The following is a 285,632-nucleotide window of genomic DNA, read 5'->3' on the forward strand; positions in this document are numbered from 1 at the left end:
GTGGGGTGGATGGAGGAACTTGCTCTCCCTGCAGGAATGCAATTGTGATGGCTAGGGGATCTTACCCACGACTAGGGGACCAAGTGAGCTGTGCCACCAGTGAACTTGCCGCTCCTCAGGAGGGGAGAAATTTTGCAACTTTTTCAGCCTAGATCTGCAGTTTGGCAAGTCATGGCGATGGGGGGTCTAGGGACAGGCCCATGAGAACCCACTCTGGGGGCAGAGAGGTGGAAACTCACCATGCCTGGGTAAGTCTGGAACCAAACCAAGGGGTTGATGGTTCAATGTCCCACATGGAAGTCTTTGACGTCCCTTCTCTGTCTCCCTTTAGCCCCGTGTCTCATGGCAAGATGGCTGGGATTCAGGGGGCCACGGTGCAGAGCATCCGGCCCTACAAGTCCAGTGAGCAGTATCTCTACGCCATGAAGGAGGACCTGGCCGAGTGGCTCAAGGAACTCTATGACTTGGACGTCAACGTTGGGTCCCTCCTGGAGGTGCTGGAGACGGGCTCCATGCTGTGCTTCCATGCCAACAACATCACCCATGTGGCCAGAGAGTTCTCCCGCGACTATCCGGGCCTGGCCCACAAGCTCCAGCTGCCCAGATACGGGGTGACCTGTAATGACTCTGCCCAGTCAGGGACCTTCCAGGCCAGGGATAACGTGTCTAACTTCATCCAGTGGTGCAGGAAGGAGATGGATATTAAAGGTAAAGGGGATTCTGATCTTTTCCTCCAGTTTCTTTCCATTATTTTCTTTTCTGTTTGTTTCTAACACCTTTTTCTGCCCCCTCACCCCATGGCAATTCTTTTTCTTCTCATTATTTATTTGTCTTGCTTTGGTGCCTAGGACCACAGTCATGCACCAGGACCCCATTGTGCTGGGCGCTGTACATTATTTATTAGGTGTATTATGGTAGCCTGTAGGAGCAACAGTCATGGACCAGACCCTAGATGCTAGATGCTGTACAAACACAGAACAAAAAGATGGCCCCTGCCCCCCAAAAAGCTGACAAACTAATATACTTCGCTCTTTCTTAGCACCTTCTCTCTGAGGATCTCAAAGCACTTTGCAAACATTCAGTTAGCCCCGCCACCTCCATCTTTATCCTCCATTTATAGACAGGAGAAACTGGAGAGAAGCCGCTAGCTCAAGGTCACAAAGTGGCCCAGTTAGGGAGGCCCCAAGTGTCCTGATCCCATCCAGAGCCTTGATCACAAGTGCATTTTCCCTCCCTTCTCATTAAACTTAGCCCAAACTGAGATGCTGTCTGGGGATTGAGCGCCGAGATGAAGCATCTTAAGGAAGGGCATGATGTCTAGTATCGTGTCCTAAGGCACTGGCCTAGATTCTGTTCCTGACTCTGCCACTGAGTAGCCATGTGAGCTCGGGCCATTCAGTTCATCCCTTTGGGCTTCACTTCCCCATCTGCAAAGGGGGCCAATATCCTTTGTTTCTCCCACCTTCTTGTGTGTCTTGTGTATTTCGCTTGTCAGCTCCTTGGGGCAGGGCTAGTCTCTCACTGTGTGTACATGCAGCGCCCAGCGCAAAGGGGCCCCGCTCTCAGTTGGGGCCTCCAGGTGCTACCACAATACGAATAATGAATAACAATAAGAACAACGCATTGGGAGTCAGAACACTTTCCCCGCCCCCTAAAAAAGGGAATTGCAAATCTGATTTCAAGTTAGCACTGTCAACCCTACAATAACAACAAACTGCAGTAGGGACAGGAGTTGGCAAAGGGACATAAGAGCGCTATGTGTCGGAGGTAGCTAGTAGATTGGATTGATTTGCATTGCCCCTTGAATATCTTCTTTCCAAAAGACACCCGAATCTTTGGCAGCCTGCGCTAAAGCCCCGTGCAACAGCAGCTGCGAATGTCGTTAACGCAGCACTGCCTTAACGCATTTCCGTATTTCCCCTCCGATTGGGGTTCAGTGCCGCGCTGGCAGCTAGGGTCGGGGAGGGGGGTGTGCGCTAACAGTGTGTGAATCTCTGCCTCGTCGACTGGCTGAGGTTGTGGCCACGTGGTTGTTTTAGTTCCTTGGTCAAAGCTGGCAGCTGGCTGCGGAAGGGCTAATCCAGGCCTTGGTTCTCTCACACAGAACCCAGCCTCTGCTCCTCAGCTCCTTGAACAGCTGGAGCCAGGGGGGAGCCCAGATTCTGTTTAACCCTTCCCCAGCCAAAGCAATGTCTGTGCTCACGGCCTCACTTTATCAAGACATTAGCATCCACTTCCAGAAAAGCGCTGGGCATGCTCGTGATTCATAGATCCAGAGAGTTTAAGACCAGTAGGGACCATTAGTTCACCTAGTCTGACCTCCTGTATAACCCAGGCCAGAGAGCTTCCCCCAGTTACTCCTGTGTTGAGCCCAGTGATTTGTGTTTGCCTCAAGCATCTCTTCCAGAAAGGCCTTATTTGGAGATGTCAAGAGATTGAGAATCCACCCCTTCCCTTGGGAGCTAGCTCCTACGGTTAATCACCCTCCCTATTAAAAATTGTGCTTTGTTTCTAACTTGAATTTGTCTGACTCTAACTACCAGCCATTGGCTTTTATTCTACTTTTCTCCCTTAGATGTAATTAAAGAGCCAGTATTGTCTCCCCACAAAGGTACCTATACACTGTGATCAAGTCACCTCTAGGTCTTCCTTTTGATACACTAAGCAGAATGAGCCCCTTCACTCTCCCACTGTAAGGTGGGTCTGAATGCCCACTTGCCTGGCATCTCATGAGCAGGATACCCCATATTTATACCTAAGGAATCCCTGATGTATGTTCATGCAAGGATACTGACACCTTGTATGTACCTACACATTTGCTTGGTATATCAAGGATTTTCCATGCAAGTACCCCTTTACTTGGCCTATCAGGGCAGGACATATCCAATATGTGTCCCACCACTTACTGTACCCCCTTAGGCCTGAAGAGGTTAAACATGGAGGGTACATCTTCACCCATGTCTTCACAGTTGGCTCCCTGCAGAATGGTAATAGGTCAGGCTGGCTCTCACTCATATTGTCTCACCACACCAGGCCTTGCTTAGCTCTTCTTACATCAGACAGTCTCTGTTGCAGAGATCTGTGGCCACGCGATTAAATGCCCATCATAGCATACATGCTGCATCCGTGGGACAATTCACCACCCCAGACACATCAGCGCTGCTGCTCTCACTGGCTCTGCCCTTGTCTCTCATTCCTTCTCTCCATCCTTCCTCTCCTTCTTCCCACGTTTCGCTCATTTGCTGTGCCTCAGAGGTGCTGATGTTTGAGACGGAGGACCTGGTGCTGAGGAAGAATGAGAAAAACTTTGTGCTGTGCCTGCTGGAAGTGTCCCGCCGGGCCTCTCGCTTCGGGATGAGTGCTCCCACCCTGATCCAAATGGAGGAGGAGATTGAGGAGGAGATCCGAGAGGAGATGGACCTCCCCCCTGAGGATACCCCACTTCCCAAGCCCCAGAGGAAGCCTTGTGACTTCAAGAACCTGGACCAGATGGTAAAGGGGTGGGGAACTGTAAGCCACTGGCAGGCACTGGGGGTCTGAGTTCCCTGATACTCATTGTTCTGTCCAGGCGTGAACTTCAGGAGAACCTGACTGGGGGCCTGTCTCAATGTAGAGGGAGGTTCTCTGTTATATGCAATCTACTTTGGGACCTTTCAGGGAGGAAGGTGCTACCTGAATGTGAGAGATTCTTATTCTTGGCTCATGGGTATTTAAAACCCAGCAGAGTTAGCAGGAGTTCTGCGCTTCTGTTTCCAGCAGGCCAGACCCTCCAGTGGTTAGTGGCACTAACTGGGGTTAGAAGATAATAAGGGTCAAATTACTGAACGAAATAGTGCAAAGGGAACCGATTTCTTCAATCGTTAACTGGCCCCAGTTAGAAATCCGAAGGTCCAAATTAGCATGGCTTAAACTTCCTGGATCTTCACATCGAGCGCTACGTGATCCTGACCTGGATCTCGTTAGAGGTTCAAGAATGTTCAGCTAATTTCCTCCCCAACCCCTGTTGGGTATTTTTATTTTTGTGATGGCTTCTGTGCTCCCAGTTTCCAAATATAGCCCGAGCCAGAAGCCTGGTTTTCAGGGCCCAAGCACAAGAAAGCAGCAGCAGAAATATTTTCGTGTGGGATTTCCAGTCTGTTTTTACAGGATCGAGTGGCTTTGATGAGATTTGGATAAGCCCTGGCACCCCGGTCTGTCTGGCAGAGAATGGGCCTAAGGAGCCTGGCACCCCCCTCCCCAAGCTATAATGTTATCCAGGGTGTTCAGGGAGCAGCACTTTCCTCCTATTGACCGTGAATGGACTCCACAGGTCCAACACCTGGTGAGCCGCTGCACGTGCCCAGTCCAGTTCTCCATGATCAAGGTGTCTGAAGGAAAATACCGCGTGGGCGATTCCAACACCCTTATTTTTGTCAGGGTAAGTCCAGGAGGGTGCGCTTTCCAGGTGCTGTTATATTGGTCTGTGTGTTACCGGGACCGTCTCATCTAGGCTAGGGGTTGGAAGGGCACCTACACTGCTGCTCCCATCTGGGGCTGGGATGCTGTGTCCTGGGGGCGGGATTTACCAAACATGGGCTCTTCACCTCTCGTTGTGCCTGGTCCCACTCCAGAAGATGGCATGTGTCGATATGGCAAGTGAGGCGGCCAGAGTCAGAGTAACCGAGCATCGTGACCATTCGCAAGGCAGAGATTTTCATACTATGCTGCGTTAGCACAGAGCAAAACGCATTCAGGCTGAATGGCAGTGAGGATTAGTGATGGGATCTGCATGTCTTCACCTTAAGTAGGATGGGACAGCTCAGTGGGGACCCGACACGGAAGCCCTCTGATGTCACTTGGTGAAATGAGTCACTCCACTTCCTAGTGGGACAGGGGACCATGTCTCAAAACCCCTCCACCCCAGCCGGCCCATTGGTTGGACTGACTGGGCCATGGAGCGTGCGTTCCCCTTTCTCCCTAGAAGTGCTCTCTCTGGGTGAGAAATGAATGGGGCTGCAGGAGGGAAGCTCCCCTTGGTGCTGCCAGGGCCATACCAGCTGTCCAGTGGATGAGTACGGGGCTCCAGCCTCCAGAGCTGTCAGTCTGGTGCCTTTCACCAGCGGGGCATTCACTGTGGGGGGAAACATGGGTAGGGTCGTCCCTCCCTCTCTCCATCCTCCTCTGTATTCTCTCCAGTTGGTTTCTTTCAGGTCTCTAGGCCCCTTCATTAACTTTCCTGGGTGATAGCCTTATCAGTGATTGCAGTGAAAGCCATGTGCCCTGCAGGTTATGGTTGCCTGGAGAGGACCCTCAGATTTTCTTCTCTTTGTAGGGGTGGCCACCCAGATTAACCCTCAAACCCCTCTCCTGCCGTCAGAGATGCCATCATGGTCTGACCTGCATGTACATCTCTCAATTAACTGAATAATCACTAGGTCCCCGAGGCATCCTGCTGGAGTAAGACATGGTGGTAGCAAGCTCTGTATTGTGTTGTGTGTGAGAACCTGCATATTTTCCGTGGCAGGAATCATAGGCAACTGCGCTCCTGGCTGCAGGTCCTCCACTCCTGCCGGTTCATCTGAGTGTATTCAAATTCTCTTTGGACTACATGGTTTTTTTACACATTGTCCACATGTACCTGGGTAAGAGCGGTTATTCATGTGTGCACACACCTATGTAACCATATGCATGGCTAGGTATGCATGCATAGGCAGGCATGTAAACCAAATACGTGCATGTGTTTGCATGCGTGTATTGTAGTGTACAAGCTCAACGCCTGCTCCTGAGATGGGCTGAGCAATGAAGTCAGTGGAAGACTAGGATATTCTGCGCCGATCAGGGTCAGTCCGTAGCGTTGGGATTTCCAGAAGGGCTCAGCACATTGAATACGCACTGGCTGTGCTGTATTAACACGGCAGGTGCTGAGCTCTTTGGAAAATCTGGGGCGCCAAGCGCGGCAAAATCTGGCCCTGATCTCTTTGGAAAACCTGGCTGCACATCTGTTTGAGGATGTTATCTAGTAGCTGGTCCACAGAGAGTATGAGGTTCTCCTTTAATTCTAGGGGTAGAGGCTGTTTTGGAAGCCAAAGGTCCTGGGTTCTCTCCCCACCTATGGCCATGAAAACCACAATATGCTATGGCACCTGGAATTATTATTATGCGCATCACATATACGTGTGCATGTAACCCTGTGTGCATTCCCAGTCATGTGCCTGTGAAATACTGTATACACCTCCCTGGAAAAAAACCAACAGGATGGCGATATCCATCTGTTGAGCTTTCACTCATTTCTAAGCTCAGGACACTGCAGGCCCAGGTGAGCCCCCGTTCATGGGTGCTCTGTTTGTTCCAGATCCTCCGGAATCATGTGATGGTGCGGGTTGGAGGTGGCTGGGACACACTGGAGCATTATCTGGATAAGCATGACCCCTGCCGGTGCACCTCGCTGTGTAAGTCTCCTTGTGCTGCTTCAGTTGGCAGATTCGATGCGTGCAGCCTTGGGGAGGTCTGCATGGGGGGTGACTCTTCTCCTTGGATGAGGTTAGAATCTGGTGGGTGTGTCCCCTTCGCTGTCATCAGGTCCTCAGTAGTAGAAGACTGTGTGGGTCACAGCGAAGAACAGCAAAGAAGCATAGACAGACTGGAGAAGCACATCCGATCTGAACAATTCCCTAGGCTCGCCCATGGCTACGGTGCTGGGTGGAAAGCAGCTCAGCCTTTATAAATCTCTGACAGGGTCACAGGAACTTTTTGGTAGGGGTCATTTCTTTCTGGGTTCTTGTAGCAAGAGGCAGGTGCCTCCTTACAGCATGGAGAAGGCTCCAGGGAAGCCGTTTGTCTCCCATAGTGCCACTAGAGGTCAGGCTAGCACTTCAGAAGGGAGAGAGACCTGCAACACCCCAGTCCTGCCTAGGAGTGTGTGTAGGAATTGCCCTTTGGGACTATTGTATTTAGGGTTTTTTTTTTTCTTTTGTATATTTCACAAGGTTTAAAATGCCTCAGGGAGCCAATTACGGTGGCAGAATAATGTGAGATCTGCTCACTGCATTTCAGCATCTGGACGATAGAAATGTCGTAAGACAATGAGATCTTGCTTTATTCCAGCTGAGTAAATTATTCCTAGAAGTTAAAGACCCGTGTGAAATTCCTAGGTGTGCCACAGGGCCAACTTTCCAATCCATCATGAGTATTCACAAGGGATTTTCACCATGAGGCTTGGAGTGGGCTGGCGTAAATTCTGGTCTACCCCAGTCTCCATGGCGAGTTAGAACGTGCACAGTTGAATCGGAAGTGGTTGGTACTATCCGGCACTGCTTAGGTCTGGCACACCAGTACAGTCACCCCACAAGGTTAATCCACCGGAGCATGGTGACCAGAGATACTGAGTCCCTGAATCTCTTCACAGCTCACAAGCAGGCTGTCAAGCTGACAAGCCCTCAAAGGCTGCAGGCAATACAAGTGCAGCATGAGATCAAGGTCTGCCCGACACCCAGGACAGACAACCCAAAGAAGCCCCAGCCCACCCTAATCGTGAGCAGGTCCCAAAGCCCCCTGCCCCCAGTGGAGTGGAGGACCTACACCCCCCAGAGCCTCAGCACCAGCCGGAAGCTTCGTTCATCTCCATCGCCAGATAGCACCAGCAAGAAGGATTCCAGGCTCAGGCCCCTGCGGGAGCAGTCAGAACCCAGGAGGGTCCCTTCGGCCAGGTAATGAAAAGTTTGCGAAAGGCCTTGGGCTTGATTTCCCGGATGACTCCCATGGATGCTGTGCTGAGCAGTCGGTATAGTCACTGACACTGAAGAGTTTCAGAGTAACATCCGATGAAATGAGCTGTAGCTCACGAAAGCTTATGCTCAAATAAATTGGTTAGTCTCTAAGGTGCCACAAGTACTCCTTTTCTTTTTGACACTGAAGAGCAGCTGGCATTGGACAAAGCTGGAGAATTACGCAGTGAACGGTACATTTTACTGCTAGCCAGGCTTCCTTTGTGGTGCCTTCCAGGACTCCCAGTGCCCCCGTTGTTCCTGTTTGGTTTCCACCTCAAAGGACCTGTTTCAAGCTTGAGCATAGTTGGCCATGGTCTTCTTCATCAGGGTCATCTTGGGATCAGCTGGAGGGAGTCACTTAACTGCTATAGGGTTTCTGCTCAAGTGAGGCCCCAGGACTGGACTGAGGGTCATTGGCAGTGCTTGTGTGTGTTAGGGTCCAGGACTGGAACAAGGGGGGGGACTGTAGGTCAGGCTTGAGGGGCACTGGCAGAGCTGTAGGACAAGGCCTGGAACGAGAAGAGGTAGAGTTGTTTCCAGGTGCAGGTAGGTTATTGGCAATCTGTGTGATGTCCCTGCGTTGATTGGGTGGGTGGTATGTCAGGGTAGAGACACGCTGGCAGAGCTGTACTGGGGCGTCTGCCCGTGCTAACTCTGACCTCAGGCAGCGCGCTCAGCCCCTCGCTCTCAGCAGCGCCAAAATGTAACTATTGTAATGTATCACAAAATGTAACCCATGCCTGTGGTTTTCAGTGGAGTTGATGACACTATGGGGCCCTGTCTTGCTGAATTTGAGCTTGTCACCACCTCCCAGAGGTAGTGGCCTGCACTGGACTTTGTGCCAGCTTGTGAGTGCATCACAAGACCAATGATTACAGCCCCTAACGAGGGATGTATACCCCCTCCCACTGCTTGTCAGCACAGAACCAGCTTCATGCCCAGAGCAACGCAGGTACCCGCCTCCCTAGGGCTGGAGGCGACTGACACATCAATCTGACGCTTTGTCTCTGTTATAGGGCAACAGAGCGGTCTGCTACTCCTTCACGGAGGCAGCAGTTTGCTGAAGAAAGATCTGCGACCCAGCAGACCTCCTCCACCCAGAGCCGGAGGGATAAGCTGTGTGTTTCTACGTCCTCCCTGACCTCACAACTGACTGGAAGCGAGGAGGATGGTTCTGGCGCCTCGGAAGCTCTCCTAGAGCTCCAGAGAGGGCGTCAGACTAGTAGAATCCCTGGGAAGAATCAGAAGGACCCAGCTAGGCTTGTGCAAGCCAGGTGTACAGAGTCCAGGCCCCAGATGACAGTGCCAAAAGACAGAACAGCTCAGCCATCAAGGAGCACCCAGTATGGAGTCAAACCCTTTCCACAGGCTCACAAGCCTCAGGAATCAGGGGTCAAGAGCTTTCCTGGGATGGTCCGTTCCTGCAGCCCAATGAAACCTCTTCATCTCTCCTCACAACAGGATTCCAAGGGAGCTGCACAGAGCCTCAACGGTGCACACGGCTGGGGGGATGCTGGGGTTGTGTTGCCATCCTCCCCAGTTAAACACATGGGCCAGACTCCAAAACAGGAAAGTAGCACTAAGATCCCAGTCAAAGCCGGCCCCACATTCAGCAGGCCCCCAACCCCTGTTCAGAGCCACCAGGGGGAGCCCCGCCTCCGAAATGGGTGGAAAGCCCCTGCCAGTGAAATGGCAAAAGCCCCAGCTCTCTCAAAGATCAAAGTCATGTCCAGGACTGAGGAAGGCTCTCAGGGGCACAGACAATGCAGTGGGGCAGTCAAGCCAGAGACATTGTTGACCAACCTTCCCACTAGCCCAGAAGATAGACTCGGCCTGTCAGATCCAGCAGGGAAGGACAAGGATCCAAAGGCCAAACTGGGGCAGGAGGTAGAGCCAGGGAACACCAATAACAGCAGCAGCAGGAGTGGTGGCGATCCAATAGGCTGCTCAGAGGAGAGGGAACGTGTGTATACGCCTTTGCCCATCAACCTGGCCCAGGAGCGGGCGCTGTACAGGAGCCTAGAAGATGAGATCTTATCCAACATAAAGGTTCTAGAGGCTGATTCGGATGAAAGCCACCACCCTGAAGGGAACCAGCTAGGTGACTTCGCCTTGGACTGCAGCTTAGCGAGCGTCACCACAGCCAGTGATGTAAGTGGGCTCAGGTCCTCCACGCCCTCCCTGTCTTCCTTTACAAGCGCCAGGCAGACCTTGCCCTGTGGCAAGGGTGTGCCCCGGAGTGGTGTCTATGTGCCCAGCGGAGAGGCTGGATTCCGCTATGGTGATGTGATTGACGAACTCTCCCAGGGGCACAAGCCACTCCACCCAGTGGATGTGGAGAACTGGATCGCCAAGATCCCGCCCAAGGGGGCTGTGAGGGTTTCCTCTCAGCAAAGTTCACCTCTGGTGAATGGAAACCAGGTGGAAAAGAAGCTTCTGGAGCCAGAAGGGGCTTTGTTCCAGGAGAACGTGTCCAATGAAACCAAAGGCAAGCGGTCAAGGAGGCAGCCGCCTCACACAAGCCATGCAGGGTCTGCTGCAGTCAGTAGAAATAGCAAAGCTCCTCAGGCAGCCTTTGATGGCCCCAAGGCATCTATCAATTCTCCAGCCTCTGTGGGCGGCCTTGAAAAGTCCAAACTGCCTCAAGGTAAGCCCAAAAGGTCCCTGAAGAAGCCCGAACGGGTGCCATCCATCTACAAGCTAAAGCTACGCCCCAAAATCCGCCCACGCAGGGACAACAGACCTGAGAAACGGCCATCCAAAATCCCCACTCCAGTGACCTACCGACAGGCACAGAAAGTGGCCAGTGCCAAAGCCCAAGAGAAGGCCCATAGCTTAAAGCATCAGATCCGGCCAACTCAGGACAGCCTGGATAGTACAAGGCAGAACAGCACAGGAAATGCTGGGTCCGAGGAAGAGGCTTGGCTTTCAGAACACAGTGGCTCCCCACAATCTGGGAAGAAGACAGTCCTAGCAGATACCAAAGTGTGGCTCACAGAAGAAGATGAGGAATCCTGGGTCTGATGTCTTGCCTGGTGGTGCCAGTTTTGCCTCCCAGTTGTCAGTGTTTATAGCTCTACAGTGAGCCACATTCTCCTCCAGCCGCATTGGAGAAACGGGGTTAGAGAGGAGACTCCGGCCCAACAGATGAGAAGCCAGTGAACTGATGATATTGGGGGTGAAGCTGAAGTTCTCCCAGGTTCTCAGCTGAGTGGCTCAAAAAAATAACCTGTTCATTTGGGCCAAAGAAATGCGACATTTGTTTTGAAGGAAGAGAATCTAAGAGGCAGATTTTCAGAGTGTCCTCAACATGACCCTCAAAAACTGCAGGTACAATTTTGTGCTCTCTCCTGGTTTTTGGACATGCACTAACTCCTCAAAGTGGCAAACTGAGTCCGCAATTTGGGATGAGGCATCTTTGAAAACTCGGTCCCAAGTCTGGAACTAAGAACAGAATTTAGAACAAAGGGCGAAAACTGATAACTAATAGTGTGGTACAATGGCTGCCACATTTTTTCTTTTCCAGCAGATGGAAATGTAAATATTTTTAGTGAAAAAGTACTATCAGCAGGGGGAGATGCCAGTGATATGTCTGATCATTTTCTCCTTGCCCCTGAGAGCCACACCAAATCCATTGTAATATTTTTCTTTGACAGATGTACTTCTAAATTCCCCTCTCAATTAATCTGGTGGATTTCCAGGGATGGTGTACTTGTGGAATTGGGAGGAGAATTTGGCCCATAAATTGCAAATACAGAGGCCAGTTTAGCCCATGCAGAGAGGAGAAAGAGCATGGTCTTGTTTTTAAAGCAGGACAACTGGGTTCAAATAATTAAATCCCTCTGTGCCCCAGTTTCCCCATCTGTAAAATGGGGCTAATAATGCTTACCTCTTAAGGCACCGAGCTTAGTGAATATTTGTAAAGCACTTTGAGATCCTCAGGTGAAAGGCACAAGAGGAAGGCAAAGTATTATTATTATTGTCCTAGATCCATGGATGACTCTTGTATTGATCCCAGTGGGAATCCCAAGTGCACTTGTAAGGCAGTATTGAGCCCTGCTTTTGAAAAGGTTCCCCCAAGATTGCTCTGCCTTTTATATGAAATGGGCAACATGCCAGCCTCATTTTGTTCACAAAATTCTCGTTGAATTCAAAGGGAGTTTTCTAAAACACTGGAAGTGGAATAGCCCACGAATTGTGTCAAAGTCCCTAATCAGACCATTTCCCCCTTTTTCATGAAATTACCGGGGCCAAATACTCAGCTGATGTAAATTTGATTTACTTCAGCTCAGGGTCTGGGCCTCAGTTGCCTGCACATATTTTAAGCTTGTCATTATTATTGTTAAACCAGTAGCCATCCATGCATTTGAAATAGGAAGTTACTTGAAACGACAAGAGCTGAAAGAAACACAATCATAGATTCAGATGGTGGGTTTGTTTTTAACCAACATGCTGGCGCTAGAGATGCTTTGTGATATCAGGAAAGAGCCCTTTAGAGACCACCCACAGTGTCTTGATACCCATGAATGCTCTGTGTAATTTATGTGTGAATTGTCTTTACTGTTATAACTCTTGGAAATAGTATTTGAGGTGACTATTAATAATGCTGCTTGTTCCAGTTATATAGCGTATTCCTAAACCTTTGATCACTATACAATTCTCAGTGTTTGTGCAATAGAGACATTCCAAAAACTCGTCTGATTCAGTAACTCTTCTGTTTCAGTGGGGATATGCAAAGACTGATCCATTGATAGCAACGATGCCTGTAACCCAGGGATGAAATAGCTTACTAGATGAACCCTTTGTTGCACTTTACATGGGAGAAATTGTTTCCAAAACAACCTATTTTTCCTTTGGGTCATTAAAAATCCCTAACTTTGGACCTATGGCTAGGCTTTCCAAGAGAGGATTAAATAGGAAACGTGAGTTCATAAAGACAAGAATGCAAGAGTTTACACGGACTTTGTTAATTAGAGCTGGTGGGAATTTTCGCATGTTTGGAATGCTGATTTACAAAAATGTGGAATTTTTTTGCAAAAAAAATGTTCTGGATTTTTAAATTTCTGTTCATTAAAGGAGGCAGCAGGAAATAGGACAGTCAGGTCCAGGCAGTAGAACAAGTCAGGTCCAGATGTGGCCTGCTCCATATTTAAGATTGTGGACAGGAGGGTGGGGGGATCAGGAATGGCAAATGGGGTCAGGAATGTAAACTGGAGTAGTAGTAATAGGATGAAATTTAATAGTGAAAAGTCCAAGGTCATACATTTAGGGATTAATAACAAGAATTTTTGTTATAAACTGGGTATGCATCACTTGGAAGTAACAGAGGAGGAGAAGGACCTCGGAGTATTGGTTGATCACAGGATGACTATGAGCCGCCAATGTGATATGGCCGTGAAAAAAGCTAATGTGGTCTTGGGATGCATCAGGCGAGGTATTTCCAGTAGAGATAAGGAGGTGTTAGTACCATTATACAAGGCACCTGTGAGACCTCATCTGGAATATTGTGTGCAGGTCTGGTCTCCCATGTTTAAGAAGGATGAATTCAAACTGGAACAGGTACAGAGAAGGGCTACTAGGATGATCTGAGGAATGGAAAACCTGTCTTATGAAAGGAGACTCACTTTGTTTAGCCTAACCAAAAGAAGGCTGAGGGGAGATATGATTGCTCTCTATAAATATATCAGAGGGATAAATACCATGGAGGGAGAAGAATTATTTAAGCTCAGTACCAACGTGGACGCAAGAACAAATGGATATAAACCGGCCATCAGGAAGTTTAGACTTGAAATTAGATGAAGGTTTCTAACCATCAGACGAGTTAAGTTCTGGAACAGCCTTCCAAGGGAAGCAGTGGAGGCAAAAGACATATCTGGCTTCAAGACTAAGCTTGATAAGTTTATGGAAGGGATGATATGATGGGATAGCCTAATTATAGCAATTACTCGATCTTCAACTATTAGCGGTAGATATGCCCAATGGCCTGTGATGGGATGTTAGATGAGGTGGGATCTGAGTTACTAAAGAGAATTCTTTTCTGGGTGTCTGGCTGGTGAGTCTTGCCCACGTGCTCAGGGTTTAGCTGATCGCAATATTTGGGGTCAGAAAGGAATTTTCCTCCAGGGCAGATTGGCAGAGGCCCTGGGGGTTTTTCGTCTTCCTCTGCAGGTCACTTGCTGGAGGATTCTCTGCACCTCAGTCTTTAAACCACGATTTGAGGACTTCAGTAGCTCAGACATAAGTTAGAGGTTTGTAACAGGAGTGGGTGGGTGAGATTCTGTGGCCTGCGTTGTGCAGGAGGTCAGACTAGATGATCATAATGGTCCCTTCTGACCTTAAAGTCTATAATTCTATGAATGCTGTTCAACCGTGTGCTGAGTGATTTGACTGGACAGTTCACCCATGTTGTTTTTTCAGGTGGCTTCAGCAAGATCTAGATCTGAACTGTAATCAGTGAGGATGATAGGAACATTAATAACTCTTTGTGCAGGTAATACTAGGTGGAGAAGTGCTTCCATCTCAATGGAACAGAGATTCAGTGAGAATTTCAATACACCCTCTACAAGAGTCTTAAAGCTGCAGGGTTGAAACTGACTTGAGAGATGTGTAGGGGTCACCGTCTTCCACCCCAATTGCAATGGGTCAGTTTTGGGATATTTTACATTTTCCATTACCCACAAAGTTGCCACATGTTCCATTTTCATTATGTTCTCTTGCTGTCATTAGAAACACATTAACAACCCCATTGTGGGTATGAGACGTGGTTTGGAATCACTGATTCTGAGAATTACAGCCCTGGGTTTTGTTGCTTCAGCTGTTGTTGAGTGCTTGATCGCCCAACTCATTGTTTCCCTGCAAGATGGTGGGTCTAAGAACATTGATTAATTTATCCTTACAATACCGCAGTGAGCTATAGAAATATTATTACCCCCATTTTACCAGTGGGGAAACTGAGGTACAGGAAAATCAAGTGACTTATCTAAGATGACTCAGGCAGTCTATTGCATAGCTGGGAATTCAACTTTGAACCCCAGTACAGTACCATAACCACAAGACCCTCCTTCTTTTCTTGCTGTCTTTCCCTCTGGAGTATGAAAACTTTTAACAGCTTTGTCTTGTGCAGCAGCAGAGGTAATTGTAGTAAGGAAGATCCTTGTTGCTGAATTCCTTTAAAAACTGGGGATGGAAAAAGACACCAATTGAGCCGTTCTCTCAAAGCTCCCTTTAAAATATCTAACCAAAATACAGGGCATACCTTCTTGATGTCGATGGAGGCAGCCAAAGAATGATACATTGCCCAGATGGAACAGAGGTACAGTATGAAATAGACCATAAAAATTAGAAATTGAAAATAGCCATTAATCTTCCCTGCCCCACTAATGAGGGATACATTAATGAACCAAAACAATATGTACACAGAACGTGACTGCCGTGATGCTGCCCTTTGTGTGAGTGTCTTTATCACCCTGAAGCATTCCTAAGAAATGTCTACAATTTCCTACTTCTGACAGTGCGTCTTTATTGACGGCATGCTTTGAATTCTGTTTGCTTCCAATTTTGTCACAGACTTAGCCATGAATTTTTCAGTGAAACTTACTAAGACAATCAGCACCCTGGAGAGACCTCAGAGCTTTAGCATATTCATGGAATATCCTCTTGGTATTGACACTTTCTCATCAATTATTGGGAGTGGACCACATCCACCCTGATCGAATTGGCCCTGTCGGCACTGGTTCTCCACTTGTAAGGTAACTCCCTTCTCTTCATGTGTCAGTATATTTATGTCTGCATCTGTAACTTTCACTCCATGCATCTGAAGAAGTGGGGGTTTTACCCACAAAAGCTTATGCCCAAATAAATCTGTTAGTCTTTAAGGTGCCACTGGGCTCCTCATTGTTTTCATGGCACAAGTCTATTTGGCAAGAAGGATCTTTTAAGAATGAAATGAAATTATTTAGCTAATCAGCTAAACATTCACTTGGAGTGGTTTCTGTTAGTTTATGACCAGCCTTACGAGATAGATCAATTGAATACCTTGACAAACATAACCATGTTGGATGAGTGTCGTAAATATACAGAACCAACAGAAATGGAGAAGAACCGTCACAGACTTGTGTTTAATTTAAATGCATTGGATACAGATTAATTTCCTTTGTTCAGAACTACAAGCTCCTTGATAACCAGTCTGAAAGTAGAGCTGGTTGGAAAAGTCAGGGTGCTTTTCACAGAAAATGTTGAGGTTTTGGTAAAATATTTCTGTTGAGACCCAAGACATTTTGATTGCGAAATGCATCTCCCATGACACACCACTGTCTCCCTTCTTGGAGAGGGTAGTTAGCACATCCTGGAAGTCACATGTTGGAGATGCATCATGGGAGATGAAGTCTGACTGGGGAGCCTGGCCTCTAGAGCAATGGTTCCCAAACTTGTTCCTCTGCTTGTGCAGGGAAAGCCCCTGCCGGGCGGGCCGGTTTGTTTACCGACCGCGTCCATAGGATTCGGCTGATCGCTGCTCCCAGTGGCCGCGGTTCGCTGCTCCAGGCCAATGGGAGCTGTTGGAAGTGGCGTGGGCCAAGGGACGTACTGGCCGCCGCTTCCAGCAGCTCCCATTGGCCTGGCGCAGCAAACCGCGGCCACTGGGAGCCACGATCGGCTGAACCTGTGGACGCAGCAGGTAAACAAACCGGCCCGGCCCGGCAGGGGCTTTCCCTGCACAAGCGGTGGAACAAGTTTGGGAACCACTGCTCTAGAGACTAGGAGTCTGAGACACCTGAATTACATCTCCCACAAGGCACCATGGCATGACAGCATTTCACACTATTTCAGCTTTTAGTTTAAATATTCCAGTTTTGGGGCATTTGGGCAAATCCAAAAAAGCCAGTACTCTTTGCAAACAATTTCATTTGGTTGAAAAGCCAATTTTCTGTTGAAAAAACAGTTTATGGAAATTTTTCACCCAGCCCTCGCTGAAAGGGTTTTTACCAAGTGTTGCTGTAGCTTCTGTAATGTCTGTAGAAACATGGGTTTGAAACTTTTTACAGTAAATTTTCCTCCATGACTCATCACCAAGCACGCCCCTCCTCCTCTTTCAGGAAGGGTAAAACAGCTCTCTCTGCAGGGTTCGTTATCAGGAGGCAATTTAGTGATTGTTTCAAGTGGCATGAGAATTAGGCAGTCGGAGATTAGGAACGGAGTCGGAAACAGATGGCTGGAGAAAGGGTTGGAGATCTGTGTCTTATACCTGTTGGAAACTCATTTTTCTGGGTTTAAAGCTTGAAGACAAACTGCCCATAATACAGGGGGGTCCCTCTTCAGGGCTCTGTGTCTGACAGATTAGCTAGAGGGAGCATGGATCCGGGGAGGTGGGTTAATGTGGCAGTTATCAGGTAATACACAGCAACATTATCAGGTCCCACTTGTTCCCAGGGGAAGAGGGCTTTAAAGGAGGTCAGACCTCCTCTATGTTCATAAGTCTCCATGCATTCAGTGGTGTCTGTGTGCAGCTAAAGAGACCCATATGAACAGAGATAGCCCTCTGTAGAGCAGGAAGGCCAGCTGTGACTAGGGAGGGCAGGGTAAGTGCAAAACCTGAAAGGAGGACTAGACAAACAGGGGATGACAATTCTTCGGCACGTTCTCTCATCTGCTCAGGTGCTGGATAATTGAGCATGGAGAGTCACTTGTAGAAAGAGATGGTGAGCTGCCTCCGGCAATGTTCTTGCCCTGATGGTGCCGTGGCCGTTGAGGGGGAGGCAATTGAGCTATCAGGTGGAACGTGGGGGCCCTGAAGTTTCCGTGGCAGTTGGTGGTAGTGATGATGGGGGGGGGTAGGGGGAAGGTAAGTTGCCAGGTGGAACGTGGGGACCCGGAAGGTTCCGTGGCAGTTGGTGGTAGAGATGATGGGGAGGGTAGGGGGAAGGTAAGTTGCCAGGTGGAACATGGGGGCCCTGAAGTTTCCGTGGCAGTTGGTGGTAGTGATGATGGGGGGGGGTAGGGGGAAGGTAAGTTGCCAGGTGGAACGTGGGGACCCGGAAGGTTCCGTGGCAGTTGGTGGTAGAGATGATGGGGAGGGTAGGGGGAAGGTAAGTTGCCAGGTGGAACGTGGGGGCCCTGAAGTTTCCGTGGCAGTTGGTGGCAGTGATGATGGGGGGGGGTAGGGGGAAGGTAAGTTGCCAGGTGGAACGTGGGGACCCGGAAGGTTCCGTGGCAGTTGGTGGTAGAGATGATGGGGAGGGTAGGGGGAAGGTAAGTTGCCAGGTGGAACGTGGGGGCCCTGAAGTTTCCGTGGCAGTTGGTGGTAGTGATGATGCGGGGGTAGGGGGAAGGTAAGTTGCCAGGTGGAACGTGGGGACCCGGAAGGTTCCGTGGCAGTTGGTGGTAGAGATGATGGGGAGGGTAGGGGGAAGGTAAGTTGCCAGGTGGAACGTGGGGGCCCTGAAGTTTCCGTGGCAGTTGGTGGCAGTGATGATGGGGGGGGTAGGGGGAAGGTAAGTTGCCAGGTGGAACGTGGGGGCCCTGAAGTTTCCGTGGCAGTTGGTGGCAGTGATGATGGGGAGGGGTAGGGGGAAGGTAAGTTGCCAGGTGGAACGTGGGGACCCGGAAGGTTCCGTGGCAGTTGGTGGTAGAGATGATGGGGAGGGTAGGGGGAAGGTAAGTTGCCAGGTGGAACGTGGGGACCCGGAAGGTTCCATGGCAGTTGGTGGTAGTGATGATGGCGGGGGTGGGGGAAGCTAAGTTGCCAGGTGGAACGTGGGGACCCGGAAGGTTCCGTGGCAGTTGGTGGTAGAGATGATGAGGGGGCGGTGGGGGGGGGGAATAGGGTTGCCAACTTTCTAATAGCTGAAAACCGTACACCCCTGCCCCGCCCCTTCTCCCAAGGCCCCGCCCCCTGCTCACTCCTCTTCCCCCTCCCTCCATTGCTCGCTCTCCATCCCCCCTGCCCCCCATCGCTCACTCTCCGGTCTCCCGCGACTCACCTGCTGGAGCTGATGCGGAGCCTGCTGCCTGCCCAATCAGGTCACAGTGGGGGTCAGTCCCCTGAGCAAGGGGCCAGGGCAGGGAGGGATTGTCTCCATAGCCAGGAGCTAGGGCTGGGGTAATTGGGGTATGGTGGGGGTCGGTTTAAGGTTTCGTGGGACCCTGGGCCAGAGCAAGTTTGAGGCTTCCTCCCCACACCTTCCGCCTGCAGCCCTACCCAAGGCCCCGCACTGTTCTGCTCCTTGCCCCCGTGGCCCTGCCCCTGTTCCATTCTGCCCCCCCCCCCGCAGCCCAGGACCTCTGTCCCCCCACTCCTGCCAGGGCCCAGGGATGCCACAGGGGGTAGAGCACCCCCAGCCCCGAGGCTATGGCAGGGCGCCAGAGCTCCTCCAGTCCTAGGGCCGCAGTGGGGGTCCGGGCACTTAGCTTCCTCTGCCTGCCCTGTGCTTCTGTGGGGGACCAGGCTCGGGGCGCTGGGGTTTCTCTTGCCCCGCCCGCCTGCCAGGTGCTGTTGCTGGGGAGCGGAGCATGGTCGGGGCGTGGAGGCTTCCCCTTTGCAAGCCGGGGAAGGCACAGCTCTGCCCAGTAGAGCTAGGGAAGGTGCCGGCCCTTTTGTTTCCTGGGGACTGGGCGGGAGGGGATTGCCCTGGGTGCCACCGGGGCTCCAGTAGTGGGCACCTTCTGCCCAGGGGGACCCTGCCCTGCAAGGGGTGCTCTCCCCACTACTCATCGCCTGCAGCGCCGTGGGTGAAGACCCATTCTTTGGGGCTGTGTCCTGTGCTCCATGGCGGGCTCCTCTCTCCTCCCCCCATCCCAGGGGCAGCGCCGCCCAAGTTAGCTGGAGCAAGATGCTGGGTGCTTGGCATTGCTCCACGCTCCCCAGCCATCTGTGCATCTCCCACCCCAGGGGATACATGATTGTTCCTCCTGCCCCCCACCAAGGAGGGGTACTCTGGCCCAGTGCAGCCCCCAGCCAAAGGGCAGGCATTGCTGTCTGCTGTGGGCAAGTGGACTTTTCTGACTGGATGCTGCCAGGTTCCCTTTTTGACCAGATGTTCTGGTCGAAAACCAGACACCTGGCAATGGTAGTGGAGGATAAGTTGTCAGGTGGAACGTGGGGGCCCTGCAGGTTCCATGGCAGTTGGTGGTAGTGATGATGGGGTGGGATAAGTTGTCAGGTGGAACGTGGGGGCCCTGCAGGTTTCATGGCAGTTAGGAAAGACAGTTGGGCAGTTCAATTAAGTGAGGTGATTAGAGTGAGTAGGAAAGGGATTGGGCATCACTGTGTTCTGAGCTCCAGCACCTTGTAAGGGCCTCACAATGGGGTCTTCAATACAACAGGGTCTTCAATCAGCTCCGGTGGTGAGGGAGCGTTTCATGTCGGTGAAGGGCTGTGCTGGCATGGCCCAGGGACCCTCTGCCTCAATTAGTGCCAGTTATACCCAACTTGTAATGCATCTAACAACTGCTACTATTAACCAGGCCATCGTTCACAGGCTCCAGGCCTAGCTATTGGGAGATCTCGCCTGGTTGGGTTAAGGAGATAGGTCCAGGCTGCAGTCTGGCTGGGGGAATTTTGTCCCCCTAGGTTTCCCTATCTTCATTTTAAAATTCTCTTCAGGGACCATCTTCCCTCAGGTTCTCCAGAGCGGAGCTGTGTGCTCACTATTCCTGCATGTGATCATTGCCTCCAGGCTGGGGGTTGCTAGTGTTTTCAGCTAGTGTTTTCAAATTCTCACAAGGCTATGCTCTGTGGTATGGCGGGGCATCACAGGGCAAAGGGTCCTTCACATCCATCTGGAAATCAGGTCAAGACAAAAACCAGTGGGTCTGATTCCCCCCGCCCCCCATCTCATCCCATTTGCAGCTGTGCACAGTTGCTGTAAAACACCAGCAACAGCATCCCCTTATCCAGCTGCAAATGACCATCCAAGCTGGCTGTAGCAGTACAGAATCAGGCTCAGACAGTGCTTTTGCCTTTACACACAGTGTGTTTTTTGTGCTGCACGTCTAGTGGGCCAGCATGATCCTCACAGCCTATACTGCCTTCTTACTTGATTGTAGGTTTATGGCTTTTTGGGCAGCTCGTAAAAGTGTTCTTAAATCCCAATTATCATTCAAATTTTTCTGATTGAATTCTTCCTCCCAGCTGATCTGGCTCATAATTGTTTTCAGCTTTGTAAAACTGACCTTTTTGAGAGAGAGAGAGAGAAATAAATGTCAAGGTGTCAAGCCAGCTGTGCTTTACCAGGCAAAACACCACTATCCTTCCTCTTGGGTATGATTGAAACCAGACCGAAATAATTTCTGCTGAGTAAATAAGGTACAGTCTTCATTCAGTGTAAAACTATTCTTTTAGCTCAGTTCCTCCACCACACAGGGTATGTCTACAGTGCAAGGGGAAAAAAACAAGCAAACCATTCTCAACTTGGGTTAGTTAGTTCAAGTTAAAATAGCAGTGATGATATGCTGTAAATTGCTATGCCTTTTAGTTTGATTTCAAGCCACTGCAGCTTCAATGTAACCAGCTAAAGGATCTGTGCTTTATTTTTAAATCTAACCTGGTGGATTCAACATTAGATTGATTACTGGTCAAAAGGAAAAAACCACCCATATAATTAATTTGACTTAGTCAGGAATTGCTGAGATTGAGGCGCTGAAATGAGATTATTTAAAAGAAAAACAAAGCTGTAGGAAGTTGCTGGGTTTTGGAAAGTTCATGAGAAATTGATTGGAACTTTATAGGCGTAACAAACTAGCCAGAGTTAACATAATTAATGACACACAAAATGTGGGGAGGGATATTAAACCTCATGTATCAGGACTGAAGCCAACCTCATCTAGTAGAGACCAGGATCAGAGCTAATGGAAAGTGGGTAGAGGGGCAGATTATCCCACATCTGCTACTGCGGGGCTTTTTGCATCTTCAGAAGCAGCTGGTGCTGGCCACTGTCAGAGATAGGATATTAGACTAGCTGGAGTTCGATTCTGATCCAGTCTGGCAATTCCTACATTTCTAGAAGCAGAGCTGCTCATGCTGGTCACTTGGTGATGGTGAGGAGTGTGGATATAAGAAAGCAATCAGACATCGCAGGAAAATGACAGAGACGTAGGTACAGAAGAAGGGGAAATGCACCCGATTTTAATCTGATTTCAGATAACGGGTTTGTAGTGTGTTACAGGCTTTACAGACACATTGGGAATCTCCAACAAGAAATAGTGGACAACCAAGTCCAAGAAACCCCCAAACTAAACAGATCAGATGAAGAACATCTGGGGCAGGGATGGGAGGGAATAGAGAGAGACTCCTAATTAGAGGCTTTCAAGTCACTGTCTGTATATTTCCTCCAATGTAGAAAAATGAATAACAGGTACACAGTGCAGAGAGAAATGTGGCTCTCTTCTGAGCCCTCCCAGGGAAGACGCTCACCAGGAATATTTGGGAACAATTTTCCTGCCAAGGAAGCACAGTTGTGTGTGTAAAAATATATATGGGGAAATGTTCCTTCTTAGAACCTCGTTTAAAGAAAGAGAATGGTAACACTTTGTATTAAGGGTATTTTTAGAAATAGGTTAATGCATAAATAATTATGTGATTAGTTATTACAATATTTATTAAGAGCTTAGTTATAAATGCTATTGTGCTTGTCATCTTCTCCCTCCTGTTTTGTGGCTTCACAGCCCAATGCTGACACCAACCAATATTGCCTGGGGATCTGAGCATGGGCTTGGAAGCCTGGAATTCCTCAATTTAAATTCCAGGTCTGCCACTAGCTCTTTCTGTTGCTTTAGGCAAATCACTTGAGCTTGCTACCTTATTTCCCCACCTGTAAAATAACGACACCCCACCGCACTAGTGCGAGGATTCAGTGTTTGTAGCTGTAGTTCACTCTGAAGCTGAAAATTGCTATATAAATAAGTCGTCTTATTACTAATATAATTTTCTCTGAGTCACTGTAGAATATGATAATTACATTTATAACATTTTTCAAAATACTTAATCAGCGCTAGAAAACCTACAACTAAGTGTGTTAGAAACCGTTTGCAGTGTTGTTGGAGCTGTGTTGGTCCCAGGATATTAGAAAAACAAGGTGGGGGTGAGGTAATATCTTTTGTTAGACCAATTTCTGTTATAAACTGCAGGGTACAGGGTTATAGTAATCTATGTATTGGCTTAATACGTGATATTTTTACATTATAGCACATTTTATAAACGCTTTATTATTGGCATTTACAAATGAGTTTGCTTATTAAAACTGTTTAAGGGATAAATCTGGCTAGAGAACAAGAATATGGACATAACGTGTTAATACCAAAGAGATGACATTAGAACCCCCTGTAGCAAAGCATGTTATTACATTGTAGTACATGCAGTGTACAGGATGAATAACAAGCCACAGTTAATTCTAGAATTACAATTCCAGCACAAGGTTCTCCTGATGTCACAAACCATGACCAAGTCCTCCAAATGTCTCAGTAGAATCACAAGCCTAGAATTTACAACTGACCATTCATAGAATAATGTATTGATTGCTGGGAATATGTATGATCGCCCTTTACTGGCTGGACTCAGCTGTGTGTCATAGACCCTATATGGATACTAGATTTGCCTTTAGCTCAAGTGATAGAGGCCTGTGTTTTTGAAGCAGGAGGAAAGTTATTGTGAAGTTCCAAGTGGCTATGGTGTAAGTACCTGGGTAGCCATCGATTTGTTTCAGTTCTCTCTCTAGCATTCCATTTTGCAAACCTAACTGTGCACGGCCCACAATTTCAGCACAGTGGACAATGACTTAGCGATGCTCTTCTCTTTAGTGGTGGTGGTAATTAGACCGCTAAATCGCAGCCTCTCACATTGCAAAAGTGCTCTCAATATTGTTTGTATTCCAGCAAGTGACTTTGGTGATCATATAAACCCTGACAGCAAGATTCCAGGGATTTGGTCATAAAAATGAAACTTTAGTTAGAGTTTATTTTTTTATAAATGTCTTAATAAAAAGTGTCACCAAGATAGTAATAGCATCACTGTGAAATGGGACCTACCACTGGGAAGGTATTGGGCTTTTTGTTTTATTATAGAGAAGGAAGGCTTCAACATTTTTTAACCTTAGAAGCAGCAGGTCTGGTTTTACTGGAGAACTTGTTGGTCTCAGGTATGGATTGGGAGCTTCCTCCTCCCTTAAACTTTAACCAAGAAATCTTTTCTCCCAAGTGTTTCTCATGTGGTTGAGCAAGTTAAAGAGGGGAAAAACAGGGCAGACAAGACCTATATTTCTAAAGTATAAAACACAAGCAGAAAATAATTTTTTTTAAAAAAATGCAGACCTCTTTTATCAAGCATAAATTAGCCAAAAGAAAAAGGTGTGTGTGAAGGGAGGCACAAACCCAATTTCTCATTTCTTTGCAGATCTTTAAACAACTTGACTGCCTTGACATAATGTAATTCAAGAGTCTGCCGTTAGATGGCCCCAGGGTTTCTGATATGTGTTATGTTTAGGGAAAGGATTGTCTAGGACAAAGAAATAGAAGAACCCAGAAAGTATAACAGTGTGTAAAGTATTAGAGCATCTCCTTCTAGTAAAGCCTGAACACACAACTCTCCCTCTCAGGTTTCATTTGTTCTATTACAACAGCCCCTGGCTTGTGTGTGTGTGTGTACTAAGCTGCTTTTAGTGGGAAAGAATGAAGCTGAGATCCACTGCAGCTACTGATCAGCCCTTTTAAACAGTTTAAGGAGATAGCCTTGCCTATTAGGAAACTGTACATACTTGCATATAAACTGAGATGTTGACATCTGAAATGTCAGTCAATCTTTGCAAAGTAGCCTTAAGTCAGGGTGAATTTAGCAGGTCAATTATGATAAAACAACTGTAGAAAACAGGCGTTTCTAACTGAAGTTCATTGATCTCTCCCGCCATGACCATAAGATGTAGGTGCGTTTGGGTCAGATCAATTTATAAACGGTCAGTCCTGATACTTATTTATGCTTATGCCCCTTTACACAGAGGAGCATGAAAAGCATCGTGTTTATATTAGCTGTAGGATCTTTCTCAAACACTAGGTACATGGCTATACAGTATTTTTGTTATCCTTCAAGGAGGCCATTGTCTAGTTTTGTTTCATTGATGATAATTTTTAAATCTGTACAGAACTGACAGTGGTCAGCTCCAGCAACAAGAGGTAGAACTCCAGGACCTGTCCAGCAAATCTGGTACAGTCAGATAGTTCCACTGTCCCTGCCAGACTCCTAACACTAGAATTTCAGGATCATTTTGCTTTAAACCTAGTGCCAAAATGCCAGCTGGGGGAAAAAAATCCATTTAAAAGGAAGAACAAAAATGATACAGCTAACTGCCAAACCTGGGTGTCTTGTCAGCAGAAGGGGGGGAGGGGCTCTTCGTGCACACATGTGAGAATGAACACACCGACAAGCCCATCCAAGAAAGGCAAGCCTCAGACAGGTGCTCACGCTGTTGAGATATTTAAAAAAGGGTTTGGAGCTTGTAGAAACACAACACAGGAAGGAAACGGGGGAGGAACGGCCAGTTTTTGGGGTGGGGGAGTGATTTTTTTTTTTTTGGAACCATCTGAAAATTCTGTCCCGAAATAAAAAAATAAAAAATTCCATTTCAGCCATGCCTCTTGCTATCAGGCTGCTCTGTCCCTGGAGGGAAGAAGCTCCAGATCCAATGGGCAAAACAAGGGAGGATTCAGCTTCCCTGATGCCATGTTACTCTCCTGGCACAAGGGCAAAGGACCTGTTGATTTAAGGCTGATTGGGTCTTTGTATCCCTGTTTGCAGTGAAGACATCTCTGGTTACCAAGGCAGCAGGGGATGCCACGCCATGCCTCGTGGTAGGCAGTTGGCATTACAGATGGCTACCCATACAAATCTGTCACTTGTCAAGACTAGGTCATCATCAGGTAATAACCAAGTGGCAGCTTGATAGCAGTCTTGCCTTGCTCTGGGGCAGGAGACTCACCCCCCCCCAACTGCATGGTAACCAGTGATACTTCACCCATCCCTGCTCTCTCTAAGGTGCCCCTCTCCCTTCTTCGCTGGACACTGCATCATCCAGTCCATGATCCAGTGCAGAGGCAGGAGGAAAGGAAGGTGCCTAGAAGCCTTTTGCACTTTGGAGCAAGACCCTGCCTCCTTGAATCTACAGACCATGCCGTCTATGCGCTGGGGACAGGCAGGGATGAAGGAGGCTCACTCCGAGGCTTCATCCAGGAGAGCTGGGCACCCTCCCTGACACTGCTTCCTTTGTCAAGAGAGTTGCTCGCGTCCTCCTGCGCCCACCCCTCCGCTTTACAAAAGGGTCTCTGGGGGCAGTTGTGGGAGCAGGGGGTGGAGAGCAGGGCCTCACATAATGGTGCATCGGTTCCTGCGCAGTGCCCCCTGGAAGCGGATGGTGGTGTGGACGTGCTTGCAGCGGGCACAGCCCACACTCTTGAGCAGCTCGCTGAAGAGCAGTAGGATGTGCCAGTTGTACTTGGCAGAGCACTCGATGTAGCCGCACTTCCAGGTCTTCTTCACCAGGTTGGAGACGTTCCAGCGGGGAATCACCCGGCCCCTCTGCAGATCCCGCTTGTTGCCCACAATGATAATGGGGGTCTCTGTGGTGCCGATGACCCTGCAGGGAAGAAGGGCAGAGACAGAAACACGTCAGTTTCTTTCATTGGCATGAAGGCCACAGTCCCTTAACCTCCAACCCATTACCCCCTTCCAATTTCCTACGATAGCTCTTCTGCTTCCCACTAGCACACTATTTTATCTTCCTGCTAACATTTCTGTCTCCTGGGGATCCCTCCCCATCCTCAGGCCCTGGCTGGGCCTGTCCTAGTGGCAGAGGATGGCAATCCAAAGCCTCCCTTGTGTAACGTGGGGGGCACAGACTGGCGGCTCCTGTCGGGCTGTCAGCAGGGAACCTTGTTCTGCATGGAGGGGTACGATTTGTCAAAGTCATGTAGCTGGATGCAAGTCAGACCTGCTGTAGCAAACTGCCCTTTCACTCACCTATCTTGTCACAGCAAGCACAGCTTACAAATACTGGTAAGAAACCCAACGCTGCTTTGCCAATGACTAGACTTGGCCCCACCGTGGCTCTTAATATCTCATGGGCAGCTTGCAGAGCTCCCTTCTGAGCTGTTCGTTGCCCTTTGCTTTTCTAGGATGCTTGAGTGAATTTAGTGCAGATGGAAGGTGCCTAATTCTAGCCTGCACCTGTTGGAAGATTTCAGTCCCTAGGACTATCAGCACTGAAGGGAACCAGGAGACTGCTGGAGAGTGTTGAGCTCAGCCAGGGAGCTCCAGCTTACCCTCCATCTTCCTCTCTGCCCCCAATATATTCCCGGAGAGGATGCACAATGGAGAGGTGACTTTAGCTTTGTGAGTGGGGCCTTTCCCCAGCTCAGCTGGGCCCAGGCCAGGGGTAAGGCAAGCAGGCACTTACCTCGTTTCTAGGATCTGTTGGCGAATAGTTTTGATGTACTCAAAGCTGTCAAAGCAACAGATGTCATAGACTAGGATGTAGGCGTGGACACTCCGGAGCCCCCTGCAGCACGCATCCGCCCACTCCTGCAACAGGCACACAGGAATTGGTCAAAGCTCAGGCGCAGAAGGCCCCATTGGCACAGCCCTACGGGTGTCTCTCCAGCTTTTCTGCCATCTCATAGGCAAGGGCACTACTGTGACCAGGCCAGGCCTTCTGCTACTGGGGTCTTTGCCCAGGCTTTGCTGGACTTGGGCACTGCTCCTAATGCCATATCACGCCTGCTTCTGCAAACATGACTGGTGGCCCAAAACCCTAGCACCATTGTACTCTTCTATTTCGAGCATCCCTGGGACCTGCTGTACAAGTTAATGTGAGTCCAAATCTGCAGTTACTGTTGCTTTGGGATGGGTGATATTACAGGCATAACGGGTTTTCCCAGCAGCAGCCTCACTGCACCCTGGTGGAATAAGCAGCAGATAATTATAGCAGGCACATGCTTTAGTGTTAATGCCCAGGCCTGGGACTCAAGGGATCTGGGATTTATTCCTGGCTCTGCTGCTGACTCACTGTGACAAGCGGGAGTCACCTAACTGCTCTGTGACTGTGTTTCTCCTCCACCTGCCGCCTCAAGCTCATCTCATCCCAGTTCCTAACCTTCCCCAGCCCCCACCATCCCCTTCTTTAACCTCTCAGTCTTCTCTGGCTTGCTCCCTTACAAATAAAACATGCTCTAGTCTGGGGGTTCTCAAACTGGGGGTCGGGACCCCCTCAGGGGGTCGCAAGGTTATTACAGGGGGGTCGTGAGCTGTCAACCTCCACCCCAAACCCTGCTTTGCCTCCAGCATTTATAATAATGTTAAATATATTTAAAAGTATTTTTAATTTATAAGGGCGGGGGGTTCGCACTCAGAGGGTCTCTCTGTGAAAGGGGTCACCAGTAAAAAAAAGTCTGAGAGCCACTACTTTAGTCCAAACAGGAATTAATTCCGGGAGGTCCTATGGCCTGTTGTTCTACAGGCGGTCAGACTAAACGACATCAACACAACTCCTCTCACCAGCATCTCCAGCTACCTCACCCTGGGTAAGCCTCAGGATCAGGGACTATCGCAGGGTTAAGTCCTCTTTCACCTCTAGAGGATGGGTTCAAATCTGACTCAGGGGGAAGCGATCAAAGTTACTTATGTTCTTAGGCTGTTTGATGGGCTATACGATTTGCGATTGACGTTGGAGGGCAAGGGGAGAAGCCTAGTTCCTAAAAGTTTGTTCCCCTTTATATCCACGTTGGCAGGGCACTGTGGGGAAATCCTGCACGTGAAGGACCCCAGTCTCCAGGTCTGTTAATTAGGTACTTTCTAACAGCACTAAATTCACCTTGATTGCTAGATTCTTGATGGATCTGTCCATGGTTCTGAATGAGCTTGTTTGCTAGATTTATAGTGCTTGCCGCTGCCTAATGAACTCACTGAACGTTTTTGCAGTGAACATATTAAGCTTTCACCTCCTGGCAATCTAGACTGTACACATTTTATTTGAACTAGAGTGAGATCAAATCCATTACATTTCCTTTTCTGGTCTAGAGTGGCCATTCATCCACATCACAGAATGACTGGGCCAGGACAGCTCTTTGCCCAGGAAAGGCAAAGACTAGGATACTAGGTTTTGCTAACCAGAAGGCCTGAGGCATGTTGGCAGACCTGAGTGGCAGCCCAGAACTGGAATAGCCAGTGGTATTTCACATTAGCATAGAGAGTCATTGGCTGAGCTGAGTTTGGGTAGGGTTGGGAGGTCAGGATGGAACAGCTGAAGGAGCTATAGATCGAGACTGGTGGAGCTTGTCGTGGGGTGGTCCTAAGACTGGAGTATCAGGGCATGCCATAGATCAGCATTGGATGTATTGGCAGAGCTGGGGGTGGTCCAGGCTGATGATAGAAGGGGATACTGCAAGTTAGGATGGAGGTGCCCTGGCACAACCCCCAGCCCACACAATGTCAGACCCTCATTCCATGGCTATGCGTTCCTCCCTGCATCGTCTCGGTCTGTAGGGAACCAGTTCAGTGTAGGTGAGGCATGCTACATATACAGTTTAGGGTCATAAAAAGACATTTGTGGAACAGCTGGGGCTTTTCAGGAGCTTCCCCTACAGAACAGTTAGTGTTTTGTGCACGATGCATGGGTGAAAATATGCCCTACTTTTAAATGCCACCATTCAGCAGCCGCTAACACTGCATTTGTTCAAGAAAAAAAAACAGAGAAATACTAATTACCAGTGCCCAATCCAACCCCTTGTAAAGGTTGTATCAGGGCATCCAGAATGCTGTTGCCCTGTACACAAGCGCAGCTCAAAGGTGACGCTAGAAATACGAGTTGCTGTCAAAGGATCGGAGAGGAGCAAGTCCCAGGAAACAAACATAGGAGACATTCCATCTTTGCCTGCTGACACAAGAATCCAATCCACGGCAGAACCACAAAGCTGTACAGACCTGATTGCTTGCAGCCTGGGCTCCTCTTGTGAGCCATACAAACTGGCACCATTGGGCACCTCTCTCACTGCACAGGGATGCAACCCACAATTCCTAACAAAAGAGGAATCACCCATGTTTACATGGCAGCTACTCTAATGGACTGAGGAAGCAGGAGGTGTCCCTGACACTATGGAAATGGGTAGAGATTTAGGATTCCATACAATATGAACTATGTTTTGATAGATAGATTGGGACAGCACTCTATACAGGAGAAATTGCAAAATCTTGACTATAGAGTATAAAAATACGGTTAGAAGAAACTATAGTAATTCTTCCTGTAGTGAGACATTTTCATACAATGAATCATCCCCTTTCACGGTTATGATATTAGGGAATAAAGCAAAAGGAGCTAGGAATGGAGGAAATGGCAAAGGACACTCTTTTGGATCACTGCTTTGCAGACCACAAAGGTTTGAATGAATCACTGAAACTAGCAATGAAAGAAACCTATTTATTCATGGTGCCACCCCCACGGCCCTGGTCAGTGCATGAAAATGACAGGGTGACTCTTCAGTGATTGTTACCAAAGAGATAAAGACAATTATAGTGGCAGCTTCTTAGCTGTGGGTTAATATCTTTATGGAAGAGTTCCAGTACGTCTGGGAGATCAGTATATTACAGCTTATTACATTGAGGCTGGGATGCAATTTGCTTGAATGCCATCATTCGAGGCTTTTTCAGCATTGTCCATCACGATTTCACTAGGCTGTTATTATCTTATCTAGATTTCGCTTAAAGTCGCTTCGCCTAATGACACCTGCAGTTAAGTGGTGTAATGAAATTATTGGCAATACAAGAAAACAAACAAACCAAGGAGGGCTGATTAGTTCATTAATGATCAGTTGCTGTTTGCAGTAGCTTATTGATTAGGCACTTGGATTAAGGGCTGATTTCTAATAGATAAATGAGCAACGGTAAATTGTACAACAAATACTACAGTGATGCAGAGAGAGAGAGGCGTTACAGTATAGGCTAGTGGTTGGAGCAGAGATTCTAGCAGGCCCTGAATTCTACTTTTACCAGTGGCAGTGCATCCTTCAGTGACTATTCGGGCAAGTCACAATGTGCCTCAGTTTCCCTGTCTATAAAATGCATTTGACAATATTTTGCTGCTTCAAAGAGGAGTTGTGAAGCTTTATTCATGAAGGTTGGAGGTGAAAGGCACCAGAGAATTATAAGAATTCCAAATAATCCTACGTCACTGGGGAGGAGGAAGATGCGGAAATGCTGATGGAAGGAAAGTGAACATGTTTGATTGCCTTACACCTGAGGCAAGTAGATATTGCTGGCAGGAAGGCTAAAAGCCCCAACCACCAGAGACAAAGAACTTGAGAAAACACGCAGGACACAGGAGCAGTTGGGCTGATGTGGATGATGCAAAGTTGATGCTGGTTTATAAAGGTTAAACTGGTTTCTCAGAGAGGGAGTCAAATGTATAAATGGTGTAACTTCACTCCTCTCAGTTGGGTCCTACTAAGGATAAACTTGAATCTTTGAGCTTGATTCTCCACTACCATAGAGTAAACATCTGAAGCATCTGATACTGGCCATTCTTGGAGATAGGACACTAGGGTGGATGGACTTGGACCTGAGCCAATAGGACAATTTCTACGAGTAACTCCACTGAAGACAATGGATTTACTCTGGCGTTAAGTGACAGGAGCACTAGGCTGTTACAAGTCTTGGTATCTTGACCGTTGAAAGGGTCCCTGTATCTGAAAGGGAGCTGAGTGAACTTGGAGCAAGGGTCTGTCAGTGCAGGTTCCAGGCTGGCCAGTTCTTCCTCCCCAAGAGGATATTCCAGAATGTAGGTTCCCACCAATTGTCAGAGCATTAGCATCCAGATTGCACTTCCCCTTGTGATGCACGTGTGAAACTGAGCCTGGATGTCCCGGTGGATCAAGCTGCTTTCCAGTTGTTTTCCCTTGTGGAATGAGTGTGAGAAAGTTTGCTGTGAATTAGCTCCACGTTGCTCTTTCTGTTCGAAAGCTGTGCGACTGTCAGGACTGGCTGCCTGTCGGTCCCTTCACAAAACGCCTGTGAAAGAGAAGCATGCAGGCCCTCCCTTCCTTGCTACCCCCGAATGGAGTGTCACCCATGGCTATAAAGCCTAGTGGATGGATGGACCATCCTTATTGGCTGCTGGGCATTCCAAAGGGGTGGGGATCGATCAGCGAGCATTCCAAAGGGGCGGGGATCGATCGGCCAGAAGGCAGCACAAAGCTGCGTGCTCTCGGCTGCCAAATCCATGTTCCTCCAGCACAGAGAGAGAGACGTAAATTTCTCTCACAATAGTGCCTTGTTCATGCAACAATAAGGCTGTTCTGGCAGAAGCTGTTGCCATCCCCTGCCTGAGGCATTAATGGATAAGGGACCGTTCTTTCTGTCTGAGGATGTCCAGGGAGAGGTGCTTATCTCCTGCTATCTTGCTCACCACGCAGCCTCAGCCCTGCTGAATTATGCATTGCCAGAAGCCCTATATTTTGTGTGATTATAAACACTGCATATTTACAGATTGCTGAGCATCGCTTTCCGCTTGGTGATGTAGCAGCCTTGGCCCTGGTGCTCCCAAGTTCTGCTTCAGAGATGCAAGTGAAGCTATTTAAAGCAACTAGGGCAGGGTGACAGGATCCATGCCTGGTGTACATGGGCTCGGAGCTAATTCTATTTGCAGTGCATGTGAGGTACTGTGTGTGGGGCCCATCTACCGTCCTCCTTTCTTGGGAATGAGCTTTGCCCCCTTTATGCCCCAAATGACTCCTGCCTGTGTCCCTCCTACAGCGGGGGTGAACCCCTCCTTCACCTGTATATGAAGCTCTGCGATGTCTAGCTAACCCCTAGCGCAGACTGGGAAGCTAGGAGGTGAAGCTGAAGTGCAACGTTCCAAGCAAGGAGCCAGGAAGGCCACATAGGACCATAGGCAGGGAATAGGGGTTGCTGGTCTGACCAGCAGATAGGAGAGCATGACATGGGACTCATGGAAAAGCAGGCCCTTATGTGGCTTCCTATGATGCTGTTATCTAAGGGCACCTCTCTTAGAAAGGCCTGGCCTCCAGATAAGGTTCAGATTCACCTGCCAATCCATTGGCATCACACTACACAAATAACCTTTTGCACTGGTGGCAACCACACAGGCCTTAGTGGCACAATGGGAATGTGGTGGTGGGTTGTGATATGAACAAGCAGACACCATGGGAGACAAAGAGTCTGCCTATCTGGGCTAGGAACCCCTTAAGGACAGCCTCTCTCATGGCCTCTCCAGGACTTGGTCCTTTCAGTCAACCCCAGAGGAATACAAGGCAGAGCCCCTCGCTCCATGTTTTGGCAATTCAACTTCTGCCTCTGACCAGAGATGAGCCCAAGCCGTGAAGTTTGGCTCCAGGTCTAAACTATCCCACAGTTCCAGGAGGGCTGGATCAACTCATTTCAGAAGCACATTGCAGCGCTCCCACAGAATCAGAGCTCGTTGGGGCGATGGACGTGGCCTGCTGAAATGCATGTATTCTTTATCCCCAGAACCCATGCCAAGCTATTCATGCCCCTCAATCCTGCCCTGGAGGGACCCCACCTCACTTAGAAGGAAGGCAGAGGACTGAGACTACCAGGAAAGGTGCCAGTTCTGATGGATGCATCGGTTCCTCTGGAAGCGTTCTTACCCACATCATGTTCTACTGATAGTCCCCAAGCAATGACTTCTGGTCAGTACTGACCTGGATCAATAGGGTGATCTAGAAGGAAAAGCCTTTGTAACCCATGACCAATCTCCTGAGCCATCCATTCTCCCTTCAACAGCCAGGCCTCCTCTTTCCCATTCAGGTGATTCAGTCCTACCCCTCTCTACATTTATTCCTCCTTAGTGCAGCTAGGGTGAGCCAAGCCCCTGTGTGTCCCGCCTCCCTTCACTCCTTTGAGATCGCTCCAGGGACCATTCTTCCTTCCCTGGAAATCTCCATCTGTTTGCACCGTTCGCCCTCTGTGGTGCATGCCGAGACGTGGAGATAATTGAATACGTTAGACTTCGTCTGCCATGTCAATAAATTACCCTTTGCTTTTTCTCTCTGGCTCTCGCGCTGACCTTTTGTTCCCTTGTGCACAGTGTTTAATGCTTCTCCTCCTGCTTTCTTGTGCAGCCTCCCCTCCCGCTGCTCTGGGGGAATCCTTCCATTTTTATCCCTTTATTCTACTGACCTCCTGGCATCACAGCAATGCTCCTCCCAGCTAAAGGGGGGAGGCTAGTTGCAGCACCCCCTGAACCCCACCCAGCTGAGGGGGGATGAATGCAACTCCCCCAGAACCCCTCAGCTGAACCCCATTTATATCTGTCTGGGTGCAGGGCACAGAGGGTTGATTTAGGGCTCAAAGGGGATTTAACTGGGGCACTGGCATTGTGCTTGGCCCTTGGCACACGCTTGAAGTTCAGCGTCTAAGGCCAGCAGGGACCACTGTAATCATCTACTCTGACCTCCAGTATAACACAGGCCAGAGAACTGCCTGGAATTAATTCCTGCTTGAACTAGAGCGCCTCTTTAAAACATCCACTCTTGATTTCTCCTCCGAGCTGCTCCAAGTTTTTCATCAAAACGCTTTTACAACCAAATTAGAGCAGTTTTCCATTTTGGTCAACGTTTTCTAGGTTTTTTTCCAACCCTCCCCCCCCCACACGCCCCAGAAACTAAAAACCAAACAAATTTTTGCTTAACATTTTTGTTTAACTCTACAAAATTGGGGGGCGGGGCCATTTGATCTTTGACCTTTCGCTGAGAACCGAGTTTGTTTTTTTTTAAAACCGAAACCAGCTTTCGAAAACCAAACCTGTTTTGTGGGAAATTTGGGGAGAAACAAAAAACAACACAACCAGTTTTTTCCTACTTGCCCCTTAAAAAATAACTGGCATTTTTTCAACCAGCTGTCTCACTCGCAGTGCGGTGACAGGCACCTTTTAGGACCGCTTCCCTCTTCTATCAGTTAGGCCAATGTTTCTCAACCCTTTTGGATACCGGGGACTGGCTTGCTAACTGCGCCAGGGAGATCTCAGGGCCTGGCATCGGCCCATGGCCCAATCACTGAGAAACACCGAGTTAGACCGCTCTACAATTTCTTCTCCCCCTGGTTAGGGGTAGGGCTGTTCATGGTATGTTAGCTCCTTAAGCCTCATCTACATACACATTTATACCTTTTGAGATATGCTGATAGAGTCAAAGTGGTACAACTCCCTAGTGTGAGCATAACAACATCGGTATAATGGTGTTCATGCAGACACAGCTTATCCCCATGTAGGAAGGGGTATAAGCTATACTGGTATAAAGCAAGTTTATACCCGCATTCCTGCCTCCGCTCTAGGGAGGGTACCAACATCACCACAGGTAGACATACCAGCCCAGATTTTTAAAGCTATTTAGGAGCTGCAGCGCTCAGCATTGCAACACCTAACTGATTTAGGAGCTTCAGTCTAATTTTCAAAAGGAATTAGGCACTTGGGTGGAAATGAGACAGGCTCCTGAATCAGTTAGGCATTGCACGAGTGAGCACAGCAACATCTAAATGCCTTTAAAAAGCTGGGCCACTGTCCACACTGAACTCAAAGATGTGGCTGCAGCATGGGTAGACATACTTGAGTTAGCTCAAATAGCCATGGACTGTAAAAGCCCTCGCCGGGACCCTGGGTACTTCCTCAGGTGACTAGCCTGTGCTGAAGTACATGCCATTGTGTCTTTCTGGTGCCCAAGCCGCCTAGACTTTAGCTAACTCAGCTACATCTGCATGACTTGGAATCATGCCCTGTGATTGCAATGTAGACATGATGTATACACCTCTGCTTGAAACAATTATTCTGGTCCAAAACTATCAGGCCTTGAGTTTGGAAATTGCTTTTGCTCTAATCGAGGTCATGTGCAGATATTACGGGGATGGGCTCTAGATAAATGCTTGCAATAAATAAAGAGCCAGCACTTCCCATCCTGGGACTAACTGGAGCCGGAGCCAATGGGAAATGAAGAAAAAGGTCACATGATGATTTTTCACAACTCAGAACAGATTCAGTTCAAGTTTGGGGAGGGAACTGTGTGGATTTTACCCAGGCTGTTTCTCCATGAAAAGTTACGATCTTGTATCTTAATAGCAGAGAGCCTCATGCGTAATCCTTAGGCATATGTGCCTTTCAACCTACCCCTCCATTAGATTCTGCACAGCATGGCCCACGGCACTCCAAAAGCAGCTCATCTGAAATTCAGCAACCTTTAATAATCTCTATTTTGGTCCCATTTTGTGGCTTTCACAATCTGAATGAGATTCTGGTCACTCATACTGAGATGCTTCCCCCCCAGCCAGACATCTCCATCAACTCTGTGGTGTTACTCAAAAGTAAGTCAAGAACGGCTCCTCCTCCTACACAGGACCTTTGCTATCCACTTCCTTGGGCAAGTATCCCTCAGGATGGGATGCAGAGATAAAATTTCTAGACACCATAAATGGATGCTTCTTGGAGAAGTCTGTCCTGTAACCTAGAAGGAGTGAGGCAATTCTTGATTTAGTCCTAAGTGGAGCATAGGATCTGGCCCTAGAGGTGAATATCGCTGTACCGCTCGGTAATAGTGACCATAATGTAATTTAATTACAACATCCTTGTAAGGGGTGAAATGCCAAAAAACCCACCACAGTAGCATTTAACTTCAAGAAGGGGAACTACACTAAAATGAGGAAGCGAGTTCAACAGAAAACAACAAAGGAACAGTCATAAGGGTGAAATGCCTGCAAACTGCATGGGAACTATTTAAAAACACCATAATAGAGGCTCAAACTAAATGTATACCCCAAATAAAAAACAAGAAGAGGACAAAAAAATGCCACCATGGCTAAACAACAGACTAAGAGAGGTAGTTAAGGCATAAAGGCATCCTTTAAAAACTGGAAGTCAAATGCTACTGAAGAAAATAGAAAGACACACAAACTCTGGCAGGTCAAAGTATGATAAGGGAGGCCAAGAAAGAATCTGAAGAGCAACTAGCTAAGATCACAAAAACTAACAGCAAAACTTTTTAAATACATTAGAAATAGGAAGCCTGCCAAACAGTCAGCAGGGCCACTGGATGATCGGGGTGTTAGAGGAGCACTCAAGAAAGACAAGGCCATTGTGGAGAGGCTAAATGAATTATTTGCATCGGTCTTCACTGCATAGGATGTGGGGGAGATCCCCACACCTGAGCCATTCTTTTTAGGTGACAAATCTGAGGAACTGTCTCACACTGAGGTGTCATTAGAGGAGGTTTTGAAACAAACTGATAAATTAAACAGTAATAAGTCACCAGGACCAGATGGGATTCGCCCAAGAGTTGTGAGGGAACTCAGAGATGAAATTGCATAACTACTAACTGGTATGTAATCTATTGCATAAATCAGCCTTTGTGCCAGATGACTGGAGGGTAGCTAATGTAATGCGGACTTTTTTAAAAAGCTCCAGAGGCGATCCTGGCAATTAGAGGCCAGGAAACCTAACTTCAGTAGGACCAGGCAAATTGCTGGAAACAAGTCAGACATTAGTGGCGACTTTACATTCTGCATCTGCTGGGAGATCAATGAAATTGTACTGCACAGTTTCAGTAGGACGCCCTGGTATGCTACGAATTCTATCGCTCCCTCAGACTGGCGGTGGGGATGCCATCCGTTACAGCCTTTGATTTCGCCAGCTGATGTTGGAGGGCAGAATAAACCACTTAGGATGAATTTTCAACAGAACTGCCTGTTTCTGTTACAGCAGCCAAACATCCCCAGAAGACGTCAGGTTTGTTTTACGTGAAGAGCGGTGAAAGAAACGCACCATACCTGGCAGATCAAATACATAACGACACATTGGGGAAGGTAGGAAGGGAAAGCAAGGGACTCAGGTCTAGATTCACACAGGGAGTTAGATGCCCGGGAAAATCAAACCTACTTGTTCCGGAGCCAGACTTCAGAGATCCAAGTCTGGCCGAACGTCACGTTACTGGGCTGTTTTTATCCCACCCCAGGAGGGGTCTGAACTAGGGCAGGAGTTTCACTCTCCAAGGTCCCATGTCAGCAAAGCATTTCTGCTTGTGCTTAACTCCCATTTAAGTCAGTGGCTTCATGTACACTGAAGCTGGAGGTGGATTTTCCAGATCTAGTAGATGTAGACGACCTTTGATCGAGCTAGCACGCGAAAACCAACAGCACAGCCCCAGGGGTGGCAGGAGGAGCTAGCCACGTGAGTATGTACCTAGGTTCGTAGACAGGATTGTACTGGCTCATGCTGCCATGGTTACACTGCTATTTTTAGCGCGCTAGCTCAATCCAAGCCAGCGTGTGTTCCTCTGCCCATGATGGAAATTACACCTCCAAGCTACAGTGTAGACATATCCAGTGAGATTTAAGCAGGTGTCTAAAGGAAAGCACATGCTTTTGCTGAACAGGGATGGACCACTGAACGTAGGCCACAATTCCTACGGTCACTCAAATGCCTAGGCGGAGTTAAGAAGACACAATCCTTTAAATAATAATAAAATAAATAATAATAATAATAATACCACCTAGCTCTTATGTAGATCTCAAAGTGCTTTACAAAAGGAGGTCAGGATCATTATCTCAATTTACAAAGGGGGAAACTGAGGCATAGAGGGGGAAGTGACTTGCCCAAGGTCACCCAGTAGGCCAGTGGCGAAACCAGGAATAGAAGCCAGGTCTCTTGAATGCCAGTCCAGTGCTCTATCTTCCTACTTTCTCCTCTGGAACTATGTACAGTACCCAAATTATCCAAAATGTTCTGGGGGCATCACAAAAATGTTCAGCTCTAAATGGGGGTTCAGGCCTGTGGGAGAGGGGCACATGCTCTGACAGGAGATGGTTTAGTTGGGGATCGGTCCTGCTTTGAGCAGGGGGTTGGACTAGATGACCTCCTGAGGTCCCTTCCAACCCTGATATTCTATGGGGCTCAGCCTGGAGCCGCAGGTGGGCAGGTTGGTTATTTGGGGTTTGGCTAATCCGGTCACCATGCATGTTCTGCATGTTTATGGGATTCCTAAAGTTCATTGCAATTCTCACGGAGACATAATCCCTCCAGCACTGAAAGGCATCAGTTCCCGTGACACCGCCGACTGTGCCCTGCCGTATATTCTAAATATCATGAAAATTAGCCAAATTGCAATACGTTAGCATTCTAAGTGGCGACACCTTCCTGGTTTACCGCCTTCCAGTCAAGGGTCTCAAAGCCATTCATGAAATGGGGGCACCAAGAGTTGAGAAGACTCATTGAGGCCCTGATGCGATTCAGGGATTAGAACCCAGGTGTCCTGATTCCCACTCCTAGGCTCAGAGCACTAGAACAAACCTTTCCCGAGCAGCCCCCTTCTTACACATTTGTTTACCAGGCAAATCTTGCCCCAGACACATAAGACACAACCTGATCCTAAGAGGAAAACTACTGCAAAAATATCTCTGGGCTGCATCTTTGCAGGGCTGTGGATTAGTGTCCTTAACAGACACCCTATGCCGAGTCAAAGGGCAGGAGACTCATGGCAGTGGGTCTCTTCTGTTGATGAGTCAGAGCACGTGACCTCAGACTCAGAACCGACTCCCATTGTTACGAACAGGCCCATCTGCCTTTGGCTGGCGTTACCGGGTCAGCGCCTGGCACACGTACCTGCAGCGTGTTAACTGGGAAAGACGTGATGGGTGGGAAGTCCATGATCTGTAGGTCGTGCACGTGGCCGTTCATGACCACGGCCGGCAGGTAGACACGCCGTGTCTTGGTGGGCGCGCACGCCTCGCTGAACTCGTTGTAGAGGAACTGGCGGACGATGGCGCTCTTCCCGACCCCTTGAGCCCCAAGCACAGCGACCTTGAAAGTTGTCACCATGCCTCCCGGCCGTGGCCCCCCCACGCGACGTGGCGATCGGCTCCTTGGTGCAGCCCACTGCGTTTGCACTGCCAGGAAGGCCCCCGGGCTGCATATTCCAGCGGCTGCGGTTTCAGCCCCATTCAGGAAGCATTTCCTCCTCCGCCCAGCCTGTCACTGCAAGACCAAGAGCGACCCAGTCAAACAAGGCACCTCCAAGTATCCCAGGCAGCCTCACGCCAAACAAACAACACAGCCCTGCCTCGCTAGCTATGACTCTTATCTGGCCCCACCGTATCTGAGCACCTCATGGTCTTTTAATGTAGTCATCATCCCAGCCCAGCTGTTATGCCCATTTTACAGGTGGGGAACTGAGCCACAGAGAGACTCGGTGACTTGTCCAGAACAGGGAATTGAACCCAGGTCACCCAAATGCAAGATGAGTGCTCCAACCACTGGGTCATCCTTCCTCCTACCTCTGCCCCTTTCCTTCACCTGTGCTGACAAAGCCCTGGCTCTCTCCAACCTCCCCCCTCGCTGCCACCTTGGTAGCAGATTCTTAACAGTCCCATTAGGGGATGTTTTAAATGACACCAGTTGGCGCCAGTCCCCTAGGGATCACACTTCCATCACTCCCCTTGCCTACCTCTCCTTGCCCCGGTGCAGGGGACTACAGGGAGGGAGATTTAGGAGAGGGCTCCAGTCTTGGTGGGGCTGTGCCCCCAGGAGAGGACTTAGAGATGTTTCTGCAGCCCTAGTGGCTCAAAGGGAGCAGAATGAGCCAGAGAGTCTGGTAACCAGCTACACTGAAGGAAAATGAGACAGGATATTAAGTCACAACCCCCCTTTTTTTCAACAATTAAAAGGGGGGCAGTAATGACCAGTTAAAGCACCTTGCAACGCACCCAACTGGACAAACTCACTACATTCAGCATCATGGAAATGCAGCCACCTCTGGGGTGGAGGAAGCAGCCAGGCATGTAATGCATTGCACAACAGGCTCTGAGAATGGAACACTTTTGTCAAAGGGCAACAGTGCAACTCTTGTGCCAGGGTGCAACTCCTCAGCAGAGAGCAGACATGTAACAACCACCCTAGTACTGCACATAGAAGACACGCTGATTGTAACAGACCCAAACAATACGGGACTGATCCAGAGACCAGTATCCTAACTTCTCTCCCATACCAGATCACTCCGTAGATCCATGTAGCCTGCCATCCTGCCCCCTCCTCTGCTGGACCAGTCCAGAGGCCCATCTAATCCAGACTCCTGCCCCCCTGGTTCCCATATTGGATGATATCATAGGTCTACCCAGTCCAATATTCAGCTTCTGGCTGCAGGCACATTATCCCAATAGGTCCTCCACTATTCCCATGGCCAATTGCGCAGTGCTACACGGGGTGGGGGCCCCGTTCCTTCCTGACCCCTGCAGGCAACCAGCTTCTGCCATGAAGCATGAGACTCGATTAGCCTTACTTCATAAAGGCAGCACTGGAAGGCATGGCCAGGGCGGGCAAGGCAGCGCTAAGCACACATGCCCTGACAGCGCCTTCCCAATGCTAAGGCCGACAGCACAGCTCCTGATAAAGGAAGGGAGGCAGATGACCCCAAAAAAACCCTTTGATTTTTCCACCCGAAGCGTAGTATTTTGCAGTGCTCTTTAGTGCAACCCCACCCAGGCTGGTGCCAGACACAAATTCGATAAGCATACTCCCAACTCCATTATCCACGTCATTAACAAAGATATTGAGTGATGCTAGATCCAAGACTGACCCCTGTGGGGCTCCACTAGACAGTTTGACAGAGACCCATTGATGATGACTCTTTGAGTGCAGTCTTTCAACCAGTCTTGCACCCACTTTAGTAAGTTCAGCTAGACCACATGGCCCTAGTTTGCTTACGAGAATATCGCGTCGGACTGCGTCAAAAGCCTGACTAAAATCGAAACAGACGAATCTACTGCTTACACCCACCTGCTAAGGCAGTAACCCTGTCCACGAAGTGAGAGATGGTCGCTGCCCCAAATAGCTTACAATCTAAACAGTCAAAATAAAGGAAAGAGAGAGGGGACATGATTAGCCCAATGCTACCCACCAGCAGAGCTAGGAATAGAACCCAGGTGTCCTGAGCCTCGAACCAATGTCCGAGTCATTGGATCAATTTCTTGCAAGTAAATTCAAGGCCTTCCTTCTAAACTGCATAAGGGCACGTCCACACGAGGCTAGTTATTACTCCGCAGTATTAATCTGAATTAACTAATGGCATGAAGTTAAAGTAGACTAGTTAAACCACATTAAACCCGTTTGCATGCTCTTATTCAGAATTCAAGTGGCACAAATTCAGTTTAGCTTAATTTACATGAATTAAACTAAATGGGATTCAGGCCACTTGAATTCTGAATAAAAGTGGCCACACAGGGACTTACTGCAATTTTTAACTAATCCACTTTAAACATTCATTCTGATTCACTTTCCTGAGTGTTCCCATGTAGACAAATGCTGAACTTGGGCCCTGTTCTGGAGGCAAGCAGACCAAAATGGGGCAGCCCAAACGTGAAAGTGTTTGTTAGCTGCATATCCCAAGGGATTTGGCCCTGATGGAGAAACAGATACAAAGTGACCTGGTAGCAGCCCCCCCACCCCCGAGAATCAAGTGAAGGCCCAGAATGAAAGAATTTTAGAGCATTTTGACATTTCATCTGGAAATTTAGCAAGCTAAATAAAGGTGAAAAACACCTGACAACAACCCCGAAGGAAATTAAAACCAAAACACACAAAAAATTGGTTTGTGTCCCACAAAGTATTTTGTTCGACCTGAAATTATTTTTTTTGGTTTGTTTCAGCAAGAAAAAACAAAACAAAAACCACCAAAATTTTTTATTTTGGTTTGAACTGAAATGATTCTCTTTCCACTCCGATTTTCCAGTTTGGCACCCAAACCAAACAAAATCAGCTATTATCTCAGCTCTAGATGAGTGGCCAGCGTAAACTAGTACAGGCTGCTGGGCATGATGAAGAGGTGGGATTCACCAGCCACAGCTTAGGGCATTCCTAAACTGACCCCTCCCAGAGCTGGAAAATCCATCTCGTGTTCACTTGGACAAGTGGAATCGCATTTAGCTGGGGCCATCACTCTGCTGCGTGAACAGCTTAATGTTTAATTTCAGGGTTTGATCAGTTATGTGAGTCACGTGATGGAAGCTAGTTTCTGAGCAGGCAGATCTGCCGAGTACTACAGATGTGGACAGACGCCGAGAGATGCACACTCGTGTCCGGAGACAAATGTGGATACGCTCTCAGGGACGCATACACGCTCTGCGACTCACGGAGCCGTGGCTACACATTCACAACCCAGAATGTGGCACGTACAGACGTTCATCCACACACAACAGCACTGCCCACAGACAAACGCACTTGCCACGTTCACACAGACAGGCAACCAACAACGCACACACAGCCGGACAGATGCATATGGAGACATGTTCATATGGCCGCACGCTGACTGAAATCCTGGCTGCTCTGAAGTCAATGATCAAACTTCCATTGACTTCTATGGGGCCACTGTCTGCAGAAGTCTGGTTGTATCCAAGGTTTTCCATCAGGCACGTGCAGCTAAGAAAGAAAAGGGGTTTCTTTATGTCCAGGAGAAGCAGAGGATTCAGAAAAGAAATAAACAGGGACCTCAGGGTGAGCTCAGTTCTGCTTGCTGGCCAGCCCTGACCCAGTCCCCATGACAGTGCAGTGTTGACCCGCTGTGGCTAACATTTAACTGTGTCATGAGTATAGGGTAAGGCTAGCAACCTTTACGTCTGCAGTAGCATAAAATCCCACCACTGACACCATGTCAGGGTTCCCCCCTGTGAACTGTGGGGTACAGATGTGGGAAACCACATGGGTCTACGACTTTGCTCTGATTGTGAGCTCCACCGTGAAAAATGGAGTAAAGTTGATCAAGTGCCACAATAGCCTACAACAATAGATGTTGATGGAAAAAAGTGCAAAAAGGAGACAGATTGAATTAGTCCAAACCCAAAGGCCTCCTGCTACAACTCGAAGAGCATTAAAATCACACCTGGTAAGCAAGAAAAGTGGGGGACTGGAAATCAATGAATCAAAATCAATGCATCTGAAATACGGTCTAACTGGTGAACAAAGCAATGAGGGGACGGGCTGTTCTGTCCAGCTCATAAAAAATCCTTAGAAGAGAAAATAAACAGATGGACAGACGTGAATGCTGGCTGACGGAAAGACAAGAAAGGGGAAAGGAGTGAACTTCACCAGTGTCACGGCTGCCACCCACACCATCCCCTTGCATCCCAAGATACACTATGATACCGCTGTGCCTTCATTGCCCTGATCCTGAGAGATGTCCTGACCAAACCGGACCAGACACAGGGACCCCAATGACAATGCCACCTGCAGTGGCTCCGGCTAAATCCCTACCACTGCTTGACACCACCTTTCCATGTGTGTCCCCTCTTCCTTCCCCACCTTACGTCTTCTCTTTCCTCTCTCCTTTTTACCCACTGTCTAAGCCGAGACTGTATATTTTACAACACTGCTATAAGCCTGTGACCAGAGAGGCAGCTAAATCCAATGCCTGAAACACCCCGATGCCAGTACGAGTTTGCCAGGTCTCAGAGTAGCTGTGCAATGCCTGTGGTTTTCCAGCAGCGAGGTTGCAAATGAAAGTCAACGCCAGACACAGAAGCTGCATTTTCAATCTTGACTGCTCTTTTCTCTCCCCTCTTGGGTGTGTTTGTCTTGTCTTAAAGGAAGTAGGATCAGACTTTAATAGCAGCAGGATTTCCAGCTCATCTCAGCTAACGTCTTCTCTTTTTCCCCAAAACAACTAAGGCAGAGGATTGGGAGTCAGGACTCCTGGGTTCTATTCCTGGCTCAGCCACTGACTTGATCTTGGACTAGCCCCTTCCCTTTCTGTGCCTCAGTTTCCCCCACCTGTGAGATGAGAAGAGAATAATACCGACCAACCTCACAGGGGGCTGGGAGCCTTAATTAATGTTTGTAAAGCACTTGGTAATGCTCAAATGGAACGCACTATAGAGGGTCAGAATATTTCTCCTGCTTCTGCATTTTCTTCCACCCACCCGGCTCACACGTTCCTCCCAGCATCGCTTGTGGCAGGTGCTGTTCCCCAAGTCATGCCTGGTTCGTATTCCTGGGGTCCCAGGTTGGAATTCAGCCACGAGAACCAGGGTGCTGGTCACTACCTGGAGAAAATATTGTCTCCTGGAACTAAGTCCTTGGCCAGGCAGCTTCACACCATCATAGGCTGCCATGTTTCCATGCACGTCACACTGCCGGGTCTCAACAAGTCATCCCCGCATCAGCAGCATCACACACACCCCACCCATCACATCACCACCCTGTCACGTGCAACATGAATGGAGCTGGGTCAGCCCAGGGCTGTGGGGTGGAGGATTCCAATGCGTTTTAGGAAGATTTCAACCTTATGAAAATCAAGATGGGAACCCAGAAGGGCGGCATGTGCAGGACCAAAGGCCCTGCCTCTCTTTAGGCTACTGCTCTGCAAGGATTACGGGAAACGCAGGAGTGTCCTTAACCAGGTACGATGCTTTCATCAAAGCTCGGATGATTAACCCTCGCCTTCCTTGCGTCGTCCAGGCAACAGCTGTGCTCTTTTTACAGTTTGGTGAGCCAAACTACTGCAGCCAGGGCGCTGCCGAGTCAAACAGATGACCCAGCGGCTTAGCAATAGCCAGAACAACAGAGGCGAGCCCTGACTTGGGCTGGATGGAAGGCAGGGCGCTGAACCCTTGGGAAGGTTGAATCTCACTTGGCCCAACAGCAACCCCTGTCAACAGGGAACAGCAGGCTCACTCTCTTCCTTCGCTGGAAAGGTGTGGTTGAGATGCAGGACTAATGGAGAGGAAGCAGAGAAAATAGGGAGCTTTATGTTAACAGGACAATCAGGGGGACTTGGCATGGGGGGCTGGTTGGGGCTCCAGAGTCCGAGCAACTGGTACAAGGAGTGTAGACGCAGCCTATGGCGAGAGCAGGGTTTTTTCCGTCACTGTAGGAACACCACTTCCCTTGGTCAATGGAAAGGTTCTTCTGCTGCCCTGGTTGTGTCTACACTAGGTCAGGTTGCCACACCCCTGAGCGACGAAGGTACGTCAGCCCCAGTTTTAAGCGTAGACCAGGCCTCAGCGTTGGTAACACAGCTGCTCTGCTAGATCTCTCCCGCGCTCAGAGCTACAGGCCTGTGGCTGTGAACGATGCAGAAGAATCGCCCTTAGCTTGCAGCAGTATTAAAGTTTTTATCTTCTTTGTGGGTCTCCCCCACAAGAGGGCAACATAATCACCAGCTCACGAGCCACCAAGCCAATTCCATACGAGAGGCAGGGAGATCCTTGTCGAGGGAGCTGGGGGATGCAGCTGGAGGGCCGTGGTTTTGGCCAGCATTGGTAACCGCGTTCCATTGTGTGGTTTCTCCTCAGACAAAGTCCCACTCGCTTCTGAGGGGCCTTTGATGTGTTTGGGGGTGGGGGGAGTGGCAGAGGATGTGTGGCAATGCCAGGCCCAGCCTCCTTTGCCCTTCCTTCCCAGATATGTAGCCCCCTGGCCAGAGTTTGGGATGGGTACCCAGGCTGTAGGAAGGAGTGGGGAGGTGGAGGACCAAGCCAGGAGTTGCCTTCCCACAAGGTCCTGCTTTCAGAGACAGTGAGGGAGCTTGGCAGCGTGTTGATTCCTTCCCCAGTTGGTCCCTGTTTCCAGAGGGAGACTGGGCCCTGAGTTGCAGATGCTGAGTCCAAAGCAGCCGCTTGTTTTGCTTGAGGACAAGGTGAGCGGTTCCTGGGCTCAGGGAATCTGAAAGGCCCAAAACATGCCTCTCCTCCTCCCTTCACAGCAGCCACAAGGAGCAATCTACACAGCTCTCACTCTCAGTACTAGGCCAATCTTCTGCCCTCCCAGCAAAGGAAACAGCCAGGTTATTGTTGCGAAACAAGAGGATTTCTAAAGGCAGAGCGAAACTGGAATTGTAATGAGATAATCTGAACTCTCCTAGCCCTCTACATTTCCACAGTACCTTCCATTCCTCCGGGGCTTCATAACCCATCGAGGCTCACCAGCCTCCTTTGACTGCTAGCCCTGCCCAACAGAGGAGGAAACTGAGGCATGGACGGGCAAGTGACTTCTCCAAGGTCACCCAGCAGGCCAGTGGCAGAGCTGAGAATAGAATGTAGGTCTCCTGATGCCCTGTGCTTTAACCACTAAGCAAAGCTCCCTCCTCTTCACAGGACTGGTGCCCCTAACAGTGCACGCTAAGGTGGGACCACATCTGCAGTCCTCAATGACTGCCGTGCCCTGAGCTAAAGGAGTGACTAGCTCAGTCCAGCTGAGACTTTTATATCGGCCAAATTCCCACCGTGGTTAGACACCCTCTTACTGCCCCTTGCAGCCAAAGGTTTTGTCTACAGGTTCGCAGCCCGAGCGAGGGTTCCACGTGCACGGGGGAGTCTGGCAGCTGAAGGGCGCACGTATGTTTGCACATCAAGGGTGCATGCATGCAGGGAACGTGTGCACAGGGGCCCACGGGCGCCCCTGCAGAGGGATGCGCCGGGTGACAGCCGCCCGTCAGCCTTCGCAGCCAGCCCTTCCACATCGGGCGCACGCAAGCGAGCGCCCAGGCCGGTGCAGAAAGCACGGGCACTCACGCCTGTCCCCAGGGCCCCTGTAGCGCGCGCAGGTCAGCCCGCGTGTGCCCTTCAGCGCACAGACGGGGAGCGTGTGCCGGGATGGCGGCGAGCGGATGTGCATGCGAGTTTGCGTGGCGGTGTCGGAAGGAAAATAAGTTGCTGACCCCCCTCACGCCCCCCCCCCCCCGCACACCTCAATGTGCTGTAGGGAAAGTAGGCGACACCCAGATGGAACCTTAGCAACTAGCTCAGTGTAAGGGGGAGCCCAGGGGGAGCTTGGGCCGGGTTATCCCTGGGCCTGGGGGAGGGAGTGGGTCTCTGGTGAAACTGACCAGCCCCAAATCCTGGAGGGAGGACTCCCCTGTGTGTCAGGGACAGACGGTCTGGGAGAAGCTCAGGGTTCAGATTTCAGCATCTCCTCAGCTCCAGGCTGACAAGCTCTCCCTTGAATTACAGGCCAAACAGCAGCAGGAGGGAGAGGGGGCAGGGGGCTCAGCAGGAGGGAGAGGGGGCAGGGGGCTCAGCAGGAGGGAGAGGGGGCACTGGTGGGGGCGGGGGGGCTCAGCAGGAGGGAGAGGGGGGGGCTCATCAGGAGGGAGAGGGGGCACTGGTGGGGGCGGGGGGGCTCAGCAGGAGGGAGAGGGGGCACTGGTGGGGGCGAGGGGGTCAGCAGGAGGGAGGGGCTCAGCAGGAGGGAGAGGGGGCACTGGTGGGGGCACTGGTGGGGGCGGGGGGGTCAGCAGGAGGGAGGGGCTCAGCAGGAGGGAGGGGGGGCACTGGTGGGGGCGGGGGGGTCAGCAGGAGGGAGGGGCTCAGCAGGAGGGAGGGGGGGCACTGGTGTGGGCGGGGGGGCTCAGCAGGAGGGAGAGGGGGCACTGGTGGGGGCGGGGGGGCTCAGCAGGAGGGAGGGGGGGCACTGGTGGGGGCGGGGGGGCTCAGCAGGAGGGAGGGGGGCGGGGGGGCTCAGCAGTCCAGTATCTGGGGAGCCGGAAGGGGCCCGGGGAGTCAGACTGAGGTTAAACTTCTTCCTCCGCACGGAGGCAGCGTCCCGGCCATTCCCCCCGTGCGGGAATCTCACCAGGGACCCGCGCTGCTATTCCCAGGACCTGCCCAACCCACCCTGTCTCCCCCCTTCCTTCCTGCCGGCGACCCTGGACCCCCCGAAACGGTTCGAAAGGCTCCAGCAACCAGCCCTTTGCTGCCAGGCCGCCCCCCCCAGCTGTCTGCCCCACTTCTGTCCTCAGCACCGGGGGGCGGTTTGCCCGGCCCCCTCGCCAGGTGCCCGTCACCCGCCCCCCATCAGACTGTGCCGGGGGGGGGGGGGGGGGCTATTGAATTCTTCCCCTGCCCCCGCCCTGGGGGGGATCCTGGACTGTGGCTGCTCCCCCCACCCCCAGGTCCCTTCAACTCTGATTCCGGATTTGTTCCTTGCCTGGAAAAACGCCCCCCCCAGCCCCCCTGCCCGCAGCCCCCCGAGCCCCCCCCCGAGCCGGGTTGATGCCGGGCCCCCCCGGGTCCTTACCTCGCCGCGGCGCGAATCCCAAGGGCGCGCTGCCCCCCAGCCCAGGCACCGGCTGCCTGCCCGGACCCCCTGGAAGCGGGGCTGCGAGGGGGGCGGGGGGGGGTCGCTTTTCCATCCAGCCGCCCCAGCTCCCGGGGACTCCGCTCCGGCCAGGCAGCTGGGGCTGCCGCTGCTCCGGGGGGCTGGGAGCGACGCTCGCCCTGCGCCGGGGCGGGGGGCTCGGCTCGGCTCGGCTCGGCTCTTTGGGCAGCTCGCTCGCTCCCTCCTCCGGGCCGCCTGCCCCTTCCTCCGGCTCCCTGCGGGCAGGGCGCCCGCCTCGCCTTGCAGCTGCTCCGCTGGGTCACAGCGCCTGCCACGTTCCCGCAGTCGGGGGGCGGCGGATATTTTTAGCTGCTCCCGGCCGGGGAAGGGCGTCAGCGGCGCTGGGGGGCTGCAGCCGGGGAGGGGAGCCCGCTAGGCTCTGGGGAGAGAAGGCCACGAGGAGCCCCCGCAAGCAGCCCCTTCCCCCGAGCAAGGGGGGATGCACCGGGCCCAGCGGCATGGCCCACCCTGCCTTTGGCTCCCTGAGCACTGGCAACAGCCTCCGAGGGGTGGAGCTGCCGGAGCCCGGCCCCTCTTGGGCCTGGGGGTCAAGCTAGCCCTGGAGAGCGCTGAGTGCCATTCCTAGCCTCTGCCGCTGCCCCCCCGTGTGTCCTCCGGCAAATCACTTAACCTCCCAGGCCCAGATCCTCCAAGGGATTTAGCGTCCTCCCATCCATTGACTCCAATACCTCTGGAGGAGCTGTACCTCGGTTCTCCACCCGTACAATGGGTCACGGTTTCTCCCTGGCGTCCTGATGCTGAATTGGGCATGGTTCTGGGGGAAGATTTAGTTGGGGATTGGTCCTGCTTTGAGCAGGGGGTAGGACTAGATGACCTCCTGAGGTCTCTTCCCACCCTGATCTTCTACGATTCTATTTCTTAATGGCATGAGATGGTTTGGGCCGGATTTTCGGGGAGGGACTCACGCCGGGCTCTGCCGGTTCGTACGCAGTGCATGCCCTTTGGTGCATGCAGTGCTGCAGGAGTTTGCATCTGTGCTCAAATGCATTTGGCACTGACCAGCGGTAGGCAAGGGGGTTAGTGCCCCAAAGGCGTGTCCGCTGACGGGCACGGGGGCAAAGTTGGGAGTGCACATATGGGGTTGGGGGGGACTTGAAATCAGGCCCTTAAAGCCACATTATCAGAGGACAGAGCCAATGCACCAGGTGAAATACACACAGCCTTGTTGTTTTCACAACCCCCTACATTTGTACATACAAACCTCTGGTAACTGCTAGTCCAGCCTGTCTTCTGCATAGGGGTGTAGCCAGGGAAACGGGGTGCAGGGTTGGGACCTTCCTGCGCCCAGCTACCCCACAGCCCTGGTGGAACATAGAGCAGATGCATGTTGCTTTATGTCACAGCTGGGACCAGGCCGCAGTGGTCCTGGGATCGGGGCCGTGAACGGTGCTATAAAGGCACCTTTGTCCCACATCCCATTTAGACTGTCAGAGAAGCCAAGCTAACACTTGGCTAATTCCCAAAGCTGTTGTGAAACTTAACTGATCAGGGCGAGCTCCTCAGATGACAGCTCTGTAGAGGTCTGAGCCGATGCCTGCCGACATCTGTAGGGGCTGGACTGGCCCCAGCAGCGTACTGTAGTTGTTCTCCTGTATCTTGTATATTCTGTTATTCTTGTATATTACCCAAGCACGGCGCCCACAGCTTTTCCACGTATCAAACTCCGTCCCCCATGTCAGGACCCTGCAGTATGAGCGGGTCGGGGCCGGTCAGTGGTCATCTTTGCATGCAAGCTCGTATAAACCTTTCTGATGCTTTCCAGGAAAATTCAGACTCCATTCCTGTCTGCACTGGAGATCCAAGTCTGTTTTTGGAGGCTTTAAAAATACGCACAGAGAGGTTGTCCACTTGCAGCATTTTTCTTTATAAAAGAAATTTTAACATGGGGTGGGGGAAGGAGACGTGGATTCCCCTTATTTCCAGTTGTCTGGGAATTCTCTTTCTAACCCCACTGAAACAAGACACTGACAAACATAAAGCCAGCTGCAAGGATCTCAGGAACTCCTGGCACCAGCTTTTCTCCAGAAAGAAAAGGGACGGTCCTGGCCTTGGACTCAGCTTTTGGCTTTGCCCCAGACTCCTTGAGCAAGTCCTTTAATCTCTCTCTGCATCAGACCCGCGCATTTCAGCAAGGGGCTGGCACTCTGTACAGATTCCTGTGTCTATCATGGCACAGGGCAAAATTTCCAGGGAGGTTTTCCACCTTCTCTTCCAAGAGAAGGAGGGAACAAGAGGGAGAGATGGGGCAAGAGCTAGAAGTTGTTGCCTGAGCTCAAGGAATTGAAAGGCAGGGAGAGTGCTGACTTTAACAGCTGCAAGGGTGCCCACCACCAGGTGCCAGACAGACTCCTCTAAGCTCATTTCGTGCCTACGAGAAATAGCTCCGCGGAAGCGCAGCAGGAAGGCAGTTGCATTAAGGGCCCTATCATGGGCCTTGTGCTTTCATTTCAGTGTGTTGCTGTAGCTCCTAGAGGCTCCGAAGTAGATCGGGGGCTCACTGTGCTAGGTGCTGTACACACACCTAGTAACAGACAGGCCTGCTCTGAAGAACTCACCCTCCTAACAAAGGGTGGGAGGGGGAACAGAGGTACAGGGAAGGGATGTGTCTTGTCCCAGGTCACCAGCAGAGCTGCTTAGACCCCCAGGTCTCCTGACCCCCAGCCCCATGCCCCACGCTGCCTGCACCTGCCATGAGTGTGTCAACCCTCCCCCGCCATGGCCAGCAGAGCCCTTCACCAGCTGTGTCCCGCTTGCCATGTGGGTGACCACTCTTCATGGCCCCCTGAGGACTGAGGCACTGGGCCTTAGTATTGTCACGGCACCTCAGAGCCCCAGGGGTGCACCAGGGCCCTCAGAGCCCCAGGGGTGCACCGCAGCCAGCGCGTGGTAGGAAGGCAGAGGCTGAGTACACAGGAGGGTCACGGGAGAAAGACAAACTGGTTCCTTGTGCAGCAGCCCTCGGAGAAGCATGATGGAAAAGCAGAAGCCTGGAGCTTGCGTCGCCCCTTTCGCTCACACGCCACAACAAAGAGAACGCGGCTGTGGGCGCCGGGACCCGCTGTGGTGAAGCACTGCCGGGGGTGGGGGGGGTCAGGGCAAGGGATGCTGATGAGTCAAAGCTCCAGGTGCTGATCAAGGCGCTCTAAGGGGGAGAGGCTGAGCCATAAGGCAAGTGTGATGTACCACCCCTCGCTCTGGGTGAGGCCTGGAGCATGCTTTTCTATCACGGCTAGCTGGGCCGCGGAACCAAAGGCCGCTCCAACTCTCCGGTCTATCACAAGCTTGCCCCTCGGGGGAGGAAGAGACCTTCTGCATGGGACCGGCAGCTTCACAGTAATTCCCACCTAGCTGTTGCTTCCCTCACGGACCTGTTCCCGTTTGACTAACACGCTGGCTCAGCCACCCAGGAGGCCGGTTCTTCCTGCCTCCGTCTTCCTCGGCCCCAAAGTTACGTGGCTTGGGGCAGGGACAGTGCGATGACTGGCTAGCAAGTTCAAGGGTAAACCGGCCCCATGCTGGGCAAGACAAGGGTCGCCTTGCCATGGGGCTGGGGCAGAGCGCCCCATTGCTGAGGAAACAGGGCCTGGTTTCCAGAGGTGCTGAGCACCCACGCTCCTCTCTGTGTCTGGAAGGAGGAGGACTCTTGGGGAGAGGAATGGGGGCAAGGTGAGGCCGTGCAAGTCCATTGCAGCTGGGTGGCCTATCACCAGCATCCCCCTTTCCAGCTGGCAGCCCTGACAGAGCGTGCTCCAAAAGGTGGGCACGTGCCAGCTCTTTGGAGCAAGGCCCAGCTGTTAGTTGTGTTTGTACAGTGCCTAGCACAGCGGGAGAAAGACTGACTGGGTCCTTGTGCAGAAGCCCTCGGGGAAGCATGATGGAAATTCAGAACCTTCTCAGCCTCTGCCCTCCTACCACGCGCTGGCTGCGGCCACCAGAATGCTAAACAGCAGGGGACTGCCCGGGTGCTGCCATCCCATTGCCAGCTCCCTTCCCCGAGCCGGTCTGGAAACCCAGCTGGTGAGAAGGAAGCAGAGAGGTTTGCAACAATCAGTGCTACACCTATACCGGGGGCTGCTCTAAATTCTCTTCTAAGGGCGGTTCAGTCCCGGTGGCATCTGAAAACTCAATCCCCAGAATCCTGAGCGTCCTCTAGGCCTGCCGGTGTCTTTTCTCAAGTGCGCTGTGTATTTTCCATCATTTAAGAGGACCCCAAAAACCATTAGCCTTTGTACAGAGCGCGAGTGGCCCTTGGCGCCGCAAGTAAAGATACAATCCCTGCCCCCAGGAGCTTACAATCTGCTCTGCCACACTGGGGAGCTCAGGCCAGGCAGCCAGAGGAAGGAAGTTGGAGAATCAAGTCACAAGGCTGCTTGCATGGGACAGCAGAGAGCCAGCTAACTCCCTGTTTGGATCAAGCTGGGGTCTGAGGCATCGGAGAGGGAATGGCACACAGTCACTACGAGGCCGGCTCAGAGGCCCATCTAGTCCACCATCCCCTCTCAGACGCTAGCCAGTGCCAGTAGCTCCAGGGAACCTTTTGGACAGTTATGGGATCACCTGACCAGTCTCTCCCTAACCCCAGGCAGTTAGAGGTTGAAGTGTGACATCTCCAGGACATCTTTTCGTTTGTCTCACGTCACTGGGGGCCTTCGTGTCCTCCACAGAAAGGTCCAATACGCTCTTTGCTTCCAGGACATCTTGGAGCAGTGAGTTCCACCGGTTACACATGGGCTGTGCATAAAAGCGTTTCCTTTTATCCATGTAGGTATGTATGCATCACTCACCCAGCATCCCTGTGAGGAAGGGTATAGATAAGGAGCTGAGGCATAGAGATTAAGTGACTTGCCCACCTGCTAAAACTCGATGGAGCTTCATCTCCATCGGTGTCTAGCAGCCGCAGCCCCCATTGACCTCAATAGGAACGACCACCGCTCGGCCCCTCGAAGAACCTGGCTGTTTGGTTTTGTTCAGATGCACCCTTTGCTTAGGAATCAGCCTCGCTGGCCCCTCCCACTTCCTGCGTCTGTGTCTGAAAAACCCAGAGGCACCAGCTCACAGCAGAGCTAAACATAGAAACGCTGTCCCTCAGCTCCCAGCTGTGCGGGGCAACAACACACACCTGCTCCTCCCCCCCCCCGCCAGCCCACCCTCCGCTCACAGCAAAAGCCAGCCTTCGGCGCCAGGCCGTGGGGAAGGATCCAGCGGAAGGGCTGGCTTGGATTTCTGCTTCTCCTTCGTTTTGCCTTCAGCCTGTACATCTGGGTGCAGCTGGCAGCCAGCGCATATGGGTGGAATCATAGGACTGGAGGGGAACTTGAGAGGTCATCTCGGCCAGCCCCCTGCACTGAGTCAGGACAAAGCATTATCTAGACTGTCCTTGACAGGTGTTTGTCTAACCTGCTCTTAAAAAATCTCCAGTGATGGAGAATCCACAGCCTCTCTTGGTAACTTGTTCCAGGGCTTAACTACCCTAATGTCTAACTTGAATCTCCCTTGCTGCAATTTAAGCCCATTGTTTCTTGTCCTGTAATCAGGGGAGAACACTTGATTACCCTCCTCTTTATAACAACCTTTTACATACCTGAAGACTTGTTATGTCCCCTCTCAGTCTTCTCTTACCCAGACTAAACAAACCCAGTTTTTCCAACCTTTCCTCATGTTTTCTAGACCTTTAATCATTTTTGTTGCTCTCCTCTGGACTGGCTCCAATTTGTTCACATCTTTCCTGAAATGTGGCGCCCAGAACTGGACACAATACTCCAGATGAGGTCTTATCAGTGCTGAGCGGAAGAATTACTTTTGTGTCTTGCTTACAAGGTTTTTTTGCAAGCATTACACTGTTGACTCATATTTAGCTTGTGATCCACTATGACCCCCAGATCCCTTTCTGCAGTTCTCCTTCCGAGGCAGTCATTTCCCATTTTGTACATGTGCAAGAGATCGTTCCTTCCTAAATGGAGTACTTTGCATTTGTCCTTATTGAATTTCATCCTATTTACTTCAGACCATTTCTCCAGTTTGTCCAGATCATTTTGAATTTTAATCCTATCCTCCAAACCACTTGCAACCCTTCCCAGCTTGGTATCGTCCGCAAACTTTATAAGTGTACTCTCTATGCCATTACCTAAATCACTGATGAAGATAATGAACAGAACCGGACCCAGAACTGATCCTTGTGGAACCCCACTCATTATGCCCTTCCAGCTGGACTGTGAACCACTGATAACTACTCTCTGGGAATGGTTTTCCAATCAGTTATACACCCACCTTCTAGTAGCTCCATCTAGGTCGTATTTCCCTAGTTTTTTATGAGACGATCATGCAAGACCGTATCAAAAGGAAGTGAGCTGTAGCTCACGAAAGCTTATGCTCAAATAAATTTGTTAGTTTCTAAGGTGCCACAAGTCCTCCTTTTCTTTTTACTAAAGTCAAGATATACCATGTCTACTGCTTCCTCCTTCTCCACTAGGCTTGTTACCCTGTCAGAAAAAGCTATTCGGTTGGTTTGACAGGATTTGACCTTGAAGGGGACAATGGTTTGATCGGTCAACAGTGAGGAAATGAACATTTGCAGCAGCTGGCCAGCCTCCGTACTGTCCCAGATCCATGCACCTGCATCAGAACGGGCTGCCTCTTCCCCATGCCGTCGAGAGGGAAAGCGTGGAAGGGGCATGCTTCCCCTTGCAGGGATTTGGAGCAGAGGGGCGCTGTTGGATCAATAGACAAGGGAACTCTTGGATCACATTGTGCTGACTCCTTTCAGAGCCCCTTTGCACCTGGGCTGCCCCAATGCGATGTGCTAAATATGCCTCGCTGTTAACATCCGCCTGACTGGGTTAAGGGTGCAAGGAATGCACAGGGCAGCTCTGCTTGAGAGCAGGGGCCAGACTGACTAAATGCTAGGCTGGCTCCTGTCCCCTATCGGCCAAGCTTTAGGGTGCTGGAATATGGACGTGGAAGTGGGATGAGTCCAGCAGAGCCATGGAAGGGGAAGGACGTGGGTTTGTGAGCTGTGCTGCAAAGCAGTTCATCCTGACAGGTCACCTCCCTGCTCTCTTCCATTGTCATGGGTGTGAAATAGAAGTAGTGGCCCTCTTTGCCTGATGACTCTCTCCCGGAGGCAGAGCTCAAAGAGCACATCTGTCAAGAGAGCGCAGGAGGCTTCCAGCTCATCACTCTGGCCAACAAAGAGCAGGTGAGACCCAGAAATGCAGGGAGATCGCACCTGCTGACACAGCAGGGCAGCGGCAAGGCAGCAGGGACTGTTCACTCTAGGCACTGCTCCCATGATCTCCCTGGTGCGTGGAGCAATGGGACGAGGGCTGGTCCCATAATGTCGAGTTCTTTCAGCCAAAGACCTCCCAATACTCCCAACTAACTCTTGCTACCACCAAACCTTGTCTTATATCCATTAGAGAGCCCAGCCAAATGGCTAGAGTAAGGGGCGGAGCCATAAGCCCTGTGCCCCTGAACCTACGACCTCAGCCAAGTCACTTAATCTCTCTAACTCCATTTCTGTCTCTGTAAAATGGGACTGGCACCACGATCACGGAGGTGGCTGAAGCCATGTGTCGATTGTATCCTAGACAAATACACAGACAGGATCCCATTTAATTTTATAATTGTGAGAAACATCTAATAATGAGAACGGGTCAAATGCTTCCATTTCAAACACTTTTGACACAAAAACGCCTTTGTAGAGAATGAACACTTGCATGGAGAATTTGTTATTTTTTCCAAAGTTTTCCCTTTTTTTTTTTTTTTTTTTTGGTTTTGACAATAACTGATTTTTCCCCAGTCCTTTCCTGGAGATGCTAGTTTGCAGGGCATGAAGCTGGGGATGGGCGGCAGGGGACGGTTCACTCGATGATGCCCTGTTCTGTTCATTCCCTCTGGGGCACCTGGCACTGGCCACTGTCGGAAGACAGGATACTGGGCTAGATGGAGCTTTGGTCTGACCCAGTAGGGCTGGTCTTATGAGAGAAAGGCAAAAGCATTAGTATTTAGAGATGGAGCATGCTGAGGGGCAGATGCTAAGTGAGGTTAGGCTGGATGACAAGTCAGTGGCCAAGCCAGGAACGACTCTGACCACTAGACAACGTGCCCAGGCCCCGATCCTCAATGGGAGTTAGAGGCCTAAATACCTTTGAGGATCTGGGCTCCTATGCTTATGAAAGAGAGAGCTGGAAAGTGCCACTTGAAAGCAGGCTTCTCTGACATCATTTGTGACCCCTAACTATCTCTGCTATCCATTGGCCTCTCTGAGGGGCTGCTATTCGGCAGCAGCTAAGCAATGGGAAGAGATGTTCAAAGGGATCAAGGTGAAACCACTCAAAATTAGCCATTGCGTCTGAATAAATAGTGCATACGTGGACAAATGGCTCCTGCCCCCTGTGCCACTTCTTCCCCTCTCCCCAGTGCATGGTAAATGGAGGTAACCATCAAGGATTAGCTAGAGTGGAGAGTGTCTATCTCCCCTGCCTTCCCACTGTGACCCCAGAAGGGTTGGCTCCGCTAAGAATTATTTGGCCTAAGTTACACACAAATAAAGCTGACCCCAGGCCTGACCAATCAGTGCCCAATCACACCATGACATGCACCTAGTAATAAACTCCGACTGAGCAGCCCGGAGCATCAGGAAGAGACTCCCTTGAGGGACACTTTCCTGATGAGGGAAGAGCCATGCCCAGCCTTCATGTATTTCATCAGCCGTGCGACATGGAGAAATGGAGCCATTAAGCGTCATTTGGACACTTAGTTACGCTGAGAAACTTAGCCAAATGTCTGCACAGTTTATTTTGATAAACTGCTTGGTGCTGCGGAGCGAGGAAGAGCTGGTGACAGGGGAACTCATGAGCCCGCGCGTCAGCTGTGTCTAATGAGGAACATGGTAGGGAGACAGCAGAGGTTGGTTCGCTTCCCAGCTCTGCTACAGACTCCCTTGTGTGACCCTGGCCAAATCACTTAATCTCTTTGGGGCTCGGGGCTCTCTTACTACGGCTACGGAGCAAGGCGCTCCCACTCGGAAAGCATCGGTAACCACAGCTCACTGGTGGAAGGTGACAAAGTGTTTGAATGTGCTTTGACCTGGTGGAAAGCAAGGCTGAAGGCAGATTTCAATGGAGCAGCTGCTACAGAAAGGAGTGAATGGAAGGGATTTCATTAGGCATGTCTCTGGGTAACAACCTGGAGCGAGAAAGGGTACGTCTACACTGCAAAACAAACCCCGTGATAGTAAACCTCAGAGCCTGGGTCAGCTGACTCAGGCCCACGCTACAGGGTTAAAAATAGCCGTGGCAATGCGGGCTGGAGCCCAGGCTCTGAAATCCAGGACGGGGGAGGGTTTCAGAGCCTGGGCTCCAGCCTGAGCTCCAACTTCTTCATGGCTATTTTTAGCCCTGTAGCGCAAGCCTGAATCCACTGCCTGGGCTCTGAGATTTACTATCCCGGGGTTTGTTTTGCAGTGCAGATGTACCCTGACTCAGCAGGGTTCCCATATTACAGGGCTCAGGCTGCTGCAGCTAATCAAAGGGTGTGAATGGGCTCCACTCCCCCCACCATTGTTAGAATGGCTATTTTCAGCTTGCCCTGTCTTCGCCTCCTCTTGGGGACTATTTAAATGTGCTCCTGACCAGCATGGAGGAGACAATCCAGGTGCCCCCCTAATTACGAACACACAGTGGCCACAGGACCAAACCCTTCTCGGGTTCCTAGATCTCCCCACCTCCCACGTCACTGGTCTGGTATTGGGCCCAAGTCTTCCTTTTACAGCCACCTTCCACCCACTCACAACTCACTGGCTGCTTTTCTTTTGCGCGCTGTCTTCCTCTCCCACGCTGCAGCTGACTTAGCATCAGGGCATGATACAGGGGCCACTCATTGACAAAACCAAGGCTTCAAAGATTGAGTCAGGCCTGCAAAAAGCCATGGATAAAAACCCTAACTTTTAAAAATAATTGGGGGGCTTTTCTCTTCAGTTTCCTAGTTTTGGCTCCTTTAGGGGATGTCCTGTTCAAGAGGCTTTTCCCATGTGGGCGAGGAACTTGGTCTTACTTTAAATGAAAGCTGAGATTCTCACATGACTCCAGAAACTGGGGCTTTTAAGAAGAACACCAACCATCATCAGATCTGGCAATGCTGTGAGCTCAGCACAGTAACTTCCCAACTACAGGATCGGATCCATTCACGGTCAGTGCCTCCTTCTGAACTGAGACTCCCAAAGGAAGAGGGGAAAGCCCACCAACCTCCACCTGCTTGATCCAGTTATGCACCTGAGGTTCCTTATTTTAACCTCTCCAGCCTGTCCAGGTTCTGAGTCAGTGATTTAAGTGCAGAGCACGTGGAGCTGAAAGTGGCTGGAAGCCTCAAAGCTGCACACAAAATCAATAGTGCGTTGTAATTTAACTAGCAAATGATAAAGTCGAGGAGAACATCACGGTCTAGTAGCTCCAGGACACCAGAGTGGGAGTCAGGAAACCAGAGTTCTGTTCTCAGCTCTCCCACTGATCTTAGACAAGTCACCTCCCCTCTCTGTGCCTCAGTTTCCCTCCTGCCCGTCATCTGCCCAGTATATTTAAACTGAAAGCTCTTTAGGGTAAAGACTGTGTGTTTGAAGAGCTGGCATAAGGGGGCCCTGATCTCGGTGGCAGCCTCTGGGTACTATGGTAACGCACACCATAAATAATGCCAAGCACAGAAGTGAAGGAGGGGAAATGTGCGTTGGCTGGTATGGGTGTTACGGAACATTAGCAGCCAGGGAACAGAGTAGGGTTTTATTTTGGGCGGCCGGGGAAATCACCACAAATAAATCTCTAGTCACATGGCACCTTGTCTGCTTCTGACCAGCTTGGGGCAGTCTGAGCACGTTCAAGGTCAAAGATGGACAGAAATGGGGGCCTCTGGTCCACGGGTCACCTGGCAAGGACACCAGTGCTTCTCAGTAGAGTAATCAGCTGCTCCTGCTGCATCCTCCAGCCCCAAACCAGCAGTGCCCTGCCAGCCCCTCTTCCCAAACAGAAGCACACCACAGCTGGGCGTTAGTGTAAATGACAAGTTTATTGACAAGGACAGAAGGTAAAGCTTTACCAAAAAGTGAACACATCAGAGTGGATATGCAGTACAATGGAATGGCATCGACACTGAGCAATGCTCCTTGCCTGCCCTCCAGCTCCCCTTCCCACAGACCACGCTTCACGGCATGCACACACACAGCACAGGCCCAGAAGAGACGCACAGACACCGGGGAGGGAGGAAGGAGTTCCGGGCAGGCGAGGGATTTGCTCAAGGTTTTGTTTAATTCTTTCCCATGTTCAGGCTTTACAGGGGGTTTAACTGAGCAAGACTCATGCCATTATTCCCAGGGATCCTCCACCGCCTCTCCCGGGTCAGTGCCCTAATCAGCAATCTCCATTAGCCAGCACCACAGCCAGGGGAATATGGGGCACTGTGCAGAGAGAACAGGGCTTTCCCCTGCTGCCCCCTCACACCCTGGCAGGACTCAGGCTTGCTCTGCCCCCTCCCAGGCACAAAGCTGAACTCCACGGTGGAAACTTATGAGAGGCCGGATGCTGCTTCACAGCTTGGCTCTGAGGGGAGAGAAGTGTGTGCCGGCACTTTATGAATTACTGTAATAATTATTATTTCTGCAGTGCTCGCAGCCCAGCTATCCTCAGGGCTTTAGACAACCAATCAAACAGCCAAGCTGGTGCATGCTCAAGTGCCCGGTTTCTACAACTCTGTCCCGCCTTCTGCCCAGCCAGGATTCATGCTGCCAAATGATCTCTGCACCGAGGACGCCGGCCAGCACATACAGCAAAGGATGCAGTTGCTCCCAATCTTCACTCGCTTCCCTGGCTGAGAACTGGCTTTGAGCGGAGTCTCCCCACCATGGAACCATGTTTCATCCTGCCCGTGACCTGGCCTAACCTCACTGGCCCCTTCCCTTCCCCCTTATTCTCCTGGTCCACCGTTACAGTCCCGTTCTGTATCCCCAGATTCACATGCCCCGAACAGGTGATCCCCGCCCAGTCTTGGGCTTCAAGAGCACAGGCTTTGACGGTTGTTTGTGGTCACATTAAGGGCATCACTTCACTCCTGGGGGAAGTGCTGTGCCAAGCGTCAGCTGAGAGCAGTGGGGATTGCAGAAGCCGTTCTGGGGCTGGGTTGACACGTTCACTGCGTAGACGGATAGAGCCAAGCCAGCTACTATCCCCGCTTTTGTTTCACCTTTCATGGTGTCTATTCCAGTGCCTTGCCTGTGACAGGGAAACTCCCTGGCTGGCAGGAAGCCCAAACAGCCGCCCTCCACCCTGGGAGCCTGCTGCATGAGTAGGAGCTGAGGCAGAGAGGAGTAAGGGAGCCTGTGTTCCCATGCCAGTGAGTTTCAGGCACTAGGAACCCAAATGACCCTCAGTCTACTGCCTTTGGCACAGAAAGCCCAGCTCTGGCGACTGGGGATGGAGGGAACGAGCCTGTGAGATCACCTCACGTACAGCACCCACTGGCCCCTGCAGCAGTAGGGTCATCTGGACCTGAGGGTTTACAGGGCAGGAGATTGCACTCAAGACTCTCCCCCTTCACTAAGTATTTTGGGTGTCACAAGTGGGGGGGAGGGGGAGGGAGGTGAGCTGCGACTCCCAATCAGCTTCTCGGCGACTCTCCTTTGCACCCCTGGATAATGGGCACTTCCTCCTCAGGAACTTTTGACGGCAAGCCTTCCAGGACCCTGCGAGAAAAGGCTTTCCAAAGCCAGGGGCAACTTGCCCGGCAATGCCAGTGACTGCGGGTGTAAGGGGGACGAGGAGTGGCTTAGACTCCTCCAGAGAATTTAACCTAAAGCGCACGGCCAGATGCTGCTGTGTCCTCCAGCTTTTGCACTCATCCCTCAGCAGGAAAGCGCTCGAGGATGCTCCCATAGAGAACCATAGGCAAAGTGGCTGTGACCACCCTCTGCCGGGATTCAGATTTATCGCACGGGTCCTTCAGCCTGGACAGCATTCGGAGCTAGGCAGAACCCCACTCAGCAAGCTGAAGCTGACCCAGGGGGAGAAAGGCAGACAGGCTGTCACAGGAAGACACAGGGAATGAGCGGGAAAGGGGGAAAAAAACGCAATGACTGCACCCCATGCTCTGTCAAGAGCCTTACATGCTGTTTCCGTCCTCATTTTGCCATCTGCTTCCCCATTATCAAACCAGACCCTGCCAGCTCCTGCTTCCCCATGCAATGAAGACCCAATTCCAAACCCCAGGACTGCAACTAGGCAAGATGGCTGGGACACAGATTTTTTGGATGAGCATCGAGCCCCCCCAGCACAAGTACGACCCAAAGCCCCATCCAACCCAAATAGATGCACCTTGGATCCGAACCGGTGCTCTCCACATATCACTGGCTCCTCAAGGCTACTCTAGTCCTAGCTCACCTGTGTTCCCTTGGATGTTTTCACTACTCCAGATCGGGTTTTTTTTTTTTTTCCTTTTTTCATCTGGTTACAATAGAAAAAAAACCCAAACGTATAAAAAATATAAAATAATAAAGTGCAGTTTGTGTTTCTATGATGCCTTTGCCTTGTTTTAATGAACAAGAGACTTGTCTTTTTCAGGTTTTAAACGAGCCATATATTACAAAATATCAACTACGCCTACCGCGGTTTAGAAAACGCTAAACATTGGCACGAGATGGAAAAGCCCACAAGAAAGAACGACAGAACAGTGGCGCTGGGGGGACACAGGAGTGGTTGAAGCAGTGGTTACAAAGTTTCCATGGACGCTAAAAATATCAAACAGTTGTTCCCTATATTATTATTAGCATGTGGATACTAATCGCTACCTTGGTTTCTCGGTGCGTTTGTCTGAAATCCTACACATGAATACAGCTGCTTCCAGTTAGAGTTCTTTGCCTGCACCGATAATGGGAATATCCAGAGTCTCCCCTCCTCCCTCTGCAGGGTGAGACATGGACCCATGATGTTAGTTTTTCAAAATGCCGTCGTAGACCTGGTAGATGTACTGGGACACTTCAGGAGCCCGGCACTTCAGGGACAGCTAGGAGAGACGCGAAGACGAGGTTAGCGTAAGCAGATAACACACAGCCCATCTCTACGAGCCAGCCTGTTAATTCCTCAGGACCCATTTCACTGCATTGGATCCACACTCCACCCAGCCTAATGCACAGCGAGGCTGCCGTGGTGCTTCACCCGTCCCACAAGGTGCCATGCACACCAATGGTGATGCACGCAGATGCCTAATAGAGAGCCAGTCTGGCCTAGCAATTGTGCTCCTTGAGCTGGAGACTGAACCCAGAACCCTGTGGATCTCAAAGCATGAGCCTCTACTAGTTGGGCTAAAAGACCATGTCCCCTAACTCTGCTGCAGCAGCAGACTCAAACCTCAAGGGGGTGACAAAGAGCCACACCATGTTAGCACAGGTTACCATTGTGTTTTCCAGGATACCAGGTTTTTGTGGGTTTTTTTTTTCTAATTTACATACAACTTCAAGTATTTAGTCCCAGTTGCTCTCCCCAAAAGCTACTTACCACCGAAGCACTGAGTTCTGCGAAAGCGCACTCCCGCTCACGTACGGAAAGCTAGCCAATTTTGTGACCGAATTGGGGAAAGGACCAACAGCAGATAAATGGGACCCCACCCTTACGAATGCCTACTCCTTAGCAGTATGATTAATAGACTTGCACCAGTGTTCAAGGGGGCACCTGTACACTCCTGGTAGTCCTATCCCCCAGAATCGGAATTCACACCACACTAAACCAAGACAGTGCCAGTGGTATTTGGCTGGCATAGGTCAATAACCTTGAGAGGTGCTTTCCCTTAAGGGCAATGCTAACCACCAAGCTGCCAATTCCCCCAATAGCAGACCAGCTTGCAAATCAGACCCCTGCTCGCACTACCGTATAACTAGGGAGCTTAACGCAAAGCCAAGCTCCCTTTTCGGTAGTATATTTTCAAGGATTTTAATTTTCTTTCCACACAAAGGGCCCCCCCGGGGTGTGCCTTGAGATTCTCAAACCAGGAGAGAGACTCCAGCAGCAGCGAGGAGAATCTACGATAAGCAGTAGGGAGGAAGGACAGCTAAAGGAAGTAGGTACATGTGGGACAAGCAGCGCTCTTGCCTTTGAATGGCTGCCACAGAGGCAAGGCCAAAGAAATCTCCGAAGTCCGGACAGCTGGTCTCTGCTTCAGCAGTCAGCATGGCAGAAATCTAGTCTTGTTTACTAGAGGGGGAGGTGGAAAGGCGGGGGTTGTGGAGAATTCTGGCAATGCTTTTGTGTTGATTTCTCTTGGCTGATTCTAGTGGTAACAATCTTGGCCAATAAATGTCTGCTGCTGAGTCAGCATTAACCCAGCTCAGCGGGCCACGAACATAGCTATCATCAGTGGTTTCCCAACTCCTCCCGGCTCAGCAGGGATTTCCTTTGGTGTTGAAATTAACAGGCCCTGCCCCAAATGAGCATGCTGGGAAAAAGCAGACTCAGATTTGAGATTGCTTGGGAAAGGATGTGTGACCTCTCCTCTCCCTCCCTCCAAGAGCCAAAGGGTCTTACTGTGTAATTCGGATTCCCCGGCTGAATACGTAGCTCAGCCAAGATCCAGATGCCGTTGGTGAGCTTCAGAGACTGGTAGAGCATGTCCTGGCCTTCCACATTCCTCTTGGCAATGGTGTAAACATTATTGTTCTGCAGCTTACTGGAAACAGTGTCTTCAAATAGAAAAACACCTCTATTAAATCAAGGGTGCACACCAGACATACAGAGACAAAAATACAGAACTATACCCCCAAATGTCATCTGTGTTATCCTAGACCCTAGGAGCCCTAGTCACGGACCATGGGCCCACTGTGATAGGCAGTGAACAAACAGAACAAACGAATGCGCAGATGAGGAAGAACTGGCAACTGCATGAGACAGTGAGTTTATGGGGGAAGGTGCACACTAGAAAATGAGGCAAGAGCAGATTTGGTCATAAGTGCTCCATTTCCCTGGAGACCTCCCTTCGGATTTGGGTCTCCCTGCTAATTTAGCATTTGCTTCTCCCGCAGGGGTCACACTCCCACCTCCATGATCACACTACTCTAGGCAAGACGAGAGTTCAGCAAGGCCTGGGTCCCTTCTGGGAGTTGCAGATTCCTAGTTCCCCAAAAAAGCCCAGAACTTGGGCGAGCTGATTTTGGACATTGTGCCATGCACTTCTGAGCCAGAGGATGCTGCTGGGTAAGAACAAACGAGATCATTGCTTAAAATTCAACTTTGGCTTCTCAGTCATTAACACAATTCTCTGAATTCAATCCCTTTTCAGTGACTTAGCGGATGAGAGAAAACGCTTTTCCTTTCTGCCTCTCGGCAGTGGGGCCGCGATGAGGTTTTTATACAATTTGTGACTGTAGCACTAGGAAGAGACATATAATTTTACCTGCACATAAATATACGGCTGTAACCATGACACCTATTTCTCAGGCACCTTACAGAGAAACAAGAACAGCAGCAGGGATCCGGAACACACAGCATTCAAATCAATGGCCCACACTGATGGCCTGTGGAAGCCAAAACCCAACTGAAGGAGGGGCTGGCTGTAGTCTTTCTGAGGCCAGAAGGAAAAAACTCTGGGCCATAGAGGCCAAGATATGAGCAGTACCCCGGTAAGTCTCATTCCTAAAGCCACACAACCTGCTGACCTAGGAAAGCAAGTTCAGTACACGAGAACATAAGAATGGCCATACTGGGTCAAGACCATGGTCCATTCCTGCCCAGCATCTTCTCTCCAATAGTGGCCAATACCAGAGCTTCAGGGGCAGTGTCCAGAACAGGGCAAATCTGGAGTGATCCACCCCCCTCTTCCACTCCCAGCTTTTGATAGTCAGGAGATTCTTGAGATAACCACAAATGTCCCTTGAGGTCCCAGCCACTCCTGGCTGTTGGCTACCGGGGTAATTTCCTGGCTTTCCAGGACGTTACTTATGGCGGTAAGTTCAGCTGATACTCTATCTACAAGTTCACCAGGTGGTTCTTGTGTTCTAGCCAACTTCCAGTTGGCTTGAAGGTGTTGGCACAAAGTGGGACTGGAACTCAAGCTGCCCCAGGCTGCCAATCCTTTTGCTCCAATCACTTAGACCACATGGTCATCCTTTCGTGTATTGGCTGAGGGCGCAATTATTCATAGGCTCAGGAAATTCAGAAAAGGGAGGAACAAGGATGTGGCCTGTATTCCCAGAATCGCCTTCCTGAGCAAAAGGGAGATAGAAGCTCCTCAAGCAATACACGCTGGGGGGAGCCTTCTGATGCCCGTTTTGAAACTCAGCTCCCTCCTGTGCTCCAAAACTGTTACAAGTGTTTACCGCACAGGTGAGCTGATGGCGCTTGGCTGATTAGAGCACGGCATTTTCAACTCACCCACTAGAGAGAGCAGAAGGAAAGTTCAATACAGTCTATTTCCAACCTCACAAATTCAACAGTTCCCTTGTGCCAGTTCACCCTACAGTGGTGAGGTGCGTGCGCGTGGAAACGAATGGGCTGGGCTGTGTTGAACCCTGGTCAGTAGCTTGTACTTTCCACAGCAACCAGGAAGATGGAGAGGAAAATGCAAATTTGGCTGCATGCAGCTGGACAGACCCAGTGTGCCCTTTGGAAACAGTGGCAAGTACACCTCAAGGAAGGCAGCAGGCACTGGCCCAGAAAACCCACTACATGAAAAGGGATGGTATGGTGGCAGGACAGTACAGCATCCACATAGGAAGCGTGTACCTGACCAGCCAGTCTCCAGGCAGCACCTTCAATCGCCCATGTTCACAAATACTAAAACCCAGAGCGCCACACAAAGGGTTTGTTTAAAGAATGGAAGTGATTAAGTCAGCACTGGAGCAGGGGGTCAAAGAAAGAGCATCTGAGTCTCAATCCATACAACAGAGAGCAGGGAAGGGGTCTGACTTCTCACGCTCACACTGCAATCTTGCCCTGGAGCAACTGCCTTTCCTTCCTCCACTTACCCAGCAGATCAGGGCTGCAGCTGAGCTGCTGTAGAATCGATTATCCCTGAAGAGCGGAGAAGCTCTCTCCACAGCATGGGAACTTTGAGTTCAGGCTTTACTCAATGAAGACCAGCAGCTGGACTAACCCCGCTACCCTTGGAGGCTTTAGGACAGTGATTTGCAGAGGAGGGGCAGGGTTCATGCAGCTAACTACTCAGACAAAGTCAGGTTTGGGTTTTCCTCTCTTCCTTGGTTACTATGGAAACTAGGAGAGGCAAGTAACTAATGAATTCCTGAGCCAAAACCCCTCACTCCCCACTTCTCCTCCTACCCCATACAAAGGGCCCACCTGGGTTAGGAAAAGATGCAGGGCAGAACAGTCCGCTCCTAAGCTCAAATGGAGCCAGAACAGGCATGGAGAGGCTCCGTTACAAGCCGTATCAGCTGACAATTGTGCTGGGCACAGACAAGCCCCAGATGGGGATCAGGATACAACCAACACATTTGTTTCTTGTGCAACCTAAGCAGATTGCCACACAGAAAAATCTGCAGAGGACCCGAAAGGCAAAGCTCTACTAATGGTGGGGATGCTACATTGGGCAGTTGCTCCTGTTTGAAAGGAACATCAGCCACATATTAGCTGCAACTTAGGGGTAGATTCGCTTCCCATGGGGAATGGAATGGGTCACGTTTAAACCCTGATGTTTAGCAGCAGCTGCTCCCTGGCAGCATGCAGGTTCAAAGCGCACAAAGAGGCAGAGTACCAGCTCTATAGCTTCCGATACCTTCGCTCCAGTCACCTTAATGATGGTTGCTACCAATACAGTACAGAGGGTGAGGCGCATCCTTGCACAGGATTGGCATCCCGACAGCCTGGATTCTGTTGGTGCTAACTAAAGGCTCTGACCCCCAGCAGGGGCACTGAATCTAATCGCAATTGGAGCCCTTAAGTCTAAACTGGGGACCTGCTGAGAAGCGTTTTTTGGCCTCTTACCAGCAGCAAGCCTTAAAGATGTTAGAGAATTGCTAATTCGGCCAAGCATGTCATTTTCAACTGTTGTTCCCCAGACAGGGAAACTGGAGTGGAGCGGTCCAAGATCACACGGGAAGACAGAGCTGGGGTTAGAACTCCCAGGTTCCTGCTTTTGCTGTCTTGGAAGCTCATCATAAGATGGCTGGACACAGAAGCCATCAGGTGACTCAGCCACTTATAACAATCCAAAGACAAGCGTGCTGGGGCTTGGATTGTCATTTGAATCTTTCTGCCTCCATCTCTATTAATACAGACTTCAGGATAAACACACACTGGAGGGCGAGTGTCATTTCCAGTTTCCTTCCATCCCCAGGTAGCAGCTCCAGCCACTTCTCTGTAAGCAAGTCTAAACCAATGTCAGTTTCTCCAAGATCGGGCAGCGTCGCTAGGCAACAGTGCCAGGCAGTGCCTTGCTCAAGCAGGACAGTTAATGCCATGCGACAGCACTGCCTTTATAAACAGACATTTGCTGGGAGCTGTGAGATCAGCCTTGCTTTGAATTGTGCTGCGTGTTTATCAGTGAGAAGAACTGCAACACAAGGCAAAGCCTCGGTTAATGGCCACACAGTACAAGCAGGTTTCAGAGCAGCAGCCGTGTTAGTTGTATCCGCAAAAAGAACAGGAGGACTTGTGGCACCTTAGAGACTAACATTTATTTGAGCATCAGCTTTCGTGGGCTATAAAAGTGAGCTGTAGCTCATGAAAGCTTATGCTCAAATAAATCTTAGTCTCTAAGGTGCCACAAGTCCTCCTGTTGTTTTTACAGGACAAGCAGAAGCTTGTCAAAAGGCCATGCTGACTGCGTGCAGAAGCCCTTCTCTGCACCTATGGGACCCGATGACAGTGCAAACCCATCCGAAGGATTCATGGTTCCTTTAGCAGCGCAGGATAAGCTACAGCCGTCCTCAATATGCAACTTCAAATAGGATTTTGTGAGGGGTTGTTTTTTTTAAAAACATGTTTGTCTTCTATACAGAAAGGGTTATTTTTAATTGAATTTTTAGATTAAAAAGGTAATGACAGAAGGAGTTTTCCTTCTGGGGAAACCTCTCGAATACATAACAGCCACAGCCACCATCACTTCTGCCCATATTTGTTAATGACAAATTTAATGATCTTTTTTGGGAGGGAAGGAGGGAGGAGGGATGAGATGCCAGTTGCCAATTAAGGCCTCCATCCTGCAAAGACTTGCTTTACATTGCAAGCAGTTGCAATGGCTTCAATGGACCACTTGCTTGTGTAAAGTTAAGCACATGCATAAGTCTTTGCAGAATCGAGGCTTAATTTTATAAAGGGAAAATAAGATTAATATACTATGCTCAAAAATATCTGAACTGTGCATTTTGTAACACAGGGAATTCACACACACACTGAACCAGATGGCTACTCTCATCTGACTAGGTCCCGGATACAGGATCACATATATAAAGCTTTGCCACCTACTTATTGAGATGGGCCTTTTTCTGAGTTCAGAGCCCTCAATACTATTCAGCAGTGAACAGTACAAATCAGCAAACAAAACCTAATTACTTTGTCTGCAGTCATGCAACCCTCAAATGCCTCCCTGTGCTTCTAGCGACATCTGACAGAGCCTGCGGAGCCAGTAAAGAGATGGGTTCAAGCAGAAGGTGCATCTGCAAATCTTGCCTGATCCCATCATGAAGAATCAGTCATTTCCAAGTGATGTCAGAAGCACAGGGCTTTGACTTCTACTGCATGATCAAGGAGAAGCTGGGGTTTAATTCTGACATGGAGGAGCCCACTTTTAAGGTTGGGGGGGGAAGGAGTTTCCATACCCATTCAGTAACTGGCCTCTCAGCAAAAGCACCAGTTGGACATTTGGTGGGGGTGGGGAGTTGGGTCTGTAATGTGGACATCTGTCTGCTGGGAAATTTACTGTGACCCACCAATCCATTAGAGAGACCACTGAGCAGGCAGATGGTAACTACCGTCCCTATCAATCTGGGCTGCCACTGAAATCAGAGCATGAGGCGAAAAGTGCCCGGGGCCAGATTGTCAAGGGTATTTAGGTAGCTAGAGATCAGATGGGAGCCTAGCAAGGTGTACAAACTGCCTATGTGAGTTAGGCACCTAACCTGCTTCTCTAGATTCTACTAGGTGTCCATCTACATCCTTAGGTGCCTAACCACCGTGGAAAATCTGGCCCCATGTCCCATGCACTGTCCAATCCCCCACATGTCCCTCATTTGTAGGGTGAGAGGTCAGGAGTCTGTGGAAGGAGAACAAAATGTCTGAGGCATTGAGTTAACCTGCCATTTTCTGTACTCTGTTCTTATTGGCGTCAGCGTCTCCTCTTTGCCATTCATAATCCCGGGAAGGAGCCCACTCTTTTGGCAAGGAACCGTGTGACTCCACAAATTTAGACTGCATAGAACTAAGGAATCAGGGTTGGGGAAGAGCAAGTCTTCAGTCAACTTGTACAAGCATTGCCCACAACCGGCCAAAGGAGCTAAGACCAGTTACGGAACATGGACCTATTTGTGCTGTAAAGATCCTGCCTGCGAGCCTCCTTTAGGAGGGAGGCTGTATTTCACCCTGCATATGGAGAACTAGGCCATATGTTCAAAATTGCCCAGTGCCCAGCTCCTCCCCTTGGAGAGCTATGGAAATCTGGTTGTTTTATTTAGGTGTGCCAATGGAAGCACTGGGGTGCTGAAATCTTTTGAAAACCTGTCCCGTCTTGTTCTTTGAACAGATTTATCACACCGACTCTGGTGTCAGAATTAGCTCCACTGTATTCAAACCTCTCTCAGCAGCAAAGGGCTGGAGAGGACTCAGAAAGCCACTTTAGACAAAGGAACACAATCTTCCCAGGACATTACATACAAAGCACAGAACTATGGCGACTAAGAGATCAAAAGCATTCTTTAGATTAAGCCCAAGTATTGAAGTGCAAACCAGTGAAGGGTTTCATTTGTATGTCAAGGGTCGGGCGAAGAGCAGCAAACAAAAGGCATGGATTGTATGGGAAAAGAATAGAAATGTACTAAGATCTTAATAAAAACACACGCAATTGAAAATAACGGGACTGTCATTCCACCGCAGGGTTCTGGTGACACTGATAAAGAAGCAGGGCAAACAAGGTTATCAGAACTGCTCAACAGAATGACAGCGAGATTACATACAGCCAGACTGGCATTATTCTTTAATTGTATGTGTGCACGTATGTACACGGAGGTGGAATTCCCATCGTGGAAGAGTTTTAAGAACAGGTTGGCCAAACACCTGCCAGAGATGGTCTAGGTTTCCTTAGTCCTGCCTCAGCGTTGGAGGATGGACTAAATAACCTCTTGAGGTCCCTTCCATCCCTACATTTCTATGATTCTGGCACACCCACAGACAATACAGCTCCTGTTTTATTTGAAGGGCTTGTCTGGACTAGGGTATAAGGTGTGTTTTTAAAACGTATTAGCTAAAATATACAGGCAGTCAGACAAGATGATAATATGTAGCCCCTTTTGGCCTTAAAAATCTATTAACATCTTTTAAACTAACATGTTTTAAGAAATTCTAGCGTGAAAAAGGAAAATTGTATTTTAACATGCGTTAGTCAGTGGAGGAGAATGTGTGTTTTCCAAAAAATTACCTAAGCTAAGTACATTTATGAACTTGGTATCGCACATGCATAGCAGGAACGCTGACTGATGCTGGGAACTATGAACCTGTTTAATACCATATCCAGATGGCAGCTCCGACATCTCACGAGTAAGAATTTCAGTGCAGAACAGGACCCTGTATTGAAATCTTTTTATGCCTGGGGAGTTTCTAAACTTTGCCCCTCACTGCTCTGGAGGTCGCAGCTTTTTAAGCTCTTCTCACCCTTTAACTGGATTTTTCCCTGCCTTTTCATGTGAGCAGAATCATCGGGGTACCAAAGTCTTAAATTAGCATAAAAGCCAGCACATGAGAAAATTGAGGTTGTACCTTTAATCTTAACTCTGACCCCTTGTGTGTATCCATGCCAACAATCTTTAATTACATGATCACATGGTTTCTCCGCTAAAATATCATACAACTGTTTCCCTATGGCCTCAGATACATGTGCAGAACCTGAATGTATTTAAAATATAAAATGCACCCATATGTATACCTTAAATAGGAGAGGAGTCCATTTATTCACACTCCGGCCCAATCTGCACACGACTGTTAAGCAAGACCCACTGATTGCAATGGGACTCATGGAGGGCATTGTAGTCACTTACGGGATTGGGGGCATAGGCCCAGATTTTTAAAGGTATTTAGACGTTGCTGCACTCAGCACTGCAACACCTAACTGATTTAGGAGCCTAAATAACTTTTTGAAAATGAGGCGTAGGCTCCTCAACCCGCGAGGCAGTGCAGCATCACCTAAATACCTTTAAAAATCTGAGCCTGAATGTATAAAGTCATACAAATTCAAGAGACAAAGTCACATCTAGCCCATCCTGGGGAGACAAGCGTAGGATTGCTCCTTCCAGTACATTTTGCCCACAAAGATTCAGTAACATTTGAAATGTCTTCACTGATAGAAATGTTTGTGTTTCGATCTGTCTTTTATTTAAGGAAAAAGGATAAATAACCAGAGTTATTAGGTTAGAGGTGCTTTGAAATCTGACTGCTGCCCAGTGACAGACACACAATCCTGGATGTATAGTAGCGCACAGAGCCATACAAGAAATTAGCAAGCTGCATCCCTGACTCAGTAAAAAAACTGATCTCTGCTGTAAAGAGATTTATTTCTAATTTAAATGTCCCCTCACAGAAATCAGCATTCATCACTCAGCTGGATGGCAGGGCTTCTGGTATCTTCTGTCTGGATTTTGTAAGATTTAAGCATTCACGAAGATGGAAGGGAAGGGTCTTCATGGCAAGGAGAAAGGATGCCAGGCAGAGCGCATTGATAGAGGGAAGACTGTTTCGATTAGCCCCCACCTCGGCTCCTCAGGAGCCTATGCACAATTGTCGGTGTGTTCGCTCCATCTGTCAAAGGTCTGCTATAGCTCTGCTACTATATTTAAATAACCGGTTTTGCTGTGATTATGGCAGATCAGCTGGGAAATGGGGGTATTTTAGCTCACAGCTCAATTCGTGCTGTTGAACAGGAAATCAGCTAGACTGGAGAATGAAAGTTGTCGTTAACAGAGTTCCTAAACCTGGAAAAGATCGCACCACCATGTGTGGGCATGTGCTATTCAGGAATTATTTAAGTGGGTCTCATGGGATTCATATCGATTTATGTTGACAAAGACGGCTTGGACAACTGTCGAAAACTAGCAGCTGTTGGAAGCAGTGATCTGTGCTGAAGAGCAGCATCGCAGCAAATTTTGAATCATAGTCAACACCCACTGAAATTCACAAGCTTTGTTCATGGCCACCGCTACCCTGGCACAGCTGAAAGCTAGGACTAGATCCCTTGAGTATGTCTGTCCCCGTCTATGCCAAGGGTATGAAAGTTACACGGCTACACTGTTCAGATTCCTCATAACGAACACGGGAGAGCTGAAATTTACAGTGAAAGCTTTAAACTACTGCTGGTGTCTCTAGTGAGAAAAAGGCCATGATAACAGAGGTAGATTGTTTAATCCACACACCCAGGGCAAGTACACACAGACTTCAGCATTGCAAGCCACTACCCTCAGAGGGAAGATTGGACGATGGCCAGAGGTAGCCTACAGTAAGGCCTTGTCTACATTAGGTTTTTAGCCCTAACCACCAGTGCAAACCCTTAGTGTAGACAAGATTTACACCAGTGCCGGGTGGTTTGCACTGGTGCAGCTTCCTCCAGTTTGAAACTGCAAGGGTACAAATCGTGTTGCATGTACATCAAGTCTGCACCAGTGTAGACACAGCCTAACACGTGTTATTCCCATGCCAGGCTCTCAGCCTTCTGCACCCACTAGCTCTCAGCCTTCTTGGCTCTACGATCCAGGTGGTCAGTGCAGAAAATGGCTCCTGTAATTGCAGCAGGGACGAGGCATCAGCTCCGAAGACAAGAACAGAGGTGTCAGCTGAGAAAAGGATTTGAAGTCTGTTTATCAGACATGACCCATTTTCCTCCCTAAACAAGCAGAGGAGGCTGGCACACACTGTAGCCTCCCTAGCAATGGATCACACTCAAACAGGCACCGTTTCCAAAGCTCTCGCTAAAAGACTGACAGGAGCTTCCTCTCTCTGAGCCCTGGTGATGGCTGCAGATAACACTGCAATAGAGCAATGTTATTACTCACATGGAGAGTGCAACCGTGCAGAAATCTAACGGGACTGGAGTGCTCCTGCATGCCCCTCCGCTGAGAGCTGGGCTTCATTACAATTCCAAGCAAGCCCAGGCAGAAGGTCTGGCACATGGCTGGTAAAGCAGCCAAACAGTGAATGCTGCCAATTACTCTGCATCCTTTAATGACTCCCAGTGAAGGGGAACAGGTGGGTAAAGCGGAGAAAGCACTGCAGTGTATAGGCTAATCACAACCAAGGGTCAGGCAGAAACCTTGACAGTACAGTATCCTACAATTAGAGGCATTACAGCTTCCTTAGCATTGGCCAGTGGGATGGCCGCAAAAACGGACCAGATGGCCCGTTGATGTATGTCAAGTAACCAGGAATTAAACTCCTTATTCCTCGCAGCAGACAGATCCACTGCAACTGTGGTTTATAGAGGGCAGAAGAATTTGCTTCTGTAAGTCTTGTCAGAAATAAAGCCACTTGCGGAGACTGAACGTTTAGAATCTAGGCCCGAGGGGATGGGGGAAGGACTTTAAAACCCTGACAGATTCTCCACTACAAGAACGAAACCTTCCTTCTGTGCCACAGCGCCCAACAGACAGAGTAGCTAATGGAGGACGGTGGAAGGAGAAGGGTGTGATGGATTACAGGGCAGAACTTCCAATCAGGTGGAAATGTCCGCGTGCCATTTGAGAGGCTGGAATAAAGGGAGCGGCAGAGAGGCTGCCCTCGCCAGAACCCCAGGAACAGAATCAAGTCATAAGATCCAACGGCTGCTATTTGCGTCACATCGTTTGTGGTCCAAAATGGAAAAAAAGTCATGGCTACAAAGGCAGGGGGTTGTTTCTGCCTGTGACTGAAGTGAGAGAAGCGTTCTCCCTGCGTGATGGCAGGCAGGAGAGAAAGAACCATGGGTTTGTGATCAAGAGGGACACACCTCTCTGTAAAACATACTAGCTTTAGTTACAAGCACTTGGATCCCATCCAGGCCTCTCAAACACGAACAGTGCAGCTCTACTGGCCACGTACTCCCTCATCCTTCAGTGGCAAAATGGTCTTCTGCACTTGTGAGATGTTCATTGTCTAGTAGAGGCAAACAGCTGACTAAGCACTTGGCTCAAGTAGACAGGGTACAGCTGAAAGCCAGCAACGTAACAATAAACAATAGCAATATATGACTGTGGCCTTACACCGGGCTTTTCATCTGCAGATAACACCTCCTAGCTCTCCTGCAGGGGCTTTTCATCAGGAGAGCTCAAAGCACTTTACAAAGGAGCTCAGTATCATTATTCTCATCGTGCAGATGGGGAAACTGAAGTAATCTGTCCAAAGTCATGCAGGGAACAGAACTCCAGTCCAGTGCTCTAACCACTAGGCCAGGTTATACCCACTTACTTGCGGATGGGGAAAGACACAGGAGGGACAAGTGACTCATCCAAGGTGGCACAGCAAGTTAGTGGCAGATCTACATCCCACATTCCCTCACTCCTAGTCTTGTTCTCAAGCCACACAACCACAGCTGGCCCTACAGCTAACTAGCCTTAGCGATCCCAGCCTGACAATGAAAGACAACAACTTGGAACCAATATGAAATTTCTGTGATGTGGGTTAGGGTACAAACCACAGTAACGAGCAGGAAGGATTTGAAATCAAGCCCAAAGCTCCTTGCTCAGAGACACCATGACAAGGAAGGCAAATAAACAGGAAAGGGATAATGTAAGAACTATAACAGAAGGGAAAAGGGAACAGGTGAAATCCTAGGGAGGGAACTGTTTTCAGAGACATTCACTAGGGAAACCTCCTTTTATGGAATTCAGCTGAAAGTTTAGGTTAAACAAATCCTTGGGGCTAGAATTTGGAACTGCTCGGCCTGTACCTGCAATCCTGCTTTGTCAGTGTTGTCAATTCACAATGCTAATGACCGGAAAAAACTCGACTCTCATATCGTCACTCCTGTGCATTACACGAAGGCTTGCTGCGGTCCAGAACAAAGTTACTTACCAGCATTCAGGTGACACTCTTTAATCTGGAACTGGAGCTCGTTTTCATTTGGAATATCCTTCCACGTGGCAAGGAAGACCTGGCGTTCTACATACAGGAAAGACAACGGTCAGTGTCCCACCCTCCTGGTTCTCTGAACTACCCACATTGCCATTCCCAAGAGTCACTGCAGAAGGACATGCTGCAGAGATAGAAGAGGCCTGCCAGGTCGCATCTAGTCCATCCCTTGGGGTCTTGTTCAAGAGTTTTCCCTAAAACACGGTGGCTAACAATTTGTCTAGCCTAGTTTTACTGAAAGCAGCAAAGTCTTGAAGACCATTTGGATCTGTTCCCAATGTCTTTGCTGCAGCAGACTTTCACGAGTCAGGAGCAGGTGGGGTTTGTTAGGAAGAGCCTACAGCTCAGAATACGAGAACCACATCATGCAGGATTTCCCTTTCCCATCAGCAAAAAGGGCCAAACGTAGAACCCAGCTATGATTCTGTTTTCCAGGCACCTTCTCCACCTCTGATGTAAAAGGCAGACTATTGAACAGGAGAGAACATGAAGAAGGGGTTACAGCGTAAGATTTATGGGCTAAACCCTGGTCCCACTGAAGGGATGTTCTGGAAATGCAACTGCTTTGAATAGCAACAGCAGGAGAGCAGGGACTGGCTAACTACACTGCCCTGGCACCCCAGTACAGATGGGTCTCTGCTACAGACGGACTGGCACCAAGCTGTGCTTTGTCAGGACACTGTACTCTGCCTGCCCGCGTGGCTCTCCAAAGAGCGGAGGGATGCTGGCCAAACAGTACTCACCCATTTTGCCGTCCTCCACGAAAAGCACGTTGAGAGGAATAAGGCAGCTAAAGTAGAAGACGTCGATGCTGTTTTTCACAGCCACCTGGCAGGAAACGAAGCAGGAGAATTAGGGCATTTTCTGTAGCATGCTGGGGATGGACAGGGACATTGTCCTCGGGAGTTAGTGCGTTTCTAGGGGTGGTGATCTTTAACGGCCCTGCCTGGAGGTGAAGGCCAGCTGTGCACACTGGGGTATGGGGGGACGCTGCTGAGCCTGGAAGAATGTCTCTCAGCAGGTACTGACAAGGAGTGCCCCCAGCCTGCTCCTTCATCAATTCTCACTCCCCTCCCATGGGCTCTTCACTGTGCCAGCCGCTGTGGGCTCACAGCTAGTGGCCTCATGCTCATTTCTTATTCCGCCCTCATTTCCCATCACTCCTGCCCCCCCCACACACTAATCTATTCTGGCTGCATGCCGGCACTCTGTCATTTCACGCCCCAGTCCGCAGATGGGCTTTTTAACCTTCTATTCATGTCCCCTCCCTCCTATTTGCAACCTAGCCCTTTCCGCACCCAACCTGCGTGTTCTACAATCTCAGCCGGCCTCCCACTAGCTAGGCTCACACTCCCCTTTCCATCTCCCTGTCCTCCTCTCCCCTCCACACAGATTCCTTGGTTTCTCTTTTCTCAGTCTAGCCACGCTCTGAATACTCCATAGCCTGAAGCCGGTCTCCTATGTCCCCTCTCCCTTTCTCCTGCATTGAATGTGATTTCTTTGTTGCAGCATGTAGGTGGAGTTTGGGCACAGGCTCCATTTGCTGGTTCATACTCGGACGGCCACTAACTCTGGACGCTCCCTTTTGCACTGCACTTGGACGTGTCTCAGCAACACCTCGCTAATGCTGCTTAGCACGTGTATTGCCACGCTCGTCAGATTACCTCGGTGTGCCTCACAAGGCTGCATTTTTCAAATGGGGACACTGAAGTCCAACGGCTAAGTGACTTGCCTGAGGTCACACAGCACGTAAGTGCCAGAATCAGGAATACAACCCAGATCCCCCGCTCTCACCTCACTACCCCCATCTACCACTTCCTCTCCTTTTAACCCTTGACACCTCCTGTGTTTCACACTCACACAGAGAAGACCAATAGTACAGTTTACTCCAGGGTAAGGGGGACATTTAACACACTTTTGCAACAGTGCCTGAATTCCTCGGTGTTTAGTGGCTTTACCCTGGGGAAAGCTGTAAATGTCACTATGGTGGTAGCTGACTGAGTCAACAGCTCTGCACTGGGCTCAAAGGAACAGGATCTGCTTTATAGCAACTGGGGGAGGGCAATCAATGGGTGAAAAGTTTAATCGATAACACCCCCTTAAATTCGCACAGCTGAAGAGAGGCACACGATTGCCTCTTAGCACTACCAAGAAGCCAGTCTGCATAGGACTGACTGCTTTTTGCTCACCAGAAGAGTGACCTCACTTGAGTTTTCGCCTTGATGAGGCTTATGGCAATAGTAGGGCAAACCAGAGGGCCTGAAAACATATGGTCATAACTGAGGTCCTGAGTGTGGCTCCGGCCTTTTATTTCTCCCTCTCCCACTCTCTGCCCACACCACACAATGTCGCTGGAACAGAGTTTAGCGGATATCCGCAATTCGTTGGCATATGTGAATCCTAACCCAGGCATTGGATAGACAGTACTGACTGGAAAATGCTTACCATCTCGTTATGGGCTGTGGCTGGGATATGTAAAGACCCTTGAATGTCAACAGGAATTGAAAAGAAGGACTTGTGGCACCTTAGAGACTAACAAATTTATTAAGCATAAGCTTTCATGAGCTATAGCTCATTTCATCACCTCACTCCCTGAAGATCCTGGGGAAACCAGATTAACCTATGGGTTAATCTGGTTCACCCACTGTGTTTGTATTTCAGTTAGGTGACCAGTCAGAGGATTAATAGACAGTGGTGAACCAGATTAATCCACAGATTCAAAATTAAAGACCTCCATGTTTTGTCTGCAGAATAAAATGTCCATGTAGTCTGTAGGGCCTACTTAGAAATAAAGCTAATCCCAGTAGAAATAGCTGTTGATAAAGGAGAGGAGGGGGTGATGGGAAATCTGAACACACCAATCAGCTGGTTTGGAATACATGCAAGGAAATAAGGTCAGCGTTCTGAACAACTGAAAATTCTTTTGGCGCACTTGGGAGGGTCCCCAGAAAGCAGAGAAAAGCAGGAGATTTGCATCTGAAAGAACTTGTTTTTTCCATGTCTTTTGTTGTTGTTGTTGCAAAAGTGTGTATATTTAATTCACACAGTGAGAAAAGATCTTTTAAAAGCAGGGCTTAGTTAAAACCTTGTAAATGCCCAATAAATACAAATAGCTCCACATTATGGTCTGTTGTCATACACCGATTGCTGACATCACATGCTGGCAGGCTTGAAGGTTGAGAGGCAGATGGAAGATTATATTCAGTTCTTGCCATCACTTTAGAGAGATCTAAACAAACTAACTGGGAGACTGGAAGGAACGACTTATCCAAGCGAAACATGTGAGGTTTGGCTAAACGATCCGGGGGATGGGTGAGTGGGGGGGGAGAAAGAGAGGTGTCTAGAAATACAGGAAGATTATATTCAGTTCTTGCCATCACTTTAGCGAGATCTAAACAAACTAACTGGGAGACTGGAAGGAACGACTTATCCAAGCGAAACGTGTGAGGTTTGGCTAAACGATCCGGGGGATGGGTGAGTGCGGGGGGAGAAAGAAAGGTGTCTAGAAATACAGGAAGAGTGTAGTCAGCCAGGAGGGAGATGGGGGTAACACTGGATATAAACTAGGAAGTAATGGGATTGAACTGAAGCTGGAAAAAGTTTGGCTAAATGTCTGGGAAAACGACAGTGAAATCTATTAAGCGGCATGTTAATCGCCTGAGGAATGGGGCCGCTCCAATGCTCGGGGCATTTTAAACTGGTCTGGACTCTGCACTAGTAAGACGTACTGTAGTGAGCAATGCTGCATGGCAGGGAGGTGGACTCTATCTTTCCTAGCTCTGATTTCTATGAATAACGGCAGTGTTTATTCTACAGCAACAGAGGTTCATTAGTTTCTGTAGCTAACTGTCGCTGCTATACAACAGCAGCAGCCTACAACAGGGGCCGGGGAAAGAGCTTCCTTTCCCTCCAGGCACAGATCTAGAGGAACACACCAAATTAATATACTGATCTTGCTTCTGCAGTTACAAGAGTGCTATAAAAAGGTATCTGTTGGCCTCCCTCTCAACTCCGCCGAAGCATGCTGAGCCCGCCGTGCTCGCTGCACTCTGCTGAGCCCGACGATTCTGATTGGCACAGGGCCCTGGAGCACCGTTTCCTCCTGACACCACACAGCAAGCAGCCCAGCGTCCTCTCTAGCAAATTGCATCACAGGGTTCACTGATGACATCACTTGCAAAACCATTCAGCATCTTTAATGAAAACCTCTGCAATCAGCCTTCACAAGCAGCCTTTGCAAACCGGGAGCAGCGCTGACGTGAGAGAGGGGGTAATCCTGCTAGTGCTCAAGCTCCCAGTTGTGACACGGTAAGTCCTGGTTTATTTTACAAGGTTTATTTTACATATCACCAGGCACTTCTTTCTGTACGGCAGGGCTTCAAGAGAACATCTGTTAGAGCCTGGACCCATGAAAGCCAATAAAAAAATCTATCTCTCTCTCTCACCCTCCCACCCCCTTTTCCCTCGCTGAGGCTATGGGTGGCTCAAGAGACTGGAGCAGTGATGTGGAGTCTCATGAGTGCTAGGTCACTTTGCCTGAGCTTCAGCCAGCTGGTTTGGAGTCTTCTGATGGCAGTTTGCGAGAGAGGAGGTTGACAGTCTCAGTACAGTGCCTAGCGGGCAAGTGTCCACAGCCCAGAAAGCAGAGGGAGGCCCAGGAAAAGATTGCTCTCCTCTCTGATCCCCGAGAGAGAGGCTAGCCTGAAGAGGAACACATTGGGAGTGGGGAAGGGTTTGTGCTGTACCGATTCCATGGAGCGAGAACTTTACATTTCTGGAGATGTTACCCCAGCACCTTTCTCAAGTAGGACATTTACTCACAAAGGGAACAGCTTCCCCATGCGGCTGTGCACCGCAAGAACACTGCAAACCTTTGGCCTGGGAGCAGGTCTCAAGAGTGCCTGGGGATTTCTGATCTCTGGTTCCCACTCTAGATGCATCTGATGCACTCCTGTGTCTGTTGTGCAAACCATGCAAAGCTACAGAGGTTAGCCACAGCTTGCTGCAGACAGCAGGGCTATCTACAAAGGAGGGAGGTTATTAAAAACAAGGCTCTGCGGGCCAGACACCACAGCCCACGTACCTGTCATTGCTCCCGTACTGCTGTCCATGCTCAGCAGGGCAGCTTCTGACACATACCGTCACACACACGATTACAAGCTCTTCCAAGAAAACTTGAAGGCTATTCTGGGTCTGGGCCAGGAGAATTCTTTCTTCTGTTCCGAAAGGTTCTCTTAACTCCTCTTTTATCTAAGTTTTCCCCTGACAGGTATGGTGCTTTTACAAGCAAGGATGACTGTGGGCTAGTCACTGCTGACAGGAAGTTCCCCAAACGACCTCAAAAAATTCTTCACAACCTGCTCCATTCAGCTGCCTCCCTGTAGCCTTGTATAACAGCACTTTGCTTGACACACTCAGAAGGAATTTCCATTCATCTTCAATAACCCCTCTCATCCAGACAAACGTTCCACAGGAGCTTGTGGATCCAAATAGGGCTCACCCTTCACAGACGTTTGCCTGCCTGTAGTGTGTAATTAAGAACGTACCAGCGCTTTCAGCCTCAACCTCTTCTGAGAGGGAGACTGCCTGGTACACCCTGGTTGAAGCTGGCTTTCCATTTGCAACCTGGTTTGAAGGGGGGGCAGGGGGACCCTCTTTTCTCTTTATAGTCTCTTGTTTGGCAGAATTCAAAGTCTTTTGCAAAAACAAAGGGGACAGGTTTCATTTGTTCAGACAGACTTTCCTGTGATGCTCTAACACTGAAAAGGTCTCACCTGGGCAAAACCTGCGCCAGGCACCCAACTGCTCAGAGCTTGTTCAGTTGCGCCCCTTTGGCGCCTCGAGCCATCGCCTGAGAGAGCATCCGCTGTAGAAACAAACTGTTAGGATTCATGTTCGCTTGCTTTGCTGTGTCTGAACTCTTTCGCTGCAGGAGGACATCAGAACGCTGACGGCTGGCAGCTGCTGTTCTAGGGTGTGTAACGCTAATTTCTTAGACATCGTGGGTGTGCAATGCTTAAAAAACAAAATCAAACCCAAACTATATTAGGACTAAAACGAAGCTCTAAAGATGGGTGTGGAAGCACTCGCCATGCCCTGTAATGCTGTGTACTCAGTAAAGCACACACCCTGGGAGTACCAAGGCTGAATTAAGGACTGTGCACCTACGTTGTAGGATACATCTTCCCTGCAGCTGGGACTGTGCTTCCCAGCCTAAGCAGATAGATACGTGGTCGCATGGGTCTGTCTACCCATGCTGGAAAGCACGCTCCCCCTTGCAGCGTAGATATACCCAGAGGTTGCATCAGAGCACCTTACAGCCATGGTGTTATCAAGGCGAGGACTCTCTTTTACATCACCTCTGCCAGCACAAGGCCACGGTTTATTTCCATGACCATGTCTGCAGCCAGAAACCTCACATGAATGCTCTCCACTTCCCCTCGTGTTATTTGATGGGTTTGGTTCACAGGATCCTACAGCATTTGACAGCCGCTGATTGCTGCGTGCTCTACCTAGAAGCACAAATCCTGAGCTCAGACAGCAGACTGGAGTGCCTGGAGCATCCAGGCTGGATGCCATGCCCTTGGCTGCAGCTGTCATGTCCTGAAATGCTGTTTGCGTCAATGGTCAGGGAACAGTAAATCCGTGGAAAGAAGGAGAGGCTCTCATGTGCGTCTGGCTCGATGGTAACTTCCAAGCACATTTTATTGTATCAAATGTGCTGCATCTCATGCCAGTGAGGACAGGTCTGGCAAACTGAGGGAACCTGCTGCAGACTCCAGTCTGTGCTCTGGGTGTTAACTACCCACAACGGATGCTTTCAGGGGTGATTTCTTCCCCACCTCACTGGGATATGGCTCTCGCCTTAGCGAGCTAGAAAGGCCCAGGCAACAAAACTGGATTAAGCACCTCTCTCTTCAAGGCATGAAATAAAGCCGATGCTCAGCAGCAGGGTCTGGTTTTGACCTGGGTCTGAAGGTAAAAAAGGGTAATGAAGTGCAAGAGGGAGCACTGTTTACTTGCTTGACTCACCAGTGCTGGAGATTATACCGGATTGTGGTTAAAACGATACAGGGATCTGTGGGAGGTATTGGGAGAATTTGGGTTCTATTCCCAACTACCACTGGCTCCCCACTGTGACCATGAGCAAATCCCCACCTCTGTGCCTCAGTTTCCCTTCTATCAAACAGTGGGGAACGGTACCCACCTAAACAAAGGGCTTCAAAAAAGGATCCAGCTAAGTAGCATTAGCAGCACATCTTTACTGACGGGCCCTGCCAGTTTTCTCCCACGAAGATCCTTCCTTTTCAGATACACAGACAGTTTAACCTGCCACCAAAATACAGCCAGCTCTGGGGTGGAACATGACAGCTGTTTAACAGCACACAGCATCAGACAACGGTTTAGGGCAGGAAGAGCACAATACAGTACCCAGATGAAACCATTGCGGTCAACTTCAATTTGACCAAAAGAGGAGCTAACACAACTCTTGCAAAAAGTGCCACAAGCAGTCAATATTTTTGATACAAGACTAAGGCTGATCCAGAGAACACTCCCCTCTAGCAGCACAATGCCTCCTAACGTACTGAGGAACTGGGTCAGCCCCTAGTGGATCGTCATCACCCCTTTCTGTAGTGTCTGGGTTTCCCTAGATTTTTCTGCCAAGCTCCAACCAGGTCCAGCCCTGCTTGGCTTGTGAGATGTGACAAGATCACAGAGCCCTGCCTGGAACCTCCACCATGTGCTTGTCAGGACCTCTACCTTCATGTGCATCTTTCCAGGAGGGAGTCTTAATGTCTCCTCCAACCCTCTGAGAAGGGTTAACAACTCCCCAAACCTGCCCCCCGGCACCATGGAACTAACCTAACACATGCTCAACACTCAGTCAATTCGTCACTTAGAAGAGATATTTGTTTTTTCCGTCTCTCCTCCCAGAACTGAATCGGTTTGCTGAGGCTAAAACGGTTTCCTTGCTTATGAAAGCACTCAGTGCCTTCCCGCGTCACCTCCTCTCTTCATGTACTTGTATGGTCCCCTTCATCACAGCACCGGATCCCCTCACACGTTAATGAAATTATCTTCAACATCCCCATGAGGCAGGGAAGTATCCCCAAAGTGATTAGCCCATAGTTGTTCAGGGAGTGCTGGGAACTAAACCCAGGTCTCCTGATCTCCAGTGGCTTACCTAGAAGGTTAGCCTTCTTCCAAGAAGAGAATTGCACCTTCTCTTGACCCTTGAACGGGAGGTTTCACTACACTCTTCAAACGCAGTTTGGAGGAAACAACTGGAAGTTGTTCTAGATTTCACAGTGCTTTGCAGTATCGCTATCCATGAAGAAATGCAGCAATTGGCAAACACAATCGCTATAAATGTGTGCCAGCCAAGTCAGAAGAATTTTAAGGGCATTTTGAAATACTGAAGTCGTGCGCTCGGCTGCTAGTTCACCAGCTGCGCTGAACAAGCCCTGGTGATTGATAGAAGGTAACGCCAAGGAATGGAACACATCCATGGTCGATGTAGAACGTTAAAATCCCAAGAGAACCCCGATGCTCCAGGCACAAGTAGGTACATTAAGGCTCTTTGTGATTCATTCTAGCTTGTTTCTTATTAAATCATCCAGTGCAGGCAGTTACTGTTGGGATAGAGAGCTGCAAATCTCCAGGGTGGCAGCCAGGAGCCTGCCATGCGGCAGGGCAGCCTGGAGCCCATAGCCTTTAGCACACAGCTGAGCTGGGGTGGACTAGATGACCTCCTGAGGTTTCTTCCAACTCTAACCTTCTATGATTCTAGGTCTGTGTAGTAGCAAGTCAGTTTTCTGAAACTCTCCCCTACTACAGCATTATGGGGTTGCCAGGCTAGACTGGCCACCATCATCACTACCTCTGCATCGTCTAGACCAGTGGTTCTAAACCTATTTCCCAAAGTGCTAGCTGGGCCGCAGGTTGAGAACCACAGTGTCCATCCCCCCAACCCTTGTGCTCAGCACCCTCCGCCCAGAGACCCCTCCACAGAGTGAGGCCAGGAGTGGACAACTGGGCGTGGGGCAGCGACCCTGACCCCGGACCCCAGACCCTGCTGTGGGGGGCCAGGCAGCAGCTGGCTGCCTGGACCCCGCAGGGCGTGGGGAGCAGCCAGGACCCTACCCCCAGACCCTGCCAGGACCTTGCCGTGTGGGGCTGGACGGCACCCAGCTGCCCAGACCCTGAGCCCCGCCACAGAGGGGAGCCAGGACCCGGACCCCGAGCCCTGCCACCTGGGGCTGGGTGGCAGCTGGGAGCCTGTAGCCTTTAGCACACAGCTGAGCAGGCTGCGGGTTGAGAAGGAAAATTTTGGGGAAATTACTAGTACAGACGCAGCCTTAAAGCCCTGTCTGTATTGGAGCCAATTTTGCCAGCCACAACCAGGATTGCAAGTTTTAAAAGGAAGCAAGTTTTACGGTGCTGGGCAGAACTATGTAGAACAACCGGCAAACGTGGTTGTATTCAGCGTGGAAATCCAGAATGGACAGCAATGTATGAGCTAAAGCTCTACTTCAGGTTACCCCTCCAGCAGAGATTAAGTGCTCCTTTGGAACGATAAATCCAGGCCAAACATGGATGCAAAGCTCAGTAAAATGAGATTTGGGTGCAACTCTGATGGGAAACTAGTTTAAACATTCCCAAGCACTACTATGCAGCCAATGGTAAAAAGGTTCTTCGCTGTTAAACACCCTCAGTGGACTAAACAGTGTTATAACATGGCTTATTCTTGCCCGTGTGGACAGAAACGCTCAGTCTAGATTTCGACCAGAGTTAAGACTTGGCTCCCCAACATGGTTAGAACGTTTTATTCTGTCCACACGAGTAAAAAGACAACCCAGGGTTTAACACAGCGGGGCCACAAGATGGTGGATTTTGTAGTGCAGCTAGGCTTTGGACTATACGTGGTTTTAGCTGGCCCAGAATTCTGGGTCAGATGGTAAGTGAGCACAGCCCACACACAGCTCATCATTTTCAAGTGACAGAAGGCACTGAATTTTAGAAGTGTTTACTCATTTCATGGTTCAGCAGCTGCAGTTGTCTTGAACATAAAAAAAAAAACCTCACAAAGTATCCCGTATATTGGGGCAGGATACTGCAACACTTGCAATTCCTCCCACAGCTGCTCAGCATAATGCAGAAGTTACAACATCGAGGGGATTTCTGAACTACCCTCTAAGGGGGGTGTATTAGGACTGGGCCTTCGCTTTGGTACAGGACAGTTCCTGGCAAGGTATTCCAGCATGGCTTTTTTTGTTCCAAATCTGGCTCTGGTCTGGAGAGGATTAATGGATTTATTTTTTTTAACCACCGCAGGCTCTCACTGCAGAACCACTACCGTCTCCCATGTGCACCGAGACTTGAAAAAGCAACTGCCCCAGCGATCTCCAGGGGAGATGTAACTGCCACGTGGGTTCCACACCTTGCTCCAAGGTGGGGAAAGAAAAATAGAAGCCGACAAGTCTGCATATCATTGGCCTGCTGTCAACCCAGGGCCTCTGAAGGCCAGCTCAGCCCTGGCACCTTTGGGCACTGTTAGAAGAGCCTAGCAAATAGCACTGGATTTAGCCAGCGCTGTGTGGTGGTGAGACCAAGCCAAATGCCAGGTGGCCTATGAAAGGCCAAGTAATTTGAAAATGTTCCTAAGCAACCAGCACGGATGGAAATTAACAAAACGAGAACTAAGTCATGAAGATCTCATTTAGCAACAGATACTCTTTAAAAGGCTCATTTCAATAGCAGCTCTCTTTTGGGGGAATGTAACAGGGATATAAATACAATGTACCACAGTGGGGTTTGGAGTCTGTTTAAGTCTACAGGGCCGAGATGCTTCTGTATTTACATCTGGCTTCATCCTTTAAGGGTCAATCAAACTTTGCCACAATGGCTGATGAACTTGGCTGCCTGTTCCCATCAGCAGAATACAACCATTTTCAATATTAGGTTGGAGGTGAGGTGGGAAGGAAGGTGCTATCCTTTTTCATACACGGCAGGACTACTGGTAAACACAGTCTGGAAGGCTGTTAATGCCATGTGTGGACCCTGACTGCATCTTGCGTAACTAGATCTCTTAACATTTATTTCTCCCTTCTCTAATGTGTTGCTTTTTGATAATGTGTTAAGTGTTTTGATCACTTTTGCTGATTAGGAAAGAGGTAAAAATTAAACTGCACATAGCGAAGACGACATTCTAATAAAATTACAACATGAACAGGACAAACTCATTACTTCTGAAATTGTTGCCTGCAGAATGAACCACTAGCGTTTGAAATTTTTAGTTCACATGCCATGGAAATTTAGAGATGAGTTTGGTTGCCTGAGGACTTATTTTTCTGTTACTGCAACAAAAACGGAGAATAAAAAAATGAAATTAAGGGCCTTAAAGTTCAAACAAATCCTGTACACGGGGCTCCTAACACTTCCATGCACAGAAAATCACATGCAATGTCGCACTCAACTTACTGAGAGTTTTCTTTCTTCAATGAAAACAGGTGTAGAGAAATACAAACGTGTCTATATTTTGCTATAAATTGCTCTCTCAGTAAGGCAACCATCCAAGTGATTTCTGTAGGATGTTTTAAAAGTCACTGTTTCTGGGGGAAAACACAAAGAATGCCATTCCAGAGCTGGGTGCTGTCAGCGCAATGACAGATCTCCATCAAATCCACTGCCGTCTGGAGAGTAACAACAGTACTTTTTAACTTGGCTTCTGTTACCAGCGTGAGTCAACTCTCAGCTGAGAGAGATACTATTACTCCATATGGCAGCTTCCCTGATTGTAAAAGGGCAGCCAACTTGTGTGGCAATGAGGTAGCTAGTCAACGAGCAAGCAGATCTGGCACTAATGAATGCTCTGCTTATTTCCAAATAAGGCAGATGGAGGTTTCCACATATGTTTCCTCTCTGCTTTATTCCTGTAGCATTTTCTGCTAGAAACAAACTGCATTCTGATGTCTTTGGAGGTTTCATGGTAACCCAACTATTTCATCTCCTTTCTGATCAATGGAAGCAGTGGCTTCCGTGTGTGTTTGTGGTTTATGGGACACCCCTTCATGTCCACAGCCATATCTGGAAGGTCTAGGACTCGCTCATTCTGTCCCCATGAGTTAGTGTTCATAACAGCTGAACCAAACGGATGTAATCACCACCTTGACATGCCTAGCTATTCCTGGCCCTGAGGAATCTGTGTATGGGTCTCCGACACCAGGGTGCAAAATGCTGCACTACTCCCTCTGTGGAATGGATTCCAAGGGCATTAGTAACCCCCCTGCCCCGCCTCCTTCTCTCTAAGCAGAAAAGGCCCCCGCATGGGAGCGATCACGTGCGGCTCATCCACACACTCCTGTGACTTTGCCGAGGGGCTGTGGGGTAAGGGACCTGTTCATCTCTGCTCCACTCATCCAGAAGCAACTATTGCATCACTCTTGATGTGATGCCAATTCGGAGCCTCAAGAACTAAGCTGTGGAGCTATTTCCTCGCGGTTTGCCCAAATGCTTATTAATAAATCATAAGCCACGGAGCGGAACAGTCAAGAGAAGGAAACTGTTGTTCAGGCAGATGAAAGTTACAATTTAATCATTGCATTTTTTTTTAAACCCTGGAGGGAGTAAGAACTCTCTCTACATGGGAAGTGCTCCACTCTGTCTGGGTCCCTGATGCAAATGGAGACCAAACCAATGGGATACATATATTCAGACCCACTTCATCCCAATCTCCCCCAGCCCCAGATCAAGTCACAGATATATGTGCTGTGAAGCTGATTATTTGCATCTACTGGATACGAGAAGTCTCTACCCAGGAGATGCATTGGGGAACCACGAACCAGCCAGCTTCCAGGAAACAGGGAGCTACTGCAGACTCTGGCAACGGGGCAAAACTCCATTCTGTTTGACAGCTGCATCTGCCTGACAGGTGACGTGAATGCAACATAGATAAACCTAGCAGTGCCAAGACCCCAGAATCTCCACTGAAATATCTGACCCCAAGCTGCACTAAGGGACGCTGTGAGGCCCCCTGGAGGGAGAATTGCTTTACCAACCCCTGTATTACACTGAGAAGTAAGGGCCTGAGAAAGGAACTATACAAAACAGCTTCATTAATTTAACATTAACAACCCCATACCCTCTGTTTCCTGGACCGTAGCTCTTCGGGGCAGAGAAAGTACCAATGAGGAAGCACCACTTAAAAACTAGCAGTGCGAGATAAATATTTCATCACTTCAGCAGCAGCCATCTTTCCTGCGGGTTCCTTTATTCTTTCATGTTAAGCTATCATCTCCAGATGTTCGTGGCTCTGCCTCTCCTTTAGAGCCTGGCTCTTGGCAAATCCCCACCCTACCCTCTCAACTAGCTCCATATGCACGTTGTCTGGAGCACATCTGAATCTGCTCTATTCACGCAGCTCCAAGAGAGCTGGCTTATTTACTGCCAATACGAACAGATACAACACAAGGGAGTCACTCCTTGGGGGAGATTAAACAAGATGGGTATCCCCCTTTCGGAGGGGGAAAGATAGCAAACCCAGCCTCCCTCATTCATCGGATAATCTGCATAGCCTTGCACGACTGCCTAGTGCACATGGCTTTTCAGTACTGTACAGTAACACCGCATGGCATCTGGGCTCTGCAGAACTTCCATGCTTCACTGGCCAACTTCCCCAGTTTTGTTCAGGAACTCCTGTGTACATCATCCGCCACAAGCTGCCACTTTGCAGAGGCCACACCAGACGTGACAGAGGGCAGATGTTCTGAAGCAGTGTGCCTTGGATCTGAGGTTAAAAGGGTTACGTTTTCCTGCTGTAAAGGTGCTGGGAGGGAGGGGTATTAAAATATCAAAGAGGAGCATGTTTTAACTCCATATAATCAGAAGAGCACACAGCCTTTGGAGAAGGTGTTAAATACAAGCCTTGAGAGTGACTAGCCCAGTTCCCAGGGCAAAGCCCAGCTCTGGTAACTACACATTCTGCCTCCTCCGTACAGTTTAACCAAGGAAATCATCTTCGCCTCCGGTCCTACACCATGCAGCCTTGCTGTACGCTCTTGGCCATGTTCCACCCAAGAGGTGGCTGCACTGCGTGTCAGTTGAGGTTTGCAAAGTACTTCAGGATCTTTCAGGATGAGAGGGGACCTAGATCACCCCTAAGTGCTACAAACCCCCCTCCCCACCATTTCCAACAGATTGCTGGCCAGAAGGCCACACTGCCCGCCCCTGAGAAGCCATTGCTCAGCATTTCAGTGAACTTCCGGATTCCTAGGTGGAGGAGCCCCCAAACAGAGGTGACCTCCAATAGAAGCAGGAGGAAGACAACTGAGCTGTGAGCCCCCAACGTAACATCAGATGCTCCTTACCTGGAGGTTGTTAAGAGGCTCCATTTTCATGACAGGTCCCAAGGTGTTGAGGGGAAGGGAGACATCAATGCTTTGGTTTGGCATCAGCGGAGTATGAATGGCCAGAGGAGTGCTGGGGATGACTCCAAAGCTGGGCGAGAGAAAGCCAGAGGGTGTTCACACAGCGCTGTATTTCCGAGAGCCCTATATGCGACGTAGTCACTTATTTTAAAGGGAAGGGGGTCAGGGACTGATGTCCCAAAGGTTCTCTCTGCTCTCCATTTTAGCGTGGGCTGGCTTAGCTTACTGCCTTTCCTGAGATGTGCCCCACTGTGATTTAGGGGGGAGGGAAATAGGTGACAATTGGCATCAAGGTGGTTGCTTGAAATAGGACAATGCACATGGACTTGAGTCTCGTTGGTCTCCCTGAAAATGGGCCCACCCTAGCCAAGAGATTATCTTCTGGCAACATTTCCATTCTCTCTCCCATGGGGCCAGTCTAATTGCTGAGCAGCAGCCTGCCCTGCAAGGAGCAGCTCACTAGGACATGAATTCAGAAGGACTGGAAGGAAGGCTCACGCCCTGGGACAAACACACTTCACTTTCACCAGAGATGTAGGCAGACAGGCAGCTGTGGACCCTGTGTCAAAGCTAGGAGCAAAGGTCAGAGATGCAAGAACTAGTACAGGGCAGGCAGAGAACATCCATGAAACATCTAACCAAAGAGGAATCAGCAGTTTGCACCAGGACCGCTATAAAGCAAGGCAGTTCTCAGCACTGCCAGACGGCTGGTTTTGGATGGGTGCTGGTTCTCTGCTTTACTTTATACTCTAACTGGGGAAGCACCCGGCCAAAGCAGATGGGATTTACACTCACTCATCCCACTCCGGCTCAGACACATTTTAACCCCGCGTGTCCTACTTAGTGTCAGGGTTTATAAGGTACACGTTTCACCTCCATACTCTGCAATGGCTTGTTTGCAAGTGCAATTCAAGATGTTAGCTTGGATTGAGACTGGTTATGTTAGTGACCATGTCTCTCCTTATGTACTCGTCTCAGCAGCTCAGATCAGCTGGGGCATCGAGGCAAATGCTCCTTGAATTTGAACTCCAGGGAGCTGGAGGCAGGATATTCTCAGTAAGGGACTTTCTATCCTAACTTTGCTTTCCCCGTCTATCTGACCTTCAGGGTATGTAACAAGCCTTGGTGATCTACTCTTGGGCCTTCCTTTGAGCAGAACGTGGGCTGCATTTCCCGGCCAGGTGGGGAAGAGACCATGGTGATGGGTGCACTAGAAATGCTCGGCGTTCTCTTTACATTTGCTGACACATGCTTGTTGAAGGGATGACAAGCACCCAATAAATGCTGTGGTACTGTGTGTGGGGAAAGGGAATCTTCCTGCTCACAGGCCTTGTATCACTGCTATGGCTCAACGGCAGGGGAACAGGCCACACGATGTATACTTACACGGAAAGGGCCATTGAGATAGCTGGGAACAAGGAGGAAACGGGAAGAAAAAACAGCAACAAGAGCAGGCAGGGGAGAAAGCTCATTCCCCTCACTGGCACCCACCACAGTCTTCCTGACCAGACGCTTCTTGCATGGAACCTATTAACCTGGCTGCCCCCTCTGTGGCCATGCTGTCATGTAGAACTGTTCTTGAATCTCTGCCCATACAGTCGATCCTACTAGTCTGGCTGCCTCTCTGCTGACCATCTTCGTCCCAAGCTTCAAATTACATAGTGCTCCAGAGTCCAGACAGACATATCCGCATCACCCAAAATCTGAAGGTCAGTGACTGGGGGAGGAGGGGAACTTTAGGAGGCCGGGGCTGGGCAGGGCCGAGTGTGGCATTTCCAAAAGCACAGGGAGTCAGCTGAGATAGGAGGGGAGACCGCCAAAACCAATTTCCAGCTGCATTGGACCAATAAGGAAGCGGAATTGTTTGGACTGGCCAGAGAATCCACATCTAATTTAAGGAATACAAGTCGATCTGCTGCAAAAGCAGTACATGCTGGTCCACTGTGCCTTGCGAAGTACACACTACCTATGTCTGAACATCTTCCAGGGGAGCGTAATACCAAAGTGCGTTTAAACAGGGCTTTATACAGTGGGAGGCCCAGGCAGCAGATAAAGTCTCCGGCGGAATATCTCCGTCAGGAGGGAATGGCTCTGGCAGCTCCCCACAGCCGGAGCCTGAAAGGTAGTTACACTTCGCAGTGGGGATGCAGCCTGCTTTTCATTGCAGTGTGTAGCTACATGTACCCTACATGCCACCACCAGCGTAGACAAGGCCATGACTGCCGAAAGGGAGAGAGGATTCCAGTGCATTTTGGAAGCGATTTTTCCCTTCCTCTAGAAGGCCGCTCTTAAGAAATGAGGAATCTGCATGCTAGAATGAGAGCACTTTAATCAGAATGGGCCTTTACAACCTTGACAGTGACTCAGTGTTCCCATGACACACCGCTCAGCGTAAGCGATGGCAGACCACTCCACGTACCCTCTCTCGGACTAAGGCAGGTACAAATGTGAAAGAGACGAGAGCGGGGACTCCACTAACAGGGCACTTCTCTTTGTGAGGGCAGGTTTGTGAATAGCGATCTGTACGCTCTAGACATTCTACTACACGGCAAGTGGCAGCTCCTTCCAGCAAAGTGATTTCGCTACCCACTGTGCTTACCGTAAGCTATTTCACCTGGTGATTTGTTCACTGACAATATTTGTTCACTTAAATAACTATTTAAAAAGACCTGAGTTTCCAGACAGTTTAAGTCTTGTGTGGATGCTGCGCTCCCTCCCAACTCAATTTGGAAATGCAGTCATTCGTCGACTCGCTGGGGACGGTTACATCTGCTGACTCGGCAGCCTGTCAGCTTAGGTGTACTTGACTAAGGCTTTACCAGCTATAAAAAGACACTTTAGCTTTACAGATCCAGGGGCTGTTTCAAAACATCACTGACATGTAAAAAGGGGCAGCTGCAGCTTCAGAGCTAGAAGAAAGAGGGGACCATATGCTCGCTTGCTCACCAGGGCAGGGCAGCCTGTAGAGAGCAGATTGTATTAAAAACAACACAGATGCATCAATCTATGATATTTTCAGTTGTATTTCATACAACCCATAGCCAGAACTCGTCAGCACATCATATTAAACATTCGCTCTCAGGACTGAAATATACATGTACATCGAGGCCTGTTTGGGTCTTTAAAATTGTTCCTTACAGATCTACCCCTGAGCAGGTGCCAGCAGCATAAATGACTTCAGGTGGCCACAGTCAAACTGCATTCTACTAACTAAGGGGTAGCATTTTCCCCACTCTATACACTCACCTAAGCCAGTTAGATTCTCAGTTGGGTTATTACGGGCTGTACTGTGGCTTTGCCCTGAGATAAACTCATTTTCGGGTGGATGAATGTGTCAGATGCGCATGCTACAGTTACTAGACATACAGGGTGCAGTTTTCAAAGCCACCCAGTGCTGGCCTAACTCTGCTTCTTCTGAAACCAATGGAGGTTTGACTTCATGGGGAGAACTGCTGGGCCAACACAGAGCACTCTTGAAAGTCCCACACACAGCAGCTATGAGCCTTCTCAAAAAAGTTCACCACCTCCAGCATTTAACTTAAAGTAATCTAGGACTCTAGGTAGAACATATTCACAGTTCTTGTCCTGACTGCATGCAGACGAGGTGAAGAAGAGAAATCTCACCAAGATGTGGGCTATGCTTTGACTCTCACTGCGCTGGTGACCTGCACCCATGGGTAATAAGTACAGGTAACTAACGATACCATAAACTGAAGAGGTTTTAATGACAAATCATTACCATTAATTTTTTCATTGTATTAGTGTTGATCTAGGAACGTTTTCTGTGGAAGTTTTAGAACAGTTGTTTGCCCCTCTTTATCTTCTAACCCTTCACATGCTGTTCAGCCAGTAAATGGAAGATTATTTAGTTAGCAAGGGGCCAACGGTAGCCCACAGATGACTAACCAGATAGATCAAGGCAGCTAATCCTATTTAGTGGTTTGGAACTTACAACATGCAGCCAATGAAAGAGCCCGTGAGAGTGTCTGGATTTGTTTTAAATCCCACAGTGCCAATGAAAATTGTGCCCTAGAGGGTCACGAGCAGCAGACTGGGAACCCCAGGTCACTCACGCCCATGTCTAGAACTGGGAAACTGAGCCAGGAGCCCTTTCTAGAACATTGCCACTTTCCTGCCAAGGGCATGTGGGTTTCTCACCTGTTCTTATTAAACTGAATCGCAAAGTCAGTCATGTGCTGCAAAGCCTTGTTGGTGAAGTTCATCTCCATGTAGATGTGTCCCTGCCTGTGAATGAATGTCCCAGAGATCTCCAGTCCTTTAGCCTTCACTGCTGGCAGCCAAACCTGAAATACAACAAGAAATCCTGCTCAGCACCAGCACAGCCCAGCTTGGAGTAACCCAGTGAACCCTACGGAGTTTTAAAACATTTCAAAGAAAGGTCCTGAGTCGTGCAATCCATTCATTCAGCAACTGTTAGTGTCCATAAGCTCATAAATGCCGACCGAGTATGCTGCATGTGGAGCAAAGCAATCAGGCTCACCAACGAGCAATACCAAACCTGCTGCTCCTATTCCATTGATAAAACTCTTTTAATTTACAAAGCTCCTGTTGGAGCTCTGCAACATTTGATAACACCAACTTGCACAGAAATGGAAGGGGGCTGGTGTCCAGGACCAACTCATCTCTTGAAAAGGCAGATTCCTCCAGGGCATGTGTTGGGATAATCCTGAAGACTGAACCAAGGACAATCATGGTGTTGGTGCTCTTATATGTTCCTGAGTAGCAGCCGTGTTAGTCTGTATTCTCAAAAAGAAAAGGAGGACTTGTGGCACCTTAGAGACTAACCAATTTATTTGAGCATAAGCTTTCGTGAGCTACAGCTCACTTCATCGGATGCATTCAGTGGAAAATACAGTGGGGAGATTTATATACATAGAGAACATGAAACAATGGGTGTTACCATACACACTGTAATGAGAGTGATCACTTAAGGTGAGCTATTACCAGCAGAGAGTGAGAGTGATGGGTCATCCTTCAGGATAGGTTGTAGATCCTTGATGATGTGTTGGAGAGGTTTTAGTTGGGGGCTAAACAGATCTTGGGAGACAGGCCAGTCCTCGCTTACAGACAGCCCCTCAACCTGAAGCAAATACTCACCAGCAACCACACACCAGAACCACTAACCCAGGAAACTATCCAGGAATGCATCCGATGAAGTGAGCTGTAGCTCACGAACGCTTATGCTCAAATAAATTTGTTAGTCTCTAAGGTGCCACAAGTCCTCCTTTTCTATCTGTTCCTGTAGAACCTTTGAGGGGGAATCATGACCATCAGCTAACACGGACTAATGAGGCTGTTGCACCAGCCAGAGTAACCATGATTGATGGCGTCACACCAGGCCTCATGTAGTGAAATTCCCAGATCTGGCTCAAGCTGTAAATCTATGAATATCTAGAGTGGCCTAGCAGGCAGTGCCAGGTAGCATCATGGCATGCAACGCTTCGCACACTGATGGGAGACTTTGAGAGCATGGCATACTGGGGTGTTTTTGTTCATCCTGGTGACATGGCTGAAGAGCAGGCAATGCTGTTTTGAATACAACAAGCTTTTGAAGGAAGGCCAGATCGCTGTGTGATTATAACATTTTGCACAAAGTCAAACCGCTTCATTATGCTCAGGATTTGGTCTGACAGCACATCTAGGCAGACGTGCTTTGGGGAGAATGCCGACTGTAAAGGTGATTGGTTGAGCAGCGGATAGTGCTTTTAACTTGACACTTGGTGGGATGTCTGTATACAATCTTTTATTTGGCATAGTACCAGCAAGAAGCCAAATGCTGAAAGCTTGGCACAAGCTGCAGAGAAGTTTATGCACATGGGTTTTATATTATTATAAACAATAATTATTGGTTGGTTATTCACGGAGATTAACAAAGGCTTTAATGAGTGGCGGCTCCAAACAGGAAGAAGGTGAACACATTGGTGTCACAAGGAAGAACTCCATCCCTCAGTGACACCTAGGGCATGGAAAAACTAAACGCCACATTCCAACGGCTGCTCTGAAATGGGATGCTTTCCCCACAGATCTAGCTTCACATTGGCTATTCTAGCTTGGCCAAAGCCTTGTTAGCAGGACCAAGTTCTGCTGATACTGAAGAATCATCAAGAGTTGGATGAATAACAAAAACAGTTCAGTCAGTGCTTTCACCATCTCTCTCTTCTACAATCAGGTGCAAATCCAGGGCACCCACTAACATGGTGTTCACGCCAACCACGGATTTATTTTAATGCCTCATAAACAGGACTCCCCTCATACAAATGGATGTTCTGTTTATTGATCAGCACTAATGGGGTGAAATCTTGGAATCCTGCTACGGGGTATCTAGCTAGTAGCTGCCCAATGGGGAAAGTGGCAAAGTCCAAATTATTGCAGCTCCCACAAATCCTTCCTACAGTAACATTACCTTACTGGCAATAGTAGGGAAATGCTGAAAACTGAAGTCTAGAGCCGGTTAGATTTGTCCTTCAACAATTGCTGTCACTCTGGGGGAAACAGAAGATCTAACTAATGGAACGTAACTCATGTATTCCATCCCATATCTCCAAAGAGCACGAAGGGGACAACTGAGCAGTCTCATTATCTCCATGCTGCCTAAGCTGTATCACTGATGAACAACGTACTGTACCAATGTTTCTCTTACGTACAGATTTCGGAGCCACGTATCCCCCAGGGGCCATGCCAATACCAGTAGAGAGTTCGAACAGGTCGTTGAGTCCACTGCTAACCACAGCTGGGGTGGGTGAAGGGGCAAAAGTCGCAGGCACAGATGATGGAATGAAGGTCTGTCCCACCTGCAAGAGTTAGGAAGAAAGGGTAGTGATGAACAGTGTAAACGTAGAATGCTGCTTATTAAATAAGGCATGAATTTGGGCAATATCCTGAATATTTTAAAGCACTTTACAGCTTCCCTGCTGAATTATCAAGAGTGCTAAATAATGCATTTGAATTCCAATGCTCTTGGAGACTAATCCCTGCAATCTTTGCTATCACCTTACCCACATGGTATCCTTGAAACCGCCACTAGTAGTCCCCTCCTGTCTAGGTAGGGGGAAAAAAAAAAAAAAAAAGACTTTAGGCTCGAGAGGATACACTTTAGGGAACAAGTCTTCACATGCCTGGCAAAAGGAGAAGATAATTTAAATCCTTTTCTTTTCTCCAAACTAATTGCCATGATTGCATTGAAATACTACCAAAGGACTTTGCACATCCAGAAATTATGGCAGAGCCATGATACAGCTGGGCGCAGAGGGTCATGTCATCCCAGCGGAGGAGGAGCTCTCTATTCTTAGTCCCATGATCAAAAATAGTTCACTCCTGTCCAGACTGGATATCTAGTCCCATTTGTTAGCCAGGAATGGAAAGCCTCTGCTACAGAAGTTCGGTTATTTCCCTGAAGGACTCAGTTATTAACAGCAGGAGACCAGGGCCATTCAATGAAGAAAACAGCTCTGCCTCCTTTTGCTCATTAGGGTCAGGAGAGGGGGACTCTCCAGAGATGGCAGCTCCAGTCCTGAAGAACTCACCTGGGGACCCAAACACTTTTGAAGGACCCGCTGCCATTCACTGTGGTGACAGCCGTCTGTTTTCACAAACACAGTGGTTTAGTAAAGCAGCAGTGTGTGGGGGAAAGATTATATCAGAATTATTATATTAGAGGGAGCTTTTTTTTACTGGAAAAAATTGATGGCACTTACTGCCGGGCTTCCTCCAATGCCCCCGCCAAGGTCACTGCCAAGCTGAAAGAGAGAAAGGAGAGAGAGAAGAGAAAGGCAGAGTTCATTTAAGCTAGGTATTGGATGCCAAGAATAGAGTTTGCAGTTCACTCGACTGAATCGCTGCAAACATGTCTCATACACTCACCATGCACAGGCCAGATGAACACACTGTGTTGTGAAAGCACATACAGTGGGGGTTTCTTATGCTAATAAAGCTGCTTAGAGAAGAAGCTGGTGAATAACCTAACGCCTTGTAATGTTTCAAATAAACATGTTTCACTCCATCTTCCCACTGGGACTGAATCCACATCTTAAAAAAAAAAGGAATACTTTGAAGGTTGATCAATTAAAAAGCCAATCCAATCTACAACCTATCATCCGTTTCACAAAGTCTGTGCAATTCTTTGTGTGTTTCATGCACGAGTGCTTTTCCACGAAACCTGTAAGGTCAGCTACCAGCAGTCCTGAGCAGCTCTACAAAAATCCAGTAGGGGTAACCACGACGGAAGATAAAACTGACAAGCTTCAGGGCTCTAGGGAGTAGTTTCTAGAGTGCAGAAAAAGCAAAGACTTCACAATTATTTAAACACATCTTGGCTGTATCCTTTTAATGTGCGACTAATTTTAGTATTCAGAAGGGGGGAAGGGATGTGGACTTCCAGTGCGACCACTGCTTGTGCAAGCTCAGCAGTACACACTTTCCCTCCAAGGGTTCAGTTACCCCATATGGAAAACAGAAGAGCTCCTACTTGTATGCTGGGGCCTGCTCTACAGTGATAAGAGGCCTGACTTTAGAGAACAAAGTAATCCAGTATTTTAATAATGATCACTTTGAAGCTACCAAGCTGCCATTTGGGGCAGCTAAAATTGTCCAACATGCTCCTCTTAGAACCACCTTATTCCAAATTCTTTCATTTCTGCTGTCCTTCCTCTCTGGATCACCATGCCTTTGCAGTTTACCTTTAAGCCTTCCTTCGCTCTTTCAGCTTACCATGAAGTTCCCTTGAAAACGTGAAGATTGTTTGGCTGAAAGGTGTAAAGCCCATGATACAATTTACTTGTGCATTTGCACCTTTCTGGATTTTCAAGAGACTATTCAGTGCTGGGGTCACCAGATGTGACCAAAACCTGCGATCCCAGGGGGAAATCTACATGAACACAGGTATAAAGTAATACTACTGATATCGCAGTGCTGCCTGCACAGAGCATTTCTCAATTCCATCAACATTTATAAATAATAAGGCAATACTGATCCATACTGAATATCTACCAGAGAGCCTCATTCTGCAGGCTTATCTGAGCTCACAAGCTTTTGCTAACAGGGAAGTGCTATGTATCTCACCACACAGTTTTCCAGTCACACATAGGACACAAGACACACGCTCTGACGACAAAGACAGACCACCACCAAAAAGAACAAGAGCGTACATGGAAAAATGCAGTGACAATCGCATGGGGAAGGGTTGGCTTGCTGGGACAACGCAGAATGTCATATGGAAGGCTCTGCTGCTAAGTTTGGCCCAGAGGTATGTGGGGCTATTTGACAAATAGGATCATCAAAGGTCCACGTGTGCTTGATCCAGTGCTCATGGAAGAAGAGAACGAAAGGTGACAGAATGGCCCAGAGCAGGCCCTGGAGCTGTGCAAGCTCAGAATCGGCAGGGCTCACGTACATCCCGTCCCCACCATATGGCACTTGTTCTTGGCCATTACCGCCCCACTTTCTGGCAGCTCTCACGGCAAGTGTGTGTTTGTATTTTAAATTGGCCAACAGATGGCATATTAACCAATTGCTTTCTTCCGCAGTGGATACAAATACGTTGGCTTGGGAACAAGCTTGGAGGCCTTTTTCAAGGCAAAGGCAGGGCCCTATTGGATGACAGCACGGGCACCTGCAATCCTTTGGCTTTTACCAACCCCTTTGTTGCTCTGGGTTTCCCTCTTTCCATAGGGGCTGGAACTAGGGGTGCTGCCCCACTCACTGGCTTGAAGTGGATTGCATCATATACACGGTTTAGTTTGGTTCAATGGTTCTCAGCACCCCCACTATACGAACTGTTCCAGACCCCCTGCCTCTCTCGGGTATATCCTTCCATCCCCTACAGTAGCCGCCTAGCCGTAATGCTGCCTACCGCTAAAGGGGCATTAAAGAACACTGCAAAATTGCACTAGCCTCCCTCCTGGCCAGAAAATCTAAGCGCACCCTTTGTCTCATGAAGCTTGCCCCAAAATCACTCCAAAACCCAGGTCTGCAACACGGTAGCACAATCCTCCAGGCCCTTTTTCCTCTGAGCTCTAATTCCCCCACACCACAGCAGCTGCTTCTTCATACATAGATCTCGATGCTTAGCGTGAGGAGAGAGAGCTGCTGGCATTCAAAGCAGCATGGAGCTCCATTCTTTTTCAGCCTACAAGTGTGCAGGGTTCAAGTGATCATTTCTCCCGGTTTACATCAGAGACAACAGACGAGGTGAATGATGCTAGTGTGAAATAAGAGGAGCGGTGAAAGGCCTAAAACACCAGTACTGTGGCGTAACTGTGTGCGCCGATTAATACTGATTTCTTGCAAAATGGGGTTTATTAATCTTCCGGCTGCCGAGTTTCTAACCATTCGAATGCGTCCGTCTGACACAGCAGGGGACTGCTATTCAAACAGCTCTCTCAGTCTGAGCCACATCGTAGAAGGAAAGACCTGAACACTTCTGTATTAGGACTGGCTTGCCACATAATTGCATGCAACTATTACACCTTCTCTCACTTTATATTCTTGCTTGTAGGTGTCAGCCGGCTCTGCACTCTACATCAAAAAGCAGTGAAGTCCAGGGGAAAAAAAAAACAACAGAGAACAAATGGAAGGAAAAGCTGCAAGACCCGGTCATAACAGACTCATTTCTAAATGTTATCGCAGAGGATAGGGGTTTCTGGGACCCTTGACTGATGAAACAAAAAAAAGAAGAAAAACACTCCCATCAGGCAGCAAAGATCTTATATAAAGTACTATGGAAATTATTGGGAATAATTCTGCATAACCGAGACAGATGTTTATCAGCTTTTTATCAGTTTCTTACTCGGCTCATCTTGGAAAGCCACAGGCTCGAAATTCAAGGTTGAAAGACAACCACCAATTCTTTGTAACGCTGGCAATCTTGCTGTGCGCCGCCGGTCTGCGAGTGCAGTGGGAAATCTCAGAGAGACTGGGCAAGGCACGGCTTGTAAATATCAGGAGCCCCCAACTGCAGTCTCGTCTTTGAAGGAACTCCAGATTTATGGTTCTCCATCAGAGCGGGCACCGAAGCCTTCCTAACACATCAAGGTGCAGTCCCTGAACTATGTGGTGGGAACATAATTCCTGGTAGAGGTCACCCATGCCAGACAGGTGAAAGGGAAGGAGCCAGATTAAAGGCAGTCCTCCTGCCAGTGGTGGTTCTGCATGGACTACAGAGGCCTGACAGAGGGGCGCAGGAGCACCTGTTTCTCATTGCTGAGGGCCAAGGAAATGCGAGGCAGGGTTTCCGGCCTAGAGAATTTCCTTTACCCCTCCTGAAACATTTTACTTGCTTTCATCCCCCTTGAGTTGCTGCCTCCTGGAGATGTCTTTCGAGACAGAAGCAGCTTTGACCTAGGTCCCTCTGAAGCCTCTCAGTCGCTCTCAAACCACCTAACGGTTCTCTGCACAGCCATGCAAGGGCCTCCGCTAGTTCATATGCACGGGACAAAACTCCGCTGACGCACAATCTGTGCCACCCCAGAGACCAGGGGGCCCTGGGACAGACAAAGGCTATTCCCCATTATGACCTAGAGCTGTAATTCCCCTGCTCACGTACACATACTCGCGCCTGAAACCTGGCCTCGGCGTGCATGGCACGGCTGAGAGATGCCTCTGCTGTTGCTACCGCGGCTACGCTGCCATGTGCGCACAAGCCGAGGGGTCACGCCACCACCTCGTTGTGTAGACACAGCCCGAGGCCTCTTCGACAGAGGCATCACCGTCTATACAGTATGCTGGAGAGGGAAACTGACACACCTGGTTTAAACTGTGACTGATTCCGAATAAATGCAACAAGCTCCCACTTGAGCCCAGTACACCCTATGCACAAGAAGATCAGTCTCAATTGGACCACCTGTTGGCTTGATACGGCTTTCTCTGCCCCCACCTTTCCAGGATATCTATAAACGTCTCCTGTTTAGAGACCACTGTTCCAGCCTGCCTGCTCCCTCTGCCAGGGGCGGGGTGTGTGTGTGTTATTTTAATATGAACTGAAAAGATGGAGAAGGTGATAACAGTGATGTGTATGAGTAATGAAGAGAAAGGAGGCAGACCATGAGAACAGGAACCAATTACCCATTGAGTGTCCTCTCCAATCTGCAGTGACAGGCAGAATGAAGAAGGAAAGAAGCAGATATTAGTCAAGCGTAAAGCAATGCTGAACAAATTCCCTGGAGAACTGGCAGGATCTGTTAACCATCTCCATTCATTTTAACAGCAGGTGTCTAACTGGCAAGCCACCCTTAGCAGGAAGCACAATGCACCCCATGCTAGATGCGAGCAGACAATTAAAGACAACTCTGCTAGCAGAATGCTCAGATTAGAGCTGGATTAACACCACCCCTTACCCAGTCCAACCTGACAGTCTTACTATTATGGTAGGACTGCTAAACAATCACTGCCCTTAGCATCATGGGTGACAGTCTCTGGGGACCTGAGGCTTGACCACAAGCAACTGCAAATTGCTTGGACAGCTTTTAGGGTTAGCAACCTGGCATTGTCCTGAAGGTCACACTGCCAGAAACAGGAGCTCCTTTCCCATGACTGAAGTACTTCCCCCAGAGCAGCCATTTCGGAGAAGGAGAGTGGCAAGCAGGCAGGCAGAGAGTTACTGGACGTAGCAAGGACTGCCTTCAATTATATCTGCCTAGCCATGCATATGGTCCCACCACTGTAATATCCTAGAAGCCACTGCACCCAAAAGAGGAAGATGCCAGACCTCCAGAGAGCAGCAACAGTAGCCCTGAACGTCAAGCAACTGCAACAGCCCTGCTTTATGTTAACTGGCTTGGATGACGCTGCAGACGCTCTGCTCTTGAACAGCAATTTGTCCTGCAATTTTATTCCACTGGGAGCAGTTACACTGACTTGCACGGCAACTCCGGCACTGCCATACAACACTCCAGCACCTAGCTGCACGTTAACGGTGCTCCGTGAGGACAGAACTCTCTGTTCTGTGGGATTGTTCTGCTCCCATAGTCACGTCTGCAATGTTACGTGAGGTATGCAAAGAATCTAGTCCAGGTGCAGAGTGAGAAGAGACGGAATTACTGACAAGAGCTGCAACACTTGTGGTCCAAAAACTGAATCGTCCTTGGCCGTACGATTGCTAGATCTGTCGATGCAGCTATGTAATACATGGAGCCTTACTTAATTCGCGGGCTAACATGGCATGATTTTATTCATCTCACTATGTTGTCATGGTTCAGGGAGTTAGATGAAAACGCTACGTTACTAAGAACTTGCACAGTGTGAGTCTCCTGTGAATTGAGTAATGGTCTCAAGTTGCAGTGGGGGAGGTTTAGGTTGGATATTAGGAAAAACTTTTTCCATTAGAAGGGTGGTGAAGCACTGGAATGAGTTCCCTAGGGAGGTGGTGGAATCTCCTTCCTTAGAGGTTTTTAATGTCAGGCTTGACAAAGCCCTGGTTGGGATGATTTAGTTGGGGATTGCTCCTGCTTCGAGCAGGGGGTTGGACTTGATGACCTCCTAAGATCCCTTCCAATCCTGATATTCTATGATTCTACCTAACAGCAAGGAAAACAAAGCATTTTCTGAATAGCATCAATTGATTTGGTTGGCTAAACAGCCAAGAAGCAAGCTGTTGCCAGTATGAGGATTGATTTGGGCTAATTTTATTTAAGGCATGGTTCTAGCTGCAAAGGGATTTGTGTGCGCGCCACATCGATAGACCTCCTTGAAGCTGTTAGACACACTTCAGTTTGCAACCTCTTTTCTTTGGTTCACACGTGGGCAGTTTCAATACGCAAGCTAATGGACTCTTGTTCCATGTGCGCTTTTCTGAACAACAGGATCTGGGGGCCTGCAGAAAGACAGAGCTCTCATCCTGCGTGAACAGTTACGTCAGTGCACAATCAGGGCAGCACACTGTTAATGGAGCTGTCACACGAACAACGCAAAGTACCATTGATTTCAGTAGCACTTACTGTCATACTTGGTCCTTTAGGAGCGCCTCCATCAGAGGATCTCAAAACTATTTATTAGCTATTTATTTTGATTTAAATAGTAAAAGGAGGTGCCCATAAAAAGCTCAAGGTACCACAATGCTCAATTTAACATAACCCCAGCAGCATTAAACCATTAGGCAGGAATTCAGCCAGCCACCAGAGCTCCTTTCCACCACATCACTGATCCAAGAACATGCTCTTAACTCTCCTAAAACCCTATCAAATACGTGTCTTTTGCAGTGTGCCCAGTTCATCTAGGGCCATTTCTTTAACCTCTGAGGATAGGACAAGAAACAATGGGCTTAAATTGCTGCAAGGGAGGTTTAGGTTGGACATTAGGAAAAACTTCCCAATTGTCAGGGTGGTTAAGCCCTGGAATAAATTGCCCCGGGAGGTTGTGGAATCTCCATCACCGGAGGTTTCTAAGGGCGGGTTAGACAAATACCTGTCAGGGATGGTCTAGATAATACTTAGTCCTGCCTTGAGTACAGGGGACTGGACTAGATGACCTCTCGAGGTCCTTTCAGTCCTACAATTCTATGAACTAAGTCTTACAACAGCCTTGGGAAATTAACAATTATCACCCCCATTTTGTAGAACTGAGGCACAGGTAAGTTTAAATAACTTGCTCAAGGTCACCAAGCAAGTAAGTTGCAGAGCCAGGAACAGAACCGAGCACCCAAGGACTGACTCCTAGTCCACGGTTTTAACCATCAGATGAGGTTCCTGCTCTAACAGAGCCAAAATACAGACAAAGCTAGAACCATTAAGGAAAGTAATTACAGCACGTGTGTAAAATAATAAAATGGTTTAACTCTTTAAAACAAAATTACTGACAAGGGGCTCATTCCCACTGGGGACTAACGGGCAGGCCTCTATCATTTAAAAAAGAAAAACAACAAAGCTGGCTTTTTTGAAAGAACACAGTCATCTGAAACTAGCCAGCTGGGTATGCAGATAATGCCAGGCACCCCAAAATATGCCAGGCGCCCCTCTATGTATGGGCAATACTAGATCTATATCTACATATTTATCTGTTATACTGTAACTCACTCTTTAGATAAAATAGAAGTTATTTGCTAAAGAAATTAACCTAGCAAATGGCTGGAAGTCTCACATGCCACAAGAGAAGGCCTAGCAAAGCTGAGGGAGGAATTCAATGAAATGCACAGTATTAATTTTCTGTGTATCAAGTTTTAAACAATCTTGTCACCATTCAAATGCCTGGGAGAGAAATCAATCTGTTTAAAAAAAATTTAAAAAATTAAAATATAAAATGATAATTTGTTCATCAGGCTATTTCTTCTCTGCATCAGTCTAGCTGGGTCTTTCATGTCTTGTTTCTCTGCACACTGAGCATATCCCTCTGAAGTGAGACACCCTCTCTATAGAAGGCCTGCATTTGTTGAGGGCTCTATTTCTGTAATGGGCGATGCTTGAGAGCAGCATTTTTACCTATCAGATTAATGCCCAGCACCTTGACTAAAGAAAAGACTTATTTAGCTGAAGGATTCTGCCAGTAGCCATTCTAGTCATTCAATTACCAGTGCATTCTCATTAATCACAGACACGGAGATGGGTTTCACCATATACGAGTTTGGATATTTGCTGGGCCATTTCTCTCCACAATGATCAAGAGGGGTTTGTAAATATGTACAGAGCAGTTAACTTACAGACACGGAGCTCCTTGGGGCATTTAACCTCTGTCAGGCCACTATCTCCCCACACTGCACTTCGGGCTGCAGGGTCATGCTAAAAACATGTGGCATAGAGTGGATGTTTGTTGCATTCAAATAACCACCACTCCCATACCTTTCTCTATACCAAGGAGTTTACTGGTGGTGAGGGGCAGGGCAATTTCTAGAGAGAGGAAGGAAAAAGCAGATGAAAACAGGAGGGGAGGGGGATTGGGGAGACTAATGATAGATTAGGGAGAGGTGCCCCACAAAAGGAGAGGTGCCCGTGTGTCACAGCTCAGGACCAAACACAGTGGCTTTTTCTCTAAGCAGCAAGGACTGAGTGGCACAGATGCAGCATGAGTTGAGGAAAGAAACACTGTTCATGTCACTCCTTAGTATCCCTTCCCGCAGCACAGACTGACCCCACAAAGCCATATTCAAATGTCCTTGGCAATTGGGAGAATACAATGAAGGTCCCTGGAAGAACCCTAAAACAATGAAGAGGGAGACTCAAAGCAGGGAGAAAGACAGACTGCAATGTGAGGGTGAGGAAGAGAAACAAAATTCCAGGGGGACGTATGGATGGCAGAGGGAAGAAAAGTAACAACTGAGGAAGAAGAGATAGGCGATTCATTTTGGATCCCAAACTCATTATGAAACAGTACGAGCGGCCAAAAGAACCTCCACTTTGCCCACTGCCCCCTCGCCATGTGATGATCCCTTGTTATGAGGCGGGGGATGGAAGTGTCTCCCTCCCGGAGACTCAATTCAACCGCAGTTTGGGTTGTTAAACTCGGACGTCCCATACACACGTCCCTGTACCTACACACACGCAGCACGTGCTCGGTCTCTCACATCCAGAACAACACACAGACAGAAACAGGTTAGTTTAGGGAAAGAAGGGCAGAGAGGGAAGCCCGGGATATACAAGGATGAGAGTCACTTGTACATATCACAGAGAGGGAGAAAACACAACAGGGACATGTGCAGTGGCACATCACTAGTAAGTGATGGGGGAAGCTCCATCCGGAAGGTCGCTCTAGCACTGTGTCTGTTACTCATGCAGGCAATCATTTTATTTCCCTTGAAGTCTGAAGCAGGGGTGACCGCTCTGCCAAGATACAGCATTTTGTCAGAGGACACTGCATAGCCCCATGGATTTACTTTAGCAGAAGCAGAACATTAAACAAGTGACAAGACTCTAGGCTTCCTGCTCCAACATTTGTATTTTCAAATGGGTCCCTACATTAACATCTCCAACACCAACACGTATAGGAATCTTTTCCCAAAGTCTATTCTAATTAGGTCGTTATACTGCACCCATCACGATGGTATCTGAGCTCAAACAATAATAAAAAACTGGGTGCATTGCACGCACAGTACCAGAACTCTAGCTCTTATACAGTGCTTTCCATCAGTAGATCATTATCCCCATTTTACAGATAGGAAAACTAAGGCAGACAGAGGGAAAGTGACTTGCCTAAAGTCACTCAGCAGGCCAGTGTCAGGAATAGAACCCAGATCTCCTGAGTCCCAGTCCAGTACTCTGCCCACGAGGTCACACTGCAATACAGAGGAACCCACAGAGAGATTTATGTCGCTCTTTGGAGCGGCCACGGATGGCACTGTTTCGTGGAAGGTTTAGATGCAATTCAAGAAATTGTGATTCGGAGCGCCTGGTCATTCTTGCAATGTGTGGCAGTGGCTGTCGTTTGGCTCAGTGCACCGTGCTCCACTGCCATGGTCGTACAGCACGGGCTCCTCAGAATTCCTGCCAGGGACTAGCCTGCCTTCTCCACTGGTGTGAAGTGCAGACACACAAACCTCTGCCGGAGACAAAGCGTTCAGGTGGACACATCTGACCTCTGCCAGCTATTAAAGGTCACCGGGTTTCCAGTTCATTAGCCAGGGAAATGCTAGGACTGGATGTGTGTGTTTAATGACTGTTTTACTAAGATTACTAGAGCGAATGGAGTATTTGGCAAATAAAGATTTGCTGCATCAGGGTCCATTCAAGTGCATGACAAGCTTCCCACTTCTAACCCGTCTCATGTTAGAAAGCTGATTAGACAGCGCTAAAGGCTAAGTGGGTTGCTGTTTGTTACTGCATGGCTGTCATAGGTTGAGGACTACCCCATCCAGCTCTTTCTCCATAATCATTCTCATTACAGCTTCTGCCCAGCTTCCCTCCATGGAGTGGAGGCATTGTGTATTTATTCTTGCTCTGGATCTTGACCCTTTTAGTATTTGAATACCACCTTGTGAGCTGCTCTGGCGAAGGGGAGGACTAGGCAGAGCAGTGGAGTGCTTCTCCTGGCCTAGCCACAATTCACTTGTCACCAATACTAAACCAAGACATCTCTGGAGAATACTCTGGATGATGTAAGGCTGGTATAGCTGTACACAGCAGGCCATAAAGATGGACCTTTTAACAGGATTCACTGAAACTGGAGGGCAACACAAAGATCCTTTTGAAGAGGAGCCAAGGTATTTTACAAAGCACTGGTCCTTGTAAAATAAAAGCAACTCCTTAGTCCCCCTTCCTAGTCAGACAGAGCATGAAACAGACCTACCAACATACAGCGGGATTCTACAGCATGTGACAACATCCCATTTACTAAGGGAAAAATCTGGCAGCAAACTGGCCTGGAAGTAAAAATGGCCACGTGTTCCAGGCCTTTCTGATTTGCCGTTGGGCTCAGGGCTGCAAGCACCAAAGAGAGTGAATAACCAAGGTCTTGCCAACAGCACAGACCATGAATGGTTCCTCCAGGGGTTCGTTATTTCTTACCAGCTGAAAGTGAGTAGAGACAGTGCTTACCAAGCTGTCCAGCCCGCCTCCCAGGAGATCCACAGCACCCATCTGCATGGAGGATACTTGGGGTACATTCACTGGAGGGCCCAGGTCAAGGTTCAGAAGGTCACCCAGAAGGTCACCCTGCGATGGAATAACCTGAGGCTGCTCCAAGTTTGTAGTGGTCGTGGTTCCCACTGGGCTGTCTCCTGCATCAGTGCTGCAGGGGGAGAGAAGCGAAATGAATAAAGGAGAATGGTTAGTCATCTTTGTTACTGGCTTTGGAGCACCAGGGAGCAAACAAGGCAGAAACAGGTGACCTATGAACAGCAGCCAAACAGTTCTAAGTGAGGTGTTCCATACGGACAGCTGACAAGCCTATTCTGTTAGGACCCCAATTGGAGGTAACACAACTGGAGCTTCGGTACGTGCTCTGAGAACCTTCCACTGGTCAGACAAGTCCCACAACTCAAGAGGAGGGAAATTTCAGAGGTAAAAATCAGACAGAAACCTCAGCTCCAGCACAGCTGTTATTGGGAGAAGCAGCCACAAACTCTTCCAAAATAGGAGCCACGAAGGAAACACAAATGAAAACATAATAAAGATTTTGATTCTGAGCGGGTTTTTTTGGGAGATTAATATGATCCTGCCTGTACCGGGCCTATGAAGGAATGTACAACCTTGGGGAAAAATGCACAGGCTTGGCTAAGGAGGAAGCTTATTATTCTAGTGGGGACTACCAAGTAAGTTTCCTTAGAGGTCTTTCACTCTAGCTGCCCCAGGACCCAATTAGAAATTTACAAGAAAGATAATGCAGATCGCTTCAGCTGATGTTAAAACACAATAAAAATATCCTGCTCAGAACATCTGCCCACACTGGACTTTCTCCTTAAAAGCTTTTTGTTCATAACTTGGGCTTTTCCTACGAGACCCCAAGGAGTAAAGAATGACATGGTTATGAAGGACACGGGGCATGCTATAATGCTGCTGTTCTTTTATTGTCCTGGGACTACAGCAAGAGGGTTATATTAATTCAGGTGGCAGTTTTGGAAAATGTATTTGGGCTTTCCCAGGACACCAGCATAGCTCCAGGGTCCTGTGTCCTAGCCTAACCAGTCGCTTCTCTAGCCTCCTCTGCTTTTGTCACCCCCAGAGAAGAACAGCAGCAAGCACTTGTTGGAGCACATGTGACTGTCTACCGTTGCAGACACTAACCTCCCACCCAAGTCTCCCACCAGCAGCAGCGTAGAGAGGAGATGGGAACAACAGTGTGGACAAATCCCTGGAAGCTAGAGAGAGCGCGATGCTCCACCTGAGTTGTGCACAACTCCTTCTTCTGAGCTGCTCCTCTGGCCCACAGTATTCCTTCCACAAGGCCCTACAGGTAACAACTTTGGTACGTATGCAGATTGGTGGAGCCTGACCAGAAATAGCTGACCAGCCGTGAGCTGCTTGCAATGTGGCTGGGTGCTGACCATCAGCTGAGAGCTGGGACACAGATAAAAGCCAGCACAGTGCTTTGTTTAAGTGAAAATAGACTCCCTAATACATGTAATACCCTTCACACTGCTGACCACAACTATTACTAATTTCTCAGAGGATTATGCCCACAGGTCTCATAAGACTTAGCCAGCTATTTCTGCCCACCGACCAAGACAATCAGGTCACGATAACCCTCATAACATGACATTCAACACAGATCTCTGCACAGCTCATTCCATTCCTCCTCAATTTCACTACGCAGGTTGAGAGGGAAAAAACCTCATTAACTTAAGCTGGTAGCAAACAGCATTGCTAAGGGGTTCTGCTTCCAAAAGGCATTATTCACAGCATAAATGAAACCAAGATCCCACCCAAGCTACTGGGTGAAAAGCTAAGCCACTATCTTCCACTAGGCAACCTTAGCTTGCCATATGCAAACGAACAGACTTCCCAGTGTTTTCAGCATTAGGGAAACGCGAGTCAGTTTTCTAGCATTCAGTAAGAGGACACCCTGTGTGCATGAATTCACTCTCCCCACAGCAGTGCCCCCGACAGGCTGCTTATTATGAAGACATGATTGAAGGTGGCAATTTGGCTCACAGCAGCACTGCTGCACAGGAGGCCTTTGCATGAGCTTGATCAATCTGTCCTTCGTCTGGGAGTAAGGGAGATCGTTACAGTAATGGACTCTCTGTTAGGCTGACCTCAAGCAGAGGAAACACGGTTTGCCACGGAACCCCAGCACTCACTTTTAATTTATGAAGGATGCCAGAGCCTGGTATCAGAATTTAAAGGGCTTCTTAAAATTTTCATTCCCCCCATCCCCCCTTTTCCCTACTGCTGCTGCTGAAGCCAGAGCTGTTTTCGGCCCAGGCAACAGGTAATTAAGTAGCAAACAAGACCAGAGCAATGCAGAGATATAAAACATAGCTACGCTGAAAGAGCAGAGTGGGTGGGCTGGCTGAGTAGCAGCTGCCGGAGTCAAGTCAGATAAGCAGCATGCACTGGGAGCTGATAAAGCTAGAGCTCTCAGTGAGAAATGAATTCCTTGAATTGGTTAGACAAGTAAGAGATGTTGGCGTCTGCAATGATTTGAAGAGCACTGCACAAGAGAGCTGGTCACACTGTGGATCCGAGCTGCTTATGGGACCAACACCTCTACGATCCTGGAGAGCCTGTGGGTGGGAAGAGTGCCTGAGCAGTGCAGCCATAAAACTTTCCCTGCCTCCGTGCACACGAGTACTACACTGTACATCAAAACACAGGTCTCCTAACGGCTTGTTACCGCAGGCCCTGGGGCAGTACTGCCAGGCGATGTTTCATAACCAGGGAAAAGGCAATTCAACATCCCAAAGTCAGTCAAGTTACAGAAACTCCTTTAGCTGTTAAGAGTAGCAGTATGTATAGAAGGAGGGTGCTAGAAAACAGCAAAGGAACAATTGCCTATATGGACTGGTCAGTAAGATGGCAAAAAAGTACAGCGCTCCAGATGTCACTTCCCAGGGTTTCTGGTACACTGCCTTGAAAGGTGAGCTTTGATCTCAGACGGCCTGCTGCAAGCAGAGCTGCAACTGGAATGAATACATTTAGCAAGCTGGAGTGCTCACCTGAGAAAGCAGCCATGGTAACAAAGTGAGCAACAGTACAGCAAGAATCCCTGAGGATTGGTAACACTTACTACTGGATTCCAGAGCACCAGCCAATTTCTCAGGCTGCGATCCCAGAGGGGCTTTTTTTGGTTTGTTCTTTAACTGTAGAGAAATGGTGTGATATCCAGGGAACGACCCAACCCATTTTGATTGTCACAGGGTAGTTCAGGCTTTCCACCATAGTTCAGACATCAACCTGACCTCATGTTAGCCCAGGCCAAACTTCAGTGATTGTGGCCAACAGGTTTTGCCATGCTCCCTGCTTTCAAAGATTCCTAGCATCAGAGAGAGATCTTGGCTTTTTCTTCCCCACTTTGCATTCCCCAGAGCAGGAAAGGCCAATAGTGTAATTGGCAGTGCAAGAAGGGAGACACTTTCCACATAACAAAGGCCTCTAAGTCCTGCTTTCCCCCCCAAACCTTTTGTACCATCACAGAAACGTACACCTCCCACTGGCTGTGTGCGGTTTGGCTGGTGTGTTTCTCATCCTGCCAGACCTGCACCACTCTATTTTCCCAGCTCCTATATCAGATTACCCTCCCCTCCGTGTGCTCTCAAAGAACAGTGTGAACTTCTCTTTCCCCTTGCCCAATACCGAACAGATTCATCTCTAGGATGCTTCCCATCTCCTTTGGTCTAGAAGCTCAGAGGCTACAACCAGGGTGAGATCCTATCATGGGACAGGCTCTGAGAAGGCTCGATGAATGATGTGCAGACATCTCTGCAACTGGAAAAAAAAAAATCCAGCTTTTGTAGCAGGCCCTTGCATCTTTTAAGTGGGCTTATTAGGAGGAAAGAAAACAGCAGCCCTCTGACACCCTCCATGCTTGCTCCCGGCTTACCTTCCATGGTGAATTGGCAAGTGCTTGCGGTGGATCCCATGGCTGCCCTCAACAAAAGCATTGGGTGGTTTGTGGTACACAGAAGCCAGTGACCCAATGTGGCAGATCAGCTCATCCAGCAGAGTTGGCTCGATCAGATCAGTCTCCTCGGAAATCAGAGGTTTTTCCGATAAGACCACTTCTTTGGCAGTCACAGGATCCGTGGAGAGAAGGCGCCAGTAGATATAGCCGCGATCCCGCAAGTCTGGATTGTCCGAATCCTGAGACAAAGCACTGCATTACTCAAGGGGTTGAACAGGCTTGACACTGCAACGATATCCTGCTTCTGCAGTAACCCTGCTTTCTTGCATTGAAACTACCCACTGGAAAAGCAGCCTAAAGATGCTATCAAAAGATTGCTATTCTGTGGCAATCACATCATCCTTAGTAATAAAAATTGCAGGGTCTGACCCCTTGCGCTCATTTCCAAACTCAGCTAACCTACATGGTCAGAGAGGAAAACTGGAGAACTTACATCTAGGGGAATTTAAAAGGGATCAAGTCCTCAAGGTTACTAAGCACAGAAGTTGACGCCATGCTTTAGAACTATCACAATTTAATTTCAAATGTGATCTTCAAAACGTCCTGAAGGACACATAGTGAAGACAGAAGGACAGGGGAAGGGGATCAAATTGACTCCTTTCGCCACATACTGATAGAATATGAATGATATGCATATCATGAAAGACAATGATCAAGGATTACTGGAAATATGTCTTACCCAAGGACATTGGTGGAACAAGACACAACACTGCAGGATGGGGCTGATTTGTCTTTAATCATTTACTTTTATCTAGAGTATTTTTATGCCAGAAAGGTCTCATTTATTCCTCCATTTAGTTAATACAATATATATGAGAAGATACAAACTGAACAGATCGTTAGGGCTTTCTTCCATTTTCCAGGCCCCTAGCTGTCAACGTTTTTGTTTTATTGGAGATAACTCTTCCCTAGCATGAAATCTACATTCCTTTTTCTTTCTTTTTTTTTTTTAAATAAAAGCTCTGCTTAAAAAAACAAGGCAAACAAATGCTGTCCACTGATCACCCAGGCTGGAGTTTAGCAGCATAACGTGGACAAGTGCCTGTGAGTTTTCACCGTAGAGCTTTGGCAATATGTTTAACACTCTGTGTGTCCTTATTCACCCACCCAATCAGCCTCCTCCTTTTCAAGTTCTGTGATCCCAGACCTCTGACTTGCAATAATCCCCCTCCATCCCTCACCCCGGCTCAGGACTTTCTCCAGCACGCAATGGACAAGTGTCCATTTGTAATGAGATTGAGCTGGCTAAACTCATTTCACTTGCAATGATCTAGAAATTATCTCAGGTCTTTAGAGGTCAATTACTAATGCCCTTCTCACTTTGGCACCTCGCCTGGTGAGCTGCTCATCTCAATGGTGGACTTTTTTTTTAAACCCTCTTGATCCCAACAAGGGATATTGATTCATCCTATATATAGTCACCTGCTCAAGGTCAGACAGGGCCTTTATGAGGGCAGATGAAGGAGGGAAGTTGAGGGGAAGATCACTTGCTCCAGACTGCCTTTAAATACATTCAGACTCAAGTCAGAATGCTTCTTCTGTAGCAGCTTTCCCATAGCCAACAGAACCATGGGACTTGAACCAGAACTGCGGGGGGACTCAGATTTTCCCCTCCTCTTTCCTACCCTGCCCATGAGAGACATGCAAAAACCAACAATATCTTCTAACCCGAGAAGAGAAACATGCCCATTCTTTCAAGCTAAAGTGAAAAACAGGGATCTCTACCTATGAATCAGAGCTCAGAACACCACCACACTAAAGGGCCTATTGCTAGCAATGCCTTGTTATTCATTTGAAAATACAATAAACCAGACTGAATCAAGGTTTGTGAAAAATAAAGTAGCCTATTATGATCCTAGGGTGCCTTTAAGTGTTTTGTGACTCAGCAGAGTAGGTTTTGGGATCTGGGATATTAGCCCATCATTAAAACCTCCACCACAACTAGCACATCTGTGGGCAGCCTGGGACTAAAAGAAATCCTCATGCTTGTGGGTTCAGAACTTTGCTTAGTTTCTGCTGCAGCATCCATTAGTTAGGAAGGGTTTGCCACCAGTCCTATCTCTCCCTGCTCTTCCACCCAGTGCATGATTTTAGTCACAAGCCATTTTCCTGGAGGAGGAAATTATTTGGATTCTTACAGAACTCTCCCATCCTGTGCCTTACTTGCTAGTGAAGAGAAAACACCAAGGCAGAAATGAGGGCTGAGAAAGAATTAGGTAGCAGCTGAATGAGTGCAAAAGAACTGACGCAGAGTGCTTTGCAAACTGGTATATTGTAGATCAAAGCCCTCTTCCCTGAATGGGGAGAAATTAGGTGTGCATGAAGACATCCTTGAATCTTGCCTCTTGGTGGCAAAGACTGCCCTGGCATTGCCAAACTGCCTGCAACCGCAGTGCACGGACAGCATGGCTTACCAGCACCTTGTCTCACTGAATAGCTTGGCTTACCTGCGTGGCCAGGCTCAGGACCTGCTGAACCAGCTCCTGTGTTTCTGAGGGCTTCTTTAAGAACAACTTCACTATAGCAGTCAGCAGGGTGAGCTGCACCTAAGATAAAGCAGGGACACAGCAAAGAGATTAAATGAGCTACACCACCTCAGTGCTGCCTCAGGTACACGACGTTCGCTTCAGCATGGGGGCTAGTGCATAGCTACTGGAGTCTCTTGTCGCATATCAAGATTGTGGATGCTCATTATAGTGTTTTAATGCCATGGCCGGCAACAAGCAGCTGCTAATTGTAAAACAAAAGACATGCTTCCCATGAAGCATGTTAGTGTCTTACCCAATGGGTTAGCAGCTCAAATTGGTTTTAGCAGCTTGTCCTTTGTAAGTCTATGTCACAAACAATGTATTCGTTTCACCAGCCATGCAAAACATGCTGTCAGGGTAGCAGTGATCCCAGTGCAGACTACCCTATAGTTTATACCAGCACATTCTCTCAGTATCATGGCCAATGGGGCAGTTATTTTAAGACCTATCGGTCTAATTAATGTACATCAGGTTTCTCCTTTGCCCAGAGCAAAACCCACCTATCCGTTGCACTGATCAGTATTCTAGGAAGAAGCAAAACAAACCTTTTAAATCATCCTCCAGACAGCCAAGAAGGTCATTATTCCAGCCTCAGACTTAAGGTACCCCAGGCTGTTTAAACGTAACATATAGGGATGGTTGAAAATTTTCCACCAAAATTGAAGGACAGAAAATTGTGTTTTGGCTACCAGTGTCCCTTCAGAAAGGGTCTGCTTTCCACATAAAGGTTTGATTTTTGTCACAAAACCAACATCAAAAAAGTGAAATCGGTTGATTTGGAGATGCAGCTGTAGCGCCTCATGGGAGTTGTAATTCGGTTGCCTCATGTCCCCATTCTTCTCAATGGGCTGCCCTCAGCGGCCAAGCTAGATCTCCCATTGTGCACCTAACACCCTCCTAAAGAGGAAGGGACACAGGCGCATTATGGTAGATGTAGGCAGACAAGATAGACTCGCCTACGGATGAGAATGGGAGCATGGGACACCCAAACGACACTTCCCATGAGGCACAGCATCAGTTTTCCCAAATCAAAGTTTGAGTTTTTCTGGCTAAAATTCAAAAACCAAATCAGTTTTCTGTGGGGGAAAAACATTTTCCAACCAGCTCGACCAACCGAACCGTCAGCCACTTGTACACTCTGCACGAGAACCTGAGAGAAGGGGTGGTGAGCACAGTTTTACCTGGGTGCTTTCGTCATGGAAGCCCTCCAAAAAGCTCTCCAGCAGCTCATCCGCATTGTCGATTCTCTCTGCGTATTCACCCACTATCCAGATCATGGCAGCTCTGGCATCTGGCTCATCCAGGGAGTCGAGGTTCTCGCATAATGTGGCAATGATGCTCTCATACCTGATTTACCAGAGCACAGCCATTAGCAAGGTCAAATCAAAGCGTTGTGTAACTGCATCCAACTCTCACTGGGCTGTTCGCGCCAAAACACCCTGAGACCTAAGCCAAAATGATTTACACTTTTATGAGCCACAAGAAACACATAACAAGGATATTAATTACCTCAAGAAAGTATTCCTACACACTCCCCTTCCAAAGGAGTGTGTGTCAAAGGAGGTAGATTTCAAGGGCTCCTCAAGAGCTTTGTAATTTTTTCCCCTCTTTGTAGCAAGTCTGTGCAAGAGAGAAACTCCAGGCACAGAGTTGCCGTCATTTCTCTCTCTCACTCTCTCAAAAAAAGGATCTTTGATTCAACAGCTCAAATCAGCTGAATCACTTCCCTCGAGTCTGTATCAGATCCTGCATTTTCACTGGCAGCCCTTCTTGGCTGGAAATTCTAATCTGTGTATTACGCACCCCCAGCTCCTAATGGCTTAGTTGGGACATGGCCATTGGCATGGGATCCTAGGCTTAATATTCGGTAAGTGCTTTCCCACGCTCTTCTGATTATCCTGATGGTGTGGAGGGCATCTACCCTAGTACTGACAGCTGGATCTGGCATAGAAACCTGAGGAGGTTAATCATTAGTACCAACTGATCCTGGACACTCAGCTGAACGATACCGATGCATCATGCCCTAGCTGAATGGACAAGAGCCCCTTGCACAAAAGGGCTAAAAGGGGGTACTGGCCCACCCTGTGAGAATGCTAAGCGGTAGGAAAGCCCATAAGCATTTCATTCAATACCTCTGCCTGGAATCTCTTAAAGTGAAATGTGTTTATGAGCCTCCTACCAGAGCCAGTCATCCTGTCCATACATCAATTGTGAAATCAGACAGTAATCCAACATTAGAGTCCCTTTGTACCAGAGTCCGAATGGGGGCCACTGTTCAGAGGGAGGGCCACCACACGCCCTAAAATTAGTTATACTGACAATATGAGCGGCTGGCTAGGCTGTGCCAAGCAGAACGTAGGTTGTTTTCCTTCACGACATCACACGGGCAGTATTTGGACATACTTGTTGGGATACTTGCGGAAGATGTCCCTGATGACAACAATGGCCTCTTGGACAACGTAGTTGACCTTGGTTTGGATGAGGTCCAGCAGCGTGCTCACGCAGCGCTCTGCGGATTGCTGGGGAGAGGAGAGACGCGGCACAGTCAGACTACAGCTGCAGTTCCAGACAAGCCGAAGAAACCGTACAGGCCGTGGTGCCTTTCCACCCAGCACGCCGGACGTAACTGGAGCCCAAAGTAGTAGGAGCAGGGGGAAGAAAATGGGGCTGTACGTTAGCCAGTCCCACAAGATAAAGGAGGGCAACCAGTTCAGGGCACGTCTATGGACTTCCAGAGCATGCTCCATATGGTGATCCGTGCCTGTGTATTACAGGGAATTCGGCGCTTTACTCAATAGAAATATCGATTCTTTGACCCAAGCTCTTGCCAAAGGACAAAGTTATGGCTGAAATGATTCTGTACCAGCAGGTGGTCGGGTCTGCATACAGGCAGAAGTTATGATTAATGGATAGTATCTGCAGAGATACTTAGGCCATCCCCTTGCTGGCTAATATACAGAACGAGCTCCTACGTGTGCACTGCAGGAGTTGCTTATCACTGTTCAGACCCGAGTGGGGTACTTGGAGAGGGGCTGGCAGAAGGCGTGGGTGTGCATGTGTTGGCGGGGAGGGGAGAGAAGCAGCAAAAAGCCATCGCTATGGCTGGGTTAGTAGCACAAAGCAAGCCCTGCAGGGACAGTGACAGACCCCGGACTGGAAGCTCAGGAAGATTAGGTATTACCAGTGCATCTTACTCAATAACTAGCTTCAAATCCCAGACTCGGACTCCATAAAAGTGGCAACAACTGGCCCCTAGAATGCTCTCCGTGCCATATGGAGACCCTAGAAACGAGAGCTGTATTCATTGAGCTGTATTCATTACGAGAGAGGAGATAAAGGCATACTCGAAGCAGGATGCCACAAAAGAGCTAAGTGGCTCAGACACCAGAGGGCTCAAAATGAAGATAGCCAACTGGGAGCTAGGGGAGTGCATGTGACGCCTCATTACACAGCAGGTGATTAATGTGAGGAACAGATTGCTCACGGCAGTGCATAAGCAGCCCCCATAAATATACTCATAAAGCATTCAGTATAGGGTACAAACAGAACTTACTCAAGTGGATTTGCAATTTGAGTGAGCTACACAGTGTCAGAGCATTGGGGGAGGGTGGAAGAGGAACAAAGGGGGATTAAATCAGGAAACCTGTAAACTCAGTTTAACAATGGGCATAAATCTCTAAGACAAACCTCAGCCTGACTTAAAGCCCTGACTTGGGCAAAGCAGAGAACGTGGCTCACCCATGTCATCTGCCTCATTCCATCTCTGCATGCTTGCACTGAAAGCAGAAGACCCAGAAATTCTCAGTGACAGATAGATGCTGAAAACAAACCTCCTCTCCATATTATTGCTTGGTATGTACCACACTATTAAGATGGCAGGGAAAAAGCAATCTAAATTCTTGTAATTTAAAGGTGTCTGCCTTGATTACAGGCTGCTCCGATCTCTTCTCTCACTTGACAAAACATCATTTGAGGCCTGTCAACCAGAAGAGCCTCAGTGCAACCAACTTACAAATCTCATGCAGGCAGACCTGTGGGCTGTCTCTTCAGCACAAGGCAGTGCTTGGGGATCTCAGCAAGGCCCCAGGCCAAATACCATCTCTGCCAGCCAAGTAGCTGTGCAGGATTGGGCTATTCCCCCTCCCCTGGCATTGCCTCCTGGTGGATGTGGGACAGTTCCAAAGCTTCACTCTCTGGGAACAAAGACTTCTCCTTTTACTTTTTACTATATGATCTTAAAGAGACATGGGTCAGATTTGGGAAGTTCTTCATTGTCCAAGTGCTTAGAAATGCAAACAGTTAACAGGAAAAGCAAGTTAACGTTTGCAATTCTTCCCTGTTGAACACTGAAGTGTGATCTGTTACACAGGGGACAACATTCATTGTTTAAATAATATGTGTAATTGATTTTTAGCATGAGCCTCCCTTGAAAGGGAGCGGCCAGCGGGGGATTTGTTCAGTGAAGCAGTCCTCAAATCCCCATGGCAAGATGCACCACGTCTCCTGTGGATAGTTAGCTATTTTTAAAATGGGCATTTCAGAGGTTCCTGCAGGTGGACACTTTACCGAAAAATGTACATCCTTCATTAAACTGGCCAGTTATAGGAACCAGCATTAAAGCAGGAAGGGTTTTCATCTGGGGGGATACGAGTAAAAAAAAAACACGTGCTATATAGAAACCAAATGAAACCCAGTACAATTCTGCAGCGTCCTATGAAGTGCACAACAGAGGAACAAATACTGCAAGGTTTGTTAAAATGCTGCTGGTTCCTTAGATTGGACCAAAGTCCACTAACAACACGACTCCCTTCTCCCTGCCTTCCCCCGGTCCATAGTGCTTGTTACGTTAGCCGCAGCTCTGCTACTTTCATGCAGTCTCTTCTCAGCCCCCGCCAGCGAAGCCTTTGGAGCCATGTTGAGGCTTCATTTGTACTCCTCCGATCACAGCTGTGGACGGCGTGCTTCCCTTTCACCCTGCAGGTGAGACACAAGCCTCTATGCCTGCGCCAGATACCGCCACTGTGCTGTCTCGAGTCACAGTAGATACAAATTTATTCACAAGCCAACTCTTCTAGAAGAGACACAATTAGATGAAAGGCAGGATTCTTGAAGGCAGAGATGTGGTTCCCTGTGAACACTCATTCATCATGAGCTCCCGCTGGCTGCACCCTCTGTCAAAGGCAGATTTCTAAGTCATCAGAAACTCAAGCACGTGGATGGCTGAGAGAGTGCAGTGAACCCTCCATTAGTCCCCATGTGCAGTGAAAACAGCCTGGAGTAAACTCTGGGGCACTGAGAACAGATACTGATTAACCCAGAGATGAAAGTGTCATTTTACCCTGTAGTAGGCTGCATGGTACTTGCCACCTTTTAAATTTGGTTCTTGTCAGACAAACAGAACTATTCTGTAAAAGCAAAGTCATCAAAGGGAAGTTGCTAAAAGCAAGGTTTAACTCAACCAATTAGGATATATAAGGGTAGGGTTACATGCTAACGGACTGCCATTGCAAATTAGCTGGGACATTGTTAGCCTCTGTTCATGCTGGGCATGGCCCTCACACAATGATTTAGTTGGTGATGGTCCTGCTTTGAGCAGAGGGTTGGACTAGATGATCTCCTGAGCTCCCTTCCAACCCTGATCTTCTATGATTCTATGAATACCAGATGGGAGAGACAGACTCCGATGACATCCAGATACCTTGGGAATGTGCTGTCCATTCTGTATTGAGGAGGGACACGTAGCCCAACTTCTAACCTGAAGGGATTCTAAAGGGCCTGGAGTGGGCTTGTCAGGGACTGGCTGAGAAGACTAGCCCCTAAAAAGTACCACCTCTAATTCGTCCAAACTGCTTAATAGCCTCTGCTCTTTCAATCTCAGATCCTCTTCTTCTGTCACCGTTGCTACTCTTCAAATAACCTGTTCCCGACTACTTGGCCACAGAGGACACATGCTGGAATCCGGTGACATTGCAGCCCGGAAATCCAGACAGACCGGTGCTGATCACTGCCTCTGGGCAGCTTTGAGAGATGGAGGAGGAAACTCCATCGCAGGGACAAATTTTTCTATCAGCACTGATCTGAGCCAGAAGAACCTGGGAACAGCAAGGTGGTGGGGATAAAAGGGCTAATCAAAGGCCATATATATCCTGCAGATGGATGAAGCAGTCTGAGGCCTTGTCTACATACAAACTTGCACTGATTAGTCCAAGTGGTGCAAACCTGTGTGGATACTCTTGTTTCCATTTAAATCAGCCTTTTTTGGGAAATAAGACGGTCCACACAGCTCTTTCCACTGGCTTATCTAAATCACTTTAACTACAAACCTAACCTTACACTACAGTGATAGCTGTCGAGCACCTTTCAGAACAATAGATTTGCTTTAAAAATTAAATCAATACACCACCTTAATACTGTCATTTGTAGGTGGCTGTTGAACTGACAAGGGATCTTTTACACTGTTGTTCTAGATAACTGCAAATGTTCATGGAAAGCCATTCACATGAGTCAGACTAACAGACATCTGAATAAAGCTTCAGGTTTTACAGATCTTTAAAACTAGACAACCCGATAGAGTCTTTTTGAGTGTGTTTTGCAATTGACTTCAACTCCGAATGCTGAAAAAAATAAAAACACTCCCCAATTCTTTTTGTAGGTCCTATTTAAATGGAACTGGGGACACAAGCCACTCCTTCATTGCACTGAGTCCTCTGCATTTCTTATGAAACAAATAGGACCTCTCCTTTAAAGATCCAGCTCACAGCGACTAGGGCATTCTTAGCTGGTATAAATTATCATCACTCCACTGAAGCCAATAGAGCTATGACAATTTACTTCAGATGAGGATCTGCCCACTATCCTTCCAGTAGGTTGGGATCCGAGAGAAAGAGGACAATCTTGTGATTAAGGCACTGAGCTGGGACTCAGGAGATCAGAGTTCCATCCCAGACTCTGTTTCTCTCTCTCTCTCACACACTCACAGAGTAGGACTTGGGGCAAGTGACTCAACCTCTAAAATAAGGATAAGAAACCACACAAGGCCGAAGGGGAGAAATCCATTCAGATTTCTGAAGTGCTCAGATATTGTGGCAATGAGTAAAGCCTATAAACCAATGCTAGTTACTTGCCTCGACCTTGATAGCACATCGTCCAATAGCTCGCACAGCCTTGCGGACAAAGTCAACATCCACCTCGGTAGCGTACTCCTTGAGTTCCGCCAGGACCTGTTGGGAAAAGCATCACCCAAAATACGAGTCATTTGAGCCATGAAGTCTGGATAACATTTCCAATGGCCCCTCCTCCATTTCTACCTAGCCATGCCACTTAGGTACTTGAAAATTAAATGAAGCTACTGATCCCCAGAGCACAGAGAGCTTTAAACGTTCTGGGCTCAAAGTATTTAGTTGGGTTAATTTAAAATGTGCCCATCCATAGTTCTAGGCACATGTACAACGTTTACAGACGTACAGCTCTACGTAACGTTAAGTGCTGTACCAACATCAGCTACATCTCAAAACCCCTCAGAGGCAAGTATCCCCATTTCACAAATGGGGAAACTGAGGAACAGATTAAGTGTCTTGTCCCAAGTGGAAACACAGAGTGAATCAGATGGGGAGCAACGGGTTTATTCTCAGTAGGTTCCACTTGAGGCCATTATTGAGTTCTGTGATTGAGCTTTGCCTGCTTTATAAATGTGGCTTTAGAACTGGGAAGGAGACATGAGAGTCCAAGTTCTCAGCTTTGATCTTAGTCCTTCAGACTACTCTGCAGCTCTTGAAAATCAACTGCATTATCTAGCAGAAGGCACTTCAAAATTTAGTGAGGAATCTGCAGACCAAAATCCAAGAGGAGTGCTACACATCTATATTGCCGGCAATTGATTTTCCACAGATTTTCCATGTGCCCCGCAGATCAGTGACATGGGGCTGCCTTGCTCCATCACTTTCCATAAATTGTGACACAAACAGCTATTTTAAATATGCCACAGTAAACAAGAATATTTAGTTATAAAATGGAACAGGGTGGCACATCAGCTGCAGATGGAATCGCTCTGTGTTAACGAAGAGGGGTTAGTGCTTGAAACACACCCTAGGAGAGAAGGGATAGACCATGGTGGAATTTCAGGTACTGGGATGACAGGACAGAAGCAGCACAGAATGGGAATATGAACACTGAGTGGGCAGGAATTCACAAGTTCTAATCTCGACCCTGCCACCAACTCATATGCAAATGACTTCAGCTCTGTTTGTTTCTGCAACTCCAGTCTGTAAAATGTACCCCCTATCTAAAGACTGGGAGTGGATGTGTCATTACACAAAGTAAAACTATTTCCCCACATTTATTCCCCCCATCCCCCTACTGTTCCTCACACGTTCTTGTCAACTGCTGGAAATGGCCCACCTTGATTATCACTACAAAAGGTTTTCTCTCTCTCCTGCTGGTAATAGCTCACCTTACCTGATCACTCTCGTTACAGTGTGTATGGTAACACCCATTGTTTCATGTTTTCTGTGTATATAAAATCTCCCCACTGTATTTTCCACTGCATGCATCTGATGAAGTGAGCTGTAGCTCAAGAAAGCTTATGCTCAAATAAAATTTGTTAGTCTCTAAGGTGCCACAAGTCCTCCTTTTCTTTTTGCAGATTCAGACTAACACGGCTGCTACCCTGAAACCTACCTAACAAGTGTGTTGCAAGGTTTGTACAATGCTATTAACATCTAAATCACTAAGGAATTTCCAACCCCTCTGTTAAGTAACTGCAGACTGTACACTGTGCCAGAGTTAACACTGATTTGCTGCTGTTTATTGTACCACAGTTCAGAGAACACTTTTAGAGGTATTAATTTGTGCATAAATCTTCCCTCACGGCATGCATATTGGAGCCGGTATACCCCATCCATCGGGGATATGATCGCAGTTGGAGTAACTGACCTGGGCAATGTTTGCCTGGGATGCCAGGCGGATCATGATGTCCAGCTTCTCCAGTTTGACATAGATGGGGTCGTTGTACTTCACAAAAAATACCTTGATTTCTTGCTTCAAGATTTCAGGCCTGGGGAACACACACATACACACAACACAATTGCACACACTTTTAACTCAATGACTTTCCATTTCAACAACGATGACCTGATTTTTAGGACAACCTTCGCTTTTGCTAAGAACACAATGGTACCAGCGCCTAGCAATGATTTGCACACGAATATATTAGACCTGCATTGCCAATTAACACCCATCTTTTACCTCTAAGCCTTCTGATTTTTTACGCTGCCGGGTTCAAGCTGCTTTAACTCTGCCTCCATCCCCACCTGCCCTGCACCCACCCATAACACCCTCCCAACACATCATGCCACCTACACCACCAGAGTCTCTCCTTCAGTTCTTCCGTCAGTGGCTAGACACCTATATCAACATAGAGCCATTTTCCCCAAATGTACCAGCTCCTGTGCCACACCCATCCCACCTTCTCAATATTATCAAGAGATCACAGTATTTGAACCTGCTGAGAAAAAATAAATGTTGATCTCCTTCTCCCGGTTTAGATTCTTTGATTGAGAGTGGAGGGAAGGATCTTTTGTGTTTCTATGGCAGGGAGAGGGGAGAAAGGAATGCATGTCCTAAATCACCTTCCCCAAGAAATCTTGGCTGGCTAAAGAAACACAACAGTGATGCTGGTAGAACTAATCAGCTGTAAAAACAGTCAATGACTCTAGCCGACAACCGTGCGTTCCAGAATACAGGAAACGGGACTAGTCAACCAACTCCTCAGAGCCAGGGGTTGGGTCCTCACAATTAGCACACCTGGACACACAGAAACTTCTGAATGGATTAACTCAGCCAGATCCCCTTTCACCACACCCAGTGAGAGCAGCACTCTGGCCTGTACCTTTTCTGCACAATTAAGTTGATGTTTCTCAGGGCAACATACTGAACTTCAGGCTCTCCAGACAGCAGCGTGACAAGCGGAGGGGCCAGTTTCTTCAGCAGCATGTTGTAATAGTCAGACTCCTTGGGTAAGAGCTCCAGGAACTTCATCAAGACTTTCACAGCAGAAAGCACCACAGCCGAGTTGGCATGAGACAGCCGGGGAGTCACCCGCTCACAGATGCTAGAGACAGAAAAGACTATGTGGATTTTCAGATTATTTCTGAATTTCTCCCATAAGACCTCAGCTGAATGGGGGGTCTCTCAGAAACACAACAGGACCCAGGAACCCATGGTTGGCAAGTAACCCCTTGCAATCAGATGTCAGCAATGCCAACCACCATATAAGGCAGAAACTGCATTTATATTCCATTCAGTTCCACACCCTGACTTTTAGAGAATTTAAATATGAAGAGTGAGCGGGACATGTTCAGAGCTGTTCAACAGGCAGCCCCATTCGGGGGAAGCTAGGACAACACAGGCCTGAGGCTTGGAGATCTCTGTAGGGTCCTAGAGCTGACCAAGAGCCTGTTTTCTGAAACAAGACAAGGGAATCTTAAAACATCAAGGACGAGGGGAAAATTCAGTAAAACTGCCTGCAAATTTTTTTTAAAGGGGATTATCTGTTCTGCCTCAAAAATGCAGGCACTGGAAAAAACCCAGCAAATTAAACGAGGCTTGCGCCCTTTCAGTTTCTTTATGAAGGATACCGAAAGCAGAAGGCGATTTTTTTTAAAGCAGTGCTTTTTTCTTCTTGTTTTCCCCCCTACTATGCAGGACGTAGATATTGGTCTTTCCTGGCTTTGGTGGAGGACCAGGGACAGTCTAACACGTTTGCTAGGACTTCTTGACATCTTAACTGAAGAGCGGGGGTTAGGGGAATGAAATCTAACACAAGCTCTTCTTCTCAATGTCAGTCACTGACGTTAAAGAGGTATTCCCCAAAACAATGAGTTTTAAACAGTGACGGAAACTGCTTCCTCATGTCATCCCTCAACTTTATCGTCTGTCCCGTGATGCCATAATTTAGACTAGTTTTCTTGGCACCATCGAATTTTCCAGCCTTGACAGAACCTGAAATAATGTGAGAAAACAAGCTGTTTCATACAAAGAAAACAAAAAAAGCTTTCAGGCCCCTCTTTATGCAAAAAGAGCAAAAAAAGGGCACAGAGCCCAATTTATTTTCTCCACGTCTCCTTTAAGGGGTGTAGTGCTACCAGCTTGTGTGTTGTGCGAAGTGCACGTACCAATTGTCACACCACCGCTGGTCTTGGCGGATCCATTGCTGGACCCGCGGTATACTATGAAGAGTCTAGCCCTTTAAGGGAAACATGGAGAGCAGAGAGATGGGGGTCTGTGCAACTTAATAGCAGTTCCCAGTGGATTCTTCTGTGCGCAATACCTGGAATATCAAGCCCTCATGGCTTTTCACACGGCTTCATTTGAAGTCTATTTCTGCTATTTGAGGCCTGTATCACAGTCCATTACATCAAGCCCCCACCCTCACACAGGTGATGGGACACTGTAGCTAATCCGTCAGAACTTTACTGCAGGAAGGCTCCTAGCCACACATGAAGGGTGTGAGCCAGCGCATGTACCTCTGAGCCTCGCGGTCATCCTTGGGGTTGTAGTTAGACAGACAGTCCAGAATGAAGATCTGGCCCCATTCGGTGCATTCATTCAGGGCAGTCAGCAGCTTGTTAATGTTCTGAGGGTTTAGATCCAGCAAGTTACTGTTGGGATGTGACTCACTGATCTCCGACAAGGCAGCCACCGCGTTAGCCACTACCTAAGAGAGGAAGAGAAGAGGAGAGGCATTCATGGTTAGTAGGTCACCCAGGACTCGAGGGATTAACTTGGCTTAGCACATGTTATGCAGCTGGGCCATGTTTGAGACTTTGCCTCGATATCATGACCTATGATAAGTAGATATCACCAAACCATCAGAGACCCATGTTAATCTGACAGTGCAGTGGCAGCTCATGGGAGACCCAAAGTTTCAATGCAATCTTGCCATTTGCTCTTCATGGGCTGCCCAAAGTTAGAGTCCCTCCTAGAACGCTCTTGGTATCTGAGGGAGGGAGGAGAGGGGAAAAAACTGCACTGCTGTTAGGAGACCACTGCTGGTAAAGCATGAGACCAATAGCGGGCCACAGCAGAGTGGATGGTGCAGAGAGCGTAATGTCCACGGAGGATATGTAAAAGATGGGCCAGGTAGAAGAGGCTAAAGGCTTGCCCTGTCCAAAGGAACATGGCCTTTTCTACAAGCACTGCCTTTTGCAATACTAATTCTGGGTATGCAGCCAAGAAAGGTGACATTATACCGTGCAGCAGTGGTGTGGGTCAGGAGGGCAAAATACCCCAACTAGCGATAGGCTTCAAACATCTATTCAGATCGACAGGATCTTCCAGACCTTAACTTCAATTGAGACCAGCCTCCCTCACTTCCAACGAGGAGAGACGGTTAACTGTGCTTTGTTGATCAGAGTCTGTTGCATGACAAGGTCACCAGTTTCCCTATGGGCACTGGAAGCAGTACATACATGAAGCCTATTTTGCCCCCGAGCCAGTCCCTATAAGCCCCAGTCTGAGCTGTTTGGATGGAGCTAGAACGTCTACAGAACTTTCTTCCTATGTGAAAAACACTAATTAAGAAATGAAAACTCTCTATCGCTCTGCAAGGATCTGCTGAGGAACCCAGTTTGAAAAGAGGCAACATGCAGATTTTGAAGCAGGTGATTCTCCCAACTGGTTGTCTAACAGACAAGAACAGTCTCTGATTGCAAGTCCTTCCCGCTACAATCATTTGTCTACCACGTGCTGTATGATATCCAGTTATTGCAAATATTGCAGTACATTACATGTGGTAGAAGCCAAAGCACATGCCCGGACTTCTAGTCCACTGTAGCAGCGTTCACTTGGGGTGTTACTGCCTGGTGATTCACAGCCCGGTTTGCCGGGCAGTAACAAGCCCCTAGTTCCAGGCTCAAATCACAAGACCTTCCCTCTCAGGTGTAATCTGGGAGTTTGGGAGCTGTATATCCTAACCTGGCATCATATGAAGATTCTTAATAGAGAACTGCTACCCAATATATCAACAAAAAAGCTTCTGTCGCTGTAAATGCACATTGGGTACTATAGAGGTGTAAGCCTGAGTTCAACATATAGAACTACCCAAGATCACACTATATAAAACTCTGTAAAATGGAGATCATGCTGACCTTTCCCATCAAGTGCTTTTGTAACACCGACGGTGGGCGGGATTGAACCTGGGACCTCTGGAGCTAAATGCACGAGCCTCTACTGCATGAGCTAAAAGCCATCTGGCTGTTAGCTAAGGCTGTAGAATAGACTCAATCTCTCTCTCTAAGTGGTCTCGGTGCCACTAGATGGGACAGAACACCACACCCAGGAGGTGTGTGGGTTACACTTTGAGAGCTACTGATGGAAAGTGCCATATAAGAGCTAACTTTATTTTCATTAGAGATATAAGAATGGAATACAACACTGCACATCACATACAGGGAAACCCACGTCTAATGTTCTTCTGCTAAAGTGTCCCCCAGGTTTCTAGTACTAAATTGCTTGACCTTTGGTTACAGAACCGCCTCTATAAAAGTCTGCTGCTCCTCTGGATGGTTTCTTTCGGTTTCCCTGTACACTGCTCTGAAAAGGACACGAATATTGCAAATATTTTACAATACTTCAAAAGTTTTACAAAGCATCAGTCACCAGCTGCTAGAGAATCAGTGTTCCAGAATTATGGCATGCACACGCATGTACGCTAGCTATTTTGTATTTCAAGCTCTAGATGCCATAATGCTGAGTGCTTTAAAAAAAAGCCTAGAGATTGATTTCCTTAGCTGAGCGATTCTTCCATCACTAACCAAGAGAGGATCCTCCATGCTGACTGCCAGCTGCCAATGCCACTCTGATCTAATGAGCAACCTCCTCGGACTCCCTGCTCAATCATCACACTAGCTAATTTATTTATACATCCCAAACCATGCACCCCCCAATGGCATCAAGTAAGGATGCTGCTCCTGTTTGCATCAGCCCTCTTTCAAGACCCACCCTTCCATCATAAATGACATGGCACGAGGACTAATGCTGGGCCTGGGTCAGATTTGATACCCCCCCCCCCCCCGAGCATCTTGGGGGCTCCAGTCTCTGCTTTACTAATCCCAGACAAAACCCTGGTCTGAATCACTGACTATCATAAGCTGGCTGATTTTGCCTCTCACCTGGCTTTTGGCAAATGTCACACTTAAACACCATTCAAAGGCAGGTGTAGCAAACAGTTTATAACACAGTCTGGCTGAACAGTGATAATTTTGCATTTAGGCTAGGATTCCCCCAGGGAGTTGGGAACTCAAATGATGTTTCAAAGGGCTCTGGATACCTAAAATCACTGAGGCTCCTTCAAAAATCCCATGCTGGAGGCTATTAAAATGTATTTAACACCATAAACATACATGGTGCATTACAGCGCTAGTGAGAAACATTCTCTGTAGCTAATCTAACAGGCTTGACCAGGCCCTAGAGAAACCTGCATTAAGCAGCCGTGCTGCATTTGTGAATGATCCCTTCTGGGAGCTCAGACCCACAGCTCAATGCAAATGGCAGAGTGAAATATATTAACAAGGGAGTAGGAGGTGGCTAGGTGGGAAGAGAATGGGTCTTTCGTTACCAGCCTCCACGGAGTGGAGTGGAGGTAAACCAGGAGGGGAGATAAGATGCTCACCAGAATGAGCAATCAGATTACTTTATTATCTAAGGCTAATTGTAAATTAAACCAAGTGTGTAATGCAACTAATGAAGTGTAATGTTCTGCTGCTTAAAACAGGAATCTTCCACTTACTAGCCCATTAAAACGAGGAAGAAAACTGAGAAAAGCAGGTGAACAGATTAAGGAGCGCCAGAGAGACGTGGCTGGCTGGTTTATATGCAGAGTAAAGCAACCAATGCTCAACAAGGAGACCGTCTTCACAGCCCCTCCCCACGATCTCGGATGTACAGCAGTCTCTCCCCACAAAGGTTAGGGGGGCATATGGTACTTCCCAGGAGGAGAGAGTTGTTGGCATTTTAAAGCTGCATATGGGGCATATACAGTGCGTTTGTTTCATTACATAGACACCCAGCTGGGAGGCTATGGGCATTTGCACGGATGCGTATCTGAACGATCATTCCTACAGCCACAGATGCAATTTGACTTTTCAGTTGGGAGATGGGTGAAGCAACCTTTCACTATCAGAGGAAGCGTTCAGATCCTTGGAGAATAAGATCCACACTATTTATACGAGAGTGGCTTTAGCACTAACACCAGACTGACAGGTGCTTTAGGATCTTCTGCTCATACTCAGTCATACCCCTTTCCTGCAACAACTCCTCACCTCAGCACTGCAATCTGCCTCCTGCACAATAGCTTTAAGATACATTCAAGTTAAATGGTGCAAGATAGTTCAGATTAGGGCCACAGGGCCCTTCATCCAGTTTATTTATCTAATGGGCGCAGGTGACCTCTAGTTAAATGCCAAGTATTGTCCCTGCCTGGTGACTGGAACAGGCACTGCCCTGGTCTGAGCACAAGATTGAAAACTAGTAACTCCCCAGCTCCAACCTTAACAATGACACAGGTTCCCTCTGGAGCTTCAGGGAAGTCATGGTCCTCCACTTCCTTTCCCCCTTCAGAGGTATGGCGCGTGAACATTGGACATGCTTGGAGGTTAAGTACCATACAAGTGATCAGTATTTAATCCAGACCCGAAAATGGCTTTCTAAGGTTTTTTACACCATTAAACATCCCCTAACTTGCTCTTTATGGCAGTGGGATTGGTTTTTTGGGTGGAGCATGGTGGGGGCAGGGAGGGGAAGAGAAGGAAAAATGATGCTAGATTTCAGCAGGCATGCTGGAGCACACTTATTTTTTAAAGTGGCTCCCCTTCACTCCAGGCAGCACTAGCATGCTGCTTTCTGCCAGACTAAAACATCATGTTACTTCTCCTCTCACTTTGGGGAATGAGGGGGCTTTGGCAGCATGAGGAGAAGCAAGAGTCACTCTAGCTTTAAACTCTGCTTTGATGAACTGCTCTTTGCAGGCAGCAGAGAAACTAGCTGGGGACGCACACGCCGACCTCAGCACTGCGAATTGTCTGCTTCCCTGGTGCGGCTGCGAGCACATCGTGCAGGGAACACAGAGCTCGGCTAGATGGCTGGGATCACCTGTGCGGCCGTGAGACTCCTTGTTTAGTGCTGTTTCATCCCCCCACCCCCGCCACCCCATAAAAAAAATCTCCAATCCTTCTCACTCAAGTATTCATCGTCTTCTACCAGGGTTTGTCTCACCACTTTTCCGAAGAGGCACGTTGAAATCTCCCCCTCCCACCGCCCGCAGTTGCTCTCTGGCGCCATCCAGTGGCAAAAAGATGATCCCTGTCTGCACACAGGCAGGTTACCATTTAAAACAGAGGCATGAGGCACTGTCCAAACCCTCCCAACCCAACCAAGCTAGGTCTGGGCAGCCAGGTAGAAAATACTGCTGGGGGCAGTGACAAGTGCACACTGCAGGTCTAGCCAGCAAACAGCTGAAAAAGGGCCATTCTGGTCCAAAAAATAAAGGCCAGACACCCATCAGGAGCTAAAACTGCCTCAGAGTCAGAGCACTGATTGATAGTCAAGATCTTGGAATGATCCATTCAGCTGAACAGTGCAACACCTACGAAATTAGAAGTACCTTGTAGCAGGTGTTAAATGATTACGCAGTAATTGGAAGGAGATCTTCCTACAATGGCTGCAGAGTCGACTTTTGGCAGCTAACGTGTATAAATATACAGTGTCTGCTACAATCCATGCTCCCCACCCACCCCTGTTTAAAACCAATGTGGTGTCCGATTTGTATTTGTAAGTAAAATGCAACAAAACTAAGCGGCTGGTTTCTCAGCTTCTCGGGCCTTCTGAATTAAATACATCATAATCTAAGCACTGCTGCTCAGTTAGTAACCGTACTCCCCCAATCACTCATCTGTGGTTTGGTTCTCTGAAAGATACACGATGCAGTAATGAGAGGTTTCAGAGTAGCAGCCGTGTCAGTCTGTATTCGCAAAAAGAAAAGGAGGACTTGTGGCACCTTAGAGACTAACATTTATTTGAGCATCAGCTTTCGTGAGCTCACGAAAGCTTATGCTCAAATAAATGCGTTAGTCTCTAAGGTGCCACAAGTCCTCCTTTTCTTGATGCAGTAATGGTCACACTGCTTGATAAAGGTATATGATTTGTGTACGGCACTTTGAGGCTATGTGGCAATGGGTGCTATAGGAAAAATATAAGCTAGTGATGGGATATAAACCCCACAGCTAAGTGCTCACAGCTGCTGGCTATTTTCCTGGCCCTTTGAGGGGAAAGCACAATAGGAAAGCTTAAGAGATATTCATCCCCAGGCCTTGTCTTGCTCATTTATCAGCCGAGCAGGGAGCTTGATAGATAGAAAACAGCAAATGAGTGAATTCTACTATATCAGCAAAAGCCTCTATATTCTCCATGCACCAGGTTCCATCTCGATCTGGCAAACCCTTAGTCCTCAGCTACTTAAAACATGATTGGACAACTCTCCTTTGGCCCAAATGGGACAGAGAAAACACAGAATGCTGAGGCGAACTGCACTGCCAGCCTCATTGCAAAGATGGGGCCAAACATGAATGTTTCAGGGGGCATTTGTCACTGGAAAGGAAACAAAATATGCAGCACAGAACATTTCTCTTTAGCCTCTTGGTGATGAGTTGGTCACCAAAAGTTTGTGTAAGACTCCCCCACTTTCTGCATCACTTAGTGACATGCCAAAACTCTAACACTGTAGAGAAGTATTTGTGTGTTTTCGGATTAGTTCGGTGAGGCATGAAATGTAACTTGCGACTGAACACAGGTGGGCACTGGAAGATTGGGCCATCTCTGCTGACTGAAGACAGGGTAGGAATCTAGCAACAACTCCGCTCTGGTACGTGCAATGGACTTCTGGGTCTAACGAAAGGGAGTTCTTCATTCTCCCCTTCACACACAAAGCCAGCCAGCAGCAGAAGCATATTAACCAGGAGCAGTGTGGTCATATCTGACCCAGGATTTCGTGGCTTGGGGACACCAAAGGGAGGCATTCATCTTGCAACAGACAAGCTGGGCGGAGGAGGAAGAAACTTCAGCCTCAGGTGGCCAGGAGGCACAGCAAAGAGGCATCGAAGCCCGGGGCACAGCAGCCCGAGAGGCATTTAACTCAGCACTAGAAAGCCAGCTGCAACCTGCCAGTGTCGCTGTCAGAGTCCTTACGTTCCAGTACAGCGCAGCAGACTCATATAAACCCCAGACTGGTCAGCACATGGGCAGGGAGGAGGAGGAAATCCCCAACTCCGTCTGGGGAATGGGGTTCATTTCTTTGGTAGGTCTTCCATGGCTCAGAAAACCAGGCGCCGGGCAGACTGGCAGCAAAAAGTCACAAGGGTAATGGCAATCAGCTTCCTCCTTTGGAAAAAAATATACCATCTAGCTCTTACATAGCACCATCTATAGATCTCACAGCACTTTACAAAAGGAGCTATCACCCCCATTTTAAGTTGGGGAAACTGAGGAAGGGAGGGGACGTGACTTTCCCAAGGTCACCCAGCAGGGCACTGGCAAAGTCCCTAAGTCCAGTGCTCTCTCCACAAGGAAGGAAAGCACTGCATAGAAGCTATGTGGTATTTTCATATTGAATTCAATCAAAATCCACATTTTTAAAATTTAAATGAATCCACCACAAGTTTTACCCTGCAGAGCCCCAGAGCGCTGCAGAAGGTACATCCAGCTACAGAACACAGTCACCTTCCCCGAATCCCTGCGGCTCAGCTCTGCTACTCAGCAAGCACCCGAGTGCTCTGACAGGGACAAGCCCATCCCAGCGCTTTTTCAATCCTCTCAGAGGATCAGAGAAGATCAGGGTTGGAAAGGACTTCAGGAGGTCATCTAGTCCAACCCCCTGCTCAAAGCAGGGCCAATCCCCAATTTTTGCCCCAGATCCCTAAATGGCCCCCTCAAGGGTTGAACTCACAACCCTGGGTTTAGCAGGCCAATGCGCAAACCACTGAGCTATCCCTCCCCCCTCAGTCCCTGTATGTTCCCTTCAGGAACACGCGACTAATTGAGGTTCTACCACAAAACCCAGATGCTTGCACGCAAAGTCTTTATGAGCAAGTGAAGCTCTCTCCTCTGCTCAATGAGTGACAGTTCAGATTGTGTGCAAACCTGGTCACTTCTGGCCTTTGCGTGGGCTCAATGGCCATGCATATTTTCTTAATGAGCATTCCAGTTCTCAGCTTTAGTACATGAAAATGACTAGTGAAAGGAGTAACCCCCTCACCCCCAAGAATAAATGGAGTGGGGGGGAGGGAGGGGAAGAGAAGAGCATGTTAGCTGGTTCTAACTAGTCACTCTTTCCAAATGAATAGGATCGGTTTTCATGTTTCAAGATAGAGAGTCTCTTAAGAGGGCCTACAGAGCCACCCCAACCCAATAGAAGAGGGCTGGGCTAAGGCCCCCCTTGCATTCACTCCAGGAGATCGTTCAACAAGACCAAACGCACCTGCTCTAGGTCTGACCTCAGCAGAGAGAACACCCAAGGGGGTAATAGAGACAGCAAGAGAGAATGGGGAAAGTATGGAGATCCAGCCCATCTTAAATAGGTTTATAACCTAACTGAGGGGGGGTGGGAACCCTGGACTGCTCGAGGGTTTCCAACCAATCCATATGATGGGCTTCTCAGCCCAAACCAGCTCTGGTTGTCAGAGCTGAATATAACAGTGTCCCCAGAGTGCATACTGTTAATGCTGCAGGGAAGACACAGACACAACGAAGAGTCTAATCACGTGACCTGGGGTTTGGTGTGTGTTTCCTGATTAGTTTGGTACTAATTACTAATCTCGGCTCAACCCATACTGATTGACGGGGCAGTTTGTGGATGGTGTTAACACGATAAATCGCCCAGATAGCACCGTTAGCGGAAACGGTTCTCTCATACTCCTTTCCAACCGACACTCATTTGTTCCCATTCTTGTGAAGAACAGTCCCACTCAGAAACATGAGCTCACTTCACCTGCTGCAGAAATAAGAGCCCGCCACCGCAAACAGACTCGGGTGCAGAGCAGCTTCCTATGTCAGCTGCGAAAGATTCTTTTCTCACGAAAATGGGACAAATCAGACTCCCCAACAAAGATGGGCAATGGAGATTTAGCTTAACCACCACTATTTATACTCCTCAGAACACAGGAGTTTCTGAATGACTAGTACAACTCCTGGATCACTTGATCTCTAAAGATCCTGTATTCACAGGCAGCGAAATGGAGATGAGATTAGCAACCAAATGAGTGGTCTGGGAGAAGAGAGACGGTCTCCATTTGGTACCACCCTCCCGACAGCTTCCTCGCGTCAGCCAAATTGTGGTATACCAACCCCATATCCAGACTTCCCTTCCTCACCACACATGTATTTGGATTTTACAATCTTGCCATCAGTCAGAGCCATTCAGCCTTTGAACTGCATCAGCACTGGCCATTTTGGTTTTCTATAAACAAAAATAAATTTGTTACTCATTGATATACAGAGACTAGCAAAAAGAATATAGGCGGTAGCACAGATTGCTCCCTCTTCTACTCCCAGATCTTTTGACTTTTGTTACTAAATCTTATTCTTCTTAACCATGCAGAGAACCCATACAACTCAGAACATGAGCTGACTTCTCTTCCTTCGTGTGTATCAACCTGGGTGGAAATAAAGGCACGTTCTGAAGATAATGGGTTCTCAGAGATGTCACTAAGGCCATAGACTGAAGATGGCTGGATTTCACAGGTATTGCTGGCAGTCTAACTTGGCCCGGTGATGGTGCATTAGGGAAGAACTCAGCTTGAGTCTCAGAACCCAGATTGAGTTTGTAGGACCCACAGAAAAAAAAAACATCTTTTCCCTTGTAAATTGACCAAATAGGATATGAAAATGAGGCAAACGTGGAACTCTGCTATGCTATTTTTAGTCACTCTACAGAGTAGAACTGCATTTTAATTGGAGACGCTCATTAAGGCTGACTAAAGAGGAGAGATGTTGCAACACTGAACTAGTGTTCAATACTAAAAACCTGAGGGCATGACGTAATGGGAGGAGATACTAACTTGGCACAAATCGAATTTAGGGAAGATGTCTGCAGAGAACAGTTATGCCACCGATTAAGAGTCATCCAAGGGAGCCATAGAATCAAGGAGAGAACAATCGCGTTGGACCCACGTAATGAAAGGATGGGTACGGACAAGGATGGATACCCTGTTGTGCTTTTCTCTTACTGTTTATATTGCTGAAAAGAGTCGACCAGCTCAGTGTTACGAACCCCAAGCGAACTAGCTACAGAGCAGATGGAGTTCACGTTCCCTGTAGTACAGTGCTGCCACCTTCTGGTTTAGTCATTAATTGCCGAGCCAGAGACAAAAGCCAAAAACCAAGCTATTGTGCAGACGGAAATACTGAAAAACCTGGTAATCAGTCGCTCTCTTTACATGCGATTCAAAACCTAAGTACCAATCTCCCTTACACACCAAGAAAGGGTTCACTAGAAGTACAGCATCCTGGGCTGTCATTAACATGAACAGGTAAACTTTTTAACATATACATTGCTTGAAATCTAAACCAGTAGCTATTACGAGTGTTCAAAGAACCTCGTAATCAGGGCCAGGCTGGATCAGCTACTTACTGCTGTGGCTTTGTTAACGTCGTCTGTTAACACTTGTTAAGAGTAGCTATCAACCCCAGGGATCTGCCATGTCAGGAAGTAGCACAAGTCCACCAAAGTCAGTAAATGTGGTGTTCTAAACAAAAACCCTGCTTCAGTAGAACGAGGTGACTAGAACAGATGACGCGCCTTTCCTGAACTGAGCTGGCTCAAAGCCATCAGGGTAGGAACAGGATCCAGAAGGCTGAACAGGGCTAGGTGTAAGCACAATCTAAACAGGCAGCCCCCAGAGCGTTATATTTATTCCAACCCTGGTTGTGCTAAGCGTCACAAAAGGAAATTCATGACGAACAAGGAGCAAGGCCTGTCTTGTGTTGAGGGTCAGGGCTGGGAGGAGACCTGGGGTCTGTTTAGAGCCCTGTGCAACAATGGACAAACCTCAGTTTCTCTCTCTGCCTACCTGTGGAAAGAGAGGAAGCACATCCTGGCTGAGGAGTGGAGAAGCTAGTGATGAACACCACAGAAAAGCTCATGAATAAACTGAGAGGACACAGTTTTAAACCTGTTCAAAAGCATGTTGGACTATTACCTTGCAATGAACGAATAAAATCTTAAAATGTTTAGATGCCCAGACTACGGCATCCGAGGGGTATCTACGTGTGTGTGCATAAAATGATATGCACATTTATGTACACATCCACACACCCCTCTGATGAATTGCTAGGATAATGTCATGGCCTCTGAACACTTACAATCTCTGAATGCCCCATGACTCTTCCATAATGAGATGTTATTCTAAGAGAAAATATCTGCTTTCAACAAGGTCACCCTGTAATTTACAGCCTAACATCGTCCTAATGAGGGGGATCTCAACTGGTAGAAACACACATCCCAATCCTTTCCTCAATTACCAGGCAATCAGCAGGCCCGAGATGGAGTTATAACTCTATGCAACATCCAGTTGGAATGATTAACATTTGCCCATCCGGCTAGGAAGCAGCTGATTACAGATGCGCAATAAAAAGCCATCTCAATGGCTGTTTGTGCCATTTGGGAGGAGGACTTATATATATATATATATATTTTATATATATATATTATATATACACATGCACTCCCACCCACTCCAGCTCCTGAAAAAAACCCATTAGAAATGAGGAAACTAAACATTCCATCCGCAGAAAATGGCAGCTGCTCTATATTCTTGTGTCTCATCAAGAGAGGAGGAAAATTCTTTTGTCCTAATGAGAACACGAACGAGTTAAGGTTTGCAGCCAGCTGGCTGCACCATTGTGCATAAGAGATAACAAGCTGCAGGGAGAGATGCTGTTTTTAGCTTGCTGCTGTCTTTTGTTTAATTAGAAATAGAAACTCGTTTAAATGAGAACTTCCAGTCAGCGTTCCTTTTCAACTGGTTAAAGAACCAGATCAAAGAGAAAGAGCTTGTTAGTAAATATTGGTTTGTACCCAAAAACAGAAATAATGTAACACACACAACTCCTGGCAAGCAGCTTCGCTGCAACACACTCACTCAATTTCACACTGCAGGACGCAGGGATGAGCTGGACTTTTTGAATAGGAAACAGATGACTCTTCTAATCTGTATTAGATGGTCTGTGAGCACCTCCGAGGGGAACAAAAAATTAAAAATGGGCTCATCAATCAAGCAGACAAAAGTATAACATCTAGTGGCTGGAATTTGAAGCTAGACAAATTCAGGTTGGAAAGAAGATGAAATTTTTTTTTTAAAACAGTGAGGATAATTAACCATTGGATCAATTTACCCAGGGCTGTGATGGATTTGCCAACACTAGCAATTTTTAAATCAAGATTGGATATTTGTCTAAAAGATCTGCTTGAGTTCAAACAAGAATTATTTCAGGGAAGTCCTATGGTGTGTTATACAGGAAGTCAGACGAGATGATCACAATAGTCCTTTCTGGCTTTAGAATCTATTAACACAGATTTGGACACAACTCCTGAGTTTTGGAGTAAAAAGATTGCCATGAAGAGGCATGAATTTCCAATGCTCCCATGCCCGATCATAGGAGGTTGGTGAATCACTGTAACTGCAGTATTAATGAAAGGGTGTAACCAAGGTTAAGGTCTCAATAGCTGCAAGAGCGCCCCCTAAAGCTCACCCTGCCCACTCTTAGAAGACGAGTATGTATGAAGCCTGCCGAAGTACATGCAATCCCATGAAAACAATAGACAAACACAATCCCACACCTCCCTGCCAAACCTGTAAGTCACACATGCTGTTCTAAGTCAAATCAATGCATTCTTATGAATAAATCTCTCCCCTCCATTGTTGTCACTCCTCACACCCACATTCTCTCTTCTGGCGAAGCCCGAGTTGAGTCAAGCCAACAGAATTGCATACGTCAGGCAGCTCAGTGATTTTTGTGCTGCTACCTTGGAGAGTTTGGTGAGCACGGGGGCTGCAGGGCTTCACTCACCCCGCAAGGCTTTGCTATCCCAATGTGCCCCTCCTTGTAATCAGTTGGGTTATTCTGGGTACTGAGGGATGGTAAGGAAGCTGATTTCATCAGCAGTCTTTGGGCTGGTTCAAGCCGTTTATTCAAATGCCCCATTTGCTGCTGTCCTCCGGTGCTTTTCCTTTTTTCATTTAATTTTGGGTTAAAATGCTTCAGAAGTAGTCATGAGTAACCACCATTTCAAGTCACTTGCAATAGAAGAAGGTTTGTTTACTGAAGTGGTTTCTTCATGTCAAGGTGGTGGATGGAGCAGGGAGGACAGGACAAGGCTTGTTAACTCCTGGTGAAAGATCGGATCCTGTAAGTGGAACTAAACAGCAGAATGTAACATCTTCACAGCCTTGTCAACATCAGCTACAAGAAGGTAGGAGTTCTCCTTATGCCTCATATAGGACAGAGCCATTCGCATGGCAGGGACACAGCGTCTCCAAGTAAACATCAATATTCATGTGAAACTCGGGACAGAACAAAAAACAAAGAGATCTCGAAAGAGATCATCTAATATCAGAGCTGGCACGTCCCCTAATCTCTGCCACTGTGAAAGCCAGACCCTTTAGCTCTACTGTCTCTAAAAAGCTGTGAGATCAATAAGAACCTTTTATTTTCTAGCTAAAGCCCAGCACGGGTCTGGCATTTTACCACCTGCCCTTGATTTTTCCACAGCTCTCAGGAAGGCCTGAACAACAGGTTGGCAATACTCTGCATGATTCAATTTGTGCATAAAAGACTGATGGAGCTGCCAGACATACACAAGCAGCGTAAAATGACAGGCTTGAACAAAGTTGATCAGACCTGTGTTCCAAAGTCGCCAAGAGCAGGGACACTCTCATGCCATTCTACTTTCACAATCAAACCAGCAGAAACGTTTCTTCATGATTCCTGCAAGAATTGCATTAAGAGATTATCCAACTCGCTGGATGCCTGTAGTCCCTAGAAACAACAGTGAAGAAAAGGATTGCGTATACTGTAGGGTTCCTCAAGCTGCTGCCCACCACGGTCTTTATTCATAAATACTGGCCCTGGGTCCAGGTATGGGAACAGACTCCCTCTCAGCACCCCTGCTGATGGACAGATTTACTGCATAATTTCCCCCTTTGGAGCTGTTTTATAGATTAATCCATCCATCTCAGCGCTCCTAATAATTCACTTAACTGTATTAAAACAAGAGCATTGACTTTTTACAGCCACTAATCTAGATACATTTACTGGCACATTGATCCACCTATCCTAGGAACAGCTGGGGAGTCTGTGAAAGACAGTAGCAAGGGGCTGTCCTTTGTACATTGCTCACAGGATATGGCAAGCCTGGCCTTCTCCTCAGAACAGGGAGAGCTCCTGTAGTCAGATTTTCCACCATAAAAATCACAGCCCTCAGGGGAACTGGGAAGCCTAGAACTTCAAAACACTGCTGCTAGAAATGCCTTCCCATTCTTGAAGCCGCTTGGTGAGTGCCACGTATTACCACTGGCTACAGAGCAGCTCCTTCCTTAGTTTCAAGACACAGCTTTAAAGGAAACCAATAATGTAAGCTGAAGGTGGTGGCTTAAGTGGACTAACCATCAGATCTGAAATGCCAGGAAAGTTGTATCTCCAGGGCCAAGTCTCCAGCCATTCTTCTTTCAGATACAGGCATAATGGAGGAAGGTTCTCTTCCATGCAGTTCATTGTTTATGAAGCTTTTAGAGGAGACCTTAAGAACTGAGTTCTGGGATTTTCAAAGGAACCTAATGGAATTAAGCACTGAACTTCCCACTGAATTTCAGTGGGCAGCTAACTCCCCCAGACTGCACTGGAAATGTACCATGCCAAGCATACCAATAGCAATCAATTTTTCGTTAGTATCCATAGCAAAAATTCCCCTTGTTGTTACTGTTGGGCCACGAATGATCTGATGGAAGTTGTCAGCAAAGCATCAGCATTCGCTGAGCATTAACGCTGTACATTCATCTAAGTAACGCTAGTTGTTACGTAAGTTATGTAACCTAAGTCAATGTAACTTACATCGACTTAAAGCAGCGTCTACACTGAGCTACATCGATGGGACAGTGTCTCCTGTCAACATAATCCACCTCTCGTTGAGGTGGATTAATTAAGTCAAGGGTTCAGCTCTCTCCCATCGACTTATCGCATCCTCACCTGACGCGCTAAATCGACGCTGCTGCATCAATTGCGACAGTGCCGATTTAGCCGCATAGCGAAGACAAGCCATGACAAAGACGCAAGCGGAGTTAGAGAGATACTGTGACAACTATTACAAAAGCCTGTTCTGAAAGGTCTTAGTATGTACGTTCTCTTTATACATGGTGTTAGAATAAAGGGCTGTCGTTTACAGATAAAATAGAAATTAAAACAATAAAGCAAATTTGTGATGCAGAGGAACTGTAAGCAGACCCAACCCTGCCTATTTTACACAAAGTTATAAGGCTACATGGCTAGCATCACAAGCCATGCTCATCCACAAAGGGTAGCAACATTTTGGCCTTCTTTGTGATGACAATGTAACTGAAAGACCCACACAAACAAGGCAAAACTAACTAGAAAGGGGAAGTAGTGAAACTGACACTATGCCATGCGCTGTCAAACGCACAAAGCAAACAATAGGAAACAAAACAGAATTGTTTTTCCTCTCACTTTTTTCCCGTTACAGCAATCTTAGGTGTTACTGGTAGCTATAGTAGGCAAACCCAAAGGAGAAGGAGGTGTGTGTAATTTTTAAGCTGATGTTCCCCTTTCATTGCAAAAGGCAGGAACAATGGAGGGGAAAGGGATATTTAGCAAGTTCCAGCTCTGACTTGACACAGAGCTTACTGGTAACTGTCGTCGTCATTCACTGGGTGAGAAAACCATTTCCCCTTAGATACGTCTTCACACCTTTATTTACCTTGCAAAAGCTGTCTTGCCACCTACCCGAGGGGTAGGGGGGAGGTGAGAGCGCCAGACTCATTGGTCTACCCTTGCAGCAATGAATTTCATAAGAGGCTCTTCTCTTCATGCTATATTCAAGACCTCCTCCTTGAACCTTTTCCTGATGGACACCTGAACTATGACACCAGCTGCCTATAGCTGAACTCCTAGACAGAGATCATATCCTGACTTCGCTATGGTAGCTCCTCGAGTGCGGGAACTCCCTCTCCGTAAATATCCAGCCAGCCTGTCCCTCTCCACTTCTAAATAACGAACGAAGAGGCTCTACCTGCTTAACCACTGCTGGCTTCTGTATATGACTCCACTGCCTCTAAATGCCGCTCATTCAGCTTTTTGATTTACTATCAAACGTAATGCTCATGTTTTAACTGTTAAAGACAATACTTATTTACATTCAAAAGCAAGTGCTGAAACTTGTAGCTCCTCTTAAGACTACAGAGAATTCTTCACTCTGCTTAAAGCAATTGCGGTTAAGTGGTTTGGACAGGCCTAGAGACGAGTTCAGTGCCACACAAACAAGATCTCTCTCCTGACTGGTAGATATTGGCACCTGCACAGCAAAGGTACAGGCCCCCAAACCACTCAGATGGTGGCTGTATCTGAAACCACTGAAGCTCGAGAATCCCACGGTCTCTTCTTGCATGTTGCATCAGACAGAGCAATTAGGGACATGGTATCATATAAACTTTACAGTACATTTTTAACTCTTATTGAGGAATATGCAAGATTTGAACCCTGAGCATTTTGCACCCATCAAAGTGCAACAGAATGGTGCTGAAGAACTCCGACCCAGGAGAGCAATAAATGAGCTCAGGGCCCTGAGAAAGGGGCTCAAATCACCTAAGCTAAGCACTTTCATAAAGACTAGAGGAAACGCTGGGGGCACATCTAATCAGATGGAGACTTCTTCCACCACTGTCAAATCAAGGGCAAAGCAAGCTTGGGGAGAATGGCAAGAGATTGCTAGCAGTGTTACAATTCAATGGGCAAGACTCTCCATTGATGTCAGTCTGCACCTTTTCCCAGGACAAATAAAATTCTCGCACTCGTGGGTGTTGCTGTCATGGAAGTCTTGCTTCTCTTTGTACATGTATGCAGTACACAGACAGAGAGCAATCTCATGGCATCTCACTTGCACCTGTAACTGCACTGGCTCTGAATTTCCTTAGAAAGCCCGGGTTTGTTTTCATTTAGTACAGACGTCCCCACAAAGGTGCCCAATGCCTGGCTTGAAGATCCACTGTCTGGACGGGAAATCTCTCCTCCCCACAGCCCACATCTTTAGATATTAAAATGACTAAAAATGAGGAATATCTCAGTGATGGGGCTGGGAGTGCTCCGGGACCGCCTGCGGCCCTGCATCAGGCAGTGCCATTCTTATGGCTGAGGAGAGCCAGACAGGACTCATTTAGGAGTCAATGAGTACAGCTCCTGACCTGGCTGGAAGAGGCACTGATACTACCGTGCTCCTCTCTCTGCAGGAGCTGAGCAGCACAGCTTGGAACCCAAGCTTTGATTCCTCCAGGGGGTCCCCTTGCTTGACCGATTGGCTGGCTGGGGATAACTAACAGTTAAATGACCTCTGGTGCCAATGAAGAGTTCTTAGGGGTTTACTGAGGGAGCGCGAGCGCATGGGAACATCCGGTGCCTGGCAGAGCTCAGATGGTAACGTCCAACATGTCATTCTCAGGGATCAGCCCTGAATTAAACAAGCTAATATCGGAAATGAAGGGAATACAAAAACAAGCCTACTGGGTGTCAGCAAAGCTCAACACTTCTGTTATTGCCAACAGAACACACAGCCTCAGAAAGAAACAGGAGATACCTTTGAGAGGACAGTGGCAGCATTTCACCATCTGCCCAGTAGGGCTGGGCAATTACAGAATGAGATTGAATTTCACAGTTATCCAATTTAACTGTGTTCATTATCTGAGACAGGAGAACTGGGCAGGGGAGTAATTCTCAAGTCTCAGCCAGGGAGAAAGAATCGAGAGAAAGCTGACTCACTGGTTGATTTCAATGCCAGCCCGACTGAGGCACCAGACTCCATTTCATTACCACCACAGTGCAAAGGGTGACTGGGCAAGCTAGAAAGCTGATTAACATTTCTTTTCAAATCAGTAGATCTATTAAAGAAAAATATTGCAATATGCTTCCAATCCTGCTTCTTGACTCCTGTCATGCACAAGTGCTGATTCACGGCAAAACTGTATTTTCATTGCCCTCTACCCTTCAAAAAATTGCACAAACAAGTTGACATTCCTTTTGCTCCAGTGTGGCTCTTTAATGCAGCATTTTGCAAAGTTGGTTTGGAAGTGGAGGCAGATGTACACAACAAGAAAAGGTCTGGCGTAAAATTTCAGTTTATTTCTATAAAGATTTCCAGTGGAAGAGTCCCATGGTGGAGAAATCTATGATGACACAGAGAAGGTGAGTGTGTTGGAGGAACAAGCCACTCCCCGCTCTTTATGGGGGTTGAATTTTCCCTAGTGGACACATCCATAAGGAAGTGGAACATTGAGTGCATTTAGGAACTCTCAGGATTCCTGATTACCTGCCCTGTTATAAGTATGAAGGAAGTGCATTTGAGGTACGTTACCATTGGATTGGAGTCTGCAATCAGGTCACGTAGGGAATCCAGGAATCCCTGATCCTCCACCATTTGGGCATTGATGTCATGCAGCTTCGCCACGCAGACGGCTGCCGTCTTCCGCACATAAGGGTCTTCATCCTTCAGACACTTCCGGAGCGGCTCACACAAATACTCTGTGATCTTATCCACACGGATGCAACCCATAGTACGGACTGCCAAAGCACGGATCAGCGGATTTGGATCTTCACAGTCCTGAGGGGGAAGCAACAGCAACAAATGAGTTTGTAAAGCAAGCCACTAATGTTTTTCACCATAGCTGCTGAAAGCTGGGATCAGGATGTTCTGATTTTACCTAGCCTAGACAATGGGTCCTCCCACTAGAGGAAGGCAATTTTCTGGTCAAGGACAAAAGGCTGGGAAAGCTTACTGGTTCTGAAAACTTTATTTACTGGTTCGCAGTGGTTTCTAGCCCTGGCAGCTTGCAGATAACTAAGTCATATTCTCAATGCTATTTGTTTTTCCTCACCCAAAACTTCAGCTGACATGCCTTGATCACCCAATCTCAAGAACAGTAAGCTAGAGAGGAATGCTTTTGCCATGTGAAAGCCGGGAATTCTTAGAACACAGTGGTTTCTAACCTTGGTGGTTTGATGTAGTGACTGCTAAAATTGTGTGAGAATTCAAGTGGATGGAAGATGGCAATTGACATAATGGGACTTTCTTCCAGGCCAATTTCTCATAGACCTCCGAACTGGAAAGAAATGTCCTACATAGTGTCTCCATAAAATTGGGGTTCACAATGCATCAGACCTTAGCTATCATAGATCCCTCAACCTAGCAGTGCTTTTATGTGGGGGAGGGTGGGTGCAGAACTGGACACAATAGATCTCAAACCTCAAGACCAATGTAATTTTAACCCGATTTTAGAAATTCGGCCTGTTTCTGCTAATTGCTAACAGATCAGACACGATTCATTGACATTGTTAACAAAGTACTTCAAAATTCAGTAGACAAAAGACCTGAGCAGGATAGCCCCCAACAAGCATGAGGCACGCTTACCTTGTACTATTTAATCTCTTATGATGGAAAAAACACCTGAAAGGGATTGATTTTCAGATGTATACAGGGAAGTGATTCTCTGACAGATGTGTTTAACTCCTGGAAGTCAGGAACTGTAACTCAAATGGTGACTTAGCCTGAACTGTTCCAAACTACACTACCGCCCTTCAAAATTCACCCCCGTAACACATTAGAGGGGAAATTTTAAAGCAGACAAAGAAGGAGGTCAGAAAGTGCTAGATCACTCACTAATAAGATATAATGGATAACTACATTCAGTCTGCTCATGTAGGGAGCTGCACCTTCACAGCTGACCTTGGAAAGCAGATGTCCCTTCTGAACTCGGTCCCGCCTTCCCTCTTCCCCCCAGAAGCATACTCATTCCCTCCTGCCACACCAAAAGCTTAGAAACGTGCTCTGACTTATTTACTGGTACTCTTTGGATGTTGGCAGTTCAATTCAATTCAATTTAAAGCATTAAGCCACAGTATACCTAGGAAATAAGTTATTTTAGTCAAGTGTGTTAGAAGATGTAGGTATAAATGACATGGTAAAAGCATGTGAAATAATGAACAGTACAAAAAAAGGTGGATCAGGCTCTGCTATTCAAGCTGTCTGATCACACAAGAAAACAAGGGAACAATCAATAGAATTGAAAGGTAGGTAATTTAAAACTGATAAAAGGAAATACTGTTCTAAATAATGCACAGTTAACCTGGAGAACTCATTGCCACGAGGTATTGAGGCAAAGATGTTAGCGGGATTCAAAAAGAGGACTAGAAATTTCAAGGGATAACCAGAAAGTCCAGAGTTCTTGTTCATGTTTTAGCCTTTATTATAACTCTGGAAGGAACATAAACCCCCCTCTGACGGTGGTCAGTAAAACTTTCTCTGGGTGGTTCTCTCAGAACCACCTACTGCCAGGCTTATGCACCTTCCTCTGAAGCACCAGACACTTGCCACTGTCGGATATGGGTTACTGGACGGAGGGACCTCGGGTCTGAGACAGCATAGCAATTCTCAATTTCCTGCACCCCCACACAGGAGTCCCACACAAGCCCAAAGACTTTGGAGTACAAGTATATAGATTACCTGCAGCCTAGAAGAAGCACATGCCAAACAAAGCACATTGACATGAACTATATGAGGCAGTTTTCTGATGAGCCCTGGGCCAAGTTACCTTCACAAAGCTGTTGACAGCCATAATGGCCATATCTGGCTGACTCTTGGCATAGTTCATTAGATACAGGTACACCAGCTTCTTCAGCTCCAGGTTGTCGGTCTGCATGCAGTTCACCACATCTGGAAAGAGTGAGCTAGATAAAAGGAGAGTGGAGGGAGGGGAAAGCGAAGAAGTCAGATGAACTGGCACACAAAGGGTAAATGACCCGTTTGACTGCATGACAGTGGAATCAACTGAGGCTAGGGAAAGTCTGGAGTTCTGCTGTAGCTCCTCTATTATACATTCAAATCAGAGGGCACTTTCCTCCCCAAACAGTTTGGAGACGATTTTCTAATAGTTTAATCATTTAATCTCCTCCTGAGTTTTAATATAAACCAGTGCCTAGAGCAGGTAAAACAACACACTCTTGTAGAAGATGTATCTGATTATGAAGTTGACTGAACAATGTTAACATCACATCTAGTTCTGGGGTTCACTTGAAACAACAGAGAACAGAGCAACACTTCACATAATGCTTAGTAGAGGACAGGAGACCTGACTTAGACTAAACTGTAAACCAAATTTCAGCCCAGTATAATCTAAAACAATTAAGAGATTAAACCACAGCTCATATAAATACCAAGTAGCAATCTGTAAACAGCATTTCAGAGGAAGGTTATACTGGATTACTGCATCTCTCAGAGCTATGCAGATCTCAAAGCTAATGGGTGATGGGCCTTGGGCTACCTGAAATGTGCTGTCTCTTCAGTTCATCATCTCCTCTGTCCTGCAGTGAAGTCATAATGTTAATTTTCAACCTTACATTCATTTCCCTGCCAACAGACCACGAACCCAGGATTATGACGACTTTACTGCAGGATCCAGGAGAATCTAGAAGCCCTGACTGAAGCAAGTTGCTGCTAAGACAGCACAAGAATACTTATAGCCATTTGCCTTTAGTATAAACATTCCTCTTTAGGAGTTTGATGACATGTCGAAGGCCTAGTTTATGACTGTTGGTTCAAATCAAAACTTTGTCTGATAACGACTGGCATACAATCATCTGAAAACAATACCTCTGAGTTACCTTTTTAAACTATAAACAAAAGCCCCATCTAGGCTAACAAGTGGATTAAAAAAATGTCAGCTCAGATAGGACACCTAACGTAGCTAAGCCACGAACAGGTTTTGTTTAACAAGCCTTTGGCTAAACCAGAACTGGAGAATACTTTTTAATTCTGTGCATTAATTTATTGCCCATGTAAGCGAAGAGCTAGAACTGGTTTGAGCCAAGCAAAGTGCTAGCAAACTTCTTCTTGACCACCACCACCACCACCTTCCAGCAATCAAATAAAGCACTTGATCCTGGCCTATAATTCCTCTACTCTTCCAACCCTGGAGTTCCCCAAAGAAGAGACTGCCTATTCATTCCCAGTTTAGGATAGTATTATGATGGACAAATATCCACAGAAATTAAGAGGAGACCAGCAGGATAGAGTATTGGACTGGGACTCAGACGACCAGGGTTCTATACCTGCCTCTACCACTGGCTTGCTGAGTAACCTTGGACAAGTCACTTCCCCCCCCGCCACTCTGTGCCTCAGTTTCCCCATCTGCAAAGTGGGCATGATCCTGCCGTCCTTCATAAAGTGCTTTGAGACCTACTGGTGAAGAGTGCTATATAAGAGTTAAATGCATTTCACTTATAACTGGGTCAGAATTAGTAACAAGGTTACTAGATGTTCAGAATCCATCAAACCTCCCAAATGATTGTGTGAATTCATATGCTGTCACAGTGTCTCAAGACAGAAAGGCTCCCACACAGGAGATGATGAAATTAGAGACCATATGGGAGAGGGAACAAGCCTTTACCTGACATCCTTCCCCACAGTCATGGCAGCAATAACCTTCTTCACCGCTTCTTTCCTCTTCTCTTTCTTCTCATTGTTGAGTTCAGCCTTCAGTTCAAAGATCTCTCCTGCAAGGAGACAGAGCAGTCTGAATTTCAGTGGATCTAGCTTTAGAGTTACCTAGAAAATGACTTGTGCTCCCATCAATGCTGAAATGCTGCTTCCGTCATCTTTGGGCTGGTGGATGATTCATGAGGTTATAGGAGGCCCTAGAAGAACTGCAGCACAAGCTGCACCGGGGAAAATAGAAAACCACCAAATGGGAGGCCCAAATTTGATAGCCTGGGGCAGAAGAGACCAGCAACAAGTCAGCATGATCAGCCTCTGGAGCAGAAGGGGGAGCTTGGGGAGGAAGTGACCCAACATTGCTCAGCTCCATTCACCAGTTAAACAGCAGTGCTGACGAGTTCTTAAGCTTGGTAACAGTGATCTTAAGAATGTCTGGGGGTTGTTGTTTAGCCACGAGAAATAAGATGATCTGCAGTGCTCTAGCAATGGTGTGGAGGACACAGCCCCAAAGGAAACTGCTAATAAAAGCCACAATGTACGGTAGAATCTCACCACTTTCTGGGACACTAAACCACATCACTAAATTAGCCACTGAGAAAGAGCACAAAGAAACTATTATATTACTACGATCAAAAAGATCGCGGGTGCAGAGGGGGGGAGACGCTGGACTAGAACATGTAAGAAATTGTGGCTCAGTTTAGCTAAGAATTCTGCCCAGACTTTCCTAGCTTCGCTCTTGTCACTGTTTGCTTCCTGCAAACGCAAGTGAGGGAACAGTGGAATGACACAGATCACTGTGCAATACAGGCATGGCAGGACCAGCAGCATCAAAAATAGGGAAGGACGATTTTAGTCAAACAAAAAACAGGTGAGGTAAAAAGATAGAACAAGCAAAGACACTCAAGGAAGACTCATGCCTTGATTTGGAAACCACCTATAAAATAACTGAAGAGACCTTTCCTGAGATTAATTCTTCCAGCTATACCCTTGTGCAAAATCAGTTGAGGCTGGATCTCTGCAGCCATAAAGTAAACCCCATGAGGAGTCAGACGCACAGAATAATGTATACACACCAAACCAGACCCTTAACTCTGCTCAGACAGCAGCTGTAGGACACGGCTGGTTTGGAAAGGAAGCAAACCCTTCCCTCACTGGCAGCTGATTTCCCCAGGAGTACAGAGAAGGAATCACCATCAACAGAAACCACAAGCCACCTAACAAGGAGAGACAGCATAGCAGGAGTCAACGGTAATGTCAGGGGTGAGCTTTTGTGGAGGATCAAAGCACCCCTTGCAATGCTACACCCTAGCCCAAACCTTTGCTCCACACAGATCAATGCAGACAAACTACTGTAGGATTCTCCTTTAGATAAGTCCACGATTGCAATAAATAAGGGCTAAATGGTATGAGAGGTGCCTGTTCCCCAGTTATTTGTGTGTCGAAAAATATCTGGCAGAGCCAAAAACGTTTTTTGGGGGGGGTGGAGGGTGGCCTTTAGAGTAGGAACAAGGACATGGATTTTCAATCTGAAAGCACGATAGCGAACAGCTATGAGAACAAAGCCGCATTTTCTGTCCCTGCAGATTTTCTGGTTTCGCTTGATCACTGCTCAAACAGGAAAAGGAGGGGTCAAGCCAGGAGTCTACATGTGACAACAGTCCCTTTGGGACGGAAAGCTGTGCTGTTGATTCCACCATGCCAGACTGCAGGTGGAGGAAATGAAGGCAATTATCTAAACCACAAACAAAATATGGCAAGGGATTCGAAAACTATAAAGAACACATTGAGGAAACTGATTCATTAGCATCAGGCACCATTGCTGAGCATGTTTAAAAGCCAGTAATGCGATATGGGCCAGGGAAACCTGCTTGACATTTCATACCAACTCATTTAAAAGAAGACTGCAATCAACATCCTTAAAGATGGTTTATTCCAAATGGCATTTTTAGGACAGCCTACCTTTTTTCCAGACATGCCTGCCTGCTAAAGCAGCCTAGCATGCTGAGAGGTACATAAATCCTACTTTTCTCCCTAAACATTAGCTCAGTTCCTAAAGCCTAGCAAGTGCTGTTAGATTCACGAATACAGTGGATGTCAAGAGGTTTGATCAGGCAAGACCAGGAAGTCAGAAAGGAATGAACTGCAAAGACGATAGTCAAACCATATGCCCTCCCACTTCCTCCGACGATGGGCCATTATGTTAGCAAGCCAGTTTCCATAGAAAACAGCAGCAGAATTGGCTTGTAGAAAGATGCATTAAAGGTGCGGAGTTGTTATAAATGACTTCTATAATGCTATAAATTCACTTTGTGTTTTACAGAGTAAGGTATGTTCCCTGCCCTAGTGCCAATGACTCAAGTAGGCCATTGGAAAGGTGCAGAAGTTACTGTTCTGAAGAACAATATTGTGGCTGCTTCCATTGCCAGCCATCTGAGAAAGACATCCAGCTCATAACTCTTATTGAGAGCACACCCAAGAATCTGACTGAGCCAGTATGCAGCACCAGCATTCTTCTTGTGTCTGCATCAGTTTCTGTGGAATGTAAGCTTCTGTTTTTTTTTTTAAAAGGTTATGGCAATCTTATAACCATCCCAGTGAGATCCACTTTCCTGCTATCTGGCTGCACCTGCAGTTAGGGCTGTCATTTCTCTCTAAGGACTCATTTACACAGGGACACTGAGGAAAGTTGCTCCAAATTAACTTCTAAAGTGGATTAGTTAAACCATATTAAATCCCTGTGTGGACGCACACATTAAGAATTAAAGTGCCCTTAATTCAGTTTAGATGAATTTACCGTGAATTAAGCTAAAACCAAATTAAGACCACTTTAATTCTGAGTAAGAACATCCACGCAGGGATTTACTGCAGTTTAACTACACCACTTTAAATTCACACCTTTCTTTAATCTGAATTCAATTTCCTGAGTGTCCCCGTGCAGACAAGCTCTTAAAAAGACGTAAATTCATTTTGTTTCAATAGGGTGCTCACTCTGAAGCATAACGACAACACAAACGGCAATGCGGACCATTCAGCAGAAACATTCAGACATTCTGGCACCGTGGAAGGAGCTAGAGACAAAAATCAACGTTCTACCCCAACCACCCAGACTCTGATCTGCAGCCACAACAAAACGCAGGATCAGTTCAGCAGCACTAAGGTCAATAGAAAAGGCAGAGTTTGGAGGCCTTGGAGTTAATGGTCCGTATTTACTGCTAGTCCTTTAGGCCAGAGTTTACGAGTAAGACAAATGACTCCACAGTGGTGAAGTAAGGTGAAGTGTGCATCATGGCTACTTTATGCCCATGATCCACGATATTTCAGAAACACTACCTCTTTTCAACAAGGTGTTATGGATGATCACTAGGGCTAAGTGACAACCATGGTTACAATACAGTCAAGGGAGAATCATGTGGAGCACAGCGGTGAGGAATTTGGTTGGGGTAGGGATGAATTGGATATCTGGCTCCTCTGGTAGATTTCCCCATGGATTTTGAGAAGGCAGCAAGAGAGGACCCACAACTTTTTAGAAAAGAGCCTGTTGTGAACTCATAACAAGCCTTCCAAATGGCTAAAAATGTGCACGCATAAACGCCCAGACCCTTCAAGCCTATTCTTCCCCACCACCCAACCCAAGCATACATCTAGTTGTCTGACTGGACAACTGTCCATGGTCCTGAACCCTTCAATCCAGCCCTAAACCTCCAAACAAGTCACTGTACGTTTCAAATCTCCAAGTTTTGCTTCCCTGATGCTCCGGAAAATCAGGGAGTCAGGAAAGGTAACTTGGGTCACTGAGTTTGCACACTGCAAGACTATTCAGCACTTCAGTCCTGCCTTTTCATTGCTACCGGAGGAAAAGGGGGAAGGAGGGGCTCAGTGACTGTTTCATGGCCTACTTTTGAAGAACTTCTCCCTGGATGATTGAAAGGAGAAATGGGGACAAAGCTAACAGGAGAGCACAAATTCTTCCAAGCGGAGTTCAAAAAAGGCACTTTAAAACGATAGCCACCCAGCATCTCCAGGAACCTGCAATATTTTGTAAGAGTTTAAAGCTAACCTTTTTTATTGGTTGTGAAATACTTCGAGTCCGTCATGGTTCCGATTCTTTAGCACACCTGCAAGAACAACGAACATCTGAATAGAAGTTGCAGTTGCTGTCAACCCACTATGCAAACCCCACACGCAGAGAAACAAGGCTTAGCAAGAATGCCATAAGGGAATAAGCAAGGGTTCTGTACATACAACCTTTGTGCTGCACCAACTAGTGAGGTAACTCAGCAAATACTTTTTTTAATCAAGGAAGTTTCAACTGAAGTTTGCTGGCAAAACATGGCAGTTTGTTTCTGATAGGGCAGGAAAGGGGTCCAACAATCTCCCACCCTGTTCTTTCAATCCTCCCTGGTGGGGATGCTTTTAATTATACTGAGGGGGAAGACCTTTATGTGTTCTCCAGATATTTCATTCACCTCCTCCCCTCAAAAGTGAGGTATACTTAAGAAGTATTCATTTATGGAAACCGATTCATGTTTCAGAACGATCCATTTCAGACAATGGAGGGATATAAGTAAGGAAAGGGTAGTCTCCCCCTACTGGTGCATTTTGGGGTTGCATCAGAGAAGGAACTGCAAAACAGACCGTTCCCCACATGCACCAAAAAAATGTTTTTCCTCATTCTTCGTAACACACAGCATCGCTTTTTTAAAAAGTGTTTTACAAGAAACTTATGGAAGCTTGAAGCTGAAATCTTTTCCATCTCACTGCCACGCCATCTGCACATTGGCCTGCTACTGTAGGGCTGCACTGCAAACGCTGGTTTGGTATTATAGGTACGTTGGTCATGAGGACCGGGTTCCATGGGCACACGTTGGTCTGTTACTATAGGACTGCAGTCACAATGGCTTCCCAACTACTTGCACTTTGTTTCACAAAACCTACTGGATTACTAACAACATGTACAAATTATAGGGACATCACAAACATATCAGGAAGAATGTAGAATCCATTTTACATTTTTTAAAAAATGTGATTGGTGGCGGCCATGGAGGAAAGAGACTTTCCCACAAGCTTTTAAACAGTACCTGGGGAAAAGACAAGCACAGGAGAAGGAAGCCTTATTTCTTTTGATTATGAAATTAGTATCACAGCCAAAAACCTGAAATACAACTTGCCCCTATAATTATCCAATCAATTCCTTTCCTAATTTTTCTCCCTCTCCTTTCCTGTTTTTGTCCGATCTCCTTTCTTGTCTTACGTGCATTTCTGTCGTCTCCATTTCTCGTGCTCTCCCTCTCTCCACTCATTACTGCTTCTCTCTCTCCAGCCCCTATTTCAGTCTTACGCTTCCATTTTTCCTGAAATAGGGACACCTCTGTTCTTCCTAACGACTCTCCCTCGGCTGAAAAGCTAGATGTGGATCCCCTTGTAACAGACTGAGCCTGCCCCCTCCTCCTGTCAGCCTGAAGTGTTGGATACAAAACAAGCCAGACATCTTTCCCGCACAGGCTGATTGTGCTGCCTCAAGAGCTCCCAGGCCCAAGGGAACAAATTTGGTTTTGAACTCTTTCTGTCCCAAAAGAATAGCAGACCAACACCACTTCCTGTTTGTGCTGCTCATCCCCCACCACCCTAAACACATCCTTTTGGAGCTCCTGGTCCTATCATACCTCCTTCCCTCATATTTTGTTTATATTCCCTCCTTTGCCTCCAGATGATGCTAATGCTGCTGCTTCTCTTGCTTCAGCAGTAAAGTTACTATGAGTAGTAGCAGCAGAGGTAATGAGATAATCCTGATCACTTTCAGTTTGCTCCATAGGGGAGACTCTAGGCACAGCTGTAGTCCCGTCCAGCTGCCAAGGAGTGGAAAATGGCAAATGTTATTCTCTATATGGCGTCATCCTCATCAGCTCTTGCCTGTGGTGCTCCTGCAGGTGTACCTACCCTCAGCCCAGCAGCTGCAGCAGGGTGACCTTGATCAGGATTGTTCACTCTGGTTCTGCTCCTGCTTCACCACTGGGCTAGCTTTGTGTTTGGGAGCAGCAACACAAGAGGTAATTTTGAAAACAGAGACAGAGGATACTCAAAACAAAAAGGGGGAGATATAGTATCACTTTGAATTTACACTCCTGAAGCTCACCAGTCTTGGCAGCAATGCCCATAGCTTTCCAAGAGAGGAAGTTGCTACAAGTCTCATTTCATAATTAAAAAGGCAGCCTACTTGCAGCTGCAATGTTATTGCTGACGCACTGCTTAGGATTTTAGCCTAGTTTGAAAGAGGACTTAAATGTCTTTCATTTACTAAAGTAATGGGCACAATACCAGTTTTTTGAGAATTAATGTAGTTCTCGCTATGCTTTAGTTTTCTTACACACAGGATCTACCACCCTGGCCAGACCCTGCACTGATTTAGTCTGGTATTCTAATAATGGCCAATACCTGGTTATTTAAGGAAAGGCCAGACACCCAATAACACACATTTTAATAGTGCAATGCTACACAGAGGAGGAAAATTCCTTGCTAAACTTCACAGGTAACCTTTATGCCCTGAGGCTTGAGATTTCATTACCCTTATTATTTTAGCTTGCTCAGCTACAAATGTCATTAGCAGTCATAAAATTACTCATCTTTTATTTAAATCTAGTCACAGTATGTCTTAATGACCTCCTGATTTGGCAGATACAAATAACATTTAAGACGATTATTTTATTAAGTACCACAGCTACAATATTCCAAATACAATATAAGGCTGCCTTTCCCCAGGGTGCAGAATATTTTGCTTCATTCTATGTTTGAGCTAGGTTCACACATGCTGTCAAAGGCAATTTCCCAGTGGTACTCAGTATAATCTGGTTTACTAAGCAAACACATTACAGGGCACAGCTAGTCTCACGTGAAACCAAGAAACAAAGAGAGACATGAGAGCTGTGATTCACAAATGACAATGGTTTCAAATAACTGTCAAGGAAATGCCAGCTTCTTCTGCACAATTCAAAACAGCAGGAAAGCTGAAACATTTTAAAAGATGGAAAACAGATATTTTTATTAGCAAGAACTGAAGGATGTTTAAAGATGACCAAGGTTATAAAGTAATTATAATTCATCATCCTGGAGCCCAGTGTCTTACCAGCACCTGCTAAACTCAGAACAGGTAAATGAGGAATGGTTTTGAGGTTTGCAACAAAAGGCCTACTTATCTGGGAGTGAATGAACAAGAACATGACAAGAAAATACCCAGTGGGCTCTAGTCTCATCTAGCAGCCCTGCTGGCTCACCAGCACGTTGTTCCTTTAAGTGTTTGAAATTCAAATTTAGATTGAACTAGATGCATCTAATTCAGTGACTAGAGCAAGAATAAAGAAATCACTACATCCAGAGACACAAACAGTCTCACACAATAGCGTCAAAGAAAGATGAGTCTTGTAAATGACAAACACTAACCCCGACCACCCAAAACTCTGTAACAGCAACCTACAGGCCCCATCTAGTTTTGTGCCGGGCCCTGGGTAATCTCAGTGGTGAGGACACTAGCCTTATTAAAAAATAATCGGGAAAAGTCTCAGGCGGAGACAATCTGAGCGGGTGATTAACCTGGGCACTCTGGAAGGGGAACAGTCCCAGCTGGGGCATGGAAGCTAGACCCGCTCTGGAGCGACGGGTGGGTCCCCAGCCTCTCTAGGGAACAGCCCCAGTTTCACCAGTTGACGCGCTGGGCCAGCCCAAGGATATAGCACAGCTCCTGGGCGGCGAGGGACGGTCTGAGCGGGGCGGGGGGCTGGCGCGCGTTACACGGGGCGGGCGCGTTACACGGGGCTGGGGGGGTCCCGTGCTCCACCAGTATCGAGGAACCTGGGCCCGGCTCCGCCAACGTTTGGCCTTAAGGCGCTTCGGGGGGACGCGGGGCCCAGGGCGGCCAGCGCGGGTCCCGGTCCGTCCTGGGCACCGCCACGAACCACACACACCCGGGGGGGGGGGGGGCGGGTGCCCCGGCGAAGGGGGGGGCGAGGGGCCGCAGCCTCCAATCTCTCCGCCCGGCCCTGGCGAGGCGAGAGCGGCACTGGGAACAAAGGGCGGCGGGGCCCGCCGGGGACAGCTCCCGCCCCGGCGCCGCAGGGCCCTGCCCCCGCCCCCGGGGCGCCTCTTCCCCTCCGGAGCCCCCCGCCCCGGGCCCGGCCCCCCAAGCCGGGCCTGCTCCATGGGCCGGGCGGGCGGGGCCGGCCCCCACTCACCGGGGCGTCGGGCACAGGGCGGGGCAGGGACACGGACACACACCGCTGCGGAGGAGGAGGCGGCGGCGGCAGCTGGGGACGGGAACCGGAAGCGAGGCGGCTCGGAAGACTCAAAGCGATAGAGTTCCCCCCTCCCCTCGCCTAGAGTGTCCGCGCCGCCGCGGCCATAGAGACCCGGCTGGGGGCAGAGCGTCGCCTCTTGCTCCCGCTTCCGGGGGCTGCTCTCAAGTGGGGCCCGGGATGCTCCCCCCGCCCCCCGGGAGGGGCGCTGGCCAGCCTGGGCCCGGCGCTGGGGTAAGGGTGGGGCGGGGCCGGGCCGGTGAGACCCCGCCCCGCCCCCCTGGAGCCTGGCCCCCCAGATCCCCCCGCCCGCGGCGGGGTCGCTGCATGGCGGCCCGCGGGCCCGGCGGCTCCGCCCCCGCCCCATCTCGGCCGGCCCCTTGGCGTGACCCGCGGCCCCGCCCCACCGGCCTGCGGGCGCCGCTTCACCCCCCTGCTGAGGCAGCCCAGCTCGCCCACGCCCGCGCGGGGCCCCGTCGCTGCCCCTCCAGCCCCCGCGCATGGGGCACAGAGGCCAGCGTCGCAGCCGCTGCTCGGCCTGCAGCCCTTTCCCGCGGGCTGGGCGGGACTTTCCGCATTAACCCCCCACCCCCTGTCTCCTTTGTCCCAGGTACCGTGGGGAAAGGTCGGGATCCTTCTGCGGGGGGGAAGCCATGGCCGAGCATGGGGCTCATCTCACCGCTGCTTCAGCCAGCGATGACAGGCCTTCCGTCTTCGAAGTGGTGGCCCAGGACAGCTTGATGTCAGCCCTGAGACCTGCACTTCAGCATGTGGCCAAGGTAAAGATGCCCCCCCTCCCCCAGACTTTAGAGGGGAGCTGGTATCCACAGAGCAGGGGAAACGTGAATGTATAAAAATATGACACCCAGTGAGTTTGGTGTTAGGTTACAGCCAAGTTAAAAGGGGGGGTGTGTTTCCTAGGGGGGAATGGTACCTTCTAAAGCAAGGGTTCTCAAACTGGGGGTTGGGATCCCTCGGGGGGTCACGAGGTTATTCTATGGGGGGGTCGTGAGTTGTCAGCCTCCACCCCAAACCCCACTTTGCATCCAGCATTTATAATGGTGTTAACTATATTTTAAAAAGTGTTTTTAATTTAATAAGGGGGGGTCGCACTCAGAGGCTTGCTGTGTGAAAGGGGTCACCCGTACAAAAGTTTGAGAACCCCTGTTCTAAAGTCTCCGCCTGGGGGCTTCTGCGTATAGCATTGAAGTCTCGATGACTGCGCTACTGGATTGCGTTTGCAAAGCTTTAGGGCAGCAGTGTTATTTTAAGGAAGGGCACGTGCCAGTACTTTCACTGGAAACACCTAGTGGCAGGGGTTTACTACTCCATCATAAACATGTGCTATGGATTGAACCTTGAAAGATCATTTTTTGTGTGTCATGATTCTGAAAATAAGTGACAGTGTTCAAGCTGAATCATAATTCGAATTTGTGTCAAGCATGTGCTTGGTGTCAGTTAGCCTATCCATGAGAAGAAGTACAGGCTAATGATTTAAGCAGAATCAGGACTTCTGTAGCCTATTCCTGGCTCTGACACTGACTCTCCATAGACCCTAGGCAAGTCACTTAATTTCTCTGTGCCTTGGTTTTTCTACCTGTAAAATGGGGGATAATCCATACTTACCTCGCACAGAGGTTGGGAGAGCTAATTCATTAGCATTGGGAAAGCACTTTGGTGATCGTTGAATGGAAGGTGCTATAAAAGGGCCAAGTGCTGTCTTAGGCTACAGAACTCTTGTGCCTGTCATTGACTCAGTATAGCACACAGCTTGCAACCTCTCTCCACTGCTGATGCTATAATGGCACAGGAGCTGAGAATTCTGGACTCGCAAAAAGAAAGTCAAAGGGCTCCTCTGTGTGGAAAGTCGCCCTGTGGTGGGTACATGACATTTCCTTTGTGCTGTTGAAGAATGGGATAAATTGCATATAATTAATGCACTGATTAGCACTCTCCATCTTCAGATCACTGCACAAACATTAATTAATCCTCTCAGTAAGCCTGTGAGGGAGGAAAATGTTCTCTCCAGCTAGGGACACTCAAGCAGTGAGGTGAAGTGGCTTGTCCAAAAAAACAGATGAAGTCAAAAGTAGAACTAGGACTGACTGGCGCTCATGAGGTCTTGGCTCCAAGTCCTGTGCTTAGACCAACTTTTTCTCTAGCACACGAAGGGATGAGTGCCTAGATCTAAGTCTTTCTGCCTGGACTGTTGCTGACAATGCTACTTTAGTTCCAGACATGGGGTACTAAGGCATTTATATTGAAGAAATGTTCATGGAGGGAAAACACAAATATATACAGTGCATTTGAGTCTTTGATTCAGTGAGGATACATATGCAGACAGTTAATGTTTTAGGGGATGCACTTTCATTATTGGGGAATGAGGGTGATCACTACCATGTCCCCTGTGAAATGCCCTTTACTCGCCTTTCACCCCTGGAATTCGCATCTGGCTTAAGTCACACATAGATACAGTATTGCCAGTCATATGCTGGTAGCAAACTGAAGGATTTAATTTTCCACAAAAAGAACGAGGAGTACTTGTGGCACCTGAGAGACTAACAAATCTATTTGAGCAGAAGAGACTAACAGATTTATTTGGGCATAAGCTTTCATGGGCTAAAACCCACTTCAAAATTTATAAATTTTCCACAGGGCCAAAGTTCTATTAGCCAGTGTCTTATTCTGATCACTGCTCAAGTCTGTGTTTCTGAACCGTTTCTTATACTGGATACATAGGTCATAATTGTTTTAACTGATTGAGTGGGTCTTTGACACCACTTCCTTCCCTGTTCCATGGATCTTATTTTAGGTGCTTGCTGAATCCAATCCCGGCCGCTATGGCTTCCTCTGGCGTTGGTTTGATGAGATCTACACCCTCCTGGATCTGTTGCTCCAGCAGCATTTTCTGTCCCAGTTTAGTGCCTCTTTTTCAGAAAACTTCTATGGCCTAAAGAGGATAGCGGTGGGAGACAGCAAGGGGCTGCATCAGCTGGCCAGTGCTGGGTTGCCAAAGAAGGAACACTGGAAGTCTATCCTCTTGTTGGTTCTCATTCCTTATCTGAAAACAAAGTTGGAGAAACTGGTCTCCAGTCTGAGGGAAGAGGACGAATATGCCATCCATCCTCCATCATCATCCTGGAAGCGCTTTTACAGGGCCTTTTTAGCAGCCTATCCCTTTGTAAACATGGCCTGGGAGGGCTGGTTTCTCAGCCAGCAGCTGTGCTATATCCTTGGTAAGGCTCAGCATCATTCCCCGCTGTTGGCCCTGGCTGGTGTACGCCTGGTTAGACTGACAGCAGAGGACATCCAGGTGTTGGAGCAGAAACTAGCAGCAGCTACTGCAAGCCAGCAGCCAGCTCACAGGTGAGTTAGAAAGGAGCCAGACAAATAGAGCTTAGAATTATTGCAGTGTTACGTGGGAATTTGGGGCTGTCTTTCTATTCCCCAGATGGTGCTTTAGCATAAAACTGTCTCAGTGTTAAGAGGTACCAAAAGGGGGTCAAACAGGGCTCCTATTATTGTCACATATGTTTCCTTCATTTTTAAAAGCTCAATGTGACTTCCTTTGAAGGGGGGAGCAGAGTCTGGTAGCCTGCCTGTCAGAGTTAATTTCAGAGGTCCCTGGTTCCAAAACTGCCTTAATTTGCAGGAGTTCAGTCTCTGTGACCTGTTCAATCCTTGGGTAGTCTTCTGAAACTGCCACTGAACGAGTGAGTGGGACGGACCAGTTGTCCACTAGTGGACTGGGACTAGCAATTCTGTTCCTACAGAAATCCTGACCAGAAGGCAATGAGTTCTGGACACTCCCAACCTGAGCCTGCTTTGAAACTAAAGCATGGGTTAATTCCTTTGTACCCCAATCCTTCTCAACCCCAGTCCTTCCACCTAAGAACTTCAATGGGCCTGGACCTATTTTCCAAGTTTTAAATTTCTGTGCCCCATGCACCAAATTACACCTCCCTAAAATACCTGTGTTGTTCATTTCCTCAGTTGATTCTAAATAATGTAAACATCACACATTTGTAACAAGGTATCCTTTTAAAAAGCAGTAGCTGACTAGCCCTGAAGTCTCCCTCTGGTACGCAGTCATGTATTGCCTCTGCACTATTAGTTTACACAGGTGACTAGGCGGGGTGCTAATTATCGGTCTGTACCTTATCTCCCTGCTGCAGCATTAAGGAGCAAGTGCAATCAGCGGTGAAAAAAGCATTGGGAGGTGTTGCCTTATCCCTGTCCACCAGCCTCTCCGTGGGTGTGTTCTTCCTGCAGTTTCTGGACTGGTGGTACTCATCTGAGAACCAGGAGACCATCAAATCATTGACTGCATTGCCTACTCCTCCGCCACCCGTGCACCTGGACCATGGCACAGGCTCACCTCTCGTACCAAAACTGAAGACCGTCTGCCCGTTGTGCCGCAAAATCCGAGCCAACGACACAGTCCTCTCCACATCCGGCTTTGTGTTTTGTTATCGCTGCGTCTACACTTATGTAAAGAGTCACCAAAGGTGCCCCATCACTGGCTATGCTACAGAGCTGCAGCACCTTGTTAAGCTGTACTCCCCTGAAAGCTGAAGGGAGTGCACTGCACTGATACTTACAAAGCAGATATATGATGGGTGCGGGCCTGTATACTCTAGGTTCTTGTCTACCTGGAACACAACTTTTCTGCCAGCCGGACTGTGTATAACACATTACTAGGGCAGCAAAAGGTACAGTGACCGTTCATGAGCAGAATAATCAGACTCTAAGGCACATTTGGAGACTAAGTTCAGCAGCAGCACTAGAGTTTTCGTTGCCTTAAATGCTGCTCTATCCAATTCCAAGATGCAAGGGCTAGGTTGACAGCCTCTCAACCAGAAAGCTCTGGTACTGACCACTGTCAAAGGCAGATATGGGCCTCAAAAAACCACTGATCAGCTTCAGCCTGGCCCTTCCTACATTCCTAAGAGTCATCACGTTCTCCCTAGCTCTGCTTCTAGACTACTTCATCTTAGAATTCACAAGAGAGCATGAACAGAGCTGTGCCCCCCAATTCATATCAGTTTGCCATAAATTTAGGCTTCTCCCCCCACCATTCCCCTTGGACAACTTGGGCTGAAGTTAGCAAGCCAGGCAGCACAAGCACGAACCAGGGAACGGATGCCCTCTGTCTGAATTGGGTTTGAGCATATGTGACTGAAGCCAGATAAAAACCGAACTGTGCCAATTCAGACTTGCTTTGTTGAATGTATCCTCAAATCTGGTAGCGACTACTGGCATAGCAAAGCCGCTTCTCTCTTCCTTCCTATCTATCAGGACACTGGGAATTAGGACCTAACTAGACTCATTCCACTTCTGTTATCTAATGGTTTAAACCACTGGTAAACTGCTTATCTGAAAGTTTATATTTGCATGAATGAATCAGACTGCAGTTGCTTTCATCATAACATATGGACAGCTGGTGGAGACCCAATGGATCAAAGTAAAATCACACATTGTGAAAATTGTGATCCGAAAGCAGTGCCCTCATATTGAAGAGGAGCCAAGACTCAGGCTGCAGCTTGCCACTTTTAATTAGGACTGGTGTAGAGTAGCTTCCTTTAGCACCTTACGTCCATTTGGTCAAACTGAAATGTCTCCTTTGATCTCTAAGCAGGCAGACTATAGAAGTTGGCTAGTGGTGATTTTAAGGTGATTCCTGCTTCCACAGCACTCTGGTTGATCTAGTTTAGCACAGATAATTTTAGACAGTTTGAAGGAGTAGCTTTTCATGAAGTGTGAACCTTGTTTTCTACAGAGGGCAGCAGTAGACTATCCTAGCTGGTATGGTATTACAATACATTATAGAAACAGCAGTTTAGCCTTCTAACAACTTGCTGCAAAGAACTTGTATAATCTTTTCACATTAAGAGCCAAGTTCTTCTTTTTTAATCCTTTGAGGCACAAGAAGGGTCCTTAACTCCTGTACACTGTTAAAATGAAAGCTGTCATTTTAGATACCAGACAAGTGCTAATGGCACCTCTACCTTTGGAGGCATATTAACAGGAAGTCAGGTTCATTTTGCTGCCTCCTGCTGGGATCTATAAATATAGACACTTCACCAGCTTAAGTGAGCTCATGTAAACACACCTTATTGAAAAAAGTCACATTCAGTGAAAGATTATCCAATATTGAGTAGATTTTACAAGGCTTTTAATATGAATTAATTCCAAATCTGAGCTATATCTATTACATCTTGCTTCAGCAAATATTTCCCAACAGTTGTTACATTTTTTTCTGAAAAATTGATAACCAAGATGCTCCAGGAGAGCAATACAACATGGCCAGCCCCAGAAGGCTTGATTACACAGACCTACAAACGTAGTCCCACTGACTCAGTACAACTGCTCATGTAAATAAAGGCTACCAGACTGGGGCTAGAGTGTTTATTAAAAAGGTAGTTTTAGGATTTTTTTTCCTAGGGTCTTTTGGTGTCCAATAGTGCTGCTCTCTCTCAGCTAGCAGAAGTGAAGAAAACAGTTTCAGTCTCCTTATTGCAGCCTATAACTGATCACTGACTTTTCCATTGAATTACGCTTAGTCTTATTGACTTTGAGCCTTTTAAATTAATTTTAAATCAATGATTCATTAGTGTCATGACCTAAGATTTATGTAATTTTAAAGTTAGTTAGTACAGTAACTCATTTAGTCATCCCAGTGAAAGTTGTTTCATTGCTGATCGATTAGGGAACATGCTCGTTTAAAGTTGTGCAATGCTCCCTTATAATGTTATTCAGCAGCCACCTGCTTTGTTCACTGCTTGCAGAAAGAGCAGCCTATTGGAGCTAGCTGGTGGGGGCTTGGAACCAGGGTGGACTGGCAGGCCCCCCGCTCCCCACAGTTCCCTGTGCTGCAGTCGCCTAGCAGGCTATCAATAGCCAGGCAGTTCAGCTGTCCCTCTCGGGAGCCTCCTGCTTGCTGTGCAGAAGGGGGAGAGGGGTGCTAATGTCAGTGTTTCCCCTACTCCTGCCCCTCCCCCCCGTCCTGTACCCCTTCTCCATAGGGCAAGGGGCCATGACAGGGCTCAGGACGGAGGGAGCTTGCTGGCAGCAGCTGCTGTCTCAACTTGCTGATCTACTTAAAAAGGCAGTGTACTTAGCGTGGGGTCAGCGTAAAGGGGCAATGCGTGTCTGTCTCTCTTACACATGGTGTGTGTCTGTGTCTCTGCCATGCCGTCTCCCTCCATTCTTCCGGCTGCCTTGTAGAGCGTGAGGCTACATTGACAACAATGTTTTAACCCTTGAGGGCTAAGCCAAGTGCTAGTTTAATATCCCACCCTCTTACTTCACCACCTCAACCAAGCTTCACAATCATCATTGCTGTGTACAGTATTAAATTGTTTGTTTAAAATGTACTGTGTCTATATATCTTTTGTCTGATGAAAATAATTTCCCTGGAACCTAACCCCCCACAATTTACATTAATTCTTATTGAGAAATTAGATTTGCTTAACATCATTTTGCTTAAAGTAGCATTTTTGAGGAACATAACTCCTCGCTTAACATTGTAGTTACTGTACATGACACTGGAACTTCAGTCTGTATTTGCACTTCAATTATTGTTTTAAGTAGAAAAATTAATAAATCTTTTTCTACCCCAGCACCTCTTTCTAATGAAGCAGGCTTTACTTAACTGGTCACATCCTTTAAGCATTCAGTATTGCTCTAAAATCCCCACCCAAGTCTGACAAAGATACTGCGTTGGATTTGATGCTCCAATTAGTTCATTGTGCTCCATGTGAACAGACATCTGAACACGAAACTGTTACTCAAACCTGGAAGAAAATGAAAGCTGAATTAGAACACAGTTTAAAAAAGCCTCATTAATAGCTATTGCATAATTTACTCAATTACAATTTAACCAAGTTTGCTTATTTTGTAAAAAGGTAAATAAAATGGAACACCCAAGATTCAATAGGCCACCCTCATTATAAGGAAAAGAGAATTTAGGAATGTAACCTGCTTTCACTATATCCTCAGAAATAAGTCAAGATGCAGTGGTCCTAACACAACTGATTACTCAAAAAATGAGTTAGTGCAAAGCTTTATATAAGAAGCCAACACTGGATTTCTCTCATTTTCCCTCACTAATAGCTCCTACCAGGATGGCTGCTTAGATACATAATTCAATTGGTTTAAAAGGATGTATAAAAATATTTAGTGTCCAAAGAATGAATAATTAATTCTAGATGAATGTAACCAGAATCAGCTCAGAGAGAAGATTACATTATCACACCCTGGTCAGAACCAAGACAAAATCTTGGCAATACCAGGTCAAACTATACTTCACTCATCATTGCTTTAGGCACATCTCACTCTTCCAACACAGAACCTACTTTCTGTGGCAAAAAGCACCACTAACTGATTCTAATTCTGGAACTGAAATGCTATTTTTAGACCAGAGATACTGAGACCTTAGTAGTTCAGGAGCCAAATTGACAATCAACATTACCCAAAAGAGCCACAGTAGTAAGAGTTCATTATTTTTCATTTACTGTTTTTAAATATTTTATATACTTTCACAGCAAAATGACTGACCAAGTGTTATTTTATCAACTACAACTGGTTAACAACATAGTAAAGGCATCCTGATTGGTTAATAATTAAGTCACACAATGTATTAATACCATGTGTTGCAAAGAGCTGCAGGAGACACATTAAAGAGCCACTTGTGGCTTGTGAACCTCAATCTGAGTATCACTGCTTTAGACAGTGTTCTCTTTCCTGCCTTTACCTTCCCTCCCCAAAATGAAGCAGCACAGAGTCAACGGAAGAATCGTTGGGAGGTTTGCAATCCATGTGAGGCCTGGTCCACACTTAAATCTTATACTGGAATAGCTATGTCAGTCAGGGGTGTGGAAAAAACCACAACCCCGATATCAACATAGCTAGCTAGCAAGAACCCCAACTCTGACAACCGAAGAGTGCTTCAGTTGGCTTAACTAATGGCATTGGTGAGGTGGTGCAGAAAAAGCCCTCTTGGTGTATGCCGGGGCTAGGCTGGCACAGCTCTACTGGCATTGATTGGCTCTGTAGTGCCGACCCCTAGCCCTGCTCTGCACCGAAAACGTGCGCTGACTTAGCTGTGCTGCTCGGCGCTGTGAAAAATGCTGCAGACACCGCTAGGTCAAGGGAACAATTCTTCCACCAGGCTAGCTACCGCCTCTTTGGGAGGTGGATCAGTAACAGCATGGCTGTAGCCGGCGGCCACGCTAAGGTCGCTGTAGTGCAGCAGTGGCCACAGGCTGAGTGAGCAGCAAGGAGATGGCGCGACCTTGTGCCCCACGCAGCCCCCCAAGCACAGACACCGCCAGGGAGGCGGGGGCTGCCCCGCCTGGACACGGTAGCGGCCGCCGAGCAGAGCAGGAAATGGACCTCAGAGCCCATTAAAACCAGCCACTTCACTGAGTCCCCACGACTCTGCCCAGACGAGGCGCCCCAGCCCCGGCTCTGCCCAGACGAGGCCGCCCGGCCCGCTCGGCCCGGCCCGGCCCAGCCCCAGCCCCAGCCCCGGCCCCGGCCCCGGCCCACTGCCCCCAGCTCGGCCCAGCCAGCCAGCCAGCCCAGTCCAGCCCAGCCCGCTGCCCCCGGCTCTCCCGGCCCGGCCCGGCCCGCCCCGCCCGGCTCACCAGGCTCCATACCGCGCTCCGCCATGCTGGACTACGAGCCCAGTGACCCTTCCTGGCAGCCAATCACAGCGCCCCGTCTGGGTCACGGGTCAGCTGACCCAGGCGGCGGGCGGGGCTCTGGAACCTCGTTGCTGCGCTGAGCGGGGGCGGGGCGGGCTCCGGGAGGAGCTCGGGGCCCGAAGCAGGAAGGGGCGGGGTCTAAGCAGGAAGGGGCGGGGTCGAGGCGGCGGGAGGTTGAGCTCGGTCCGGCAGCGGGCGCCAGGTCAGACTCGCTGCCCCGGGGCGGGGGCGGAGCGCGGCCTGGTCCCCCCTCCCCCCCCCGGACACGGCGTGTGCCCGCCGCGGCCCTTGCGTCAGTCTCGGGCTTGTGTCGCCCAGAGCAGCGACTGTGTCTTGGTCTGTGGGGGGGCCGATTTATATACCCCGAGGACGTGCAGCAGTGGGTGTCACCGCGCACCCTGTAAGGGGATCCCGCTCTCCTGCTGGTATTAGCCTGGCTGAAGCGCTCGCTCCGGTCACAGGGTGTATGGCGACACCCACTGTTTCGTGTCCTCTGTGTATATAAATCTCCCCACTGAACGCATCCCATGAAGTGGGCTGTAGCTCCCCAAAGCTCATGCGCCAATAAATTAGTTAGTCTCTAAGGTGCCACGAGTCCTCCCGTTCTTTTCATCAGAGGGGAGGGGCTAGTCTCCGCTTGTGCCCCTGGCGCTGGGGGTTAGCACTTTGGTTAAAAACAGAGGCAGGGTGATTGAGGTAAGAAAGAGCTGGTAATTAAATTAGGGATCTGGAGGAGAATACAGAATGGGGGGAACTCAGAAGAAATATAGCCGAGTTCTCTGAGCCAAGGTTACATTCAGAAAAGAGGGAGATGTGAGGGGGACAGGTGAGAAGAAGGGGCCAAAACCAAGTGAAGGGCTAGCAGTGGTATCGAGAAGTTCCCACTCTACCTGTGGTAGATATGTGGCCCCATCACTGTAGTATCCGAGCGCTTCACAATGTCTAACCTATTTCTTCTCACAGCCCCTCGGAGAAGTAGAACTGTGCTATTATCCCCATTGTACAGATGGGGCACAGAGGCACACACAGACTAACAGCCAGATTTCCAAAGGTATTTAGGCACCTAATGGGATTTTCAAAAGCACCTAGAAAGTTAGGTGCTTTGTAAACCCCACTAGATGCCTAGCTGCATTTTGGGGTGCCTAAAAACCTTTGAAACACTGGCCTGAGGTCATTCAGGAAGTCCATGGGGAAATAGAACCCAGGTCTCTGAGGGCTAGCTTTCTGTCCACTGGACCAGCCTTTCTCTCTGCCGCATGCTGCAAAAAAAAAAAAAAGAGAACTCTTATACATGGGAGCAAAACCAAGAAGGCCAGCTCTCTGAGACTCCCAGGCTATTGGGAAGGATGTCATGGTTGACAGCATGAAAAGCAGCACAGAGGTCAGGAAGGATGAAGAAAGAAAGAGAAAGAATGAGAGTCAGATGAGAGGAGATCATTTAACCACCAAGGGGTTGCAGGTTCTGCCCCATGCTGGGCTGTAGAGCAATGGCTGCTGTGAAATTTTATATTTTAACTGAAAACCATTTTGTTTTGTCATTTTTTGTTCAGAGTTTGGGAAAAGGAAGGAATGAGAAAGTACTGTATGAATATCAGATGTGTTTATGCCTCAAATTCTTCAGGTTTCAGCTGTATTCAGGCCAATTCAAGAACAAAGAACAGAAATTGCATCCATAGAGTCCATAAAGTTGATTGTTATTGTCACGATTTGTATTATTTGTGATATTGTATTATTGTGTCAATAGCCTCTGTTTGCCAGAAGCTGGGAATGGGTGACAGGGGATGCATCACTTGATGATCACCTGTTCTATTCATTCCCTCTGAAGCACCTGGCATTGGCCACTGTCGGAAGACAGGACACTGGACTAGATGGACCATTGGTCTGACCCAGTCTGGCCATTCTTATGTTCTTATTCACTACCACCATCTGCGCTCAGCATTGTTCAGAATATGCCAGAAAATATAGTCCCTGAGCCAATGTGTATCAAATAGTAGCCCTGGATAAGATGGCTGAAGATAGTTAAGTATGAAGTCTATAATTATTGAACACATGTTAATATCCATGAGTGGAGGCGCTGATGGCAATAGAAGTTTTACCTGATTAAGGACTGGAAGATTTGACCGTCCAACTTTTTTTTTTTTTTCGAGAGGAAGAGCTGCCCAGGGCTCCTGTGCCTGTTTATTTTCCTCTCCTGCCTGCAGTGGCCCTGATATACCTCAGAAGAACTTTAAAATGTGGAATTTTCTTGGTGTTTGGTTTTAAATATTCATTCGCCTGTGAGAACTTCAACTCAGTCATTGTGGTGTTGTTCTGAAGAGCCTTCTGGAAAGTAACTAGCCTTTAAACAGAAGTGAGCAGTGTTGCCAACTCTCATGATTTTGTCATGAGTCTCATGATAATTATTGTTTTCTTTAAAGCCCCAACTCCTGCAGTCAAGTGGATCTGTGATGATTTCAGCCTTCCTTCTTAAAGAAAAAGTGAGTTTCTGGCCCTCATGGCTGTGGAGAAAGATTCAAAATGTGACCCAGTGCACCCTCAAGGCTCAGAAAGTAGAAAGCAAATAAAAAGAACACCAAATCTGTTATTTTTAAACACTTTCATGATTTTTAAGCCAATCTCATGATTTTTGGTGAGCCTGACTCATAATTTTTGAACATTTGGGATTGGCCATACTGTGAAAGTGACTTGAAAGTGTCAGTTTCACCCCTGGTTAAAGTCAGTTTCTAGTCTAATATTTGTAGTGAGGTGTCAAGGTTCCTTCCCCACTCTGAACGCTAGGGTACAGATGTGGGGACCTGCATGAAAAACCTCCTAAGCTTCTCTTTACCAGCTTAGGTCAAAACTTCCCCAAGGTACAAAATATTCCACCCGTTGTCCTTGGATTGGCCGCTACCACCACCAAACAAATACTGGTTACTGGGGAAGAGCTGTTTGGACACGTCTTCCCCCCAAAAATACTTCCCAAAACCTTGTACCCCACTTTCTGGACAAGGTTTGGTAAAAAGCCTCACCAATTTGCCTAGGTGACTACAGACCCAGACCCTTGGATCTTAAGAACAATGAACAATCCTCCCAACACTTGCACCCCCCCCCTTTCCTGGGAAATGCTGGATAAAAAGCCTCACCAATTTGCATAGGTGACCACAGACCCAAACCCTTGGATCTGAGAACAATGAAAAAGCATTCAGTTTTCTTACAAGAAGACTTTTAATAGAAATAGAAGTAAATAGAAATAAAGAAGTCCCCCCTGTAAAATCAGGATGGTAGATACCTTACAGGGTAATTAGATTCAAAACATAGAGAACCCCTCTAGGCAAAACCTTAAGTTACAAAAAAGATACACAGACAGAAATAGTTATTCTATTCAGCACAATTCTTTTCTCAGCCATTTAAAGAAATCATAATCTAACACATACCTAGCTAGCTTACTTACTAAAAGTTCTAAGACTCCATTCCTGGTCTATCCCCGACAAAGCAGCATATAGACAGACAGACCAGACCCTTTGTTTCTCTCCCTCCTCCCAGCTTTTGAAAGTATCTTGTCTCCTCATTGGTCATTTTGGTCAGGTGCCAGTGAGGTTACCTTTAGCTTCTTAACCCTTTACAGGTGAGAGGATTTTTTTCTCTGGCCAGGAGGGATTTTAAAGGGGTTTACCCTTCCCTTTATATTTATGACATGAGGTATCACCCCTAGAGCCCCAGGCAGGTGCAGTATAAAGTTGCGGGGCCTTTCCCTAGTAGGATGTTTCCAAACATTAAATGGTCTATTCCAAGCTTGGTGAACTGCAAAAAGTAAATAGCCTAAATGATAGAAAGTAATCTAGATTTTTTTCTACAATTGTTTCCATTGTTATATTCAAGAGTAAGCATATGCTTTAAAATGTTAAGCCTGATCAGTGTCCCTTAAGTGACATGACACAAGATGTCAGAACATGTTAGTATTAGAGCTGAATGGGTCTCATATTTATTTAATTTTCTTTCTGTATATAGGAATTAGATACAGTGCTCCCGTCAGCTAATTTCTAAATTATTGTCTGGAAAAAAAAAAGTTTTCAGGTGCCTAAGTAGCCCACGTAATCACAGTTAAAGTTGCCCCCATCCCCCATCCCAAAATCTGAAATAGTGCCCCTGCATGAACTTCTTAAATTCTTTTTTGAATCCCATTATAGTTTTGAACTTCACAACATCCCCTGGCAATGAGTTCCACAGTTCTCATCTGCTCATTTGGCAGATTCTCACACAACCACCTCCGTGTTTTTTCCCGTGCAGACGCCTTGGCATGTTACAAGCTTCCTGAGCTCATCTGTAAGGGTCCCTACTCTATCCACATTCAAGTCCCTCCTAAAGACCCACCTCAGCCATGCTGTCTAGAGTGACTTTTGTTGATTTTTAAATAAAAAGGGTGTAAGTTGCCTATTGTTATTTCCCTTCCTCAGAGCTCTGTTCCTAGGTTGGGAACACCTCCTATCAGGGACTGTCCTTGTTAAGTGTTTGGAAAGTGCCTAATACATAGTGGGCACCACTGCAAATAAATTATGAAGAAGAAGAAGAAGAAGAAGAAATCGTCCTTGGGTCTGGTTCACTGCTTGTCTCAGAACGGGTTAGGCATGGAATGTGGGGCTGTACTCTGAAAAGTGACTACGTCAACCTATCAGTCACTCCACTCAGCAGGTCAGGGCAGTATTCAGAGTCAGGGCTGCTCACTTGAGTGTTTAACTTCTAATGGGAACTGGGTGCCCAGATCTTTCTGGGAGCTTTGAAAATCCCACCCTTCACCTTCAAATACTGTACAAATTAATTAATCCTCACATCCTCCAGGTGAGGTCTGTGGTATTAGCCTCATTGTACAAATGTAAGAGTGGAGGCAAAGAGAGGTTAAGGCCTTGTCTACATGCAAAGTGGGACCAGAATAACCAGCTGGGGTTTAATTCACACCTTCAGGTGTTTCAGGGCATGTCTCTGGGGGTGGACACTCTTATAGCAGAACCACAGGGTCCCATACCAGGGGGTAGCCTGTTAGTCTGTATCCACAATTTCCTTGGTTACAAAGAAATCAGATGAGGTTTTGCAGCATCCTGTTTCTGGCTTCGGGGGTAGACCTCAGCAGTTCCTGGCCCCCTCGCCTGTCTTCCTGCTGGCAGAGCTCTTCAGGGTTAGCCCCGCGTCTGCTCGGCGCTGTGGGTCCAACTCGGCCGGTTTTGTCTCTGTCGCAGACTCCGCCCTGTCCGGTCACATCAGTAGCGCTAGGACCCAGGGCCAGAGCCGCGGGGGGGAGTGAAATGAACTGAGGCCAAGAGGAGCGTTTCCTTCAGCGCTGGGGAGGTGGGAAGTTGAGATCGGCTCCGAGAGGCGCCTTGTCTGCGTCGGCCCAGCAAACTCCGAAGAGCAGAAGAGAAGCAAGGTCAGACTCGCTTCCCCTGGGCTGGGGGGGCGGAGGGCGGCCAGCCCCCCCGGACACGGCATGTGCCCGCTGCCCTGTATAATGATCAGCCCCGCTACTGATCCCCTGCGGGATTTCCAGCCGGCATCTCCTAGGTCAGAAACCCAGGTTAGAAGGCTCCTGGGCGGCCCCCTGCTCGGGAACACTGGGGCAGGTCCTTGGAGTCAGTCTCGGATTTGTAAAAAGAACAGGAGGACTTGTGGCATCTTAGAGACTAACCCATTTATTTGAGCATAAGTTTTGTGAGCTACAGCTCACTTCATCGGATGTAGCTCACGAAAGCTCATGCTCAAATAAATGGGTTAGTCTCTAAGGTGCCACAAGTCCTCCTTTTCTTTTTGCAAATACAGACTAACACGGCTGTTACTCTGAAACCTCTCCGATTTGTGGTGCCGAGAGCAGCAATTGTGTCTTGGTCTTTGTGGGGGGCTGATTCTCATTTACACTAAGACCACTTTACACCCTAGGAGTGTAAAGCGGCCACCGGTGCCAGAACCGGGCGGACCAGGGAGCGATGCCCCCCCCCCCGCAACAAATGAAACATTCCTTGTGGGAAAATGGGGGGGGGGAGGGGACATGTGGGGTCACGTGCCCCCGAGATTTCCGCCCGGGTTGGCACCAGAGGTTGGTCAGCGGGAGCCTGTCAGCACTGTGCCAAGGCGGGAAGGGACAGGGCTGCCTCCAGCCGCAGGCGGGAGGAGGGGAGCGGGGATAACCTTGCCTGTGTCTTTGTAGAGCTCATCCCTTCCCTCCCCACTTCCCTCCTGCGGCTGGCAGCAGCTCCCTTCCCTTCCCACCTGCACAGCACTGAAAGTAGGGTGACCCTATTTCCCCAGGGAAAACGGGACACAGGGCAGAGCTGGTCTGAGCTGCTGTCTGAGCCCCTTCCAACCCAGCTAGAAATGTAGATTTTACTATTGCTAAACTCTTTATCCTTTTACTTCAGAAACACTTTGATTAAAAATAGAAGTCATGAATTTTCACATCAACTTAATATGTCAGATGTTTCTAAAAGGAAGAGATCTGTTTTTTTACTAAAAGTTTTAAAATATTAAACTTTTTATTTTGATAAGAATTTGACAAATAATCTATTTTGGAATCTTTCTGGGCATAAATTCAGCCATGTTTCTGGATTCATCTTACTGCAAAACTGATTTTTAAATCAATTTCAAATATCTGACATAGGAACAAAGGAATGGTCATATTGGATCAGACCCAATATCGGGTGGCCAGCACCAGATGCTTCAAAGAAAGGTGTAAGAACTCCACAACAGACAGATGTCAGATAATCCCCCTTCCCCCCCCACATGATGTCTCATCTCAACCTCTAATAATTAGAGATTCATAGATATTTAGGTCAGAAGGGACCATTATGATCATCTAGTCTGACCTCCTGCACAACGCAGGCCACAGAATCTCACCCACCCACTCCTGCAATAAACCTCTCACCTATGTCTGAGCTACTGAAGTTCTCAAATCATGGTTTAAAGACTTCAAGGAGCAGAGAATCCTCCAGCAAGATTTGCCTAAACTCTGAAACATGAAGTTAATATTCCTGCCAATATTTTTGTTAGCATGAACTATTATAACCCTGGATGTTCTTGTTACCCATTTATATGTGCACTCCCTCTTAGAATCTTACTAAATTCTTGGCCTCAGTGACATCCTGTGATAACAAGGTCCATAGTGTACACTTTGTATGAAAAAGTATTTACTTTTATTAGTTTTTGAATTTGTCACCTTTTGATTCAATTCGTGCTTCCTTGTTTATGTGTTATGAGACCAGGAGAACAGAGCTTGTATCTATCACCTTGACACCATTATTTTATGTCTTTATTGTGTCCCCCCTTATTTGTCTCCTTTCTAAGGTAATAAAACCAATCTTTTCAATGTCTCTTCACCAAAAATCTCTCCTGTGTTCCCAGTGATTCTCATTGCCTTTCTCTAACTGTGCAATGTCCTTTTTGAGATGAGCGACTAGTATTGTACACAGGGTTCTAGATGAGGCCACATCACTGATTTATATAAAGGCATTATAATATTGTCCATATTATTCTCCACCCCATTCTTTATGCATCCTCACATCTTTTTGCTTTTTAGACTATATTTGCACATTGAGAAGGAGTTTTCATTGGTGCCCAGGTCCCTTTCTTTAATTAATACAGTTAATTCAGAATCTTGTAAGGTGTATGAGTAGTTTAAATCTTCCCTTCCACTGTGCATTGCTTTGCATTTATCAACACTGAATTTCATTTACCATCCTGTTACATATTCGTGTAGCTTAGCTAGGTCCCTCTGAAATACTTCACAGTCCTGTCTGGTACCGACTAACTTAAAAAACTGTTTGTCATCTGTAAATTTTGCAGCCTCACTGCTAACCCCTGTCCCGGGTCATTAATAAATATATTAAACAGCCCAAGACCTTGTGTGGAATCTTGAGGCATTCCACTGTTGGCTGTTGCTAAAATGAAAGTTGACCATTTAATTCTTCTTTGTTTTGTCTCCGAGCCAGATTTTTTTATCCATGATACTTGGCCTCTTTCTCCACAACTATTTAGTTTCTTTTGTAAATTTTTTTCGTTAAAATGACTTGTCAAAGGCCTTTTGAACGTCTAAATAAATTATGTCCACTGGTTCTCCTTTGTCCACTACTTTGCTGACATTCAAAGATATAAATAAATAAGAGGTAATAAATTAGTGAGAGATGAGTTTCCTTTGCAGAAACAGTGCTGGTTAGAGCCTAAGTTTAGTAAGAAGAGGAAGGCAGGTTGTAACGGTCCTCACTCAGGCATTGGTTGGGAAGCATGGCCCAGGCCACAATCTGTGGCTGACAGCGGGGTTGTTAGTATGGGAGCCCAGGTCCTCCCACTCCACTGGGCTGCTACCCAGGACCCTTTGAGCAACCAGTGATCTGGCAACTGAGGCTGCTTAAGGCTGCCCTCCCTGGGCCACTTCCTATTTCACCCGCTCCCCACTAGGTCAGCTCAGACCAAGCCTTTCCCCTGCTAGGGGAGTCCAAATCAAGAAAATAAGAGGAGATTACCAATGTCCAATGTCCACATGCAGGGGAGAGGGGAATACTTCTGCCTCTGGTTGTTTCGGGGGTGGGTTCTCCCTTCCCTTAGGGAGGGCCCCTTTGGGGCAGTTGTTTCAGAGACTTCAGTCTTCACACTGCACGGCTGGAGCTCTGGGCTGCAGATCTGCTCTTTTCCAGGTCTGCCCTCAAATGAGCTGTTTCCCTGTCTTTTAATTCCTCCATCAGATCATGGAGCATTTGCTGCAGGTGTGGCAGGGTGGGTGTGGCTGGGCCCAAAATAATCCCTTAGCCCCTTGTTACCCCGTGTGGAATTTGTACACTCCATCACACAGGTCTTGGGGTTAAGATAGCAGAGTGGGGCTCAAGGGTACTGGGTTCTATTCCTGGTTCTACCATTAATTATGACCTCATGCTTCCACCATAAACCCTTACCACACCCCACACTTAACATGAATAATGTGGTAAATCTATTGCATGCTGAGGTTGTGATGAAGGTTTTGTATTGTACTGCAAAGCTGGTTAATCTGTTGGGTATATGTCTTTTATTAGTTGGAGGCAGAAAGCAGTCCTTGTCATGATGCGGAGTCTGTTGCTGTTAGTGGCAATGTGCTGTAATCCTCTCCTAACTGTGGTGCATACCCACCCATAGGTGCTGACTCTGTACCTATGGGGCTGGAGCACCCGTGGGGAAAAAAATAGGGGTGCTCAGCACCCAATGACAGCCCAGCCTGTCAGTTTCTTCCCCGTCCTCCCCCCCCGCCCTGTGCCTCCTGCCTGCTGGGATCAGCTGTTCAGCGGCATGCAAGAGGCGCTGGGAAGGGAGGGGGTGCAGCGAGGGCCGGGTGCACTCAGGGGAGAGGGAGGAATGGGGGCAGGAAGAGGCTGGGTGGGAAGAGGCTGGGCAGAGGTGGGGTCTTGGGGCAGAGCAGGGGTCAAACACGCCAGGGAAATGAGGAAGCCAGTGCCTATGTATCCACTTACTATTAGGATAGTTACCTTTTGCTTAACACAGCTTAACACTCATCAGTAGGTCTTATCTTCTGGTAACCGCTATGACATGCCTCTGCACGGTTTCATCCAGAATAATTCCAACACCGTTTCAGTAGATTGAACTCCCTAGGTAATAGATTTTATAACCCTTAACCATCATCTTGGCTTTGTATCCTTTCCATTTGGTTCTCTTTGTTACAATAATTTTATATAAAGATTTTTTTTTCACTTTGGCCATATGTGAACTGCATTATTTATAATTGCATTTTAATAACATTAGAATTAAAAACAAAATGACCCCATCAGAGTGAGAGGTTTACCTGCTAATGTACCTCCTCAGAAGAAGGTACTTTCATGGGACATCCAGGTAGTGTCCTCCTGCTGCCCACACTTACTGTTTTAAGTGAGAATTATTCTTTCCCTTGTTTCAGGAACAGGATGGCCACGGAGGAGGAGCATCCATGTGTTGACCTGAACACTAAATATCCTGATGTGGTTGTAAAAGTTGGAAAAGTAATTTTTGGTGAGACATACAGGAAGGAAAAGAACAAACAACACATCAAGAAGAAACAAAAAGAGAATATCTCCCAAGCAGCGTGTGCATTGTTGAACTCAGGAGGAGGTTTGATAGAGGCAGAGATTGAAAATGAGGGCTACAATGAAGGAGATGGGCTTGGGAAGGATATAGAAGATTCCTTAACAGAACTTATTCCATCTCAGATGTTTGCAGACTACTTTGAAAGCATTAAGCAAAACAGCAAACTTTTAATCTTTGTTAAATCATGGAGAATTGAAGTTTCATCTTCATCAGATATTTCATCTTCATCTCGTATTTGCAGCCAGAAAACAGGCTTGTACCAGAGATGTGGCACTTCTGTTAAACTCATGAATTCCAGTGTTGCTGCACAATTTTTCAAAAGGAAGAAAGAGTGTTCCAGGAGAAGATCTGATGAGACACAGCAAGGAGCTGAGAGAGCCGTCCTGAATGGTTTTGAGGAAGAACATGACTCTATGGAAAATATTTTTAATGTACAGCACCTCACCCATGGTGAGAAGCTGAACTTCTCTGAGTCGACACATGTTGACTATAAAGAGTTTGCTTCAGCAGACAACCTGAACATCATCCAGAAAGACATTGAAGACAAATTACCAAAGTACATCTCTGCTTTTGCAAACACACAGGGGGGATATTTATTTTTTGGAGTGGATGATGAGAGGAAAGTTGTTGGTTGTAGAAAAGAGAATGTAACAGCCAATCAATTACTCAGGATAGTAGAGTGTGGCAGGCAGAAGGTGCGGCACGTCTTCCATTTCTGCAGTTCTCGGCCAGAACTGATTGTTGTCCCTAAAATCCTGAATGTACGGGATAATCAGGGAAACTTGTATGGCTATGTATGTGCTGTGAAAATTAAGCCATTTTGTTGCGCTGTGTTTTTGCATAATCCCGACTCATGGATCGTGAAGGATGACCGATTTGAAAGATTGATGGCCAAGGACTGGATGGACCTGATGACAACACCTGACCCAGGTCCAATTATTTTAAAAATAAAAGTATCATAGTTTATTTTTTCCATATCAAAACTAACAGCAGCATTTGTAGCATGGTAGCACCACTGTTGGCTTGACAAGGAAGTGATCCTAAAATTTAAAATCAATGGTGCTCCAACCCCAGAACGCTTTTCTTAAAGTGACACTGCCAAGTTAAAATTCACACGTCTGTCAGAATTTATTTTACCTGTTTGCTGTTATAACCAAGGTTACCACATTTGAAAAATCCATTTGTTTACTGTGCTCACGAGACAACACTGTGTATACAGCCATTTGGTTTCTCCTGTTTGCACAGGTGTTTCAGACAGACAACGAGGAAAGAGAAGTATTTAGGCCTGATTCTGCCACCCTTAATCACACTGTGTAGTGCCCTGTGTGTTACAGGGTGAGGTGGGCTATTCGGAGGAGCTCAGGACCCAGCTGCCACCAGGGGGGCTGGAACGATTTGTGTAGAGGGGGTGCTGAGAGCCATTGAACCAAACTGTAAACCCTGTGTATGATGGAAACCACTTCAAGCCAGGGGGGGCGGCAGCACCCTCGGCACCACTAGTTCCAGCCCTTATGGCTGCCACTTGTGCCTGGGTTCCCTTTCACATCAAGTGACTTCAGGCTACAGAAGGGTCTGCTGGTAGAGGGAAGCAGGATATAAAGCGCTTACTGTTCACGGTAAGGGAGAGAGATCTGAAGAGGAAGCTCCACAGGGGCCTGGGTCAGCAGTGTTTCCTCAGGGAGAGGGACTGGGGAATGGAGCCCTGGAGGGGGTTGGTGGACCACTGCTGGAAGAGGGTGGACAGAAGTGCAGTATTCAGTTACAACCCCCCATTAAACAGTTCCTAAAGTATACTCATCCATAGGCCATGGTGAAAGAGATTCCATCAGTTTGTCCTGATTGAGGGATGTGACTCAGTTAATTTAGACCAAATTTGTCCTTCACCATCCTGGGGCCACTTGCATTTTCTTACTGAACATTATTGAGCTACGGGAGAATCTTCGAGTGGAGGCTACAGAAGTCTTTTATTATTATTACCATTTATAATTTCTAGGAACAAATAGAAGGTGTCTTTCCCAAGCTCTAGACATCCTTAACATAACACACAGGGAATCAAATATTAAATCAAACCCTCATGCCAATCACATGGTGTAGGGCAGTAAATAACTAAAATTCTTGCAGCATTGGAAAAATACTCCACCCTTATTAAATAGTTTCTCTCTAACAAGATTGCCCTCCGAAACCCCACACTCCCAATGAACAGATGAGCCTTTCAGCATGCCCTGAAGGATCAACAAATATGGACTATTTTGAACCAAGGTTGGGGAGCGAGTTCCAAAACTGAGAAGCCCTCAAAGGGAATACCTTGCCAGTCACCCCCTCTGTCTTCTGTCATGAGAACTCAGATGCCGACGCCAGTCTGAGCTGTGGTGGTATGGCCTGAGGTGAGAAGTGTCTCTCCGTTTGGGAGGTCCCAGGCCATTTAGGACTTTATAGGTCAAAAGCTACACCTTAAACTCCACTTGGAAACCCAGAGACAGCAAGACAAGGCTGTGTGATATGCTCACAGCAAAACACGCCATGGAAGAAGGCGACTTATCCTTTCTCCACTGTCTTCAGTTTCTGGCTTGATTTAAGGTGCAGCACACTGTAGACAGGTTTCAGAGTAACAGCCGTGATAGTCTGTCTTCGCAAAAAGAAAGGGAGTACTTGTGGCACCTTAGAGACTAACCAATTTATTTGAGCATGAGCTTTCGTGAGCTACAGCTCACTTCATCGGATGCATACAGTGGAAACTGCAGAAGACATTATATACACACAGAGACCATGAAACAATACTTCCTCCCACCCCACTGTCCTGCTGGTAGACACTTTAGACACCCACTCTTGAGGTGATAAAATCATAAGTCATGGTAGTGAGAGTCACAACCAAAAGATAAGATGTCAACATCCTGGTTAGATGCAAGCAGAGGAAGCCATTTTGGCTAACCCTCCAACTGTAACTGGGAATCTAACCAGAGTCCCAAGCAGCAAACAAGAATAACAAGCGGTGGACAAACAACATCTGTTAAGCTATGTCTTCATTACTAAAATAGGTGTCTTTTTGTACTAAGATAGATAGCTCTCTCGATGTAAAAACACATTTATACAAAGGCAACAGCAAAAACATGGCCTCACAAGGGCAGACAGAGTCTTTGTCCAAAATTCCAGTTCTGTTCCCACCTTATCAACATCTGATAACTGTTTTATCTGGATTGAGTCTCTCGTCCATGTCCTATTCTCAACCAGATGCAGGGAAACACAACAACCACATCATCTGAATTGGAAGAGACAGTATGAGAAAGCCACAGAGAAGATACCACAGCCCACACTTCCTCATTAACCCTCCTAGTGGCTTTATGCACACACTGAACAAGAGGGAGAACAAACTGGAATCCTGTAGAACGACACGAGAGTGCTCTCCTACCCTTTCGGTCGGTTGCAAAGAGCATGCATTTATTGAATACTTGATAAACATATTCTGTGCCAATATAGTCCCTGCAGTATCATCCAACTCAATTTCAGCTACATGTGCAAAACTGGGGAGGTCCCTCATCCTTAATCACATCACAAATGGTGGAAACCTTATTAATGACCAGCCTTCTCTTCATCAGCATGAACCAAAGATCAAAGTCCTTTTCTTCCAAGTTCACACTCCTGAGAGATAATTAAACAAGAAACCAATGGGAATGAAATCAAATATCTTGGTCCTGATTTACACTTGCTAATGACCTTTCCTGCCTTTCTTCCCCCACTTGCTACCATAGGCATAAGGGAACCCAAGGTCTGGCAACCAAAACCCCACCTCAGTGTCTCCATATCTTCAGTATGTAGCAGAATTATTCTACCGTTGCAGCCTCGCTAAAGTGAAAGGACACTGCTGCTGCAGCTGGGTACCCAAATAAGAACCTTTAGTTAAAATAAATAATCTCATCTCATTTTGAGAGTTTCCACATGGTGCTCATGCTAGACCAGTGCATTTACCATGCAAAACCCACACCAATTATGAGAGCAGCTTAGAGCATGCTGGGTAAAAATTCATATGGGGGTGATGGGGTGAAATAAGTGTGTTAATATTAACTTTAATTTACTTTTAAAGAGATTTCAAATTTAGCTGAAGTTCTGAAGACTGTGCTCAGTCTGTCAGGTGCATCCCCACTCTCCAAACCCGTGTTTTCCAACAAAGGCCTCACGTGTCTGTCTGATCTGCGAAAAGCTCTATTTCCAGGTATGTCTCTTTGGTCTGTAATGTTTTGTATTAGTCTATTTCTGGCATCTGGACATTGATGGATATAATGATTGAAGGCATCCAGTTTAGAAATGATTAGAACTTAATAGAAAAAAATATATTCTATGTATGTAGAACACATGCTTTTTGAAGAATTGAGGACTGAAGGCAATGGGGAGATATAAATTGGTTAAAGCAGACCAACTGGTATGTCTTAACACTGACCTATCTGAATCCTCCTTATCTCTCTGCCAACTCTCCCTCACCATGGCTAATTTATGTAAATGTGCGATCTTATGTGAAGTTTAATATTTATTCCAACATTTTTCATTTTTCACACAAGAAAGCTGTGGGTTCTACAGAATTACTGTGTTAAGTGGCTGTTCCTAAAATCCAAGTGTGAATTCCCTGCAGCCTCTGGGGTGTCAGACTCTTAATATGTGAATTTAGTTTTGGTCGGCTGGATTTTCTTAGTATTTGCACTTTATTCACTTTTTGATGTCCCTTTTACAGTTGGTTGAACTAACTGGAATAATAATGTTGATTGCCTTTAGGCGCTTTTTAGGCTAAGGAATTGTTCCTGAACCTTTCCTCATTTCTATGTATACATTCAATGTTTGTAACTATTTGCCGAATAGCTACAATGAATACATTTCAGACTATGGGTTGTTTATAATCAGTTCATATTGACTATTCATTATTCATTTTTTGTTATTCACGATGTGTGGTTTAACACCTATGTCACACCTTGTTCTTTCCACTCCCTGACTGGCTGAGGGAACTGTTTTAAACAGGACAGTAAATAATCATAAATAATGAACTTCTCTTGTAAATTTACAGAGGAATAATAATTTGTCTGAATGCTTGTAAGAAAGTCAGGATGCTCCAGTAATCCAGTGACAAAGGAACTCACCCAAGGACATGCAATGAGTCAGTGGCAGAGGCAGGATTAACGCTCATGGGAACCTGGAAGGACAAGCACTGAGTTGGGATCTGGTGACCCAAGCATGTACAGCTCCCATTGAATTCAGTTGCAGTTGTGAGTGCTAGGCCCTTCTAAAAGTCAGGCCCGAAGCATCCCAAACTGGGCACCCAGAAAATGAGGAATACATAGTTTAGTGGCCACCTGTGGAAAATTCCGAATTAAGTGACTTGGCCAACATCATATTAAAAGTCTGTGGCAGAACCAGGGATAGAACCCAAGTCCTCAGGGCAGCTGTGAATGTCCTCAACTATCAGACCATATTTTCTCTTTCTGCAGTCTCCCACCTCATTCACCTCACGTCTTCCAGCACTGAAAGTAATAGTGCTATGCCAATTTTACACCAACCCAGGATCTGGCCCAGTGGATGTTATGTAGTGTATTATTCTGTTGTATGGAGATGTGGCTTCCTCGACTCCCCATGTGAATTAGCCATAGCACCATTACCTTCAGTGCTGGAAGATGTGAGGTGAATGAGGCAGGAGACTGCAGAAAGAGAGAGGCACCATTCCAGACACGTAGCCTAGGGGGTCAGTCGGGCTCCCAGTGGGGGAGCCTGGGGGCAGCCACAGAGCTGAGAGCCTGGGCTCTCAGCCCTCTCCCCCTCCCCTCCTTGCCCCTCTTCAGTTGGTGGAAGCACTCCTGGTGAGGACATGCACCACCGACAGAAGGAGGGTTGTGTGGACATGAACCACCACAGTAATTACTGTAAGTCGACTTAACATAGGTTGACTTAAGTTTGTAGGGTAGACATGCCCTGAGCAGAGGCACCAAGGTATTAGTGGCCAATGGAGTCTGAAATCCCCTTCCATCCCTACAGGGGGTCCCTACAGAGTATGGTTGAGACTCATTGGTGGATGATTATGGGCAGGGGGTTGGGGTAGTGTGTCAGGAAAGCTTGTTTGCCATTGCTCCTGCTGTACTGGTTTCTGTGCAAAATAAGACTTCGATCTGCAGGGTTGCCAATCCAACATTTTTAACATCAAGAAATTCAGTTGGAATAATTTAAAATGGTATTGCAGTGTCTAACCAAAAGAAAAAAGAAGAAAATAGTCATAAAATTTGTTAATGTTTTTCTAATTCTCTCACTTTCTAGTGTATTCTAATAGAATAATATACACACCAGAAAACCTCACCAAAGGGCTGTTTTCAGAGTATCCAGGGCTGGAGAATTTAATGAAAGAGCAAATAGAAGAGCTGCAGGCATCTCAGGGACTACTGATATTTTCAAGGAGCTGGACTGTAGATATCGGATTGCCAGAGAAACAGCAAGTTGTCTGTGATGCTCTCTTAATAGCTGCAGGCAAACACCCAACGCTGTACACTGTGACTCAGAAGGACTGTTCTGCGAATATGTTTGAATATGCAAGACAAACTGCTCGTGCATTGAAACAGAAACTGGTAAATGTTGGGGGATACACTCAGAGAGTGTGTGTGATTCCCCATCTCCTACAGCTTGGAACCAATGAAGAAGGAAATACAGAATTAGGTTTGCAAGTTAAGTACCCTGCTAGCTACACTGTATCCCAGAAGGACATAAGAAAATTACTGGACTCACTTGTGATAATCTTACTGGGTTTTAGGTCTTTTTTAAGTGACAGACTTGGGTGTGAGTTTTTCAATCTCCTCACTATTAAACAATATGAGATACTTTCAAAAGATCTCCACAAATGCAGGAAGCTGTTTATCTATGGCCTGCCAGGAACAGGGAAAACAATAGTGGCCCTGAAGATCATCGAGAAGATAAGGCACATGTTTCGCTGCCAGTCTGATGAGATTCTCTACATTTGTGAGAACGCGCCACTGAAAACGTTTGTGAGGTGAGCATTTTGTATGCAACTCAAAACTGTGCCCGTAGTTAATTAATAGTAAATGTCAAAGGGGCATTGAAATTGGGGAGAAAACGTATGTCAGTAGCCAAAACAAATTTTTTGCAAAGTAGCAGATGTTTCAGGCTCTGTCTACAGTGTGAACAATGACATTCAATTCACCAGCAGCACAGCTCCCCACAAAGCAGGGTTAGAGGACATGTGGGAGAAATGCCCGAACCCTATCTAAACAAACAGTTTCCATCATACCCATCTCCAGTGGAGTATTATAGGTTTTAAGGTTGCCAGCATAGGCACAGCCTGAGATGATACCACAAGAGAGAGGGTAGTTTTCATGTTACAGGACAATCTGGACTGTTGTTATGGTATTTGGAAGGCCCTTTTTAACAATCCACTGTAAAACATTTTGGGCCAGATTGATCTCTCCATTGGCACAGGGATGTGGAAACTGCACCTCTGTGGGTCAGCTAACCTCTTGCAGACCAGAGGGGATTCACCTCTAGGGGAGGGCAGGCAGGGTTTCTATTGATAGGCTCCACTGGGGACTAAATTGGGGGAGATCAGCTTTGATTTCTGCTGGATGTTGTACAGAAGCCTGGCTGACAGAGGCTGTAGCTGGGATGTGCTAAAATCAGTGCATCTCCTGCTTGCTTTTATTTTTTAGGCTTCAAGGCTCTCCAGTTTAGGAGAAGTTGCAGCCCTCTTTGGTGCATGTATGGTTCAAAATTACATACCTGAATTCCAACACTGATACAGCTGCACCAGCATTTACAATGGTAGAGACACTACTGTGGACGGGGCTCAGGTGTTTCAGCAAGTTGTCGTGTTGACAAAGTGCTGAAATGTCCGAGAGCCCGGTCTATACAAATGGTTACATTGGTGCTAGAATGGTGGTGTCACTACTCCCATGCTTAAAGGTTTCAGAGGAGTAGCCATGTTAGTCTGTATCAGCAAAAACAACGGGGAGTCCTTGTGGCACCTTAGAGACTAACAAATTGATTTGGGCATAAGCTTTCGTGGGCCACTTCATCAGATGCATGGAGTGGAAAATACAGTAGGCAGGTGTAAATATACCGCAAATGAAAAGATGGGAGTTGCCTTACCAAGTGTGTGTGGAGGGGGGAGGGGAGGGTCAGTGCTAACGAGGCCAATTCAATTAGGGTGGAAGTATTAAGGGGCAGTAACCCACTTCCCCCTTAATTGAATTGGCCTCGTTAGCACTGACCCCCCACTTGGTAAGGCAACTCCCATCTTTTCATGTGCTGTAATATATATATATATATATACTGCTTGCTGTATTTTCCACTCCATGCATCTGATAAAGTGGGTTTTAGCCCACGAAAGCTTATGCCCATATAAATTTGTTAGTCTCTAAGGTGCCACAAGGACTCCTCGTTGCCCATGCTTAAAGTTAGCCATGTTCTTAAGTACCTTAACTGAATCGGGGCCTGGATCAGTGCACAGGCAGAAATCCATCAAAATGATGTTGAATGTTCTCTTTTATTGGGTAGAAAGAGAAACATTTGCCAGTCTGTGACCCGATTCACCTTCTTTCAGGGGTATTATAATCAATTAGTGAGGCACATAGTAGTTGATGAGGCCCAGAATTTCTAGTCAAAGGGTAGTGAAGATTGGTACACAAAGGCTAAGCAGCTCACAGAAGGAAATGATGGTCATGAACGTGGTATTCTCTGGATTTTCCTGGACTGTTTACAAACAAGCCACACTTTTCTTTGTGGTCTTCCACAGCCAAGAAAACAATATTCTCAGGAGTGGCTAACCAAAAGGATCCGGAATGCCACTCACATATACAATATCATGCTCCAAGGGATGAAAAATCTTGTAGAAAATCCACAAATAGATATTCCTGATAAGAACTTAAAAAGGGCGCTAAAGAAAGCTGAATGTGGCCACCCCCTGCCAGGAGGTGATTATAGGGAAAAAGAAGTGTAGGTGAATCACTGGAATGGGTTCCCTAGGGAGGTGGTAGAATCTCCTTCCTTAGAAGTTTTTAAGGTCAGGCTTGACAAAGCCCTGGCTGGGATGATTTAACTGGGGATTGGTCCTGCTTTGAGCAGGGGGTTGGACTAGATGACCTCCTGAGGTCCCTTCCAACCCTGATATTCTATGATTCTATGAAGCTACTGTAGATTGTAATACTGGGAACTGTTTGGTTAAAAGGCAGCCAACCAACAGGCTTGTCTTCTCAAGTAGCAGGCACCTCCTGCTTGTTAAAGGATATGAAGCTATTCTTTTTCTAGGGTTTATCAAAGAAGTGATGTGTAGCACCCACATGTCAAAGCCACAAAAGCTAAGGTGGGAGTCCCTTATCACTCCTCCCCCTCCTTTCTTCAAAGAGGAGAGCCTTAGTTTCAAACCCACAAGAATTCTAGAAATATTGTGATTGAAATGGATTTATTTATAAACATTCTAAAGACTCCATTCTTTTAATTTTCATGCTAATCAACGGAACTAAAGCATGGGATTAAAGTTAAGCACATGCTTAAATGCTTTGAGGAATTGTAGTCATAGAGTATTAAATCTCATTGCCACATGGCTTCATAACATAGCAGTTCAGTTTGCTTTTCCTGTGATGATCAGAGTCTTAGATTCATCGCCAACCAGAATTTGTAGCGCGTGTGAGAAAAACTGAAACCTGGATTTATGGTGTGTCCTAAATATTCAAAAGCACCAGTGAAAAGCGTGTAGCAAGTTTCTAAAATTAATCTGTCATAAATCTGAGCAGGCATCCTGAAGCTGGGGCACTCAACTGAGAGTCTTGTTTCCATGGAAAGCAGACATTTGAAGTGGAGGTCAGCAGCTGAAAATGATTCAGCTACTTGTGGCTAGTGCTCATTTCTGTTTCCTTGGAAATGGATCTAAGATCCCGAAAATAAGTATCAAAGTGAAAACTTTTAAAATAGTTCCTCCTCCCTTCTTTTCTCCCCCATTTCCCCAGGAATGCGAATTTTGAAAGGCCACAAGCAGCAGTTCAGAGCGATGATGTAAAAAAATAGATTTTAATGGCCTGCTGAGGAAGGGCTGCTTTAAAAAAACCCAGTTTACAAGCCTGTGTGTGGAAAAAATGCTTTAAATGGATAATATTATATTTTAATATATTACAAGTACACAGTCACTCTGCACGTTTTAATAGACGGTACATTAAGCTCCTTGCAATGAAGCTACCATACAACTTGTCTATAGCAAGGCAATGCAATTAGAATGAAAATATTCCTGTCTGTAGGTTTCAGAGTAACAGCCGTGTTAGTCTGTATTCGCAAAAAGAAAAGGAGTACTTGTGGCACCTTAGAGACTAACCAATTTATTTGAGCATAAGCTTTCGTGAGCTTTAGCATCTGATGAAGTGAGCTGTAGCTCACGAAAGCTTATGCTCAAATAAATTGGTTAGTCTCTAAGGTGCCACAAGTACTCCTTTTCTTATTCCTGTCTGTATGCATCCCTACACAAAAAATGATCTCAAATAATTTTCAGATCAAATTTGCTACATAACTAGGGCCCTACCAAATTCACGGTCATGAAAAATGTGTCACGGATCGTGAAATCTGGTCTCCCCCCTTGAAATCTGGTCTTCTGTCTACTTTTACCCTATACTATACCAATTTCACAGGGGACACCGGTGTTTCTCAAATTGGAGGTCCTGATCCAAAAGGGAGTTGCAGGGGGGGGTCCCAAGGTTATTTTAGGGGGGATCACAGTAATGCCACCCTTCTGCGCTGTCTTCAGAGCTCAGGGGCCAGCGAGTGGCGGCTGTTGGCCAGGCATCCATCTCTGAAGGCAGCGCCCTCCCGGCAGCAGGGCAGAAGTCAGGGTGGCAATGCCAGACCACGACACACTTACTTCTGCGCTGCTGCCTGCAGAGCTGGGCGGCTGGACAGCGGCGGCTGCTGACTGAGGGCCCAGCTCTGCAGGCAGCAGCGTAGAAGTCAGGGTGGCGATACCATCCCAGGTCACCCTGACTTCTGCGCTGCTGCTGGCGGGGAACTGCCTTCAGAGCTGGGCTCCGGGCCAGCAGCCGCCGCTCTCCAGCCGCCCAGCTCAGAAGCGCTGCCACCAGCAGCAGAGCAGAAGTAAGGGTAGCAGGACGGCAACCCCGCCTAGAATAACTTTGCTACCCCTCCCCCGCAACTCCTTTTTTGGGGTCAGGACCCCTACGATTACGACACCGTGACATTTCAGCTTTAAATAGTTGAAATCATGACATTTGCAATTTTTAAAATCCTATAACCGTGAAAGTGACCAAAATGGATTGTGAATTTGGTAGGGCCCTATACATAACAACCTCGAGGAGTGCAGATTTCTGGTATAATTCTGTGTTCAAGGTATGCGGGTATCTGGGATGCATGCATTAGTCTTGGTAAGAGTCAGTTTTTTTCTTAATAAAGTCAAAGTTTTAATGGGATGGGAATTGGTTTTGTTGGTATGCTGCAAATCTACAGAAAAATGATTTAACTGACACAGCATTCAATCTACATTGATTAGATTTAGAGAAGTACTTTGCAGCACACACACTAATATTTATCAAATATTTTATTTATATTGTAGCGAAAAAGGAATTTGCCAGTCTGTGACAAGAGTAACTTTCATGAAGAACAACTTTGAAAAGGTGAAACACATAGTAGTTGATGAAGCACAGAATTTCCGGGAAGAGGATGGCTGTTGGTATAGGAAGGCTGAATGTATCACCCAAAGTCATAATGAGCCTGGTGTTTTCTGGATCTTCTTGGACTATTTACAGACAAGTCACCCTTTCGTATCTGGTCTTCCACCTGCACGTCAGCATGACCCTGTGGAATCACTAACCCAAGTGGTCCGTAATTCCACGGACATATACGACATCATAAAAAGACAAATGGAAAGGATTGTACAAGATAAAAAATTAGGAGATGTTCCTTATGAGCGTTTAAAAAACTTGTTAAGTGAAGCCACATGTGGTCACAATATATCAGGTGATTATACCATAAAAAGAAACTTAAATATGAACGAAATAGCAAATTATGTGGCTAGACAATGTTTTAGCTATTTACAAAAGGGCTACTCAGAGAAAGAGATTGCTATTCTGTTCAGCACAAACGATGATAAAAAAAAAAATGAACGCATAATAAAAATAGGAATGAGGAAATATAGGCTGAATCCAGTTTTCCAAGAAGCAGATGAAATACAGGGAAAGCGTATTATTCTTGACAGCATCCGTCGCTTTTCTGGCCTAGAAAGGAGCATTGTGTTTGGTGTCAATCCAGTCTCTACCCAGGACAAGATTTCTGACAACCTTTTACTCTGTGTGGCATCCAGAGCTAATTTACACCTCCATTTGCTGTTTGAAAAGATCCCCAGTGGTTACTCAGGAGTTGTTTAATAACCCATCTAGGGTTTGCCTACGGTTCTAGTAGTGCAGAGAGGATGAGCTATATTCATGATATGGTTTTTGGCCCATGGTTCCAAATTTGCAAAATGGAGACATTTCACAGTCCCTAGCTAATAAACTACCTGAGACCTGCCGATGCACGATAAAACAGAAATAAAGTGACATGGCATGCAATGGGCAATTTGAACCACTGTGGGTCCTAACTACTGTTGAGAGTTTCCATGGACTAGTGCAGCATCTTGTTTAGACTTTGGTTGCATGAGAATGAACTGACAAGTGGTAGGCAACACGTTTTTGGAGTGAGTGCGGGGACTGGAAGAGTTCCTGGGTTCTAGTCCTCACCTTACCACTTCCCCAAGGCTACACTGTGCAAGTAAGTCATTTGAGCCCGATTTTCAGAAGTGGCTTCTGATTTTGGATTCCTGGGCTGTTGTTTTCTGGGTGCCCAGGGTTAGATACCTAGGCTCCTACATCCATATGTAGGCTGTTAAAGAAATATAACTGGATTTTTTGAAAGGTGGTTAGGACTCCAAACTCCACTGGACGTTAGTAGGAGCTACAGGTACTCAGCAACTCTGAAAAAGAGGATTTTTTTATATTTAGGAACCAAATGTTAGATACCTAGCTTAGAAATGTTTGGCCCTATGGACATGTTTTCAGATACGTTGATCACCCACAGCTCCTACTGAAGTTTTAGGTGCTAAGCACTTTTGAAAATCAGGTCTTGAGTTTCGAAAGCTGGGCATACAAAATGAGAGGCCAGTTTTGAAAAGGTAGAACTTAGTCTCTGCCTGGTGTTGGAGATAATACTTCCCTGTCTTCCACAGGGGTGTTGCGGCGTCTTTAAAGTTTGGGGACCTGTTTGAAATCCTCCGGAGGGAGACATTAGAACATTACTAAGCATTAATATTATTGAGCAACTGGAGCAGACTTCAAATTCAAATATTTTATTTGATGCTGCAGTTGGTTCCAAGAGCAGTTAGCTCCCAAGGTAGCCAGCCCAGATGGAATGCTACAAGGCAACCAGAGAACCCTGGAGGAGGAAAGTTTGGAGTGATGTAACCTTGCAAGTTATTTGGCATAGGACAGGACTGCATGGTCCAAGGAAACTTTGGTAGCCTCAGAATATTAGGGGTGAAATACTAGCCCTCTTAAGTCAATGGAACCAGGAGTTCACCCTAGGTTTGAACCTTGGAATGATGAACTTCAGATGCTATATAAAACATTTTTAGGGTAACCTGTGAGAGCAAACAAAGGTTTGGTTTGGTTACTCAATGCAAACCAAACCACTTCTTACATTTGGCTCATAGTTCAACTTGATTGGTATTTAGAAATAAGTAACTAGCAAAACTGATTAATTTGCACTTATATTTGAGTGAGGGAAAGCTTATTCAGATCTACTTACATTCACTACTAACTACAAAAGTACAGCCCTGGGTCTTGGGTCTTTGCTGGGTTCTCTTTTCTTCATTCTCATTCAGAATTTTGGTTCCCTCGTTAATTCAACATCTATGTTCTATAGCCAATGATTGCCTACATCTTTTGGAATTTGATAACTGAGTTCTTTAGCAAAATATGTGGAAGGTTTTCTTTTTAAGAGAAGTGAGTAGGTGCCCAAGATTTACATCAGGCTATGATTAAACTCAAGGGAAGTCATTGGGTTTAACTAGAGTCAGCCTTGATTGGGAGTTTGCACCCAGTTTGACAGATGTGTTAGGCTAGATATCCTTCTGATCCTCAAGTAGCTACAGCTTTCAGTAAACTTTTTCCATCTGCTTGGGCTGGGAAACTGTACCCCTTCCTTTGTGACCTCCTGTCTGGATCACTGCAACTCACTGTACCTAGGGTGACCATGTCTGCTTTTGCAATACCTGCTACTGGTCTAGAACTATCTAGGTGGCCGTATGGCCCTCCTGATCCCTGGAGTGTCTGAGCATCTGTATGCAACAGCAGAGTCTTCTCAGCAATTATGCTCCACAAAGAATTCCAGGTCATATTGAAAATCTTGGTCTTAGTTTGATAATACCGGTTGACTGCAGCTGCCCAGAGGAGATCATTCCAGTGGACAGAAAGGTGGTTTCTTAGATAATTTTCAAAGCCATCCATGGAATAGGCTCAAACTATCAGACTTGCTGATAGAACTTGAGAGTGGAAGATAGAACCCCCTTGGCAGTCAGTTCACGATCCAGTTTTCTATGCCCCAGCCTGAATGGAGTTTTACTCCAGGAATGAATTTGGCGCAGTGACTTTATTGCCTTTTTTTGGTTTTAAGCTATTTTGTGCTTGTCCTTATAGGAATGAACTATGAGCGCATTGTCTGGCTAGAATTTTTGGTTGCGTTTGAATTGGCTGCCAGCTAACTCAAACTAAATAACATAATTGTAAATTCTAATGCTGAACCTCCACAATGCTCAGCTAGGAACAATGTTTGTGTCCTGGGTCTAGATTAGTTTTTACAATGCAATGTATTATTTCCAGGGTTTTCAGTCTGTGGGTCACAACCCCGTGAGGAGGGTGAGAAAAGGAGTTGACGAACAGGTTTCATGGAGGTCACGAACTCACTCATTTTTGCCTTCCTTTACCCATTTTTCAAAAAAAAAAAAATGTTTCCAGCCTTCACCCTTGTGGAGTGTAAACAGATTCAGTGATGCCTGCTTGAGTCTGCGGACAGCCTAAAACAACAGTTCTAAGAGGTGTGAACTGCCCAGTTCATCTCTTACCAATGCCCTGCGGATTCTGCCACTCCGAGGGCATGGAACGTGGCATTTTTCCAACAGGACAGAGAATTCAGCAATTTTGCTAATAGCACCACTTTGCTTTCCGGTTCCCTGCTGAGAACCTGCCCGCAGCTACCTCTTGCGCTCAAACTTTCCTCTTGAGGGGTAGTTAAGTGGATTACAATGCCTGCTCCCCAGATTGTTCCACGCATCCAGGCGCCAGCATGGCCGTCACTACCATCCTATCCCCCCCCCCAACCTGATTTGCTTGTCCGGTGGTAAGAAAAATAATAAACCAGATTCCTGATTATGTAGCACATAATTTACCATTTTCTATCAGACTATTGATTTTCTGCTTCCCTGCAGCTACGCAATGGCTTGATACATGCTTGGATTCAAATTTAGAGAACTGTACGCTAAGATTCCATTTGGTAATATGTCAGGTGTTTTCTTTCGTGGATTTAAAATGGGTCCGTGCTAACTACATTGCTTGTCTCAAACGTAAAGAATCTGTCTGTAAAATCACATGAAATAAATCTTAATTTACATATTGCTGTTTGCTTCTCATTCTGCTGCTGTTCTCTCCTTCACAATGCTCACATTCAACCTCCCCAATCTAACCAGATATGTATATCTCAGGGTGAACCATTGGCCATCCCCTTAGAGTTGGAAATTGGAGGATTGGGCCCAAAGAAATCTGATGAGGTTCAAGAAGGACAAGTGCAGAGTCCTGCACTTAGGACAGAAGAATCCCATGCACCGCTACAGGCTGGGGACCGACTGGCTAGGTAGCAGTTCTGCAGAAAAGGACCTGGGGATACACATACACAGTCCCCCTCCACTCACTGAGTAACAATACAGACAGGTCATCGGCGGGCAGGATTGAACCTGGGGCCTCGAGCTTAGTGCATGAGCCTCTACCGCATGAGCTACAAGCCATGTAGCCCTTAGCTAAGGCTGTAGAGCAGACTCATTCATCTCTCTCTAAGTGGTCTCGGTGCCACTAGATGGGACAGAACACCACACCCAGGGCAGGAGGTGTGTGGGTTACACCTGCACTCTGCAAGCAAACTGTTCTGTGATAGTCACCCCAGAGAGGGATGAGGAGAACGCAGGACAAGGTCCCCTAGTTGTGATGGCCAGCCATGAGGGGGCATTGTATACTATATCCTACTACTGTACCATAAATGTCAATGGGAATACTGTCCTTCCATTCCAGGGAGCTCAAGGAGACATTATGTCTTCCTGAGGCAGAACAGAACTGATTCCTTGTTGCCCTATAGGCCTTTGACCAGCTAAACAGCCACAAAGAAGCCACAGCCAGGTGTAAGAACCACAGGTGTAAAACTGTCCGACTGCCAACCCATGAATAGAGGAGGTACAAGCCCCCCTACCCTTCCAAACTCCCCTTCTGCTAGTGTATGAATCTGACCCATGGCCTCTCGGATCTCCCCTGGTGTGTGTGTGTGGGATGGAGCTTCACAGTTCTTCCAATGTGGGCATGTGCCTTAACAGCATGGTCTGCTCCCATACATGTTAGCCGTCCCCAGTACATATTCAGAGTCCTTCTCACTCCTCCAGTTTGTAGTCATCTTTGCTCTGTTATTTACATTGCCCTCGTTTCGCTCTGTGTCCCGTCCCCCCTCCCACCCTCGGGCCGAGTAGCACAGCTCTGTTCACTGACCCACACTCTCATATGTAGTGTGGAAAGTCTGAGCCCTCACTCCACAGTATGAGGAGCTGACTGCCTGCACGGCACAATAAAGTTAGGAGCCCGCTACGCTCCCCAGCTTCCTTACATCTCACTAATTAATGGCAATGCAAATGAATGAGTAAATGACAAGCAAGAGAGATCTGGTTCTGCATTTACGCTTTAGAACGGTCCCAAGGGCAATACAAGAAAAAGGGAACAGGAGAGCATATGCATCCCAAAAGCATCTCCAAGGTGTGCAGTGCAAGGGGTGATAAGAGAAATCGGAAAAGCAGCTGTCTTCAGCCATCTCATTGTCAGACGTAGTCTAAAGTCACTCAACTCTGGATCTAGAAGGATCTGCTGCAATTCGTATCCTAACGCGACAGCGGTTTGAAGGAACTGAGGCTGTAACAGGTGTCACTCCCCCTTTTATAGCTGCACTCTCAGAACAGGCTCCAACACTGAAGGAAGGGCAAAGTGCCCAAAACAGGCCCTGCAACTAAAAGGTTCCACCATCCTGGCTGCACCCAGTTGACACATCCCAAGAGCAGCAATACGCAGAGTTATGGACCAAGATGTAGGCGCCCTGGTCTAGTAGTCAGAGCAGGAGTCAGGTCTAGTGGGAGGAGCAGGCGTTCAGGTTGGGGAATGAAGCCAAGGGTCAGCACCAGAGTCAACTGCCAGTAACCAGAGCCAGGGGGTCAAGTCAGAGACAGAACCAAGAAACTAAGCCGAGGGCCAGAGCTGAGATCAGATGCCAAATGCCAGAGCCAAGGGTCAAACAGGAGTCAGGGTCAGAAGTCAGAGGCCAGGGTCAGAGCCAGGACTGGTAGCTGAGGCTTGGAGGTGAGATGTAGGGGCAGGAGGAGATGCAAGGATCAAGCATGGATGGGAACAGGAGTGAAGGCATGAGCCAGGAGCAGAGCAGGAATCAGGAACAGGGCTGGGTGCAGGTCCAACACAGGCAACATAGGAGATCACCCTGTTGCTCAAACTTCCTGTGCCTCCTTCTGACTTAAATAGCAAAGTTGGACCAATTGGTGGAGCCAGACAATCCTCCACTCAGAGCTCCTGTGGGTGGTGCTTTGGCTGGGGCCACAGTCCCAGTAGCTTACAGCCTACCAGGTTTCAGTAGACATTGGCAGCTGTCTGGGGACTCCTAGGCCAGGGTTCAAGACCTGGATACCACACGGAGGACACTCAAAGAAGAATTGCTACAGACTTCCAGCAGAATTGAGCAGCTGGGGCAGCTGGGTCAAAAGGAAGAGAGGATCCTAGTGGGGAAGGGGATTAAAAATAGCTTTTCCATATGCCACAAACCAGAATGGTCCTGGTTCAGGAGACCATGTCTCAAGAGTGGCAGGCCTTAAAAAGACCATTATAAAAGAAAGGCCAGGACTGATTCCTGTGGGACACGAGTGGAAACACACCCTGTTGAAGATGATTCTGTGCTCACGCTTACATTTTGAGACCCAGCAGTTAGCAAGTTTTTAATCCATTTACTGTGCGTCGTGTTCATTTTGTATTGTTCTAGCTCTTTAATGAAAACTTTGTGTGGCAGCAAGTCAAATGGGGTACAGAAGTCTAAGTATATTATGTTAACGCTATTACCTTTGTCAGCCAAACTTGTTCTCTTGTCAAAAAGATGGGGAAACAGAAGCCTACAGAGACTAGTCCAAAGTCTCCCTGCATGTTGAAGTCAGAGCCAGGATTAGAACTTATGGATGACTGTGAGGAGAGTGGTGGTATAAATACCTCAGTGTGTTAGACTAGATAGAACCAGTGGTGAGCTGGAGCCGGTTCGCACCGGTTCGCTAGAATTGGTTGTTAAATTTAGAAGCCCTTTTAGAACCGGCGCCGACTCCACAGGTGGTCCAGCCCTGGAGCACCCAAGGGGAAAATTTGGTGGGTGCAGAGCACCCACCGGCAGCTCCCCGCCCCGGCCCCAGCTCGCCTCTGCCTCCTTCCCTGAATGTGCTGCCCCCACCCTGCTTCTCCGCCCCCCCCACCCCCCCGGCTTCCCGTGAATCAGCTCTTCGCGCGGGAAGCCGCAGCGGGCTGAGAAGCAGGCCGCAGCTTCCCGCTCAGGCCCAGGGAGGCGGAGGTGAGTTCTGGTTGGGGGGGCACGAGGAGGGCTGCCCGCGCCGCAGCAGGTAACCCGGGGGGGTGGGGGGCGTGCAGCAGAATCGCTCCCCGCCCCAGCTCATCTCCGCCACACTCGGCCTGAGCGGGAAGCTGCCGCCTGCGTCTCAGCCCTCCCCGGCTTCCCGCATGAACAGCTGATTTGCAGGAAGCCGGGGGGGGGGGGGGGGGCGGAGAAGCAGGGTGGGGTGGCGCATTCAGGGGAGGAGGCGGAGCAGAGGTGAGGTGAGCTGGGGCCGGGCGCAGGGCGGGGAGCTGCCGGTGGGGGCTCTGCACCCACCAAATTTTCCCCGTGGGTGCTCCAGCCCCGGAGCACCCAGGGAGTCGGCACCTAAGGAGCCACTTTTGATGCGATCAGTGGGGGGGAGGGGCCGCTCCCCCTGCTCCCCCCCAGCTACGCTCCCCCGCCCCTAGGAGCCAGAGGGACCTGCCGGCGGCTTCCTGGGAGCTGTCCCAGGTAAGCACCGCCGGGACTCCCCACCTCGCCCACTGGCAAGTCCCTCTGGCTCTTAGGGGTGGGGTGGGCACCCACTACGGTGGCCCCGAGACCCTCCTGCCCGGTTCTGGGGGCAGTCAGGGGACAGGGGAGGGGGGTGGGTGCGTCAAGGAACGTGGGGGGTTGGATGGGGCACGAGTCCTGGGGGGCGGCGGTGAGCAACGACCCCCTCGTGGGGTGAGGAGGGAACCCGTTGTTAAGATTTTGGCAGCTCATCACTGGATAGAACATGGCAGTACCTGGTTCCTTGCCCTGTGTTCTGACTGCTAGACTGTGCCTGTCTGCATGCAGCACATAAAGAGTTAATGAAATATCACTCTTCAGGATTAAAGAGCAGCTCATCTTCTCCCACACTATATGTGGACAGTGGGGTCTTCTGAGTGACCCAGTTGTGCCTGGTTTTGCTCCTGTCACAACCCGCTGTCTGGCCAATTCACCAGCATTAGGACCCAGAGGTGGAGACGCAGTCTGAGGGATGAACCCAGTGGGAAGATCATCCTGGTAAACTGGTATAGTTCCTTTGCAGTAAAAGGAGGTACATCGACTTCCACCAGCCGAGACAGGATAGACAAGAGATACTGAAGTTAGGACAGGCTCCTTCAGACTGAGGGAGGCAAGAAGGTGAAACCCAAAATTCACAGAGGCCCCTCTGTTTGCTTGAGTGCAAGAGAACCAGGAAGAAGGTAAGATGCGATTTCTTTTGTGTTGTGTTTCTTGCATGTTGATTAAGCTGAGACCCAGAAACGTAGGGGAAACACAGTCAGCCAGACAGCCCACTCCTGGATACTTTACAGTACACTATGCTGGTGGTGGGATGCACTATTTCCTCCCTTACAAAATACAGAGTTGATGTGTAAGCAGAGTCAGGATGGGCTCCACCCTGACATCTGGTGGTGAGGTGTGACAAGTTGTGGAAAAGAACTTCAGGGGCTGATCTCATTTGCATAGGCACACCCACCCCGCCTAGAATGAGGCCATAACTGCGCAAATGGTCACTTTGGCTGTTGTGGGATCCCCAGTGTCTTTGTTATTCGGGCGGGAAGAATAAATTGTTATTACCCTGATTATGGGAACTGTGCGTGGAACTGTACTTGGCCTTTTGTTATGATGGAGGGACTCACCATCAACTGAGTAGCACTCGCTAGGCAAGGGACATGGGTTCCAAAACTCTGTGAATGGAGAGAGACTTGAGACAGATATTAGTATTTGGTGGTGTGGGCCCCTTTGTAAAGGCCTGAAGCACCAATTGCACCTCTGTTTCTCTCCACTGTAGAATGTCAGAGCTAATTTTGGGTCTATTAAGAGTCTTGCTACAGGTACTGTGCTGAATTCACTTTGGCCTTATGGTGAACCAGCACTAAGGCTCCCACTACTATGAGCTGAAATAACTGAGAGCTGTGTCAAGTAGCAGGGAGCCGGAAGATCTAGAGTGCAGTGGTGCTGTTCGTGGATAGGCTGGTGGAGTGTTTGTGAGACGGCGAGGTGAGCTGTGCAGAGTGGAGCTGTTTGTGAGACGGCGAGCTGAGCAGAGCTGTTCGTGAGATGGCGAGCTGTGCAGAGCGGAGCCCTGTGGAGCAGTCAGCTTCAGGACACGTAAGGTGCCCCTTACCTCTTTCCCCCCCACACAGGCACATTTTAGCCAGACTGGGGAGTAACACTATGCAGATGAACTTTTAAACTCTGGGGCTGGACTTTTTGGACTTTGGGTGATTTGTGGATTGCTGGACTCAAGAACTGAGGGAAAGGATGTGGCCCAATTTTCTGGGGTGGGTCTTTGCTCATGGTTTGGTTAATGAACACTAGTTGTGGTGTTTCCCCAATTTAATGCTGATGTCATTTACCTCATGTTATTAAAGATTCTCTACTACACAGAGACTCTGTGCTCGCCAGAGGGGAAGTATTGCCTCTTTGAGGCGCCCAGGGGGTGTGTAAGATTTTCCCAGGTCACTGGGTGGGGGCTCGAGCCAGTTTTGCATTTGCTTTGATGAGAGGGAACCCCTGTGTACTGAACCCGGCTGCTATCAACTTGGCCTGGCAGAAGGGTTACAGATGTAAAGGTGCAATCTCAGAATTACAGTTCTGATCTGCTCTAAGTGAAAAGAGACAAGGTTACCTCACCCACCTTGTCTCGCTAATATCCTGGGACCAACACAGCTTACAACACTGCAAACAACTATGTGAAAAGACTCTGGGTCAAATCCTTCCATCAGTTACAGGTGAAGTCACTGCATTTCTTCCTGAATTTACCAGTGTGACTAAGAGCACAATTTGTCTCTTTGGCGGAGATTTTCAAGTGAGTTTGGCTGTTTCCGTTTTTGGGCGCCTAACGTGTGACACCTTAAAAGAGTAAGTCTGAATTAACCTACATGTTTTTAATACATACCCCTTATGCTTTGGTCTTGCCTGTGCTATGAATGAAACAGTTACAGAGCACGCCTGTCTGCCGTCAGGTTAGCTGTACCAGGACTAAACACAGTCAGCAGCAAGAGCTGAGAAGGACGAGCTGTATTCAGTACCAAACTGATTGAATTAAATTAGGGCAGCTTTGTGTGTGGACACTCTTGTCTTTGTTTCAGGTTTAAACCCATGTAACTGCCCACACTGGAGTTTGCACCAGTTTAACAACATTTTTTTAAACTAATTGAAGTTAAAGTTTAATGCAACTTCTGTAGGTAGACAAGCTTTCAGCAAGTGTTACATTTGGGTTTGATGAGAAAGAGGAGAGCTTTTTTGCAGCACTTCCTTGAAAAGAGACAAGATCCTAAGTTGCACAACCGGTTTATTAGGTTAGTAGATAGTTCAGTTTCATGTTCCTTGCAATAGAAACTGATAGCACTTTTCTACATGCAAGCAACATTCATAATAATAATATCTGGCTCTTACATTGCATTTTTATCCATAGATCTCAAAGCGCTTTCCTAAGGTCATGTAAAGGTAGGAATGAGTTCAATAAATCCTAGCGTCGGCATGAGTTCAAGAAGTAGACTCATTCCTTTCTTGTGCTTTGTGTGTGTGTTTCAGTTTCTTCTGAAATAGTCTTTAAGTGAGAGAGCAAAGTGTTACAATATTTAATTCTGCAGATGAGAGTGGGAACTCCTGGCATGCAGATGGCCTTCTGTGCTAGTCATGTTCTCCCATTCATGAAAACGCAGGAAAAAAAATAGTCTCCCCCATTTACTGTCGCTTTTCCACTTTGGTTAGTTACAGAATAGTCTTGCAGTATTGTGGCAGAAGGATACCTGAAGTAAACAATTCACCCCACTTAGCAAAACACTTTCTGTTTCCATTTCAGGGAACAGGAAACTGTAGTCTCTAATCAAAAATAGTCACAGGGAAAAGCACCAAGGCAGAAAACAATCAGTCCAACTAGTACGTGCAGTGAGGATATGAGATCTCTGATCTCACTTCACCACTTGGAGTATCCGGCCATCCCAACCTCATGCTTAAAAAATAAAAACTTTCTACACCATCATGTGTTTCCTATATATCTTTGTAGAATGCTTTTATGCATAACATCACAGTTCTGTATTTTCAGTATAATGTTGAATTAATTTGTATCTATTTTTAACAGTAGGAAGGATTATAACACATTGATATTGTATTTGTTGTGCTGGGGTTTAAAATGTACATCTTTTGTAAAGTAGATTAAAGCTGTCTCACAACAGAGCTATGACATAAGGTACCAGAAATGCATATTTGACTGTTGCTAAACTCTTTATCCTTTTACTTCTGAAACAGATGGACAAACTCTCCAGTGAAGAGTTTTTCATGTTCTTGTTTCCCTTTTTTGAACCCCCTCTTAAATGAGCAATAACCTTTTTGAGATGGTGACCAGTAGTGGGGGAATGTTGCATTTAACCAACCTTAATCCCTTTTAAATGACATTTTTATTCAATTAATGGAGTAAGACAGGGCTGTGTCAACAGCTCAGACCACTCTTAGGGGATGTCTACATTACAGAGACTATACCGGTATAACCAGTAGCCTACTGCTTTTACCCTGAGAGAAGGGGTTTTCCTGTGGGTGTAGGAACACCACTTCTCTGAGCAGCAGTAGCTACGTCAATGACACAGCTAGGTCTGTGCTCGGGTTAGGTTGGCATAGGTATGTCGCTCAGGGGAGTGGATTTTTCACACCCCTGACAGATGTAGCTATGTTGACCTAACTTGTAGATCAGGCCTTTAAGTGGGGCCAGTGTAACCTCAGCTGAAACTCAACCAATCATCACAGTTGCTCTCCAGCTAATTTGCATGCTGCACTTCTAATGGTTCAGATGACTGGATGCATGCGTCCAGAATTCTTATTGGTGGATTACTTGGCCCCAAATGGGAACATGTGGTAAGGATTTTATCTTGAACCACATCTAGCGTGTTAAGTTTTAGCACTAGAAAGTGTTTTATCATTATTTCTCTTGTAACCATTTCTGACTTTAACTACAAAAAGAGAGATTTTAAGTGAGTACAAGGAATTAAATAAACTTTTTGTATTCTTTAATCAAACTAATTCAGTGTTTGTGTTTAAACTGAAATGTTGGGTAACGCCAATTAACGTAGCAATCTGTTGTATATTGGCCCCCGTACCGGGACAACAGACCTATAATATCTGACCTGTCCAATGCAGAACACACGCTTTTGGGAGAATTCAGGACTGGCGTGTGTTGGGATCACCCTGCAGGTAGTAACCAAGGCTGCTGGAAGCCAGAGCGTGGCTGGTGTTGCTGCTGACAGGCTGTTGGGGTCAGAGTTGCTAGACCAGGGCTGTAGCTATATACAGACACTCACGGTGTGACCTGCATGCTGGTAGGCTGGTTGTGAGCGACCCAAGTTGAGAGCTACAACAGCAAAGCATTGTGAGGCACCCACGGTTGAAAGGCAAGTTGTGACAGAACCCCTCACTGGTCCGGATTGCACCCTAGAATGCAACCCCTGGGTCTCCCACAAAAGCACCCTACTCAGTGCACGCTACTTAGGACAAATATGGCAGAGCCATTGGTACTGTCTCTTGTGTTAGAGGATGGACGTATAACCCACATCCACTCTGTGTGGTGCTCTTTCCCCTGCTGGTGGTGCCTACAGCCTTGGCTAACTGAATTGAATTTTTTGCTCAGGGAGTAGAGGCTCATGCTTTAAGATCCAGAGGCCTCAGGTTCAATCCCCTCTGCCAACAACCCACCCAAGGGGCATTACACATGGTCTTCAGTTCTCCCGCTGCCCCTACCTATCGTTTTAATATAATGCTTTAAGAGAGACTTATCCTTTTGCTTGTTTCAGGAACAGGATGGCCCTGAAAGAGGAGCACCCGTCTGTTGATCTCAACACTAACTATGCTGATGTGGTTGTGAAAGTTGAAAAAGTAACTTTTGGCGAGAAAACACGAAACAAAATGCACAACACCAAACTGAAAAGGAAACAAAATGGTAAAATCTCCCAAGCAGCGTGTGCATTGTTGAACTCCGGAGGCGGCTTGGTAGAGGCGGAGATTGAGAACGAATGCTACAGTTACACAAAGGATGGGCTTGGGCAGGATATAGGACAATCCCTTACGGAACTCATTTCATCTAAAAAGTTTGAAAACTATTTTGAATGTATGCAGCAGAACAACAAGTTATTCATTTTTGTGAAGTCTTGGAGCAGTGAAGTTTTGCCTTCACCACGGATTTGCAGCATAAGAACAGGCTTGTACCAAAGATCTGGCACTTCTGCTGAGAGAACGAATTCTGGCGTGGCTGCAGAATTTCTTGAAATGAAGAAAGCTTGTGACAGGAGAGAATCTGATGAGACAAAGCAAAGAGCTGAGACATCTGTTCTTCCTGAACACTGGTCAATACATGACTCTGCTGAAGATATTTTTAATGCAGACCACCTCACCTATGGTGAGAAACTGAATTTCACTGAGTCGACCCATGTGGAATTTAAAGAGTTCTCTTCAAAGAACATCTTGAAACACATTGAAGACAACTTGCCACATTATATCTCTGCTTTTGCAAACACACAAGGGGGATATTTGTTTATTGGAGTGGATGACAGTAGGAAAGTGGTTGGATGTAGCAAAGAAAATGTTAACACCAATGAATTACGCAGAGTAATAGAATATGTCAGCAAGAAGTTGCCTATCTCACATTATCTGTAATTCTCAGGCAAAACTGAATGTTGCCCATAAAATCCTGCATGTGCAGGATAATGATGGGAACTTGCGTGGCTATATATGTGCTGTGAAAATCAAACCCTTTTGTTTTCGGATAACCCTGACTCATGGATTGTGAAGAGTGACCGCATTGAGAGACTGATGACCGAAGACTGGACAGCTATGATGGTGGCAACCGATCCAGGTCAAATGATTAAAAATATAAAGTTTAAGAGTTTATTTTCCCATATTAACCTAAACTTCAGTGTTTCTAGCTTGGTAGCATGACTGGCAACTTGACAAATGAAGTGGTTCGAAAACTTAAAGTCACTGGTGTCCCACAATACTTTTCTTAAAGGGACACTGTCAACTTAGAAATCACTTATAACAATGTGAGATGAAAAAAAATCTGACATAAGTTATAACATATGGCCAAAAGTATTATATGTCTAAACAATTGGAGGGGAAAATATTTTCTCTTTGTTCGGTTCATTTACTCTAGGACAACACTGTGTCTACAGCCCAGCCGGTTTCTCCTGTTTGCAGAGATGTTTCACACAGCAAAGGGGGAGGGAGAAGCATTTAATCCCTGATTTTGTCACCCTCCATCACACTGTGTTCTGCCTCGTGTCACAGGGTGAGGTGGGCCGTGCAGAGGACCCCAGCCATCACCTGTGCTAGTGTTTCCTGCTAGATCAGGTGAATGCAAGCAGTAGCAAGGCCTACTGGGATGAGAGAAGCAGGACAGAATAGAGAGAGCTGAGGAGACCAGTAGCTACAGGAAGCACTACAGAGGCCAGGACCTGGCAATGGAGAATGGAGCCCAGGAGGGGCTTGGCAGATGACTGCTGGAAGAAGATGGGAAGAATCACAGTATTCAGTTAACCCTCCCCCCTTTGCCTTAATGACACTCATCCCTAGGTGACTAGGATTACATCCCGCGGTGACTAGGATTATATCACTTTCTTCCGATTGACGGTTGTGACTCACTTTGGATCAAACCTGTCCTTCATCACCCTAGGACCACTTACTGTTTGTTACTCTGAGTGGAGGTTACAGAAATCTTTGGTTTTCATTATTATTTCTTAGCAGTTCTAGGAGCAAACAAAAATGGAGGTTGTCCCAAGCTCTCATTGTCCTTGATGTTTAGGGAAAAAAACCACAATTAAATACAAAATCAAACCCTCACCTCAACTGCACTATACATGGCAGGAAATAATTAAAAACCTTTTATAGCACAGCAGAAATGAGAGAAAAAAAATACTCCATCCTCTTCAAATATTGCCCCTTAAGAAATATCTCCCTCCTAAATTCCCCATGAACAGATGAGCCTTTCTGCTTATCATGAAGATCAAGAAAGGGATGTGTGAGGGGTGAGTTCTCAAATGGAGGAGCCCGCAAGGAGAACGCCCTGCCAGCCACCTGCTCTCTCTGATATCCTGAGACCTCAGGTGCCTCCACCAATCTCAGTTGTGGTGGTATGGCCTGAGTTGAGAAGTGTCTCTCAATCTGGGAGGTCCCAGGCCATTCGAACTTTATAGGTCAAAACCTACACCTTAAATTCCACTCAAAAACCCACAGACAGCAAGAGCAGATGACAAGGCCCTGGTGTGATATGCTCAACAGCGAGATGCCCCATTGAACAAGAATATTGTAACACTTGGCGTTGTCCTCGGTTTCTGCATTGATTTAAGATGCAGTCCTGTGTACTGCACTTTGTAGACACCTAGTCTAAGGTGACAAAAGCAGGAATCCTGGTAGCAAGCTTCACATCCAACCTCCTGGTTAGATGCGAGCAGAGGAAGCCATTTTGGCTAACACTGAAAGAGAACCCTCCAGTACTAACTGGGAATCTAACCAGACTCCCAAGTAGCAAACAAGAGTAGCAAATAGTGGATAAACAGCCTCAGTGAGGTTATGTCTTCGCTGACAAAACAGGTGTGTTTTTACACCGAGATAGGTAACTCAAGATGGCTCTCGATGCGAAATTCTAGTGGAGACAAGGCAGGGATAGTTTTTACATTAAAGTAGTCAACATCACTAATTTTTTGTCACGAAGATGGCCTAAAAGGGCAGACACAGTCTTCATCAAAACGTACCACATCATCTGAATTGGCAGAGACAGTAACAGAAAGTTGAGTGTCATCTGCATACAGAAGACACCATAACCCATGTTCCTCCTTAACCCTGCCAGGGGAGGCCCTCATCCTGAATCAAATCGCAAATGGTGAAAACATTATTGATCACTGGCCCTTTCTTCATCAGTGTGAACCAAAGATCAAGCTCTTTCTCTCCCAATTTCAACCTCCTTATGAAATAATTACAGACAAAACAAATGGGACAATCAAATATCTTGGTCCTGATTTATACCTTCTCCTTACTTTTCCTACCTTGCCTCCTTCATGCTTGGCCCTTGCAATCAACTCCCAACTTCAGGGTCTCCATATCTCCAGTATGCAAAAGAATGAATTCTTCTACTCTTTCAGCCACCGTAAGGTAGCCATAAGGTAAGGGACACTGCTGCAGCAGCTGGGTACCCAGATAAGGGCCTTCAGTTAAAGTAAATTAATCTCATTTCATTTTGAGTGAAATGAATGCAAATGCGAAACCCACAGCAATTCTGAGAGCAGTTCAGGGCATGCTCATTAAAAATCCTTATGGTGGTGCTGGGGTGAAATAAGTATATTAATATTAAATTTTAATTTACTTTTCAAGAGATTTCAAATCCAGTTAATGTCTTGAAGACTGAGCTGAGTGTGTCATGTGAACCTCCACTCACTAAAACGGTGTATTCCAACCCAGGCATCACATGTCTTCGTGATCTGCAAAAGTCTCTATTTTCAGGTATGTCTTTTTGGTTTTTATTAGTTTATTTCTGGTTTCTGTACATTGACAGACATGTTTGAAGGCATTTGGTTTACAAATAACATTAGAGTGAAATAAGAAGTGATGTTCTATGTACGCACAATACTGGCTTTTGAAGAATTAAGGACTGAAGCCACTAGCAATATCGTATGAACTGGTGAAAAACAGACCAACCTTGACCTCTCCGAATCCTCCTTATCTCTCTGGCCAACCCTCCCTCACCATGGTTAATTTATTTGAATGTGTGATCTATGTGATATTCAATTCTTATTTCAATGTTTTTCACATAAGAGAATGTGCAGGTGCTATATAATTACTGTAAGTCAAAGGGGTGTCCTTGTAGGTGTCTTTTATACTTAAGTGTGAATTTCCTGGGGTCTTTGGGGTCTCAGACATTTAATATTGAATTTAGTTTTGGTCTGCTGGATTTCCTTAATATTTGTTTTATATTTCACTTTTTGATGTCATTATACAGCTGGTGGAGGTGTATGAAATGATAATGCTGTTTCCAAATTTAGGCTTTTTTTGAGTAACGAATCATTCCAGAACCTTTCCTGATTTTCGTGAACATGTTCAATTGTTGTAACTATTAAGATGAATAAATTTCAGACTGTGGATTGTTCCTAATCTGTTCCTGTCAACTATTCATTGTTCATTCTTCATGATGTGTGATTGAACACCTAAGCCACATCTGCTCCCTGACTGGATGACTGAACCATTTTAAACAGGGCACTAGGTAATAAGAAATAATGAACTTCTGCTATAAGTTTGCCAATGAAGTATGATTTTGCTGAACGCTTGTGAGAAATTTGGGATGTTCTAGTTATCCAGTGACGAAGCAACTCACCCAAGGCCTCTCAGTGAATCAGTGGCAGAGGAAGGATTAAATTCAAGGGCCTCTTGACTCCCATCCTTGTCCTCCTCCCTTCAGGCTGCCAGAGGATTTGAGCATCGTGCACTGCCGCTGAGTTCAGCTACAGTTGTGAGAGCTCAGCACTTTAGGTGTCTCAAACTGAGCACCCAGAAAATGAACACACAGTGACCACCGGTGAAAAATTTCATTCCACGCACCTTTGTCCAGCCTCTCTCAGAGTCGCTGGATCTCCATCATGGGTCTGTCATTTCTCTCCCTCATCCAGGGTATGACAGCACTGTCACCTAGTGGTTTCTCACACTAGGGGCTCTTGTTGTGCCTTTTCCAGAACTGCAGCCCTAGGGCCCTAGACACTGAAGCAGTCCTCTGGTCTGTCCCCAAATTATCCCCACTTCTTTCCCCTCAAGGGCTACTGTTTAGGTTCCGCCCTGCCCAGGGTACGCAAGGAAAACTTTGTTACCAAAAGTTACATGCTACATGTGTAAAAAGGTGTTACTTTAAACTAGGAGGTTGTGAATTTGCATGGTTTGGTTAATTAGAGCCTGTAAAGGGGCACTCACCTCTTGAGTGCCTCCTAGCAGCTGGGTGCAGTGCTGCAGTCCTTTTCTCACCTCGGTGCCCCCTGCCAGCCAACCTTAGCAGGTTTTCCATGGCTAGGCCCTCCAGCCAAGTCACAAAGTCTAAATGAATCCCTTCTGGGGTATTAAAGAGTCCTTGCTAGGGTCTTTGGCCCATGCTCTGAGCCCTGCAAATTCAGCCCTTTTGGCTCTCAAATAAGGCCTGCCCCTTTGCGGGGTTTATGCCTCTTCACCTGTGGTAGATACGGAACCAGCTACTCCAGGTTCCAACCCAGGGATCCTATACACAGTAGCCATGTACTCAATCCTTTACTGCAGTTTCCCTGAGCCTCTTCCTACCAGTCCTTTATCTCCAGCTGTATCTCAGGGCCAATGTCTTCAGGTCTTTCTCTGATCCCACCCCATGTAAGCCTAGCCAGCCATAACTAATTGCCTAGCTCCTTTGGCCAGAGAGGAGCACCCTTCCACATACCTCTGGTCCCAGCTTGGAGCTGAACTGCTAAGGCAGGTGGCTCCTTTTATCTGGGCCAGCAGGGCCCTTATTGGCTGTTCCTAGCCCCTCTAGTCCCAGGTCTCTGTGGTTTCCAGAACAGCTGCTCTGGAGAGTCCTCTCTAGGCAAGCTGGAGGACCCACCTTCGCTGCTTTTCCCCTCTCACCTTGCTGCTTGTTGGGGTGGGGTGTAGTAGGACCGCGGCGCCCCCGGCAGGAGGCTGCAAAGGTCAAATACACCCCATCACAGAGCCACACAAAATAATCCCTGACGAGGCATCTGGGGAGTCGCTGCAGATACAGAGATTGTGGGGTGTGTTCTGTAGCTTGTTCAGTAGCATGCAAGACTGCAGTAAGATAGTGAGTCTTTCCTCTCAGCTATAAGGGAGACTTTTATAAGGACTGAGGGGGCACTCACTGGTGCTCCCATGAAGCTAGAAGATGAGTGAAGCTGACAAAACCATCGATTTGGAGAGAAAGGGGTACCCAGCCTCAGGAGACAGTAGACGAGCTTCCCATTTCCAGGAAACATTTCAGGTGAAATGCTTGTAGAATGCAAAAGTGCCTAAAAAAGTTTTGGCTCCCATCCTAACCACTCACCATAGTAAAGTTAAGCAAATGCATCATAATACCTAATTCTTATATAGTGCTTTTCATCAGTAGATTTCAAAGTGTGTGCATCAGAGTTTGCAGTATCAGGGCCTTTATTTGTAAGCTCAATGGGGCCCTCTGAATAAGAAAACAGATTCCTGAATACATAGCCCAAGTTCAGTCTGCTACTATTTGTGAAGTCTTACTACTTATTCGCTGAAAATATTACCAAATTTCAACATTCACAGATTTTTGAACGCACGACAATTTTTCTGAACATTCATGCTGATTAGGTATTATTATTTATTCTCCTGTTTGAAAAGTTTCTGTCATGCTGTCAGGGAGCAGAATCATTACTGTGTGACCAGTACATCACGAATAGCAAACAGGAAAAGCAAAGTGTTTGTGAACAATCTGCAGTCTGAAAATTATTCCTCACTTAATTCAAATATTCCGCAAGTCCCTGGGGATGACAAATGCATTTGCAGAAATCAAGACAGCTTTGTGAATGATTTGACACCTAAAAATGGGCTAACGGCCCAATCCGGCAAAACTGTATGCAAGGGAGTAACTCTGTTTCTTTTATAAAAAGTAATTATTAACAGCTCCTAATTCAGCTTTAGAAAAGGAGTTAAGTGTTAAGAGAGTAGTTAGGAAAAGTGGCAGAAACAGCAGCTCAGAACTTTGGTGAAGATGGGACAGTTAAAAACTTTTTGCAAGTGGTCCCTCCTTTGGCAGTGTGAGCAGAGGTGCCTAGGAATTAGTGGCCCATGGAGACTGAACTCCCCTCTCATCCCTATGGGGGTCCCTACAGAGTATAGCTGAGACTCACTGGTGGATGATTATGGGCAGGGGCTTGTGGCCGTGGGTCACAGGAAAGCCCATTTGCCATTGCTCAGGCTGTACGGGTTCTGTGCATAAGGGACTTCAGCCATCAGGATTGCCAATCCAACATTTTTACCATCAGGTTTCAGAGTAGCAGCCGTGTTAGTCTGTATCCGCAAAAAGAAAAGGAGGACTTGTGGCACCTTAGAGACTAACCAGTTTAACAAATTTGTTAGTCTCTAAGGTGCCACAAGTACTCCTTTTCTTTTTACCATCAATACCTTCAGTTGGAACAACTTTTCAAATTGTACTGCAGTGTCTTAATAAAAGGAAGAAGAAAAGAAAATGGACATAAAATTTGTTAATATTTTTCTAATTCTCTCAATTTCTAGTAATTTCTAATGGGATAACATACACACCAGAAAACCTCACCAAAGAGCTGTTCTCAAAGTATCCAGGGCTGGAGAATTTAATGAAGGAGCAAATGGAAGAGCTGCAGGCATCTCAGGGACTACTGATATTTTCAAGGAGCTGGGCTGTAGATATCGGATTGCCAGAGAATCAGCAAGTTGTCTGTGATGCTCTCTTAATAGCTGCAGGCAAACACCCAACGCTGTACACTGTGACTCAGAAGGACTGTTCTGTGAATATGTTTGAATATGCAAGACAAACTGCTCGTGCATTGAAACAGAAACTGGTAAATGTTGGGGGATACACTCAGAGAGTGAGTGTGATTCCCCATCTCCTACAGCTTGGAACCAATGAAGAAGGAAATACAGAGTTGGATTTGCAAGTTAAGTACCCTGGTAGCTACAATGTATCCCACAAGGACATGCCAAAATTACTGGACTCACTTGTGATAATCTTACTGGGTTTTAGGTCCTTTTTAAGTGACAGCCTTGGGTGTGAGTTTTTCAATCTCCTCACTGTTAAACAATATGAGTTACTAAGAACAGATTTCCATAAGATCAAGAAGCAATTTATTTATGGCCTGCCAGGAAATGGGAAAACGAAGGTGGCCCTGAAAATCATAGAGAAGATAAAAAATGTGTCTCATTGCAAGTCTGAAGATATTCTCTACCTATGTGAGAACCAGCCACTGAGTGAATTTGTGAGGTGAGCAATTTATATGTAAGTCAACATTGTGCCCAAATGTATCTAAAATGGGGGGGAGGAAGAGGAAAATCAATACCCAAAAATCTTTTACAAGCTGTAGAAAGACCTTCCTGCTCTCAGGCCTTGTCTACAGTATGAACAAACAGACTCCTAATTCCCCAGCCGTGTAGCTCCACACAAGGTCACAGTAGATGACACAGTGGTAGACATGCCTGCACCCTGTCTACATTAACAGTTCCTATTATTGCTACAGCCAGTGGAGAATTATCAGTCTGAAGTTTGCCAGTGTAGGCACAGCTTGAAATGATGCCACAGATGGGCTAGTCGTTTTCATGTTACAGAACAATCTGGACAGGTATAATGGCATTTGGAATGGCTTTCTCCACAAACCACCTTAAACCATTTTGGGTCAGATTAACCCCTCCGCTAGTACAGGGAGATGCAAATGCACCTCCAGAAGCCAGCTAACCCCCTGCACCCTAGAGGAGATTCCTCCCTAGAGGATGGCAAATAGTGTTTGTATTGCTGTCTTCCCTGGGGGTAAACTGCGGGAGGGCAGCTTTGGTATCTGCTGGATGCTGTATACAAACCTGGCTGGCAGAGGCTGTAGCTGAGATGAGCTGGAATCAGCGCACACCTGCCTGCTCTTACACAGCCCTCCGTGGCCAGCACCACCCATTCTTCAGGCTTCTGAGCTCTCCAGTGTAGGAGAGGTTACAGTCCCTTTTGGGGCAAGTCCAGGACAAAATTACATACAGCTGCATCAGTGCTCACAATGCTGTGAATTCTAGCACGGACTAGGCTCAGGTACTTGGGTGCTGTGGTGGGATCATCACAGGGAGCCACTGTTTCTTCGTGGGCCCTTTGCATTCCCTGGCACCAACTCATCCTGGCCTGGTCTTTCAAAAGTCTTTCAAAATCAAAATTACTTTAGACTCAGACCATGATAACAGAAGTCCTCCCAGTGTTCCTTCTGGATGGAGTGGGTTTTTTGCTCCTCTTCTATAGCCTGAGAACAAGTCACACATTTCCATGCAGTCTTCCACATCCATCAGAACAATATCCTCAGGAGTGGCTCACCAAAGGGGTCCGGAATGCCACCCAGATATACGACATCATGGCACAAGAGATGGAGAAGATTGTAAGAAATCAACAAATAGATATTCCTCATCAGCGGTTAAGAATGTTGTTGGATGAAGCTGAATGTGCCCATCCCCTGCCAGGTGTTTCTAAGGTAGAAAGAAACTTGGAGGAGGATGAAATAGTAACATATGTGGTTGAAAACTGTCTCCAATATTTCTCAAAATGGTTACTCTGGGAAAGACATTGCTATCCTGTGCAGCACAGTGAAAGAGAAGGATAAATATCGTCACGTGCTACAGCCCAAAATGGAAAATGAGATGAAGAATTTCAAGCTGGATGCAGATTTCACAATGGCAGATGATGTGCTGGGACATGGCATTGTTCTTGACAGCATCCGTCGCTTTTCTGGCCTGGAAAGGAGCATCGTATTCAGTATCAAACCAGTCCCTACACAGGAGGAGATTTCGAACAATCTTTTACTCTGTGTGGTATCCAGAGCTAATTTACAACTTCATTTGTTGTATGGAAGAGTGCAAAGTACGAAAAAGCTGACGGTGGTGCACTCATAAACTGATTGAACGTGAGGTCTGTAATTGCTGTCTGGAGTGCCTGTCCTCCACTTCTGTTGTTGACTCTCTCCAGTTTAGTTTCTGCCCTCTGCACTCCTCTAAAGTCTCTAATGTACTCTTTGTGGCCAGATCTCAGGGTATGTGCTCCATCCTTAACCTCCTTGTCCTGTTGGCAGCTTTTGACACGGTTGACCACTCCCTCCTTCTTGAAATGTTGTCCTCAGCTGGCTTTTGTGGTTCTGTCCTTTTGTGGTTCTTCTCCCATCTCTTTGATTGCTCTTTAAGCGCTGTGTTTGATGGGCCATCATCCTCCCCTTTTCTGAGAGTGTCCTCTTCACAGCTCCTCCTCCTCTTCCCCTCCTCCTCTACATCTCCACCCTAACTCTAGGTAGTCTTATCTGCAAGCATGGCTTTGATTACTCTCCTGGGCTGATGACTCAAAAAATCTACCTGTCATTGCCAACCAGAATTTGTAGAGCATGTGAGAAAAAACGTAAACCTCTGTTTATGGTGTGTCCCAAATATTCAAAAGCACCAGTGAAAAAATACCACTCCAGACACCCTGAAGAGTGTGTGTGTGTACATATCAATATATACAAGATAAGTATCTTGTTAAAGAAAAAACACACTTCAATAAAATACTCAAGTTCCCTGACTGCAAATTGAATTAGTAAAAGAAAACCCAAACCAATTAAATCAACAAGCTCTAGAATTCTGAGCAATCCTCATTCACTGTGCATCCCACTCAGCTGCTATACACTCAGTACAAAAAAAGAAAAGGAGGACTTGTGGCACCTTAGAGACTAACCAATTTATTTGAGCATAAGCTTTCGTGGGCTACAGCTCACTTCATCGATGCATCATCGGATATAGCTCACGAAAGCTTATGCTCAAATAACTTGGTTAGTCTCTAAGGTGCCACAAGTCCTCCTTTTCTTTTTGCGGATACAGACTAACACGGCTGCTACTCTGAAACCACTCGTTACAAACTCGCTTGCACAGAAATAAAAACTGATGTGGTAGCACAAATCTGTCCATCCTGAGCCGCATACATTGTACATATATCCACAGTGGTGGTTATGTATGTAATGCTTTAAGTTCCAGGGCACAAACATAATATCAATCATCAATCTATTTGAAAACTGTTGAATCATTATGATAGTACAAAGGGAACAGAATGGTAATTAGATGCTAACTACATTGTTACTTCTCTCTCTGAACTTTAAATTAAATAACCTGGTGATTACTTTAATTTAAAAAATTGCCTTTTGTGTGGATTGTCATATTGTGATAGTGTAGATCGCTTGCTCTGACTCATTGCAATCTGATTTCTTATTTTTATTTTGTGAATTGCTGTATTACTGATTGTAGCAAGGAAGAATAATACTAAAAAAAGATTGTAGAATTATATGTGGCAAATACTTTAACATCTTATCGTTATTACTATACAATTTGTTTTCTGCAATAACTAATTTGAATATATATATTTTTAATTTAGAGCACTGTGAGGCAGTATAGAGTCTGTAGTAGGTCAAATGTTTTTATTTCTGGATATAAAGAAGATTCATACAACATGCTTCATACAATATTCCACAATATGCTTCAACTACACAGAATCCACATCCCGGCTCATTAAATAAATCTTCATTTATAGGTCACAATATGTTTGTTTCTTATTCTGGTTGTTTGCCACCCCTCACAGTGAACACTCTGGCATATGGTATCTCCAGTTCTAGCCAAACATTGTCCCTGGCTTGGGCTGCTAGGCACTACTATGCTGCTAATAATATGCTCTCTATCCTTCAGACACCGAGCTCTGCACTCCGACAGGCACAGCTGCTAAGTGAAAACAGGTGAATCCAGACGTCACTTTCATGGGCTTGTGAATGTGGCAGGTCCTGGCTGAATGACCTCTCCTAATTTTCTTTTTCTTTTCTTTTTTTTTTTTTTTTGGACCCGTTTATACTCCAGAAAAAGATGTGTGTTTTAAAACATAGCAGCGAATGCCTGTTAAATCAAAGTGTTTTCAGTGTCTATTTCAGGAAAACTGACGTTTTTATCTGACCTAAGTAATCAGGACTTGCCTTTACTAGGACAAATGTGTCTTTTTAAATATATCTTAGTTAACATGTGCTAACTAACTAACTTGTGTTAAACTTCTAGTGTAGACAAGGCAAGTTTTAATCTTAACACATGTTAGCTGGTCAAGATAAACCCCAGTGAGGAGCCTCAAGTTCACTTTTTTTCCTAGTGAAGGCAAGGCCTGAATGACTTGGGTAATATACAAGGGCATGTCTACACTTGCTATTTAAAGCGGAAAAAGTCCCTTTTTTGCGCAGAAATCATGGGAGCGTCTACACTTGCCAATGACTTTTTGCAGTGAAACTCAGAAGTTTCACCGGAAAAGGAAAACCACCTCCACGAGAGGCGTACAGCTCTTACCGGGGATGCTTTTGCGGTGATGTGCAAGTGAAGACATGTTCTTCCTCTTTACACAGCTTTTAGCCTCCTGAGGATATCCCACAGTGCGTAGGTGACCACTCTGGCCAGCAGTACTGCTGCTCTGTTGCCAGGTAAACAGACATCCACCCCTACCCCTGTAAAGCCCCAGGAACTTTGAAACTCCCCTTCCTGTTTTCTTGGCAAGTGCTCACTTATCTGGCCAGGTGACGATAGCTGCTCCATGGAGCAAAGGATCCCCTGCTTGGAGCAATGCTGACCTACTGCAGCTGATCAGTGTTTGGGGAGAGGCGGCTGTGCAGGGACCCAGCTCCCAGCCCCTTCTCGCAGGACCTATCATCAAACTGGAGAGAGCTGCACTGTGGGATAGCTGCCCTGAGTATGCTGCTCTAATCAGGGATGGAAGTGCTGCTAATGTGAACACTCTCTGATGCCTGAGGAATGAAGGGAGGACACAAACCAGCGCTTTATTTTCACCGGTTCCCTATCACCAGTGAAACTTACAGCGCAAAAACTCTGCAAGTGTAGACAGACCCTAAGAGATGGTTATCCTGAAGTAGAAACTGAAAACACTTAAACTAGCAGGACATTGTCAAATAGTTGGAACACTAGCTACAGGTGGGTTGGGCTGAGGGTGTGATGAGCTTCAACAATGTGCTAAAATGTACATTTTCTTCTGCTGTTAGGAATAAATGAGACACTAAAAAAGACCTTTTGGTCAGCGGATAAATTCACTTGGCTTTCCTTGAGATAGGAAAAACCTATATTATTTCATGCCATCTGTCAAGGTTCCTTCCCCACTCTGAACTCTAGGCTACAGATGTGGGGACTTGCATGAAAGACCCCCTAAGCTTATCCGTACCAGCTTAGGTTAAAAACTTCCCCAAGGTACAAACTTTGCCTTGTCCTTGAACCTTATGCTGCCACCACCAAGCGTCTTACACAAAGATCAGGGAAAGAGCCCACTTGGAGACATCTTCCCCCAAAATATCCCCCCAAGCCCTACGCCCGCTTTCCTGGGGAAGGCTTGATAAGAATCCTCACCGATTTGTACAGGTGAACACAGACCCAAACCCTTGGATCTTAAGAACAATGAAAAATCAATCAGGTTCTTAAAAGAAGAATTTTAATTAAAGAAAACGTAAAAGAGTCCCCTCTTTAAAATCAGGATGGTAAAAACCTTACAGGGTAATCAGATTCAAAACATAGAGAATCCCTCTAGTCAAAACCTTAAGTTACAAAAAGACACAAAAACAGGAATATACATTCCATCCAGCACAGCTTATTTTACCAGCCATTAAACAAAAGGAAATCTAATGCATTTCTAGCTAGATTACTTACTAACAGTTGTAAGGCTGCATTCCTGATCTGTTCCCTGCAAAAGCATCACACAGACAGATGAACCCTTTGTTTCCCCCCCTTCCTGATTTGAAAGTATCTTGTCTCCTCATTGGTCATTTTGGTCAGGTGCCAGGAAGGTTATCGTAGCTTCTTAACCCTTTACAGGTGAAAGGGTTTTGCCTCTGGCCAGGAGGGATTTTATAGCACCGTATACAGAAAGGTGGTTACCCTTCCCTTTATATTTATGACACCATCTATTAAAAAACCTGCAATGCTGGGGGATTTCTTTCAGCACAGCAATGCGCTGACCCAGCTAAAATGGAGTTTGGTCCCATCTATGTTGGCAAGAACAAACTGGATTTTAGTGCCAGGGCCTTGTAGTGTTATAACCATAGGCGCCAACTTCTCCTGGCGCCGGTGGATGCTCGTACGCCCCCTGACCCTGCCCCAACTCCACCCCTACCCTGTCCCCATTCCAACCCCTTCACCAAAGTCCCTGCCCCAACTCCGCCCTCTCCCTGCTCCTATTGGACCCCTTCCCCAAATCCCCACCCCAGCCCCGCCTCTTCCCTGAGTGTGCTGTGTTTCCCCTCCTCCCCCCTCCCTCCCAGTGCTTGTTACGCCACAAAACAGCTGTTTTGTGGCGGCAAGCCTGGGAGGAGAAGGGGGGATGCGGCATGCTCAGAGGGGCGGCGGAGGTGAGCTGGGGAGGGTGGGGCAAGGACTGGCCTGTCTCCCAAGATTTGTGAGAGTGATGGGTCATCCTTCAGGATAGGCTGTAGATCCTTGATAATGCGTTGGAGGGGTTTAGTTGGGGGCTGAAGGTGATGGCTAGTGGCATTCTGTTATTTTCTTTGTTGGACCTGTCCTGTAGGAGGTGACTTCTGGGTACTCTTCTGGCTCTGTCAATCTGTTTCTTCACTTCAGCAGGTGGGTATTGTAGTTGTAAGAATGCTTGATAGAGATCTTGTAGGTGTTTGTCTCTGTCTGAGGGGTTGGAGCAAATGCAGTTGTATCATAGAGCTTGGCTGTAGACGATGGATCATGTGGTGTGGTCAGGGTGAAAGCTGGAGGCATGTAGGTAGGAATAGCGGTCAGTAGGTTTCCAGTATAGGGTGGTGTTTATGTGACCATCGCTTATTAGCACCGTAGTGTCCAGGAAGTGGATCTCCTGTGTGGACTGGTCCAGGCTGAGGTTGATGGTGGGATGGAAATTGTTGAAATCATGGTGGAATTCCTCAAGGGCTTCTTTTCCATGGGTCCAGATGATGAAGATGTCATCAATATAGCGCAAGTAGAGTAGGGGCGTTAGGGGACGAGAGCTGAGGAAGCGGTGTTCTAAGTCAGCCATAAAAATGTTGGCATACTGTGGGGCCAGCGGGTACCCATAGCAGTGCCGCTGATTTGAAGGTATACATTGTCCACAAATGTGAAGTAGTTATGGGTGAGGACAAAGTCACAAAGTTCAGCCACCAGGTTTGCCGTGACGTTATCGGGGATGGTGTTCCAACGCATTATCAAGGATCTACAACCTATCCTGAAGGACGACCCATCACTCTCACAAATCTTGGGAGACAGGTCAGTCCTTGCCTACAGACAGCCGCCCGTCCTGAAGCAAATACTCACCAACAACCACATACCACACAACAGAACCACTAACCCAGGAACCGATCCTTGCAACAAAGCCCGTTGCCAACTGTGCCCACATATCTATTCAGGGGACACCATCACAGGACCTAATCACATCAGCCACACTATCAGAGGCTCGTTCACCTGCACATCCACCAATGTGATATATGCCATCATGTGCCAGCAATGCCCCTCTGCCATGTACATTGGTCAAACTGGACAGTCTCTACATAAAAGAATAAATGGACACAAATCAGATGTCAAGAATTATAACATTCATAAACCAGTCAGAGAACACTTTAATCTCTCTGGTCACTCGATTACAGACATGAAAGTTGCGATATTACAACAGAAAAACTTCAAAACCAGACTCCAGTGAGAAACTGCTGAATTGGAATTCATTTGCAAATTGGATACAATCAACTTAGGCTTGAATAGAGACTGGGAGTGGCTAAGTCATTATGCAAGGTAACCTGTTTCCCCTTGTTTTTTCCTACCCCCCCCTCTCCCCCCCGTTCCTCAGACGTTCTTGTTAAACCCTGATTTATGCTGGAAATAGCCCACCTTGATTATCATACACATTGTAAGGAGAGTGATCACTTTAGATAAGCAGGAGATGTGGGGTGGGGGGGAGAGAAAACCTTTTGTAGTGGTAAACACCCATTTTTTCATGGTTTGTGTGTATAAAAACATCCTCACTGCATTTTCCACTTTTGTGCATCCGATGAAGTGAGCTGTAGCTCACGAAAGCTCATGCTCAAATAAATTGGTCAGTCTCTAAGGTGCCACAAGTCCTCCTGTTCTTTTTGCGAATACAGACTAACGGGGCTGCTACTCTGAAACCTAACTTCTAATGGGAACTGGGTGCCCAGATCTTTCTGGGAGCCTTGAAAATCCCACCCTTCACCTTCAAATACTGTACAAATTAATTAATCCTCACATCCTCCAGGTGAGGTCTGTGGTATTAGCCCCATTGTACAAATGTAAGAGTGGAGGCAAAGAGAGGTTAAGGCCTTGTCTACATGCAAAGTGGGACCAGAATAACCAGCTGGGGTTTAATTCACACCTTCAGGTGTTTCAGGGCATGTCTCTGGGGGTGGACACTCTTATAGCAGAATCACAGGGTCCCATACCAGGGGGTAGCCCTGTTAGTCTGTATCCACAATTTCCTTGGTTACAAAGAAATCAGATGAGGTTTTACAGCATCCTGTTTCTGGCTTCGGGGGGGGGGGGGTAGACCTCAGCAGTTCCTGGCCCCCTCGCCTGTCTTCCTGCTGGCAGAGCTCTTCAGGGTTAGCCCCGCGTCTGCTCGGCGCTGTGGGTCCAACTCGGCCGGTTTTGTCTCTGTCGCAGACTCCGCCCTGTCCGGTCACATCAGTAGCGCTAGGACCCAGGGCCAGAGCCGCGGGGGGGAGTGAAATGAACTGAGGCCAAGAGGAGCGTTTCCTTCAGCGCTGGGGAGGTGGGAAGTTGAGATCGGCTCCGAGAGGCGCCTTGTCTGCGTCGGCCCAGCAAACTCCGAAGAGCAGAAGAGAAGCAAGGTCAGACTCGCTTCCCCTGGGCTGGGGGGGCGGAGCGCGGCCAGCCCCCCCGGACACGGCATGTGCCCGCTGCCGTGTATAATGATCAGCCCCGCTACTGATCCCGTGCGGGATTTCCAGCCGGCATCTCCTAGGTCAGAAACCCAGGTTAGAAGGCTCCTGGGCGGCCCCCTGCTCGGGAACACTGGGGCAGGTCCTTGGAGTCAGTCTTGGATTTGTGGTGCCGAGAGCAGCAATTGTGTCTTGGTCTTTGTGGGGGGCTGATTCTCATTTACACTAGAACCACTTTACACCACCCTGGGGTTTTGCCATTGACTTCAGTGGGGCCAGGATTTCACGCAGGAGTGTAAAGTGAGGGGCCCTAGTGTGAATATCACTTACAGCCACTTTAAGGCCCTTTCACGCTGCCAAAGCGGCGTGAAGTGGCGTCCGTGTGAACGAGACTCGGACCATTCTTTGTAGTGAGGGCTGATCAGTGCTGCGCTTAAAGCTGGGGTCAAGGAGCTCCGGCTGGAAATCAGCCCCTTTCCCTTTCCCCTGGCGTTTCTCCCTCCCCCCCACAGCCAAAGCTGACATGACGTGAAACGTCTGGCACTTTGAGAGCAAGTTGCAAACATGAGAAACTGACCTGGTTACAAGGAAACAGACGGGCAGCGGGGTACTGGGGTCCTATCGTGGCGTGGTCACAGCCCTGAGCGTGAGCACTCGGCTAACATCAATTTCCTGTTTTTTTCTAAGACATTTCTTCCTGCACAGAAAAAGCCAAGATCCTTGAAAGCAAACAGTGGAGATAGTCCTGAATTGGAGAACATTCTGCACATGCATTGGGAAGCAGGGGGGATTTGCAGACTGTTGGGGGGGGGGGGCTTGTAGGGCCGAGCCCTTAAGTGTTTCAAGTAGGTTTTGGAAAAAGTGGTGAAGAAAAGGTCAGAGCTTTGCTGCAGGGGCTGTTTTGCTGGAGACAGTTGCTTGCGCTGGTGGGTTAACAGAGTTTAGAGATAGTAGCAGAGTTTTATTGTCCTTACAATGGAAACTGAGAGCACTTTAACTCCTCCCTAGATGAGCATGGGCTAAATTTCTCCAGTGGGGATTTATTTCCATGTAACGAACAGTTTGATTCCTTTCTGTGTGTTTCAGTTTTTTCTGAAACGCTCTGAAAGTGGAAGGGTAAATCCTTACTGCCTGGGAATGACTCCCAAGGAAAGCAGCAGTATGTCCCCAGAAACCCTGGATTTGTGCTGGAAATGGCCCACCTTGATTATCATACACATTGTGAGGAGAGTGATCACTTTAGATAAGCTGTTACCAACAGGAGAGTGGGTTTGTGGTGGGGGGTGAGGTGGGGAGAAAACCTGGATTTGTGCTGGAAATGGCCCACCTTGATTATCATACACATTGTGAGGAGAGTGATCACTTTAGATAAGCTATTACCAACAGGAGAGTGGGTTTGTGGGGTGGGGTGGGGTGGGGTCAGGAGAAAACCTGGATTTGTGCTGGAAATGGCCCAACTTGATTATCATACACATTGTAAGGAGAGTGATCACTTTAGATAAGCTATTACCAGCAGGAGAGTGGGGTGGGGGGAGAGAGAACCTTTTGTAGTGGTAAACACCCATTTTTTCATGGTTTGTGTGTATAAAAAGATCTTTTGTACTTTCCAAAGTATGCATCCGATGAAGTGAGCCGTAGCTCACGAAAACTTATGCTCAAATAAATTGGTTAGTCTCTAAGGTGCCACAAGTCCTCCTTTTCTTTTTGCGAATAGAGACTAACACGGCTGCTACTCTGAAACCTGCCACTTTGTTCTGTGTAATGTTTTAAGGGAGACCTGTTGCTTTCATTGTTTCAGGAACACGATGACCATGGAGGAGAGCCCTCTCTGTGTTGATTGGTTCACAGACTATCCGGATGCGGTTTTAAAAGTGGGAAAAGTGACTTTTGGCGAGAAATCCAGGAAGAAGATGACAGATTGCAATCTGAGAAGGAAACAAGTTGGTAACATTTCCCGAGCAGCATGTGCATTTCTGAATTCAGGAGGAGGAGTGATAAAGGCAGAGGTTGATAATAAGGACTACAATTATGAAGAACATGGGATTGGACAGGATATAGAAAAAGCCCTTACAGAACTTACTCCATCTAAAATGTCTCGAAAATACTTTGATTTTGAATATATGCGGGAAAACAACTGTGTGTTAATTTTTGTGAAGTCATGGAGCAGTGACGGCTCATCTTCACCCCGTATTTGCAGCCTAAGGACAGGCTTGTGCCAAAGATCTCTGACTCGAACTGACAGCATGAGTCCTACTGAAGCAGTGCAATTTCTCAAAGAGAAGGAAGTTTCTGCCAGGAGAAAACGTGGTGAGGGGACAGGACCAAGAGCTAAGAAAGCTCTGCTAAGTGACGTTCAGCAGGAACAAAACCTGTATATATCTGCTGAAAGATTTTATCAAAGAGACGGTCTCTGCTTTGGGGAGAAACTAAATTTCACGGAGTCGACGCATGTTGAATTTAAGAATTTTACAACAAAGAACATTTTGAAATACATGAAAGAGATCCTGCCAAATTACATCTCTGCCTTTGCAAACACACAAGGAGGATTTTTATTTATTGGAGTGGATGATAACGGGACAGTTGTTGGATGTAGGAATGACAAAGTAAATATCAGTGAATTAAAAGAAGTAATAGAACATGTTAAGGGGAAATTACCCATTTCACATTTCTGCAGTTCTCTGCCTGGAGTGAACTTAGAATGCAAAATGCTGGAGGTGTATGACAAAGATCAAAACTTGTATGGTTATGTCTGTGCTGTGAGAATCCAGCCGTTTTGTTGTGTTGTGTTTTCGGAGACTCCGGACTCATGGACTGTGAAGGGCAATGACATCATGAGGATGACAGCCAACGAATGGACATCCTTGATGATGGCAACTGACCCAGGTCAACATGAAAAAAAAATCAAAATTTGTAGTTTATTTTTCCATATTAGCGCTAACGTCAGTATTTCTAGCATGGCGGTGCCATTGGTGATGTGATAAGTGGTCTTAAGTCACTGGTTGGTACCCCAGACTCTTACAAGGTTATAGGGACTTCTGTCTGTAATTTTATTACCGTACTTGCTATTATAAGTTATGAGTAGCTTTCTGCTCTTTTGGTCAGATGCAAACAGCACTCGCCTATAATCTTTGGTTTCTGCGGCACCCAATAACCAGTCCGCACCAACTGTGCCAACCCAAATCCTGCAAAATCATCTACATGAGCTTTGACAATACAAGCCAAGCTTGAGGGTCATCAATTTTTAATCTAATCATAAATAGTGGAAACCTTATTTGACCTCCAACTTTTCATTCATTAGCATGCACCAAAAACTGGGGATACTTATCCCAGGGTAATCCAAGAAATAATTACAGATGAAAACAACAGGACCAAGATCCAATATCATGGTCCTGATTTATGCCTTTTCCTTAACCCTTTCCTCCCTTGACGATTGCCGCAGGAATGGAGGGACCCAATTCTTTGCAACCGAAAACCCACTGCATACTCCCAACTTGTGGCAATAAGATTCTACCCTTTCTGCCACCTGAAGGGGGACACACTGCAGCTGTGAATGGGTTCCCAGATAAGCACCTCCAGTTAAATTAATTAACCTCATCTCATTTGAAGTTTCGACAGGGTGCATATGCTGCACCAGTTCATTTACAATGGAAAAACCAAATCAATTCTGTGCATACAGAGTAAAATTCTTTATGGTGGTGAAGAGGTGCAGTAATAGTGTATTAACATGAGCTTTAATTTATGTTTCTAGAGATTTCAGATTTGTGTGAAGCTTTCAGGGCTGAGCTGAGTGTGTCATGTGCACCCCCACTTACCAAAACAGTGTTTTCCAACAAAGGCCTTGCTTGTCTGCGTGATCTGCAAGAATCTCTATTTCCAGGTATGCTTTTGTAGTTTAATTCTGGTTTACGTATTTTGACATGATTGAAGATTTCAGTTTAGAACGAATGTTAAAATGTAGTAGGTTTCAGAGTAACAGCCGTGTTAGTCTGTATTCGCAAAAAGAAAAGGAGGACTTTAAGTGGCACCTTAGAGACTAACCAATTTATTTGAGCATAAGTTTTCGTGAGCTACAGCTCACTTCAAAATGTAGTAGGAAATTACTTATTCCCCGTTTGCCTCACGTTGTTTTCAAATAATTATGAGGACTACAAGCATGGGACAGCATGCACTAACAGATTGTATGAACTGGTTGAAACAGACCAGCTGGTAGGTCTTCATATTGACCTCTCTGAATCCTCCTTGTTCCCTGGACACTGCACTCCCACACTTACTACATGTATACAAATGTATGATCATAGAAGAGTAGGACTGAAGGGACCTCGAAAGGTCCAGTCCCCTGCACTCAAGGCAAGGACAAGTGATTTTCAAGTGATCCTATGTGATATTTAATTCTTATTTCAATGTTTTTCACCTAAGAAAGCTGTGAGTACGATAGCATTACTGTATGTTAAATAAGTATCCTGACGTATGTGTTTATGTTCTTCAATATTAAAATGTGAATTTGCTGGAGTTTTATGGAGGGATTTTCAAAAGCGCATAGGATTGGCCTAACTTTGCTCTCATAGAAGTCAGTGGTAAATTTCCATTAAATTCAATGAGGGTAGAGTTAAACTAAGGCTGAGTGCTTTTGAAAATCCTACCCATAATATTTACATTTTGGTTGGGTTTGCTGGATTTCCTTAAAATATAATTTGTGTGAAATTCTGCTTAAACTGGTCAAAGTGGAGTTTTCTTACAAATATATTCAGTATTTGTTACAATTTACGCCCTTTTTTGGAAATGAATCATTCCTGAATCTTTTCTGATTTCTATGAATAGTCGTGAAACTGAACCTGTTCTCCAAATTGGTAAGACTAGGATGTGTGGGAAAAGTTCCTGTTAACTATTCACTATTCAGTCTCTGTTGTTCCTGATCTACAATATGTCCCATGTTATAGGTTTTGCTCCAAGACTGGAGGATCAAAGGATTTTAAACAAGAGAATAGGGAATAATTAATAATTAGCAAGCTTTTGTTACAGATTGATAGATCAACTATTTGTCTCAATATTTGAGAGGAATTTAGCATTGTCGAGCGCTTTTCTGAATAATCGCATGGCTGTCAGACTGTTTGCGAACACAGATGGGGACTTCAATGAATAGCAATGAACTGAACTTGGCCTGTTTGTTTAGGAATATTTTTCTATTATTATTCCAGCTGTGTTCAATTCATTAGTAATATTAAATGGCATTTTATATTTTAAACATAATAATGTCTGATAAAATTAAGCTTTTTAAAAAAAAAGCCAAAATTCATCAAATTTTTGCTTTGTTTGGGAATCATTTTCAAACCAGTCCTGTTAGATATGAGAGGTTTCAGTGTTCATAATTGTTTAATGAAACATATACTCTCTGCAATTTGTGGGTTCTTCACAATATCGCTGATGTATATTTAATATTTGGGCTGTGACATGGGTCACCCAAATAATATGGCTTGATCTAATGAAAAGAATGAGGAGGAAATCAAACAATTCATTGGGACTTTGTAGGGGAAGGTGGACTAGCTGAGGAGGGGGTATTTCCTAGAGATAATCAGGTCTAGATATTTGCCAGTTGTAGAACACTTTAAGTGTGCGGCTGTGCAAAACCGAAATGCAGGAAATGCAGTTATATAAAACACATTCTCTCTGCTTCCCCAGATATACCACACAGAACTCACCAAGTCAAAGTCCTTTACCTCACTATCACAAATAGAGTAATACTTTGTAATGCGGACAAACTCCAAAGGTTGAATACTCATATCGCTAAACTTTTTGACAAATGCCATAAGGGAAAGTTGCAGTTTAAAAAACCTCAAAACAAAAAAACTAAAATATGGAATGCCAGTAATTCTTAATTAAGATTCCCTTTAAACATATGGAAAATAAGCAAAATACACAGTTTAGGTCACACAAATTCTCACTTCTCTTCCTCTGTGATCTTCTACTTCTGCCAATATTTCATTTTCATCATAAAATTTTCTTGAATGAGTTTCTGGTTTCATTTTTTCTAAAGTGGAAAGGCAAACTGTTTCGTACAGTGTGCATGTGAAACATAGTCAATATAGACACAGGTCTCCAACAGTAAATTAATAAGGAAAAAATGGTTTTGTATTCAGGTCTGGTTGATTTCATCTAATTAAAAAGTAATAACCTAGTGCCCTCAAATCTGGGAAATACACAGTTAAGGAAAGGTGAAATAATTCCTTTCAATGTCAGAAATATTTCAATATTTTCCAGCACTTTTACTTTTCATAATACTCCTTTCAATTGTGCTAACTAATGAATTGCAATATATTTTCAACCATAAATTCAGTTGGAATAGCTTTTTAAATGGCCTTGTAGAGCTTTTGAAAAAAGAGAATAATCATACAAATATATATTTTTTTCTAATTCTCTCAATTTCTAGTAAATGGTAATGGGATAACATACAAACCAGACAACCTCAGCAAAGAGCTGTTCTCAGAGTATCCAGGGCTGGAGGATTTAATGAACGAGCAAATGGAAGAGCTGCAATATTCTCAGGGACTACTGATATTTGCAAGAAGCTGGGCTGTTGCTGTTGGATTGCCAGAGAATCAGCATGTTGTCTGTGATGCTCTCTTAATAGCCGCAGGCAAATACCCAACGCTGTACACCGTCACGGAGGATTATTCCATGGTTGGGTTTGAATATTCAAAACATATTGCTTGTACGTTAAAGAAGAAACTGGTAAATGATGGGGGATACACTCAGAAAGTGTGTGTGATTCCCCGTCTCCTACACCTTGGAATCAACAGAGAGCTAAATAATGACTCACATGTACAAGTCAAGCATCCCCTTTCCTATGTCCTCTTGCCCAATGACATGCCAGACTTACTTCACTCACTTGTGATAATCTTGTTGAGTTTTAGATCCTTCTTAAGTGACATGCTTGGCTGTGAATTTTTCAACCTTCTCACCGTTAAACAGTATGAGATACTAACAATGAATCTTCACAAATTCAAGAAGCTGTTTATCTATGGCCTGCCAGGAACGGGGAAGACAGTTGTAGCCCTGAATATCATAGAGAGGATAAAGAACGTGTTCCACTGCAAATCTGATGAGATTCTGTACATTTGTGAGTACCAGCCTCTGACAGCAATTGTGAAGTAAGTATTGTGTAGCTAATTCAAAACCCTGTGCTGTTAAATCATATCAAATGCCAGAGGGACGATGGGGAAATATGTATAATGCAGGAAAAAAAGTCTTTTTAAAGACTGAGAAACATTTTTTGCCAGTCAATAAAGAAATGGACCACTGTTCTCTAAGGCCTTGTCTACAAACAAGCCCTCAACTCATAATTTTCTGGCTCTACTAAGTAGGGTTAAACAAATCAGTGGTAAAGTGGAGTATTATCAATCGGAAGTTTTCCAGTGCTGAGATGATGCCATAAGTAAGAGGGTAGTTTGCATGTTATAGGACAGAATGGGCAGGGATTAATGGTATTTGGGAGGCCTTTTTTGACAAACCATCTTAAAACAATTTGGGTGAGATTCACCCCTCGATGGGAAAATTGCACTTCTGTGAGCCACCTAACCCCCTGCACCCAGAGGGTATTCACCTCTAGGGGACATCGGGCAGGGTTTCTGTTCCTCTCCTCTCTTGAGGGTGAATGTGGGGAAGGTCAGCTTTGGTTTCTGCCAGATGCTTTATGGAGCCTTCTTCACATTCTATCTGCCTTCCTCACATTCTACCTCTCCACCATATCCCTCCCTTGGTCCTAATGTCTGTCCCATCTCTGTTTTCTCTACCAGTCTCTCTTTACCCGGAGCTATTCCATTCTTCCCCCCATGCTACCATTGCTTCTAGCCCTCTGCCCCAACCAGCAGCCCCCTCTTCCTCAATTCTTCCTGTCGCCTCTGCTCCCTACTCCCTTCCCCAGCACTGAGGTCTTGTCCCACCCCTCAAAACTGTTTTGCCTCCATCCCCAGCCTCCCTTCAAGTCCTGTCTCTGCTGTCCAAACACACCCATGTTCTGCTGCTGCTCAGGGTAAGGAGGTGGCTGGTGAATCAGCTGGGAATTGCTTTCTGCTCCTCGCTGTCGGCCAGGAGGGGAAGGGTGCCACTGATGGAGAAGGCGGCAGAGCTGCCTTCACCGGACTGGGCATGACAGTTTGTTTCATAGTTTGCTCACGTGGACTCATTCACCCCAGGAGTCAAGATTGATTCCTGTGGCCAGCCAGGTGGCGTTCCACTCTTCAGACCCCGAGCGGGGGGGTCCAGTTGAACCGCTTCCCAGCCAACCTGTGCACAGTGACCCACGTCAAATCCTGAAATCATTTATGCACTGAAAGAGACCCTCGTTATAATGGCCATAGTCACATTTACGCTAAGGCTAGAACTGTGTAAAGGGGCCTTAATGTAAATGAGAATAAGGCTCATATTGAATGAGATCCAAAGTACGTTTGTAATCTATGTAAGCAATTTTTATGTATCTATATATGATCTATATATATATATATAGTCATTATCTGAGTGTATGAACTGTAAAGGTAATAGAACAATTATGCAAATCACCTTAATTGGCTGTTGCAGCCCCTTATAATGCTTGCTTGTTTTCTGTAATATCTTTTTGTGTAGGGTCTATAATGATTTTAAGCAGTGGAGTAACAAACTATAAATTAACAAATTGTGGGGGACTACACAACATAACATCCTTCAGACAATCTGCATGAGCTGCCTCCCAATGATTATAATACATTTTTGGGTACCCTTTTACTAAGTGTTTTATAAAATATTTTAGAAGTACATTAACATACTTCTATTGTTGTTATGTCAGATACGTGCACTTTTTGGGTGGGTAAAAGCTCATAGAATCATAGAATATCAGGGTTGGAAGGGACCTCAGGAGGGCATCTAGTCCAACCCCCTGCTCAAAGCAGGACCAATCCCCAATTTTTGGCCCAGATCCCTAAATGGCCCCCTCAAGGATTGAACTCACAACCCTGGGTTTAACAGGCCAATGCTCAAACCGCTGAAATGCTTCCTCTACTGCTTTTGTGCACATTATGTAACACATCGGAGGTGTGCTGTTTCTGATGTAACTCATCAATTACCTACATGCTTTCGGTGTTGAATGTGTGTTGCCCTTTGTAAATGTGGGTTTTTTTAAATAATCAGAAGTGAAATCTTAAAAGCAAAAAGTTTGCAAGCTTGTTCATAGCCAGAAAGAGGTGATTTGATACACTTGTCACTCCTCTAAATTGGATCAGCTGCACAGACCAACAGAAAATTCACACTAATCATGTCAAATGTCTTCTTTTATTTTGTAGAAGGAGAAACATTTGCCGGCCTGTGACCCGAGTTGCCTTCTTAAAGGGGAATTATCAATCAGTGAAGCACATAGTAATTGATGAGGCCCAGAATTTCCGGTCAGAGGATGGCGATTGGTACAGCAAAGCTCAGTGCATCACCCAAGGACATGGTCATTGCGAACCTGGTGTTCTCTGGATCTTCTTGGACTATTTACAAACAAGTCACCCATTTCCGTGCGGTCTTCCACATCCATCAGAACAATATCCTCAGGAATGGTTAACTATAGGGGTCCGGAATGCCACCCAGATATACAATACCATGGAACAAGAGATGCAAAATATTGTAAAATATCCACAAATTGATATTCCTTTTGAGCGGTTAAGAATGCTGCTCAATGAAGCTGTATGTGGCCATCCCCTGCCAGGTGTTTGTAGGGTAGAAGAAAACTTGGAGGAGGAGGAAATAGCGACATATGTGGTTGATACTTGTCGCCAATATTTCCGAAGTGGTTACTCCGGGAAAGACATTGCTATCCTGTGCAACACAATGAAAGAGAAGGATAGGTATCAGTGCATATTACAACCCAAAATGAAAGCGACGATGAGAAATTTCAAACTGGACGCATGTTTCACAACGGCAGACAATGTGCTGGGTCATGGCATTGTTCTCGACAGCATCCGCCGCTTTTCTGGCCTGGAGAGAAACATCGTATTTGGGATCAACCCAGTCCCTGTCCCTACACAGAATGCGATTTCCGAAAATCTTAAACTCTGTGTGGCATCCAGAGCTAATTTACAACTTCATTTGCTGTATGAAAGGTAATGCTTGAAAGTGTCCTGGTGGTTCCCTCGGGATCTGTTTAATAACCCGTGATAGTCATGTCGCTTTTGTGGTTTTTCACCCACAATTCAGACCTAAATACAAATCTCACCATGGGTGAAATTTTACCTTAGAGGGCTCCCATCTCACAGGCTAATAAACTACATGAGACCTGGTGAGGCCTGGCGGTCTTAAAAAGCCAGTCCGTAAAATAAACCAAAGGAGCTACATGGGATATAGTGAGAATGGTCCACTTGAAGCTAATCAGTCCTTCCTGCTAATGTTTCAAGAGTGGTCTCTGATCTTCAGGTTTCCAAGATGCACCACTGTGATCCACAAAACTCTGGCTTGGCTAAAACCTGTAGGGGCCTAAATTCACTTTAGGGGCCTAACTTTCCGCTGTGCAAATTCCCTAGCTGTTTAAATTTCAGATGCTGGGGCATGTGTACTGCTCCCTCCCTCTAGGAGCCCAGGCACTTGTCTCACCTAAGCCCAGAGCGATTCACGAACCAGGGGAAGACTAAGTTTTGTGCAGGAGGTGTTATGCAGACAAAACTACACAAGATCGTTTTAGGGGACAAAGCAAAGATGCCACGTTTATTATGATAACAATTTGATCTATAACCACTAGCTAATACATAATACTTACACACACACACATCAGATGTTCTGCAGCAGCTGGATAGTTACCAGTCCTGAACGTAGCTTGAGTTCGTGGCTTGATTCCGCAGCTTGGGATCGTGGTGGCTAACTGGCCAGGAAAACTGGACACGAGGAAGGGCTGGGTCTCTGTCAGGCGCGCACTGATGCCGCTCAAGGTTGGCAGCAGAACGTTACCCAAAGTCTTCCATCTCACCCATCTTTTTTATAGGTTTTTTAGTCTGAATCCAGAGTCTATAGGTCTTGCTGTGTGAGGCTGCCCTGGGTTCGGTGTGATTGATCACCCGTCAATTGCAGATGTGACTTTCAGCCTCGGTCCTGGCTTTGATCTTCCTTCTATTGTACCTTTGTTCTTTTCTTTTTAGGGTGGACTCTTCTTACTTTGTTAGGGCTGTTGTCTGCGTCTTCAGCCATTGGTATTTGAACTTTATTTCACCAGGACAGGCTGGTGCTAGAGGTTGATTCCATCATCCATACATACCTCATTCACACATCTAAACTAAACTAACAAGATTACAGCAGGGTTTTGCAAAAATGAAGGTTGCAGCAAGCTTTTACAAAATGGAGTGATCATTTTAAAATGGAGTTTGGGACAAGTTAAAATGGAGTTTGAGTTACAATATGGACAAGTGTAAGGAATGGCAAACAGTGAACAGAAGTTACAATGTTGAAGCAGTGTAAGTTTCAGCATTTCAGCAACAATTGTATTGAAAGTGAAATTTACAAGGGCAGCTGCCTGTACAGCTGTGGCTCTTAACAAGCAGCTTAATTGTCAATTAGTCAGTTATTGGGGTACCCGGTTTTATGAATGAATGAAGTTTAATTCATAAAACTTTACTTATGAAGTTATATTAATAAAGTGAACAATTACAAACAATTTCATTTATTAGTTCTACGGAGGTGGTTCGGTAGGTATACTCAGAGGCTGCTTACCGCATTGGGTCCCATTCAAAACTGGCCGGAGAAGGAGATGGTGGTGATGCCCACCTCAGAACTTTCAGTCCAGGGGTTCGAGCACTCCCCTGGGGCGTGGCAGGCCTAGGTTCAGTTCCCTCCTCTCTGCCAGAGGGGTCTCACACCTCTGAGGAGGGCGCTGTAACCCCTGAGCTAGGGGGCACATTCTGATGTGTGGTTCCCTCAGTCTCTCCTGAGGAAGCTATGGATAAATAATAGTGATTAGAGCAGGCAGCTAGACCCAGGGTCTCCCGTGCCTCAGGTGAGTGCTCTAACCACTGGGCCAGAAGTTATAAAGTGGACACCACTTCCTGCGGCTTTTTTTGTGGTGTGAGACAAGCACCAAACCGGTTCCTGTGGAGAGCCACCTTATGTGTCTGAGCCGCTTGTCTCCAGGTCAGCGGTTGCCATTTGTGAATCGCCAGCAGAGATGAGGGCTTCCCTGCAGCCTGGACTTCGGGGCCTCACTCTGAGAAAAGGACGGGCTTAGCAGACACCTGTCTTGTTGGCATCTCCCATTAGCCCACCTAGCATGCTGCCTTTTGTGGGTCGCAGTCGAAGGCACCTGTCTCTTCCCATTCATTGTACAGGGAGCCTAGGCGCTTATCTTTGTGGATCGCAGTGTTGTTCTTACGACTTTCTAGTGCCTAAGTTAGATGTTGCCACGGTGGGCGTCACGGTGCTTAAGTCCCCGTGTAGATCCAGCTATAGTGACTAAATAATTGGCGTTACATTCTCACCGACTTTGGAAATCAGGCCCAGAATGTCTGAAGTTAGATACCAGAGTAGATGGGCCTAAACCAAAATAGTTGGAATCACCAATTTTAATCACTACTTAAATCAGCAAGTAGGAACCCTTGACTTAAATCACTGATTTTAATCTTCTCTTATGTTTATATTTAAGTAATTTTTCCTAGAGAAAGGTTATTTCTTATTGGTTGGTATAACCATTAAACCATGTTCCTTTGCGACCAAAAATAGCCTTCACTCTTTGATCCTTTTTTTTTGCTAATGCTGTAGCTTTAAATGCTAATTTAAACAATTCTAGATCTTTACAAAGAGTAAAAATTAAGAATCTGAATACATTTATGGCATGTTAGAGAATGGAGAATTTTTTATTGTGATTTGTATCAATCTGCATTTGGATGGAGATTGGAATTCTATTAAAAATGTACAAGACCGGCTCTTTAAAGTTGTTTATTAAATAAAACTACCTTAGGTGTGTTGGGGGAGGGATAGCTCAGTGGTTGGAGCATTGGCCTGCTAAACCTAGGGTTGTGAGTTCAATCCTTGAGGGGGCCATTTAGGGATCTGGGGCAAAAATTGGGGCTTGGTCCTGCTTTGAGCAGGGGGCTGGACTAGATGACCTTCTGAGGTCCCTTCCAACCCTGATCTTCTATGATTGATTTTAAGTGCTGCAGTGGGCTAAGAAGACCAAGACCCTAGGTAAATGGACACCTGGTTTGTGCAGAGGGAGGGTAGGAAGTCCCACAAGCTGAAGGGCAGGAGACGGAAGTAGCCCAGGGGAAGGAACCACTAGGTCTAATGGTTTACCGCTATCCCTAGGGCCTCTGGGCTGGGACCTGGCGTAGAGGGCGGGCCTGTGTCCCTCCTTCTCCACTCCCCTCCTCTAGGAGACTAGTGGGGCAGTTAATACCCCAGTTCAGGGGCAAGAAAGGATGCCCTGAACCCCCACCCAAGAACAGAAAGCGCGAGACCCATCATAGTAGTGCCGGCAATTTGCCACAATAGAGAAAAGTGAGAGAATATTCCTGCAAACCGTAATTGCACGCAGTCATATTCGTGCTACTGGCACATTATGGTCATGTCAGAGCAACCTAACTGCCTTTGCAGGGCTGTGTGATGTCCCTGCACATCCATCTGAACAGAACTGGCAATTTTTGAAACGTTTTTCTGCAAGGTGAGAGTTGGTTTTTGTGCCATATTTCTGAGATTCACTGCTATGTAGATAGAGTGGTCGACTGACAGGCACTTCATAGAAAGGGTCTCACGAATTACTCACTACTCACAAACAAACAGAGATCATGCAACATTGAAGGAACTCACACAGAACAAAGTACAGAATTTATTAACGGAGAATCCACCCAATATTCTCACACTAAACATTTGCATTCCAGTAATACAAACATCAAATATTTTCAAAAAACCAAACTCCTTTATGAATGTGACATGAGACAATTCAGCCTTTCACCTCTGTTCTTCTAACCGCAGTTGGAACTGCTGAAATATAAAACATGATTTTTTCCATCAAGAAAGTCTACTTGGAACCTCGATCTTGCCCTAAACTTTTGAGACTTCCTGAACCAGCAGCAGTTGGCTGCATTGCATGGATTGATTCTTTTATGGTGGAAGTCGGATGCGTTCATGGCTAGCAATGGAATCCTGGCACTAGAGGTTGCAGTGTCTAGGAATTACTTTATCTTTATGCCTGGGGAAAAATAAATTTGAGTATACCCTGTGCTCAGCAAAGCCTTGGCAATTAAACTGAATTTCCTTCTGTGGATCCTGTAGATTTGTAGACCTTCCATGTGCCTTCCCCTTCTGTTTGGTTTCTCTCGACAGGCTGCCATTGCCATGGGGTCTCATGCCTGGGAGAAAGGTTTGATCAGCCCATAGTCCATGCACTTCACGAGACACTCACGAGCCACATTGATGACATGCTGTTTCTTGGAGTCATCTGCCTGTTTACCAACGAGTGTCAGGATCTCCAGCATCTCACTCTCCACCAGTTTCTTGGCCAGCTCTTGGTCTGCATTGATCAGGTTGTAAGCAACCACCAGCCCACGGTGCTGGACCTCCAGCTTTTCATGCAAGCAGAGCCTCTGCAGGATTTCCAGCCACTGGGTTGTCTGCAAGGAAGAAAAAGCTGTGAATTTAAAAAAAGGTTTTCTACAGCAGAGGAAATCATTGAAGTGCAAGGTAGTTTGCCTCTAGGTAAGGCACTTTTCAAGGGGGTGAAAGTAGCAATTTAGGAAAAGGAGAGTCTGCAAACAGGTTGATTCCAGTGCATGAAAACTGGTCTCAATTCCTAGACAAGTTGTCGTCTGGGAGTGAGAACTGCCACCGGTTCGCATAACAAGCACTACGTTCCTTTCCACAGTTAATTTCTGAATACTTAGCCCTTGCATGGTAAGGGCAGGTGCTGTGCTGGCTGAGTGAAGGGCTTCCACAAACTGCTCTGGGGCTACCTGCATCCAGATCTGCAGCGGCACCTGCCCTCCCAGTCTTTGGCCGGGCTGTATCCACCTTTGTAACGGAACCTGAATCCAAGGTTTGGACTCTGGTTTTTATTGTGTGGACACCATACAGAGGTCAGAGTTTTGCATGGTTCCATCACAATGTAAAGCTAGCTGAAACGGGGGGCTGGGGGGGGGGGTGATTTTTTTTTTTAATAGGCTTTACTGTGGTATTCCTTACTGTTGCAGCTGAGCACGTCATCTATACCAATGAATTTAGTCTCACTTCCATACTTCAGAGGGGTTGAGTTATCCCAGTTTTACAAAAGTCAGACAGGGTTTAAAACCCAGGGTTTGGGGCATAGCCTTGAAAAAGAGAAAAAAGCCTCTGGGAAACAAAGACGCCCTTGACAGGTGTGTGTGCACGCATCAAGGAGGCGCCAGCCCACGAAAGGAGGAGGGGCAGCCCCAGAATACATACAAATTGTGTGCAGCAAAGCAAGTACAAATAAAAATAAAATAAGCTAACTACAAAACCAACAACTTGGTTGAGGAGGAACTGTAGGTACAGTGGGTCCACCCTGTCTTATATACATTATAGGTCGGCTTGGAAGAATTTGATCATCAGTAAGCACTGGTAGACATTGATTTCACCGCACACACACAGATGGAAAAAATATTCCCATCGCTAGCAATCAAACTATACAGCTAGGCAAAGAGAAACGTTGCTTGAGAACTTAAGGATTTGCCAACATCACAGGTCAAAATACACAAATCAAAGTGCCTTACATCAATTTGTGTTTTCACTACATTAGAGCTTTAACTTTTTGAATCTCAACATCTACTGGTATTAATTGTCTGACCTCCCAACAGTTTCCTACAGCAGTGAACATTGAAAACAATAAAAATGGGGAAAAAATGAACATGCATCAAAATTAGCCACTGACATGATAAATAAACCCAGAACCCTGCCACGCTGGACTGTAATGATCTTGGGGGTTACACCAACCATAGGTTTTGGACATGGGAGTGCACAGGGACAGACCCTGCTACCACAAGTCCCCAACCAGAGAGGTGAAAAAGGCTGTTTTAGTCCTTGGAAAAAATGACAGGAGATGAACCTGGGGCAGGAAGTTTCAAATCAGCTGTCGTAGGTCACTCCCTGTTGGAAGTCACTAAATTAGACAGTTAGCTTAAACATGCAAGGTTTTATACGCCAAAATATTTGCTTTCCCTAGGATTTCACATAAATACTTAAATTTGTCGCTGTAGAAGTTCTTTAAAATCCTTTGATCAGAATTTTACAACATTCCTAGGCTGCCTTTGAGCATTTGTTGAGACTGTTTAGTGTTTTGGGCATCAGATTTTTCCTCTTACCACTTGGGTCATTTTATGGCAGAGCTTCTTGTGTGCTGCTGTCAGCATGGCCAGGGCTCCTGCCGCTGCATTCTGGACCTTCACGTCGTCCTCACCACACAGTAACACGACCAGCTTGAGACGGTCATTTCCATCGGCCACAAAGCGCTCTTGAACCTCAACAGAATGAAAGGCAAAAATGGGGAGCGAGTTGCCAGGCTTATGGGATTCATACTGGAGCAGCAGTTTCACAAACCGTCGGATATAAATACGTAATAGAAAACGCGTGTTAAAGCATCTAGGCCAGGGGCGGCCAACCTGGGGCTCCGGAGCCCCATGCGGCCCTTCAGACGTTAACATGCGGCTCCCTGTACAGGCACCGACTCCGGGGCTGGAGCGACAGGCGCTGACTTTCCAACGGGCTGGGGGGGGGCTCACAGCTCTGCCCCTGGCTCCCCCTGCTCTGCCACAGGCCCTGCCCCCACTCCACCCCTTCCCGCCCCCTCCCCTGAGCCTGCCATGCCCTCGCTCCTCCCTCTCCCCACCCCAGAGCCTCCTGCATGCCACGAAACAGCTGATCGGGAGGTGGGGGAGGAAGGGGGAGGCACTGATTGGCGGGGCTGCCAGTGGGTGGGAGGCGCTGGGAGCAGGGCGGGAGCTGATGGGGGGCTGCTGACGTGTTACTGTGGCTCTTTGGCAATGTACGTTGGTAAATTCTGGCTCCTTCTCAGGCTCAAGTTGGCCACCCCTGATCTAGGAATTACATCAGACCGGTGGTCCATTGAAGTCCAGTATCCTGTCTCAAACAGTGGCCAGCTCCAGATGTTTCAGAGGAAAGTGGAAGGAGCCCCACAGTGGGGAAATGTGGGATAATCTGTTCCCCAGTGAGTGTCAGCTTAATCCCTAATAGAGGCTGGCTTAAGCCCCGATGCAGGACGGTTTATTATCCTTTCCAAAACATTGTTTGGCATTAACTATTATAGCTCTAGATATTCTTGTTACCCATCCAAAGATCCAATCCTTCTTTGAATCTTTCCAAGTTCCTGGCCTCCCCCATCCTGTGGCAATGAGTTCCACCGTCTAATTACATGCGGAGCGAAAACGGCTACCTCTTTGTTGACAACCAGGTTGCACATACACTCTGTGGCTGCCTGTCGGAGCTGGTCATGGTTCTCAAACATGTAGTTCTCGATGTCTGGTAGGGCTTTCTCTCGGATTATCTTCAGCCTGAATTAAAGGGCAGCAGAAAGATATGGTCACAGCACGTGCTACAATGTGCTTGCCATGAAATATTAGCCCCCAGACAGGAGGCGGCCGGGAAAGCCTTTAAAAACAAGCTCTCGCCATCTAAGCCATGACACTTTTTCTCACTAATTTAAAAACCAGTCATTCCTCCAGCCATCCCTTCATAAGAACGGCCACACTGGGTCAGACCAAAGGTCCATCTAGCCCAGTATCCCGTCTTCTAACAGTGGCCAGTGCCAGGTGCCCCAGAGGGAATGACCAGAACAGGTCATCATCAAGTGATCCATCCCCTGTGGTCCATTCCCAGCTTCTGGCAAACAGAGGCTAGGGTCACCATCCCTGTCCATCCTGGCTAATAGCCATTGGTGGACCTATCCTCCATGAATTTATCTAGTTCTTAATTTATCTGCCCCTTCCTTCTTATAACAGGAATAATTTTCAGGTCATTTCAATGCCAATCATGCAGGAAGGTTGATCTTGATTACATAGTGTTCTAGTAGTGTAACATCTCATGATCTTTAGCTGTTGGGTAAACATTCAGAACTCCATTTTCTTTATATTACTTAACACCTTGTTAATACCCTGTGTTTAGAGATGGAATGTGTCTTTGATGAAAAATGCTCCATGATAGCCAGGGGTGGAGTTCAAAGTCCCTTTTGCAGAGCTGGAGAAGTAACTACTGTAGCTGTTTAGAGACTGTCCTGAAGTTCTGCGTGAGTTCAAATTGAAAGAATAAAATTCAAACAGTAGACCTCAGCAATTGCTCATCTTCCCAGTAAAATGAGCAAGCTAATGTAAAGACAAGCCAATATTAGGGAAAATGATTGATTGATCAGGCACTGAGATAGGACAGCCTCTTCAGGATGAGAGAGAAGTGTAGGGTATTCCTTATAATTAAGGCTTTTTTTTTCAGGGTTTATTTTTAGTAATTTAAGTTTTATGTAGATGTCCAAATATCAGTGGTTTTCTGGGCTCTCTTGGATAATGAGAAGATATTTTTCAAGTGCTTCCCAAAATTTTTGAGTAACTAGGACTTACATATCATAAAAATTGAAGTATAAAAATGACTTACATGTTAGTTTAAGCTTTGTATCGTTGTTATTGAACCCCTGGTATAACACTGATTGCGTGTGTTCACCAGTGCACTTTAACATAATACCGTTTCAAATGTTAAAGCACACTAGGGAACCTTTAGTGCACACCAGCAGGGTCTACAGGGATCAATTAATGCACAACACCTTAGTGCGGTTTAGAAATCAGACCCCAGTGGTCCTCATTACTGCTCTGTGTAGGTGAGCCCTTAGATACAAAGCAGGGAGCAGGAACAGAACCTATATAAATAAACTGCACTGGGAAAGAGGTGAAGTCAACATAAATAGTCATCTTTTCCAGTGTTTATTAGATACACATTACTTTCATTCTTTTTGTAGTGGGGGTATTTTATTGGGGTTTATTGGCCAAAACCTAAAATCAGAAGCCCTATTTAGAAATTGAATTTCTTTGCCCCTGAACTTTGCCAGTGGACCACGAAAGTGCATTCAGAAGGGGAGCAGGTACTCGCCACATCAGTTTGCAAGGACAGAAACCTGATCTACAGATAGCTTAGTTTCTTTTAAGGACCTTTGTTTTTCAACCTGTTCTATTCCAAGCAGCTATGCATCATGCAAACACACCCTTAAGTGACGCAGTATGGATACACTTGTGTTCCACTGTCCCAGACTTTCCTTCAGATTTGCAAGTATGTCTCCATGTTCTTGCTCCTCCCCTAATTTTAAAGGACCAGTACTTTAGACTTCTCCTTCGTTCCTCCTCGAAATAAATTCAACCACAAAAACAAAAGTTTGGGGTAGCAGGAGGGCGATGAGACCTGTTATGATCATTGGGCCTAAACGTTTACCTTAATTTTGAGCTCAACTGTGAGAAAGTTCATATAGTGCCACAATCATCCGTAACAATAAACGTTGACAGGAAAAAGTGCGAAAGGGAGACAAAAACGAGATTAGTGCAAACCTAAAGGCCCCCTGCTATAACTCAAGGAGGGTGTTAAGATCATGCCTGGTCAGCGAGAAACGTGGGAGCTCAGAAATCAATAAACCAAAATTGGTGTGTCGAAAATTGGGCCTAATTGGTGAACAAAATAACGAGGGGGCGGCTATTCCGCCAGCCACTCCCTCTTAACAAAAGAAAAGACTTTTGGGAGAAAATTAGCCAAGATGGATGGACGGAGCTACCCCTCAGCCAGCTAACCAGCCTTGTGGAAGGGGAGAGCATCCCCATCATTGTTGCCAACCCCACTGTCTCCTGGGACCCCAGATCTTCTTCATCCTGATCCTGAAAGATGTCCTGGTCAGAGAGAAGGTGCCAGATGACACCACCACCTCCACGGGGCCCAAGCACCCCCTGGGTTGTGACACATTGTTATTCCCCGTCCTCCCCCCCAAAGATTTTTTCCTTCCCCACCTAATTTCTTCTCTTTCCTATCCCTCTCCTTTTGCCTTCTGCTTAATAAGAGTCTGGCTTGTCTGGCCAAGACTGCATATTTTGTTGCACTGCTGTAAGCCTGTGACCAGAAAAAGGCAGCTAAAAGCAATGCCCTAAATAGCCCAATGCTGATATAGGTCCTGGAGTGGCTGATCAGACACTGAGCCGGGCCTGTGTTTCTCCAGCAGGGAAGTTGCAAGTGAGAGCCGACACCAGAGATAGAAGCTGCATTTTCTATCTGTTCTGCTCTTTTCTCTTCCCCCTGGGGTGTGTGTCTGTCTTGTTTAGTCTTAAAGGAAGTCGGACCGGACTTTAACAGCAGCAGGATTTCCAGCCCTTCTCAACTAACTTCTTCTCTTCCCCACTGGCACAGGACCGTTATTACCACCCTAAAGAGAGACACAAGGTGGGTGAGGCAGTATCTTATTATCTCATCCATCTCGTCTCACCAATACCCTGGGACCAGCATGGCTACAACACTGCAAACATCTTCAAGGCTGTCAAACAAGTTTGTTTTTTTTCCTTCTCCTTAAAAACTCTCTTCAGTTAAAGAGAAAGGGAACAAGGGATGGTGTTAAAATGAATCTCTTATTTAATACTTTCCATTTCAAATGCTTTAACTGCTTTTATTTCTTTTGTATATCTTTAATAACAGGTTAAAAGAATATTTACTGATGTGCGTGTCATGGTACTAAGCAAGCTGACGTCTCGGTATATCAAACTGTTTAACATTGGACAGTGACAGGGTCAAGCTAACATCTTTGATTCTTTGGGCTCACTTATTCCATCTGTATTAATACAACAGACCACCACTGAGTGTCAGAGGGCTAGAAATTTTGGCCACTGGTGACCAAGAGCTGCAAAGATCTACAGCTGTTTAAAAACGTTCCCTGGAGATTGGATGGCTCGTGGGATTGTTAAACTGAGAAAGACTATTTGAAGTGGTGGATAACCCAGGTATATTGACAAAACATGCCATGAGAATTAGAGTGAGACATTAAACAGAATTCCCCTCCGCTGGTCTCATGTTACTACTTAATGGTAGCATTGTTCCCCAGTAGGAATCCAGCTCCTGGGATGGAACTGACTAGAGTTGGGTGAGAAAACATCACAGAGAGTTTCACATGAAGAGTGGCTCTGAGTAGTTTAACTCTTTAAAAAAATATCTTCATATTTTTCAGTTTTCATAGAAAAACAAATTTTTAGCTTTCCAACAAAAACTCAAATTTCCTTGACATTTTTTTTGGATGAAGGTTAAAAATTTTAATGGGGGGGGGAAAAAATCTTCAAACACTTTAATAACCAACCACCAAGTCATTGGTCTGTGTGGGCCATTTCCGGAGCGATTCTGACACACCGTGAAAGGAGAGTTGGCTTTATCAGTGGTTTGAGCATTGGCCTGCTAAACACAGGGTTGTGAGTTCAATCCTTGAGGGGGCCATTTAGGGACCTGGGGCAAAAATTGGGGATTGGTCCTGCTTTGAGCAGGGGGTTGAACTAGATGACCTCCTGAGGTCCCTTCCAATCCTGATAGTCTATGATCTGATGAAGTGGCAGTATGGGGAAAAGGTGACAAAACCATTGTAACTTACCTGAGTTTGTCACTTCTTCCTGACAAGTTAGTGAGACCTAATAGAGCCTCATAATTCTGCAGCCCGTCTCTCTCTGTATTCAACAAGCTGACCAGCGGCCGGACCACCTCATACACCTAAAAGTAGGGAATACTGGAGTGTCACTCTTTGGATCTTTCTGGATCTCTGTGCGTTTCCATTGGTTTATCACAAAAATGCCTCAAGGGAAAATTGCATTTACTTACCCTCTCTCCTGGGAATGCTATGTCTGGATTGGAAATGGCAGCAATTTTGGCTAGAGCATGAGAAGCCTTCACTTTGCCGACGTCTGTGCCTTCTAGTGCCAGAGGTATCAGGGCCTATTACAGACAGCAAAGAATGTAGGCTTATGAAAAGATTTACAGTATTGTCTTTATTTTACTTGCGCTTATTACAGAAAAGTCTCTGGAAGAGTCAAGTTTTGTCCAAATTTAGTGGACAAATAAAATTCGGAGTTGTAGAGCACATTGGATCTCATGCTTCTGTGTTGTCAAATACCCACACACGAGCCCACAGCCTATTTCAGTTGCTATCAACTATCATCATTGCTTGACTGGTGGCATGCATGGGGCATGACTGAAGGGTCAGCGTTACAGCAGCCCAAATGACAACTTCTCTTGCGCAGTAGAACAGGATTCCTGGTTGATGCAAGAGCCAGCAGATATTAGAGGAAATCATTACTGATGTGCCTGGTCGAGGCGCTACTTTTTGGCGTTTATAGCACAGCTATAAATGCTAACGTGCTCAACCTGTGATTGGATCCCAGCAAGCATCGCTTTAGGAAACGTCATCTCTTAAGAGGATGCAAGAAAACGAAAGCGCCATCTCATTCAGCAAATCTGCTTGGAGTGCACTCAACAAGGCAGCTAGGTAGGGCAGATATTTGAATCCTGGATCCCGGCTGTTTGTTTGGGGAGGGTATGGATGTATATATTTCAAATACTGGGGAGAAGGCTGGTCTTGTAAAAAACAACAGTTACTAACCTTTCCATAACTTTGTTTGTCAAGTTGTGTTGCACACGTGCATTCCACTGTAGGTGTTTGTGCACTCCAGTGTTACCTGTTGGGGCAGCCTGAGTGCCCTCTGCTGCCTCGCACACAGGCATAAAGGGCTGAGCTGCCCCGAACCCCCACAGTTCCTTCCTACCAGAAAGACCCAGAAGGGGAGGAGGGCGGGTTGTGAAATGGACACGTGCCACCCATCTTGAACAACAGTTACAGTTTTTCGAGTGACTGCACGTGTCCATTCCACTGTAGGTGACTCACGGGCAGTCCCCTCTGGAGGTGGGCTTGGAGTCTGTTTGAACAGGGACTGGGAGACCACTCATCCAAATTTAGCATTGTCTCTAGATTGTTGAGAGATTGCCTCTTGCTACGTGCTGGTGCATGACAGGACGACCAGTTGCCGCTTTGCAAGCATTCAATATGAGCGTGCTAGCCAGAAAAGCCGGAGAGGTCACTGGGACCTAGTTGAATGACTGAACTCTATTTGGTGGCTTCATGGTAGCCAGCTGGTTACACAGTTGAATACAACTGCATATCCACGATGAAATCCTTTGCATGGAAACAGGACTGCCCTTCATTCTGTCCGCAAATGCAGTGAACAGTTGAGAGGAAGACCTGAAAGGTTTAGTCCATCCCAGATAAAATGCTAAAGCTCTAACATCCAAAGCATGTCGTCTCTCCTTCCCTTTGTTACCATGAAGTTTTGGGAAGAAGGTCGGTAAGAAAATTGCTTAGTTAATATGAAAAGTGGAGACCACTTTTGTAAGAAAACTTGGGTGAGGACAAAGGTAGACTTGGTCTGCATAGAAATCCACATATGGAGGATCAGGTACTAGAGCCCTCAACTCCCCCACTCTCCTGGCTGACATAATGACGTAACAAAAAACGCTACCTTCCTTCATCTAAAGGTGCAAGAGAGCAAGTCACTATAGGCTCAAGGTGGCGGGGGGACTCATCAGCTTTGTTAAGACTAGACTGAGGCTCCATGGTGGAATAGGGCTCTGTACCTGCAGGAACAGTCTGTCCAATCCCTTTAAAAATCTTACAGCCATCGGGCTGGAATGGAGAGAACGGTTCTCCACATGTGGGCACAATGCTGATATAGCCCTTAGGTGTATTCTGATAGTGCTAATTGCCAGTCCTTGATGTTTTAAGGTCAGCATGTGCTGAATAGAAGCAAGAACAGGGAAAATCCCTTTCAGTTTGGACCAAACTCCAGTACACGTAGTTCCCTACAATGCTATGACTCTAGACACAGCCATGTAACTGGTTCCTTTTATTTGATCCTTTCACCCGTTTTCTTTTACAGAGTAAGTCCTTGTATTTATGCTTTTGCGATAGCATAAGGCAAGCTACAGCTCCTGGCAACTGATGAGTTGGTGGTTTCCTATTATTCAGCAGCATATCCTGGACTTCTCTAGAGCCGGGCTCCTCCGCCAAAGTTTACTACAAAGCCTCCAGGCCATCAGGAGAGGGGCCTGAAGACTGGGGTGGAGGAGGCAGCCGCAATTCTGTGCGTGACGCGGCAGTGATGCGGAGTGGGTAGAGCGGTGGCTTCATTAGGAGTTTCAAGAGCAGCACTGTAAGGGAAAAACTCTCTGACAACTGTGCACTGGGGCACCCAGACACCTACAGTGGAACAGACATGTGCAAGCCCTCCAAGGAGAATTTAGTTTTCCTGCATGCTCAAGTTAAAAACCATAACCAGGCTGTCCACTTTCCCTTTTTTCAAGGGGTTAAGGTTTTAGATCATTAACAGTACGTATAATTAGTTTAGGCACCCCATGGCTCGTGTTAAATGAGGACAGTTCCCCCCGGATGGCTTGGAGCGGCTGGACATTGCTAACTGTGAACATCTGTTTCAGAATATTCTAAAGGTGTAATGATCACCAGTTACCTTTCCACCACCTTGAGCTACAATGGTACCACGGTCCTTGGGATCCTCACACAAGGCAAGGAATACCCTGCAAAAAACCCAGCATTGCTCAGTTAAACCGATCTGCAAAGAGACTACATCCCACCTGTTCACTCTGTTATGATGCAAGCGGCTGATGTTCAGTGAATAGTACTACATCCAGCAGGTATATTCCCCAGTGAGACCGAAGTTTTAATACAGTGCAACAACACCCTAAATTAGAGAACTGTAACATCTTTGATCCTCTTCCATTCCTCCCTGTTCCATTAGATTTGTCTAAAGTTTTGTCAGATCAGCAATCCAAACTGCAGCCTAGTGATAGACGGTCAGTTAGTCTCAGGACCAACGTTTAGATGTTTGTAAAAACTCATTTTCCTCTGCTGCCACCTTTAGCTTTTATTAGCAGAGCTCATTGGTGTGAATCCACAACGCGCAGTTTTCTTTTGACATAATGTAAATTGCGCTTTGCATGACGAGCTTTAATGTGGCTCAGTGGTTAATACATTTGCAACCAAACCAGTTTCTTCTGTGACTTGGAAGTTTAAGCCACTTGGGCTTGAAACTGAGCTGTAAAATGCAGTGGGGCCCCCGCGTTAGGTTTTAAGTGAAGGTTTTCTCGTGTAAGATCACCTATAGTGATTACCCAAACAGCTGCCCTATGCAGCCTCAGTGCTAGATATGCCGCTTCTGGCCTCAGTGTGTGTTTGCATGAGGCAGGTATACCTGGCTAGCAGCTCCTTGGTCTGGTCCGTTAAGATGGCACTATCAGCCTTCACCATACAGGCCAGGGCAGAAATGACGCCAGCTTGCAGCAGCCGTTTCACTCGCTTCAAAACAAAGTCCTTCTTGTCCTGAAAGGGGCATTAGAAAAGAATGAGCAGGGATCCCATGAGCGGGGTGGAGTCTCTAATCGAAGGGGTGATGGCTGCATATACAGTCACATACTTAGGCCATGTCTGCACTGCGGAGAAAGCCGGACTGCACAGCTTGGCCCCGTCTGGGCGCTGGCATGGCGCACTAAGAGTTCTGCGGTAAGCAGTAACTACTCCCTGTTTCAAACTGAGGTACATGACTGCTCACGCTGGAGCTTTTAGTGACCAGCACCAGTGTGCACACAGGGCGTTACTGCGGGGGCAAGCTGCTGTGCTGGACATTCACACCCCGGCTTGCTGCCTGGTTAGATCCTGTCTCCTCAGGTAGGCAGGCAGGATGAGTCTAATGGACTGGGACTCAGGAGACCTTGTTGCTAGTCCCACTGACCTGCCTCATGACCTTGGGCAAATTGCTTCCCTGTGCCTCAGTTTCCCCCTGCCCTTTGTTTTACGTGTTTAGCTTGTAAATTCTTCAGGACAAGAACTGACTTTATGGATGTACAGCACCTAGCACAATGGGGGTCCCAGTCTCATTTTGGGGCCTCGAGGCATCTGTATAATGAAAGAAAGCACTGCTTAAACTTTAAATATTCTGTATCTTCCTTTAGTCCCCAGGATGTGCAGCTCAACATGTAAAAACCTGAACTGCAGGAGATGGGCAACATTACTCTGTGGAGCCCACAGCTAAGCCTTCCCATGAAGCAGCTGGGGACACAGCACTTCTCAGAAGGATCGTTGTGGCGGTTCTGGAATCCCCACCATCTGAGGAGAAGATGTAGGGGATCGGCAGTCCTGGGTGCAAACAACCTACCTTGGGGTGCTCCTCGGGCACATGCTGTTTGGAAAACTGTGCCAGCTGCACGAGCTCTGGGACCAGCTCTTTGACATCGTAACTGTTGGTACAGTTCACCAGCGTGGAAGCCACAGAGTACAGGATAGTCTTGTCACTCGTCTACACAGTAAATGGAAACATTAAACTGGATTGGGATGTTGAGGGGACCACTGGTAGTGTGGTGTAGCGGCTGGAGAAGAGTATGGGGTTTAGGACTCTGTTTAGGATTCTGTCCTGGGTTTTATAGTGCAGCTTTGGGCAAGTTACTTGACGTCTTTGCACTTCATTATCACCATGTTAAGGATGTATAGTTACTTATAGGCAATGCTGCAAGAGGTAAGTAACACACTGAGCACTCCGAAGGAAGGTACCGTTCAGCTGGTGGATGACTCACCAGCCTGGTGGGACATTAAGAGGCATCATATCATTTCATGAATGATGGTAACACCGCCCCCCCCACCACCACTTTGTCACCTTCAAGATTGCCCATCAAGATTATCAACCCATGCAATGTTTGCAAGGCTGGAGGCAGAAGACAGGGGATTATTTTAGCGTGGCAAGGGGCTGTGGAGAGGAGACAGTACCTTCGCTAATTCAAACATGGCTTGCAGGGCTGGCTTATCTTCCACAAAGTCATCTTTCACGTCTGCATCCAGGGTTAGGTATGCCAGACCTTCCACAGCCCACTTCCTGGTGCGGATGTCAATGCTGCTGTTGCACAGCCACCTGAATGAGACAAAGGCTCCATCATTTTACCTGAATGATGAGAACAGATTTACAGGACAGGAAGAGGCAAAACCCCAAAGGGGTGCTGGGGAACTGTGCTTTATTTTTACCAGCATCTTTAGACACCATGCAGCAGACTCAGGAAACCATGGATCCTAATGGTGAAAGTTATCTTTGGATACAAAGTTCGCCTCGGGAATCTGGGGGTGGGGATGTACTTATGCATTTTATAAGAGAGACCTTTAATATATTATACCTTTTAGGCAATAGGGTTATCTTCTTTGGTTTCTTAGCTGGAGAGTGAGAGAGGAACCAGATGGATTTGGTTGCTAACAATGGTGAAGTAGGGGCGGGGAAACAGAAAATGGGGTATAAGAGTTCTAGACATGGATTCCTAAAGGTTTCCTGAAATGCTAGGAACCTCTGTTCAGTATCATCTAGATGTTATCAGTGTCTCAGTGTTAGACAACTTTTTAGTCAACTGAGGGAAAGTACTATGTATCTGAGGACCTCCCCAGTAGAGCTGGTATTGAAAAATATTCTGGAAAGAAAGGAGTGGAACACAAGTAACAGGTGAAGAATCCCAAGAGCACCTTTCAGTTTTGCTTACTTTCGACACTGTTTTGCCAGCTTTTCTGTGGATCCCTCAGCAAATTGTCTCAGGCCATAGTCGGTGCCTCCGGCTGATCCCAGCTTGCAAAGACCCTTAGAGAGATTGAAAGGAGACCATGTAGCTAGGTACAGGAATATGTAACATTCTCAGCGCCAGCCTCAAGTCTAGCTGAAATTTAAGAGAAAGGTAAGGAACTGTCTTCCACATAAACTGATACAGATTACAGCAAACAAAGTTCTGTATTGCTTTAAGCAGGTTTTCCATTTATATTTTTGAAGCCCGGCCTCCATTCACTGTCCATTATATGAATGAAAAGACTTTAGTCCCCACGCACAAGCCTTAAAAGAAACTTGACACAGCGGTTCAGCTTTATCTAGCAGTCACTGCTATTCCACTGCCTCATGGAGAGGAAGCCAAGATGGCCGACACAAGGAGTCTTGTTGCATTACAAAGTTTGTTCTCTGCTGAGACCTGCAAGCTGCCATGTCTTCCTCCTTCCCCAAACTCTTTCGAGGAGGAACGCTAGTGCAAGCTCTTCCAGATAGTACCCTGGCTGAGCAGCGGACCTTTGCAGCATTGCCAACCTAGATTGAATCCATCCCCTGGAATGGGTACAGAGGTAGAGCTCTTCCTAGGACAGGATGATAAAGTGTTGGCAGGTAGCAGAGCAGGCTGAGGACTGAAAACTCACCACAAGAGCTCGAATTTTGATCTTCTCATTCTTGGTCTTCTTGTAGACTTCCTTCAGCAGCGTCACTCCGTTGGTGATGATGAAGGTGGCCCGGCTCAGCTTGGTGGAGGCATGGATGAGGGCCTCCACAGCCACCAGCTGGTCGATCTCTCTCTCCGAGCCACACAAAGCCACCATCATCTCCATGACACCCGTCATGCCCAGCAACTTGTTGCCCAAGTCGAAAGGCCCTTGCATGATCCCAGACACTGTCTGGATGGCGTGGAGAGTCTTATCCATGTCCTGAGGATCAACCTTGCTCCTATAGGGGGCGGCAGAAAAAAAATTAGCAGGGGGCGGGATTAGAGGGGGAGACTGCAGTGTTATTGCCAGAGCCTCTGGTGCATTACCAGTCTCTTTCCTTGAGGGCCACGCGTTGTGGCCCCCATCCTCTATCAAACATGGCTCCATTTCCAAACTGGGGTGTAGTCCAGCACCTTTTATCACAGCGACCAACTCTGAACATCCCCTTATTTTTATCCACAAGATAGGAACAGTTGCGGGAAAATGCCATGTGAGTTTTCCCACAATACCCCATCCATGAGTAGAGGAACCTCCTCTGAACTATGGCGATAGAATACCCTCTAACTTCTTTACCCAAAAAGATAAAGGGAGTCCTTTTCTTTGCACCAACTGCCAGACTGTGTTATTTGGATAACATGGACACAGGTTCACTCAGAACAGAACAGAAACTTACACTGTGGCCCAGCGGAGGAAAGCACCAGACCGGGAGTCAGCCCCGGTTTCTATTCCCAGCTCTACCCTTGACTTGTGTGACCCTTAGTGAGGCACTTCACCTCCCTGTATCTCCGTTTATCCATCTGTGGATTAAAAATGCTAAGCCACCATTCAAGTGCTTGCAGAGGTATGGGTGAAAAGCACTATGTAAGTGCAAGATGCGGATTACGTCACTCGGAAGCGGGCCTGCATTCAGCCACGGATGACTTGTGCCGTGGCTTGCAGGCTAGATTTTAACGGCAGCCTGAAGAGGAGAGGCTCAGAGTTTCCATTATCAATCTGTTGAACCCTTCAGTGTGTCGTGAGACAGTGTGGCCTCCCTTTGAGCCAGAGGGGGAGGGACCACTTTCTCCACCCAGTTGGGCGGAGTCTGGCCAGGCCCAGCCCTCCCACGGGAAGTTGAGAGGCGGGGCAGGAAGTACAAAAGGCGGAGGCCCTAGCCCAGTAGAGGCCGAGCCAGGGAAGGAGACAGATGTGTCCTGCTTGCTGCCGCCGAGCCAGGTGGTGGCCTGGAGCTGGAGGCCGAATACCCTGACAAACCTGAGGAACTGGAGACCATGGAGCCGGATCTGGAACTTGGGTAAGAAGTAGCCCAGAGGTTTAGTTGATGGTGTTGTGGCTTAACAGCCGGTTGGCGTGTTGCGGGAAGATCCCCGCTGACCCAGCGGTGGGACATCCCATTACTGGTAGGGCCCTGGGTTGGAAGCCAGTGGAGTCGGGCGGGCCTGCGTTCCCCTGCCATCCCACCCCTGGGGTGGCGGCCTCCCTGCCTGTTTTCCCAGCGCTCCCCTGCCTAAGGGTTAGCGCTATAGAGTGTTTATCGGCTCTACCCTGACTAGGGCCTCTTGACCATGGGGAATTAACCCTGTTACAAAGGCCGGGACGCTACACCTGGTGACGTACTGAGGCGGTGCGGCCTCCCTGCGAGCCAGAGGGGGAGGCATGACTGCACCCTCCCTACATAGAGCTTTTCTGGTTGCCTCCTCCCTTGAAGAGCTCTAGCCTGCAAAGAGCTTTTTAACTACAGTGGAAGAATAAGACATAGGGCACATTTTATTTTGGCCTAGTCCCTACTGCTAAGAATCTGAAAGCATTACACAGCATCTGATCCAATCCCAGGTCCTTGAGCTCTATTTTGCTTTTCTGGGTGTCTGTCCCCACCCTAACTCACTTGATGTACTCTTCACAGATCTCTCTGAAGTTGTCTCGCTCGGGATCACATCGCAGGTCATCATACAGCTTATTCAGGAGAATGGAAGTGATCATCCGGGTGTTCTCCGTTAAGGGCAGGCAATTGGGAAGCTCGGGAACCTGGCCTACGACTTTCAAGATCTTTTTTAGACCTGGGACACAGAATTAATAGGGCTTTTAGAGAGGACAGGCATGTATCAAATTTATGGACTGTGCAGCAGACATTCTCCTGCACCAAACTGTACAGATTGCAATATTTTCTGACATCTGGCCTGTAAATTAACTTAATACAATCTTGTTAACCCTTAGACAAACACGTAAGCAATTGATTTACTGATGGAAGTAAAGACTACCCATGACAACAAAGTTTGCAGAATTGAGCTGTTAAACAGCAGTCATAACATTATGGGCAAGATAATATTGTCTTTTTCACAGTACTTGTTCATCAACGGGATCTGTGCTTTATTTAAAGAGACCCAAAACCTGCTGATATTAGTGATATGAAGGCCTTGCAATGAGGAAGAGGGGCTTTGAAATGTTAGAGGAGATTCTGGATTAAATTTCCATAAGTCTTCGTTAAAAGAAGGTGTTAGGGTTGAAGTGTTTCAGTGGAGCCCACCTCAACCCCCCCTCCCCCAAAACAGGATTTAAAAAAAACCCCACAATAAGTTCTTCCTGTTTGAATAATATCCAGAGTTTGGCGTCTCACCACATCAGATTACTTTTCTAGATGGGGATGATTTTAAGTGTCCCGAAGAGAGGACGGCTTGGGAAGTTTTGCTGCACATAACAAACATTCAAGTCTAGGTGGGGGGAAAGGGCATTCACCACTGTCAATGACGAAGATGGTTCTAGAGTTGTCGTGGATTTTCAGATCCTTTCTTGGTATGTTCTTGCTGAGCAGGTTGAGAGCCTGGTCCCGACCTTGCCCAGACACCTTCTTACTGACCAGCATGTCCAGCAGGTGCACTGTGATCATCTTCAAATCCTTCTTCGTGTCTGCACAAAAGACAAGGCAGCAGCCGGTTAAAAGAAAGGGCACTTTGAAGGCTGATTACCCTACTGAATACTACTTATGAATGGTTATTTCATTAGAACATACATGGGGCTGTGTCCTAGCCAACGTGTCAATTTCATACACGTACTGAAAAGCATTATCGTTGTGCATGCTAATTATGGTTCTGGGGCCTACAGGTCTTCTGAATAAAGGTGTTTTTAACAGTGTTTGTTGCTGGATACTATGTGGCCTAGACCCCTGGCCTTGGTGTTTGCAAATTCTGCTTTTAGTTGCCTGTGGGTGGATCTACTGTTCAGTGCAATGGGAACCCTAAATCTCTTCACATCTCTGCCATCATTCAGTGGTTACATAGAATTAATTACCCAGCACCAGAGCTGCTTCTTTCCCATGTTGCTCCTTCTCTCCCTCCCCTGATAAGGAGTCTGTAATGACTTGTAGGAGATTGCAAACAGCCATAGAGATTTCTTCGTTATCCACAGCCATCCACATGCAAATTTTATCAATTCCCAGGAGGTGAAGGATTGCTGTCGCCTGCCCAGATGAAAGATAGGATTCAGTGTTCTAGTTCATATTATCTACATAAAGCAATTTACATTTCACACTCATCACAATTCACACTTGGCATGGGCAACGAAATAACAGGAGAATATTGAATTTGTGCAGTACAAGCACAGGGAGTGGTACTTCGTAAGACCTAAGAATGGCCACACTGAGTCAGACCAAAGGTCCATCTAGCCCAGTGTCCTGTCTTCAGACAGTGGCCAATGCCAGGTGCCCCGGAGGGAATGAACAGAACAGGTAATCATCAAGTGATCCATTCTCTGTTGCCCATTCCCAGCTTCTGACAATCAGAGGCTAGGTTCACCATCCCTGCCATTAATAGACCTATCTTCCATGAATTTATCTAGTTCTTTTTTGAACTCTGTTATAGTCTTGGCCTTCACAACATCCTCTGGCAAGGAGTTCCACAGGTTGACTTGTGCATTGTGTGAAGAAAGACTTCCTTTTGTTTGTTTTAAACCTACTGCCTATTAATTTCATTTGGTGACCTCTAGTACTTGTGTTATGAGAAGGAGTAAATAACACTTCCTTATTTACTTTCTCCACACCAATCATGATTTTATAGACCTCTATCGTATCCCCACCCCCCGTAGTCATCTCTTTTCCAAGCTGAAAAGTCACAATCTTATTAATCTCTCCTCAGACGGAAGCTGTTATATACTCCTAATAATTTTTGTTGCCCTTTTCTGAACCTTTTCCAATTCCAGTATCTCTCTTTTGAGATGGGGTGATCACATCTGCATGCAGTATTCAAGATATGGGTGTACCATAGATTTATATATAGACGCAATAGGATATTTTCTGTCCTATTATCTATCCCTTTCTTAATGATTCCCAACATTCTGTGGACTTTTTTGGCTGCACATTGAGTGGGTGTTTTCAGAGGACTATCCAAAATGACTCCAAGATTCCTCTCTGGAATGGTAACGGCTAATTTAGACACCATCATTTTGTATTTTATTTTATTGTTATATATTTTATGTATTATTTTTATATTTTTACTTCCTGCCTCACATTTGCATTTATAGGAGCAGTTTCTGTCCTACTAAGATCCTGAAGGGGAGACAACTAGAGAGAGCAGTTTCCAGCCAAGGGATTGGCTAGAAGGGAGGACTTAATCATCTGTATTTTATAATTGCAGTTTTCCCAGGGAGACTGTCATACGCCCAGCACAATGGGGTCCTGCTCGGTGATAACAAAGCATCCTCAGTGCTACAATAATACAAATACAGCAACTCCACACTTAAAGTCGTCCCAGTTAACATTGTTTCATTATTAGGTTGCTGATCTATTAGAGAACATACTCATTTAAAGTCACGCAATGTTCAGTTATAAGGTTGTTTGGCTTGCCCCATTCCGCCCGCCTGGCATTCCTGCCGAGGAGTAGGGTCGAGGTGCGGGGGCTTACCCCACTCTACCCACCCAGCATTCCAGCCAGGGAGTGGGCAAGCCCCCGACCCCACTTCCTGGCAGGAGCACCAAGTGGGTGGAACGGGGCAAGCTCCCATGCCCCGACCCAACTCCCCAGCTGGAATGCCGGGTGGGCGGAGCAGGGCAAGCTCTCTTGCCCCGACCCCACTACACCCCTGCCTCAACCAAGCGTCACAATCACTGGGGAGTCCAATATTAAATTGTTTGTTTAAAATTATTTAAAACTTACATTGTATATGTATATAATGTCTTTTGTCTGGCAAAAAAAAATTTCCCTGGAACCTAGCCCTCCCCCCCAATTTACATTAATTCTTATGAGGAAATTGGATTCACTTAACATCATTTTGCTTAAAGTAGCATTTTCCAGGAACCAAACTACAATGTTAAGCGAGGCGTTACTGTAAATAATAATGCTACCACAATGGCGGCTCTGTAATCAATCAGGTATTGTTTAGGGCAGTACACATTACAGCCTGCACATAGATCCAGATGGTGGATGGACTCAGTGTACAGTGACCTGTGTGACAGATGAAAGCCCTCGGAAGCACAGCTGCTTCAAAAGATGTGCCAGAAGTCACGGGCACAGGGAACATTCATAACATTTTCTAACGGTAAATGTGATCTGTATCTTTGTGGGATAGGGACTGTATTCCGGTTCCATGGGGGACCATTACAGAGCTTCCTACAGGAACTAAAATCGGGGTGGGGGGTGTGATTATCGCAAATCCTAGAATAGATAACTTTAGAGAAGTACCATGCCTTGGGGTGAATTGCATAGATGATTCAGAGCGAATCAAGAGGCCCAGTGGGCAAATAAAGGGCTTTTGATAGAAAGGGTGAGCCTGAACTGACCGAGAGACCCGCATTTGATCCTCAGGTTTCAGAGTAGCAGCCGTGTTAGTCTGTATTCGCAAACATCCGAATGCATCCGATGAAGTGAGCTGTAGCTCACGAAAGCTTATGCTCAAATAAATTTGTTAGCCTCTAAGGTGCCACAAGTCCTCCTTTTCTATTTGATCCTCAGTTTGGCATGAGACAAACGGGGGAGGGAGGGCAAACCCTGCTAAAAGGATTTGAAAGATTGGAACTTGCCTCTATGTAGACAAGGAGGTAGACAGGTCTGTTTTTATAGAATGTTTTCTTTGTCATGCTTTTGTCCTAAATAAAATGTACAGAGCTCAGCGAAAGCTGGCTGGTCACTGGTAGATAGTGCTGTCTCTCGTGGTGTTGCGTGTACCCCCACATGCAGCCACACAAATATGGTCTCAAAAAGTCTTGCGGCTTATCAGTACAGAGTCTGGATTGTCATGGGTCTGTGTCATATGCTCCTAGATAAAAAAAGGGGGCTACTTTTTCATGGGCCATTTGAGGACCATAATACCCTCTGGGGTGGGTTAACTTAAAAGGTGGCTCATAGACCCCAAAGTTTTGGTGGGCCTTCTAGATCCCTTGATCTTCTTCCTCCAGCCTCTGACTTCACCTAATGAAGGTCTTAGCTAACCACCTCCCATCCTTCTCATAGAGACCATGTATCTCACTGCTCTACCAGGCAACCTCGGACGCCTTGGCATGGAGTCCAGGATCCTGGCTTAACCCACCGTTGGTCACTGCTGCCTTCTACAGGATTGTGGCTGTACATACAGCTCATTTCACAAGGGCCGGTGTTAAACCAGCCTCAGTTACATGCTGGAGAATATCTTTGAACCTGAAGCCCAAGAACAGCATTACAGGTTCAGCCCGTCAAGTTAGCACCCGATAAAAGCTAACTTTCACCCGCTGGCTTCTCTGTATTTCATTCAGTGCAAGGTTCGTTTTTCATGTTTCTTTTAGAAACAGACTCAGTTCCATGAACAGCCAGATCGTAGGAGTTCAACATTTATTTTCCTCGTCCTTTTGGTAAGAGGAGATAGATATGGAAGTAAGAATAGCCATTCTGAAATAGCGAGAAGCAGGTTCCTTTGAGTCCCCCGGTTGCAGCGAGAGACTGAGGCAGGGTTTCTGAGCCATGCGACTTACCCGTGCCTTGTGCCCAGTGCACATGCCCGAAAGGGTCCTTACGGCTGCTAGGATCATCTCTGCATTTTTGGTTTCTATCAGCTGCAGCAGCAGCTTTACCCCATTGTTCTGGAATATCCTCTCGGCTCCTGCTTCCTCCCGCCCCAGAACAATGAGATTGTTCGCAGCCTGGGTAAAAACGAGATGAAAGAAGTCAGAGCGTCAGTACTCAAGGAAGTCAGCTGTAGCTCACGAAAGCTTATACTCAAATAAATTTGTTAGTCTCTAAGGTGCCACAAGTACTCCTTTTCTTTTTACTCAAGGAGTGGTAGCCAATGGCCCTTCATTGGCCTCTGTGAAATGACTGTCTCAATTCACATCCTAGTGAATTCATTGCATTCAGAAGGAGACTTTGGTGCACGAAGGAAGGGAGTGATTTAGGGTAAATCTACACGGCATGTTTCTTTCAGCGGTGTGCAGTGTACACATCCATGTAGACCCCCCGCAGAGATAAACAGATCTGTGGATGGAGAAGCATGGCTTTGACCAGTAAAGATACCTGAAGGACAAAGGGATGTACTCAAGCACATACCCTACCCGGCTCTCTTCTCATCCAAGCCATGTCTGCTGTTTTTAGCATCTCCCACTGCCTCCTTGCTCCTGGAGCCCTTCCCCATGCTTCTCGCTGCAGCCCGTAGCTACATGTACACTAAACGCCGCGGCCAGTGGCATGTAGTGTAGACGTAGCGGTAGAGGGATAAAGACAAAAGGGGTAAGGCAATAGAGGTTGGCTAAGTGAGGTGTCAGAAACTTTAACAGTTTGCAAATATTTGAAGGCATCACAACTGAAAAGGAATCATGTGGGGTGGTGTAAGGGGGGACAGCTAGGAATAATGAAGAGAAAGAATAGTTTCCTGACAGCAAGATCTGTTAGGCCAGTGGTTCTGGGTACGCAGAGGAATTCCAGGGGGTACATCAACTCATCTAAATATTTGCCTCGTTTTACACCAGGCTACATAAGAAGCACTAGCGAAGTCAGTGCAAACTAAAATGTCATACAACGACTCGTTTATACTGCTCGATAGACTATACGCTGAAATGTAAAGACCATATTTATATTCCAGTTGATTTATTTTAGAATGACATGGTAAAAATGAGAGAGTCAGCACTGTGTCAATAATAGTGTGCTGTGATGGGTTTGTATGTGTGTGTCTGAGTTTGCAAACAAGTCGTTTTTAAGGGAGGTGAAACTTGGGGATACACAAGACAAATCAGACTTTTGAAAGGAGTCTTTAAACCATGATTTGAGGACTTCAATAGCTCAGACATAGGTGAGAGGTTTATCGCAGGAGTCGGTGGGTGAGATTCGGTGGCCTGCATTGTGCAGGAGGTCAGACTAGATGATCATAATGGTCCCTTCTGACCTTAATATCTATGAATCTATGAAAGGGGTACAATAGTCTGGAAAGGTTGAGAGCCACGGTGTTAGGCTGTGGAATAATGTCTCATGGGAAGGGGAGGGAGCGCTCTCTTAAGCGACATACGACTCAACTGGGCAAGGAGCAGGTAGAGCTGGGGTCCTTCCCTTTGAACGTTCGCAAACGCTTTGGGGAGGAGGGAGCGGCAGGAAGAGGGATGTCATAAATATAAAGGGAAGGGTAAACACCTTTAAATCCCTCCTGGCCAGAGGAAAAACCCTTTCACCTGTAAAGGGTTGAGAAGCTAAGATAACCTCGCTGGCACCTGATCAAAATGACCAATGAGGAGACAAGATACTTTCAAAGCTGGAGGCGGGAGGGGGTGGGGAGGCGGGACAGACAAAGCGTTCTCTCTCTGTCTGTGTTGCTTTTGCTGGGACCAGAGCAGGAATGCAGGTCAGAACTCCTGTAAAAAGTCAGTAAGCAATCTAGTTAGATATGCGTTAGATTCGGTTTTGTTTAAATGGCTGATAAAATAAGTTGTGCTGGATGGAATGTATATTCCTGTTTTTGTGTTTTTTGTAACTTAAGTTTTGCCTAGAGGGATTCTCTATGTTTTGAATCTGATTACCCTGTCAGGTATTTACCATCCTGATTTTACAGAGGTGATCCTTTTACTTTTTCTTTAATTAAAATTCTTCTTTTAAGAACCTGATTGTTTTTTCATTGTTCTTAAGATCCAAGGGTTTGGGTCTGTGTTCACCTATGCAAATTGGTGAGGATTTTTATCAAGCCTTCCCCAGGAAAGGGGGTGTAGGGCTTGGGGGGAATGACGTTTCCAAGCGGGCTCTTTCCCTGTTATTTTTGTTAGACGCTTGGTGGTGGCATCAATAAAGTCCAGGGTCAAAAAGGTAAAATAGTTTGTACCTTGGGGAAGTTTTAACCTAAGCTGGTAAGAATAAGCTTAGGGGGTTTTTCATGCAGATCCCCACATCTGTACCCTAGAGTTCAGAGTGGGGAAGGAACCTTGACAAGGGGGAATAAGGGATGGGCAGTTAGATACGGGCCTAAGCTGCAGACATCAGATCTGGTTTTGACTTGAGTTTGTGATTTGGGAGCTTTTGCTGACATTCCAGCGGCTCTGTAGGCTGCCGCTCTGAGCAGGTCAGTTCTCTGCCGTCTCACTGAGTTCAGCTCCTCCCTTTCCCCCTTCTATTTGTTCATGTATCTGGAGCCCTTTGAATGGCTGGGGAGGGCAAGGATGACTTTTGCTCCTGACTGTGGGCTTTGAAGTCTGACAAAGTTAATATCAGTCATCTCGCCAGCTGCCTTTTAAGTCTCACCTTCTCTCGCTTCTCTTTCTCACTGGTCCCATCCAGCAGGATGTCAAACATGTTCGACACTCTGGCATCGGTGGAGAACTCAATGCGCAGCTGCAGAGGGATGAAAGAGCATCACGTGTTGGGCACCAGGGCAGAAACCCGAGGCGGAGGTCTCCCATTTCTGTTTCGGCTGCGCGCATCTCTGTCTCAGACTGCAATCATTTTACACCGCTTGTTCAATCAGCTGCAGCTGCACACGGACTTTGGTTTTTGACTTTTGCCATGTGTATCTTTCCACCTCTGAAGCGCAAGGATAGAGCCAGAGATTCAGCCCATAAGCTGTTCTCTCTGTGTGGTGTGCAGGCCTTTGAACACATGGCAAGTCATCTTCCAGCCCCCCGAGCGACAGTTACCATCTGCACTCAGCGGAGATGCTTGCTCTGGAGTACAGAGGTGCATCGTCAGCTTCAATACACCTGCATGCAAAGCTCTGTGTGCACTGCCAAGTATTTGGTGCTGTTGCAAAGGCCTTTACCTTTTCCTGAATATTGGCTCCCAGACGCCTCAGGGTCTCCTGGAAGTTTTTGTTGCGGGGCTCAATGGTGGCACACCTCTGGACGTCTTTGAAGGCTTGGTCCAACTTCCCCAGCCTCTCCAGAGCCTGGCTGCGCCTGTACAGGGCCTTAATATCTGAAGCATTGATGTCAATCGCTAGGAAAGTGATCAAGTACAAAAAGGAATCAGCATTTGCTTCAAAGTCCAGCCCCATACAGAGAATTCACTAAGACAGTAACGATGAAAGTACTTACCCTGTTCTTTCAATAAACCTCTATCCTATCTGATAGCTGACACAGTCAAATGCAAGCTGTATATCTATTTCCAAAAACATGGAATGATGCTCAAAAGAGCAGTGACAAAGTAATTGGTTCTTTAAGATGCCTGGCAGGTCTTGCCCACATGTTCAGGGTCTAACTGATTGCCAGATTTGGGGTCAGGAAGGATTTTCCCCTGGGTCAGATTGGCAGAGACTCTGGGGTTTTTTTTTGCCTTTCTCCGCAGCCTGGGGCACAGCTCACTTGCTGGTTTAAACTAGTGTAAATGGTGGGTTCTCTGTAACTCAAAGTCTTTAAACCATGATCTGAGGACTTCAGTAACTCAGCCAGAGGTTAGGGGTCTATTACAGGAGTGGGTGGGTGAGGCTCTGTGGCTGCAATGTGCAAAAGGTCAGACTAGAGGATCATAATTGTCCCTTTGGACTTTAAAGCCTATGAATCTATGTTGTCAGTGTGGAACCCACTTTAGGTGGCCGACAACCAGCATCTCACCTGGAAGGTGGGGTTGAGTCATCCTGACTGATCCAACCAACCAGGGATGGTAATACCCGTTCAAGGGCACAGTGCTTAATGAACATCAGGGAGTGACTTCCCAGAGCTCCCTTACAGATTTCCAGTTTGGGCATGTTCCTGAAGCTGGCAGAAGGGGTAGTTTGTGCTCTGGTGGAGTGATTGGCCATTTGGTAGCTGACTGATAGGCACTGCGTGATCCATTTTGATATCATCTGGGAGGAGAGGGCCACGAAGAGATGAGAAGACAGTCTGAAGGGCTTTAACATAGCAAGACAGAATAATAATGTCCCAAGTGTGGCATTTCTTCTCCCCAAGCGCCGAATGGGGTTTGGGGAGAATACAGGTAAGGTGGGAGACTTTGCAAATGGAAAACAGAGACCACGTTAGGCTTAAGCCTCAGAGGAGGTCTCAAAACTGTGTTGCACAAGGGGGTTCAACCATAAGAGCTCGGCGTTCACTGACCCTTCTAGCCAATGTGACTGCAGCTAAGAGGAGTCTTGAGGGAAAGGTGCTATAAAGAGGATCCCAAAAGCAGCTCTTGCAAGAACGACATTGAGATCCCAGGCAGGAGGGGGTTCTCGGACGGGTGGGTCAGTATGCAACAATCCCTTCGAGAATTTTTATACCATGGGAAGAGGCTGCCCCAGGTTCTATACTGACATTGCCGGTACTGGAGTGGTCGTCAGTGCCAAGTCTTTACTGGACACAGAGTTCCAGTCAGTACTGGTCTTTGGAGTCATGCCAGCTGGTATGGGCCACTCGTAGGGGATGACTTTACAGGGACCTGATCAGAGGTTGATCTTCCCTCATCTGGGTCTGAGGTTGCCAGCATGCATTTGTCCATCAGGTGAAGCTCAAGGCAGGTGTCCCAATAATCCCATGTCCATGGAGAGAATGTTCAGCGAACACAACGCCAATCTGGAATATGACTGGAATATGGCAGGATGGCCCAGTGGTTAGGAGATTAGCCGAGGACTGGAGACCTGGGTTCAATTCCCTGCTGTGCCACAGACTCCCTGTGTGATCTTAAGTAAGTCAATTAGTCTCTTTGTGCCTCGGTTTCCCATCTGTGAAATGGGGATGACAGTCTAGCCCAACCTCACAGGGCAGTTGTGAGGATAAATACCTGAAGATTGCAAGCTGCTCAAGTACTATGGTGATGGGCACTTCCTAAGTACCTAAGTTAGCTCGACTCACAGTAAAGGCAAAAAAGACAATAGCTTTGGCAGTCAATGAAAGCGATTAAGCCATTGCAAGATAGGCAAGGCTTAGAGCCTGCAGGCTTGGAGTCTGCCATCAGGCACAGAGCACCAAGCGAAACTAAAAGGTTTAGTGGTTCTTAATTAAAAGGGGAAAAAATTAATAAGGGTGGAGAAAACAGATTCCAATCTGACTCAGAATCAGAGAAAAAAGGGCTAAGAGGTAGTGGGTCAGACATCACTAATTCCGTCTCAGTGCCATGGGTGGAAAGAGGGAACGGAGGGACAATAGTGGTCACCAGATCCTTGATGTCCTTGGGTTTGGGGGGTGGGGAGCCATGAGGACGTGCATGGCACAGACATAGCCCAGTGGACACTGCTATTCAAAAGATTCAGATCTTGAGTGCGTGAGGCTTACATGTGCCTAGAGTGGGATCCACACTGACACTTGAACATGGATTTTTGTCTAGGGAAGAGATTTTTTTCCCTATTAGTTCACTGAATGGATTTCCCAAAGTAAACATAAGAACATCCATTCTGAGTCAGACCAAAGGTCCATTGAGCCCAGTATCCTGTCTTCTGACACTGGCCAATGCCAGGTGCTTCAGGGGGAATGAACAGAACAGGCGATTGAGTGATCCATCCCCTGTCATCCAGTCCCAACTTCTGGCAGTCAGAGGTTAGGGACACCCAGATCATGGGGTTTCACCCTTGATCATCTTGGCTAATAGCCATTGGTGGATCTATCCTCCATGAACTTATCTAGTTCTTTTTGAAACCCAATATAGTTTTGACCTTCACAATATCCCCTGGCAAGGAGTTCCACAGGTTGACTGAGCAGTGTGTGAAGTAGTACTTCCTTTTGTTTGTTTTAAACTTGCTGCCTACTAATTTCATTGGGTGATCCCTGGTTCTTGTGTTATGTGAAGGAGTAAACACCATTTCCCTATTCACTTTCTCTAACACCACTCATGATTTTATAGATCTCTATCAGAACATCCCCTTAGTAGTCCAAGCTGAAAACTCCCAGTCTTTTCAATCTCTCCTCATATGGAAGCTGTTCCAGACCCTTAATTTCTGTTGCTCTTCTCTATACCTTTTCCAATGTTAATATATCTTTTTTCAAATGGGGTGACCAGAACTGCATGCAGTATTCAAAGTGTGGGCATACTGGGGATTTATATAATGGCATTCTGATATTTACTGTCTTCTTATGAGAGTGCGTTCACTGAGGTTTGAGATCTTTTTAAATCTTCAGTTTTTAAGGACACGTTTACCTGGGTAGAACACTTTCATCCCCCTTTAAGCACAATGGACATGTAGAGAGGATACCTGTATTCCCGTTCCCCGGCACACCCCATTCTCTGAGCACATGGAACAGTGATGCTCTTGTTTCATTGTAAAGTTAAGAGGATGAACTTTATATGAACTAGTGTAGAATCCTGGTATTTAGCGTTATAAGCAAAACAATGTATAGCGGATTTCTTGAACTACACAAAACAGTAAAGCTACATGAGTACAGCATATAGTAGTTACCTTTTTCGTCTTTACCTTTTCATTTACGCAAAACCTATCACATAACTAACACTAAAAAATTTAAAAAAAGTTTAAGTGTGAGTTTAACTGATTTTATTAAGTGGACACAAAACCAGCTCTGAGAACAGACTAGATGGACGAGCAAGTGCATTTAGTGAGACTGAAATCCCACATTTTAGACCTCTCCTTCTGCTTACCTCTAGAAGCGTCCGATGCTGCTTGGGCATAGCTCTCCTGTCGATTCAGAGGGAATAGAGATTTATTAGCTATAAAGATGGGCAATAGACACTCTTTCCTTACTGGCATAGAATCACAGAAATGTAGGGCTGAGAAAGATGGTCACATAAGACACATTGTAACAGCTTCCAGTGCAAACACTGAGCAATGGAGGATCTCCAAAGAGCTGGTTCTGCATCATTTCAAGGTTTTCTCCTGGCCATATCAGTAGCAAAGATGATCAGGGAATAGGCAGGCTTGTGTATGATGGTCTTTTGTAGAAATCATCATAGCAAGTCACCGTAAACAGCCTAGTGTGAGTTAGACTCCTTTGTTATGTGTGTGGATAAGCTGGCATCCAAATTCATATACTGCAGAGACATCTATATAAAACGTACACAGAGGGATGGGGGTCAAGAATTCAGGTCCCCCTGCTACCAAAAACCTCTATTGTTTGGGCTAAAACCTCCTTTAACTGGTAAGCAGCATGGGGCCCTTCTCTACAGGCTGGGCCCAGAGGCTAACATTGCTCAGCTAGTACATTATGCCCTGGAGGCATAGTAGGCTGTAGCATCTGGCATTTTTGCTTCATCCTCAAACAGTGTCACCTGGAACTTTGCTGGAATTAACATCCCCTTGGTAGTGAGTGCTGGCAGAGTTAATACTGCAGGACTATGGCTCTTTGGCAGGTTGAGAATAACTGAAGGCCTCTGTTTGTTTGGTCCCTGCTTTTTAAGAACTTACTTGTTTCCATTTGGTTTGTGCTAGGCAGTGTGTTCCAGACAGATCCTGTTTGTTGAATAGGCAGGAAGGCTCAGACACAAGGACAAGCGACTGAGGGCCGTGGCTCAACTCCATTCCCTCCCAGTAAATAAACCCCTCCTGAGTTTTATCCCTTCGCATTAGACCTCTACAAATGCTCATCTCCAAAGTGAGATTGTGGCCCAACCAGAAACACTCCACGGAAAGAAAAATGCCCTTTAGTACATCTAGATCAAAGTAACGTCTTAGAAATTAGTTGTGATGCAAGTGGGTCAAAGCTATTGCAGACCACCAGTATCCCGCATGTCTCCAGGCTCACAACTTGATATGCTGGAGAGCAAAACGTTTTGGAACTGGCCGTGCGAGTGGCACTGTTTTCTATATTAAAAAATAAAGTGAGCAGCTAAGCCCCCCAATGCCCAAACCCACCTGTCCACCATCACGAGTTGCTATAATCCCCCCTAATCCAGACCCAGGTCAGAGGTTCTCATCTCACCGTTTTCAGGAAGCAGGCTGCCCTATTCCTGTACAGAATGGCCTGCAGTGACTTGTCCTTGGTAAGTTTCATGGCTTTGGTATAGCTGTTAATAGCATTCTCATAGTCGTCGGCCTGAAAATACTTATTGCCTTCCTCCTTCAACTGAGCCGGGTCCTCCATCTGGGGAAGGAAGCCACAGTTCAGCCTCTCTCATAGTCTTTGGGGCAGTACCAATTTCAGTTAATGCTTTGGTTAATTTGCAAAACGTGCAATGCTTTCTATGCTCAGTTACTTGCCTCATAGGGTGCAGGGAAGATTAAACATCCCCCTTGTACTGATGGAAAAGGGATGCATAATGCTGGGTAACTAGCGCAGGACAATGCAGAATGTCAGCATCAGGGTAGCAATACTGGGATGGGGAGTTGCTCTAATTGGTCTCCAAAAGCTTTTCACAGCCCTTTCCTGATAATTTTGCGGTAATAGGGAGCTAAGTACTCTGGAATCAGGGAAGTTGGACTGAATAAGCCAGAGATGGAAGGAACTAGTCCTCCATCCACTCTGGATTCTTTCCTGATGTACATTTATTTTAAACAGTAGAAGTCTGGAATTCCAGATCCCAGTGCCTGGATAGCGTGACAAAGTCGGGCAGGAGGGTCTGGGAAAACAGGGATATTAGCCCTAGAATGCAAAAGACCCTTTTTTCCTACAAGCTGGGAAGGGGTTACTTCAGGTCAATTAAGGAACCCTGAGTCCAATTAAGGGCTACCTGAAATGTGTTAAAACTTCTCTCCTGGTGAGGCAAGGGGGAAAGAAACTGCTGCCAGGCTGGTGGCATCAGGGAGATTGGCTTCTCCAGTGTGAGAGACTGCGCTCCTCCCCATAGGGGAGACACCCAAACCCAGTGCCTGTTTAGGGGAAGGAATGACACCCCGGAGCCGGCGACAGGACAACACCTGCCCCAATGAGGGGGCTAGGGAAAGGTATTCCTTTTTTTGGTGCGTTATGGACTTATTTCCTCTTGTTTGGCAGAGGAGCACTTCTCAGGACTTCCCTGAGGCCTACCGGGAAGGCTCTGAGAAACAAACCTGAAAGAGGGAAGAGACATGCTCCAGAGTGGGGCTGGTTTACCCCAGGCCCTATCCCTGCCAGAGGAGGGTGCACTATGTCTGGCAAGGCAGAACGGGTGCCTTGCCACAGTAGTCAAACCTAGAACCAGTCTGATCTCATGATCCGCACACAATGCATGCAGCTTCAGCAAGAGGCCATGCATTGCAGATTTTAACACAAGCACTTACGGCCACCTCACTGAAGGTTAAGGAAGCAGGGGAGAGAAATTGAAAGCTCATATTGCCATCACTTGGGAGAACCAGCACAGTCTTGCTGGAAGTGTAGCTGCTCTTAAAACTGGCCCTGGAGAACGCTGACAGCCTATTTACATATATTAATGTATGTGATGCAACTCCAACAAGAAAAGACGTGGGACTGGTAAAGTGGAGATTAAAAATGATCTAGGCATGGCCCAACACCTAAATAAAAATGGCCTCAGTTTTTAGCGAGGCTAATGAAGAGCTTAGAGGCAGTGGCAGGGTGGCAAATGGGAACGAGGATTTGGAGGTAGAAATGACCACATCCAAGGTGGAAGTCAAACTCAAACATCTTAATGGTACTAAATCAAGGGCCCCAGATAATCTCTAGCCAATAAATTAAAGGAACTGGCACATGACATTGAAAGCCCAATAGCATGGATTTTTAATGAATCTATAAACTCAGAGGTTGTACCCTATGACTGGAGAATTGCTAATATAGTTCTTATTTTTAAGAAACGGGGGGAGTGGGGGGAAGTAACCTGGGAAACTACAGGTCTGTTAGTTTGACTTCAATTGTATGCAAGATCTTGGAACAAATTTTGAATGAGAAAATAGTGAAGGACAGAGGGTAATGGTAATTGGGATAAAACACAACGTAGTTTTACAAAAGGTAGATCGTGCCAGGCCAACCTGATCTCCTTCTTTGAGATCACAACTGATATTTTTAGACACAGGAAATGCAATAGATTTAATCTCCCTGGATGTCAACAAGGCATTTGACATGGTTTCAATGGGAAATTAGTTAATTGGAGAAGATGGGGATTCATATGGGAATTGAAAGGTGGATAAAGAACTGGTTAACGGGGGTCTACAGTGAGTCATTCCAAAAGGTGAACTGTCAGGCTGGAGGGAGGTTACTAGTGGAGTTCCTCAGAGATTAGTTTAGGGACCAATCTTAACATTTGTTACTGAACTTGGCATAAAAAGTGGGTGTGTGCTAAAACGTTTTAGCCAAAGAATTTCCCAGCCTTGCTCTCTCAGGAAAAGAGCAAATGTTCCCTTTGTGTGAGAGAGACAGATCTCTGGATCTGACCCCACACGCAGTCACTGGTATTTCTGGCTACATTTTTGTCAAGAAATTGGCAAAACACCTACCATGCAACTAAGCTCAAAGGGTCAAAACAAACCCAGCCTGGACAGTATAGTATCACACTGCATTTGTGGTAGCCGTGAAAGAAGGGGCAAAACTGAAATTTTACAAGACAATAAATACGCAATGTTTTGTATTTCGGCATTACAGGAAAACATTTTCAGAAGTGAAAAACGCATGTGAGTTTGTCAAAATTCGAATTTTGACACTACCATTTACATTTTTTTCTTATAAATGTCAACCAACTAATTGTTAACTAAATTCAAAACCAGACTTTTAAAAATCCAGCCAACAAGGCAAGTAGGAAAAAAGGCTAACTAAGGACTTCCTCAGATTATGGATTCATGTTGTCCATACTCTGAGGAAAGAATTTCTAGAACCACCTCAAGCCCTTTCCATGGCCAGAACTAGTGTACAATCAGTACGCCAGTTGGAGTGGTTTGCTAGGCTGAAGCATTTAAAACGAAACCCAAACTGCTCCTCAGCGTGAAAGGGGCTGACCTGGCTTTTTAAAAGCATTATTTAAAGCCAGACAATCTTTTTATCAGCAGCCAATTTGTATTGTGGGGGGGAGAGGGGGGAAGGGGTTTGCAGTCTTAAAAATCCGCACAGTAAATGGTGGTCAGTATGCATGCATCACATGGTGAGAAAAGACCCTATCTCGCATTTCAGTTCCTAGCCATATTTGGGCAGCATTAGCTGCCCCTGCAGCCTGTCAGTGTCACCTGTCACTGAACTCAGAGTTCCCCACCCCCGCAGTGGAAATGCATTTCAAATAAAAACAAGTCAATTCCTTAAAGTAAGAAGGCAGCGCATTGCATCCCATTGGGTCCTGCCCATCCCTGCCCTCCATACCTGGTGTGGATAATTCAAAATGCTGAGACAGTCACCAGCTTGGGACACACTCTCCTTTGCTAAGCCCGTCCACTTGCTTCCTCCCCTTGTACTACACGATATGCTGGCCTCCTGTGCTTTATATAGCTCAGTGAAATGGTCATGAAGCCCAGGACAGCAGGATAGTGAACAAGGGGCTGGGGGTGAAGTCAGATTTCAAAAGGAAAAGAGTTTTTTGAATTGGAGGATTCGGATGCCTCCTGCTAAAGAGGCAAAATGCATTTCGAAGACCTGCATCACTGTTGTCGAAACCTGGACTGTGGGCTTTTTAAACAGGAAAAGCCGACAGCTGGGCTGATGGAACACCCCTGCCCAAAATGCGCAGACCCCCTTCCCTGTCTATCTAAGGAAGCATGAGACATCTGAGCCGCAGGAGCCAATGGTTTGATTCCTGTAACTGGGAAGAGACCTGGCGGCAGCTGCAACAACTAGAGCCTCCCAGCGCCTTCGAGAAGTTGTTTCAGAGGAATCCCATTCAGCTCTTGCTTCTCTGGTCTGTTTTGGAATCCATGTTGAGCTGCTAAAGCTGAGAGACCACTGTGCTCACATCCAGCCTGGCAAAGGTCCCACGCTCACATTCAGTCCCGCATTGCCCCACGGCAACTGCTGAATCCTACCAAGGAGTTATGCCTTCCCACAGGATAATTTCTCATCCAGGCGATGAGAGGGTCAGGTCTCAGAATTACAGTGGCACACTAATCAGGAGAGCAGTTAAAGGTTGTGCAGTGCTTTCCCAATGAAATAAGGTGCTTGCAACATTAGACCTAGTGCACACCTGGTGGCGGAGCTTCGTGACTTTGTCCTCACCTACAACCATTTCAGATTTGGGGACAACTTACACCTTCAAGTCAGCGGCACTGCTATGGGTACCCGCCTGGCTCCACAGGATGCCAACATCTTTATGACCGACTTAGAGCAACGCTTCCTCAGCTGTCGTCCCCTAGCGCCCCTCCTCTTCTCGCGCTACATTGATGATGACGACATCATATGGACCCACGGGAAGGAGGGCCTTGAAGAATTCCACCTGGATTTCAACAATTTCCACCCCACCATCAACCTCAGCCTGGACTAGTCCACACAAGAGATCCACTTCCTGGACACTACAGTGCAAATAAGTGATGGTCACATAAACACCACCCTATACCAGAAACCTACTGACCGCTATACTTACCTACATGCCTCCAGCTTCCATCCAGGACACATCACATGATCCATTGTCTACAGCCAAGCCCTAAGGTACAACCAGATTTGCTCCAATCCCTCAGACAGAGCCAAACACCTACAAGATCTTTATCAAGCATTCTTGGAACTACAATACCCACCTGGGGAGGTGAGGAAACAGATTGACAGAACGAGACGGGAGCCCAGAAACCACCCACAAGGAAAACAACAGAACACCACTAGCCATCATGTACAGCCCTCAGCTAAAACCTCTCCTGCACATTATCAACGATCTACAACCTATCCTGGAAAAGGATCCCTCGCTCTCACAGACCTTGGGAGACAGGCCAGTCCTCGCTTAGACAGCCCCCCCAACCTGAAGCAAATACTCACCAGCAACCACACACCACACCACAGAAACACTAACCCAGGAACCAATCCCTGTAGCAAACCTCGTTGCCTACTCTGTCCCCATAACTACTCTAGCGACACCATCAGAGGACCCAACCACATCAGCCACACCATCAGAGGCTCATTCACCTGCATGTCTACCAATGTGATATATGCCATCATGTGCCAGCAATGCCCCTCTGCCATGTACATTGGCCAAACCGGACATTCTCTACGTAAAAGAATAAATGGGCTCAAATCGGACCTCAGGAATGGTAACATACAAAAGCGAGTGGGAGAAGACTTCAATCTTCCTGGACATTCTATAACAGATTTGAAAGTAGCTATACTTGAACAAAAAAAGAGAAACAGCAGAACTAAAAGCCATTTGCAAATTTAACACCATTAATTTGGGCTTGAATAGGGACTGGGAGTGGCTGGCTCACTACAGAAGCAGCTTTGCCACTCCTGGAATTGACACCTCCTCATCTATTGCTGGGAGTGGAGTACATCCACCTTGATCGAATTGGCTCTGTCAGCACTGGTTCTCCACTTGTGAGGTAACTCCCTTCTCTTCATGTGTCAGTATATTTATGTCTGCATCTGTAATTTTCACTCTATGCACCTGAAGAAGTGAGGTTTTTACCTATGAAAGCTTATGCTCAAATCTGTTGGTCTTTAAGGTGCCACCGGACTACTCGTTGTTTTTGTGGATACAGACTAACACGGCTACCCCCGATACTTGCAACATTAGAGGAACTTTATTTTTTCAGAACTACAAAAACTGCGTTTTTAGGGGAGTTAAGATTGCAGGGTGAACACAAGAACAGCCATACTGTGTCAGACCAAAGGTCCATCTAGCCCAGTATCCGGTCTTCCAACAGTGGCCAGTGCCAGGTACCCCAGAGAGAATGAACAGAACAGGTCGTCATCAAGTGATTTCTCACACAGTGGGTTTTTTTTTTAATTACCCAATATATTCCAGCTGTGTTCCAAATACAACATTAAAAGTGGAAATAACTCAGACACCAGAAAGCTCGGCCCCTCTGATTCCTGGCTTCTGACTCAGTCTCCATCCACTCGGCCTGGCTGCCCACACCCCAGCCATGAGAGTTTGTACAGATCCCCCTCACCCCTCCATGACCAACATGCACCCTGTTCCCTAGCGAACCCCACAAGGCCTCTGTCTGCAGAGAGACATGCTCTGGGGGCTCAGGTGACAACTTCTGGCAGAGAACCAAGCCCTCAGTGAACAGGCAGCCCAGGCTTGGGCCATAGCCTCACCACCTGAACAGGGCCCGAACAGTTTGACAGGAACAGTCAAATTGAAGGGATTGCTTCATCAGTGCTGCCTACTCTTTATGCTCTGTCTCCAGGCTACTGATCAAGCCAAGGTGGGACTGGTGATCAGCCTGTTCACTGGAGGAGCCTTGGGTTGGGGGGAGGGATAGCTCAGTGGTTTGAGCATTGGCCTGCTAAACCCAGGGTTGTAAGTTCAATCCTTGAGCGGGCTGTTTGGGATCTGGGGCAGAAATTGGGGATTGGTCCTGCTTTGAGCAGGGGGTTGGACCTAGGTGACCTCCTGAGGTCCCTTCCAACCCTGATATTATATGACTGGGCCTCTGCATTGCTGGGGCATGACAGCGAGACGCTGACAGATGGAAATGCTTTCCTCTGGGCATTGTCCATAATTTTTGATGACCCCCCTGCCAGGGGGTGTTCACCCCACGCTTGCCCTGGGAGGGTTAATGTGCACTGAGAAGGGAGCTAATTAACCCAACAGACCACAGCGTGAGGAATCAAGTGGCTGAGCAACCCCCTGATTGAATGAGGAAGCCCAGCTGAGGAGGAACCAGCAGAGCTGGGACTATAAAGGCAGGAAACTGGCAGCAGAAGGGGGCTGCTGGGAAAGTCTGTGGTCACTCCCTGGGAGAGGGGAGGTGTGTTTGGGCTAGTAAACCCAGACGGGGGGACAGCCAGGAAGGCAGGGCTTGGCTCAGGGAAAGGCAGTAAGGTCTAAGAGGGACCAGACCTTGACTGCTGGCAAGAGGGTCCCTGAGCTGGAACCCGGAGCAGAAGGCAGGCCCGGGTTGCCCTGCCAGCCGCTGAGGGAGTGGCACTACGAGGCGGTGAACAGGAAGACTGCCTGAGCCTGTTTGTGGGGGAAAAGTATGCTAGATGGACACTGAGCTAGAGGACACGAGTTTTAAGCATTTAGTCGAATTACTTCGTAGGTTGAATCACGGAGAACATACAACCAGCAGCACTGCAATTAAAGTCACAACGCACATCGCAGGTGTCCATACAGGAGGAGGCCCGGAGGCCGCGGCAGGCGGAGCAGCAAGACTGCAGGTGACAGATGCACAGACCAATGGACGACTTAGCAGGTCACACCATGGACAAGCTATTGGAGAGTCTGGACCCCAAAGCGGTAGAGGCAGCTCAGAGCGCAGCGGACGATTCAAATTACGAGGCGGGCCTAACGGAGGCAAAGACCTCGGACCTGTTACAAAAGATTTATGACCGTCTAGCGAATCTTCCAGCTAAGGATAATAGCTCACTTGAGAGAGCCATAAAGAATCTCCAGAATGATATGACGGCGATCAAAGCCATGATGGCCAATGTCAATGAGCAATTAAGAGTTATTAACACTACACTCCTTGAGCCAATAGGATTGTTAAACAGAAAGGTTCCTCCCGCTGTTCCAGTGAGCTTGCTGTCCATTGCAACAGACGCACACTCTGCGATTCCTCCAATGCCTGCACCAACAATCCCATCAGCACCCATGATTCAACCTACACCTTGGCAACCAGTCACACCTCAACCTTTCTCATCCTCTCCAAACATCCCTGCAGGCACTGGTCCTACAAGGGGGTCTTTCCCAACTGGGCAAAATCACTGTGTGTGGGAGGAAACTTTCCAACCCAGGAAGGGGAAAACGCAAATAGTGTCTTGGCTGGAGGGCCCAGTCACGAAGAGGCAGTTGCAGACCCAGAAAGAGAAGTGGAGAGATGGCTTGCCACCGCGGAAAGGGGTGTTGACCTTGTGAGCTGTTCTCTAGAATGACCAAGAGACAGCACCATCCTGGGGGGTGAGTGGAGGACCCCATCACACCCACTCAGCTGAAGCCCCCCTGCAGACGCTTCAACAGGCAGGAGTTGGCCACAATGTCTGCTGTCAGACAAATATGCGGCACACATGGAGTGGAATGAGGTGGCCCACCTGCACCAGTTCCAAGTAGGATTGAGCGAGGCGGTCTGAGAGCACCTGGGACTTAAATAAAGGAGCAATTTGAGGATGTCAGGCAAGGCCAGAAGGTCCTGAGGCAGGATGGAACAAGGGAGGCCTGAGAGAACCAAGCCAAAGAGGCCCCTGCTATAGAAAATGGATGGGCAGTGAGGTAAAACCTCCAGAATTGCCAGAAGAGGGCAGAGCTGGGAGTGGGAATTATGCTGTTGAACTGTATTTTGGGTCTTAAAAATAATGTTTTTGACCAATTTATGTTAATAAAACCAACCCCCCAGAGGGACATTTTAGCCCTGTGGAATATTGCATGGAAAGCTCAAAAAGGGAAGTGAGGCTCAGTAGGAAGAGGGTGGCTTGGGATAAAAGGAATACAGAGCGACACTTATCGTTATGGTTATATTGAGTTTGCAGACTAAATTTATGTTGTGAAAGTCGAAGGTGCAGAGAAAGCACAACAGCGTAATAGCTGATTCTATTCAGGAGGACTGAGACATGAAAGGGAATTTCAAGAAGATTTTTAAGCACTAGGTAACTGCCTTTCCAGGAAGAAGAACTGGTAACTCCAGGAGTCACCACCATCGCAAGTTCTGTCCATGTCTGTAGCATTCCAGCTTCCATGGGGAGCGAGAGGCATCCAGGTGTATATCTATGCAAAACCCAGCACCCAGGAGAGAAAAGTTATGCTAATTTTGAGAGAATGCCTGGCCATTGTGAGCTGTCTTAATTTTTTTTTTGAAACCTAGCTGTAGGGCCGGAAGTTTGCAGGTGTACACAGACACTCACCTGGTTGCATTAGATGAAGGGATCCAATGGAAAAACTAACATTGGAGTTTGGCTGTCCCAGCTTGATATGGGAGAAATCACCACATAAAGGGGGTGAACAAAATAGCAGGTGCTCTATCATGCGAGGATGTGGGAGAGCCTCCAAAACCTGCCTGCAAGAGTACATTTTTGCAGTTTAATGTTAAAGGTAGAACTGGGACATCTGAACCTCTGTCCCCCAATCAATAAATTACACAATAAAGAGGAGAGTGTTTTGAGAGAGAAGCTACAGTCCAACTGAATTAGGTACATGAGTTAACACCTTGATAGTTGATGTCTAACAGGAGTGACGCAGTGGGTAGAATATTGATATTTGAATTGGGTAAGCGGCAGGAAAGGGAAAAGTCTACAGAGATGCCTTCCACCAGGCATCAACTGAGGCAATGGGATGAAGAGCAAAGAGAAACAAGCTGAATATGGGGAAGAACTTCTTAACTCTGGGATCTATCACAGACTGGAAAAGTCTCCCATAGGAAGTAGTGGAGGCCGATGACTTGAAGCTGAGAGCTACACCAAGGAAAGAAGCCTGCCGTTTCAGATGACAGGAGACCAGATGGCAAAGCAATCCATACGTTCAATGGGGATGAAATTTATCAGTTTAGTCCACATCTTGCCATCTGGCTGGGGAAGTGTTTGGAGATGAGAGGAACGAAGTTACTGTGCTCAAACTTCTAAAATTCATTTTGTCTCTTGTACCCAGGTGCTGCAATCCAATCCCACATTGGCTTGGACAGGGCCTAGATGACCTAATAGGTCTCTTCCATCTCTAACTTCTGAGATTCCATGACAGAGCAGGTGTCTGCTGGGTCTCCAAATTAAAGGTGACTGGCCAATTTTGCCTGGAATACCCTATAAACCTGCCATGCCAAATGCACCTCTTCAGGGGAGCAATAATAGAAATAAGCAGGAGATCAAGGCTCCTGACTCCCCAGCCAATTGGCACGTGCTTTGAAGTGTGACTGAAGGTTATCGCTCCGGCATCTTCTGCCTGACAGCCAATGGACCGCAATGTTTTTAAAAAGCGGTCTGAGGCATGACTGGCCAACCTGCTCACTATAAAAACCCCCAGCACATAAATATCACTGATTAAATAGCCACGGTGAAACAGAGCAAAATTTCTTTGGCTTCGGTAAGGTTTTGGAATGGACTTCCGTACCGGTTAGGTTGTGGACGAGGTTTCACTTTCTTTCTAGCAGCTGCGCTACTTACCCTTCTTGTACATCACTGAAAATCCTCCCTGTTAGCCATCGGCTCAGGTAAGCGCGAGAGGGCCCCTACACGTAGGTGGTGGTTGGGGGAACACTTCTCGCCCGGCCTAGCCCCATAGCATGGAGGTAGATAGTTTCATTTTCCTTTGGGAGTCAGCGCTGCTAAACAAACCACATCCCCTCCCCTCCGGGAATATTAGCCCTTGTGGGGGGGAGGTTGGTGGTAGTTGGTTGGCTGGGCACGGGGGCTTTGGGCAGACTGGGGAATAGCAGGGGGCACCAGCAGTCTTCCCCCTATCACAGCAAATTGGAACTTTGTTGGATGGTAAAAATACGTATTTCCCAGGGTGGCCCTTTCACATTCACTGTTTTACTTAAACACATTTAGTGCCAGAGACATCTCATTCTGTAGGACAGGAGAGAGGCGGGTCAAACTGGATCTGTTCTCCGCAGGGCTTCATTTGTAATGCAGGAAGTGCTGGGGCACAAGCAAGATTTTTACATTCATAACAGACACAGCAAGCCCAGAGCTGCCAGGGCTCAGCCCCGGCACAGATGAAGCGCTGGTGCCCAGGGATGCTCAGATAGCAAGTGGGACAAATTGGGACAGGGGTTGGGGGAAGGGCATTCTGTGGTGAGATGGAAACCCTGGCACACGTCTACCTAGAGCCGGCTAGCTTGCAGCCTCTGTTTTGGTACTTCAGGGCCTCCTGAGGGATTACTTTAATAGGGCTCCATCTGGGGGCCAGAACCCCTATTACTTATTCAATTGTTCCGTGCTCTACTAGACTGTATATTGGCCTTTGCTGAATAAACCCCATAGTCTTATTGGTATTGCCCCTCACCTCTGTCCCCTCTTTTTTTGCATCATCTTAAAATTAGCGTGTAAGCTCCTTGGGGAAGGGGTCACCTCACACACTCTGGGGTACTGTTAAAATAGTAACCAAGCCAGCTGAGGAAAGTTGCTCTCCACCATATAACAGCACTCCGAGGCAGAGAGAACCAGTAGGGTCAAGGACCAGATATGACTTGAGGCCTCCCAGCACAGCAGGGCTGTTTGGAATTCCCCCAGGACTGGTTTGAGAAGCCAATAATTAGTTTGGAGCTGGGGACATAGGCCAGAAGTTTCCACTGGGCCCCAGGTCTGTCTCCTCCAATAGTAGGGAGAAACAAGCCAGAATGTGGTGCAGAGAAGATTTCCAGGCCAGGCTCAGAGGTTGCTGTGCCAGACCCAGACTGTCTCACCCATTGCCTGATCTGCTCTGCTCTCCCCTCTATAGCAGTTTGGGAAGCCCAGATGGCTTTAAAAGCACCTGCATGCTGTGGGTGCCTCTAGAGGTGAGCTCATGTGCCCTAGAGCCATGGGAGGGCATTGGGGCATGCAGGTGCCTATTGTCCAAGACTGGCTCATTTTCCTGCCCTCATGGTGGAGGTCTGGAAAGATCCCTCAAGTCCCGCTGGCCCTAGGAAGGGGGTGGGCGTGGGGCAGTCTGGGGGGCCAGGACTAGATCTACCAGGGAGATTCTAGTGTTTAGTAATACTTGAAATGGACTGGAGTGACCAACATCAAGGCACTGTCATTGTAAATGAAGTAGGAGGAAAAGAACTCTGCACAGCTAGGGGAAGTTGCCAGAGGGTAGTTTAACCCTCTCATGCCAACCCTCCCCTTACTGATGGCATTTTGCCCTGATGCCAGCCTTGCCTAGTTTAATGCTGCTCTGCTCATTTTAGATTTGCCCCTGGAGGTGGGGGCGGGGAGGGAAACAAAAAACCCAAACAACTTCCAGTGGCAATTGTAGATCTTCCCTCTCCCCAGCACCATGGTAGAGGTACCCTGGGTAGCAGGATGGACCACTCTGGAGCAGAGTGAATCCCCATCAACTCGAGAGAGCAGGTGTGTGTGGGTGGAGGGGTGGAAGAGTGTTGTCACTGAGACAGGGTAGTTGGTGGTCCTGAGTCTCCTAGATGGAGTGTCATGTCTCTACTCAAGGAATATAGATTTAGGGAGGGAGATGGGATCGTCCTGCCCTTGAAACAGGCAGTTTCCGACAAAGGGGACAGCAAGTTCTGGAGCCTGAAGAGCCGGTGGCACGTTTGTGGAGATGTGGCGGGGAGGTAAAGAGAAGGATTCTTTGCTCTGAAGCACCTTGGCAGTTCTGGGTCTGAAGAATGAAGAACTGCCTGAGCAGATGAGACCAGTGGGTCCATCCAGTCCAGTATCCTGGCTGGAACGCTGGCACATACCTGATGCTTCAGAGGAAGGTGCAAGAACCCCCAAGTGGACAGCCATGGAATAACTTGCCCTACATCAGATTTACACAAATCAGTTTCCAAGTGAGTGAGAAATGGCTCTTGGTGGTTTGGGGGACCTGTTGGATCATATTAAAGAAGTTCTGTATTAAAATCACAAAGGAGTTTGATTCCCCATAGTTTAAATTCCAGGGTATTACTAATTAACAGGTCTCTTGGTTTTTGGTACTGTTTCTCTCCCTGTGTGAAACTTGCAAGCTGCTAATTGCGTTAGTACGTTCTAAGACAGAGTCTGTTCTCAAAGCAATTCACACAGAGACTCAAAAGCAATACTCTGTAACAACAGAAACAGCACTCAGACTCCCCACCCTTTTGTTGTATTAACAATTGTGATTAAAATAGAGATAGAGGATGTATGTGGATGGATGCTTGGTGTGGATAATAACAATGATCAGGGAGGTGCCAGCCTAAGAATCCAGTGTCCATCTGCTGAAGAAGGCGTCAAGTGGAAATAACCAGAGGACCCCCAGAGGGCAGACTGGAATCCACCCAACAACCTCAAGAATGGGAGAACCAAAGAACAAGATAACATGTAGCAGCACGGATCCATCAGGAATGTGCCATTTGCTGATTGATTCAGCAACAGCGTAATGAAGCAATTCCCATAGACTGGCATAGGAAGAAATTCCTATAAAAATGGACTCTAGAAAGTGAGAACTTTGGGGTCTGATTCTGCAAACCAACTTCCAGGAGCATCAGCTGAGCATCTGACAAGGCCCTGCTCCCTCCTCATGTCCAGGCCACCTGGCCAGTGGCTTGGCATGAGCAACTCTAAGGCTGATAACTATAACAACCTTGCAGAACCTGTGTGTGTGTATGAATGAATGTGTGAATAAATATGAGATTGAATGGAATGTTATAGCTATAACTAACTGCTTACTAGGATTCTTTCTGTATTCACAATAAATGTGGTATTTTGCCTTTTCCTCTTTAATAAGATCCTGCTGGTTTTTATTTTATTGGTATAACAGACCTACCTGGACTCTGCAGTGTGGTTTACACACATACAAACTGTTATTTTCTAAGCACTAGTTTGTTTAAAAGATCATCCTGTGCCTTCACCTTAGCTCTGTACCCTCCACACCCAAGTGGTGCCAGGAGAAACTCTTGCACCTAGTGGAGAGCTAACAATGGAGGGCTGTTAAACCCTAATGATCAGTTCAAATGGAAGCACCTGTGGACTAAGAGCTGGCTATTGCCAGGGGAAACTAGATTTCCAAGTCTGCCCCCAGAGAGGTGGTGACCAAGCACCTGATGGGCAGGGCTGACGCTGACTCGGGGTGATAGGGTGTCACCTGGCAAAGGAGGCTGGAAGTCTGGCAAAGGATGTAAAAGGGGTAAACAACAAGGGTGATGTCACGATAGGGGTCTACTACAGACCGATCCGGGAAGAAGAGGTGCATGGGGCTTTTTTAAAAACAAAATCATCCAAAGCACAGGACTTGGTGGTGATGGGGGACTTCAACTACTTAGACATCTGTTGGGAAAACAACTCAGCAGTGCACAGATTATCCAGCAAGTTTTTGTAACGTATTGAAGACAATTTTTTATTTCAGAAGGTGGAGAAAGCTACTATGGGAGAAGCTGTTCTAGATTTGATTTTGACAAACAGGGAGGAACTGGTTGAGAATTTGAAAGTGGAAGGCAACTTGGGTGAAAGTGATTGTGAAATGGTAGAGTTCATGATCCTAAGGAATGGTAGGAGGGAAAACCACACAAGACAATGGATTTCAAGAAGGCAGACTTCAGCAAACTCAGGGAGTTGGTAGGTAAGATCCCATGGGAAGCAAGTTTAAGGGGAAAAACAATTGAAGACATTTGGCAGTTTTTCAAAGAGACATTAAGGGCACAAGAGGAAACTATTCCACTGCATAGGAAAGATTGGAAGTATGGCAAGAGACCACCCTGGCTTAACCGGGAGATCTTTAATTACCTTAAAAAAAATCCTACAAAAAGTGGAAACTAGGTCAAATTACAAAGGATGAATGTAAACAAACAAGTATGTAGGGACAAAACTAGAAAGGCCAAGGCACAAAATGAGACCAAACTAGCAGGAGACATAAATGGTAACAAGAAAGCATTCTACAAATACATTAGAAGCAAGCGGAAGACCAAAGACAGGGTAGGACCGTTCCTCAATGAAGGGGGAAAAAACAATAATGCAAAATGTGGAAGTGGCAGAGGTGCTTAATGACCTTTGTTTCAGTTTTCACCAAGAAGGTTGGTGGTGATTGGACGTCTAACATAATGGACTACTAGTGAAAATGAGGTAGGATCAGAAGAGGCTAAAATAGGGAAACAAGTTAAAAATTACTTAGACAAATTAGATGTCTTCAGGTCATCAGGACCTGATGAAATGCATCCTAGAATACTCAAAGAACTGACTGGGGAGATATCCGAGCCATTAGTGATTATTTTTGAAATAAGTCATTGAAGACAGGAGAGATTCCAGACGACTGGATAAGGGGAAGTTAGTGTCTATAAAAAGGGAAATAAGGACAACCCAGGGAATTAGAGACCACTCAGCTTAACTTCTGTACCTGGAAAGATAATGGAGCAGTTTGCAAACATCTATAAGGTGATAAGTAACAGTCAGCATGGATTTGTCAAGAACAAATCCTGTCAAACCAAACTGATAGCCTTCTTTGACAGGATAACAAGCCTTGTGGGTGGGGGGAAGAAGTGGTAGACTTAAGAGGTAGGCTCAAGGCTACCAGTTTAGAGGATCCGACAGAGAGTTTCCAAAGGAACAGCCTGCTGTTTGTCAGCGTGCTCTGTAGGGAGTTGGGATTCCAGTAAGTGTCTCAAGTCCTCGTGACAAGACAAAGACTGCCTGAGGAGAAAGCTAAAGGGGACTATGCTTATTCCTAGCTACATAGTTTTCAGCACAGTTCTGCAGTATTCCCAGGCCTGAGTACCTTTGAAGAAGTTTGAATAGGGCTGTGTGTCATAAGCAGGATCTGGGGAGAGAAGCTTTTAGCAAGATATCTTACTAGCCCACTGAGTGCATCACAGAATCTCAGAGTTGACTTCTTACTGTACAGCCAAAACATTCAACCGAGTAGCAGAGCTAACCACCAGCCATTTCCAAAACAGCACTAAGGAAATGAACCCTGCTTTGTTATAGTCTATGTAGGATTTTATACCATGCACATTACCATAGTATCTGAGCATCTTCCAGTCATGCATTAAGCAGAGTGACTAGCATCTCATGTGTTTGCTCTCCTTCCCCTCAGGGGAGAAGTGTGTGCAGGGGAATGAGTTGTTGTTTTTTTAAGAGTATACACAGTGCTGTATTTGGTATTGGTAGAGAAAGTCAGGTCAAAAACTCCTTGGCCTTAGGGTGGAAAAATTTGTGATAGACCTTGGATCCTGTGGCAGTTTATTCCACAGGTTAGGATCACTTTCCAAGAAAGCGGTCAGTTCTTTAAAAAGGCTACTTGTGCCCATGGAACTAGAAAGGGAGGTTAATTCAGATGGTCATTCAGAAGCCAACTCAGAGTGTAGTTAAGACAGCCATTAAACAGGTCTGAAATTGACACTGGTTTCATTTTCTCTTCCTATATCACAGAAGCCTGCCTGCTTTTCAGAGAATCAGTAGCAGGTTAGCATGTCAGAGAGAGTTTGGCACAGGAAAAGTATCCCTTCCTTGCTTTGTGGATTATACACTCTAGCCCTAGTGAACTCAAGGGTGGGACTATTAGATCAAGAATTTGCACAGAAGTCTTTCAACAGCAAGCTTTACCCATTCTTAAGCTATGATAGTATTTAAAGCCTACAGAGAACTTGCAGTATTAGCTAATGATCACTGCACGTTTGTAGAGAACAATTAACTGAGCCCAGAAATCAAACATTGCTTCAATATACCCCTGAAGAGCATTTTGGTTACTTCTACCTCAGGATCCTTATCAAGGACTTTAGCTACTTTGCTTTCAGGTAGCTATTTGGTTGCAGTGCTCAGAGCTAAAACTCTGCAGACCCAGAGTTTTAGATTTGCTACCTGAAGCTGCTGGAGTAATTTTAACATGAACACTAACAAGACCACAGACTTGTTTAAAGCTACAAGTCCTCCTCTGAAGGAGCCATGTCAGTGAAAGTAACAGATTTTCTTATCGCATTCAAGTTGTTTGCTCCCTTACAGTGAATATTTTAAGAGGTTTCATTTCTGCTGCCTTAGTATGCAGATTCTAGCTACTGTTTCCTAGAGACCCTCACAAAAATAAAGAGTTGCATTTCATGAACCTCTCCTAATTAGCAGTTTATGCAAGAGAAAAGAGAGCGCCAACTTGCAATCCTTGCTCACTTGATACAAGCCACTATAAGAATGAATTTTTGCTCCTAACATTCAGCAGGGATTAGGTCAGAAAGAGAGATGGAGTTTAGGGACATTCATTCAGAAAAACCAGTAATCTAGTATGCCTTGCTCTTCAGTTCTATACCTGGCTCTAGTTTCTAACTAATCTCAATATTAGTTTACTCTACTTCATTAACATTTGCTGCTCCTTCTTTTCAAAACTTCCCTTCTCTCAGCACCAACACTCTTCCCCAACCAGCCCTTCACCAAACACTAGCAATATCTACTACTTTAGCAACCAATCTGCAAATGCCCCCCCCCTTCCCACTACTTATAGATCCAGGGAGGCACTTAATTGCAATCACCTGTGCTAATTCTGGCCAGCAAGCAGGACACATCCTTCTATAAAACAGCTGATTAGAACTGAATCCTACCTGGGAGTATGTTTGGATTTCCCTTCTTCTCCATCCCTCTTCTGCAGTTGTCTTACTGAGCCATAGAAAAATTGTGGTCGTTTTAAGTTACATATCAGATTCAGAGCAGTTTTGGATTATTGACAAGGGATTTCTACAGCAAGCTGGTTAGTGTACTATGATCTGAAGATACCTAGGTGTTGTATGCATGCTCAGTGGTATTATTGTTAACCGGTGTTTGTTTCTAACAGGGGCCCTGCTGTCTCTTTAATTCTTTACAAAATGCTATTAAAAACAGTGTAGAAAAGTTTTTCTTTCTGCTTTCTCCGTGAGGGGTATTTCAGCAAGGAAGAAAGACCCAGCCTTTCAAAGGTATTTAGGCTTCCAACTTCTGTTGAAATGAGTGGGCCTTGTGGATCTAGATTTCAATTGGAGTTAGGTGCCTAAATACTTCTGAGGATCTGGGCTAAACAAAGTCCCCCTCACGCATGTGCTGAGTGATATGCCTGAGCATAGCCTCATTACACCTGAGGGGGCTGCCCACATGAATGAAGATAAACACATGCAGGATGGGGGCGAAGTAAGGTGTCTGACCCGCCTGTTTGCACAGAAGCTCATTGCAGGCGTGGGGCCCAACTGACTATACAGAGGAGCAATGAAAAGGATTGTATGAAGCACTGCCAAAGTAAACAGCTGACAAAAGAGAAAGGGGAGGAATCTGTTGCTAACTTCTTCCAGTTATTATAGGCCTGGATCCTACCGTTAGGTCCCAGGGTTCCCCCTGTGTGGATCTGACTGTAGTGGGGGGCACTGTCACCTTGGGGGTTACCAGTCGCTCTAGTGATTCCAATATGATTGCTTTGAGCTCCTGGGAAGGAAGGGGCTACAGAAGTGCAAAACATTTGTTGTTCTACAATGATTTCAAACTTGTGGCCCTGGTTCGGGAAAGCACACGTGGGTAGTGTTTTCCTGCTTCTGCTGGAACTTCCTTCCTCCTGCTGCTCTCCCCAGGCAGCCAGCAGGTGGAGATAGGCAGTGAGGGCTGAGCCTTGCCTTGCTGTTTGCTCTCTGAACCCGGCAGAGGAGCAGGAAGTGGAGGCAGAGTCAGCCTTGGGGAGCTGAGCTGGGGAGCTGAGCTGTGTGGGGCATGGTGCGCGCAGGTGAGCAAGCGGTGTCTCCCTGGGGTTCACCAGTGGCGGGTCAGAGGGGGTCTGTTCTCCGCAGGGCTTCATTCCTCATGCAGGAGGTGCCGGGGGGGGGGCAAGCAAGGCTTTTACCTTCATAACTGATGCAGCGAGCCCTCTCAAAGCGGGACCTCTGGCCCCTCTGCGCTCGGGGCTGAGCTTGCGGGCGGATGGTCGCTCCGCAGCTGTTGCGGGGCTGAGCTGGTTCCCGTCCCCTTTCGCTGTGGGGCTGATGCGCCCTTGGGGCGGGGGGTGCCGGGTTGGCTAGCCCTGCCAGAGCCCCGTAACGCAGCCGCTTACTCCAGGTCCGCACTGGAGACAGAGGTGCGAACGGTGAGAGCCGTGCGTGTCGGGGGAGTGGCTGGCACGGGAATGGGGTGATGCCGGGTTCAGAATCGTGTTCGGCTGGGTGCTCCTGCAAGGGCTCTCGGTGCACCAGGCTCTTCTGGGATTCTTTGTTATTTGTGTGACTGTAGGGCCTAGGAGCCCTGCTCATGGCATGCTGGTTTCCCTGCAGTCCTACACACTAGGAATAAGGTTCCCTAGGGCTGGTTGTTTCCCTGCAGCCAGGCCTGAGGTCCCCCTGCAGTCACAAGGGTCTGGCCATCGCCTGGCAAACCGCTGGGAGGTGTTGAGCGTGCGTGTTCCTCGCTAGCAATGGCAGAGCCGGGCGCAGGCTTTCTGATTTCTACCCTGCCAAGATCCCGGCGATGTTCAAGCAAAGATGCTGGGACCAGCGCAAAGGGCTTGGAGACCTCTCTTGGAAAGATGGAGCAGGGACTGGCTTTTCATTGTGTGCGTCCAGTGCCTAGCCCAATAGATCCCTCATGACAGCCTCTAGGTGCTGGCACGAGACGCGCAATAAATAATAATTCTGCATGAACCTGTGGGTGACCTGAGGATCCAGGCCCCGCTGTGATCTAGAGGCAGGCTACACAGATTCCGTCCATCCCAGATCCCGAGAGACGGCCCCTGGTGTGCAGTGCAGCATGGCGAGCCCTGCAATGGTCATCGCTCGCAGTGCTGGCCGCGGGACTTGGCCGTGGCTTTGTTCGTTGAGCTGGGCCGCTGCAACCAAGAGGCAGGGGGTGGTACGGAGAGTGAAGGGCAATGGCGTTTCCGTGTCCCCGGAATAACAGACCAGCCCTCTTCTCTTGTGCAGGGTGCAGGACTGCGTGGCGCTCGGCCTCCCCACGTGTCGATCCTGTCCCCTTTCCTTCAGGGGCTGTCACAGGGACATGGTGATACTCCGAGCAGGCCTCTGCCCTGGCCTCACGGCAGAGATGATCCAGCTTCTGAAAGCCAACAGCATTGCAACAGGTAACGGGGCAGCCCGGGGGCTCAACAGTAGGGTCTCCCCCACCTGGACTTCTGGGCAAACCCCAGGGAATAGTCAGAGGAGGGCACAGAGCTCTTTTGCCCGCTGGCCTGTGTTGTGGGGCTGTGTTCCCGCACCAACGGGTGGGACTGGCTGAGAGCTCAGTATTGCACTCAAGGAGCATTCCCAGATCCTCCTGCTGGACTCTGTTCTCTCGCTGGAGCAGAGTAGGGTGGGAGATGGGGCTCATGCCTTCCTCAGCGGTGACGGGGGGCACGTGACTGAAGCCCCAGCCCGTTAAGGCAGCCAGACGCCACGGAGCTGTGTCTGTCTCCTCTCTGTATCGGAGGCTATGTCTGCGCTGCAGTCCGCGCTGTGAATGCAGCATAGCCGCGACCTAGCCGGCCTGAATAACAATAGCAGTAATGCTATGGCAGCGGCCACGCGAGAACATACGCGGGGTCCCAAGCGGGTGCGTCCAGTGTGCCGTGGCTTCCTTGCCACAGTTCTCTGAGCTCGCGAGCTCGGGGGCGTCTACGCGTGCCGCAGTCACGCATCCTATTCCCGGGGACACGCACCCCGAGGCTTTGGCGTCGTGTCCAGCACCGCAGCGTTTTGGCACTTGGCACACCTTGTAGATTGGATGTCACGCGTTGTCTGCTGGGCCTCTCCAGGCTCTGCGGGGGCACTGTCATGCTGCACTTAGGCCCTGTCTGCTATTCCCACGCCACTCTGCCAACGCATTTGGATCCTGCCGGGTTGCACTCCCTGCCGTTGCAGCCCCGCGCATCTCCTGAGCAGCTAACGCCGACAGTGCAGTGGGTTTGCTCAGCCCCAAAGGCCGTTCACTTTTTACCCTGTGTTCCTTTACAAGCCCAGGAGTGAACGTGTCTCAGATGAGCCCTGTGACATCTTCAGCGAGTGCTCCTTTGATTCACCGCTGCTCAGGGAGTCCTGCTAGCCATTGGGCTGAGCTCAGTTAACGCAGCTCGGTGTCTGTGTGTGTGTGTAGGTGTGTACAGCTGCATGTTATGTCTTCTGGCCCAGGGAGGACATGGCAGAATAGCCTCCCGCTGTGTTGTGTCTAAGGAGTTCCCTGGCATTTCAGGGCTGTTACATTTTGGCCTCCAGCTGCTTATCTCTGAATGTTACTTGCAGTGGTGGATCTTGTCTCCTCGGACCTGGAGGAAGTTGCCCGGAAGTGCTCCCTGTCCTACAAGGTGAGAAGAGATTCCTTGGTGTTGATGTTTAATCTGGGAGCTAAAGCTGTAGCCTGCCGGAGAGAGCCATGTTTAGCCAAATGCTTTGATGTGGGTCGTCTGTCTGCAGAGACCTCACCTTAATGCATGAGTGGGCTAACAGTGCATCACGTACTCCAGTCAGTCTGTCTGCTGGGAGCTGTAGATCTGACCCGATGTTCCTTAGGGCCTTCCGTCTATCTGTAAAAGCTCCTTCTGTGGGGAAGTCATCATTCTTTGTACTGAGGTAGTCCCCTAGCAGCCCCAGTCACGGACCACAACCCATTATACTAGGTACTGTACAAACCAGAACAAGGACAGTCTGTGCCACAAAGCTCTCTCCGAATTCTTCAGTGTCCCATTTGGGGATGGCCGTCTATCCCCACAGGCCCTGGTCGCCGTGAGACGTGTGTTGCTGGCACAGTTTTCAGCTTTTCCTGTCAACGGGGCAGATCTCTACGAGGAACTCAAGAGCTCCACAGCCATCCTGTCCACAGGGAGTGAGAGGTGAGGACGTCACACGCGAAGGGGAGCGGGGCAAGGGTTAAAGCTGAAGGGTTCGTCCCTTCCCCAGCCAGAAGCCAGGTTGGATTTTAAGCTTCAACCTGGAGACAGCTCGAGCCGCTTGGCTGAGATCTGAGCTGACGCGGTATCTGTCAGGGATTCCCTCCCAGCAGGGGCTGAGCTGGGGACCTTGTGCACCTGGAATCAGCGGGGCTGCCTCTTGAGAGGAGAGAGATTCAGCTTTGCTGGTCCACAGCATTAGCATGTTAGCACCGGGCACCTATTTCAAGCCACCAGCCTACACTCCTGCAATTGAACCTTGCTCTGACCCCCCCGCCAAATGTATTAATCTCCCCATGCACTTGCACAGCTGCTGCATCGGTGCTGGAGAGTTTTATCCCATTCGGTTGCAGAACGTTATCAGCATTTGCCCAGGTGGCGATTTGAGCCATTAAGGATGGTTACTGCTGCCGGAACAGCATTGAGTCGTGATGGCCCTGAGCGTGAGGACCAGGCATAGAAATTAACCGTTCGATACTGGGTATCAACCACTCCGCCTTTCTCCTTCCCTACTGCTTGTAATAATCGAGTGCGACCCCTCAGAGAAGCCCACCTGTTGCCTTCATGCTCCAGAGCTTCCCCATTCCCTGTTCAGACTCTGTTCCTACCCCTGCCCTGCTGTCGTTTGCCCTCCCTCGCCAGAAGCAGAAAGGGGAGCGAGGGGAAGGTCGGGGGAGTCTGTGAGGATGTGAATGTGCTGGCTGAGTACATCTGAGACACCGATACCCAGAGGTTTCTGATTTCCAGCCTTCATTAGCTCAGTATAGTTGATTCTCGTTGTTGTTGTGGTGTGTTTCTCCTTTAGCTTGGACAAGCTGCTGGACTCTGGCCTGTACACTGGGGAAGTGACCGAGCTCACAGGAGCACCTGGCAGTGGCAAGACACAGGTGGGCCGTTCTGTGCCTAACAGAGCAGATGTTATAATGCCTCCCCCTTCCCCAGTTATTTAAGGTGGCAGCTCCCTACACCACGTCACCTGTGGCACATTCGGCATCCACAGGGAAGAGGGAGCTCGGGCCTCATTCGTTATTCCACCTTTCATTGTTTGATGGTTGATACTGTGCTCACTGGTGCTAACTGGGGGATATTTACAACAATTGACCAATAAACAGCTGTTGCCGGACATATGGCGAGAATCCAGACTCATCCTACCCCCTGTGGCCACTGATCTTCTTCAGCTACTAGCCCAAAGAAAGAGACGCGTTAAACTGACTCATCTTGCACCATGTCTGAAACTTAGGGCTGTGAACCAGGCTCTACCTAGAGCACATGGCAGTAGCCCGGATGGAGTCAAAGGCCTGGATCTGTTTGGTGAGGCCTGCGTCAATCTCCCGACCAGCAGAGGTGAAGGGCCCTGGGGGCTCCGCTGTCCGGTCGCTGCGTCATAGTGGTTTGCAGACAGCGAGCCCGCTCCTTAGCTTGGCTCAGGTGTAATGTGCTGGGGTTCAGTATGAAAACAAGCCCCTCCGCTAGGAAGGATGGCTGGAATGGGGTGAGATCCATCCACGCGCTCTCCCTCCTAGGTGTGCCTCAGCATAGCCA

The 285,632-nt window shown here is 47.2% G+C and overlaps 9 protein-coding genes, 1 long non-coding RNA gene and 1 other non-coding gene across 13 annotated transcripts in view; 6 read left to right on the forward strand and 5 right to left on the reverse strand.

The window, feature by feature from the left end:
* The first annotated feature begins 293 nt into the window (after positions 1 to 293).
* GAS2L2 (growth arrest specific 2 like 2) lies at positions 294 to 10,769 on the forward strand. Its single transcript, XM_077836859.1, has 6 exons — positions 294 to 708; positions 3,254 to 3,492; positions 4,310 to 4,417; positions 6,332 to 6,428; positions 7,385 to 7,685; positions 8,762 to 10,769. Exons 1-6 carry the CDS (start codon positions 294 to 296, stop codon positions 10,767 to 10,769), a joined length of 3,168 nt encoding a protein of 1,055 aa, XP_077692985.1.
* A 15,316-nt stretch (positions 10,770 to 26,085) lies between these two features.
* On the reverse strand, positions 26,086 to 39,604 carry RASL10B (RAS like family 10 member B). The gene is made up of 3 exons (XM_077836861.1): positions 39,389 to 39,604; positions 27,176 to 27,300; positions 26,086 to 26,356 (listed from the first exon to the last, which is right to left on the reverse strand). The coding sequence occupies exons 1-3, from the start codon at positions 39,602 to 39,604 to the stop codon at positions 26,086 to 26,088; spliced, it is 612 nt and encodes a 203-aa protein (XP_077692987.1).
* Positions 39,605 to 59,924: 20,320 nt separating this feature from the next.
* AP2B1 (adaptor related protein complex 2 subunit beta 1) lies at positions 59,925 to 157,759 on the reverse strand. 3 transcript variants are annotated; one of them, XM_077836323.1, is made up of 22 exons: positions 157,655 to 157,759; positions 153,490 to 153,547; positions 149,386 to 149,491; positions 147,532 to 147,667; positions 145,299 to 145,544; positions 127,144 to 127,334; positions 125,508 to 125,729; positions 124,553 to 124,673; positions 122,746 to 122,841; positions 118,025 to 118,140; positions 116,803 to 116,968; positions 115,541 to 115,639; positions 113,013 to 113,272; positions 109,067 to 109,259; positions 98,312 to 98,353; positions 97,262 to 97,408; positions 94,755 to 94,900; positions 90,537 to 90,666; positions 76,914 to 76,998; positions 76,114 to 76,200; positions 64,444 to 64,598; positions 59,925 to 62,929 (listed from the first exon to the last, which is right to left on the reverse strand). In XM_077836323.1, exons 2-22 carry the CDS (start codon positions 153,524 to 153,526, stop codon positions 62,855 to 62,857), a joined length of 2,856 nt encoding a protein of 951 aa, XP_077692449.1. In that variant the 5' UTR covers positions 153,527 to 153,547; positions 157,655 to 157,759; the 3' UTR covers positions 59,925 to 62,854. The 3 variants fall into 3 exon arrangements, with proteins under 3 accessions (XP_077692449.1, XP_077692450.1, XP_077692451.1); XM_077836324.1 differs by lacking the exon at positions 157,655 to 157,759 and adding an exon at positions 155,370 to 155,441; XM_077836325.1 differs by lacking the exon at positions 98,312 to 98,353.
* Positions 157,760 to 157,881: 122 nt separating this feature from the next.
* Positions 157,882 to 165,088, forward strand: PEX12 (peroxisomal biogenesis factor 12). Its single transcript, XM_077836474.1, has 4 exons — positions 157,882 to 157,948; positions 158,325 to 158,493; positions 160,527 to 161,080; positions 161,890 to 165,088. The coding sequence occupies exons 2-4, from the start codon at positions 158,368 to 158,370 to the stop codon at positions 162,287 to 162,289; spliced, it is 1,080 nt and encodes a 359-aa protein (XP_077692600.1). The 5' UTR covers positions 157,882 to 157,948; positions 158,325 to 158,367; the 3' UTR covers positions 162,290 to 165,088.
* LOC144276415 (uncharacterized) lies at positions 163,873 to 167,417 on the reverse strand. The gene is made up of 2 exons (XR_013348242.1): positions 167,365 to 167,417; positions 163,873 to 165,510 (listed from the first exon to the last, which is right to left on the reverse strand). It is a non-coding gene; the product is annotated as an uncharacterized LOC144276415 (long non-coding RNA).
* On the reverse strand, positions 165,942 to 166,037 carry LOC144276736 (Z30 small nucleolar RNA). The gene has a single exon (XR_013348314.1). It is a non-coding gene; the product is annotated as a Z30 small nucleolar RNA (small nucleolar RNA).
* Positions 167,418 to 172,760: 5,343 nt separating the features above from the next.
* On the forward strand, positions 172,761 to 193,155 carry LOC144276629 (schlafen family member 9-like). Its single transcript, XM_077836860.1, has 5 exons — positions 172,761 to 172,825; positions 177,323 to 178,419; positions 181,568 to 181,696; positions 183,775 to 184,498; positions 189,071 to 193,155. The coding sequence occupies exons 2-5, from the start codon at positions 177,330 to 177,332 to the stop codon at positions 189,879 to 189,881; spliced, it is 2,754 nt and encodes a 917-aa protein (XP_077692986.1). The 5' UTR covers positions 172,761 to 172,825; positions 177,323 to 177,329; the 3' UTR covers positions 189,882 to 193,155.
* Positions 193,156 to 202,215: 9,060 nt separating this feature from the next.
* LOC144276682 (schlafen family member 9-like) lies at positions 202,216 to 212,052 on the forward strand. The gene is given in 7 exon segments (XM_077836941.1): positions 202,216 to 203,061; positions 203,063 to 203,168; positions 203,171 to 203,266; positions 205,777 to 205,905; positions 209,677 to 210,400; positions 211,409 to 211,706; positions 211,708 to 212,052. Coding segments are annotated over 7 exon segments (2,544 nt in total).
* An 8,827-nt stretch (positions 212,053 to 220,879) lies between these two features.
* On the forward strand, positions 220,880 to 229,187 carry LOC144276411 (schlafen family member 13-like). The gene is made up of 4 exons (XM_077836471.1): positions 220,880 to 221,957; positions 222,823 to 222,951; positions 225,499 to 226,219; positions 228,383 to 229,187. The coding sequence occupies exons 1-4, from the start codon at positions 220,880 to 220,882 to the stop codon at positions 229,185 to 229,187; spliced, it is 2,733 nt and encodes a 910-aa protein (XP_077692597.1).
* Positions 229,188 to 233,305: 4,118 nt separating this feature from the next.
* On the reverse strand, positions 233,306 to 262,774 carry UNC45B (unc-45 myosin chaperone B). Its single transcript, XM_077836472.1, has 19 exons — positions 262,610 to 262,774; positions 261,333 to 261,369; positions 257,590 to 257,765; positions 257,076 to 257,165; positions 254,336 to 254,503; positions 250,690 to 250,858; positions 250,138 to 250,308; positions 249,290 to 249,461; positions 247,342 to 247,642; positions 246,648 to 246,742; positions 245,896 to 246,037; positions 245,291 to 245,431; positions 244,331 to 244,458; positions 243,590 to 243,656; positions 240,894 to 241,007; positions 240,670 to 240,785; positions 236,461 to 236,578; positions 235,373 to 235,528; positions 233,306 to 233,668 (listed from the first exon to the last, which is right to left on the reverse strand). Exons 1-19 carry the CDS (start codon positions 262,769 to 262,771, stop codon positions 233,402 to 233,404), a joined length of 2,790 nt encoding a protein of 929 aa, XP_077692598.1. The 5' UTR covers positions 262,772 to 262,774; the 3' UTR covers positions 233,306 to 233,401.
* Positions 262,775 to 280,852: 18,078 nt separating this feature from the next.
* Positions 280,853 to 285,632, forward strand: part of RAD51D (RAD51 paralog D) — a 12,847-nt gene continuing 8,067 nt past the window's right edge. The window contains exons 1-6 of the mRNA XM_077836695.1: positions 280,853 to 280,946; positions 282,133 to 282,290; positions 283,447 to 283,508; positions 283,915 to 284,033; positions 284,896 to 284,977; positions 285,614 to 285,632. The exon at positions 285,614 to 285,632 is cut by the window's right edge and continues 116 nt beyond it. Of these exons, the coding sequence (XP_077692821.1) occupies positions 282,209 to 282,290; positions 283,447 to 283,508; positions 283,915 to 284,033; positions 284,896 to 284,977; positions 285,614 to 285,632 (364 nt within the window). The 5' untranslated portion in view covers positions 280,853 to 280,946; positions 282,133 to 282,208. The remainder of the gene's footprint in view (positions 280,947 to 282,132; positions 282,291 to 283,446; positions 283,509 to 283,914; positions 284,034 to 284,895; positions 284,978 to 285,613) is intronic.

Source organism: Eretmochelys imbricata, chromosome 17 (assembly GCF_965152235.1).
Source record: "Eretmochelys imbricata isolate rEreImb1 chromosome 17, rEreImb1.hap1, whole genome shotgun sequence".
NCBI classification, from domain to species: domain Eukaryota; kingdom Metazoa; phylum Chordata; order Testudines; family Cheloniidae; genus Eretmochelys; species Eretmochelys imbricata.

Bases quoted from the DNA above. Each gene is read 5' to 3' on its own strand.
- PEX12 (XM_077836474.1), top strand. From the start codon at position 158,368: ATGGCCGAGCATGGGGCTCATCTCACCGCTGCTTCAGCCAGCGATGAC. The intron at 158,494-160,526 runs GTAAAGATGCCC...ATCTTATTTTAG, and splicing joins CACTTCAGCATGTGGCCAAG to GTGCTTGCTGAATCCAATCC. The intron at 161,081-161,889 runs GTGAGTTAGAAA...TCCCTGCTGCAG, and splicing joins AGCCAGCAGCCAGCTCACAG to CATTAAGGAGCAAGTGCAAT.
- GAS2L2 (XM_077836859.1), top strand. From the start codon at position 294: ATGGAAGTCTTTGACGTCCCTTCTCTGTCTCCCTTTAGCCCCGTGTCT. The intron at 6,429-7,384 runs GTAAGTCTCCTT...ATCTCTTCACAG, and splicing joins CTGCCGGTGCACCTCGCTGT to CTCACAAGCAGGCTGTCAAG. The intron at 7,686-8,761 runs GTAATGAAAAGT...TCTCTGTTATAG, and splicing joins AGGAGGGTCCCTTCGGCCAG to GGCAACAGAGCGGTCTGCTA.
- LOC144276629 (XM_077836860.1), top strand. From the start codon at position 177,330: ATGGCCACGGAGGAGGAGCATCCATGTGTTGACCTGAACACTAAATAT. The intron at 181,697-183,774 runs GTATGTCTCTTT...CTCACTTTCTAG, and splicing joins GCGAAAAGCTCTATTTCCAG to TGTATTCTAATAGAATAATA. The intron at 184,499-189,070 runs GTGAGCATTTTG...TTTATATTGTAG, and splicing joins CCACTGAAAACGTTTGTGAG to CGAAAAAGGAATTTGCCAGT.
- LOC144276411 (XM_077836471.1), top strand. From the start codon at position 220,880: ATGACCATGGAGGAGAGCCCTCTCTGTGTTGATTGGTTCACAGACTAT. The intron at 221,958-222,822 runs GTCAACATGAAA...TTATGTTTCTAG, and splicing joins GATGATGGCAACTGACCCAG to AGATTTCAGATTTGTGTGAA. The intron at 222,952-225,498 runs GTATGCTTTTGT...CTCAATTTCTAG, and splicing joins GCAAGAATCTCTATTTCCAG to TAAATGGTAATGGGATAACA.
- RASL10B (XM_077836861.1), bottom strand. From the start codon at position 39,604: ATGGTGACAACTTTCAAGGTCGCTGTGCTTGGGGCTCAAGGGGTCGGG. The intron at 27,301-39,388 runs GTACGTGTGCCA...TGCCTGTTGCAG, and splicing joins TCCCAGTTAACACGCTGCAG to GAGTGGGCGGATGCGTGCTG. The intron at 26,357-27,175 runs GTAAGTGCCTGC...TCTTCCCTGCAG, and splicing joins CAACAGATCCTAGAAACGAG to GGTCATCGGCACCACAGAGA.
- AP2B1 (XM_077836323.1), bottom strand. From the start codon at position 153,526: ATGACGGACTCGAAGTATTTCACAACCAATAAAAAAG. The intron at 127,335-145,298 runs GTAACGTACCTC...TTCCTCTCTTAG, and splicing joins TTGCAGACTCCAATCCAATG to GTAGTGGCTAACGCGGTGGC. The intron at 113,273-115,540 runs GTAAGCCAAGCT...GCTTTGTCTCAG, and splicing joins TCCTGAGCCTGGCCACGCAG to GATTCGGACAATCCAGACTT.
- UNC45B (XM_077836472.1), bottom strand. From the start codon at position 262,771: ATGGAGGACCCGGCTCAGTTGAAGGAGGAAGGCAATAAGTATTTTCAG. The intron at 244,459-245,290 runs GTAGGTTGTTTG...TGCCCCTTTCAG, and splicing joins TGCCCGAGGAGCACCCCAAG to GACAAGAAGGACTTTGTTTT. The intron at 243,657-244,330 runs GTATACCTGCCT...GGTTTTTTGCAG, and splicing joins ACCAAGGAGCTGCTAGCCAG to GGTATTCCTTGCCTTGTGTG.